Source organism: Phocoena phocoena, chromosome 1 (assembly GCF_963924675.1).
Source record: "Phocoena phocoena chromosome 1, mPhoPho1.1, whole genome shotgun sequence".
In the NCBI taxonomy this organism is placed as follows: Eukaryota; Metazoa; Chordata; class Mammalia; order Artiodactyla; family Phocoenidae; genus Phocoena; species Phocoena phocoena.
In genome coordinates this window covers 7759890-8032395 of record NC_089219.1, presented here as the reverse complement: position 1 = coordinate 8032395, position 272506 = coordinate 7759890, and the positions used below count along the sequence as shown (strand labels likewise).

Sequence of the window (272506 nt, the reverse complement as noted above, 5' to 3'; positions counted from 1 at the left end):
GCCAGGCAGTGCCTAGAATGAGAGAAGCCTCTTCAAACAGAAATGCTGCGTTTTAGTAAGAAATCAGTACTCTGTCAGGAGTTCCCTGACAAATATGGTCATCAGTGGCACAAGGAAATAGTTGCAAAGCAGCTGTTAATCAGAGAAACACATCGTAGAACGCTGATGCTAGCACTCATGAAAAAATGCAACGGGCTAATTATGAAGCTATATATCTCACTAAAGAGGCCGTGTTCCTTGAGACTCCAGGCAAAGCACTCTTGGTTCCAGGGTTCTAGGACAACATAATTCTGGTTTTCTGCATCCAGAATTCTTTCTTATCTGCGGCTGACAGTCTCAGCCAGGCTCACCGTTGTTTCTCATTTCTACCTGCCCTCTTCCTAGGTAGGGAACAGGCTGGGGAGGGCAACCACCCAGAGGCAGGGACATTCCCAAGCCACATTCCAAGATGCTGCACGAATACATCCAAAAGGTGTCAGATCCTAAAGCAGAATAAGAGAAAACCTATGAGTATGCCAAAGAAATGTCAGAATCATCTTTCTAAGTGTGGCAGGAGAGCTGCCCCCAGCCGCCAAAATGAAAAGGAAAAAAGAAAAGGGGGGGGGGAAGAAGGAGAGGAAGCAATAAACAGAATATAGAGACTGCTGCATTTGAAATCTCCAAGGGAGAAAGGGAGTCTGGCAGAAAGCTGCTCTCACAGTGTGAAATGCAACTCTGGGAAGCCGAGGGTCTAGCAGGCAGGTAAGAGGGGAAAGTTAATATGCAGAGGAAGGCTCGATCAGCCAAAATTCAATACGATCCTCTGCAAGGACAAGGAGGAACAAGGCTCCCCGAAACCAGACTCGTGGGAGTGGGGGGAGGGCACCACGCCCGCTCGGAGCACAGCCACTGGAATGGCAAGAGGGGAATAACCTTGAGCCGGCCGTGCCGAGGCGGCCGCAGCGCAGAGCCAAAGTGCCCCCTAGCCGTCACGCGAGCCCGAACGAAGTGTTTTCACTCGGGGAAAATGAAATGTTTTGCAAGATGAAACAGAATGAAAATTGAGGTTTTAGGTAATTACTAGTTGGCATTTACATATCACGGGCTGGTTCAACACCTATTCATTTTCCTCTTTTATTTTCAATTTTTTTAAATTGCTCATTAAAAATGAACAGATGACAGTGACAGGGATTTTTCCTCCCTCTTTCTCCTTCTCTGAGGGTTACAAAATCAAGAGGTACTTTTCGCCCGTTTATCTACAATTAACACACACACACACACACACACACACACACACACACACAAAGGTATGTTTCATTTACATCAGAGGGGGAAAAGGACAGGGAAAAGTCAACAAAAGCCAGGAAGTTCAAAAATAAAGACAGTGAATTGTACTTGAGCCAGCCTCCTGCACCTGGGTGAGCAGTGAGCTAGCGAGAGCGCTGGCGCTCAAGGAGTTAACGGAAAGAGCCTCTCTTTCAACTTGGAATTTCCTGGGTTTTGTCATTGTATCCTTCCCATTGTTGATTTGGGTTACAACCCTATACTAATTAAGCTGTGGGCCCTACTTTCCTTTGTTTTACTTTCCTCTGTCCTTTTGTTTTTCACATTAAAGAAATAAAATATCTCTGGTAGAAGTGCACGGAGTTGACATGATAGAACACAATATTTGTTAAGGTCTATTGTGTAAATCTGCATGAATTCCACAGTATGCATTATTGACCCTAGTCTCTCTTAAAACACATTGATATACGCAGTAAAAGCCTTTATGAAGAGTGGCAACGTCATATGCACAAAAACTACCCTTCCAAGTGAACTATCTCTGCGTGTAAATTTTTCTTCTTGGCCCTAGTTAAAAACATTGCATGAACTACTTGTCAGAATGTCATTGTTTTGTTATCTTATTAAACTAGTTCTTCCAGAAATGTATGTGGAAATAAAAAGCATCTTAAGCCAACAGGCACTATTTAATATCAAGTGACAGTGATTTTAGGGACACAAGGGTGACTTTGGAGAGTACTTTGGGTGCCAACTTGCAGCCCAAAGGAGCTGGTGCTTGAGTAGCAAAGCCTGACAAGCAGAGCTGCTGATGCAGAGGGCAACCGTAACTACGCCATGGAAAGCGCTGTAGTGCACATGCTTGCCATAGAGGAAATAAAAACCCTTGTTTCTGGGTTGAGAAGATCAAAGTTCCTTTTTAGGAAAGGTTGAGAAGGAAAAGGATTTTCTCCTTCAGGGAGAAAGAAAAGCAAATTTAAATGCCTGTCCCCATGCATCCCCACCTGAATTTAGATAGCAGCCCCTCTAATTTTTGATGCAACCAACAAAGCAGTTACCCAAAGAGGAGAGAAAAAAAGGATGACATTTGCCTTTTCCTTAGCTTTGAAATCCAACTGGCAGCAAACTGTTTGAAGTCCTGTTTAGAGAAGAAACCGTAATAGCCTCCACACTGAAAAGAGGAGGAAAATGCCATTATACACGGATCACGGTAGCAGTGACCTCGGCAGAGAAGGCAAACGAGCTGGCTGCAAGTTGGAGGGTGGCGGGCGTGCCAGGAACAAAAAGAAAAAGGTTTACGTGTGCCAGCACTGTGTGGCAAGAGTTGGGTGCTCGGTCCCAGGAGATACCAAGAAAAGGCAAGGAGTTCGATTTCCTAACACAGTGCCTTTCAACAGCGTGTTGACTGCTCCTTTTTCCAGTTTCCCTTGCTTTTGTATTTTCCATATTCTTCTAATTCCCCTGCACTGTTAAAGAGGAAGCAGAGAGCACCCAGGCTTCATGTTGTAAAATTAATGAAGGTGTCAAGCTGTTGAGCTGAATCACTCCAAAGGAATGTAATGACTCAGTGTCCAAGATGCTCCCTAGGAGAACTGTGAGCTCACTCAGTGGCGGTGGCTGGTGACTCCAACACTAAAAATATGTAGCAGACAGCGCCCAGGACCTTCCTAATGATACCACTGCCTCTACTTCCTAGTCCCTTTCTCTCCACCACAAGTTGAATTTGATGCTTTCCGAAGGTTACTTCTCCCAAACTCCAGCACCTTCGCACGCTCAGCAGACGAAGCTTCAGTTCCCACTTCTGAAGCCAGGCCAGACAGAGATTGGTAAAGCTCTCTCTAAGCATATGCACTATTGAGATGTGGGATGATTAGGAAGGGGATGAAGATGGACAGTGACACCTTCACGTGTCAAGTTATCACTGGGGGTTAGACGCTGAATAGATGACCACCAGGTGGTGCAGGGCGGGGTCTCTTCACGGTGGCTTGAGCACCTGCTGCTCTGAAGGCAACAAGATGGGCTCCTGGATTCCAAGGAAGATAAGCTCTGGATCAGGGAATTCTGTCTAGCATCACCCCACATAGAGCAAAAACCTAAAACTTTGAGGAGTCGCTAAATGACACTCCTACCAGACATCCTACAAGAAAGTTGGAGAAAGACTAAATGTTAAAAAATAGATTTGAATACCAAAAAAGTAGTAGTCACAGCTCAGAAACAGCTCGAATCCAAAAAGATAGCAAGAAAAAACTTGGAAGTGACAAATGTGGGTAGCCTTTAAATCGTCTTCAGATCTCTAGAAAGCAGGAAAAAAGCGAACAATTAAGATCTGCTACTAAGAGAAGACCACCAAGTCCTGGTTCCTGCTATTACCTAAGATTCTTCTATGGCCTGAGGGAAAAACTAGAAGTACGAGTTCCAAAAGTATGATTCAGAATAGAGAGAAAGCTGGCACTCAAAAATCTTCAAATTTACAGTAAGATGACAGGAATTAGAAACTGTTTATTTTATATATTTATTTTTGTGGTACACAGGCCTCTCACTGTCGCGGCCTCTCCCGTTGTGGAGCACAGGCTCCAGACGCGCAGGCCCAGCAGCCATGGCTCACGGGCCCAGCCGCTCCGCGGCATGTGGGATCTTCCCGGACCGGGGCACGAACCCGTGTCCCCTGCATCGGGAGGCGTACTCCCAACCGCTGCGCCACCAAGGAGGCCCTAGAAACTGTTTCTATTCAAACAGTCAAATGAAATCAGCTCCTCTCAGGGGAAAGTCGTCCTCTTCACCAAGCACACTGGCCCCTGGGAGTGCACAGGAACAGACCCTCTGCCAAGATAGTAAGATCAGGGGAACCAGCTCTGGCAGCAAGTGGGGTCACATCCGTTTGAAGTAAGCTGGCGGACAGTTCAACTGTCTAAAAAAGGGTATCTAACGTGGGTCAGGCCTCTCTCGCCGACTTCAGGAGTAACTCACCCACACGAGTGTAGCACAGAGAAGCAAGACAAGCCATGCCTCTGACACGGATGATGAATGAGTCATCGCTTTTTACACATCTTTCGGAGGCACTGAGATAAGGACTGTGGAACTGATTCTTGTACCCATTGTCAGATCTGTACCCACAGACTGTCTTTAGCACCAAGATGTAAATTTGGAAGAGAATCTAAATCAAGAGATATCAGTCCAGTCGCCTCCTCTGATAAACCCCAATTTAGAAATTTTTAGCTCAGCAAAAAAATCCTCTGCACACAGAAAGAATTAAATGGTAATCATCATGGCTTTGAACCATTCAGTAACCTTTCACTAAACACCATAAACATTCCTATTATCAACAACCACAGCTTCCAATAAACAAATACACTTTTAAAAATAAACGATTCAACAAAGGCCTATTAGACACCACTGCCATCTTGGTCATGAGGCTCTCAGTACAGGTCTCCTACTTCTAACAGGAAGATAAAAAGGAAGGTCTTTCTGCCCTCCATCTGATGTTCCTAGCAATCCTGGTCACCTAAAATGAGCATGTATTTTACTTACAATTAACGCAAAACTTAAACAGTTTTCACCATTAAGCAAATCCGTCCTATTGAGCACCCTCTTCCTCCTCTAAATCAATGGGAACTCATTTCTAATTGCTTCCAGCTCTGTCTGGGAAACAGACAGAGGTTCACTTTTTGTTATCAGAAGGATTAAGAATCACCATCTTGCTGTGCAATCTTCTTGATTCTCCACACCCCAATTGTGCTAGGGTGAAAGACTTTGAGATCACAAAAATCCCTACATCTCCTCAATTTGCCAAAAGCTTCCTGAGACATCACTCATGGTTTTCTGTTCACTGTCCTTTCTCTCTCTCTTCTTGCCTGTTTAAACACATGGACACAGAGTTATTAACTTTTACAGGAAAACCAAATAAAATAATGTCGAAGCAAAAATGCGGTGATGTCAGGCTGCAGCTAGCACCATTCATCTGTGGGAATCTGATTAGCGCTCTAGTGGCAGAGCTACCTGGAAAAGTGCTCACAATCAAATAAAAAAAATGATACCAAAACATTAACCTGATGGCTAAAAACTCCACATTTAAACAGTTAAAGTAATAAGGAGCTTTTATTGAGTATTTTTTATATTTCATTATGCCCCAAATTGACGAGGACTCCCGGATACATTTTCTAGACTTTCGGTTCCTCAAATCAAATGCTCTCTTGGACTCTTTTTTTTTAAACTAAAAGGAAACAGCATTTCTTGTAAATTTGAATGAAAGGATTAAAGCTTCTCCTACAATATCAATATCAGCTTTGAGTGCAAACACAGCCAAACACTGCAACAAACAGAAGCCTTTTTTGGTTTATGTACTTTAAAAAAAAATAAATTTATTTATTTTATTTATTTTTGGCCGCGTTGGGTCTTCGTTGCTGCGTGCGGACCTTCTCTAGTTGCGGCAAGCAGGGGCTACTCTTAGTTGCGGTGTGTGGGCTTCTCATTGCAGAGCACGGGCTTTAGGCACGCGGGCTTCACTAGTTGTGGTGTGTGGGCTCAGTAGTTGTGGCTCGCGGGCTCTAGAGTGCAGGCTCAGTAGTTGTGGCGCACAGGCTTAATTGCTCCACGGCATGTGGGATCTTGCCACACCAGGGCTCGAACCCGTGTCCCCTGCATTGGCAGGCGGATTCTTAACCACTGTGCCACCAGTGAAGCCCTGGTTTATGTACTTTAATCCTAAACCTGCCCACAGCCAGCAGAGAATTTTCCTCCATGATTTTACCTCACACAAACGCTCTATTTGCTCATTCACACACATTTTGCTCAAAGTTTGTAGGAAACAGGGACTTCCCTGGTGGTCCAGTGGTTAAGACTCCAAACTCCCAATGCAGGGGGCCTGGGTTTGATCCCTGGTCGGGGAACTAGATCCCACGTGCATGCCGCAACTAAGAGTTCGCATGCCACAACTAAAGACCCTGCGTGCTACAACTAAGACCCGGTGCAGCCAAACAAATGTTCAAAGTTGGCAGGGAACAGAATGTGGCAGAGTGGCAGGGCAGAAAGCAGGCCGGGTCTCAAGAAACCTGCACACCGAGTCCAACCCTAACGCTATGTCCTCAAACCCGGCCCCTCACGCCCCGACTCTGTGCCTCAGCGTCCTTCATTTCTGTAAGATAAGGGCTTAAATAGATGGCCTTCTGGACCCTCCAAGCTGCATCATTTTATAATTTCCAGTTGACTCCAGCAGGCAGCCTATGATACCTAGGCCAGGGAAATGGGCAAGGGTCAAGGACCAGAACCAACCATTCGGGAGCTCGGCTCTCCAATCTCACCCAATCAAAAAAAGGAGAAAACCAACAAAGAAGGAGAAGGAGAGAGGGAAAGAGAGAAGAAATCGCTGTTGTCAAAAAAGAAATGACAAATTCCACATGTATTACACATAGCAAAGATTTATTCACACTACTTATTATTTATTTCGTATACAAGCTTAGTTAAATGGTGTCCAAATCACAGAAGATTAAAAACTGCAAATGAAAAAGGAGAATTGAGCCAGCTAGCAAGAGATACTCACAGAGCAAAGACCAGATAGTGAAAAAAGCCTAGCAACAAATGTCAGGAGAGAATCATCTATGAAAAGCAAACAGAAAACTCAAAAAGTTTATCAGTCCAGGGTCATTCGGCACAGATGGAGTCATTCAGAGGAGGGGCAAATACACAACAGATCTATATTTCAACAGGTTTTGAAAACAGAATCTACACTTCAACACAATATAAACATGCACATCTAAAATGATGATACTGAGTCATCAGGATTAAATTATAGTCTACTCTGCCTAATAAAGCGAGAAAGCATATAACCCATTTTATGTAATTCCCAGCCAAAAGTTTTAACGTGTTTTGTTTTGTTTTCATATGGATCTCGATGGCCATCGGGAAAATGCGGCTATCCAGAATGACTTATTGCAGGAGGCTGGCAGAGATGGTGGCTTCTCTGACCTGAACAAAAACAGTTTTTATTCAAGTTAGTTAAGAAGCAGGAAGCCAAAGATTAAATGATGAATAGTTACTAAGCATTCACTGGGTCCACACAGCACACCAGGCACTTAAAAAACCAAGAAGAACAAACAAAGATGCTGCTTTTGCAGTTACAATCTAGAACAAGGAAAGCCATCCGGCCTAGGACATGTCCGGCCTAGGACATGACCTAGGACTCCCCTCCTCAACAACCTTGACAAATGATCAGTGAGCCTCCACTCAAATGCTTATAATGAACAGAGAACTCACTCTCTTAAAAGATTATCAACTCATCTTCAGGAGTCCTTCTTTAAACTGAGTTGAAATCTGCTTTCCTGAACCTTCTATCCATTGACTCTAGTTTTCTGCAGGAGAATACTACTAACTGATTCACTTTTTGAAATAATGCTGGGTAAGGAATGAGGATAGGCCTCTGTCACTCGGCTATCTTTTCTATAAAAGCATTTCCCTTACTCTGCTTATTAACTAAATGTGAACACCCGTTTCACTGTATAACAGTTTCATGCTCTTAAGCTTGGTAAGAGCAGCCTTGCCCTTTCTGGGAGAGCCAAGGCTACACCTGTAATGTCAGAATGCATTAGCAATAATAAAGGCCACAGTAATGCAAGAGACGACTTCATACACACGTCATTCCAGAATGGCTAAATTCAATCAAATATGGCAGTGCTTCCTACAATGCTATGATCACCAGGGCCAGCGTGTGTGACGTGGGCCCACTTACTGGAAGCCGCTGGAAAGAGAAAGTGAGCGCTCTGCTTTGAGACTATAATGGACAGAGTTTTTACCAGCCCGTAAGTGGTTTGGCATCCTTCTTTCCCAGGAATTACCTAGAAATTCATTTAACATCTAAAGACTACAAATGAAACTTCAGAAGGCTAAAAGTACATAAAGAGAAGGGCAGCGGGGCTCGTATTCTCTCACCCTCATCTTAAAGATATATGATCCTGGGCTTCCCTGGTGGCGCAGTGGTTGAGAGTCCGCCTGCCGATGCAGGGGACGCGGGTTCGTGCCCCAGTCCGGGAGGATCCCACATGCCGCGGAGCGGCTGGGCCCGTGAGCCATGGCCGCTGGGTCTGCGCATCCGGAGCCTGTGCTCCGCAGCGGGAGAGGCTGCAGCAGTGAGAGGCCCGCGTACCGCAAAGAAAAAAAAAAAAAAGATATATGATCCTTATGGAGAGAAAAGTAAACTCCCAGAAGGTGGTAATCAAGAATCAAAGCCAGGGACTTCCCTGGTGGTGCAGTGGTTAGGAATCCGCTCGCCAATGCAGGGGAGACGGGTTCAAGCCCTGGTCTGGGAAGATCCCACATACCGCGGAGCAACTAAGCCTGTGCGCCACAACTGCTGAGCCTGCGCTCTAGAGCCCCCGAGCCACAACTACTGAGCCTGCGTGCCACAACTATGAAGCCTGTGCGCCACAACTACTGAAGACTGTGCGCCTAGAGCCCATGCTCTGCAATGAGAAGCCACCACAATGAGAAGCCCGCACACCGCAACGAAGAGTAGCCCCTAGCCCCCGCTCCCCACAACTAGAGAAAGCCCACGCACAGCAATGAAGATCTAACACAGCCAAAAATAAACAAATAAATTTATATATTTTTTAAAAAAAGAATCAAAGCCAAAGATGACCTGGTCTTAATTCTAACTCAGTCACTAACTTCTTCAGTAACTTTCAGAGAGTTGCTTACCTTTCCTGTTTCTGCTTCCTCATCTGTAAAATGGAACTATAACTGCATAGGGACTCACCAAAGTGTTACAAGGAATAATTAGTTAGCATTTATATAATACTTTTGATCTTCAAAGTAGCATTATTAGACTATAAAGTAGAGTAGACGTGGTTTGAAAAATCTTTTTAAAACCTAAAGTAAAGTATGCAAGCAAATTCAGAGAAGCAAAACAGGCTGACCTCATCTCCCAACAGCCAGGTCTCTTTACCCCCATAGGCAGCCATTTTCTGCCCTAATCTGTACTTGCATGTAGAGACAAAGGTATAAATCTTTTACTGGGAAAATTGGAGGAGGTGGAAAGAAGAGAAAAAGGAGAAAGAGAAGGTTAGAGGAGAGGCACTAAAGAAAACATAAAAGGGAAGAGAGATAAGAAGAGAGAAAAATAAGGGGCAAGGGGCTTCCCTAGTGGCACAGTGGTTAAGAACCACCTGCTAATTCACGGGACATGGGTTCAAGCCCTGGTCCGGGAAGATCATACATGCCATGGAGCAACTAAGACCATGTGTCACAACTACTGGGCCTGCGTTCTAGATCCTGCGAGACACAACTACTGAGTCTGCATGCCACAACTACTGAAGCCCACGTGCCTAGAGCCTGTGCTCCGCAACAAGAGAAGCCACAGCAGTGAGAAGCCCGCACACCGCAACGAAGAGTAGCCCCCACTCGCTGCAACTAGAGAAAGCCCGTGCGCAGCAATGAAGACCCAACACAGCCACAGATAAATAAATAAAACAAATTTTTAAAAAAGTTTTTTAAGGAGGACAAGAAGGGAATAGAAAGCAGCAAGAAATAAAGAGAGGCAAATCCTAACCCCTAGAAGAAGAGCAAAAACAGGAAGAGAGGAAGAAAAACAAAGAGAAATGGAAAAGAAAACTTCATTAGGGAACAAATATAAAGTGTATCCTGTTTTCAGAGAAAAAAGAAGGTTAAATTTTTTTTAAGTTAATTAAAAAGAAAAAGCGGAGGACAAAGAGCAGAGGATAGAGAAAGAGAACATAAAGCTTTAAAGAGTATGTCTGGAAACCAGAAAGCTGGAAGGGAAATCATTAGCAAGTCCACAGTGCGTCTACAGTGATACTGTGTGGGTCAATTCATTTAACGCTGCCCTGTACATTTACAGAAAAGTACCTCTGATATAATAAAGGCTCATAAACACGCAGAAATTGGGTTAGACCCGTTTCGAATTCCTGCCAAACAATGGTTCAGAAAAATGAAGCTTTATTTTAATTAGCTGGACTCATGAGTGATTTGATAACAGCAGATGCTGTCTGGATGCTTTCAGCTTGATGGGCTCCACATACATGAACTTAGAGTGGTTTTGATGCAATTAGGTGTTTCTTTCTGTTCCAACATGCCAGGCCCTAGGACCAAAACCTATGTGTAGCCCCTACATGTTACTGTATTTATCTACATGTTAATATTTCAAATCACGAAGATGAGAAAACTGACCACATAATAGAAGTAGAAAAGTAGTTTTCAAAGTCACTGGTGAGTAGACGAAAATATTCTCGTGATGTATTTTTTCTTTCCACTGGAGAAAGAGAAGTTGGGTAGCTGAGAAAAAGCCACACAGGGCAGCATCGTATAGAAATATTTAAAGCCAAAGCTGAGACACAACAGACTGCGTACTTCCAGTTTTGCAATTCCAGTCCAGTGTTACGGCAAAGGATTAGCACGCTTAATGCACAGCCTGACCTGGGACTAAGTGGCCTTCACAATGTTCTTTGTAATCAGGCATCCTATTATAACCCAGCTCACCGCTCCCTGAGACAGGCGGTGGTGTTCAGCACCGCAACCCTGCAAGTCCAAGTATTTCCACCAGGTGCTTTCAAGCTGGGCATCTTACTGCCCCTCTCTCCCTTTTAAGCACTCTCTCTTCCAAAGAGCATTCTGTTTGCTTTTCCCCCAGCACTCACTGCCCTCTCTGCTAGGACCGCTTAGAACACCACCACCCACATGCACGGAGCTGCTAAAGGACCTGCATAAAGCCAGAGCGGCTTCCAGCATAGGGACTCACCTAATAGGAGGACCCGATCTGTTAATTTTCTGTCAGTTTGTCACAGTTGGCCTGAGGAGGGGAAGATTATGAGAAGGGGTGTAGGGAGAAAGCTCTCTACTAGGTGTGCCACTAGTCTTCCTGAAATTCTGAATCAGGCTTTCAAAATCGTTCACCCCCTGCTGAATGACAGGTGGTACAGAGGGTGGAAAAACAGAGACGCCAGAGTTTTGACTGACTCCCTCGCACAGAAGCGGGGGGTGGGGGGAGGCACTTGAACCCCACGACTACCACTGCAAGCGCACAGGGAGAAACACACACCCCCTCACTCTCTCTCTGAGAGGACAAAACAGACATGATGACCTTCACACCAGCTCCCCTTCACTGGCGCTAACAAGCTGAGCACTGTAAATCAAGGATGAAATCCCTGTGCCAGGAAAGCAAAGGAGAAACATTTCTTCTGTAAAGAGCCCAAGGATGCTGCCTGCTTCTGAATCAGCATTTCAGGGCAAGTGTTTGGAAAGCAGGAAGCTCCATGCCAGCAACTGAAGGAAAAATGTGTATTTATTATATATAGTAGGCCTTCTTCAAAAGTTATTTATTTCACAAAACCACTCTGCTAAATAGAGGCTTCAATCTAATTGGAACTGCAATCTGCATATTGTAAACGCACCAAATGACAGTCTTTGAGATTTTGTTCTCCTCCACAGTTTATGGGTTCACAATTAGTAGATTTCCCAACATACATACAAGAATGTAAGAGTACAGAGGAGTATCCTTTAAAATATATATAGGGACTTCCCTGGTGGCACAGCGGTTAAGAATCCGCCTGCCAATGCAAGGGACATGGGTTCGATGCCTGGTCTGGGAAGATCCCACATGCCGCGGAGCAACTAAGCCCATGCGCCACAACTACTGAGCCTGCGCTGTAGAGCCCGTGAGCCACAACTACTGAGCCCGTATGCCGCAACTACTGAAGCCCACACACCTAGCACCCGCGCTCCGCAACAAGAGAAGCCACCGCAATGAGAAGCCCGTGCACCGCAACGTAGAGTAGCCCCCGCTCGCCGCAACTAGAGAAAAGCCTGCGCTCAGCAACACAGACCCAATGCAGCCAAAAATAAATAAATATTTTTTTAATGCTTTAAAATATATATATTGTATAAAAAAATTTTTTTCAGCCCCTTGTATACCCCAGAGGAGGGGCAGAGGGTCCAAGCTGTGAAATGGGAGGATGCTTACAATACCTCCAAGGAGACAAAGCCAATCAGGGGAAAGGAGGCTGGTGGCAGCTGCCTGAGTGTTCAGGCACACAGGCCTTTGATGAGCCCCCATTCACCACTAGCCTTTTCTTTCCTTCCTCGGGGAGGCAAGGAGGGAATCCCTACTCATCCCAACTCTCTCCACTCCTATCCACATCCCAAATGAGCCATGGTTAATTAACAGAGATGCAAATAGTCACGGACTGAAATAAAGGTTTTTAACAGGAAGTAAAAGGAGACCTTATAAATCATACAGAAAAATAAAAAAGAAGAGGGAGAGAGAGAAAGTATCCAGAGCAAAAGGTCACACTACCAATAACTGAGGAAATGAAGAAGAAAAGGGACAGGTCAGGACTTCCCAAAAGGTCTAAAATTGTCTGCTTGTACCTCTGGGTTCACATCAAAAAGTGATCTATGACAGAGGAGACACTGTTCTGGGGAAGAGAAGTGGGTACCAAGACTCTGGAGTCCCATATGCGCCCGGGACTTATCTTCCTAGATTGTATCCAAATTAACCTTCTGCTCCCTGGTCCTCTCACTCACTTCAAGAAAAAAAAATTATTTAATTTTTTCAAACACTGCATCCCTAGAGCCCAAAGATATCCTTTGCTTCCTTAAAAACTAAGCATCTTCCAGTTTACGGCAACTCCTTTCTGCCCTCCATACTCTGACAATGCCAGCCTCTCTGTCACAGGGTGTAACCTTCATTAAAAAAAAAAAAAAATCAGAGCTTCAGCTTCCCATTAAAAAAAAAAAAAGATAGAAAGATAGGACGAATAAATATGAATTTGAAGGGGAATTCTGCCAAAACCCAAACCTCCCAAATCTGGTTCAGCCACATTCTTGCCCACAGCCTGTACTTCTCGGTGCCTCCCTGCATTTTTCAAAATGCAGCTGCACAGACCTCTTAAAATTCAGATTTCTAGCACCTATAATTACAGGGAGCTCGAGCCAGGCTCCTTTAATTAATGAACCTGACTCCTCTCTCTTCCGAGGAAATCTGCATAAGGGATGTATCACAGGGGTGAACTGGCCCCTGATCAGTGCTATCTGCTCTCTCTGCCAGATGAGCCAGCACTGCACCTCCAACAGGAGCACGAAGTTGCCCCCACCCCGCCTCCACCATACAACCCGATCCGGCACAAGCCCATAATGCAGTTAAGGCCATAAGACATTTCTTGGAACTTAAGGGAAGAGAATGATGCTTTCCTGGGTGTGACCAGCCAAATCCAAAGAGAATGAGATTCTCCCCGGTTCAAATGCTCCCCTGATTTTACTCTCTTCCCTCTGCTGGGATGAAAAGCAGAGGGTGCAGGCAGAAGCCACTGTTCAAGGCTGGACAAGCAACAGAGGGAGCAGCCTGGGCTTCGAAAACTCTGGAAGAGAAATGAACACAACAAGCCTGGGATTGACATGCATCCCAAAGCTGAAACAAAACTGGTAAGAAAAGCCATGCCTCTTTAAAGCAAAACAGGTGGAAAGGGGTCATGATATTAAGGATACTGTTCACAGGTCTGGAGAAGAATTTGAGCACATCCCAAGGACGATATACTGACCACAAGAGCTGTTCCCAGGTGGTCCTCACTGATTCTTGATACTACTCCTTTCTAAGCCAATCCCCGATTAGCACTTTTTAAAGAACTGGTCTGCCTTCTGGCTGCTCTGGGCAGCACAGCCTAATGCTGTCTGTATCTGGTGCACGTGCCAGGACAGCCTATAGCCACTCTCCTGAAAGTGGGTAAAAGCTGGCTTGTAACCGTGTTCGCTGGAAAGGAGGCTGCCTTTGGCTATAACAAAGACTGGAAATGGTTGCGAACAAAGCCACAGATGCCAGAACAGACAAGGCCTGGGTCAAATCAAGACGACCCCAGGTAAAGTTTCAGTAGGAGATTTGAGATCCAGTAGAAGATGCCAATGGATTTGGCAATAATAAAAACAGGTTTGGTTCAGTCACTACCATCTGTTAACTGTTTCTCAAGGGCCCCTCAGGCCCACAGCAAACCCAGTGGGGCAACAGTTGCTTTACTGACCAAATAAACATACCTCTTCTACAGGTAAAGTTGTCAGACTATGTACCCAGTAACACACCTTCTGAGGTTTTCCCAGTTTCTCATTCGTGATTTGGGCTATAAAACGAGGCTAAGGAGCTACTGGAGAACATCACTGGGGTCAACCAATGAAAATTTGAGTTGTGTTGTCCTAGCTTCTTAGTTCTTCCCAGGGGACTTTACAGTGTAGGTGTCAAAAACTAAATTTGATCATTCTGTATTCTGCCAGGAAAGGGGGCTTCAACGTTCCAGTGACTTTCTGCCGCTGTGAATACAATTTCGGAAGAAAGGGGGAAAAGAAACAGTAACATCAGTCTATCCAATGGTTAAACCCTCAGATTAAAGCAAGGCATGCTCACTGATGGCTGAGTCTAACTCCGTGCGCCTGTCTTGTTTCCTAGCACGGCGACCTGCCATCGTGATGGCCAACCCCCAGACGCTAACACCACACACCATCCCTGCTTTCCCACTAGATCTGGCTCCAAATCCATCAGCATATCCCAGCCTGGATCCACTGCCCTCAGTGCTGCAGTAGAGCTCCAGCCTGAGAACACGACTGACCGACTGACTGTAGGAGCCACTGCTTCCGTGCTTCCAAACCACAAGCAGCCAGAGCTGGGTGAAGGATTTTTTAATTTGGTTTGGTTTTCCAACCAAGACATTCTCAAAGTTCAATGTTCTTTGAAGTGGAAGCATTTAATTTTCGAACAAACAATTGGAAGCACAGGACCAGAGAAAACGCAGAATCGAGGACGAAGGTCAGGATACGGAAAAATAAGGAGCAGGGAGGTAGCTGAGTTCAGGAATGTCCAGGGAGTCTTGGCATGGGAGCTCACACCAGCTGGCCAGGCACTCTCTTTCCAGGATGTCTCAAGGGGAAATCACCCATCGATCCTAGGACACACTGGTTCTAGGACCAATCCCTTACCTCAGAACAGCCTCTGCCTCAAATTCCTGCTTGCGCTTTCATGTTTAAATTATTAAATGCATTAATGTATTTACATTATTCAAGTCTTATGTGCATTTTTCTAAAATAATTTATGTATAAGAGTTTGAATGTCCATGACTGTTAATGTCTACAACCCTTCCTGTTCATTATTGATTCTGGAAGAAGAAAAAAAAAAAGTCCGAGTTTTAATGCCTTATTTTTAATGTATTAAGAGTCTGAATAAGTGCATTCTCTTTCTTCTTCTGTGATTTCATGCTTTAAGTAGTGCATTTATTAAACTGACACAGTAGGAACTGTGGCGAAGCCTGGCACAGCCCCACACTGCAGGAGCCGCCAGCGGGAGAGGCGCGCCTGCTCCTCTGCCACCAGCGCTCGGCACTCTTCCCACCTCCGCGAGGCCGGGAGGGCGGCCGAATTTCGGATTTCGGGCGTGCAAGGAGATTTCTCTTCCACCTTTTTAAAGCTCTTGCCCAGGTCCTCTCTCCTTGGTAAGTGAGTTTCCAATTAAGGTGGAACTTTTCTGCTCATCGGAAGCCCTCCTCTGGTGTGCTCCAGCTGATATCCAAACAGAGCTCACGTCAGCACACAATTTTCAAGAACAATCAAAATGCCTAGCTTAGCATGGCAAAAACAGCCAACAAAACAACTACTTTTAAAGGGGGATCTCAAAATGCAAACATCTCAAACAAACGACACCTCCATTTAGGCAGAAAAACAACTTTCTTTTGAAATCCAGTTTCCCCAGCGTAACAGCCCTCTTTCAACTATAGACAATAGAGCGACAGTGACACCCAATGGCCTACAAGTTCATCCCAACTGAGCATTCCCCCGGCTCTCCCCGAGGTGGGTCTCAGGCCCAGAGTTCCTGTGCCAACATGGAAGCTAGAAGGAAGTATCAGCTACTCATCAAGAAGCTGAATTGCTAATGGATAAATTTCTTGCCACTACATGGAACACACACACAGTATGTAATCATGCACGTGTGTACAAACAGCGCATCGGCACATGTCAGTACAGTCTTTCTGGCGGGTGACGTGAGAACGTGCGTACATGCACACACACAGATGCACAATACGTGGACTCAGCCACACTGTACAAATCAACTTGGAGTGGGAGAAAAGATGTCAGACGTAGTTCACTGCCGTTTCAGAATCTGACTCTGCCATTTCAAATGTCACATAGATATATACACACACACACATACACGACAAACTTATAATATGTATACGCTATATGGGTTTTTAATATACTTTCTCCTTTTTTTTTTTTCCTGTTTCCTTTCTTCTTCTTTTCTTTTTTGGCTACTCATTACCATTCTTTAACTGTTACAATTTATATCAGCATATAATGTTAAATAATTACAGGGAGCCGAGCTCACTCTAGTGAGGATATAAACGCGCTGTGGGAATCTACAGATTTAAACAAATAACACTCACAGCAGGGGGTGAGCAGATGAATTAGCATTAATATCTTGCCTGGGAGATCCCAGTGCACTGGTACTGCTTAAATACAGATCTTTTCTGTAACAGTCAGTATGACAGCTCCCGGCAACACGGCCCCTTTCCCTTTCCCAGTCAATATAGCAGCCAGTGAAAACAGAAACGTCCCTATAGCAATCAATATAGCAGCCAGCTAAAATAAACCCTTCCCTTTTAAGGGCTATATAATAGTCAGCTAAATGGAAGAACTGGCACCCCTACTGGATAGCTCAGCAGAGAAGCCAAGGAATGAACAGGCCACAAGCACTAAACGATCCTTCTGCTCCTCCAAAAGGCCCTGCCCAGGAAGGGAGAAGACATCCATAGGTAGGCAACCCAGAGGGAGCCTGTGGAGAGACACTTGGCAGGCTGCTCCTGGTCCCAAGGAGTAAATGTGCAGGGCACCCCTCATTGAGGTTTAATTAATATGGCCAGAAACTCTAGAATCCTTGTTCAAACTGTCAGCTGGAATGAGGGAACATCTCTCTCCAGTGGGGAGTGAGAGTATCTTGATTTGAACCCCGCTTTGCCCCCGCCCTGCTCCCACCCTAGCCCCAGAAGGGAAGAGTATTAAGTTAACAGCCTGTGGTTTTCTATTTTCCTGCAGCAGGAATAGTGGTTGTGTCAGAAACAGACATCGAGCCAAGTGGGTGAAAACACAGCATTCTATGTTGAAAGCTGCCCTGCAGATTAACAGAACTCATGTTTAAAACTCACAGCCATCAAATTTATTAAATACTGTAATGATATCATATTTTCCCCCATTCACAGCATAGAAAATACTCTCCTTCCTTAGAGACATATAGGAAAGAAGTTTTACTGCAACAGAATTCAGAGGATGGCTCACTCTGAAGGCCCAAATAGACCAAAGGCCTTTAAAAAAAGAAAAAGAAAAACAAGGAACATTTAAGAGGCCCCTGTGCATCTGAAGTAATTGCTCTTTTTCATTATAACTAGCTGCTTCTAAAATTAGTTCAGTAAGATTTATGAATTTGATAAATGTGGAATATGACCACTGACACCAGTGCAGGTTTCCCACAAATACTCCTGAAGTTAATGCTGGGATTTGGTTATGCTCCAAAGCAGATGAACATCAGGGACCCACCCCACCTTCATTAAAATTCCACAATCTGTCTGCCATCCTTTGAGTAAACCCACAGAGGGTCCCTGTTTCCCTGGCCAGGTGTTTAACACCCAATGATGTTCATGTCATCAATCAGGCGACTCAGTCAAGTCCCACAGTGTCAGAAACTGCAGGAAGAAAGATCCGACAAGTCCTAGTTTGAGAGCTCAAGTCCTTAAAAATTTAGATCCTGACACCCCACCTAAGCCGTGAGAATGCTCTCTTTTACTTCGGGAATTCCAGGTAAATGCCATCTTAGGAGAGAAAAAGGTTAATAAGATCAAGGTCCTCTCCTGGCAATCAACATTCTGTGTAGGAACCCTACAGGCCGTCCTAGGAAAGCCTAGCAAGCCTAGTCACACTGTGATCCTGGTACCCATTCAAGGGAGGAAATGGATACGTGGGGAGACCCACGATTTTGCAAAATGCAGTATCACAAAAAGTGAGTTCCTGTTACGATTTGACATGGCATTAGCTTTTAGAGCTGAAGCCAGTGAGTACTTTATAAAATTCAATGTACGTGGATGTTTCCATTTCTAAACCACACACAGAAACTGGGGGGCGTAGACTCTCAATCTGATGGCAGTAAACCTGGAGAGAACTCATCACGATGTTAGCAGAGACTCTACTTCAACTACAGATGCCATCACGATCATCATCAAAGCAGTGGGCGGAGTGTGGGGGGTGTGCAGGGGAGAAAGAGGGAGAAAGAGAGACAAATGAAAGGGAAAATAATTATGAACGGGAAGGAGAAAAGAGAGACATGAAAGAAAAGATCACAGATAACAGAAGAGGTAACAAAATAAAAACAGAAAGACGAAAACCTTACTTTGGCATTTACAGTTTAAAGGTTTCAGGGCATTTTATGAAATGACAGTTGCAATAAAACAAACAGAATGGTGAGTCATCTGGTTTCCAACTTCTGAGTCAAAAGGGGCTGTTTCTAGACAAACTACAAAGCAGCACTGCTGCCTGCACACTTAACGATGCCTATCACAGCTACAGAACAGGATGTGGAGAGAGAGAACGGGGAGGTGGGAGTGAGCACTGTCTTTGCTGGTCTCAGTGTCCCTGTGAATAAAGACTGTCAAGATTTAAACCATAATAATGGAAAGGCTATAAAGGTCTCAGCCGTAATGTTTCCTCTGATGTTCCCTTTCATAAAATGCCCGCTTTATGTTGCCTACGTGGCAATGGTACACTAAACATCTGCGTACCAGCGGGAATGCTGCACCCTAAGTTCCCAGCGGGCAGCAACTGGGCACTCCAGCCCCTTGGCTCACCATCACCATTTACATAAGTGAGCGTGCGCGGGCATGCACGCACGCACGCACGCACGCAGAGACACACACACACGCCACAAGCATGTGCTGAGTGCCTACTTCCTGCTAGGAGCTGAGGGATAAGGATGTGTGCCCACTGCATACAGGGTTCAGCAAGGGGCCTAGGTGCCAAATACCCAGGAAACAAACAAACGAAAAATGTATTCTGCTTGGAAATGTGGCCATACGGCACAGGGACTCCTTTGCCACTTCAGCACCTAGCAGCCCTACACAAGAGCTTGGCAGCCTAACAGTGAGACGTAACTTTTCCCCGTCCTGTGCCAGAGCAAAGTGGATAAGCTGGAATACAAATCAGATAAACGCTCAAAAAGGGGGCTGAACTGGGCACCCACAAAGACTTGCCTTTACTTGGACTTGGCAGACGAAACTATACAGAAAACCGCTGGTTTCAAGAGAATCTTTTATCTGTAGCCTGTCACCTAACCATTCTAGGCACCAGGGAGCCACAAAGAAAACAGAAACAAAACCTCTCCCCGTTAATACTGTGTAGACATGACAAAGAGGCAGGAACTAAGAAAGGACAAGGTGGACGTGAAAACCACACGTAGGGATAAAATGAAGTTGAAATCTGTACATCAGGGAGACCGTGTGATGCCATTAGGGAAGCCAAGGTACAAAGTTAGGAAAGGACCAATCTGGTCAAGCCCCGGGGCAGATGGAGAATGATAACTCGAGTCTGCTGGGTAGGCAGCCAGTGCCAACCGCAAGCCATCACTGGGCTGTTTTCCCTGTTGATCTATAATTGGCGAGTCTGTGATAGAGCTACCAATTATCGTTAGACCCCCTGTATTTAGTTCACAGACAAAGGGAAGCAGGAGAGACCAGTTAGTAATGAGTAAGTAATGGCCACTAAAATACATCGTATTTTACTGAGCTGCTTTGGCAGGAAAAGCCATTCAGAAAATAAAAAGTGAAAGAATAAAATAAGCTAGAGAAACTCAATTTTCTTCTTCCTTCCTCCCAAAGCCACAGTTAGGATAAAATGAGGTTTGTGCAGGTTAATCCTTATGAGGTAAGAAAAAAATGATTAAATACATTAAAAAAATCAATTGTACATTAAACCAAATCCAGGAACTGCAAAAACAAACGCTGCAGCGTTCCTCCAACGGGTATTAGCTCTGCCGGTCTGGTCAGCAGGGGATACCCCCACCAGCCGGAGCCCGCTGAGGTAAATGGAAGCTGAGCAGAGAGGAAGGGAGAAAAATGGAGCTGGGAGGGGCTGGGGAGGGGTGCGGAACCACAGACCTGTATTTCACTGGAATAAAGTTATTCCTAGACAGTACAAAGGAAGAAATAAAGTGTCTTATAAATGGGGCTCTGGAGACCAGGCTGAATTCTTCAAAAATCCAATAGAAATAACAATAATGATAATCATCATCGTTTGATAAACAGAAGTTATAAACCACTTTGCTGTCAAATGATCTGCCACTATTTCTAGTTATTTCTTCTGTTCATTAGCAGATTCTATTAAGCGCCATTTTTCAGAGAGACGACAGAGAGCAAGCTGGAGAGGTGAGGTTAGGAGGCGTGCCTTTGTCTCTGAGGAAAGCCACTCTCGGAGCCAGGATGGAAGCTCCCACCCTTCCCCAGCATGCTGGGGTCCTCAGGGTCCTCGGATGAAAGCCTGCAAGAAGGCAGAGCCCGGGAGCACTGGTCACCAGCTCCTCCCACGGTGGAGTCAGGACTGAGAAGTCTCAGCTAGTCCTAGATAAACCTCACAGGGCTGAAACGTCGTGGCCAATTTGCTTCTCCGTGTGTACTGCATAACTCCGGTTCTGCCTGCAACCAGCCCTCCTCCTTTCTGTCCCCTGCTTCAGCCACACAACTGGAAGAAGACCTGAGAGTCAGGGCCACGGTGAAATACACGCTTCTGGGATGGGGGAAGTTCACTTCAGCAAGTTCAGTCAGTCGTTCACTTCAGCAAGGCACAAGCTGGCCATATGCATCTTGGGCCCCAAAGGCTAAAAGGATTGGCAAATCCAGAGTTTCCTCCTTAATGTGCTTATGAAATGAGTCATTTAGAATTGAAGAGAAACCTCCATAAGCCCGGCTTGGGAGTGGGGGTGGGGAAGGTTAAGGCACATGCTGACAGGAAGGACAGATGATCAACCACATGACAGTGGTGTTCCCAACAGAATAAAGGCCCGTGTCCACAGGGAAAAGTTTCAAAACATCCAAACAGTATTAGAGTGGGTTATCAATGGCAACAAGTAAGATGTGACAGGATTTTACTCTCCTGAAGACATTCTCCTGTCTTCAAAGCAAGTGACTTTTGCCACCTTAATTCTGACAGCGAAGGATCTGTGGATGTTGATGGGGACAGAGATAAAGGATTTATCTGAGGGGGCAGAGAAAGCAGAGACGGAAGATCCTGAACACTGTGGTTTCTTATGTGGAGTCAAAAGCGGAGCGCTCAATTGTGGACCCTTCCCTCTGCCAGCAGGAGAGGGAACGATAAGCGGCTGCTGCCCCCTAGAAGCTACCAGGGACACAGCACCTTGCTCCACAGACAGATGAAAGATCCTATTATCTCGCCTCCATCCCGTAGCCTGTCATTAGTGAGGTACATGGGGGCAGAAACCTCCTCCAAGCACGAGGAGGCCCACATCACCTCTGATAAATTAATAGGTGCAATAGGTGCCTTTTCAACAGCTAAGATGCATACAAAAGACTCCAACCAGCCAGAGCGCATGAAGGCAGAGGCTTCAGAGGAAGCACAGGCTCACCAGGCAGCACCTGAACAAGCCACAGCCCTCTCCCAGACTTCTGTGCTCTGCGAGGCGGGCACGCTGCCCCTGCCTGCCCTCCCACCCTGCTCAAGTCTGACGGAGAGAAGAGCTCAGCAGTGCGGGCGTTAGGGTTTACATCCCAGCCCTGCCGCTGACTAGCTGTGGGAACCTGATTGCCCTGGGCTTGCTTCCTCACTGTAAACTGAGGAAGAGTGATCCTCGCCGGTTTGCTGGGATGAAACAAGATAACAAAAATAATGGAAACCAGCACGGAGGTCAGCACATCATACGGCAGAAGTCCTGACCTATGTGATCGGAGCTAGCAATTGGTCAGTTAACTGAAAAATCAGTTAAAGCAGGGAATCATTAAAAATGGGGTCTTATCTACATACCTTAAATGTTTCACATTAACTTAAAACCTATAAACAAACCTGCAGTCATTTGCTAATCTTTTGATGTAGAGCCAAGACCTTCTCTTTGAGTGTGAGACCCGAACACCAACACCGGAGTTCCCAGACGTCTTTCTTGCATAAACTTCACCCGTAACACACCCTTCACAATTTCTAAAGCAAAGCGAGCCCTTAAAAGACATTAGCAAAGCAAACTGAAGTACAGAATACTTCTAGATTGTTAGGATCTTCCCCACGCACACCTAAAAAGACAGCAATCTTTTTAGCAGTTTGCATTTACCAAAACATTCAGCTTAGTTTTCACAGAACCCTCTTTTTACATTTATGTTTACAACATTTATAGATCACTCTGCTCACATTATATTTCACCTGTTTATAGCATATTTAACAAAACTGCCTAATTCGCTAACAAATCAACTGGCCCACGGGTTCAAGACAAGCTGACGTCCTCCTGGTCTGCAGAAGGGGTGTGGGTGTGGATGTGACCAGCCAGGAGCTGCCCAGTCAAGAGCACCTGGCACCATGACAGTGAAGCAGTTTCTAATGAAAGCTCTTGACACTTTCTCAAAAATATGTATTTATTGGTGCTGCCACTTCATTTCACAAGAGATCTGATATGAGTCAAAGAAAAGGATACAGCAAACAGAAGGTATGAGGAAAGGGAAAAAAAACGATGTTTAATGAATGCTGTTTACTCTTCCGCTTCTCCATCAAAACCCATTTTCAGCAAACTGGAAAAACTAAACCCTGTATATACGTATGATCAACTTGTGTGCCTGATTCTATCAGCAGCTCCTCCCCTCCAAGCTGGAAAAGGCAGCCCTGCCCCTGAAGATGCTCTTGCCGTGGCCTGACTGGACCACAGCGGACACACAGAGAAAGGCCTCTTGGTGCTACCCCAGGGCACCACCCCGCAGACTCTGTGAGCACAAGCAGGAGACCGGGGCCACCAGGGCCACCAAAGGCAAGAGGCCACAAAAGCGGCAGCACATCTTCTCCCTGACAGGGGCAATCTAGCCCCATCCAGGGGGGCCAGGAGACGGCTCCTGTCGGCCTCGGTGTCAGGGAGCACCCCACGCAGATTTACTTCAAGCATCACTCAGCGTCGGCCCCATCTCTAGACTGTGCAGACAAACACATAATGGCAGAGAGAAGATTTGTGGAGCAACAGGCATAAATCTTGGTTATAACTACAAACCATAAAAGAAAGGAGAGCTGGGAGGGAAGGAGGGAGGGCCACAATCACGTCCTTCTCCAAAGCACCACTTTATCTTCCCGCAGCTTCTCAGCACAGAGTGGGGTTAACTACAAGAGGGGATTTTGCAAGCCCAAATTGGTCTGCATGGTTTGAAAGTGGGCTAAAATATTTTAAATTGAAATTACCCTCAAAAGCAGAGGGCACACGGCTGCCCTAAGTATGACATTCAGTGCTTCACAAACTGGGGTCTCATAAGGGATTTGTTGAGTTTGCCACATGGAATACCCACCTTTAGGTCACACTTTAAAAGCACCTTTTGAGTAAAAATTCTTTCAAATAAGATAATGACTGATTTAAAACAACAGAAAAACATTTTCAGAAGGTCACTCTGCCCAAATAAGAGCTCTATACATCCCATGCCCAGCCAACGCCTGGGTAGAACTCTGAGACTGTGTCTCCAGGACGAAAGGAAGAAAACGAAACCTCTTCTCAAAGAGGCTGGTGACAAGATGAAAAACCCAACTCCCCTGATCACTGTGGCTCTGAAAAAAGGCACTTGAGCGCTCAGCTCCCTGGTTCCCACTCCAGAATGAGGACACTGTTCAGTTATCCAATAGTCAGGGCCTCTGATTACAGAAACTACTGCAAGTATAAAGTATTACCACAAAAGCCAGAAACCCGAAATATAAACAAAGCTGAATAACAATCTCAAATTCCATTTCTCTAATTATTACTCCTAAGAGTTCCGATTCATCTAATAATTATTTGTAAAAGGATACCTTAAAACTGAAAAAACAACCTCTTCATTTACCTGAAGGAGGAAAGAACTGAAAGGGCACAGCCTCGTCTACTCAACAAACCTTCTCAGTCTGTAATAGGAAGGACAGAGTAGGAAGAGGCAGTAATTTCAAAATCAGTAAGTAGCCTAGAGACTACAGAGAAGCCACCCAGAGACGGAATGAGGCTTTTCTCAAGTTCATCCATTTCAGCATTTAGTTCTCTCCAGTTTCCTCCCCCCATCTGCAGGACAGGCGGGAATCTCAGGCACCCTCCCGACAAGGGGTGCCAATGTTAAAAGAGCAGCGTTTTCCACAGGTGATGAGAGGGGAGTGGGGAAGGAGGAAAGCCAACATTTCCTCCTACCTAGGTGCCCAGGCCTCCAGCCCAGCACCCGGAGTCTGGACACACGGCAGCATCCCAACGGAGGAGCACCACAAGCCCCACCCTCTGGCTGCTGACACTCGATTTAGGTTCCAAGTTTCTCACAGCAGCCGTGAGGGGTGCCTCCTGCCTTTGGTACCATAAGTACCAAATCTGCAGATGATTCACTTTTTACAAATAAATAAATAGAGCATATTTAGGATTATCCCTATAGTATCACCCCCAGCCACTGCTTCTAGGCAGACCCTGAGTGGGAAACAAGAGGTGGAGATTACAGTTCACTTCAGCAAACCTAACTCTGCTACACCCACAGAAATCAACCACTACAGACCCTTTAGATAATAATGCTTAATACTCTCGATTTGCCATATTTATTTATTCTTCCTGGAAAAATGACAATTTCCTGAAATCTCTAAGTGGCTAGTTTTATTATCCCTGTGCTTGTAAAACACTTTCATGAATACACTATTAAAATCAATTTTATTTCCCCACCAAGTGCTTTGAATTTTGTAAAATAAATATATGTGTGTTACATGTTCTGGATATACACATACACACATATGTACGTGAGTATATACACAAAGAAATGCATTGAGCGTGGGAATGTCATTCTTCAGAAATGTTTTGGTGGGGAAAAAACATAAGAATCACCTATCCACAGTGAGCCCACCAACAAGTATACCCAAGTATCAATACTTGAACCACAAAAGATACAAATATAGGGGAGACTGTGCCAGAAGTACATGTGAGAGGTCTCCAGGAGACAGGCAACCAGTCACGGCTCTCTTAAAGAGAAGCTCACAAACTAGCTCCCTGAATTCATCAAGATATTAATGGCCTTTTGATTACCAGCCTCTGGTTAACTGACTTAAAAACCAAAGAGGAAATCTTCGGTGTTCCAGGCATAAGGTGGATGAGCTCCCCAGAAGGGTGGAGGTCAACCACGTGATGCAGAACCACCCCCTCCCCCCTCAAGGTTCTGTCTTAACCTCAGGGAGAAACCTGAGGGTACATGATACTTCCGTACTTCAGATATGTGAAACCTAAAAAATAAAAAAATTTTAAAAATGGGGCTTCCCTGGTGGCGCAGTGGTTGAGAGTCCGCCTGCCGATGCACAGTACACGGGTTCGTGCCCCGGTCCGGGAAGATCCCACATGCCGCGGAGCGGCTGGGCCCGTGAGCCATGGCCGCTGAGCCTGCGCGTCCGGAGCCTGTGCTCCGCAACGGGAGAGGCCACAACAGTGAGAGGCCCGCGTACCGCAAAAAAAAAAAAAAAAAAAAAAAGTGGTACTCAGGGGAGGGTGGGGGGAATGGGTGAAAATGGTCAAAAGGAACAAACTTCCAGTTATAGAATAAATGAGCCATGGGAATGCAATGTTTAAAAAAAAAAGAATTCAGCATACTAAAAATATTAATCCTAGGGAACGTGATAAAGTAGAATTACCATCATCATTTATAAAGGTACATTAATTGTAGTTTGGGATTATTTTGGTAGAGGGATGCTGGGAAAAGGATAGAAACAAAAAACAAACAAAAAAACAAAAAACAAAACCAAAACCTATACCTACAGGTTAGAGGAAGAGAAGATTCATCCATTAGAAAGAAGTTGGTGTCAAAGAGCAAAACGCTGAAATTCTAGTTTAGCCCAAATCCATAAGTGTTGTATAAAGTAGGTAAGCAACAGTATTGCTGAATATTGAGGAGCTTGTTGTACTGAAACTAGGGAGCATATTTATTGCTGCTTCAAATACCCTAAACTCACATGACTAGAAGGACTCTCAAGACATTACTTAACCCCTGTTTCTGTATCCAAGCAAAAGAGGAACCGAGTTACTCCACGCAGACAACTGTCCACCCATTCTTACAAATCTATTGACTAGGCAGGACTTGATCCTGGCGGAGCAGTGCAGGGACCGACCCAGAACCTCCGTGATGGCCCGAGCACATGCCCACACAGGTGATGAGAAATCATGGGTCTGTGGGAAACTGACAGAAGGTTCTGAACAGGTCTGGGAGAAGCTAGAGGTCAGTACTCTGGAGCTTGCCCTGGGAGGCAAAGTTCAGAGAACAAAGTATAAAGAAAAAGTAATCAGCCATTTTAACTCTGGCAAAGAGTTTTGTCATTAACAATCAGAGAATTTCAACTGGGAGTTTACAGAATTTATCAAAATGAGTCTGTTTACCAATCACCAGCCCTGAGGACACCATGACATTATAGAGCAATTATCCCACTAATGTGGCCAGAGTTGCTGGGTTGGTTCTTTTGGGAGCGGAGGAGGATTGAAGGCGTAAGAGAAGGTACGTGCAGTGTCCCTATGTGGCTGGAATCAAGACCAGGGGATGGCTATGAACACAAATGTGTCAGTTAGAGACCACAAGACCATACTTACCAACTCAAAATCACAAGCCAGTTTTTATAGCCCAGAGAAGACAGATATGAAAATCAGGCCCTCCTTCCCTAGCAAATAGAGCAAAACAATGATGCAGACACCCAAATACATCCACCGAACAATGAAACTTGCACTGTACTGACTAGTCAGTAGAGCCTCTTTTGTTGTAACTCACTTTTTTAATAAAGGGAAAAATTCTTCCAAAGTGCTCATCTAGTTCTGAAAACAAAGAACAAGATTATTTGCCTTCAGCATCCCATGCTTAGCCTTTTTAGTGTAGAGAACAGGCAGCTTCCATTAAGAAATTTTGTGGAAAATATGCACCTCACTCAGTTAAAAACAAAACCAAAAATAACTGAGCATGATGCTCCCTCAACACTGGACTATCCTATTCCTCCAGACCTGGCTTCAAGTTTCACAAAAACCATCCCTAAGCACCCCCTACCCTCAGAGAACTCTTCCTTCTCTGAATAATGAGGGCTCTCTTATACTCCCAGCCAGGCAATTCTGCACCAAATTATATACAATTTTGTACTGTTTGCTAAAACTATATACAGCCTTGTGCTGTTTGCTAATTGTTTCGCATGTAACAAATGCATTTTCTTCCCCAAATAAGATATATAAATTACTTGGGAAGAAGGCTTAGCTTTATTCTTCAATTGTCTGTTCCTGAGCACCCAGGAGACAGCTAACACACACGGCCTGAGGAATCTCCCCTGGGAAGGTGTGACTTGGGCTGAGTGCCTCAGGGCTTTCTGTGGGTGGGCGCTCCCATCCCATCACTTCTCTGGCACCCTATGACTCTCTCCGGCCTGCTGCCGGTTCACAGCAGCTCATCCTCTACCCCCGACCTACCACACAAGCCATCACTAGCCCTCGGAGGCTTCTCTGCCTGGCACCCTCCCACTGCCACTCCCAAGAGGCAGAAGTAGCTCACACAAGACCATACAGCTCGGCTGGTGCCCTCATTTAATCAGGCTGCTGCAAACGGCTGACCAAAAGCAATAAGGGCATGACTGAGAGACTGTGGGAGTTTAATATAAAAAAATTAATTTAAAAAAAAAGAGGGGAAGGAGAAAGGGTCTACCTTTTAATAGGGCCCTAATTACACAACTCATAGGATCAACCCAAATGAGATGGGAGTTTATTTCGGGGTTTTTTTTAATTATTGTTTTTATATATATATATAAATTGCTGCTATGTGTTTTCTTTCCTCTGAGCAATTATGCAGCAAGTACGTAAAGAGGGGAAAAAATATTAATTAAATATAAGGTAATTGTAGAGCTGGCCTTGAGAGAATGAGTCTGAACTCTGGACGATCGCAGGCTACTAGGGTTTGAAGACTGCTCGGGGCCTCCCAGAAAAGAAAGAAATAAAAATACAACCAACCAACAAGCAGATGCAGAGTACAGCAGGAGAAGACCAGCGCACAGAAACACTAGCAGAGCCAAGGGGCTGCAGGGCTCCAAGTACCCAGAAATCAGTGAGGCTGCCGACTGCCCAGGGCTCATTGCTAGAAAGAATGCCCAGAAGTTTATACAATCACACCCCAAAAGATGGTCCAGCCACTCTTCTGGTGATCAGTAGTTAAATCCGTAGATTAAAATGTAAAAAGAAGGCTTCCCTGGTGGCGCAGTGGTTGAGAGTCCACCTGCCGATGCAGGGGACACGGGTTCGTGCCCCGGTCCGGGAAGATCCCACATGCCGCGGAGCGGCTGGGCCCATGAGCCATGGCCACTGAGCCTGCGCGTCTGGAGCCTGTGCTCCGCAACGGGAGAGGCCACAGCAGTGAGAGGCCCGCGTACAGAAAAAAAAAAAAAAAAAAATAGTATAAGCAGATAATGTTGGAAATGAGTATCACAAACCAAATTACTGACCAGGCAAAAATGGAACTCTCTCCCTTACCTGTTCTTCAAAGGCCACCTGAAGTGCCCTCACCCTGAGGAGCAGAATGGCTATTTCAGACAATCAAGCAGCTACTTGTCAGGCCCAGCAACCCCGCTCCAGCTCAGCCTCCAAAGGTTTCAGGCATCCCACTAATTACCACTGATTCAAACAAGTAAAATGGTGCATCACCACACCTGGGGCAGATGCTTTCCATTCCAGAAAAGACCATGCTTTACTAAGGGGAGATCTCGCTAATCCCTGAGTGCCAGAAGAGGAATCAGAAGTTAGAGATCACTTGTGGGCTGTCTCCACAGAGCACCTACTCCTAAAGGGGCACTACTGATGCAAAACTATAGGAGCATAAGGTTTCTTGAAACTCAGTATTTTAATTATTAGAAAATTATACTATATATCATGGCTTCTTACCAGCGGCTCTCGAGGCGCCACATTTTCACTTCCTGGATTAGAGCTTGGCTGCAAAGAAAAATAAAAACAAAAGTAAGATCGCAGTGCCACCCGATGGACATCTAAAAAACCAAAGGTGTGCCATTCTCGAGCAACACACACAAACTACTTCTCATATTTCTCACCAGTTTTCCATACTGCAGAGTGTTCTGTGGTGGGTTACCTGTAAGAAGCAGCCCGAAGAAGAGCCTGAATTTGCCAGTGAACACGAAGAGACTGTTTCTGGGTTTACTGTCACGGCACCTCAAGAAGGCTGCATTTAGCTTAGGAGGGCCCTGGCAGCTGAGCAGCAGGGGCTGGGGACCATCACAAAATCCGCAGCAATAGAAGTCCACAAAAGCCTTTAAGTGAAAGCCAAACTTCCCTTTTGCCGTGTCTCCCCGGCTACTGACCAGCGAGAGCAGAGCAAAAGTGGAGAACCAGATTCAGCCACAAGGGGGCCCCAGTTGCCCACGCTCAGCATTTTCTCTGGGCATCTATTTGGAGCCAAGGAAGCAGCAAACGATGGACACTGGTTCCTATTTATCACCTGTCACTAAGGATACCAATCCCCAGTAGTAAAGAAAGCCGAGTTTAAATCCTTTTTGTAAATAAGCTAGTGACAAGCTGACAGATAAGCAGAGCAACCCACAGCCAGGCAGCATGTGGCCCACTCACCTGGCCCTAGTCTGTTTCCTTCTCTGGATCTCTCCCCTCACCCTCACACTTACCTTCAACCCTTGGCTGATCTGGCCAAAATTCAGAGAAAGGGGGAGAGAGAGAGAGACAGAGACAGACAGACTGGGAGGAAATCTACAAATCTCCAAAAGAAGGAAACAAGCAGCCTGAGAGAGTTATGATTAGTTTACTGTTACTGATGTTTAAACCAATTTCCAATTATCTACAGATAATATCCAGACAAATGAGCTAATCTGTGGGTCTCAGGAGCCAGCCTCCAAACTCCTCCCAGCTAGTCAGATGGTAAGTGCCAAGCCTCCTGGGAAAAAGGATAGAAGGTGGAAGAGGAGAAAGTCCAGTCCACAGAGGGTCCCCAAAGATTTCCTCATGCCCAATTGCTACCACACAGTGGGCACAGGGCCCAGTGACAAGGACTCTGCTGGAAGGACTCTATCTCCTCATTCAAAGTCCTGTCTCAAGAGCCCCTTCTTCTGCCAGGACAAGAAGGTCAGCCAGCATGAAACTAACCAGAAAGTCTCAGAGAACCTGAGCATGCTTTCCCTTCCTCCCTCCCCCACTGTCCCTCCCTCCTAAGGCTCCAGGCATCAGTAAGCTCATGCATTAGGATCTCTAGTCCAGACACCTCTGAGTTCTACACCCAACTGCCTTCCTGCCTCCTCTTGGACTTAACAAAATCCCATAACAGATTCATAATCCTCTCCCTCCGCCACATTTGTACGCTTCCACTGTTCCCTGTCTGGGTGAATGTCACAACCTTCCACCAAAATACGCAAACTAGAATCCAAAAGGCCATCCCTGACAGCTCTTCCCCTCACTTGCCAGAGCAAGTCCTGCCAATACGCCTTCCTAAATATCCATGGAATCAATCATCCACTTCTCTCCATTTCTTCTGTCATCACTTAGGTCCAAGCTTCCAAAATCTCCTGCCTGGACCACTGCCATAGCCTTCTAATCAGCTCACGCACATCCACGCTGGCTCTCTTCTAATTCATTTTCCACACAGCAAACAGACTATCGCTTCAAAACGATAATCTGATCTCATCCACCAACCTGCCCCAGTAAACATCAACAACGCTAATACAGAAAAGCCTTCCCAGCTTGGCCACGCGTCTCCTCTGACTACATATTAGGTCTGCGTGGCACCACGAACCCCAGCTCTGCACAGAACAGACATACTAGCCTTTGCTTCCCCTGTCAGTGGGACTTTACATCAGGTATTCCCTCCCTTCCCTCTGACAATCTGATTCATCCTTCAGATTTCAGTTAAGTCACTTCTCTGGGGAAGCATTCCTTCTCTGACAGCCATGACACGATCAAATCTCCCTAATATACACTCACACCGTATACCTCTCCTTCAAGGGCTGGGCAGAACTGCAACTTTAAGTGTGTGATATCCGATTGATGTTTGTGTCCCTCGCCAGACTATAAACTCCACATGGGCAGAAACTGTCTGTGTTTGCTCATCACTGTATCCCTGGGGCCTAGGACAGTATCAGCCACAGATTAGGCCTTCCATAGATATTTGCTGAATGAATGAATGGTCAATAAAGAGCAGAACAGATTTGGTTTGAATGGGGTATATAAAGTTCATTACCTTCCTGAGGGCTTCCTTCACTCCATTTGGTAAATACTAAGTGCTAACATTTATTTAGCTCCTTCTTCATTTCATTCTCATAATAAATGTATGAAATTATTGCTGATGAGGAAACTGAGGCAAGGGAGGTTAAATAACTTGCCCATGATGACTCAGGTAGTAACTGGTACTAAGATGATTTGAGCCCTTCTACTTAATCAAAATAATCGAGTTTTGTTTAGACTACATTTTATTAAGCAACAACCTTAATACTACCCCATAAATAATAATGTAGGTTATTTGACTAGATGAAACAAACACAAACAGCTTTAATATTTAGGAAGCCTGATTCTGATTTAAACCAAAACTTTCTTCCTGAGATACAACTAATCACTGAGGCATTATCTCCAAGGAACTTCCCTTAAAATTAGTTCATCCCCTGAATAGCTAATGTTTGCCAGAGGAAAAACTTTAAGCAATATACAGTACCAAGTAAGTCTCTTTCATCGTATACCCTTCTGTACCTTTCTAAACTGTGAGCCATGTAAATATATTCTGCTTTAAAAAATTAAATACTAAAAAAATTTGAAAGGAAGCTTCCCTTTCATCCCAACAGCCTCCTCTTCCTTGGGGACACAGCACTGATGCTGGCTCCTTATATATTCTTCCAGGGATATTCAAGGTGTATAAGAAGCACACATGTGTGTGCATATCCCCACCAAGGAATTTAAACAGCAACACTCTCCAAATTCTTCAAACCTCAGCTTCACAGAGCCTTCTGGTGTCTCAGCACACCAAAGCCCAACCTCCAAACTCAATCTCGGAGGCTGCTTAGAAAGGAACAAGCATTTCCGCACCCATATTCCAACTCACGGTACTGTCTGAGGTCGGTTAGACCTTACTAGTGAACTCAGAGGACTTCTCGCCAATCTGGGAATTGCCCAATATGATTACATTCTAGATGATTCGCCAGCTCGTGTTGAAATACCTGTAATCTAAAATGGACCATCCCAATCTCCTGTCTGTGTCCTTTAGAAAACTATTTCTTCATGACCAAGACAGCCTTCATTCCTCTTTACCGCTCTGCACGTTGATTTCCTTGATAATACCATCTGAAATTCTTCATTATATAACTAGTTTATTATCTGTCTATCCTTTAAGTTCCTTGAAGGCAGGCACTTTACCACCTTAGTGAAGGCAGATCTTTAGCACTTAGAATGTCACTTGTACTCAATAAGTATGGGCTTAATTAATTTTTTTAACTAAAAAAATTAAACCAAAGGAACCACTCTATATACATAAGCCAAAATGAAGCAAGCAAAGGACCATAGCAGTGTCTTTCCCTGGAACATTTCACCTACAACAAACCACAAATCTGGCCACTCTCAAAGCAATGTCACGACCCAACGGTTCTCAACCCTGGGGCATAATCACCCCCACAGGGGCATTTAAAAATGTGTGGAGGTGTTTCTGGCTGTCACAGTGACCAGGGAGTCCCATCGGCATTTAGAGGGCAGAGGCTTGGGAGGCTAAATGTCCTGCAATGGACACCACGAAAAACTATTTCATGCAAACACCAACAGGACCCCTGGGAGAATCCTGACCGTTCGCTTCCTCATGAGGAGGAGGAAGACAGACTCCCATCTTTTACATGATGCTGCTTCAAAAGAGGGCTAAGGGGGCTTCCCTGGTGGCGCAGTGGTTGAGAGTCCGCCTGCCGATGCAGGGGACACGGGTTCGTGCCCCGGTCCGGGAAGATCCCACATGTCGCAGAGCGGCTGGGCCCGTGAGCCATGGCCACTGAGCCTGCACGTCCGGAGCCTGTGCTCCGCAACGGGAGAGGCCACAACAGTGAGAGGCCCGAGTACCGCAAAAAAAAAAAAGAGGGCAAAGGTCTGAGCGGGCAACTGCTTGTCAGAAGCTGAACTAAGCTCACACAGGTCCATGAGTCTCATCAGGCCAACTTCTGTGAAAGTCCAATACTTCTCAAACACCTGCCCCTCCATTGACCCCCTTTTAAGTGGTCAAGTCTATTTTCCAGCCTGAAACAAATCCCTACAAATTAAATTCCAACTTAATCCTGAAAACTCTTGACAGGGTGGTTTATGGTTTTAAAAATAATAATAGTAATAGTAAGGTTTAGAAACCACCAGCTGAGGATCCGCAGTCAGGATCCTCAGAGGCTGGAATGCAGAGAGCAGGCAGGGAGAAAAAGCATCAGAATGCTTTAAAAAATAAACAGGCAAACAAAAAAAGGCCACAGTGGCAGGGAGAGAAATGTGTCAGTCTGGTAGAGACAAAGGGCGCTCTCACTCCTGCTGTCCAGGCACTGACCTTCCCCAGCCAGGAGGTGTGCCCACGTGCTGACCTTGATGCACAGCAAAGGTCAACTGCACACACAGCTCAGATCTGAGCAACCAGAAGAACACTCAGTTCTAGGAGCACTCATCCTATACCTGCCAGCAACTGTGTAGCTCTGGGTATGTCCTAGGCAAGATATGGCCTATAGTTCTCTGCTGGGAAGAATAAGATTCAATTCAACAAATGTTGTTGGAGAGGCACTGGTATAGTGGCAAGTGCGTGACCTTTGGCATTAATAACTGAGGGGCTGTGGGTATACTGGTCAACCTCTCTGAACCTCAGTTCCTCATCCACGGGAATAATGGGAATAATACCAACACCCCACATTCAGGATGAGATGAGGATCATGAAAGTTATATCATTCTTCTGCTCAAAATGAACCAATAGAGTCTGCCCTATGATGAAGTAATAGGGACCAGGTTTACCCTCCCACTGTAAACAACTAGAAAACTAAACAAAATAAATGACACCACTGTTTGTAGACACTGGACAACAGGCAATACAGGACTTTGATTCCTGACAGAACAGAAACAAACGATAGGAGCCCTAAGACCACCCTGGCTTCTGCCAGATTTCTGCACATTTCAGACCAAGGACTCAGGACGGGGGCAGTGGTGGGAGGGGGGAATCCCAGCAGATCCCAGCAACAGATTGAGGAAACAGACTGGAGTTCAGGGAGGCTAAGTCAGCTGAAAGGTGCAGGACAGAGTTCCAGAGAGGAGGGAGCTTTGCAGAAAGGGAGCTCCAGAAATCTGCACAGAGGTTTCCTTAAGTCTGTACTGAATATTAAAATGTGTACATGCATAGAATGACACTCCACGAGACTGAAAAAAGACTGATGAAGAAGCTGCAAGCTGAATAGTTCCCAGAACCCTCATAGGTCTCACAAGTCCCAAGCACCAGAGTGGAGCATTCTCCCTGCTCGATCAGGGCATTCAGTAGAGACCTGGAAGGGCCACATCTTGGTGGGGGGCGGGGGGGGGGGGTCAGATCACCCCTAGGATAAAAACGATCCTAGATCAGGACTTGAAAGAATCAGAATGAACCAAAAGTAACTTAATCACCCACCAGAACAAAACTCAACACTCTTTAAATTAAGATCGCAATCCAGACCCTCAATGATGTAAAATTCACAGCACCCAGCACCTAATCAAAAATCTCAACATGTGTCGAGAAGCAGGAAACTGTGACCTATAATAATAAGAAAAATTAGAATAATTAGCAAACAAGAGCATTAAGACAGTGTCATAACTTTATTCAAGAATTTAACTCATTTAAAAAATACAAATATCAAATCATGTTGTACACCTGAAATTAACATAATATGGTATGTTGAGTAAACCTCAATAAATAAAAAAGAATTTAAAGGAAAACATGATCATAGTAAGGAGAGAAATGTGAGGTATAAAAAGAAAATAGAACTTCCAGAGATGAAAAAACACGTCTGAAATAAAAATTTCACTGAATGGTAATGACAATAGGTTAGATACTGCAGGGAAAAAAAAGTAAGTGCACTTGAAAACATAGGAAGAGAAACTGAGCAAAATGAAGGAGAGGGGGAAAAAGACCAAAAAAAGAAAAATATTTGAAGAAATAATGGCTGAAAAATTTCCAAGTTTGATGAAAACTACAAACTCACAAAGAAGCTCAACACACTCCAAGCAGAACAAACACAAAAGTGACTAAGGTGCACCATAATCACGTGCTCAAAGTTCATGAAAAGGGGAAAATCCTTTAAGTAGCCAGAAAAAAATTAATCAAAATTAAGAATGAGTTCAGACTTCTGATCAGCAACTGTGCAAACCAAAAATAATACAATGGAACAGTATCTTCAGCTCTTCCTTGGCCTGCCTACAGAGGTGGCAGCCACCATGGCCGCCCTCAAACCCCTCGTGAAGCTCAAGATTGTCAAAAAGACCAAGAAGTTCAACCCACACCAGTCAGACTGATATGTCAAAATTAAGCGGAACTGGCAGAAATCCAGAGGCACTGTGCACAGGAAATTCAAGGGCCAGATCCTGATGCCCAACATTGGTTATGGGAGCAACAGGAAAACAAAGTTCATGCTGCCCAGTGGCTTCCGGAAGTTCCTGGTCCACAACTTCAAGGAGCTTGAAGGGCTGCTGATGTGAAACAAATCTTACTGTGCTGAGATTACTCCAAGAACTCAAAGCCACTGCGGAAAGATCAGCCCCGCTGGCCATCAGAGTCGCCAATCCCAATGCCAGGCTGCACAGCAAAGAAAATGAATAGACAGGTCATGTGCACATTGCGTTTGTGTTGGAAGGAAAAAAAAAAAAAACACATATAAACTCAGCCATCTGAGATTTAAAAAAAAATAGTATCTTTAAAATGCCCACAGAGGGCGGGGCGGGGGGGAGGGGGGGAGATACAACATGACTGTCAACCTAGAATTCTATATCCAATGAAAATATCTTTCAAAAATGAATACAAATTAAAGATTTTTTCAAAAGGAAAAAAAAAGCTAGAATTTGCCAACAGTATACTTGTACCACAAGAAATGTTAAAACGCTCCAATTAAAAGGCAGAGATTGTCAGACTGGGTGGGGAGAAAATGCAAGATGGAGCTATAGGGCCTCCCTGGTGGCACAGTGGTTGAGAGTCCGCCTGCCAGTGCAGGGGACACGGATTCGTGCCCCGGTCCGGGAAGATCCCACATGCCGCGGAGCGGCTGGGCCCATGAGCCATGGCTGCTGAGCCTGCGCATCCGGAGCCTGTGCTCCGCAACAGGAGAGGCCACAACAGTGAGAGGCCCGCATACAGCAAAAAAAAAAAAAGAAGTAAAAGATGGAGCTATATATTGCCGACAAGAAACCCATTTTAAAGAAAAAGACACACATAGCTAAAAGGCCAAAGGATGGAAAATGATATACCATGCAAACACTAATCATAAGAAAGCTGTAGTGGCAATATTAATCTCAGGCAACTTCAAACTAAAAGATATTACCAATGATAAACAAGGACATTTCCAAAATAAAGGAGTCAGTCAAGAAGACATAATAATCTTGTATAAGTATGCACTCATAATAGTTTCAAAACACATAAAGTAAATCAGACCGAATTTAAAAGATAAAAAGACAAATCCATAGTTATAGTTGGGGATTTAAATAATCTTCTCACCTTAATCAAAAAGTCAGTAAGGATACAGAAGACCTAAATAATACTATCAACCAACATGGCCTAATAACATTCCCAGAACACTTCACCCAACAGCAGCAAAATATACATTACAGCTGACCCTTGAACAAGGGAGTGAGGGAGAGTGACCCACACACAGTCAAAAATCCACATATAACTTTACAGTTGACCCTCCATATCCAAGGTTCCCCATCCACAGACTCAACCAACTGCAAATAGTGTAGTAATGAAGAATGTATTTATTAAAGAAGCTTTTAAGTGGACCTGCACAGTTCAAATCTATATTGTTCAACGGTAAAATGTATTTTCAAGTTCATAAGGAAAATTCAACAAGACAGACCATAAAATAAATTTACAAGACTTGAAATCATATAGAAAATGTTCTCTGATCACAATGGGATGTTCTCTGATCACAATGGGATTAAACTAGAAATCACAGAAAAAAATACGGAAAAATTTCAAATGTTTGGAAATTAAACTTCTAAATAATCTATGGGTCAAAGAAGAAATTACAGGGGAAGTAAGAAAATATTCTGAACTGAATGACAACGAAAACACAACACATCTAAATTTGTGGAATGCAGCAAAAGCCGTGCTTAGAAGGAAGTTTACAGTTTTAGTTAGTGACTTTAGAAAAGAAGCTAGAAAAATAGAACAAATGAAACCCAAAGTAAATAGTAAGAAATAAAATTTAAAACTTACAAACAACAGAGGAAAATCAATGAAATAAAAACTGGTGTTCTGAAGAACACTAAAATTGATAAATCTGTATGCAGACTGATTAAAACAGACATTAATTTCCAATATTAGGAATGAAAAAGGGGAAATCTCTGCGTATTTTATATACATTTAAAAGATAAGGGAGGGACTTCCCTGGTGGCGCAGTGGTTAAGAATCTGCCTGCCAACGCAGGGGACACGGGTTCAAGTCCTGGACCAGTAACATCCCACATGCCACGGAGCAACTAAGCCTGTGTGCCACAACTACTGAGCCTGCACTCTAGAGCCCGTGAGCCACTACTGAGCCCATGTGCCTCAACTACTGAAGCTCGCACACCTAGAGCCTGCAACAAAGAAAAGCCACCACAATGAGAAGCCCACACACCGCAACAAAGAGTAGCCCCTGCTCGCTGCAACGAGAGAAAGCCAACTTGCAGCAACGAAGACCCAACACAGCCATAAGATAAATAAATTTTAAAAAATTTTTAAAAGATAAGGGAGGGCTTCCCTGGTGGCGCAGTGGTTGGGAGTCCGCCTGCTGATGCGGGGGACGCGGGTTCGTGCCCCGGTCTGGGAGGATCCCGCATGCCGCGGAGCGGCTGGGCCCGTGGGCCATGGCCGCTGAGCCTGCGCGTCCGGAGCCTGTGCTCCGCGATGGGAGAGGCCACAACGGTGAGAGGTCCGCGTACAGCAAAAAAAAAAAAAAAAAAAAAAAAAAAAGATAAGGGAATATTATGAAAAACCTTACAAACAAATTTGACAACTGCAAATGACTGCAAATTCCTTGAGACACAATATGCCAAAGCGGACCCTAGGAAAAAACCAGAAAAGCTTAATAGCCTTATATCTGTTTTTAAAATACATAACTAATAATTTAAAACATAATTTTAAAATACTTAATTTAAAAAGAAATTAAGGGACTTCCCTGGAGATCCAGTGAGTATGACTCCATGCTCCCAATGAAGGGGGCCCAGGTTCAATTCCTGGCAGGGGAACTAGATCCTGCATGCATGCCGCAACTAAGAAGTCCACATGCTGCAACTAAGACCTGGTGCAGCCAAAATAAATAAATAAATAATAAAAAGAAATTAAGTTTACAACTAAAATTTTAAAAGAAAACGCTAGGCCCAGGTGGCTTCACTGGTGAATTCTATCAAACATTTAAGAAAATAATAATAGCTGTCTTATAATAAACTATTTCAGAAAGTATAATAGAAAAAAAAGGTCGGGGGGTGGGGGCTCCCTGGTGGCCTAGTGGCTAGGATTCCGGGCTTTCACTGCCGTGGCCCGGGTTCAATCCCCGGTCTGGGAACTGCGATCCTGTAAGATGCGTGGCGCAGCCAAAAAAAAGGTAAAAATTCCCAATTCATTCTGATAGGCCAGCATTACCTTGACAACAAAACTAGACATAGATTTCACACACACAAACTATAAGTCAATATCCCTCATAAACATAAATGTGAAAATCCTTAACAAAATATTGCCAACTCAAATCCAGCATTATATATCAATAAAAAGGGTAATATATCATGACCAAGTGGAATTTATCCAACAAATGCAAGAGTAGTTTAACATTTGAAAAATCAATCAACGTAACTCACGTATTAACAGAATAAAGGAGGAAAACAATAGAATCAACTCAACAGACAGCAAAAAGAGCACCTGACGACATTCAAAACACATATGATTAAAAAAAAACTAAGCAAAGTAAAAATAAAGGGGACCTTCAAAAAAACCTATGGTTGGGACTTTCCTGGTGGTGAAGTGGTTAAGAATCCGCCTGCCAACGCAGGGAACATGGGTTTGATCCCTGGTCTGGCAAAGGCCCACATGCCGCAGAGCAACTAAGCCTGTGCGCCACAGCTACTGAGCCTGAGCTCTAGAGCCTGTGCACCGCAACTACTGAGCCCACGTGCTGCTACTGAATGCCGTGCACCTAGAAGAGTCCGTGCTCCACAACAAGAGAAGCCACTGCAATGAGAAGCCTGTGCACCACAACAATGAGTAGTCCCAGCTCACCACAGCTAGATAAAGCCTGTGCACAGCAATGAAGACCCAACACAGCCAAAAATAAAAAATTTTAAAAATTTAGAAATTGAAAAACCTATAGCTAACATCATAGTTAAACATGAAAGATTGAGTGCATTTTCCCTAAGATCAGGAATAAGGCAAGAATGTCTACTCCCAATATTTCTTTTAACATTGTACTAAAAGTCCTGCACAGTGCAGTAAAGCAAGAAAAAAAAGGGCATACAAATTGGAAAGCAAGAAGTAAAGCTGTCTTTACTTGCAGATGACATAATCATCTACAGAGAAACAAGGAATCTACCCAAAAAACTATTAGAATTACAAATGAGCTTTGCAGATACAAGGCCAACACACAAACTCAATTTTATTTCTGTACACTAACACTGAACAATTAAAAATGAAATTTAAACATTAAATACAAAAAAATGAAATATTTAGAGAGAAATTTAACAGAATGTGTACATGACCTACACGCTTAAAACTCTAAAATACTACTAAGGAAAATCAAAGACCTAAATAGAGGGGCTTCCCTGGTGGCACAGTGGTTGAGAGTCCGCCTGCCGATGCAGGGGACACAGGTTTGTGCCCCGGTCCGGGAGGATCCCACATGCCGCAGAGCGGCTGGGCCCGTGAGCCACGGCCACTGAGCCTGCGCGTCAGAGCCTGTGCTCCGCAACGGGAGAGTCCGCAACAGTGAGAGGCCCGCATACCACAAAAAAAAAAAAAAAAAAAAAGACCTAAATGGAGACATATATCATTTTACAAAATCAGAGGATCAATATTGTTAAGATGTCAATTCTCCCCGAAACTGATCTATAGATTCCACACAATCCCAGTAAAAATCCCAGCAAGCTTTTTTGTAAGAACTGATAAACTGATTCTAAAATTTATATAGAGAAGCAATGGACCAAAGCTAGAACAATTTTGAAAAAGAATAAAGTCAGAACACTTTACACTACCTGATTTCAAGATTTACTATAAAGCTACAGCATTCAAGATAGTACGATTGACCCCTGAACAACACAGTGGTTAGGGGGGCTGACCCTCCACACAGTCAAAAATCCACATGTAACTTTACAGTTAGCCCTCCATATCTATGGATTCAACCAACCATGAATTGTGTAGCACTGTAATATGTATTTGTTGAAAAAGAAATCCAAGTATAAGTGGACCCAGGCAGTTCAAACTCCTGTTGTTCAAAAGTCAACTGTATTTCCTTCACATTAGGAGAAACATAGATAAATGCAACAGAAGAGAGTCCAGAAATTAACCTATTATATACAATTTTTTTAATTTTTGACAAAGATGGCAAGATAATTCAATGGAGAAAGGGTAATCTGTTCAACAAATGATGCTGGAACAACTGATATCCATATGGGGAAAAAAAAATTAACCTCAGCCTTTACCAATAAGCACATGAAAAGAGCTGCTTAATGTTATTTGTCAACACAGAAATGCAAATTAAAAGCACAGTGAAATACCACTACATACTCACTAGAATGGCTAAAATTAAAACAGACAGACAATACCAAGGGTTGATATGGATGTGGGGCAACTGGAATGCTCATACACTGCTGGTGGAATGAAAAATATTACAACTTTGTAAAACACGTAAGCAATTTATTATAGAACTAAACATACACTTAGCATGTGACCCAGTAAATACACTCATAGGTATTTACCAAGAAAAATGAAAACATATGTATTCACAAACACACTTGAATATTTATAGTAGCCCCAAACTAGAACCAATCATGTGGGGGAAAGACTCTAATGTGACCGCCATGATCCCCACCTCCTGGTATTCATGCCCTTGTGTTGTCCCTTTGAGTGTGGGCAGGAACTATGACTTGCTTCTGGCCAACAGAGTACAGTAACAGTGACAGAATGCATGTAATTACACACATGTGGTTACAATATCTAAGACTGTAATGTCCACTTGCCTTTGAGGAAACAAGTGGCCATCCTGGGAAGACCCATGTGGCAAGAAACTGAGGGCAGGTCCTGGGTGACAGCCAGTCACAAAGAGAGGTCCTCAGTCTGAAGTCCATAAGGAACTAAATGCTGTCAATAAGCACATGAGCTAGGAAGCAGATCCTTCCCCAGTCAGGACTCCAATGAGATCACAGCCCTGGCAGACACCTTGACTGCTGCCTTGTGAGACTCAGCTGAACTGTGTCCTGACTCCTGACCCACAGAAACTGTGAGACAATAAACGTGTGCTGCGTTAAGCTGCTAAATTTATAATAACACTGTTATACAATAGGTAATTAATATAATCCAAATCCATCAAGTGGTGAACAGATCAACAAACTGTGGTATAGCTATACAATGGAATACTACCCACTAATAAAAAGTAATGAATTACCGAGACATACAATATAAATTTCACAAACACTATTATGAGCAAAAGTGAGACACAAAAGAATATTTACATTATGAAAACATTCGTATGTAATCCTAGGAGAGACAAATATAATCTATAGCGATAAAAAGCAGTTCAGATTTCCTGAGGCCAAAGGCTAGGATTTACTGGGAAGCAAGGTAAGGGAACATTCAGGAATACTGGAACTGTTTTGATGTTGATTGTGGTGGTGGTTACACAGGTATATACATTTGTCAAAACTGACCACAACACATCTATTGGAATTCCACAGTAAAGCTTTTGGCCACAAAGACTTGGTCACTCAGAAAGCTATTAATCTATGGATTTTAAGTTAGGATAGGGGCAGCTTTGGGGAATTGGCTAGTAATGGGAGGGACGCCAAGGAGGCTTCTGAGGTCCCAGTAACGCTTGATTTCTTGATCTGAGTACTGGTTACACAAGTGTGTGCTCACTCCGTGAAAATTCACCAAGCTGGACACATAATTGGTGTAATTTCTGGGTGTATGTTAAACAGCAGTAAAAAGATTTAAAAAAATTTTAAAGGCTAGGGAGTCATTCTAAATTAAAGCATACTAAAGAGACAAATCAATGCACTCCCTATTTCTTCATTGGATCCTGATTTTTTTTTAAATTGGAGAATTTTGAATGTGGTATTAGTATATAATATTTTATCAATACCAAACTTCTTGTGTGATAATGGTATTATGGTTATGTAGGAGAATAACCTTACTCTTATGAGAGACAAGATGAAGTATTCTAGGATGAAATATCATGATGTCTGTAACTTACTATCAAATCCTTCAAAAATATACATAAAGAGACTGAGATAAAGCTAATTCAGCAAAATGTAAACAGTGTATCTTGGTGAAGTTTTTATGGGAGTTTTACAGGAGTTCTCTGTATTATTCTTTCAACTTTCCTATAAGTTGGAAACTTTTCAAAATAAAGAGTGAGGGGAAAAATGTCTTGTTTGAACTACTGTTATTCAAGGGTTCAATAATCTTCCAAAACTGCGTACAGAAACTTGGAGATGGAAACCAACATTCACTGAGCACTTAATATGCAACACACACTCTTAACATCTGTGGCTTCAGTCAACCCTCAAATGGGATTATTATTACTCCCATCTTACAGAGAAGAAAACTGAGGTTCAGAGAGGTAGAGTGACAAGTCCAATAGTGAGTGAGTGCTGGAGTTCAAAGCAAAGTCTGTCAGGATACAAGGCCATGCTCTTCCACTCCGTAACATCTTTGCTGTACTCTTCTCCCTTCCCTGCCTCTGTGTTTTCTCAGTCCAAAATTTATTATATCCAGTGAACCTGAACAGATTAGAAATCTATGTTCCGTAATAAGTCTCAATATTCAACAACCATTAAACAGTCAGATTGAACCATGCTTCTGCCCTTCACTAAAGACAGAAAAACTGATGGGAAAGTACAAAAATAGGGATGACATTTCCCGTTCCTATGGGCCATAACATGTACAGACTAGAAGGGACTTTGATAAGAGATTAGCCATACAAAACCAAGTAATGTGGAGTAAACAGGATAAGCAATAAATGCAATTCCAACAGACTGTTTTGAAGACAGCCTAAAAAGACTACACCATTATGAAAACGAAAGTATATCGCTGAAATCTAAAAAGGCACAAAGGACAGCTAGGATAAACACCGGCATTCAGCGTGTTCCTTTAAATTTCAAGGAAATTACTCCCGAGCAAATTAAAAACCAACCTTAGTGGACTGGTGGTCAACATATGAAATTTCATATCCCAAAAAATGTTTTAATAGGGATTGAGAAAAGGCTTAGATGGTTTGTAAGTGAAACTCCAGAGTTTACTGAATGGAATAATAATAGGTAACACATTGTGTCAGGCACTGTTCTAAAATAAGTTAATTCATTTAATCCTCAGAGCAATGCTATGAGTTAGGCACTAGTATTATTCCTATTTTACAGATGGGGAAACTAAGACCAGAGAAGTTAAGTAACTTGTCCAAGATCACACAGCTGGTAAGTAGTGGGACTAGGATCCTAGACCAGTAGGGATGGCTCCAGAGTCCATACTTTTAACCACTGCTCTACACTGCCTTTCAAAGAAAGAAACTGTTGGTTATCTACCCTTAATCTTTCAAAATGAGAGACTGATGCCACAAGGCCAACTAACAAACTTTCTATGAGAGACAGAATACTGCCTCAGTCCCAAAGGTGTGATGCGTTCTTCTCAGACACAAACCAGGTTTGGAGGAAATACCCAAACAGTTCATTCTTTCAGTTCCACTCTGCTTTACTGGAGAAATGGGAAACCCACTGATCAGGACTAGAAAATGAAATGAGAAGCAACTGCTAAAGAGAGTTGGTTTACTTTAAATGTGTGCATTTGGGGCTTCCCTGGGGGTGCAGTGGATAAGAAACTGCCTGCCAATGCAGGGGACCAAGGTTTGAGCCCTGGCCCGGGAAGAGCCCCCATGCCGCGAAGCAACTAAGCCCATGCGCCACAATACTGAGCCTGCACTCTAGAGCCCGTGAGTCACAACTACTGAAGCCCGCGTGCCTCGAGCCTGTGCTCGACAAGAAGAGAAGCCACCGCAAGGAGAAGCCCGCGCACCGCAACCAAGCGTAGCCCCCGCTCGCCGCACTAGAGAAAGACTGCGCGCAGGAGCGAAGACCCAACACAGCCAAAAATAAAACTTTAAAAAAAAAATTTTGTTTTATGTGTGCATTTGCAGCTTATTGTCAGTGACAGAATTTGGCGTAAAGCATTCAAGTTTTTTCCCAAGCTGTCAGCATTTTCTGACGCAATCCCATCTCCATCAGCTTTGGAAAGGAGGGCAAAGCAGCAGCAGAGTTGAAAACCAAACAAGTGCTGGCCCAGCCCCCTTAAGGAACCTAGATCCCTTGCACGTGTACAGAGAGGACAATTTCCAGAACCAAAGGAAACCTTGGGCACTACAAAGGCTCCGAGTGGCAGAACTTTTAGTAACCTTCACAGCACAGGCAAATTACACGCGCTGGCATCCTTTAATCCCAGCCTATGGGCATTCCTAACATGTAACAGCTCAGAGGAACCTAGATTCTGAGGAGCCTCAGCATTTCAGCAAGCTAAGCGGGTTAAGGCAGGAAAGGAGGGCCCACCCCACCACCAGGACACTCTCCACACTCCAGAATTTCCGACAGTGAGAAGACCAGAATCAGCCCTAGATATTTCTCAGGTTTTACAAGCTGGACATCTCTCTGAATCATTCACTCTGCTAACGGAAGCTGGTCTGGGGAACTCACAACTCCTCTATGTGCAATTCCTGTAACAGAATTATCATGAAGAATAAAAGAGTAGTAAGAAACACTAAGCCGTATTCTTCCAAGGAAGGAACTGAAATACCAGGAGGCCGCTGAGAAGTCCACAGGTGTTTCAAGCAGGTGAGAGATGAGTGATGAGGTTCAGGTTGAAAGCAGTTTCTTCCTCCTCTACCTAATCCTAACGAAACTTAAACATGTAGGGCTAACTAGTCGACTCAAAAGCAGCCGGGTTCAAACCCAGGCTTAATCAGGCAACTGATTTGCGGCGCGTTACAGACCCTGCAAAATGGCGGTTAATAGCCCGTACTTCATAAAGATTGTAATGAGCATTAAACGAGATAATAAGCGTAATTTGTCTTCCGCATGACAGCACACACTCCGTAATTGTAAGGTACCGCTTACCCCATCGTCCTCACCTCAGCCCACCCCACCTTTGGACTACAAACGCCTACAGAGGCCTTAGCATCCACTGCTTCCTGACAGCAGACGTACAGGCAGGAGCACCGGTCCTCAAGGTCCCCCGACTGGAGTGGGATTCGGCTGAGTCTGTGGCTGAAAAGCTAGAGCCCTTGGCCAAGAAAACCTAACTCTGGGCAGCAAAGACGGATCACCAGCCAAAAGCTCGGTGGCGTCGGTTCATTACAGTGAGTTCACGTCCTACCAACGCACTGAGAGGGTCCAAGTACATTTCCCCCCCTCCAACTTGGCAGGGAAAACGCAAAGGTGACTAAAGACGAAGAGGCTGGCAGCGGGGCCACCCAGAAGGCTGAGGCTGCGAGAGAGAGGGAACCGTGATGGAGTAAGGCCTATCCCGAGAGGGAAGGGCCGGGAACGATCCAGCCTCTCTCACCCCTCTCCTCAAGCAGGGGCCCTCGCAGCTCAAGCCTGGGGGACCTCTCAAGGGTCCCGCCACCGACCTGGCCAAGCACAAGTGGGACCCGAGGGGCCGGCAGGCGGGAAGTGAGGGTGGGGCCCTCGGGCGCCCCCGGGCCCGTGCTCGGGAATGTGGTCAAGGAGGGGTCACGCGGGGAGGGGCCGGGCGGCGAGGACCCGGGGAGGGGCGGGGCCCCGGAGGGGGCAAGAGGTCGGAGCCCCCGGCTTCCGAGGCTCAGGGTCCCCACCGGGCTCCCAGCCACCCGCCGAGCGCCCCCTCCAGCGGGGTCCCCGCCGGTACGGCGGGGCAGTCCCACTACCCTCACCTGGCTCGGCTGCTCTGCCTGCTCCGAAGACGCCATCTTTCTGAGGCCTGACTAGTCTATCGCCGCTGGGCGAGGCTTCTCCCAAGCGCCCTCGCTCTCGCTCTCTCGCCCAGACTAAAGTAGCCGGAACTGAGCTGTCGATGGGGGACGCCCGGGGAGTAGAGGGGAGCTCCCACGTCCCTCACACCGCTTACTGTTTCCATTAGGTCTCTGCTTTCCAGCAAGAACGATGCCTGTCCTTTTTGCTTTCTTATATGTATATTATACTTATTGAATTAAATCTCTGCCCATCTTCACAGTGCCTTGGGCACATGTAGGGACACCCTAAGTATTTAATAAGTGAATGAATGTGAAGAAACCTGGAAATTAATTAATTAATTAACTGATGGTTCAGTCGAGTGCCTACCATTTGCCAGGCACTTTAGTAGCCGCGAGAAATAAAAAGATGCAAGACTCAACCCCTGCTCTCAAGTCTAGGCCAAATACACACACACACACACGCAATTACATCTTGGAGCTAGGAGTCTGATAACGGTATGCAGGTCTATTAGGAGAATTCGGAAGAGGGGGCTTTTTTGGAGAGGAGAGGCTTCTACGAACTGTTTTCACTTTATAGCGGTTGAGTTGTTAGATTTTAAGCTAACTGCGAAATTATACGAAAGGGTTGCATACATTAGAACTATCAGTCAGTTACATTGCAGTTGTTTTTTGATCAATGATGGTGTATTCAAAAGGGTTGCCTCAGTTAACAATTCCTCCTACCAAACAATTTTACATGTCTTTTTCTCATAATATCTTATTTCCTTTAATAAACAAAATATGAAAGAGATTGACCCTGAATGAATACGGGCTGATAATTATTCCTTGTTTATATAGAATGCCCCCCCTTTTTAAAAAAATTTTATTTATTTATGGCTGTGTTGGGTCTTCGTTTCTGTGCGAGGGCTTTCTCTAGTTGCGGCAAGTGGGGGCCACTCTTCATCGCGGTGCGCGGAGAATGCCCCTTTTTAAGCAAGGAAACTTTCTGATAATTTTTAAATTATTACTTTAATCTTAAATGTTAGTTTTTCAGGAGTGAAAAACACAGACTTTTCCATAAGTAGCAGTATTAGAACAAAGACAGATGTATCGTCAAGCAGCACCTGAACAACCTCAAAAGTAATGTGGTTCGCATTTACCCTTTTCTCTCTGGTTTCTTTGAGACCTTAATGTTTAATCTAGTTATTTAAGCATTTCGTTCCGAGGTCCCAACCCAATTGGCAGAGCTGAAGCAGGGAATCGAAAGAGTGGAGCTATTTCCGTGCCTAGCGCAGCCATGGCTTGTGGTCCCAGGAAGCACCTGAAGCGCGTAGCACCTCCAAAGCATTGGATGCTGGATAAACTGACTGGTGTGTTTGCTCCTCGTCCATCTACCGGTCCCCACAATCTGAGGGAATGTCTCCCTCTAGTTATTTTCCTAAGGAACAGACTTAAATATGCCCTAACAGGAGATGAAGTAAAGATCTGCATGCAGCGTTTCGTTAAGATTGATGGCAAGATCTGCACTGATACAACCTACCCTGCTGGTTTTATGGATGTCATCAGCATTGACAGGACTGGAGAGAATTTTCATCTGATCTATGACACCAAGGGTCGCTTTGCTGTTCATCGTATTACACCTGAGGAGGCCAAGTATAAGTTATGCAAAGTGAGAAAGGTCTTTATGGGGACAAAAGGAATCCCTCATCTGGTGACCCATGATGCTCGCACCATCCGCTACCCTGATCCCTTCATCAAGGTGAATGACACCATTCAGATTGATTTGGAGACTGGCAAGATTACTGATTTCATCAAATTTGACACTGGTAACCTGTGCATGGTGACTGGAGGTGCTAACCTGGGAAGAATTGGTGTGATCACTAACCGGGAGAGACATCCTGGTTCTTTTGACGCAGTTCATGTGAAAGATGCCAACGGCAATAGCTTTGCCACGCGGCTCTCCAACATTTTTGTTATTGGCAAAGGCAACAAACCGTGGATCTCTCTTCCTCGTGGAAAGGGTATCCGCCTTACCATTGCTGAGGAGACAAGAGACTGGCTGCCAAACAGAGCAGTGGATAAAATTATCTCTAAGTGACGTGATTGGGAAAGTCTTTGTACTTATAGATAATATTACATAATTAAAAGCCTCTTTAGTGTTAAAAAAAAAAAAGAGTGGAAATGTGCGAGTACCTTATGCTTCTCTGTTATGTTTTCAGCCAGACTGAAAGCTACACTCATCATTTTTTAAAACTGACTTCCTTCAGATCAGCGTGAAGGTTGGGACATTTTATAGATTTGTTCAGGTTGGAAAGGAAAAACAAATTAACACAGTACAATGACACTGCTTTATGTATTAATATCTTGCCATCTATCTATATATACAGAAAGGAGTGCTGTAACAATTCAAGGGAGTATACGGGCGTGTCCTTCATAATACAAAGTAAATCCCTATTGACCTCATTTTGAACGCGCGAATGCAACTCCTTAATATAAGGCAGAAAAAAAACCCACCTCCGGCGTCCGGATTGCGCGACCTAAGTCGGCTTTGAACCCACAGACTACAGCTCCCGGCATGCCCCCGGGGCCGCAGGGGATTAGCTGCAACTAGAACTACACCTCCCGGCGTGCCTTGTTCCCACGCGTGATTTGCTACAGCGAGAACTACATCTCCCGGCATGCCGTGGGGGTGGAGTTGGGTAGGACTCCCGCGGCTAACCCCCTGACGTCCCCGTGTTGGTCAGGTCAGACCCTGAAGATGACGGAGGTGGTCGGGGGACCCAGTGTTCCAGAACCCAGCGAGATCCGGGCTCTAAAGCAGTGTCTCCTGTGCCGCAACCACAGCCGGGAACAGCACGGCGTGGCGGCCTCCTGCCTCGAGGAGCTGAGGAGCAAGGGTTGGCACGGGACGGGGGCGAGGACTTGGGGGGACGGGGGCGAGGACTTGCGGGGCCGGGGCCCGGGCTGAAGGGACCGGGGGAGAGATGGGGATGTCCGGTGGGGCAAGGCGGGGTCAGGAGAGGCGACTTGGGGCTTCTTGTCGCTCGAGTGGAGCCTTGGAACAGAGATGACTCAGGTGGATATGGCGGTTTAGCAGTTTCATAGCGTTTTCCGGCACTTTAACTTAATTTATCTTGTGTGAGATTCATATGGTGGAGAGGCAGACGGGAAGCAATATGCGAATTAAGACAGACTCTACTTCGGTGCCTCGCCTCAGATGACTCAGATTTTGGATCGAACTCAGTCCACTGTATTCCTGCCACTCAGGCTCCCTAAGGTTGTACTGGGTCCCCCAGCTGAGCCTACGGCGGGGTGGGAGCGGGTTTCCACAGTCAGCTCTGGCAGGTATCTGTGCGGTAAAGAGGGAGCTGTTACCGACCATCCGGGAGGGCCGGACAAGGAACGTCTGTTGTGAGTGACCGAGTTGACAGAAATTCTGAGCCGCATACCGTTACTAGCTGCCTGACCTTGCACTTAACCACCTCTCCATCCCCAGTTTTCTCATCAGCAAAGTGGGCGTGTTTCCAGCCCTGCTCCACAGGATTGGGACTCTGGAAGGAGATGAGATATTCAAATAACTTACATGTTGCTGGCCTGTAAGCAGTAAATTGCTAACCCAGAGAAGTTCTGTTGGTTAAACGTGTGTGTCATCCCCGGGCATGTAGTGGACGTGTGTGTCAGCGTGTTCAGGGCTTCCTCCCAGGGTCACCAAGCCCATTAGATATCAGACAGATGTCTTTCAGAGATGCAGGAACAGCCAAAGCACTCTAAATGCTTTAGTGACGTGGTTTTTGCCATATAAGTGTTTACATATTTTTTGCTTGGCATGAAGTTGCTTAAGTTTTAGTGCCCCATCAGTGCAGTGGCTGGATGCATTTGGCACAGAGGCTTATGTAAGCGCTTGTGTTTCTGGAGCTCGGCCTCTACAAGGCTTGCTGTTCTATTTGGGTGAAAGACAGCATTGCCCAGTGATCTTTGTAGTCTCTTGGCTACTTCTCTGCCTACTCTAGTCCCATTAGCATTTTAGGCATTGCCATTACTAAATGGGATGGTACAGACCTGCCCTGGACAAAGCCTCTTGCCCAGTGATCATAAAGATGAAAAGCTACTGTTACAAACTTCTGCCTTCTGCTTCTCTTATACTTTCCTATAGGTTAGTAAGGCTGCCAAGAAAGATACTGTGAGAACATAAAGTCTTTTTTTTTCTTTTCTTTTTTATAATTTTCTTCTTTTCTTTTTCTCTTTTTTCTTTGTGACATTTGACACATGGGAGAATTTGAGTAGACCACTGAGGAAATGAATGAAAGACTGCTTGTTCTCAAGGAATCAAATCAGACTTTGGTTTGTTGTTCCTCCAAGTAAAGGCTCAAGTGCATCCTAATGTGGGTGTAGAGTAGCTGGAAGAAAAACACATTTTCAAGAGCCAGACTGTGTGGGTTGAAATGCCGGCTCTGCCACTTACTGTGTGACCTTGGGCAAATTACTTAACTTCTCTGAGCCTTGGGCTTGACATCCGTAAAAATGGGAGTAACAATAGTATCTGTGTTATAGGATTTTTAGGAAATTAAATGCTGTATGTGAAAAGCACTTAGTACAGTACAAGGGACATGGTAAGTGTTATATTAGTACTAGTGGTCATCTTATAGTTATTATAGTTATTATTACCAGGGATTTTTCTAGGCTCTGGGGGCATACTTTTTTTAAAAAATTTATTTTTGGCTGCACTGAGTCTTCGTTGCTGCATGGGGGCTTTCTCTAGTTGAGGCAAGCGGGGGCTACTCTTCGCTGCGGTGCGCAGGCTTCTCATTGCGGTGGCTTCTCTTGTTGCGGAGCACGGGCTCTAGGCGTGTGGGTTTCAGTAGTTGCGGCACACGGGCTCAGCAGTTCTGGCTCGCGGGCTCTAGAGCACAGGCTCAGTAGTTGTGGCACATGGGCTTAGTTGCTCCGTGGCATGTGGGATCTTCTCGGACCAGGGCTCAAACCTGTGTCCCATGCATTGGCAGACAGATTCTTAACACTGTGCCACCAGGGAAGTCCCGGGGCATACATATTGAGAGTGCAAGGACAGATGTAATTTCCCTATGGATACTTGTCAATTACCAAATATTTTATTCCTCTCAGCTTGTGACATTCTGGCCATTGACAAGTCCCTGGCACCAGTCACCCTGGTCCTGGCAGAGGATGGCACCATAGTGGATGATGACGATTACTTCCTGTGTCTTCCTGCCAATACTAAGTTTGTGGCACTGGCTGGGAATGAGAAGTGGGCTTACAACAATTCAGGTAAGAAATGCTGGTGGCCGTATATACTATATACCATCCATCATGATTTATTTTACTGCATAGGCACCTGGTTGCTGTTTGGTTGGCTGTTTTAAGCATTTATGCAGCAAACGTTTACTGAGCACCTTCTGTATACCAGAGCGGTGCTGAGTCTGGGGATGAAGATGAATGAGACGGGCTCAGTTCTCAAATAACTCACAGACCGACAGCAACTAAAACGCAGCAAGGGAGAGAGATCTGTGCCGCAGGTTGGGTCAGACTGTCTGGTCTGAATCCTGGCTCTGCCATTTACTAGCCACGTGACCTTGAGCAAATTATCTAACATTTCAGCCCCGTATTGAGATAATAATTACAGTACCTGTCTCCTAGCATTGTTGGAAGGATACTAGAACATAGTACATATCAAGCCAGGGCTTCTCAACAGTACTACTGACATTTTGGGCCGGAGAATTCTTTGTTGTGGGGTTGCTGTCCTGTGTCTTGCAGGATGTTTAGCAGCATCACTGGCCTTTACCTGCTAGGTGTCAGTAGCATCTCCTCACCCTAATTGTGACAACCAAAAATGCCTCTAGACATTGTCAAATGTCTACTGGGGGTGGGATGGGCAAAATCACTCCCAGTTGAGAGCCACTGATAGAAAGCATTCAGATCTTACCTGGTACACAGTAAGACAAATAAATATTACCTGTCACCATCATTAGCATCATCCTCACTGGAAATACAAAGAGAACTAATTTTGACGGGCAAGGATCAAAGAGCTAAAAAAGTGTCTTGAGGAAATTCCCTAGGCCACTAAAGTGAGGAAGTCACCCTTCAGCAATGGCTTTCCCAGCCACCTTTGTACTTGGGCCCAAGGGACAGCGAACAGTGGCTGCACCTGCTCCAGTCAAGGATAAGACCCATCCCCAAGCACAGAAGAAGTGCTGATGAGGATGAATGTTTTTGCATACAGTAATAGAACACACCCACAGACACAAAAACTAACCTAGGGCTTCCCTGATGGCGCAGTGGTTGAGAATCCACCTGCCGATGCGGGGGACGCGGGTTCATGCCCCGGTCCGGGAGGATCCCACATGCCGCGGAGCGGCTGGGCCCGTGAGCCAGACGGGAGAGGCCACAGCAGTGAGAGGCCCGCGTACTACAAAAAAAAAAAAAAAAAAAAAAAAAAAAAAAAAGGGAAGTGTGACAGTATCCTGGGTATGCATAAGCATACATTGGATTTAAGTGGCTTCCTTCCATAAAAGAATACAGAGCAGTTTCACACAGAAATAAATGGAAGATGGGGACTTCCCCGGTGGTCCACTGGTAAAAAAAATCCACCTTCCAATGAAGGGGATGTGGGTTCGATCCCTGGTCAGGGAACTAAGGTCCCATATGCCACAGGGCAACTAAGCCCTCGCGCCACAGCTACTGAGCCTGCACACCACAACTAGAGAGCCCACATGCCACAACTAGAGAGCCCACGTGCTACAAACTACAGAGCCCATGTGCTATGGAGCCCACGCGCCACAACTAGAGAGAAGCCCACGCACTGCAGCAAATGATCCCTCATGCCAAAGATCCCCGCATGCTGCAGCCAAAAAAAAAAAAGAAAGAAAGAAATGGAAGATGGAACAAGAGGGAAAATTAAGGTCCTAGATGGGGTTGGCTTCCCCATGAATCCCTGAGAAAAGGTGCTTCCTTCACCATCTAAATTATTCTAAGTGATCTGTCGGAAGGATGTGCCGACATCCTTGAGGTCTGAGTTGGAGGAGGAAGTGAAAACAGCACTTCCCGTTAATCTGACTCTGACCGGCATTTTCTCCCATGTATCAGATGGAGGTACGGCTTGGATTACCCAAGAGTCCTTTGACGGAGATGAAACAGACAGCGGGGCAGGGTTGAAGTGGAAGAATGTGGCCAGGCAGCTGAAAGAAGACCTGTCCAGCATCATCCTCCTGTCCGAGGAGGACCTCCACGTAAGCCTCCTCCGCAACCCATAGCCACGTTCCGCCAGCCTGTGCTTCCCCCAGCGCCTTAGTTGCCATGCATCCTGCCATAATAATTTCATTGCTTCTTAATTTTTAAGTAATTCTTAGATGACAACCAAGGTTCTTCATTTTCTAATTCTCTCACCTAGAGTAGGAAATTTTCACCCCTAACCCTGCATCAGAATCACCAGTGGAGCTTTTTAAAAACACAGACGCCAAGGCCTCACCTAGACCCATTTAGGACCAAGGCGTGGGTCAAGGATGTACTGCTAAAGAATGCAGATTAAATCTTAGCTCCATCTGTGTGACTTTGAACCGGTAACTTAGCCTCCCTGCTTATGTTTCCTCTCCAGTAGAATTAGGATAAAAATAGTATTGTTAACTCAAAAAAATATTTATTGAGCCCCGGTCCTCTGCCTGACAGTTCTATGCACAGGGGTGCAATGGTGAACAAGCCAGACACAGTCCCTGCTCTAATGGAACTCAAGTCCTGGTGGAAGGAGGCAGACAAAATAAGCAGCATGTCAGACAGGGCAGTGTGCCAAGAGTGGCGGGAAGGCTCCTGGAAGGAGGCGACCTTGTGGTGATTTTTTTACACGTGTATATTTATTGTGAATAAATCATATTAATGCTTTCACATGGTTCAAAATCCAAGAGGTATAGAAGGATACACAGGTAGCCAGAAAGTAAGACAACCCAAATGTCCGTCAGCTGATAACTAGATAAATAAAATGTGGTATATCCAAACAATGGAATATATTAGTCAGCCATAAAAAGGAATGGAGTATTAATACATGCTACAGCATGGATAAAACTTGAAAACATTATGCTAAGTGAAAGAAGCCAGACATGAAAGGCCACATATTTTATGATTGCATTTATATGAAATGGCCAGAATACACAAGTCCATAGAAATAGAAGGTAGATTAGTGGTTGCTTAGGGATGGGGTTGGTGGGGAGTTTTGAGGGAGAATAAGGAGGAACTACTAATGGGTACAGCTCTTTCTGGGGTGGTGAATATGTTCTAAGACTGATTGTGGTGGTGACTGCACTATCACAAGACCACTAATTATACTGAAACCCACTGAATTATACACTTTATATGGGTGCATTGTATAGTATATTAACTACATCCCCATAAAGCTGGGTTTTGGGGGGTTTTTTTTGGCCACGGGGCATGTGGGATCTTAGTTCCTTAGATCTTAGGAATTGAAGCCACATCTCCTGCATTGGAAGCGTGGAGTCTTAACCACTGGACCATCAGGGAAATCCCTCAATTAAGCTGTTTAGAAAAAAAAGGATATACAGGAAAAGTCTGACTCCTGCCTCCAGCCACCCAACTTCCCCTTCCTGGAGACAACCAATCTGTCAGTTTCCCATTCCAGAGATATTTTATATACAAACAAATACATAAGTGTTTTCACCTCCTCCCCTATATCACACAAGTGGAAACATCTCTACTCTGTTTTAATTATTTATTTATGTATTTATTTTTGGCTGTGTTGGGTCTTGGTTGCTGAGCGCAGGCCTTCTCTAGTTGCAGCGAGCGGGGGCCACTCCTCATTGCGGTGCGCAGGCTTCTCATTGCGGTGGCTTCTTGTTGCAGAGCATGGGCTCTAAGTGCACGGGCTTCAGTAGTTGTGGCACATGGGCTCAGTAGTTGTGGCTCCTGGGCTCTAGAGCGCAGGCTCAGTAGTTGTGGCACACGGGCTTAGTTGCTCCATAGCATGTGGGATCTTCCCGGACCAGGGCTCGAACCCGTGACTCCTGCATTGGCAGGCAGATTCTTAACCACTGTGCCACCAGGGAAGCCCTCTGCTCTGTCTTAAAGAAAGATTTGGAAAGTATTCCAGATCAGTTTATAAAAGACATCCTCACCTCTTTTTCACCACTGCATAATATTCCATTTCATGTCTGTACCATGACTTATTTAATGAGACTCCCCCACTGGGGTACATGTGGGTGTCATCAGTCTTGCTCTTCTAGTCAGTGGTGCAAAAAGCTTAGATCAGTGTCATTTTTCACACATGCTTGTGCATAGAATAAATTCATAGAATTTAGTTGAGAAACATTGGCAGGTCCCAAGAGGAGACCCTGAAGGACAAGAGGAAGCTTGCCATGGAAAGGTTGGGGCCAGAGTGTTGCAGGCAGAGGGAGGGCAGGAGCAAGCTTGATTTTTTTTCTTTCTTGTTTTTTCTTTTTCTTATTTATTTATTTATTTTTGCGGTATGTGTGCCTCTCACTGTTGTGGCCTCTCCCGTTGTGGAGCACAGATTCCGGACACGCAGGCTCAGTGGCCATGGCTCACGGGCCTAGCCACTCCGCGGCACGTGGGATCTTCCCAGACCAGGGCACGAACCCGTGTCCCCTGCATCGGCAGGCGGACTCTCAACCACTGCGCCACCAGGGAAGCCCTGTTCTTTCTTTTTTATGAAACAGAAAGGGGGGACTTCCCTGGCGGTCCAGTGGTTAAGACTCTGCGCTTCCACTGCAGGGGGTGTAGGTTCGATCCCTGGTTGGGGAATTAAGATCCCACATGCCCTGTGGCCAAAAAAAAGGAAACAGAAAGGGGTCATGAGATCCCTTCCCATCCCACAGACTAGTATATTATGATACCCCTAGAATAAGGAGCACAGCAGTCCTTACCAAAATAGGGATACCAGAATATGAGTGAGCCTGGCCCTGACAGCTAGGCTGTACAAGGAAGCTTAGGACAGGAGCTGGCAGAGGCTGGCCATGCGACAGGTAGAGGAAAGGTACCACCATCTCAGGGACCATGGGGAGTGAGAACAGATGGGAGGGAAGGGAGGAGCCCAGGGATCAATTACACAGTGTCCTGAGGATTAGAACTGACTGATCCTTGGGACGTTATTAACTGTTCTTGCCTCATTTTCCTCATCTGTTAAGGTGGTGGTAATACTAGTACTTACCTCAGAAGGTTTGTACCTCTTGAATTTTGAACCTTATGAATGTATATTAATACTACTTGTTCGAAAATTGATGCAATATGAAAGTTAAGGATAACTTATAAAGTCACCTCTTCAAAGAGGCCTTTCCCAATCTAGAGCAGCCCACCTCGCCACTTTCTGTCCTAAGCGTTTTACATCAATTTTCTCACTGATACATAGTACATGCTCGAGAAATGCAAACGCTTATTATTGTATTTCTTATTAAGCTCCATATTCTAATCTGCAGCTGAAGTTAGATTTACTCTCCAAGAATTTCAACAGTTTGATCTTTCTCTTATGAAGGCTATTTTATTTTTTATTATGTTTTAATTATTATTATTTTTAATTTATTTTTGTCTGCCTTGGGTCTTCATTGCAAGCACGTGGGCTTTCTCTACTTGTGGCGAGCGGGGGCTACTCTTTGTTGCAGTGCACGGGCTTCTCATTGCGGTGGCTTCTCTTGTTGCAGAGCACGGGCTGTAGGTGCGCAGGCTTCAGTTGTGGCATGAGGGCTCAGTAGCTGTGGCGCACGGGCTTAGTTGCTCCACGGCATATGGGATCTTCCCAGACAAGGGCTCGAACCCGTGTCCCCTGAATTGGCAGGCGGATTCTTAACCACTGCGCCACCAGGGAAGCCCTGAAGACTATTTTTAATCTAATGCTGTATATGCCAAAAGATTGAGCCTTCTTAAAATCTAGGGTATGATAAGTGAGGTCTCCCTTATTTCACAGACTGAACACGTCATTTAAAAGCTGAGTAGTTTATATTTGAAAAATAGTCGTTCAAAGTACGAACATGTATAATAAAAATGTTTAAGGTTAAAATCATCAGAAAGAGGGGCTTCCCTGGTGGCGCAGTGGTTGCGAGTCCACCTGCCGATGCAGGGGACACGGGTTCGTGCCCCGGTCCAGGAAGATCCCACATGCGCGGAGCAGCTGGGCCCATGAGCCAAGGCCGCTGGGCCTGCGCATCCGGAGCCTGTGCTCCACAGTGGGAGGGGCCCCAACAGTGAGAGGCCCGCGTACCGCAAAAAAAAAAAAATCATCAGAAAGACTTTTGCTTGAAATAGCCTCATACTGATTCATTGTACAAGTGATCATACACCTCCTCCTTTATATTCTGTACAATGTACAATGGGTTATTTAATATGAGGATTTTGTTTTGTTTTCATTTTTATTCGGTGTATAGTTATTTACAATATTGTTTTAGTTTCTGCTGTACAGCAAAGTGAATCAGTTATACATATACATATATCCACTCTTTTTTAGATTCTTTTCCCAAATAGGTCATTATGGAGTATTGAGTAGAGTCCCCTGTGCTGTACAGTAGGTCATTATTAGTTATCTATTTTGTATATAGTAGTGTGTATATGTCAATCCCAGTCTCCCAATTTATCCCTCCTCCCCCTCCCCCCCAGTAACCATAAGTTTGTTTTCTACATCTGTGACCCTATTTCTGTTTGTTTTGTTTTTAATAAGGCACTAAGGCAGTAGTTTCCTAATTTTTTCACCAGAGGAAAACTGAAAAAAATTACATGCCTCTTTCCTGACTTTCAGGCAGCCATATATTAGGTAACTTTGGGAACTGGATGTAATGAGTCTGCGAAATTGATGTATTTGAGAGCTGTAACATCACGTTTAGAAAGTACTTTCCGATTTCTTAAAGTCCGTATTTGTTTGTCAGATGCTTATTGATGTCCCATGTTCAGAGCTGGCTCAGGAACTCAGCCAAAGTCGTGTCGCAGTCCAGGGGCTCCAGAACACCCTCCAGCAGGTCCTTGACCAGAGAGAGGAAGCCCGTCAGTCCAAGCAGCTCTTGGAGCTTTACCTCCGGGCTTTGGAGAAGGAGGGCAGCATCCTGTTGAAGCAGCAAGGTAGGATTCATCGGCTGGGGAGTTACACTGAGAACTCAGTAGAGCATCTCCTTGAGAGGGAGCCAGGTGCTTACCATGTGGTTAAGAACAGTGAAACCACAGCTGCTGGCATCTTGAGATGACAGGCTTCTGTCTGCCCAGCTGCCTGCTCTGGCTGGATGTTGGTATGGCTGTATGTGTACATGGTGTGCTGATCTCTGTCTCACATCTGCTTTGCAGAGTCCAAAGCTGGCGTCGGTGATGAGAGGGATGCAGTTGACACGGGTATTGGAGAGAGCTCCTCCGAAATTGCACTTACGAGCCAGATCCTTAATGCGCTGAAGGAGAAACCCGCGCCAGAGCTGAGTTTGTCTAGTAAAGATTTGGAGGTGGGCAAGCACCAGGGACCCTGACCTTTGCAAGGAGAGGCTTGTATCAAGTTTTTTTCACCTCTGCAGACCTTGAATCATTAGCTGTCAATTTGCCCATTATTATATGCAAAGCATTTGCAAACATCTCATTTAATCCAAATCTTAAACAAAATGGTTGCCCTCCCTCAGATCATCAAACATTATTTTCTGGTCCACAGTAGGTAATGAAATGTCTGACCCCGACAGGGAGGAATAGCAGGGCTCAGGCTTCTGAGATGCATCTGTCAGTGGTTGAAAAAGATCCATAGGCCATAGAAGCACATAAAATATCCTTGAGAGAGGCCCACTCAAGGGGATCATCTTGTGCCCTCAGACCAAGGAACTGGAGGCTTGATGAAGGGAACATATCAAAGTGGGTGCTCCTTCTTTCTTTCCTTTTTTTTGGGGGGGGGGATTTGCTGTAGCTTGTGTTTTTGTTTCATCTGTTGTTTCACAGTTATTTTATTTTTATTTTTTATTTTATTTTATTTTTGGCCATGGCAAGTGGCATGTGTGATCTTAGTTCCCCGACCAGGGATAGAACCTGTGCCCCCTGCAGTGGGAGTGCAGAATCTTAACCACTGGGCTGCCAGGGAAGTCCCTGGTGCTCCTTCTTATGCTTCACCCTTGCCCCTGTTCCCAGTACTTCCTTGGTGTAGCTAGAAGGGAAAGAAGCTGTACTGACTTGAGCTTGGCTAAATTTCCTGTGAGCGGAGGACTTTATTGTTGCTCCAAGTAAACTACTCTCTAGATGTCCTTTCCTGTTGGTGTTGTGTGGTGAGAAGAGGCCTGTGACAATTGAGTATGAAGGGGACCTGGCATTTCAGCGTAAAGACATGACACAGACTGATATTGCCGATTCTCACCCCCTAAAGAAAATTATGAGAGCAGCAGAGGTGCTGGTTCTTAATGGTTCTTACTCTTGCCGCAGTTGGTTGCCAAGGAGGACCCTAAAGCACTGGCTGTTGCTTTGAACTGGGACATAAAGAAGACGGAAGCTGTTCAACAGACCTGTAATCAGGAACTTAGCCTGCGCCTCCAGCAGGTACAGAGCTTGTATTCTCTGAGGAGCATTTCAGCGAGGAGGAGTTCGCTGCCTGGAGAAGTGCAGAATCCCAAACAAGCCAGACGAGACCCCACATAGCCGGCAGCCAGAAACATGCCAAAGAAAACCAGTGTGACCAGTGTCAGTGTCAGTAAATACCTTCAGCCTAACCTTTGTAGCTCCCTACATACTCCTCTACCCCCTGCCTTCGAGAATGTTCTCCTGGAACAGGCTGGAAGACAGGCTTCATGCCCTTTCCAGAAAAGCTATTCCAGATCTCCACATGGGCTCTCTGACCTATTTTGAACCATAGAGCTGCACCAGCAGTATCCCACCTCCTCTAACTGCAAATTCTTATGTTCTCTAACAGTAGTTGTAAAGGGCAGGGAAAAGAAATTGTCATATTTCAGACCCACTATTTTTTTTTTTTACTTTTTTTTCTTCTACATCAGATAAATGGTATATCTCTTTCAAGATTCAATCTGTTGAACTATGCAGCCATCATAGTAATAGACCCACTATTCTTATTCTAAAGATGGAACTGCAGAATTTTAAACACAAAATAACAATAGAGAAGATGACATATCAGAGTGTTGATGATGGCCACAAACTTGTTTCTCAAGTTAAGGAATTTTTTCGTTTGTTTTAAAGGCACGTATTAAGTTTGCAGACCATAGGGACATATGGAGAGTAATTCACCATTTCTAATAGCTAATTCAGTATTGTGAAATTATATGCATTACCACAGTGAAACTTTTCAGTTTTCTAATGTGCTTTATCAGCAGGGGGTATAAAACGGTCATTAAATCAGTCTCCATGAGGTATGACTCTAGGTCTCTCTGGGTGCAAAGCAGAGACTTCTGGTTTATATCCCCGTTTCTGTACAAGCTTGTTCTTCGGGTTTTGTAATCTACAATGCAGTCTCTCTTGCAGGGAAAAGATAATTAGTTACTGACTTATTTGACTTACTTTTTAAGCATACTTAGAGGAAAACAGAATGCAATTAACCGATACATTGGCTAATTATTAAGTAAAGAAATATAACGATAAGTAAGTCCTAGGGCGAGGGAGAGGTACAGAAAACAAACAGAACAAAAAGAACTGTTTCCTTCTGCTGTGCCCTTCCTCAAGGAGGACTCAGACCTATGCAGCGTGCTCTTACTAATGCCTTATGTATTTGGTTCTCATTAGCCCCAATATTTCTTTTTTAATAGCATATTTTATAATGCCTTCTTAATTATCCTTAAATGAAAGCCAGAGCTGATAACCTACCTATGTGCATACCTTCATCAACATAATACCCCCAAATGTAGTATTTCAGAAGAAATAAAGGAAAATAATTTCCAACAAAATGGTGTGTATCTCAGTGTCACTTTCTGGAGATGACCATACGAAAGGCACATTGAAGCTGTCAGATGCGTGTACTTACCCACTGAATTACTGTGAATCTGTTAGAGGCAGCCAGGTGCGGTGTGTAGTGACTGTCAACCCAAATACCACAAGCAGCATTGCCCTTTGTAATGGGATTTCCCAAAACAGTGATGTTCTGGACAGAGTAACACATCTATCCTCGATTTACAAGGTGGCTGCATTCTTGACAGATCCAGGGAACGTTAAAACTGGAAAAAATACTTTGTATTTACATATAAAACAGAATTAGGTTTGAGGCTAATTTGGAAGAGGTTTTCATCCCTATGAACATCCAGAATGACATATAAAAGTCAGGTGGGGGCGGGGTTTCCCCGGAGGTGCAGTGGTTGAGAGTCCGCCTGCCGATGCAGGGGACACGGGTTCGTGCCCCGGTCCAGGAAGATCCCACATGCCGCGGAGCGGCTGGGCCTGTGAGCCATGGCCGCTGAGCCTGCGCGTCCGGAGCCTGTGCTCAGCCACGGGAGAGGCCACAACAGTGAGAGGCCCGCGTACCAAAAAAAAAAAAAAAAAAAAGTCAGGTAGGGGGAGAAAAGTCACGTGGGATATGGGATGATTCTTCATTGATGTGGAACAGTCACGTGCTTTGCAGGAAGAGGAGCATCCCACATCCTACCCCACCCACTCAATGCCAGTAGCAACCTCCAGGTATTGAGGCAACTGAAAACAGCCCCACACATTTTCAGAATGCCCCTGGAGGGGCAGTAATGCCAGTTGAGGATTTTTATAGCAGTTTGTAGTCTGCTCTGTGCCAGCACCTACCACATTGGACCCTCAAAACTGAGTGAGCTAATAAGCAGGGCGTGGCTTGTCGCCTCTCATTTTATGCATGAGCAAAGTTGTGCTCAGGGAGGGTCAATGACTTGCCTCATGTCACAAGGCTAATTGGAGGGCCAGGGTTCAAAGGCAGGTCTTCTGGTTCTAATTCCAGTGTTCTTTCTACTTATTTGTATTTTCTCTTAAGTCCACATAGTCTTTCCTACTCTACATCCAGATGACTGGTTTTGTTAATACCAGTGGAATAAGTTGGAGTCAGCTCTAACTGGAAAAGGGCTAATATGTCTGCAACATGACTGCCCAAAGATTTCTAACTGCAGTCGCTGTGCTGGTGGTGTAAGAGAAGTAAATCAGCCTTGTGAACGCTGTGTAGTTAGCCCAGTAGTAAAGGAAGGCTGTATGCCAGAAATGATAGAATGGCATCTCTATTCACCGATTCTGTCAACATTTCCATCTTTGCCCTGCTGAATGAAAAATGTTTTCTTCAGTTACTTCTGCAAATACACAGCAGAGCTTTAGGTGACTGGCCTGGGTGTTGGTGTTGGTCTTCTGTACTTGAAACAAACCCACCAAGCATCTCAGCTGCATAGGAGAGTGGAAAAAGAACTATGGGTTTTGGAGTGAGACAGACCCACGTTGAGTCTAACCTTATGGGACAGTAGTTTCCAAAAATGTAAGGTTAGCCTAAGGCCCCAAGATTAAAAGGGTTAAACGAAGTTAAGTATGAGGAAGAGCATAGAACCCAGCACAGAGTCAGTGTAGGGAATGGTTCCCTTTCACCGCCCCAGGGCCAGAGATGGGGGCAGGAGCAAAGACCTTAGTCTGCAAACCCTAGACCAAATGTGGAGTGACAGTTATTTTGCCCCAGCTGCCACTTACCTTCCTTACACCACGGTGCCTCCAGGCCTTCTAGAATAGAAATGTAGCAGCACAGCAATATGTCTAAAACTAGGAGAGGAGAGAGAGAGCAGGGCATGCCTGTTCTTATGTTAGGAGAAAAGAACGTCAAAGAAAGCGACTGGGACTCGTGAACTCTACATTAGCCATATTCCATTCTTTCAACTCAAGTCAAATGTCGGTCCCCATTAGGCAACTGGCTTTGACAGGAGCTGTGCTAATTACCACTTACCAACCTTTAATTTCTGGGTAAAAGAAAAAGGAAAAAAACTAATGGGTTTTTCATTTTCCAGAGAGAAAGGAATAAAATAATAGTCTTAAAAAATACATTAATTACAAGAATTATTAATGTACCTTTACTAACCAGATTTTTAAATTTCCTAATTATCTAGTCTTTTATTATTATTTTTTTTTTGCCTTCAGGGTTTTTTTTTCTTATTTTGTTGTATTTATAGGGTTTTGCCTTAAATTATTTTGGCTGTGTCTTATATTACTTGAGGTTTTTAAGTAATAAAGGGGAGGGGTGGAGTCCTCCGTCCTATTTGGAAGCTTCCAATGAAGGGAACAGACTCACTCCTCCCCAGGAGCTGCATTAAATTTTCAGATCGCAGATCCTTAAAGTTAGCTGTTGGCTCAAACTAAGTCAGACAACACTTCCACAATTATAAGGAAGTGAACCAACAGGTTAATGCAGGGCTATGGGATTTTCTTCGGTATTTTCTAATATCATGTTACAAGAACTATCACCAAGAAAATTCTAGCTTTTTCTCCAGCTTACAGTTATTTTAATAAGACAAACACGTATCTGTTCACTTAACTATTTAATTATAAATAGAAAGGATAACTTCATGTTAATTTTTATTAGGGTTATAAGAAGCTAGAAATAGTGGGTTGCCCAGCTGTGCTTTGCCTCTTCCTTCCTAGTCTAGAAACAGAAAACTTCTTTTTCAGAGCTAAATGACATTTCCTCTTCTGATTTGTTCAAAATCGAATCCCTATCTCTATCGAAGAAGCTGCTGTTATTAAGATGTGGGTTATCCCTTCGGCAGGCGCTGTCAATTCAAGGTATTTACGTATCTCCCGTGAGCTTACTGGTCTGACTTTCCACTGAGATGGTTTGCTGTCAGCACTGACATATGAATACTATGAAAGGATTTCTGTCGAACGCTTATGCCACATCAGTTCTTCCTTAGCAGTCAAGGATCTATTCTGGTGAAATACTGGAAATAAATGCAAGAGAATGAATTAGAAGCTGTCCAGGTCTTGATGTCCTAGATCTACACATTTGACTATATTGAACTACACAAAGGTAGACTTTAAGATGGTAGGAAATCACCCTAATTTACCCATTTTACCCTAATTTATTAATAATGAGCATTTTACTCTAGTCTAACATGTAGTTGATGCCAGTTAACATTTTATCAAGGCCACTGAACTAAGGTAGGCTTAAACTTGATGAATTTCCTGGCAGTGTCATTAGCGTAGCTTCATTTCCTTCAGATATTACTTAGTTAAAAGTTACAGGGCGGGCTTCCCTGGTGGTGCAGTGGTTGAGAGTCCGCCTGCCGATGCAGGGGACGCGGGTTCGTGCCCCGGTCTGCGAAGATCCCACATGCCACGGAGAGGCTGGGTCCGTGAGCCATGGCCGCTGGGCCTGCGCGTCCGGAGCCTGTGCTCCGCAACGGGAGAGGCCACAACAGTGAGAGGCCCGCGTACCGCAAAAAAAAAAAAAAAAGTTACAGGGCCATCCCTGGTGGTCCAGTGGTTAAGACTCCGTGCTTCCACTGCAGGGTCACAGGTTCGATCCCTAGTCAGGGAACTAAGATCCCGCATGCTACACGGTGCGGCCAAAAAAAAAAAAAAGTTACAATCTCCAGTCTTAAGAACTGTGTATGTATGACCCCAACTGAAACTGGAAAACAGTGAGCATGCTTTTCTTCTAGAAGAATCTTCAGTTCTGAAGGTTAGCTGGCCTTTCAGGCAGGCATCTTCCACCAGTGCACTGACCTGATTACTGGTCTCTGAAAGCTGCTGTGTTTGGAAATGTGGATGCTATTAAGGCACTTCCATCCCATTATACTTTACTCAGCTAGTAATTATGAATATAAGCTCAGCTCTGTGGAAAACAGAATGGAACGGTCAGCAGTCATACTCCGTGAGTCTGCTCCCCTTGTGTCCAGAGAAGAAAATATCACAATACCCTCCAGCCAGCCTTTGCCGGTTTTCCTGATAATAGCCCTGACCCTCAGAAACTTTCTGTAACTCCAGGTTTGAATCTCTAAGCTTCAAAGTTTAGCATCTGAAAAACCTCATGCTGGAAGTTTTCTTTAGAGTCTGTGATTCAAGAGCCATAAACAATATGTATAATCAAGGAAGGATTTCAGGGCTACAGGGGAGAACTGAAATTTGATTAGGGTTTGGAACTGAGCACTTGTTTGCTCCTGCCTTCATCTCAGGGGACCCAGATGCTGGTCCACATGGGGCTCGACAGTCGCTCTGCATTATATCACACAGAAAGGAATCTCCCCCGCGTTTACCCACCATTCACTCACTTCTGTGGGAAATTACTGAGGAAAGGGAAAATATAACAATTATACACATATCAATACATATGCATCGGTCTCCAAATGAAGTCCGGATCCTGTGACTCTGGAAGTCCTTGTATTAGCAGTGGAGGCAATTAGGCTACAGGCTGGGCAGCAGCACTGCTCACTATGCTTGATCTGAAATAAGCCTGAAGCTCTCCTCCATAAAAAGAATTGTAACAAATTAATATTAACTAGTTAAAATTAGTACAGGTTTTTTTTTTGTTTTTTTTTTTACGGTACGCGGGCCTCACTGCCGCGGCCTCTCCCACTGTGGAGCACAGGCTCCGGACGCACAAGCTCAGTGGCCATGGCTCACAGGCCTAGCTGCTCCGCGGCACTCAGGACCCTCCCGGACCGGGGCACGAACCCGTGTACCCTGCATCGGCAGGCGGATTCCCAACCACTGCGCCACCAGGGAAGCCCCAGTACAGGTACTTTTTAACAGCAGTTTCGAATGTAACTTTTATAAGCATGTCAACATGATGTTGTCTGCCTAATAGCGTGGCATTTGTTTTTAAATTAATTTTAGCTAAAACATGAGGAACAATCATTTTGTTCTTTGAGCACAATGTTGAAAATTGCTTTTAATATGAGGGGAAATATTGTTTAAATTAGACAGTTTTGGGGTTTTTTTTGTGGTACACGGGCCTCTCACCGCTGTGGCCTCTCGTGTTGTGGAGCACAGCCTCCAGACACGCAGGCTCAGCGGCCATGGCTCACGGGCCCAGCCGCTCCGCGGCATGTGGGATCTTCCTGGACCGAGGCATGAACCCGTGTCCCCTGCATCGGCAGGCGGACTCTCAACCACTGCGCCACCAGGGAAGCCCTAAATTAGAGAATTTATATCAAAATAAACTGTAATGTTATTCTGAACACTTAAATATGTAGCTTTTAGCTATTTTAAATCAAAGCAAGGAAGACAAGGACATAACCACCTCTAAGCACATAATGAAGGTGGAAGGAAAGCCCCATGGCTGCATTGACAATAACGGAAAAAACCACAAAAATCTTTATCAAAAATACTCTCTTTGGGTTCCAAATTACTCAAGACACTCAGTATTGGGTGTTTTTGGAGTTAAAATAAAAACTACTTTTCAAATTACACGAGAAAGAGAAGACAACTGCATAAAGAAGAAAGATCACGGCTGATGAATACATTTTTATTCAGATCCATCCTTACACTTCTTTGCATGAGTATTTATAGGTGGGGTTTTATTTGCAGGAGGAGAAGGTCTTCCAGTAGAAATTCTTGCAGGGCGTTTCATCTCGGCAAGTGGACTGTTGGAGGGGCAGGACTTCCTGCCGTTTAGACAACTCCCTGGCTTTCCCTCCTAAAAAGGACACTGCCCTGGCCTGGGAGGCCCACTCATACCACCACGCAAGGAAAGTCAACAGGCTGTTTTTCTTTATTTCTGCCACTTCCTGTATATGCTTTTAAAAAGAAGCAGAGGACAAAGGAAAGACAAATCAACCACCTGGTTCAGCCAGCATTAAGATACATAATTCCTTAAAAAAAAAAAAATGCTCCAGAACAATAAATCACATTTCTATTTAAAGGATAAGTTAAGAGAACACCTTAACGAAATTGCTCCAATTAGAGAAAAGAAGTTGAAATTTTTCAATCAAGGAAACTCTGCTTGTTTTGCTCCTAATCTTGGCTGAGGTTCTTAATTAGAAGAGGTCAAGAAATCTATCATTTTCCCTGACAAGTGACTGGCAGCTAAGAAGCCCCCCAAGGTGGATCAGGCTAATTTAGCTTGGTTTTCCCATCTCTGGTCTTCCTCCTGGCTGTCCACAAATTGCTTTTCGAGAGAGATCAGCTTGAGACATTATATTCTGGCTTTTCAAACTCCTTAGAAAGCTTCTAGGAGTAATCTGATGATGAATGACTTGTCTGGAACTCATCTGATAAGTTCAGAGAAAAATCCATTTTTAATGGTCAACTTTATGTACTCTTTCTTGGAACTTTTTCAAAATGGGAAAAAGAGAAAAGTAAGTCATGTCATGAAATTACAAATCCTCACAATGGAAAATGTAATGATGTCAATTAATCTGAGCCAGTGAGAACATGTGCTGTATATATAAATTAAGATTCTAGAAGTACGTGTGACTAATACCACAGTGGCAGCTCCATGATTGCACTGCAATAGACTGCTGTAATCACTAAATGTTTCAAAGACTAGCAGATGGAGACTGCTAGCTCGAAGAAGCTTCCCTTAGTTTCAGAGCTTTCTAACAAACTTCCTAACAACTGAAGGTAAACAAGAATCAATGGTCTATATGGACATCACGGCACAGGGCAGCTGAGGGGCACGCTGCAGAGTCCAGCCCTGCAGTCTGTCCTGTACACACACTCAGCTGTGGAGATGCTGGGGAATCCGTAGGGGCGGCCAAATGTGCCAAGGAAAGAGACAGCCCACAAGTGGGTCAGCACGCGGCCGAGTCAGACTACTCACCCCACTGTCGCGGCCAGCGAGGCCGCCCTCCAGGGGAAGGGCAGCGGCAGCAGGCAGAAGGGCGGCAGCGTCCTCAGGCTGACGGGCACTTCTCTCCAGCCCTGCGGCTGCTCATCCTGCTTGGCAGCCCCGAAATCAGTGTGTTGTGGACGTGGGTCTCTTCTTTGGAGACCAGGGGGTTATTTTAAGCTCAACCTGCAGTTTTGTTTTTGTATATATGCCTGTCTTAAAGCCTGTACCCCCTCTTCCTTCACACTCAAGCAGCAACGCATAAGCCTGAGCAATCAGTGCCCACAAAAGTGCTTTCAGATTGGATTTAACCCCTTCATTAAAGCCTCAGATCTCTTCCTGTGTTGAGAGTGGATTTGCTCCTACTTTAGAATGCAAAGTGCACTTGCCTCTGAAGAAGTTCTACCTCCTCCTAATTACGCCCAAGCAAGCAGGAAGCCATGAGAACAAAACCAAGTGATTTAACATAATACAAAATTAGCCTTGGATAAGGAGCTTAAAACCTGCCATTTTGTCCACGTAAAAGTATGACTGAATCTGCTTGGGCAGAAGAAACAAGGCGACGGTGAGGGCTCAGGGAGCCGCTCAGCACCCACTGGTCTCCAAACCGCAGGCAAGGGCGACCCGAGTGATGGTTTCCCAGTACCGCCTCCCCGGCCAGCAGGCCACTGTCCTCTGGCCCAGGCCTTCCCAAACTGTGACGTGGACCCAAATCACCTTATTAAGATTGAAATGCATATTCTGATGTCGTGGGTACAAGGAGGAGCCGAGATCCCACAATTCAAATGAGCTGACACTAGAGTAACCAGTGCTTTTCATCTGCTGCTGGCCACTCACTAGTGGCTTGTAAACTAGCACTTTTTTTTTTTTTTTTTGCGGTACACGGGCCTCTCACTGTTGTGGCCTCTCCCGCTGCAGAGCACAGGCTCCGGACGCGCAGGCTCAGCGGCCATGGCTCACGGGCCCAGCCGCTCCGCGGCATGTGGGATCTTCCCGCACCGGGGCACGAACCCACGTCCCCTGCATCGGCAGGCGGACTCTCAACCACTGCGCCACCAGGGAAGCCCCTAGCACTTTTTTTGAATGAAATAATAATTAGAGGGCATCATGTTAAGGATAAATACTGCTGTGTGTGCGTGTGTGTGTGTGTGTGTGTGCGTGCGTGCGTGTGTGTGTGAAGCGTAAAACGTACTTCTTGCTGAACGCCCTGCACTTGACCAGCTCCTGGGGCTTCCTCTCCTCCTGAAGACAGCTCCACTGCTAAGAACTCCAGAACGTGAAGCCCTCTGTGCCGTGCCACCTCCTGGCTCCTCCGGATGGGTCCCAGGTTCAGAGTCACACAAACAAATGTGCAGACCCTCTTCACCTAACTGAGACAGCTAGGAAAATCCGAAACACCTACCACTAACCTACTAAGGTGACCAATGTCAAAGGCAAGGTTCTAAATGGAAGAAAGCAACCAAAGAACTGACAGCGCTTTCCAGAAGTGAACACTGAAGCTTGCGGTTTTCCAAGAGCCTGGTTCACACCCCTTCACAAGGGAAAGCTCAACCTTAAATTTCATCGCATCTCAGGCTTGTTGTTTAAGATTCTAGGTAAAATCGGCACGGCACGATGACCCACGGATCATACGCTGCATATCGTCTAGTCTCTTTTTTGGTACCACAATAAATTTTTTGCCTAACTCCCACAAATGGCGTTAAAAATGTTTAGATATTCTTGCAGATGAGAAGGTCATGGCAGCTCAGCCAGCTCTTATAGCCTTAGTACATTTCCCAGATTTTATTCAGTGGCCTCATTAAACACTGAGCGCCTGGCACGTGCCACCTAGAGGTACAGGGGAGCCACATCCTCCACCCCGACAGAGTTGTTACAGCCCCGCGAAGGGGCAGGATACACACTCTGCAAATGAGAGAAAAGTAAATTTGGGGTGCAAAGAGGGTTATGTGCTGCGGGTTGGAGAAGGCTTCATGTGATCTTATTACTGGCCGTTTTCAAGGCGATGGCAACGTATCGTAGTACTTCAAGGTGACGGCTCTAGACTAAAATCCTGGTTTTGCCGCTGAATTAACTTTTCTAGGGCCTCGGGTTCCTCATCTATAAAATGGGGATAAAAACGGTACCTACTGCCTACCTCACAGAACTCTGTGAGGACCAAATAAGATCATGATAAGCACCTAACGCAAGTAGAAAGCACAGAAGGCCCTCACGACAGGAACTGTTACTAAGAAGATACCCTAAGGCCTTAGTCCTTCCTGCCCCACAGTATAAAGAAGAGCTCCCTGCCACAAAACGTTGGAAATCCCTGGTTAGAGCCATGAAACTCAAGCAAAGGCTCCTCCTCACCACACAGCACACCTCAGACTCGGGAACAAGTACTCGGGGGCGCCTGCCTGCCGTGTGTGCACAGCACTACACAAGGCACCCACCACCATCTGCCACCCCAAAGCCTGCCCACAGGGAGCCGTCGGTCTAATGTTTTATGCAAGAACGTGTGCTTCTGAAAAGAAGTACCATGGGAGCCGTGACTAAAGGAACACAGTACCGCATGATTTCGAAAAAGGGAGATTGTTTATTCTAAAAGGCAGAAGTAGGACCTAGATAGAAGATGGAAGACTCTTCTTCATATACAGAAGAAACTTGCAACAGTCAGTGTCCAATAACAGAAAGGGCGCTCTCTCCCTGAGGAATTCAGCAGAGCCCCGGGAACCACAGTCAGCAGTGCTGCAGAAGGGGTTCCTACTTGCTGGGGAGATTGGACTACATGACCTCTAAGGGTTCTTTACAGATTCTGCAATTCAGTAAAGGTAGTAATCAGGCCCTGATTACGCTTTCCCAGACACCTAGGTTTCAAGGTATCAGCTGTGTATGAGCCAGCGTAGACCTACCCCAGCGCATTGCAGCTGCTGCTGTGTGTAGAAGGGGATGCTCTGAAACTTCCCTGGATCGTTAATTGAGTAATAAAAAATTAACACAGGATCTTTTATTTCAATTTTTTTTTGAGGAATTGGTTAACAAGGAAGACAACAAACATTATAAATGTAAATTGCCCCAACTATGCTACCAGGCCACGTTTATGTCAAAGACATCTGCTGCTTTACATGGTCAATCATCTGGCTACGTGGTTAATAAATCTAGTTAAAGTTCAGATGAGCTTCCAGGACTCTGAGGAAGCAAGCCTGTGAGAGAGAGCCCTCTACCACTCCCTTCTGCCACTGTCAGCAAAGGTGGAACTGGAAAGGACGGCTGACATCACATGGACATTCTGGAGTCACCTAAACCCTGATCAGAACGTGCGGTGGGCAAGAGGCAGCTCCTGAGAACTCAGGGAGTAGACTCAGCCATTCCATACAAAGTCTGGCCACCCCTGTGTTATAATCCCCGAAAAATGTGTTGTACTACCACTTGTCTAAAATATGAACAGGTCATACATAAATGTGCCAAATAAACCAAAAGATTACGTGAACATCAAGTCAACTTTCTCATCTGGCTAGAAAACTTCATGTCAAAATACCCATGCCAGCCAGGAGGGGCCCTCTACAACCCTCTAATCAGGGACAGGACACCCAGGGTGTACACGGGTTCATCATTTCGAGTCATGTGTATTCTGAGTTTCTGGAGCTACAGAAATCTATAGAAACAAGATGCATTATAATGGTTCTACCAATTTCCTTTTATTGTCGCATATAACATTGCTGCGAGAGGTATTAACTCTGTTTCACTGATAAGAACACAATGTTTCAGCAAGTCATAGAGTGGGAGGGAGGGAGGCGCAAGAGGGAATAGATATGGGAACATATGTATAACTGATTCACTTTGTTATAAAGCAGAAACTAACACACCATTGTAAAGCAATTATACTCCAATAAAGATGTTAAAAATAAATAAATAAACAAAACAAAATCAGCCATTCACAGAAAAAAAAAAGAAAGTCATACAGCTATTAGAGTTATGAAATCAGGATGCAAGTCTAGATTTGTCAACCTTTGGAAAGTCCACAGTATCTAGTCTCAAAACTCTCCGTGATGAGGCGTTTAAAGACAGCTTACCTGAAAATGAAATTGCTAACGTACAGATCTTTGGCTGGAATGTACTGTAAAGACAGAAGCCTTCATGATTCACATTTCTTTCACTAATGTGACACAAAGGTGTTACAATTATTATCTGAGATCAAATGATTTGTTATTTGAAGAACCTGAAACCGTGAAGTTTGAATTCAACGCTTTACTATGACCATAGCTCAGCATCTCCTTTTGAGAGGTAGACTCTGGGGTATCTTTTGCTGATCATATCTGGGCATGGATGGTATAAATTCTATCCAGCTGCACGCACCTTTTCTCTCTCACCCACTCTATAGAGTCATCACTCCAAACGTGACTACCATCTCCAATGGTCAGTAGATCCTGGGTGGTTGGTTAACGTCTTCAAGCTTCAGCTTGCTCATCAGTAAAATGGGAATAAACAAAAAAACCCTGAAAAAGTTGTGAAGAAGAACTATATGGAACACCCAGGGCAGCAGCTGGCGCACAGAAAGGGCTCTGTAAGTGCCAGGCCCTTTGCTTTACTCCTGCCGCCCCAACAGGGAAAAGGCATGCCCTGGACCCCTAATAAACCCCAAGGAGAAGACAGCAGACCTGGGATTCCTGGAAGCATCATCTCTCACAAACTAAAACAGAGAACACACAACTGAAGTGTTTTGGAGGAGTAGTCAGGTTTTCCTCTCAAGCAAAACTTCTGCCCAGTATAATTACAAAATAGCCAGACAAAAGTCACATAAACTGTGTTTCTGGAGAAAATCACCTTTAAAAAGTAAAAAGGACAAAAGGACCATTTCCAAACACGCACCCTTTTACCTTGTGATCACAAGTGACGCGGGTTTAAAAAACAATACTGGGGGAAAAAAAAAACAAAAACAATACCGAGAGGCTTCCCTGGTGGCACAGTGGTTAAGAATCTGCCTGCCAATGCAGGGGACACGGGTTCGAGCCCTGGTCCGGGAAGATCCCACATGCCACGGAGCAACTAAGCCCATGCGCCACAACTACTGAGTCTGCGAGCCACAACTACCAAGCCCACGTGCCACAACTACTGAAGCCCACAAGCCATAACTACTGAGCCACCACACCTAGAGCCCGTGCCCTGCAACAAGAGAAGCCCGCGCACCACAACGAAGAGTAGCCCCGGCTCGCCACAACTAGAGAAAGCCTGCGCACAGCAACGAAGATCCAATGCAGCCGAAAATTAATTAATTTTGAAAACAATATTGGTAATCAAAAGAACTAAATAGGGAGTTCCCTGGTGGTCCAGTGGTTAGAACTCGGCACTTTCACTGCCATGGCCTGGGTTCAATCCCTGGTCAGGGAACTGAGATCCTGCATGCCACGCAGTGCAACCAAAAAAAAAAAAGGACTAAATAAATATAGCTTTATTCATCTTTCAGGGACTGTCAGCCTAAAAAATTATATAAAAGAATGAAAAAATAACTGATTTTTGCTTGAAAAAGTCAACGATATGTAGTTGCTAACAAAATTTTATTAACTGCAATAGATACAATTTCCAATATATACCATTCAAACACACTTTTTTCATGTGCTTCAGTAAGACATGGGAGTATTTTGCTTAAGAGTTTCCAGTTCTCTTTTAAACCACCTTTTGCAGTCAGTGACTTGGAGAATACAGTACAAAAAGCCCCCAAGCCTTTTTTTTTTTTGGTAATCTCCACTTAATCCTTTCAAAACCCTTTGTTGGCAATACATGTTTTTAGTGGCTCTACCTGAAGGCTGCTTTTTCCCAATGGCGACAGACTTTAATTCTCACTTTCCACTACACCAGCCTCTGCTGGCTCCACTGAATTTTTGTTTTCATCCTCTAACTTCTTTTTCTTCTTTGCTTTTCGTTCCAGGTTAAACTGAGCGATGTCTTCATTTTTCTCTGTGATGTATTTTAGCTATAAAAAATGTTTTTAATTACATTTTTATCTGGTTGTAAAGCCATTTATAAGCCTAAGGGAAGAAAAAAATCTACACCGTTTCCCAACCACTCCCACCCTGGGTTACATTCCTTAGAGTTAAAACACAGCTTCAAATTTTTTCTGGAAGAAGGAATCAACTTCAGAAGTCAACTCCCTGCTACATATCCTATCAAACAGGTAGGAGTTCCTTGAAAAATCAAAAGAATTAAAACTTGTAGCTTACAGAAGGCATGCCAATCACAAATATACTCTACAAAGCACACATATAGTCAACATGCCCCTAAATTTATCCAACTAAAATTATTGAGCAACTACTGTGTACCAGATACTAGAGATACAAGGGAAATATAAGACAAGGTCCCTGTCCTCAGGGAAGATTTAGTCTAACGCACAAATTTAGCTGAAACTCTTCAGTAATAAGTTTCTGTCAGATAAAAAGATTAAGAATCCAAAATAAAAACAACATTCTGAAGTAGACAAATATGCACCCAATTAATAGTCTAAGATGACTTGCATTGACGATTCCTTGGCAAAAGGTGGAAATTGCTCACTGAAGCTGACCAAGTAAGAGTTATGACAGAGGATTTATGAGGAGAGAAAAATGTCTTTTCCACTGATACACGGCACCACAGGCGCCTGAGCTGTTTTACTTAGGGACCATATCATCCTTAACCCTGACTTAAACTTTGGACAAATAATATTAGAAGAGCAGAGATAGAAAACAGCCCAGTGGAAACAGCACTAGATTCAGGGTTCAAAGGTTAAGGTTCAGCTGTCAACCAGAAAACTTCCTATTTAACTTTGGGAAGTTACTTAACTCCAGTAGCCTAGCCTGTAAAATGGGGCTATCTAGTCATGTTATTGAAAACCCTCAGAAGGTAGTTGTGAGCTTTAAATAATATATGTAAAATATTATCAATAAAAGTCCTGTGTAAACTGCCAAGTGCTACACAAGTTCATTCATTCAGCAACTACTCGTGAGCACCTACTGTGGGCCAGGCCCTATTGTAGGCACGGCAGATGGAGCAGAGAAGAAGGGGACAAAAATCCCTGCCCTCGTGGAGCTCACATTCTGGGGAGGAACGTGAAGTATTTTAACTGCTAGGATCAGACCTCACAGGTGTCCTGGATCTGCCATCGGCCACAGCTACTAGCCTGGGATCACAGCATCACCTGTAAAATGAGGGCTTGGTCAAGATGACGTCTAGACTTCTTTGAAAAGACAGACAATGTGCTCAATTTCCTGCACATCCCAGATGTACAGATACTCTTTCCATACCTGGCCCAACAGAACTGTGGGCACCATAACGAAACTATCCCCATACACTCTGGCCTGCGACCTGTCTCTGACATCATGCTCCAAATGAAACATGGGACCAAAGTTTTGAGACATTACAAAAAAGGCAAATTATGAATCCAGAGAGCACTGATTAGAAAATTTCAAATTGGCTTAGTAAGATCCATCATAATGAAAGAAAGCCTATAAATTACGGGCAGGTCTGAATGGTTCAAGCATCTCTCGTTTTTAATGCAAGGTGCCCTGGGGAATCACTTCATGGCTGCAAGTGATTAATTGGGAATAATGTATTCTGATGGGAAAGGGGAGTGAGGAAAGAAATTCATCTCTCACCAGTGAATTACTCCTCCTGGCTAAAAGCTTCACATCTTCAGTGTTAATGGTGCTTCTTTTCGCATGTCTGTAGAAAGGGCAGAAACAATTCACCAAAATGTTTGGTATTATTTAAAGTTTTGATGAAACACAAAAGTTCATGGCCAGACTTCACACCAGCAAGGATCTCTAAGTAGCCCATCTTTTCAGATTAAGGTCATTAAGCAACAGTGACACAAAAATGAGTGAAGTGACGAGCCAAGATACCAACTAAATAAAGAGACTGAGAGAAAGCAGAAGCCCATCTGTCCACCTCCACCTGAGGGCCAGCGTGCTTGGAGAATACGAGCAGGGAAAGGAGTGAGGGGCGTTAAACCCTTCCCGAATGGCCTGCTTGGTCACAATGGACACAGAGACCACCATACAAAAAGCAAGAAGGTCAGTGAAGCACCTTCAGTGAAAAGAGAATGACACAGAGCTCACGATACCAAGATCGTCTCTGCTTAAGCAGACGCTAAACAGAAGAACAGAGACTTTCCATGAAGCATGGCTTCACTTACACCAAGGTCCTAAAGCTCTTCTCCAAAGGCTACAATACAGGAAAAAGCTTGTGCAGGTGTCTCCTAATATCCCATTTCCCAACTAGGAAATAACGCATTCCCCCGACAATAGCCCAGTTAGAACAAAGAACATCCTTTCAACTGGAGTCTGTTTCTTGCTCACAACATGGACTCAAGTTCTTGTTCCAGTCCTCCTCTGTCTGCTTTAAAAGGTAATTTGAGATAATAAGCTCTATTCAATAATTTATTACTCTAAATTACACCCTTTCTTGCCATTTCTAACTTCCTCCAAAAATAAGTAGGAACTTCATAAGTAGGAATAAGGAGGAATCTTTGTATCCTTAATAACTATCCAAGTGGCCAGCACATAGTAAGTCCTCACTGTTGAGTTAAAGATAAAATCCCAGAAATTATACTCCATAATTTGGCCATTAGTCTTTCACATCCTGCCAAGTGTGAAAATATCACATGCCATCTCATCATGATTGACAGTACCTGCCTGTCCTAATACCCATGTCAGAAGATAACTTCTAACTAGCCACCTGCAAGGACCAGAACAAAGGGGGAAAAAAGTCAGACAGAAGGTGACAGAGGACTTCCCTGGTGGCACAGTGGTTAAGAATCCACCTGCCAAAACAGGGGACACGAGTTCGAGCCCTGGTCCGGGAAGATCCCACATGCCGCAGAGCAACTAAGCCCACACGCCACAACTGCTGAGCCTGTGCTCTAGAGCCCATGCGCCTAGAGCCTGTGCTCTGCAACGAGAAGCCACCACAATGGAAGCTGGCTCGCCGCAACTAGGAAAAGGCTTCACGCAGCAACGAAGACCCAAGGCAGCCAAAAATAAATAAATAAAATAAACAAAAATTTTTAAAAAAGGTGCTAAAATAGCAGCCACAAAGTATGAAGCCAATCCACAGGTTCCCTGGGTGCAGGACATTAGGTGCCATGGACACACCGTGGCCTTCATCTCTATCACACGATCAGGCTGCTCTGGCGGTACTACCGCCTTGGTAAAGTGCTATACAAGGAGCAGGTAACAGGAAGCAGCACACTGAACTATTCACACAGTAAGATTAGCTCATCTGTTCACGAGAAGCATTTAGGAAACAGCAGAGTCGATCGTCTCTACCACTCAGCTTGTCATCTGGTTTCTCTGCACCATATTCTTTATTATTTTTTAAAAATATTTATTTATTTACTTACTTGGCTGTGCCGGGTCTTAGTTGCGGCACACGGGATCTTCATTGCAGCACGCCAACTCATAGTTGCAGCGTGCCAACTCTTAGTTGTGGCATGTGGAATCCAGTTCCCCGACCAGGGATCAAACCTGGGCCCCCTGCATTGGGAGCGTGGAGCCCTGGCCACTGGACCACCAGAGAAGTCCCCTCTGCACCATGTTTTAATGTTACCACTTTCCCAGATGGAGGAGTAGGTATATCCTATGCCAGCCACTGCACATCAGAGATTCTCCTAAATCAAACCTCTGGCTCCAGAAAATTACTCTAGGGAACGTAACAAAGGGATTTTCATATAACACTTTTAGCAACACAGGTTTCAAAGATTATTCCCAAAATGTCCCTAGAATTTATTTACTGTAGAATATCGATCTTCTTCAAAATGTTTCATCTTTAACATGTTAACAATATTAAGTGACTAGAGATTTCAAAGCTAAATAAGGGAAATTCACAACTTAAATTGGGAGATGATCTTCCAAAGTTTGCAGATGACTTGAGTTTATAGTATTTACAATTTAAATGCATTTTATTTCATAGAAACAATGTTACAAACACTGGTTAGGTTCCCAGCCTGCAAAGACTATTTAATATATAGTCAACCTGAAACAGTATGTATTTCAGACTTCTCAAACTGGGGTAATCATATAGTAGTTCTAAGGGCAGGGACTATGTGACAGGGAAAACTCAAAACCACAGGATAAAGTTGACCTTCTGGGAGCATCAATGTTATTCAGTGATAAACTTTAAAACAGGATTTTTTTTTTTTTTTCAGGATTTTTTATATGAGAGCAAACTGGACTATTTTGAAAACGAATGTAAAATTAAGACAACGGATGAGTCTTCCAAGAAAATCTGTGCCTGTGTTCGCTCAGCGTCCTTGGGAGGACGTCTGAGGAGCCCTGGTGTACCCATGTGAGCACCGCAGAAGAGGCGGCATCTCCTAGTAAAGCCTCACTCAGAGAACATAGGCTGACAGCCTTTACACAGACTCCTTTACTCAAAAGATGACGTCCTTCCTTGTGGAGCTGACAGTCTAAGTGATACCCACACACCACTCTGCCCCAGTGCCCAGCAAAAGGAAATGGACTTAACGTAACTATAAAAAACACAGGGACTCCCCTGGTGGCACAGTGGTGAAGACTCCGCGCCCCCAATGCTCGGGGCCCGGGTTTGATCCCTGGTCAGGAAACTAGATCCCACATGTGTGCCGCAACTAAGAATTCACATGCCACAACTAAGGAGCACACGTGCCACCACTAAAGAGCCCATGAGCCACAACTTAGGAGCATGCCTGCCGCAACTAAGACACGGCACAACCAAATAAATAAAATAAAATAAAAAGACAATCATGGGAATGTAATGTACAGCACGATGACTATTAAAAAAAAACCTATAAAAAACACAGAGTACCTGAAAGCTTAATGTGTTACAATGCTAAATAGTTCTAATTTTATTTCTTTTTAAATTTTTTAAAATCTCTGTAGGTTTTTTTTTTTTGGCTGTGCCGGGTCTTAGTTGTGGCACGCTGGATCTTCGTTGCCATGTGCAGGATCTTTTAGTTGCGGCATGTGGGATCTAGTTCCCTGAGCAGGGATCGAACCTAGGCCCCCTGCATTGGGAGAGCGGCGTCTTAACCACTGGACCACCAGGGAAGTCCCCTAATTTCATTTTTACTCCTAGTATTTAGAAGTATTTAAAGTTTTTCATTGTCTTTTCCCACAACTAACACAGAAGTAGCAAGTAGACTCACACCTGAGGGCTTGCTACAGGCATTTAGTGGGTAGAGGCCGGGGTGCCACTAAACACACCAAAATGCACAGGACAGCCACCACCAGAACAAGGAATTATCCAGTCCAAAATGTCAATAGTGCTGAGGTGATCTGTACTGATAAACTCTATGTTCAAATCAAATAACCACTGTCTACTTATTTACATTTTTGCGTCTTCCTCTGTAGTACAAAGCGCTCATATTTTAAAAAAAAAGAAGAAAAGAAATGGCAAGTAAAGGTAGTAAGTGTATCTCACAGGAGACTGAGAGTGGGGGTGGGCACGAGGCACAGGTAAGGGGCAACCACCTGAATTAACAATGATAAGCCATATAAGCTATCAGTATCCCATACATTATCCTTATCCCTTCTGGCTAAGTTGAAGATGCTAAGCGGTTTTTAGGGACTCATACACAGGAATAGGAAAGATTTAGAGCCTGCCCTCTGAGAACCTACTGCTTTAATTCATTCAGAATATTCATCGGAGAAAAAAAAGAGCTAACAGGAGCAAGGTGAAAAGTATGGGGTGTGGGAGAGGCTGGCACCAAATCAGAAGTGGGAGCAAATTAGAAAGCTTTGGCCCTTTCAGGCCTTCCTCATTCAAATTGCTTCATGAAAGCAATTCGTTGCAATTGTTTTCAATTACCTGCAGTACTAATTGAAGAGAGGAGCATAAATCACCTGTAAAAGCTAACACTTTACCAGCTGAAAGTAAGTCACACACTTTTCAAGGAGCGTGTGTCTCAGTTGTAACAAGCTCAGCAAATGCAGGGCTGACGGGCCTTGGGGCTGTATTATCCCGACACCTGCAAGCTTCCCCACGGGGCACGAAGCAGCCCAGCCCGGGCGCCCAGCCTCACGCCCCAGCACTACACCACCTGCAGAAATGGCCTTAAAAGCACACACACTGTGCACAGAGTCCTGGAGACATGATTCATACCTTTTTAACCTGGAACTGAATAACTCTGGTTCCGTTAACAAAAAATACTTGGAAAGCTTCAAAAAATGCCAAATCAAGTCTGAATGGACAGTGATTAAAGCAGATCTTACATTCTTACAGAATCATGATTGGAGATTGAGCATCCACAAAACACAGGGAAAAAAAAAGCTAAAACTCTCCTGAAATTCACCACCAGATGGGGCGTATCAATAGCATGTAAACAAACAAAGATCCCACAATCAAGCTCTCTACCCACCTTGCAAACATTTCAAGGTCTTTGGCAAAATTTTCTGAAAGAGAAAAAGAGATGTGCTTTAGCTACCCTATAGCAATTTTTTTTCAGCAGTGCTGCATGGCATGTGGGATCTTAGTTCCCCGACCAGGAATCAAACCCGTGCCCCCTGCTTTGGAAGCACAGAATCTTAACCACTGGCCCACCAGGGAAATCCACCCCCCATCTCAATCTTATTTCAGAGGGAGAAAAGTGAAATCTCAATGTCTACAGTAAGTACAGTGACTAATACAACAAATCCTTTTAAAGGTGAGAGGAGGCCCTTCAGGCAGGTCCATCACTGGATTCATTATGACCTCCTTGCCTCCCTGGCCCCCTCCACCCTTCATTACAAGCCTTTGGTAATTGTGGCTACACCTTTCCTTCCTAGAAGCTATCCCTAACTTTAAATTTTGCTACGAGTTAGGGCTTAGGAGGACATTAATCTCCTCTGAAGTCAAGCATATACCAAGGCTTCAAGTTCAACTGTCAAACTGTGGGTGATATAAAAAAGTTACAAAGCAATGAAATTTATGTCTAATGTTCCCGGCAGTTTAAAGCACAATAAAATAAAGGTGCTGATACCCCCGTGTTAGGGTAATAGAAAGAAAAAAAAATAGTTCTTTCCATAAGCTATCTGAATCTTACGGCCAATAAAAGAAACGTTTCGCGAACGGTGTCCAATGATAATGTTCTCTGTCTGCTGGTAAGACATGCCACGGCACCCCAGCCCCGCACATTTCTCCCAGGCAAATCAACCTCTGGGCTTTCTATACGTCTACAGGAAGACCGTGGCTGCATACCGCACTGTTGAAAAGTCATCTCCGAAATCGCTGCAATGGTTTGTTTGCTGAACTGCATCTCTTTGTCCGACGCAACTTCCTCACAAAGACAGCCAACAGTGTAGTGAACCGCTGCCTTTAGCCTCTGAAGCAAAATCAAAACACTTCGTGGGTAAGACTGCAAATAAGAGCTTTCCACATCTTAAAAAATTAAGATCAAGGAGAGGGTCTGCTCACCCTAATTCCTTCAGCACTTTCCATAATGGCTGAGTGAGTTTTCAACTGTACTAAAAAATTAATGGGGCCCTCTGGAGTGTGACTTGTAGAAACATTACTTTAATGTTAATGGTTAATGGTTATGATTTAGGTCAAGTAAAGGTAAGGAATTAGGATGGCAATTCAGCAGGGAATGAAGGCAGACTGGTACTTGGGAGGCATCTATGTGACTTTACTGTTATTCCACATTTATGTGCCCAAGTGCCTACTGCGTGAAGGCGTGTGCTAGGTGTCTGGGCAACACAAAGAAAAAAGACAGGGATTTCTGCCCCCATATGGGGGTTAATCAAGCAAATGCAAAAGGATCCCATCCCTGTGCTTCAAGTCCTTGCCAACCCCTGTCCTGCATGAGGCAGGACGAATGATCAGGACAACACAGGGAAAGGCTCATGAGGCGACATCGGACCCTCCTCTGATTTGCTGGTTTGCTAGCCCACCTCAACAGGACCCTCACTGCTCCTCAGCAACCCTTTCAGGTACTGGAAAACATACCTCTACCCATGCGGAGGAGTAAAGAAGCCAAACAAGCTAAGCCAAGGTCTCCGTCTCATGTGAATAAACTTGCTGAGCCCTGTGTGGGCTCCACCTGTGCTAGAAACAGAGCTGAAGTGGACATGGTGACAGCTGAACCCAAGACAGTATCAACTCTACCAGCAAGTGTTCATGGTAGAAGCAAGATGAGGAGGAACTGCAAAAACACAAGTCCAGGACCCCAGAGTAGAGGCCAGGCAGATAAGCAAGGGACCTACGTTCCTTAGTTTCAGATGTCACAAGAGTAGGTAAGTAGAGGGCATTGGTGGGAGGAGACAAAGAGACCACCACCCTGGGAGGGATAAAAACCCTCCAAGGGATCTTTTGTAGGTATGTGTAGAGGTGAGGTTAGGGGCGGGGGAACAGGACAGGGATCCTTCCGACTGCTCCAGAAGTTTTCTCTGCCGGCCCCTCCCCCCCACCTCCTGGAACGGGCTAAGTGCCTTCTTCAATGCTGAACACTGAGAGGCTAAATCTCTAGACTCTAAACTCCTCGAGGGCAGGACCCTTCAAGTGTTGTTCACAGCTGTCCACCTAGTGGCAAGAACAGCTGGCTGAGTGAATGGCTGGACCCCCCCCCCCCCATAGAGAACAAGGTTCAAATTTCTCAGTCCATCTTTGCAGCCTCACTCACTTACTCAGTAAGCGCTGTCTATTGAGAGGCACGCTCTGTACTAGGGGCTGAGAACACAAAACTGAAAAGGACAGTCCCTGCTCTCAAAGAGATTATCTCCCACCACACCTGTGCCATGAATGGACTCCTGGAAACCACCAATGTCATGAAACACAAAGAAGGTGGAGAACCCTTCCAGGGAAGACCGGAGCCAGGACCACTTGATGCAAGGCATGATCCCTGACTGGATCCTGGGTGAAGAAAAAGACCACTAAAGAACATCTTTGGGGGCTTCCCTGGTGGCGCAGTGGTTAAAAATCCACCCGCCAATGCAGGAGACACGGGTTCGAGTCCTGGTCCAGGAAGATCCCACCTGCCCCTGTGCCACAACTACTGAAGCCCGCGCACCTAGAGCCCGTGCTCCGCAACAAGAGAAGCCACTGCAGTGAGAAGCCCACAAACTGCAACAAAGAGTAGCCCCCGCTCGCCGCAACTAGAGAAAGCCCGCACGCAGCAACGAAGACCCAATGCAGCCAAAAATAAATAAATAAAAAGGAAAAAAAGAACATCTTTTGGACAACTGGCAGAAATTGAATATGGACTGACATTAGATCATAGTATTTTATCAATATCAAACTTCCTGAGTGTGATCAGAGATTATGTCACAGAACGCCCTTGTTCTTGGGAGAAGCATGCTGAAGTATTAAAATTTAAAGGTGAAGTGTCAAGTGTATTTAATTCTCAAATAATTCCGAAAAAAGGAGCAAGGGAGCAAATACAGCAAAACGTTAACCGGTGAATCGAGGTGAGGGGCATATGGGTGATGAATACATTATTTTTGCACATTATTCTTGCAACTTTTTCTTGAAGGCTTAAACTTCAAAATAAAGGGAGTGGGTAAACAGCGTCTGAACCTTAGAAGCTCATTCCCGTGTCTCTTCGGTTAATCCTCTCTGAGGTTGCCACCCTGGTTCTTGGTTTTCACCTCTTTACAACACTGTTCTCACGACTCTGCCACGCGGTATTTATTCCGGTGCTGACTAAAGGACTGGATACTCATAACTATCCCGAGAACTGGTTATTACCCGATTTTCCATCTAGGAAAACTGAGTTTGGGCAGAGTCAACACAACCCTCCGGGCGGAGTCGAGATTCGAACCCATATCCGATGGGCTCGGGAGCCGGATGGCCTGGGGGTTTGCACCAGGGTCTGAGGCTTGTCTCCTCGCGGGCAGGACGGAGAGCGCACGGGTTACGGGAGCCAACATTTTCGAGCTTGTGCCGCGTGCCAGGCGCCTCACAACGACCCTGTCCGAGGAGACTGAGGCTGCCCCAAAGCCAGAGGGGCCCTCCGCGGAGCACCGTAGGAACTTCCACTGACTCTCCTTTCTTGCGCCGCCGCCCGCACGCTCCAATCCGCGATACCATGGAAACCGCCTCCCAGCACCCCCCGCGGCAGCCGAACCGGCCTAAGCGCGGGCGCCAGGCGGCCGGAGCCGGCCCGCGCAGGCCCGAGCTCGCCCTCCGACCCCGGCACGAAGGCGAGGGCGGGCGGAGGCAGGGCCTTTTTCTCCCCTGCACAATCTAGACGCCGTCCTTCCCCAGCCCAGCCAAGACTGCATTCTCCGGTACCTGTTGGTAAGAGAATCGCTGCTGCTCCTCGGCCCCCTCCTCCTCCTCCATCATCACCGCGGGCGGATCCTGCCAGGCGCGCGATGACAGAAAGTGGCGGTGGCCGGGAAGGCCCAGTCGGATTTTCCCGCCGCGGCGCCGGGCGACGGACCGCGCGGGCGGCCAAAGCGCGAAGCTGCCGCCTGCCTCGCTCTCGGCCCCTAGCGGTGGCTCTGGGAAGGGCGCCTCGCAGCCTATCTGCTCCCGCCCCGCCCAAGCCGAGCTCCCCGGGGACCCCAGAGCCAGCTCTGCGCGGAGCACAGTGGGCAGCACCGGCTCCCGGGGTGGGGGTGGGGGGGCGGGGGGGGGCGGGGAGGGAGGGAGAGAGAGAGAAAAAAAAGGGACAACTGTACACAACTCTGTATTGTAAGTTACATGCGGCTGTAACCTTGGTGTGCCTTGCAAAATCCAGTGTGGGTTTTTCTAATTCTGTAGTGTCACAAAGTCAGACCACGGATAAATGTTTGATTTCTATCCCCTTAAGCGAATAAGTTGCTCACCCCATTGCCATTGCCAAAGGAATATAGCTATGACCCGAATGTTGGCTTATTTTCTTTTACATGAAGAGTTAAGTGAAATAGGGGACTTCCCTGGGGGTCCAGTGGTTAAGACTCCACGCTTCCACTGCAGGGGCGCAGGCTCCATCCCTGGCCAGGGAACTAACAAGATCCTGCATACTGTGCTGCGCGGCCAAAAAATTTAAAAAAAAAAAAGTAAAGTGAAACCCAACGTTGGATCTTCATTGCTTCCAAACTTTCTTCAGTTACTTTCCTCCTCTGGAGCTTCACTCACACGTTGATGACATGAGTAAGGAACTTCTCTGCTGAGTCGAATAATAGTGTCAAGTACTGGAAGAGTTATTTCCTCAACTTGTGCTATTCATGAGGTAAAGGCTGCAGACACCATACACATTCAAGTTTAATCTGCATTATTAACATATTCCCCACTCACTTCCTTAACAGTCAACAAGGAATTAATTTGTAGATCTGTAGATTTCCTTGGTGTAAATACTCCCACCATGGCCGATTTCAAGCCACCAATATGAGGAAACTGAACTCAGCATTTGTTACCAAACCAGGTTTGTGTGCCCCCCGCCCTCCTCCGGAGCAGCAGGCCAAACACGGAGACACAAGTTGGCAGCAGAGAGTTTGTTGACGAGGTCCTCATGGAAGGAGACAAGAGAACAAATCTCAGGCCCGCGTACCAGAAGGCCAGAGGCTTGAGTTATTTATGGGATAAAGAAGCAGGGTGGTCTTAGGTGTGGGGAAAGGTGAGGCCGTCAGTGTTCTGCGCAGGCGCAGTTTTAGGGTCGGTGGTCCGAACTAGTTTTAGCTGGTCTGAACTGGGCAGGAGCCAACTCCAAAGTTCACAAAAACAAGCCCCCTGTTACTATAGTGACCCATACGTCAGAAGCGTTATCTATAAGGGAAGTTTAGAAGTCTGGTGATACATTACCTAGGCTATGTGAAGCTTGGAGGGGATGCAGTTAGAGAATGGAAAAACAAACAAATAAGCAGGCTTCATCAGTAAAGGAGGCTGCAAGCAGAGGGGTTTCTAACAGCCGGTTCCCTTATCTGCTGTTCAGTAGGACACACTCAAGGATTTCTGATAACCCTGTGGGGCACGGTCTCACACAGAGAAGAGATGCTGCACACCCACCAGTCAGACACAATAGGTGGAAATAACGTCAAGAACGTAGATGATAGAAAAATGTGCAATGGACGCACAGGCCCAGCGGCCATGGCTCATGGGCCCAGCCGGGGCACGAACCTGTGTCCCCTGCATCGGCAGGCGGACTCTCAACCACTGCGCCACCAGGGAAGCCCCACTACCTTTGTTTTTAATACAATTTATTTAAGCCCAAATTTATGGAACTTAATTCTTAATAATGGCTGTGTTTGTTTCTGGTTTTCAGTAGTCCTGAAAATTGAGAAATCAACTCTCACTGTAGGAACTGGCTCTAGCACACTGTTGGCCTGGCACATAGTAAACACTTACTGAATCAAAGTTGAAAGAATGCATTGTAAAAAAAACAAACAGAATGTACTGTGTTGGAATCAGTTGTGAGATGCAGACCTGAGTGCCCAGCTCGCTGAGCTCCAGTGAGAGCCCCAGAGCCGGGTGCACGGTGGGTGTTCACTGAATGTTTGTTGAGCATCTGACTCTCAGCATCTCCGTGAGTCCTGACAAAGTAGAGGCCCCCCGATTTTTTAAAAGAAATTTGACTTAGATATATGTACAGGTATCCCCTGCTTTTGAAAGTTTGCACTAAGCCACTGCACTTTTATGAAGTTCTACATTCGTATGGCAACGGCTTTTTTCTCGTAAAAATTAAAATTCTCTTTGGATTTCTTTCAGTTAGCAAAAGCAGGTACTAACGCAGGGCTTTCATAAAAGCAGAGTGGTGGAACGTGAACTTTCAGGAAGGGGGAAACCTGTGTATTTTCTAAAGCCTTATCGCAGTCATCAAGAGGAAAATCGTATTTTTGGACCTCCTCACACTTCTTTCACAGTTTAGTGCTGTGTTTATTTTTAACTCACGTTGAGAGCCCCTAGAGGCCTTATCACATGCCAGTCTTTTCCTCTATTCCAGCACCTTCTCCCTGCATGTTAAAATCATCTGGCTTTCCTGATGAATGAAACTACCAAAGAAAAGAAGGATGCTCAGAGTTTATTTGTGCTTAATTGGAAGAATATACAGGCACCCTCCCTCTTACTACCTCTCTGGTGGAAGTCAGGGATAAAGGAGAGAGAGACTGCAGGCGAAGAATCACACAGGAGTGCCTTTTGACTCCTGACCCCGCAGCTACCCCACATCTCAGCTGACGCCGAACTGCTGGGGGCTGAGGAGGCAGAGGTTCAACATGCAAAGTTATTAGGGAGTGGTTCATTGCACAATCTAAGGTTTTTATTCTTCAGAATGATTTATGAAGGGTTCTTGGAAACACTGAACTCTAAGGCATTTAAATGCCAATTTATAGAATGAGGCCCTCTAGGACGTTCCGTGAAAGAAAACAACTTGCAGACTAGTATATACAGAACAATTTTATTTTTGGTTTTTTTTTTTAAAGAAAAGAGCATATGCATCTATATGGGGATGTGGGATATTTGAAAGGAATAGAAAAAGAGCTGCGAGGATACATGACAAATACAGTTAAATTCTGAGCAATGGGTTGAAGAGAAGGCAGATAAAGGCACTCAAATTTTTCACTTTATATATTTCTGTATTCTGCATTTATTTTTTGGCTATGCTGGTCTTCATTGCTGCACGCGGGCTTTCTCTAGTTGCGGTGTGTGGGGCCTACTCTTCGTCGCAGTGCATGGGCTTCTGTTGCAGAGCATGGGCTATGGGCGTGCGCGGGCTTCAGTAGTTGTGGCACACGGGCTTCAGTAGTTGTGGCTCGCAGGTTTTAGAGCGCAGGCTCAGCAGTTGTGGCACACGGGCTTAGTTGCTCCGCGGCATGTGTTATCTTCCCGGACCAGGGCTCGAACCCGTGTCTCCTGCATTGGCAGGCGGGTTCTTAACCACTGCGCCACCAGGGAAGCCCTGTATTCTGCATTTTTAAACGAACTCCAGCCCTCAGACCAGGCCTTGGGTTCAGAGCCCAGCCCCTCTCACAAGCTTGGTGACCCTGAGCAAGTCAGAGCCCCTCCAAGACTCAGTTCCCTCATTTATAAAGTGGGGAATCATAGGACCAGCCTCGCAGAGCAGTTGTGAGGTTTAAATTGCCTCACATAAGTGTTCAAGAAGCAGTAACAATTATTTCCCAGGCAGCGCCTGTGCTTTTTACCTTGCAAGGTATCTCACTTCAAAGCAGCTGCTTCCCAGGCTGAAAGAGCATTATTCCAGTGACACGTGCAGAATACCCTAACCCTTTAGGATCTGAATAGAGAGGTCCAGGGCTGAGGTATTACGTTACAGAAAATGGACGTACACTGACCTTCTGAACAACACGGGTTTGAAGTGCACGGGTCCACTTGCACAAGGGTTTTTCTCAGTACTAAATGCTATACAGCACTACACGATCCGCGGTGGGTCGAATCTTTGTGTGCCAAACCACACACTTGGAGGGCCCACTATAAATTATACGCAGATTTTCAACTGCAGGAGGGGGAAAGTGGGGATCAGCACCCCTACCCACCCACCTCTTTTTCAAGGGTCAACTGTGATTGGTTGGGACTATTTTCACAGGATGAAGAGCTGGCATGTAAACTGGCCACTAGGCGTCAGCATTGTGCCGAGAAGGCCCTCTTGCTCCTTGGTTAACACTGAGCGCTGACTTGCTCCTGGCTGTGCCCTAGGTGCCCTGCCCTCGGAGGTGGGTGCTGTTACCCCCATTTTACATATGAGGGAAGAGTATCCCAGAGGTGAAAGGACTTTGTCAGAGGTTGAACTGCTAGGAGGTGGTAGAGCCCAGATTTGATTATGAGCAGCCTGGCTTCTGAGTCCACAGTCTTATCCTCTTCTCTCGTCCCACTGCCCTCACCATAAATAAGGCAAGGACACTGCAGGTTTCCTGAGCCCCTTCCAGCTGCATTAAATAGGGTACCATAAATGTTTAATCATTTATTTTCCCTAAATTTGCATTGTAAAATGCTGATTCAGAACTCCATCTCCATCGGCTGTTATATGTATTCTAGGAGCTCATGAGGTCAAGACTTTCAAATTCTCTCACCACTAAACAAATGGTTCCCAGCACGGTGCTTGGCGCATAGTAGGTGTACAGTACATCTGCCAATGAGTAATGCATCGTACACATTGAGTAGTAAGATAGTCTGATGATTAAGTGCATGGATTCTGGCACCAGATTGCTGGGGCTCAATTTTCAATTCTGCAGGAGCTATGTGATCTTGGACAAGTTACTTCACATCCTTGGGCTTCATCTGTAAATTGGGGATAATGGTAGTACCTACTTCAGAGGCTGTTGTATTAAATGAGTAAACTTAAAATAGTGCCTGGGGGCTTCCCTGGTGGCACAGTGGTTGAGAGTCCGCCTGCCGATGCAGGGGACACGGGTTCGTGCCCCGGTCCGGGAAGATCCCACATGCCGCGGAGCGGCTGGGCCCGTGAGCCATGGCCGCTGAGCCTGCACGTCCGGAGCCTGTGCTCCGCAACGGGAGAGGCCACAACAGTGAGAAGCCCGCGTACCGCAAAAACAACAACAACAAAAAACAGTGCCTGGGAGCTTCTCTGGTGGCACAGTGGTTAAGAATCCGCCTGCCAATGTAGGGGACACGGGTTTGATCCCTGGTCCAGGAAGATCCCATGTGCCACGGAGCAGCTAAACCTGTGCACCGCACTACGGAGCCCACGCGTCTAGAGCCCGTGCCACCACACAGAGAAGCCCGCGCACTGCAACGAAGCGTAGCCCCTGCTTGCTGCAACTAGAGAAAAGCCCGCGTGCAGCAAGCAACAAAGACCCAACGCGGCCAAAAAAGAAAAAAATAAAATAAATTAAAAAAAAAAAGTGCCTGGCACACACTCTGTTAGCTATTATTATATTCTTATATATTCCATAAATACTGTATGAGGCCCTCAGGAAAACCCCCAAATAGGGCCAGAGTTCCCAACTTCCCCATGTAACAAATTGTCCTTTTCTAGGGAAGCATACGTGGCAGATTATATTTGGGAGGAAAAAAAAAAATCTCCTGACCCACATGCTCTTCTAGAATTTTGCCACTCTGCCATCAAGAGGTAAAGCCTCATACTCCTTCCCTTGAATTTAGAGAGCTTATGACTCCCCTGTAACTGATATAATGTGGCGGAAATAATGCCGTGTCACATCCATGGCTAGGTCTTAAAAGGCAATGTGGTATCCATTTTGTTAGCTGGAACACTCCCCTTTGAAGCCCTGGGCCACCAAATAAGAAGTTTGCCTAGGCTAAGGCCACGTGGTGAGGCCGCCGTGCACCTTTCCAGCTGGTAGCCCTAGCTGAGGTCCCAGCCAGCATCAAGCGCCCAATGAATGAAGGAGACAGACACCTCCAAGTGATCCCAGCCATGGACTCACCCCCAACTTTCAAGTCTTAGCTGAGGCTCCAAGACATTGTGGAACAGAGACAAGCTGTCGCTCCTGTACCAACTTCCTGACCCTCAGAATTAGGAGAATGATGGTGAGAAAAATGGTGGTTATATCACACCACTGAGTTTGCGGTGGTTTGTTACTGGAACAGCATATCTATTACTAAACAGCGAACATGTCTGTGCTAACATACATACTAAACATAGTATATACATCCTGATGGTCTCTCTACCCCTCCTAAAAAGATGGCTCCACATCTGCCTCAAAGAAATGTAACACCTGTAAACCCCCTGCCTAAAGCCTCTGCTGAGAGGTCCTGTCTGCTCCCTTGCCTGATCCATATGTCTTAACTCCACTGTGTCTCAAATGGAAGCAGAAAGAAAGCAGAAAGATAATAGGCCCACAGTCTCTGCCAAGGGAGGCCCTTTGCTGGAATGGCCACCAGACTGTCCCTGTGGCAGTTAGGCTGGACAGGACCTGGCTGGGGGCAGAACCCGTCCGTGGCCACCTCTATCCACTTTCAGAATTGTTTGACCACCTCCCCTTCAGCAGGAAGTAGGTAATAGTCAACCTTAAATAGTATTCACTGTGTGGCAGACATTAATTTTTCAAATAAGTCACGGGATGTAAAGTTCCAAAGGCATGAAATCGTATATATAGTAAAAAAAAACTCCGTCAAGGACCTAGGCAAAGGACGGTTATATTCTTTTAGCGATAAAGGAGCTTCCGTTTATTTTGCCCTGACTGTGCCAATAATGGCCTCACCTGGTTGCTCGTTAGAAATACAGAATGTGGGGCCCCACCCCAGACCGGCTGACTCAGAATCTGCCTTTTTTTCCCAAGATCCACCTCCTGGCAGGGTGGTGGTGAAGGGGTTATGGTGGTAGTGTATTCAGTTAAGATCTGTCTGTCGTTACTTGAGCACACAGAGGAGCCCTGCCAGGAACTTTTTGAGGGCCGGTTTCCAAAGTGAATTCACCAGTGAGTGCTGAGAAGTAACATTTGGTTTCTAACTCTCAGAAATGCCACTGCTTCAGGGACAGGCACACCTGAAGTGGTAATAATAATAATTACCACTTAGTAGGTGCTTATTATTTGTCAAGTGTCGGTCTGTTTATACTAGGTGAATCTTCAAAATAACCTTAAGGAGGCAGGTACGATGATTATCCCCATTTTACAAATGAGAAGACTGAGGCCAGATAGATTAAATAATTTGTCCAAAGTCAAAAGTCTGTAGACCCACCCCTTGACTACCTCTCCTCACCCTTCCCTCCAGAGTTAATCATTACCTAACTTTGCTGTTCCTGGTACTATTATTGAGGTCTTTTCTTTTTTTTTTTAAAGAAAACAAAGAGGAAAATATTTAAGAAGGCTAAATAAAGGAAGGAAATAAACTAATTCAAATGTAATGAAACCGGGTGCACATCGTTCTACCAATGAGGATATGGCTCAGTGTGGATAAGGTGAGAATATTTAAGAATCTGGAGAAGCATAAATATGATTTTTCTTTTTTTTTTTAAATTTTTATTAAATAAAGGCAAAAAGGAATTCAGCTGCATGATACAAAGACTCCAGTTTGATCAAATTCCACAAAAACCTTTCCCACCTACGTGAGAAGAGCTCTGTCTCCCTAACCCATGGGGGACACGCAGGAAACACCGCCTCAGGGAGCTGGCTCTCGAGGTCGCGCACACGCTCAATTTCTGCTCCATCCCAAGAGGCCAGGGCAGAGGACGTGATGGTTCTCACAGATCTACTTTACAAATAAACTCGGGTTGACTCTTCAGGAGTCTCTTACGACACTTTATTTTCAAAGATCTGAGCAGAAAGTAGGGCAAAGGGCCATGTAAGCAGTGCTGTGTGGCAAGTGGAATGTACCGGTCTGTGGAGTCGTGGCGCGTAACAGAATCTCATCAGGCATTGTATGAAGACGAGGACACGCTGCCACCGTGGCCTGTCCAGTTGGTGTGGATAAACTGTCCTGGCTTGTTCGAGAGTTCATAGGTGTGAGCCCCGAAGTAATCGCGCTGAGCCTAGCAAACAAGAAATGGGTTATTGGTTATGGGACAGACGCAGGCACGTGACCCTAGGCACCACCCAGGTGCATGTCCATCGCCTACTCCAAAAGCTCACCTGGATTAGGTTGGCTGGCAGCATCTCATGTCTGTATCCATCGTAGAAGGAAAGAGCAGTGGTGAAGCAGGGCATGGGAATGCCTGTCTGGACACCAGTACTGACTGCCCGCCGCCAGGAGTCCTGAGCAAAAAAGTAAAGCCAAAGACTAGTGATTAGCTCACAGAAAAGACAACAGATTTTCATGCATAAATGAAAAAGCAGACCCCCCAGAGCAAAACTCACTAAGACAGAATTCCCGTACTACCCAGCTCTGGGCTACATACCTGGCAGTTTTCCACAGCTGACTTAAAGAAGTCATCTAGTAGTAGGTTCTGAAGTCCTGGGTTTCGATCAAATGCATCTTTTATCTTTCCTAGGAATACACTGAAATAATCAAGAGGGAAAAAAATCAATGAATCTTAACTAGCAGGCTGAACACCTGGCAGAAAGCAGGGCAAGTAAGTTGGAAGCTGACAGATACCCTCGCGAGGTATGAAGGCACCTGTCCCCCCATCCCCACCAGCTCGCTGTACGTGCCGTGAATACAGACAGCCCAGGTCCCGAGAGGTGAGGGCCAAGGGCCAACCGTGCTCAAAGAACTACTTTAGATGGGGTAGGATGGACACTCGAGTTAGAATAACTGACGTGCAGGAAGAAAGTGAGATGTGGCACCTAAACCTGCCTGGTTGCCAGCGTCCCAGCGAGAGGACTCACTGTACCAGTTCCAGGGAAACCGTCCCCGAGAGCGCCCTGAGACCACAGCGCTCCCGCACGGCAGGTGGCAGGTCCCCCGACCACTCACCTCCTGATGATGCAGCCCCCCCTCCACATCAGGGCAATGCCACCATAGTTGAGGGTCCAGCCAAATTCAGTGGCTGCCTGTCTTAGCAGCATAAAGCCCTGAGCATAAGAGATGATCTTGGAAGCATAGAGGGCCTAAAGGAGGGCACAAAGACTCATCAGAACTGCGGCTGGCCCACAGCTGCCTAATCCCCTCCCCCCCCCCCCGCCCCCGCCCGCCACCGCAGTGCAGCTCTAACGAGGACAGGGTTTAGGAAAGGCTGCATATCAGATCAACGGGCAAGGCTGGACAGACCCCACGTCCTCCCCATGGCCTCGGGGTCTTCTCCCCACCAGTCCCATCCCCGCTGCCACTGCGAGGCGGCACCCCACCTTTCGAATGTCCTCCAGGAATGATTTCTTATCTCCTTCGAACTGGACCTTTTGAGGCCCCTTCAGCTTTTGGCCGGCTTGAATCCTCTCATCCTTCAGAGATGATAAGCATCGAGCAAAGACCGCTTCTCCTACGTGGGGGGAGGGGGAGATAACAAGTCACCACAACTCACAGGCAGAACCCGAGGAGGAGCGCACACGAGCCAGAGAAGATGAAGGAAAAGAGCAATGCAGCACGATTTCCAGTTTTACCACGAGCGCAAAGTCTCAACCTTCGGCCGCAAAGCTAACCTGCATCAGAAAGAACTTTCATAAAAAGCTCTAACAGTTAATTTGAAAATGAAAACTCCAAGTCAGTCTCCAACATAAATATACGTATTCAACCTCAAAGATCACCATGAACTTCAAAGGGGAATTTTATGGGGCAAAAACGAAGAGCAAAACCACCATCATTAAGAATTACTCAGTGTTGGTCCTCCAGTAAAATTTCAGTTTCATTTGCGAGGACTTTAATTTATAAATGGTCACCAAAGACTTCATTTCTTTTCTTTTGAAGCACTAATACTCATCACTTTGAAACGAGTACACTGAGACTTCTCCTTTCAAAAAACTCCATTTTCTAATTCTTACGGTTTAGTTTTTGCTATGTCCATGGTCACCATTACAGTTTCACAATTTGACTTCATTTGAATAAAAAATATTTCAATATTTTGGGGAGGGGGGCTGTGCTGTGCAGCATGTGGGATCTTAGTTCCCCGACCAGGGCTCGGACCCGCGTCCCTGTACTGGAAGGCGGATTCTTAACCACTGGACCGCCAGGGAAGTCCCCAATATGGTATTTTAATATTAAGATATTAGTATCTTAAAAATTATCACTTATAAATGCTTGCCCAGTTGACACTTTATATAATTAATTAACCATTTTTTCCCCCAACAGACAGAATGAAGTAAAACCTTTGGGAACTAACAGAGGACTTTATTTCTGAGGAGAGGGTTCTGGCCATAAACTTGAGAGCAGGTGTCTCCCTGTCCTTGTCCTTGCCCAGCTCTCTGGGCGCCTGCAGTGCACACACAGGATGACTTAGCATTCTTAGGCGGAAGCTTCAGAAGACAAAAAGCAGGAAGAGGCGAGTGTGGCGTAACCCTCCGGGGGTTACCTAAAGATTAGCTGGAAGACTCATTTCCCCATCAGTTCAACAAACAAGAATGGCACGCAGCCAGGGAGGAAGCCTGACTACCATCAGCTGGAAGGTAGGGTACAAAGTCTCCGCAACAAGAGAGTAGGACTCTTTTTGAGGCAGTGATGAATAAACTGCTCCCAGTTACTGTCCCCTTCGGCCCCCGCCCAGGGTAGCACTCAGATTAGCTAAAAAGCAGTCAACTTCCTTCTCTGTAGAGCTGCACTAAGCAAACCGCTTCCCTCCTTACTGTGCCTGCAACTACCCAGTCCACTGTAAACACAGTCAGGCATAATTAACAGGAAACCAAAGGCAGGAGGAGACTAGAGAGGGAAAGGCAACCTATGTCTGGAAGAGCCAACAAGAAAACTTGTTTTATTACTGCAGGGGGAACCATTCTGCCAGGAGCAAAGATCAGCCTTCATTAAGCAGACCAGGAGCCTCCACTCTCCTTTTCCAATCTTGACAGAACGTATCTATCTTATTCTTAAAGAACCATCATGTAGTTTTGTTAATGCCCTTATCATTTTTGTTTTATTTCTGCTTTTATTATTTCCTTCTCTCTACAACTTTTTGAGTTTGATGCTTAGCTCATTAAGACAAGATAAAAAACATGGATGGGAAGGATATACACTCACTTCAGGACAGTAGTTTTCTTCTAAAAGAAAAAGGGGAGGGAACTTAGGAAAAGAATATTAAAGGACTGGAAATGCTTAGGTAATATTTTATTCCTCAAATATCTGAGAAAAAAACCTCAGCAAAATAGTAATAAATGTTGAATACATAAACTTTTATTATTCTGTGAACTTTTGTATGAAAAATTCCATTACAGTTAGCTTCCCTATTAGAAAGATCTTAGGTCATTGACTATAATTTAATCACTAATGTTAAAACGATCCCCAAAGTCAAACTGGCTAAGACAGTTAGTAACTTTTGAATTTATCTCAAAGCTCACATTCTTGACAGAAGGATTACAAGAAGAGATTCAAAAGCAGCTTCAGCCTCTCTCACACTGTCAACTTATTCAAGGGCAGAAAGAGCAGACCACACTCGGAAAGCCGACTAGGGTTGAACAGATTCTCTGAGAGATCTGGTAACTCTTAGTTGCCAGAAAGACACCAGGGTCAAAACAGTGAGATGAAAAGGTTCAATCCAAAGCTGAGCGTTACCGATGAGCGTGACGGGGACGCCGTACTCCAGGGCAGAGATGGCGGTCCACTTCCCGGTGCCCTTCTGCCCCGCGCTGTCCCTGATCTTTGGCAGCAGGTGTTTGCCATCAGTATCTTGGAACCTGAGAATATTGGCTGTGATCTCAATCAGGAATGAGTCCAGCTCTGTCTTATTCCATTCCTCAAAGGCCTGTGTGCAGGATGTGAAAGAAAACAATGTGGGAGAACCTAGGATTGTACCGGAGATGCTCCCTTAACTGATTCATCCCTTTCCCATGTAAATATTGACCGATGCTCACAACCTGCTCAACCCCTGAGGCTACCAGGCTCCTCTACAGGACACCCGAACACTTCTGCCACCAGCTGAGTTTTATGCTAACCAACAGTCAGCTGCTTCTGATTTCAACCTGTTCATGCTGATTTTCTGGTCACCAGGCCAGTGCTTTCCTCAGAGCCAGGTGTCCCCTCACCTCGCTTGGGTTTTCGTACAGTCACTTTCCTTGATCACCCGATCTAGAGCAGCCTCTTCCTCCCATTTACTTTTCTTTATAATAGTGATCACGAACAAGTTTTATATATTCAGTCATTACTGTCTATCTTTCCAAGGGCCATGAGGGCAGGGACTTTGTTTTTTCCACTAATATATCCCCAACATAAAACAGTGCCTGGCACTCATATTATATAAACCAATTAAATATGAACACAAAAAGAAAAGCAATGTTTCTATGAAAACTAAGTCAAACTGTTTTGGAAAGAACAATAAAGGCAAGTTAGTGGAACAAAATAAGTGGGGATGACGCAGTTTTTTTTTTTTTTTTTGGCCACACTGCATGGCTTGTGGGATCTTAGTTCCCCAACCAGGGGTTGAACCCAGGCCCTTGGCAGTGAGAGTGCAGAGTCCTAACCACTGGACAACCAGGGAATTCCCAACACAAATTTTAAAATTAGGAGGGAAAAGAATATAAAAAATCTGGAAGGATTCTGCACTGTGTGCCTCGAAAGTGTCTTTAAATCATGTTCCACTTGAAATAACTGAAACTACAAACTCTAGATAAGAAAGTTGATTAGAATGCTAATCAGCAGAGCCACACGTAAAGGACCTGGCTCTCCATGAAATGATGGGTGACTGAACGCACCTTCCTATATTTTCAGTTACATGTTTGCCTAGTTAATGATGCTGCAGTATTTACAGAAAACAGTACAAATGTCTGCAGTTTACTTTGAAGTGTATTTTTAAAAAAGATAAAACTAATAGACGGATGGACAATATTCGACAAAGTAAGCAGAGTAAAATGTTAATGGTAGAATCTAGGTTGTGTGTATGTAACTGATCACTGTCCAATTCTTTCAATTTTGTTGTATGTTTGAACATTTTCATAATAAAATGTTGGGGGCAATGCTACGTTTCCCAACTTTGACTACCTTTTTTTGAATAGCTGCCTAACAGCCAGTCCCACCTGGATCAGAAAAGCGAGCTTCTGCTGCACCTCCCACATGGGACCAACGGAGGATCAAACGAGGCCAGGCAATTAAGTGACACAGGCCTGACACACAGGCAGGGTCCCTGAGTGGGAGAGAGGATTACACCAAGAGTCTCTGGGAACTTCTGGCTTAGTGACCGGCTATCAAATTTTATGGTCCTGTTACTGAGAGCTTCCCTTAGATTAGGCTGAGTCCATCCAGGCCACCAGAATGACCAAGGGAAAAAGAATGAGGAAGGACTTATCGTCACCAGCAAAGCCTTCTCACCTGAGCAGCGCTCCCCCCACCCAGGGCCCAGGACTCACCTTTGCCATCTCCTTGTGCTCCATGCCCAGGACGTCTTTCATCAGGTGGTAGGCCTCGCAGATGAGCTGCATGTCTCCGTACTCTATCCCGTTGTGCACCATCTTCACAAAGTGTCCTGCCCCCTCGTCCCCAACCTGTTAGAGCCACAAGCGCCAAGAGGTCTTCAGGGAGCCAGGAAATACACCAGAGAAGTCCACATCCAGTTCTTTGGCAAGACTCCCTCCCCATACAAAAAAGTAACAAATACGAACAAATATTTACAGTATTTTCAAAAGAAGAATCATCATATAACAACTCAACACAAGCTTCAATCCAGCACGATGCTATTGTAAACTAACTCCAAATTCATTCCTTTAAAGGTTTTTCAAAATCCCCAAATTCACTGTGAAGTACCCACAGGTCTTTAGCCTACATTTTCCATTCTTTCTCATTGTTATTAAAAGTAACTCCCCACTCCCCAGCCCCCTCCCACAAGTAAAAGGAGTCTTCTTTTCCCTGGTTATTTTTCTAGCAACCGCAGGTGAAAAGAAGCTAATTAAGTCACTTGTACTTTAAACAATATATAAATGTACTGTAGTTGTAATGGCCACCAAGAGATAAAATGACCTCAGATGCAAGGTCTGCCCTTGTAAGCCCAGAAATGTGTTCTTGCCAGGGTCCCAAAACTGACAAGGTACTGATTTCTAATAAAGCTGGCAAGATGTATAAAATCAGAATACCAGTCTGTAAATTTATGATGAGAAATTTAACTATGTATCTTAATGGTTACAAGTGTTATTAGTCTGATCAACACATCCTGTCCCTGTGGACAAGCTACTTCGGAAGCCAGATTATCTGAAAACTGGTTGGAAGGCAAGGAGTCAGAACAAGGAGAGTTCTGCAGTCAGACACTCCCGTCACCATGACAGGGATATGCCTGCCGGTGGACCAGTACTGGCAGCACTGCTGGGGTGGATGCTGTCACACTGCCACCCTGACATAGACTTCCTCTGTCTATGTTTCCATCGCTGGCCTACCCTTTCTGATTTTTTTTTTTTTAATTTATTTTGGCTGTGTTGGCTCCTCGTTGCTGTGCGCGGGCTTTCTCTAGTTGCGGTGAGCGGGGGCTACTCTTCACTGTGGTGCACGGGCTTCTCATTGCGGTGGCTTCTATTGCTGCGGAGCACGGGCTCTAGGCGCGCGGGCTTCAGTAGTTGTGGCTCACGAGCTCTAGAGCACAGGCTCAGTAGCTGTGGCACACAGGCTTAGCTGCTCTGCGCCATGTGGGATCTTCCCGGGCCAGGACTCGAACCCATGTCCCCCTGCACCGGCAGGCAGACTCCTAACCACTGTGCCACCAAGGAAGTTCCCCCTTTCTGATTTTGACACTTTCTTTGGCCATGAAGTAACATGGCCAATAATACCTTGCTTCACCCCTTCCTTCCTGTAACTTCAAAACTGAGCTAAGGGGTGCCTGCTTTTAGTATCTATACCAGCTTTTTCTTTTCAGTAACCTAAGAGTAAGGCTTGGGGTTATGGGAAGTCAACAGGAGTTGATCAAGATACACAGGCAAGTACTGTTAATTTCCTCATGATTTATGTCCTAAATGTATCTAAAAAGAAGTTACTGTCACTGTACTTTTTTGTTTTTTTACTGCAGCAGTGTATTGTCAAGGAACAAAAGCTCCCTTCCCAATCCTTCACACTAGTGACAAAATTACTCAGGCTTCTAAATCACAGCACCAGTGTCTCTCAGCGCTAAGCAGGTTCTGACTGAACTCAGTGACCACTGGTTCAAATGTAAGGAGCGGCTTAGTCACCAGGCACTGTCAGGCCTGGGGGGAGGACTCCCCTCATCCCCCATGGGCCCAAGTCCTCATTGCTTCTCTACCTTTTATCTCATATAAAGCAAAACTAACATCATAAAAATGGCACATAGGATAAAATTCAAGGGGATCAGGAGCTAAAGAGAACTTGGAGGTCATCCAGTCCAACCCCCATATTTGACAGGTGAGAAAACTGAAGCCCATGGAAGAAAATGACTTGCCTAATGTCACACCGCTAGTCAATGGAGAGCCAGAAAGACAACTCAGGTCTCCCCTGCCTAGTGTTTTTTTTTTCATCCATGGGATGGACTAAGGCTGTAACAAGGGATAAAATTTATTTTACCAGCAACACAAAATATAGGGAAGGAAAGAATTTGCCTTGGCCTCCTTCACATTCAGTGAGGGCGAAGAGCTGCAGCTTACTCTGTTCTAAGCACAGAATACCTACCCCAGGGAGCAAACTCCACTTTTGATTCTGACATTCTCTCTCTCTTTTCTTTTCCTCCCCTACCCCCTTGACATTCTTTCTTTCTTGTTCTCTTTGGGTTTTTTTTGGCCACGCCATGCGGCTTGCGGGATCTTAGTTCCTCAAGCAGGGATTGAACCCAGGCCACGGCGGTGAGAGTGCAGAGTCCTAACCACTGGACCACCAGGCAACTCCCTTGACATCCTCTCTTTAGCCATGAAGTAACATGACGAAGAAAATCTTACTTCACCTCATCATTCCTGTTCCTTTTTTTTTTTTTTTTTTTTTTTTTTTTGTGGTACGCGGGACTCTCACTGTTGTGGCCTCTCCCGTTGCAGAGCACAGGCTCCGGACACGCAGGCTCAGTGGCCATGGCTCACGGGCCCAGCCGCTCCGCAGCACATGGGATCTTCCCAGACCGGGGCACGAACCCGCGTCCCCTGAATCAGCAGGTGGACTCTCAACCACTGCACCACCAGGGAAGCCCTTCATGTTCCTTTTTTAAGGAATCCATATTTTAGATGAATTGACAAGGGCTGCTTTTAATATCAACCTCCAATTAAGATACAAGGACATGTACAATTGATGCATTTTCGGCATTGTCTGTGCTAGCGACGTAAACATTGAGGAGCTTATGTCACAAAGCAAACTGCTGGGACCATGGTGATCCTTGCTCTGCACCTGGTCATGTCAATGCCCGTGGCGCCAACTGGCTTCAGGGGGGCCCACAACGTACCCAGTCACAGCAGGGTTCTCCAGTCCCCACTTTTGCGGCGATGCCCTGGAAGATGGCCTTGATGTGGGGCCTGTAGGAAGGAAGTGGGTGGTTCAGCTGCTGACAAGGGGCCTGGGTCTCCACGAAATTCTCAAGGACTCCCCACCGCCCGCCAATTGTTTCCTTTCTAGCAGTCGGTGGAAGTGCCCACAAAAAAGTAATGAATAAGCTAAGTCCTCAAGGTAAATCAGTCAGATGCTGCGGACTATCTGATTTGAGACAGGAGACAAAAAGGCTGGGTAAGAGGGTCAGCAAAGCCCCAGAAGACATTTCTATTGCACTATCAGAAGAAGCTGTGATTCCAAGCCGTTCCTGTAGCGACTGCTTCTATCAGTCTGGACGTATGTTATCGAGCAGAGCAGGACTCTGGACAGAAAGAACCATGCAGCGTTTCCAAGAGCTACATTCCTTATCATCCAGAGAAAAAGCAACTGTTCTTCATTCCTTCCCCGCCTCCCCGAGGCACACAGAGTAACTCCTGACACTGTTCCCTACTGTTCTCCTCACTTTTGACCAATAAAGCCTTCACAAAAGGGTTTTGGTAAAGACACAAAACTTGACAGGGCTGCAAAGTGAACGCTCAGGAGGAGGGGGCTGGGGTAGCTACATCTTAAGCTTTTAGAGCTTCCCTGAACTTTGACTGATTGTTTCAGGTAAAAGTACCATTTCTGCTTCTAACAGGTCAGTGTGAGAAAATGTATTAATGAGAACTAGAGCACCTCTGTATAGCAGACTTCTTCATGTGTATTGTCTGCATTTGTAACAGCCCACTTAGCGGTACCCCAAAATAAATATTTTTAAGTTTTTGAGAAGCAGGAAGGCCTTTATTTCTAGACTTTAACATACTGAAGAGAATCCCCAGACTTAATCATTAGGGAGGTAATTAAAAGACTAATCTTCCCCAGTCAACCCCTCACCTTTGGGGATTAGGTTTGATCACTCCTTACTTTAATGCCTAATATAAGTCTAGAATATTCGGAAACCAAACTCACTCGGAAAAGCGCATTGCCTTCCCACGTCTCCCTCACAAGGATCCTTCCTTTTCTATTTCTTTCTCTTCTGCTCCATCTCTCTATCATCCTCTATCTGGCTTTCTCTCTTCCTGCAGTCTCAACAGCGGTGTTTCCTTCAGTCTACATTATGTATAATTAATTACTTGCATCTTTTCATTTTAATCCTCTATCCCGCTCATCACCCACAGCCTATGCCTTATACAGCCCTCCTGCTACATCATCACCAAAGCATCCCCCCCCCTTCTGCGGCCAACCCTTCCTCTTAGACACAACACAGTGAGCAGTGTAAAATTCCTTTTTTCCCCAGTCAAATAAAAATTTTCCACCTCATTCCCTGCGACGAAAGAGGCCCTGTCTGATTTTGCCACTACTCACAGTGATTAAATACACCATATATGAGTTGAAGAGGCAGACCCTACTCCTAAGTCCAGACAGTGCACAGGACATTATCTGAGCTGCCTCATTAAAGCCTCTGAACCCTTGAAGCCTACTTAGAACTTCCATTATTGGTGCTAGAGGAAATAACAGAAGAAAAAAGGAAAGGAGGAACAGGCACACGCGTTATGTCAAAGCAAAAAAATGTATACATAAAAGAAATATTTCCAGCATCTCCCATCTCCAACACTCAGACTGCACAGAGGAGATCGGGTGGCAGAACTGCTCACGGCTCACCCGTTCTCAAGGTTCAGGCTCCCTGTGTCGACGCAAGGGTGGTGCCTTTGGTACTCACCAAGCCTCTTTGTTTCCTCCTGGCATAAGTGATGGGCCATACCGGGCCCCATCCTCTCCACCACTAACTCCACTCCCCACAAACAAGATTCCCTTGGCCTTGAGGTCTTGACACCGTCTCTACATGAGAGAAAAAGAATTTCGTCATGCTTCCCTAAAATCAGTTTCTCCCACTGAATGAGAAGAGGTACAAGACAGGTATGGAGATCCCACATTTGATTTAAATGACCCAAGGATCCACTAATAACCTAGTCATTCAGGAAATTTAATCCCCTTTCTGACTTACTAATCCCCTCTGTTTGGGAATTAAAAAAAAAAATCCATGGAAGTTTAATATGGCTACCCTGTCCTCAAAGGGAAATAATAAAGCTAAACATACATTCTCGTTTTACAGGAAATGACCTTGTACACGAGACCATCAGCACAGTGGTGCTCACCCACATTGCACACTGATGTATCATGGAGTGGCAGGACAGGAAGGGAAGATTAAGCATAAACGCCCAGCCTGCCGTATCTAAGCAGCAGTCATTCTTTTCAGTTACGTGTGTGACTAATGAGAACCTCATCCATCAGGTATGTCTTAATGGCCAATCCCAAAAGAGCACCACAGAAAGACATCTACTCTTCTGTCACAGGTGCAGTGCTGGTACTTTTCTAGAATGTTCTCAGAACCTGGAAGAATGTGGACTGAAAAATGCTTACCGTGGTATCCCTATATTCAGAATTTCCTCCATCGATGATGATGTCACCAGTGTCCAACAAGGGTACCTGTAACCAGACACCAGCATTAAGGCGGACCAAAAAAATAAAAGACAAAAATAAACATACCTTGACCAATTAAAGCAAACAAGAATTTATCCCAAATAAACCCTGTCTGAAAGTATACATATATTATTTAATCTTCAACAGTCCTCTCTGGGGCTAGAGCTAGACCCTATTTAAAAGCTCAGGGCTAGCAAACCCAGTCAGAACTCTCTACAACCGAAATAATCCTTTTTAACTAAGATTTTTACAACGAACAAAACCTACTTGGAAAATTCTGTGTTTCCAATGTGTACCACCTGCCTGATATTTATTCCCAGATTGGATTAGCTCTAAAAGACCTATAAAATCTCTGCCTAGAACAGAGTAGGGGTCCAGTAAATAACAAATGGTTTTGTGTATGAATAAACAATTTGATCACCACCACTTGGAGATGGCAGCAAGAGATCAAGCCTTGAACAAGCGTATCTTCCAACGCCACACCAGTCAGGCTGGCTTTAGTACTGTGTTCATTATTCAGTCTCCCCCAACAAGGCTCCAGGTAACATTACTTAACACTGTCCTATGCTGAAGAGTACTCTACCATTTCTCAGTCCATTCTGTCTGTAGCTGACCATAGGCATTTTGGCCTCTTACTACACAAAGTCTGGTGTGTCCTTTATCACAATGTTCTTCCTTTCTAGGTCTTTTTTTTTTTTTTAACGGTAGCATACTAGTTACAAATTCCTCTCCCTGTAGAAACAACCCCACTGGTAACATTACTCCTCTGGGAAAGGAATGTTCATCCCTTTCCTTTGTTTATTGTTACAACACTTCTCACAACAAAACATTTCTTCCAAATGGCTAATGCCTTGGTTTTTTCAGAGCTGATACTGTACTGTAGAACTGTTTTTCAGTATCGATGGGGTTGGCCAAAAAGTTCTTTCGATTAATGAATACGTTGTTCAATAAAGTTCTTGGTGACGATGAAAAATGTCTTTGCAGGGCACTGGCAATGAGGTTGTTTCCGTTTACTGATGGTGAGGGCAATCCTCCTGGTTAATACAGTGTGATCTTCCCCCAGAGGTATGTTGAGGAAAGGGGCCCTAGAGGCGTCCCCCCAGAAGCTTACAGCAACAGCGCTTTGACCAGAAGGTGCCGGGCACGCTCCCTGGGGAAAAGGCAGCTGTCCCTTCGGCCCCTCCTCTCCCACAGACACCCCAGTGGAGGAGTGGCCATCAGGCTTCCGGTGAGAACAAGCTGGGGAGAGTACAGATGGCGGTGACCACGAACAAATGGGTCCACTATCCCCTGGCCCTGAGGTGGCGGAAAGCCTAAATAAGGGGTCAGACTACAATGTGTCAAAGAACCAAGGTCAGCACCTCTGTGACGCAAACGCTCCCCCAGCTGATGATCAGGGACCAGAACTGCACAGAGGCAGCCACCTACCACAGCACGGCCAGCACCACCCAGGTGCCTACTTTCTTCTTCCAAAAAAAGATACATTTGCTAGGACTCCCTAGGGGGATCTCTTGTCATTTATATTAAATGATACAACAATTTGAGAATTGTTGCTTTATAGGAATACTGAGAAAAATGAAGTCTATTTCTAAATTTGGACAGTAAGGTTTAATAGTGACTAGCACTAAACATTCATAATACCCAATCAAAACTATAAGTTTTTATTTGAATATCAAAGATAGAGCTCACTGAGATTACTACTGTTTCTATTCTGGTTGATAATGAATTCTTATGGACGTGTCTCTTGTTGTCCTCAGAATTTTATATACTAAGAATTATTACCACTTGAGGGTATGTTTTTACTTAATTGGTGCCAGTCAAGTTAACCAACACTGAGACTTTTAAGCAACATTTTGTCAGAACTGAGCAGATCATATCCAAAAATTGAAAAGGGACAAAATTTCTTAAGCAAAAAGAAGTGAGGGACTCCTCTGGGGATCCAGTGATTAAGACTCCGCCTTCCAATGCAGGGGATGTGGGTTCGATCCCTGGTCGGAGAGCTAAGATCCCACATACCGCGAGGCAACTAAGCCTGCACACTCTATAGCCCGCGCGCCAGAATGGGAGAGACCCGACACGGCCAAAAAAAAAAAAAGTGAAATAGCTAAAGGAAGGGAACGAGAGACGTTCTGTCACACGAGTAGCAGCGGGGAGAGAGCTGGCCTCACCAGTTTTGTAATGAAATCATCGACGGCCTGACCAGCCTTCACAAGCAGAATGATCCGCCGAGGCTTCTTCAGCTTGGAGACCATCTCCTCCAAGGAGTGAGCACCAACCACCTTGGTGCCCTTCGCCTCATTGGCCAAGAACTCATCAACTTTGGAGACTGTCCTATTAAAAGCACAGACCTAGAAGGACAAAAGGCCTGATCAGGAGATCTGGGACATACGAGACCTTCAGACTGAGGACCAAGTGACAATGGAATGTCTATGCAGCCCAAGGTTTTGGGGAGGTAGGACCCTGATTCTACCTTTTTCCCACTCAAGTGCTGACTGATCCCCATAAAGTTAATTTTAATAGGATGAAAAGGCAAAGAACTGAATATAGGCAAATGTCAACTGCCCAAAACTTAACAGGCTAGATAAGAGTCTGTCGCTATTTGGTTAGGACTCAAATCTGCAACAAGCTAGTTCCAGACTGTTATCTTCTGTCACTGATAATCCTGTAACTTAAGCCAGTTTAGTATTCACACCGGAACGTTTCACCAGATCCCATCAGGCAATAAAGTCAGAAATCTATACTCCCAGCGGGACTTCTCCTCCGTAGGATACCGACAGGTTTATTCAAGGCTGCAGAACTGACAGAACCTGCAGATACATTGAGCAGGACTCTCCTTCCTCAGAGAACTGTGGAGCTGCCCCTCCCACACCCACAGGCAAAGTGGTGCTTCTCGATCTCTTGCAAAAATGTCCTAAGCAGCAACAGGGCACATATAAAGAGAACCATGCTCCACGTTATATGGGTTCTTCGGAATCAGAACGGTCACCAGCACTCAGACTAAGGCAACAAGAACCCGTAAGGGAAGAGTGTGCCCCTCCTAACTTACCACAAAGCCGTGGTCGTTCATGTTCAAAATTAAGTTCTGGCCCATCACAGCCAGTCCAATCAGCGCGATATCCGCTCTAAAAGACGGGGAAAGGAACAAAGGAAACCGTCAGCTGCACTTAATTCATTCCAAGTCAGGGACCCTGAGCTTCCTAGCTTTTGCTGTGATTGATAACTCGTCTTAACTTTCCTCTAACCCCCTCCTCCCTTTTGCACTTTAGACCCCGGGCTTGCAGCCTTCCGTGAAACTCGAGGCGGGCCACCCCGCTCTGCCACTTAACGGGTCCTCATGTTCTCCTGGGCCAACCAAACAGGCCCGCAGGAGGGGGTCCACGGCACTAAGCCCCTTCTGCGCTCTATCCGAGCTGCTGACGACTCGTTCCAGGCCTCCCGTCTCCCACAGCCGGACCGTCCAGCAGCCCGGGCTTCCCGCGGCCACGCCTGTCCCCTCCCCTCGCGCCCTTCCTAGGAACCGGATCCGCCTGCGCCGCCGCGAGGGGCAGAGGGGCTGGGTCCGAGAAAAGGCGAGGCCGCGGGGCTGGCTCGGGGTCTGGCGGCTCCCTGGAGGGCCGGGGCTCCGGGCGCCACGAGGCCGGGCTCAGAAGACCCCCGGGGCGAGGCGACGTCTGGGGCGACTCCGGCCTCCGCGTCGGCCCTCGGAAAGTTCCCCGGCCGCCCGCGGGCGGCCACTCACTGGGCCATGGCGGCGGCGGCGGCGGCGACGGCGGCGGCAGAGCGGGCTGGACCGAGGAGATCCGGCGAGCAGCGAGCCGCAGCGCGGACGACCAGGACTGAACTCTTCTCCAGCTCGCCTCCCGAGGCCCAGGCCGCGGCTTTCCAGCGCCGGCCAATCGCAAGGAAGGGGCGGAGCCATGTGGCCACGCCATTGGTCCGCCCCGGCGCCTGTTAGACCACCTGAGGCAAATGGGCCCGCCCACCCCTAGGGCTGGCTCAGGAGAGCGCCGAGCACATCGATGCCATCTCCCCAGAGAGCGCGGGGGGCGTGGCGCAGGCGCGGGACTAGGGGAAAGGCGGCGGGGGCCGGGCTCTGGCTCGGGGCAAAGGACGCGTAGGGCCTGAGCTGTGCTCCGCGGCTCGGTGCGGAAGGGTGGTGGCTCACGTCGGGCCGCGCTTTCTAATGTAGCGGGCACTTGACCGCCTGTTGTCCAAGGGTCCATCACTCTTTCCTCCCGTCGCTGCGGTGCACTCTGGGGTTGACGCGTGAAATTGACCCACCCGGGCAGGGTCCGAGGTGTATTCTTGTCCGTGGGCACGTGTGATGGGTGCCAGGAAATGTTGCTTCTCACCACGACCTTGTGTGGGACACCTTTTTGCAGGTGGAGGAACAGGCGCAGAGAGAGCAGGCAGGGAATGTCCTTGCTGGGGGCGATGGGGCCCGGCTTTGGAGGTCGTGTCACTGAACCCCTTCCCGTACAGCTGAGGAACCAGAGGCGACGTGCTGGTGAATGGCGGTCCAGGGCATTAAGTACGCATCTCCCACGTGCACGGTCCACAGTGCACGAGGCATCTTAACTGTCAGCCCTGAACCCTGCCGCCTCCAGTGCAGATGCTTGTGAACAAGGCTTAGCTCCTCCAGTGCGTTTTAGGCTTTTTGCTTCTGTGAATGCTTCATGTCACCTAACAGTGCCTTGCACATAGTAAGTGCTCAACACATGTTACATTACTAGAGTCACTGCAGCTAGTTAATGGCTAGTTAGTGGCCCAGTTGTGACCGATTCAAGGCCAAGGCTATTTCCATCGCACCAACTGCACAGGTTACTATGTAACATAGGTTTTAACAGGTTCTGTTATAACTTCCATGTAAGCAAATGTCCCACTATAGCCAGGTTTTTTGTGTGTTAATTAAATCACAATATTTTTTAAGTGCAATTGTGGAATCTTACTCTGAAATTTAAAAGCGATGTCACAGTCCACTTTATCTAGTATGTAAGTATTCTACATTAGGGTTTCTCCACTAGAGACATTCTTTATGCAATTTGTTCTTTTCCTTGAGTTGCTTCCACATTTGCCTGTTTTGCACCAGCCAGACCTTACACTCCTGAGGGTATAGTTTTTTTCTTTTTTATACTCCCATTGCCTGGCCCGACACTCATGAGCTGTGGATGACTCACTGCACAGATACCTGGGGTGGAGGGGGTGGGGGGCAAGCTTAGCACAGAACTTCCTCCTGTGGGCAAGGGAGGTCCCTGCCCCATGGGTTCCGTCCTTCACTTCTCTTGCGTCTGCTGTATGCAGAAATGTATAGCTGTAAGCAAGCCTAATATTTATTTTAAAGCTGTAAGCGAGGTGCCCAGCTGCCCTCAGCACTTCCCTGAATGGGAAAGTGAGTAGGGAGATGTGAACTGATAAGCCAGGCAAGCCAGAGAGCAGGAGCTGACTGCCACCGCGAGCCCTGCACTGAGACCTGGGCCTTAATCCCAACTCTACCAAAACAGGGCACTCAGTAGCTTTGGATGAACCAGGCTGGCAGGAATCTTGGAGCTCTCCCACCCTGGTGTCCCCAAACTCCAGTGTGCAAGGAGGCTTATTAAATGTGAATTCTGATACCACAGGTCTGGGATAGGCCAGATGTGCATTTTATCAGGACCCCCCCAGGTGATTCTGAGTGCTGGAGGAAACAATTCTCAAAGGGTGGTCAGGGGGCTTCCCTGGTGGCGCAGTGGTTAAGAATCCACCTGCCAATGCAGGGGACACGGGTTCGAGCCCTGGTCCTGGAAGATCCCACATGATGCAGAGCAACTAAACCCGTGTGCTACAACTACTGAGCCTGCGCTCTAGAGCCTTTGAGCCACAACTCCCGAGCCCGCATGCCACAACTACTGAGCCTGCGCACCTAGAGCCTGTGCTCCGCAACAACAGAAGCCATTGCAGTGAGAAGCCCGCCCACTGCAACGAAGAATAACCCACCCTCACCGCAACTAGAGAAAACCCGCACACAGCAACGAAGACCCAACGCAGCCAAAAATAAATAATTTTTTTTTTTTTTAAAAAAAGGGGGTGGTCAGGACCTCTGGAAGCCCCTGCAGGGGAAGTGGAGACAAAGCTATTTCCATGGTACCAGTAAGACATTATTTGCCTTCTTCACTCTCCTTCTCTCACAAGAGTACAGTGGAGTTTTCCAGAGACTACATCACATGTGATACGGAACAGATCAAATGTAGCAGATAAGAGAATCCAGCTGTCTTAAGCTGTAGGACATTAGAGAGATTTACAAAATTGTCAAACAATTCCACTCATCTCGCTGCATTTCCTTTTGTTTTGGGAAACTGTTATTCCAAAGTTTCTGTTTTAACTTTTAAAATGGTAAATAATCATAGACATAACTCACATAAACAAAAGCTGGGTCCTCAATAATTTTTAAGCGTGTAAAGGGGTCCTGAGATCAACCAGGTTTGAGAGCCACTGATCTAGCCCAACTCATATTTTAGGGATGAGGAAATTGGGGCTCAGGGAGCCGCGACCTGCTGAGTCACATAGTGACAGACACTAGAAGTACCTTGTGGGATGGATTGGATGCTCTCCAAGTCCCTCTCAATAAAACCTGGGATTGGGAGACAGCCTCACTGGCCGGATAGTACGTTGTCCCAGAAATCACATCAGATGGCTTCTCAAATGATCTGGAGTGTTTTTCTTGGAAGCTGCTTGCTGGAGAGGGAAAAGCAATGGGTTTTGGTGTCAACGCTGGCCTTAGCGGGCTCCAGTTCCATTTCTTTCTAACTGTGCAATTGGGGCAAGTTATCGAATCTCAGAGTTTCCTCATGTGTGAAACAAGAATGACAAAGATCTCACAGGGTAGCTCTAGGGTTAAATGAAGCCAGTGGGACTTGTGTCTAGTACTTAGTACTCATACATTAGTTTCTACCTTTTTTTATGAAAGGGACTCAGAAAGGAGAGACATAAACCATAGTGGAAAATAGGACTGACAAAAAATTTCTCCCAGCTTCCTTGTGAAAGCTTCTGGGGAGAGAGAGGTAGAAGAACACGTTTGCAGCTTCTTGCCATGCTCCTGAGTAGTTCCCATAGATCAAGCTCAGCTGGTGCAAAAATGGTCCGTTACTTGAATTGTTTGCTGTTGGAAAAATTCCCACTTGACAACACGTGCATGCATTTCACAGTATCTATCTTCCTGATCCAAACACATCATCCCAGGCATCTTCTCCTCTTCCCCATAGTCATGACCTCTGTTCTACACTCCTTTAGGGCACCAGCACATCCTATTAAGAGTGCTTTTTTCTCCCCAGAGGATCCCAAAACAGTGTCTGGGAACATGCGCTCAGTCTGAGCTTGGTCCACAGGGCTGACCGATGTGACCAACTTGACCAGAGTGGTGAAACAGCCCTTTCTCTGCTAGATCTCCAGCCCAGATGATACATTTTACTTTCAAATGCAAGTACCACAGTCCCTTTTTTCACAGTACACAACAGTGTGAGACAAGGACTCACCTCTGTCCTCTTCCCTTAGGCTATGTTACAGACACTGAATTACTTTCTGGTTCCACAACAGGGCCTGGGTCACTGTTTTGCCTGCTGTTGTCCTTGTTACCTCCCACTGCCTTGCAGTCCTGGCTCACAGTTTCCTCTCTTTTCCCAGGATGACTTGGACGCCTCCCCCGACGTGCCCACGGCAGTGGGCTTGTCGCTGCCTTCGTTTCTATCTCCCTCACCGTGCCATCAGTCCGAAAGGACAGGGACCATGTCTATCTCCTTCCTAAGTGTATTTCTATCACCTTCCGATGCTGTGCACATAACAGATGGCCACTAACTGTTGCTGTCCAATGACAGTTTTGTAAAAGGGGCACCATTCAAGCCAGTTGGTCTGGGACAGTCCTTGTTCACACCTGTCTTCTTGCATAGTTTTAATAGCAATCCTTTTCACTCTCAAAATTGTTCTGGCTTGAATGATAAATTATGTGGGTATGCTAGTTTAAAATGGTATTATTTCTTCATAGTATTGGACTTAAAGAAAAAAGATTTATTGAAGTATAATTTATATGCCAACGATTTCATACATTATAAAAGTGTACAGTTGGATGATTTTTAGTTAATTTATACTGATGTGTAACCATCACCACAATCATTTTTTTTTTTTTTTTTGCGGTACGCGGGCCTCTCACTGCTGTGGCCTCTCCCGCCGCGGAGCACAGGCTCCGGACGCGCAGGCCCAGCGGCCATGGCTCACGGGCCCAGCCGCTCCGCGGCATGTGGGATCCTCCCGGACCGGGATACGAACCCGCGTCCCCTGCATCGGCAGGCGGACTCTCAACCACTGCGCCACCAGGGAAGCCCCACAATCCTTTTTAGAATACTTGCATCACCCCAAAAGTTTCCAACACGCCCAAAGTGCCTGTTTGTAGTCAATCTCTGCTCCCACCGCAGCCCTAGAAACCTGTGATCTATTTAATGTCTGCACAGTTTTGCTTATTCCTAGAAATAAATGGAATAATATGTAATTTTTGTGTCTGGTTTCTTTCACTTAGCATAATGCTTTTGAGGCTTATGCATATCATTGTATTTATGAGTAGTGCTCAGTCATATTTCATTGTGCATAATTTTGTTTATCCTTTTATCTGTTGGCTATTTGGATCGTTCTAGGTTGGGCATTAAAATATAATTAATTGTTTTGAACATTTATGCACAAATCATTGTGTGGGCATATGTTTTCATTTCTCTTGGGTAGATACTTGGGAGTGAAATTGCTGGGTTATATGCTAAGAGTATGTTTAACTTGGTAAGAACTGCTGATCTATTTTTGAAGTGGCTATACCCTTTCCCACAAGCAGTGTACAAGGGTTCTAGTTTCTCCACATCCTCGCCAACGCTTGATACTATCTTTGTGATTACAGCCATCCTAGTGGGTGTGAAGTAGTATCTCATCGTGGTTTTAATTTGCATTTCCCTAACAAGGTTGAACACATTTTCAAGTGCCTACTAGCTACTCATGTATCTTCTTTGGTGAGACCTCCATTCAGATCTTTTGCTTGTCCACTTAAAATAAATATTAGAATAGACTTATATTTATAGAAAAGTTGCTCAGTTCAGAAAGTTCCCTTATATAGCCCTCACCTAGTTTCCCCTATTGTTAGCAGCTTGACACTACCATGGTATATTTGTCATAACCAAGAAACCAACATTGGTGTTAACGCTATTAACTAAACTCCAGACTTATTATTACAAGTACCACTTTTCCACTAATGTACTTCTCCTGTTCTGCTTCCGTCCAGAACATTATGTCATCATGTCTCTTTAGTTTCCTCTGATCTAGGACAATTTATTGTTTTTTATGACCTTAACAATTCTTAATTCTAGGTCCTTTGCCATTTCCATATACATTTTAGAGTCCGTTTGTTAATTTCTATACAAAATGCCCCTAGGGTTTTACAGGGAGGGTGCTGAATCTATAGATTTTGGGGAGAACTGCCATCTCCACTGATTTAGATCTTCGCTTCAGCAACGTTTTGTAGTCTGAGCTTATAGGCTTTGCACTTCTTTCATTAGATGTATTCCAAAGCAACCTTTGTCTTACTGTGGATAGAACCTTCCTAATTTCATTGTTCATTATTGGTATACAGAAACACCTAATATATGTATGTTGATCTTCTGTTTGGAGACTTTGTTACCTGCAATCATGTCATCTGTGAGTAAACACAATTCACTTCTTCCTTTCCAATCTGAATGCCTTTTATTTTCTTTGCCAATGGTAGTGGCATTTTGATTGGGGTGTTTAGTCTATTTCACGTGTAATGTATACTGTTGATATGGTTGGATATATGGGTGCCATTTTGCTATGTTTTCTATGTCTCACGTCTTCCTTGTTCTTTTGTTCTTTTTACTGCTCTGTTGTGTTAATTGGTATGTGTGTGTACTACCTTAATCCCTAGGTTGATTTTTTTCCCCTCTAGGTTGATTTTTTAACTAAATCTTGAGTTATTTTCTTAGTGGTTGTCTAGGGATTACAATATGCATCTTTAATGTATTACAATGTACTTCAGCTTAATATTGAACATTTCTGGTAAATATAGAAACTTTACTACAATATAGCTCCATTCTCTCACTGTCCCTTTTTGCTATTACTGTCAGGTATTTTTTTTATCTGTATATTGTAAGCCCAATAATATATGTTATAATTACTAGTTCAAACAATCTTAAATTTTTTTTAAGAGAAAAAATATAAAGTGTCTTATATTTAATCATGCATTTATCATTCCAGGGATCTTCATTCTCTTTCAGAGACTGGATTTCGTACTTCAGCCTTGTAGCAAATGAGAGAGACTCAGAATCAGAAAATGCAGAGTAGCTTCAAAGAGGGCAAACAGAGCAGCGCCTCCCCAGACGCCTGCCATCCTCCAGGGGCTAACAGTCTGCAGGTTCCTTGACTGCAGGGCACCACCTCCCGTGCGTCCTGCTTCCTTCCCCGTATCAAAATAAGCGAATGCCTATGAAAGTTCCTTGGGAATTTCAAGTACTGTACGATTTAAGATACCATTATTAATATTATCTAATTTGAAACAAGAAACTCAGCTCGGGGAAGTTGACTTTCTCAGCTAATTAGTGGCAGAACTGAACTTTAACCCAAGTCGACTAGGGCCGAGCCCAGCACTCTTTCCTCATCAGATTAGCAGGCCATAATTATGCAAACTCACAGAGACATATTTTCACAGAGAAATTGGGTATATCTGTATGTTAGAGACATTTAGTTGGCTTTAAGTGGAAAGGTAAATTGAAATGAACTTTCAATCACTAGTTTGGGAGCCCAAACAGCACTTGTAATAACTTTACAGGTAGAACTTTACACAATTGCTTTCTTCAAGATAGACTCTGTACCTCTCATAACTTTCAACTTTTCTGCAACTACTTCCTTTTTCTGTTAGGCTTGGTTACAAGGAAAACCTACCATCAGATTTTGCTGCAGGAACAAATTGCTCTAGTCTGAGATTTGGCAAAGGAGAAATTATGCTGAGTCAATGTGACTAAACATCTGGACACACCCAAGTTACCACTGCAAAGCATCATTTCAGGCAAACATGTTTAAATATCTAATCAAACAGCCAATAATTCTTCCTTCTATTACTGATGGTACACGCTACACGGCCTTCTCATTTCTTTGTTAAAGTGCTAACAACCAGCAAAATATACTGCTTCCCAGCATGGTTGGAAAGCTACAGCAAACTGGCTTAAGGAGGGCGGGGCTGGGACAAAGGCAACTCTCCCCAGAGATGAATGGGGTAAAGCCAGGGCTGGCTGGGGCCAGAGCTTCATGCTGACCTTTAGTTTTTAGAAAACCCTCAAATTCTTGGCTTTTAATGCTTAAGTCAATTCACATTACTATTCATCTTCACAATTTTTTTGCCTTGCTCTAATTCCCCAAATCCCAAATCAAAGCCTGGGGAGGAATTCTACAAAACAACCCTTCTCTGCAAACCTCCCAAGGCTGAATCCTTTGTTTGACTTACATAAGAGGGTGCGTAAGTAACATACTAGTCGGGATAGATTTGAAAATCCCAGCTCTGACACTCACTTCCTGTATAATTCCTGCAACTGAACTCAAGCAGAGTGGGTAGGAAGAGCGATTTTGAAAAAACCCAGAGATCATATGTTCTAAAGCCAGAGTGTACGCGTGTGATGTGCTCAGAAAAGCTAAACATTTAAGACTGTGCAGAGACCAGAAGTTTTTCTCTTTTTTTTCGGCCACGCCACGCGACATGCGCGATCTTAGTTCCCCGACCAGTGATTGAATCCGCGTCTCCTGCAGTGGAAGTGCGGAGTCTTGTCCACTGGACAAGAAAAATCAGATATAAAAGTAATGCATTAAATAAACATGTACCGTTCCACGGGACCTCCTGATGTTCTATACTGTCAGCTTTGCAAGAGCCATGGCGACGATGTGACCCTGAATGAGGCCCAGATGTAAGGGACAACCCGCTCTATAAGAACTAATGCAGTTCAAACGAAAAGTCCAGTGCAGTTCAAGAAGACATGGCCTAGAGTTGACCAATGAGTCTCAGGGAGAAACCAACGAGCAGGAGGACCCGCGAAGGCTCCTGTCACTTAGCTCTCTGCCTGGGTGCTGCCTGCAACTTGGTGTCGCCTCCTGGTACCGCAGATAAACAGCACTGCTCCCCCAGGACCCGGGGCTGAACTCCCCTCTCATGCCCCTCCAAGCCCGCCGGCCACCTCCAGGGGATCACACCAGCAAACTCTCTGTTCTGGTCTCGTCCCACCGTCAGGTTTTCCCTTCTAGTGCATTCATCCCCATCCGCAGACACACATGCTGGGCTATCGCCTTCCTTTAAAATAGAAACCTCTCCCTGACCCCTTGCCCCGCCCCCAACCCCGTATTACTCACTCAACCTCTTCTCCCACTTTCCCTGGCACCTACTCTGGGTACGCTTTCTTCCGCACCACTCGTGAAGATGCTCTACTCGCCGACGACCTCGTCAGAGCAGAGGCACTCCTGATGTCTCCTCGCGTGTGAAGTGAGCTCTGTTACTGGAACATTCCTGCTTCCGCCAGCCCCTCAGAGAGGGCCAGGAGAGAAACGAAACTGCCTGAGTTAGGTGGGAGCCCCTGGCATGGCCAGCCTGACCACTTCTTCCCTCTCTCTGGGGACCTTGGCTGCCATCAGGGAACCTCTTGGTTCACGTGGAAGCTTACGAGAAATGCAGGGTCTCAGGCCCCACCCGAGGCCTCCTCAGCCAGAACCTGCACTTAGTATGACCCGCAGGGGAAACTTACGCACATTAAAGTTCAAGATGCACTGCTCCCGGCCCTCTAGTTCTGAGGCTTGGTATTACGGAATTCATTTACCCACAGACAAAAGCCACATCCTCTAATCATAGCTTTAACAGTAACGAAGGTGACATTTCGATCTCCTATCTGCCTTATTCTTTTGTTTATTAGTTGGCTCTGAAACCGGGAGAAAGTGATAGCATTCACAGGCTCCCTCAAACCTCCTAGACCTCCCTGTTGCCAAAACCTGCGGTCACTGCTCAGTTCTTATTTTAACCCGTCAGCTGCTCTTGACACGGCTATCACTTCCTCCATCTTCAAACACTTCCTTAACTTCACTGCCAAATACCACGCTCTCCTCACAGCCACTTCTCCTGGTCCCTCTGCTGTCGTCCTCTCTTCCTACTGCTCCAGGCCACAGAGCCCTTGGTTCTCACAGCTACTCGCTCCCCGGATCTCCCCACCTCTTGCCTTTATTGTCACCTTCATGGGTCAGTTCCCAAACGTGTCTCCAGGCCCCACCTCTCCCCCTGAAAGCGACTGCCTCATGGACCACACATGCAGGTGAACACGGCCACAACCTGGTCCTCTATTCAGAACCACCCCTCAGCTCTTCTAGACCCTCCAGCCTCCTTCACCCTAGGGAACCACAAGGCCGTCCTGTTTGCTCAGACACACGTCCCGGGAGTTACCATCCTCCTTTCTCGACATGTGGTCCCTCGGCGGACTCTGAGTTCTAACAGTAAAATGTGTCCTGAATCTGGCCCTTGCTCCCCGAATCTACTGCTGCTGGTCCGAGCCTCCATCCTCCCCCCGGGACGCTGTGGCAACAACTTCCTGTTTGGCCCCCTTTCCTCCACGGGTCCCCCATCTCTACACACACAGGCTGCTCTCCACCCAGCCACCTGAATGGTCTTTTAAAACACTAGTAAGATCATGGGACTTATCTTCTCAAAATCCACCCTTGGTTCCTTGCTATTTTGGAATCTTCTGAGGACACTGCTGCCTCAGGTACCTACTTACTCCGCGTGGAGACCTCTTTGCCCAGGGATTTGCATGGCATACCCATTCTTTCATTCAGGAGTCTACTCAAATGTCATCTCCCAAAAGAGGCCTTCCCTGACCACACAATCTAAAAAGACGCTTTCTTCCCATCCCTTCTAATCTTTTATTCAGCTTTTCTTTGCTCTGTAACATTTTAAATTTGTCTAACGAGTGTCTTCCCTCATTGGAGTGGGAGGGCCCCGGGTATAGGGCCTGCTCTTCCACCTAAAATAGCCACTTCCCTAACCGGGAGGAAAGTATTTCTAAGAAACAGCATCACATTAGTTATAGAATAACTGCTGCTTTGCATTATCGGAAAGGAACATGGAGGTCATAGCACGGTGACATCTGTCCCAGAAGAGTAATGTCTTTGCAAATCAAGAAAAATCTTTGTGTAAACACCTTTCAAAGGGTGTAGGAATAAACGCACATCAAAAGCCTTCTGATGCACTGGTTGTACCTTTATTATTTTTACCTCGTTCACTGATAGTTCCGTGATGCAAGGTTACCATACACAGTTAGATAATGTCTGCACCGCACATCTAAGGCTATACAGCAAAAGAACCTTTAGTACAAATACAAGAACTATATTTACATTCTGTATACTCAGGCTCCGAACATCACATAATATTTACATAATAAAACATGAAAACGAGAATCTGAAATTAATAATGTACATTGTTGCTAAATGTGCTCAACTCCTTCCCTGGGGAGAGATCAGTTTGCAAAGTCTTGGTTCAAAAAGGCCACTTATGCTTCATGGGTTTGGTGCGTGAGGATGGTGACAAGGGACTTGAAGTCTCACCGGACAAGTACTTCAGAGCCACAAAGTCTAAGACGACTCACAAGAAGGCTGATGGATTCCTCAGGTGAACTGATGCCAGAATACGCAGCATGAAAAAAAAATTAACTTGAAGACATGAAAACAACACACGACGGCCAGGGTTTGGCAAGAGACCAACCTCAACTCGGACATTCCGTCTGAGCACAAGCCGTTTTGGCTGAACTTTTAATGTGAAATTTGTATCAACTCTAACTTCTTCCTTTAAAGGACTAGAGGCTTTCCTAAGATTTCATGGGGCTCGAACACAGGTTTCATAAATGGCCTTTTGGAACACAACAGCAGCAGATCATCTCTCAGCTGATATCTCCATTTACTAAGGAAGCACAAATCAGTACATTCCTGCTACACAGTCACGGTCTGGCCACACACTTGGGTGAATCATCACTGGCCACAGCGGACAGCTGCAGTGCACACGAGTTAGAGTCCTATTTAAATACATTCAGCAAACCTTCTGAGAGCAGCAGCAAAATTAGTCTCTTTCTTTTTAAAGAGCAGGTTAACAATCACATTTTAAAAAGGGAACCAAAAGGTAAAATGAAGGACCCAAGTCAAACAAGAAATGAACAAGCCCTGACACTGTCCAGGAGAACCTTAGTGGAACCCAGACGAGGGAAGGCCAAGTACCAGCAGGTGCTACACGCTAGGTCATCCTTGCTTTTCCAGTTCAATGTGCAATTAGTTATAGCTGTATAAATATACAAATACCTTACAAAATTAAATATCCCTGTAAATTAGACACCAAGCAGCAGACAACAAAGTCTTTGCTTTGACATATGTGCCAGGAGAAGTCATTTTACTTTAGGTACCAAAAGATCTTCCACAATGGCTTCATTGATTCCTTCATCTTACAAGAGCTGAAAAATCTCACCCACAATTTGAGTAGTTGTAGTTGGGAAAAATCATTTCCCTCGACTTCCCTCACATTACCAAAACGTACTGGAATCCAAGTGCTCACCCAGCTGCCAAAAGCAGCCCTTCCCCGCGCTCGTGGCTGTGTGCGTGGGCTGGCGGACCCCGCAGAGCCCGGCCTGAGAGCTCAGTGACCCCCAGGCAGGCGCGGAGACAGGAGGCTGTGAGCACTGGTCTGGTGGAAGCTGTGAGGCCGTCTTTTGCTCTGGCGGGAGAAAGGAGGATGGGGGAGGGAGGGGAGGAGATGGCTACTCTAGCGCTCATTTCCCCTAAATTTGTATAAGTGTTCTTTCTTGCTTAATTATTATTTGCTTGTTTAAAGGTGTGCTTCAAGAAAAAAAAAAAAAAAAAAAAAAAAGCAAACAAACCAACCCTTAAAAGGTGGTTTCCTTAAAGGTTTGAGTTCTTTCAACTTTCCTGACACTATGGCTTCCATGAAAGCCTCATAAATAATTCCTGCCATAAATTCTCTCTCAGAGCTTCAAAGTGGGGATGGACCTGCCTGGAAAGGGAATATCAATCCTGAAACTGCTCCAACTCCGATCTGAAAACAGACCCCTAGAGAAAGGGGCACCAGGGGGGGCTGTGTACCAGGGAGCTGCAGCCAAGGCCCCCACTGCCTCACAAGGCCTTCTCACCTCGGCCTCTTCTAGTATCTGACATTCCAAAGCAAAGACTTTCCAAGCCAGTTTTGTTTAAGTTAGAATAAAAAACATCTTACTGTATCATTTGATTCTATCTCCCTCGGCTCCCCCCGGCCTCCTTTTGCCACAGACATGGGTCCTCCTATCAGACTCTGTAACAGCAGCAGCAGCCATGATTTAATTCGAAAAGTAACCTTCAAATTTCGTTTCCCTGAAACTAGATTTAATTTCAGCCCAGGAAGCTGTCTCTAAGCACGGGCAGACCCTGGATTTGAGTGGACACTGGAAGGGCACATTGTGTCCATTAGACAAGAAACCTCTAACTACTTTAAAGTCTGAAGCACCATTTAGAAAACAAGTAACATTAGAGTTAGTGACCTATGTTTTAAGGAGAGGAAGAAAGTTAAAAAATCTACCATAGAATTTTTCTTGATCATTTTTCAGGCAAGGTCATAGCCTTTGATTTCTAGTCTTTCTTTTGTTAAGCTCTCCGTGACTCCCTTTTCCTCCTCTTTGCAAAGCAATTATGATGAACGAAGCCAGGAGATGAGCCCCTCCAGGAAGGCAGAGGCAAGGGTCTGGGTGCTGGTGAGCCTGCCCAGCACCCATCCTGCTGGGCGCACGGGTCCTTCCCCTTTGCTACCTAAGAGTCCAGCACCCTCGAGGCGGAGGACCCCCGGCGGAGGATCTCCACCAAGTGGCAGCAAGCAGATACCTTCCTGAACACCTGAAGGATGGATGGTCAAACAGAGGTGTGAGCGAGGGCAGTAAAGGATGGTACAGAACAGCCCAAGTCAACTGGCAAAGCAACTGAAGTAACTGGAGGCCTTCTCTCCCATGTCATTCCTGTGACACTTACTGCAGCTAAAAGAGAAAGAGCATCTTCCACAATGGCCTCTGGAAGCAGGCGATCCTGTTCTGTCACAGAAGGAGGCTACCGGCAGTGGGCTCCTCCTTCCTCCTCTGGCAGTATTTCCACGCACGACGGAGATAACCAAGGAGGAGACAAATGACCAGGCCTGGGGCCAGGGTTCAGGTGGACCCTCTTCTCTGCCCAGCCAGGGTTCAGGTGGACCCTCTTCTCTGCCCCCAGGTGTCCTTTTGCTCTTAGTGGTGGCAGGAAGTCCGTTATAATTCTGGGGTCCAGAAAGCAAAGCCTGCCATGTTCACTTATCTATGAGCATAGGGAGACAAGCATCATTGAAAGTGTTTTCAATTTGACAAGGATCACTGAAAATGACCTCTGGATTCAGAGGGAGACATCCAAGTTTACACTTAAGAGTTAGATTTCTTTGATCAAAGGGAGCTACAACAATCACAAGGTCACTGCCTGGCATTATCATAATCATAATGATGACAAAGACCATCAAGTTCATCACCAGATAGTGAAACACTCCCTCCTTGTGGGATATTTGTATATGACATCATGGCACTAATTCCAAACTGTACCACTGTCATTACTGACTCCAAGAACAGAACTGAGACTCTGAGAGAAGAGGCTCTCTCCCAGTGGAGACAAACAGCTCACAGGAGCCCTGCTGTGAGGAACTACAAGCACCCCACTGACCCCCACTGTCACGGCCCAAGTCCCACGGTCCTTTGAAATCCATCAGCGATAGCCTTGGCTCTTTCCTTCTTAAAAGGTCAACAGCAGCCACTGTCCCAAACCTGCTGAAAAGTCTCTTCCACTAAATGAAAATTACGTAACTATGTTCTAAATAAGCCCTAATTTCAGAGAATATACCTGTCCCATTTTTAAGCTCACTACAACCCTTTCCCTGAATGGAAAATGTAAGGATTAGTCACGGCAAAAAGAGACAGAAGGGGAAAAGGTTAAGTTTTTTCCTCTCAGGTTCTAAAATAGACCAGATGTCTCTTCCTTTTGTCTCTAAGCCACCCCAAGAAAAATTAAAATTATATCACAATGAAAAGAAAAAAGTATTATGTTGTCTTGAACAACAGACAGAGATATCCAAAGACAGAAGTACAGACATCAGAGGTGGTCATATGGGGACCTATCACACAAAAGGAAGCCAAAATACACCAAAAAATAATTGGGAGATTCACTGGATCCCCTCTGGGTTTTTGTTTTTTTGTTCGTTTTTCCCCCCCTTTTGTTAGGCCACATGCTTCTAACAAGATTCTCAGCACAGGAAAAAAGAAAAGAGTACAGAGCAATGGGGACGGGGGCCAGGAGCGACAGAAAAAGTGCTGGACGAGAAGGGACGAGCACTTAAGCCACAGGATCACACACAAGAATAACCATCAAGAATCACAAAGAGGAATGAGAGGTAACACTTTCTTTATCTCTCGGAAGGCGAGTAAGGGCGCTCGGCAGTCTCCTAGTACTTCGGTTGGCTTGGGCATCTGCGGGAGAGTTTTGACCTGTGGGCAGAAAAGGGATCAGAGGATCAGACAGACGGCAGGACTGGAAAACTGGATCTGGGGCTCTTGCACTCGCAGGTATTCCTCCTCTGTGCTCCCCTCCTTGCATGTCCTCCCATCCTGCACCGCAGGCCCGGGTCTCTAAGCCCCTGAACAAAGAGGCCGGCCAGTGGTCCTCCTCACTCTGGGGACCCTGGGACACAAGCCCCTCACAGGATCTGAGGCTGGATCATATGGCCGAATATTGGGAGACCGTTAAGGTTCTCACAATCTTCCCTTTACTCGGTCCCACAGACCCCAGCTGTAGACTCCTTAAGAATAAAAAGTCAAAGCAGGAGATTAACTGGGTACAAATGTGACCAGAGTCTCCTTGGCCATTCGGGACACCAGATGCCACCTTATGAGAAGCTGAGGCTTCATCGCCACCTTACAACCACACTTACACTCCTGTCCTTCCTCTATTTTAAACTTGTTTGCAACAAGACTTCCTTTTCTGTTTATGTTGACGTCCCTGGAACCAAAAACCAAGGAGAGGAAGCAAACACAGGAACAACTTCTTACCGTATTGTGCCAGCAAGGAGTGGGTTAAAGGCATATAACCAGTCGTTCATGTCTTTGTCATTGAGAGCCTGCAAAAGGACCCCACGGTGCTTTGTGCATACAGCAAAGGTGTTCGGTGTCTGAAAGAGACACAGGAAGATGAGAAAGTTACTATGGATACTGAACAATGGGGACCACCAGCCATATTCAGCGGGCACACGGCCCTTCACACTGAAGGTTCAGAGACACCAAATACAAAAGAGAGATTCCACACCCCACGATGGAGTTCAGAACTCAACAGGGAAGGTTCTGCGTGGCAATGAAAAGCAAGAGAGGGCAGGACTGACCTTCACCATGGCCTGCTGGTCCTCACTGTATTCCACCTGTGCTGTGGACAAGTTAATGATGCCACGCTCCACCGGGTCTTTGTCACTGTTATAGATGAAGACATAGGGGCGACGGACCACGACAAAATGTTTAGCCCAGTTGCTGGAAAGTGGCTCCTTGAAATGCAGATATCCTTTCTTAGAGACCACTGAGCTGAAAAGGACAGTACAAGAGAGGTTAGTTTCTCACAAAAATAAAGCGATCATGAGGCGAGGGCCATCAAAACAGACCTAGGCCAAGTCCCTAGGCTGAACGAAACAGGTAAATGATCTACTTGGTCTAGAATCTTATCTGCTGAAGAAATGCAGCGAAAGAGCACAAAGCACCACCACCATATGCTGTGCCGGGTGGCGGTGATACACCTGGAGTGGAAACCCAACCAGCACTCTTTCACCCTGATTCCATTTGCATTAGACTGTAATGCAGACCTCATGTAGAAGAGCTGAAAGTAAATTCCTGCTAATTTGTCTTTTAATACCTGGCATCCCTGTTCAATATAGTACTCACCCTGGTCTAATTTCTTCAATATCTGGAACAAGATTGAGAAATTCATTTTTTCCTGCTCGGGCCAAATAGGGCGTTTCCACAGTTGGGACTATCTGAAACTGTTCAAATTCTGGGCAGGGACTAGAGGCCCGGGAATTGGCTTCTGGGGTCCTTGAAAAGAGAGAGGTTAGGAAGAAAGGGGTAACAGGTGCTTCAGTAAGGTCAATACACAACCGTCTCACCAGGAGGAACAATGCCTATCCCCGAACACCAGGGACCTTGCAAACATCAGTTCCAGAGAGCTTGGCTAAGAAGACAAAGCTGGTGTCCAAAACGTAATCCCAAATTCACCTGGTGTCATCCTTCGGCAGTTACAAAGGAAACTCATCACTGATGACCACCAAGTCACTCAGTCTCTCTTCCTACCCTGACGCCCTCTCAACAGAAGGGTACTGAATATGAACTCCATTCCTTTATATGTTTCTATTTAGTCTCAAGGCCATACCTAGGGCACCACCTAGGGCAGTGGTTCTCAAAGTGAGGTCCCTGATCAGCAGCATCAACTTCATCTGAAAACTTGTTGGAAATTCAAATTCTCAGGCTCCAACTCAGACATACAGAATTAGAAACTCTGAATGGGGTTCAGCCACCTGGGCTTTAACAAGCCTCCCAGGTGATGCTGATGCCACTGAAGTCTGAGGACCACTGCCTGAGGGGCTGGCAGAGCGAGCAAACACATGGGAAGAACCTGGGCCCCTGGACGGCTGTCTGGAGCAGAGCTGCTCCACCAACCAGGACCAGCTCTGAACCGATGTGAGAGAGATAATCCCCCACACTCTGTATTGTTATCTTTGTAGAGCAGCTTCGTCTAATTAATTGCATTTCACCAATTCCAAAAAGCCCATTTTTCTCAAACTTTACCATTTCTCGAATTGGGATGCATCTTGTAACTGATGGCATGTCACATTTTAGTTGGCACTGCTTTTTCTTTTAGTGGCATATAAAAATAATGTCTTAGAGTTGATGGCATCCCAGATTCAATTAAATTACCTGGTTGTGTTATTTTCTCCAGCCCACTGCCTCAGTGTTGCTACAGGAAGACAGACAGCTGGGTGATAACCAGGTGGGTTGTGACAGGTGAGCATAATGAATGGAGACAGGGCAAAGGAGACTGATGGCGCACGGCACAGCAGCGATTCTAATGCTGAATTCGTGGAGCCATTCATGGGCTTCATCTCTATTCTTCTTACCTATACGCTTTCTTGTGTCATTAAAATATTTTTTCCAAAGTAGTTTCAAAATATTTTTCCGAGGATGGGGCTTCCTGTGTCTGATCTGACTGGGGAGACAATCAGGGGTGTGAATACAAGAACAAATCACGCAAAAGGGGATGAAGAAGAGAAGTCAGTGACTTGATGCAGAAAGTTAGTAAACCGTATGACGTTAAGAGACGTCAGCAGCATCTTCCCAGTCACTGTGACATCCAGAAAAGGCTCCCACATGTTTCCCAAGGCTGCCTAGGGGGACGGTGCTGCCCTCGGTTGAGAACCACTGAGCTAGCAGAAGGTTGGCATTTCCCTTGGTTCTTACATTAGCTTTTGTCAGTGAAATCTGGGTACTTACTTCTGATCCAAAGAGTTGCCCCTAGCATCTATCAAAGAGGGGCAGGTGGAGGAGGGAGTGAGGGTAGCACTGCTAAAACTGGACACAGAGGGATCCCGTCCGACTGGAGAGATATCAGACAACTGGAAGAAAACAGAACACAGCAAGTGAGATTCAGATGAACAAAACCACCTCTGCAGTAAGAAGCTTTGATAGCCAGTGACCTCATGTTCATAAATCCTCTTCTGTTTCAGGTCATTCAAGAAAACAATCCTTATGAATATTTTATGGCCAAAGTGTCAGAATAGGAATCAAGACATTTATAAAAGAGGCAAGGCTAGCTTTTTATATTTATAAAATATGTTTGTATTTTATATTGCTACAGCTTCCTGCATTAACTAAATGACCCTATCTATATGTGCCGAGAACTAAGAACAACAGGCACTGTTCTAAGAATATGGCAGAGGCCCTGCCCTCCTGGAGCTTCCACTTTAAGTGGAGAAGGCAGATAATAAACCAATCAACAAACACTTTAAGAAGTGTCAGGCAGGGATCAGTGCTACAGCAAAAAGTAAAGCAGAGAAGCAGGTTAAAAGGTTTCAGAGAGCTGCTGGCCTTACATAGGGTGGTTAAGGAAATCCGCTCCAAGGAGGCAACATCTGAGCAGAAAAATGAAATAAAGAACTGAATCATGGGACTATCTGGGAAAATTCACAGCCACCTTGAGGTACACAACCTCAAGGTGGAAAGCTTGGAGTGTCTAGGGAATAGCAAAAAAGGTGAAGATGACCAGAACAGAGTGAATGATGCAGAAATTCTTTAAAGTGTTCACCTCACTCTTTGTTGAAGGCAACAAAATTTCATGCCACCAAGAACCTCAGGACTTCTTGTGCCTTGCCATATAATAATATATCACCCCCTGCAGAATACTCTTCTCCAAGGGATTCAGGGAAAAGCCCAAATGTTTCCCATCTCATAATTACTCTAAGAGACACAGAAGAATACTTTTATCTTCAGAAGTCAGTGTTCCGACTGAAAAATTAAATAAAGGAAAGAGCAGATAAGCCACCTACATCCTCACATGTAATCCTCACATGTAATCCTCACATGTAATCCTCACATGTAATCCTCACATGTAATCCTCACATGTAATGCCCTGCCCATCTCAAGCCACATACATCCTCACATGTAACGCCCTGCCCATCTCAAGCCACCTACATCCTCACATGTAACGCCCTGCCCTTCTCAAGCCACATACATCCTCACATGTAACACCCTGCCCATCTCAAGCCACATACATCCTCACATGTAACGCCCTGCCCATCTCAAGCCACCTACATCCTCACATGTAACACCCTGCCCATCTCAAGCCACCTACATCCTCACGTGTAACGCCCTGCCCATCTCAAGCCACCTACATCCTCACGTGTAACGCCCTGCCCATCTCAAGCCACATACATCCTCACATGTAACGCCCTGCCCTTCTCAAGCCACATACATCCTCACATGTAACGCCCTGCCCAACTCAAGCCACATACATCCTCACATGTAACGCTCTGCCCATCTCAAGCCACCTACATCCTCACATGTAACGCCCTGCCCATCTCAAGCCACCTACATCCTCACATGTAACGCCCTGCCCATCTCAAGCCACCTACATCCTCACATGTAACGCCCTGCCCATCTCAAGCCACATACATCCTCACATGTAACGCCCTGCCCATCTCAAGCCACATATATCCTCACATGTAACGCCCTGCCCATCTCAAGCCACCTACATCCTCACATGTAACGCCCTGCCCATCTCAAGCCACCTACATCCTCACATGTAACGCCCTGCCCATCTCAAGCCACCTACATCCTCACATGTAACGCCCTGCCCATCTCAAGCCACATACATCCTCACATGTAACGCCCTGCCCATCTCAAGCCACCTACATCCTCACATGTAACGCCCTGCCCATCTCAAGCCACATATATCCTCACATGTAACGCCCTGCTCTTCTCAAGCCACATACATCCTCACATGTAACGCCCTGCCCATCTCAAGCCACCTACATCCTCACATGTAACGCCCTGCCCATCTCAAGCCACCTACATCCTCACATGTAACGCCCTGCCCTTCTCAAGCCACATACATCCTCACATGTAACGCCCTGCCCATCTCAAGCCACATACATCCTCACATGTAACGCCCTGCCCATCTCAAGCCACATACATCCTCCTCACATGTAACGCCCTGCCCATCTCAAGCCACATACATCCTCCTCACATGTAACGCCCTGCCCATCTCAAGCCACATACATCCTCACATGTAACGCCCTGCCCTTCTCAAGCCACATACATCCTCACATGTAATGCCCTGCCCTTCTCAAGCCACATACATCCTCACATGTAATGCCCTGCCCATCTCAAGCCACATACATCCTCACATGTAATGCCCTGCCCATCTCAAGCCACATACATCCTCTTCACATGTAACGCCCTGCCCATCTCAAGCCACATACATCCTCACATGTAATGCCCTGCCCTTCTCAAGCCACATACATCCTCACATGTAATGCCCTGCCCATCTCAAGCCACATACATCCTCACATGTAATGCCCTGCCCATCTCAAGCCACCTAAAAGCAGCAAAGCCTGAGGACAGGAAATGAGAGCTGCTCACCTTGCAGCCACTGATGCTGCCGTGCACCTGGCTGAATTCTCGGTTGAAAGTGTGGGTGAGAAGTTGCAGGCACTAGGGAAGAGAGAGGGAAGAGTAAGTTTCAATGGTTAAACAAAGCCCGGGATTAAAGCAGGAAGGGAAAATAACATGCCTACGACTCACAGTGGAGCTCAGGTGCTGCTCAAACAGCTCTAGAAATTAACTGAGTACATAGCAAGAGAAGCCTGGTACATGCCTCACAAAGACGATAAAATGAGTGGATAAAAAGCCATTCTCATGACTACAAGTGAATTACCATAAACACCATGGTTTAAAGCGTTTAAGAATGCGACAGCATCCCTTTCATTCTCCATTTGCCCTGGTACTAAAAGGCATGGAGGTTTCTGGATGGACATACATTCCCAAATCAACTAGACGCCATTCGATTATTGAAAAGAACACAAAATCCCTCTTATTTCTATATTCCATTGTCAGCCAGTTGCCCAGACCCACATGCCTGGTGGTCACCCTCAACAACCTCTCTGCCCTCTCCTGCTGTTATCCAGGCAACAAGGAATGCGGATTCTACCTTCCAAACGTCTCTCCCGTGATTCCTCTTCATCCCACCCACCCCCGCCATAGTTAAAAACTTTACCGTTTCTCATCTGGATTACTGAATTCTTTCTGCCTCTGGCCTGTCTCTTCACCACAAGTCCATCCTCTTTACTGCTGCCAGAGAAATCTTTCTAAAACAAATAGCTGTTTGAAACATTTCCAAGTCACTCCCAGGATATTCTGGACGCTTTAGTCCAGCACATAGACTCTTCGTGATCTGGCCCTGCCCTATCTCTCCACCTCCATCTCCTGTCCCTCTCCTGCACGGATTCCCTCACACTGATCATGCAGGACGCTGCTGGCTCTCTCTGCGCATCCTTCCAAGGTCAGTCCACGAGTGCCCTCCTGGGCAGGCCTCTCCTCCGGCTCCCACAGCATTCTCGACCAAACCTCTATTGTAAGCTTGCCACCCCCTCGCCTGGTGTCAACTTATTAAGGGTAGAAGTTAAGTCTCATTTACTTCTATATTCACAGTGTGAGCACAGGCCTTGAACAGAGGCCCTCAAAGAAAGATGAAAATGCAAGTGAAAAAAACAGAAACACCAGCTCACAGAGCCTCACGGGGGAAAATGCTCAGCAGAGGCAGGGAGCCACACCTTGGTAGCCAGCTCTTTCTCTCGATCCACCAGGCTTTCAATGTCTGTGGAGTCGTAGCCACTGCTCTCACTGGGTGTGATGGCACTTTCAAAGGTGGTGGTTGAGATCTGAGAGGAGATGCTGGTGGAGGTGCTGAGGGTCCCACTGCTGAGGCTGGGGGATAACGAGTCGCTCAGGGATCTGGGGATGCTGTCACCAAGTCTCTCACGGAGCAGCAGGAAGTGGCGGGTTTTCTCCACCTAAGAAGATCAACACTACAGCCTCAGCAAACAGAAGGCTCATCAAGATCTTAATAAGCAAAATATTATGCCTCCATCATGATCGAAAACTGCAAAGCCAGGATCACAGACAGGAGGTGAGTGTAAGACTGATGCTGCGGGAATCTTGCCCGAGAGTTCACCTGTGCGCCCCGTGCCCCGCCGTACCTCGTGCAGGAGCTCCAGCTTCTCCAAGTCCCACTGGTGCTCAAGGATGAGGCTGTCTCCACGAGGCCGCCAGCCTGCTAAGTTCTCTTCTCCCCGCACATAGGCCACTGATGTATCCAAGATTTTCCTTCTCCTCCTCTGCATGCCTGAGGTAAGAGGAAACAACTCTTTTTTCCAGAAAAACATCCAATTCCAATTTTAGCTCAAAATGACTTCATAATTCACATTATATGGCACACTGAGACAGTTTAGTCTCAAGATACATGGGATTTTGATTATTAATAAAAATTTATCCCTTTTGCCCCAAAGCAACTCTCTAAACTCCTTTTAAAAACTGAGTTTTATATTCTTTAATAATTATGAAGCTAGTAATGCCTCTTGAGAAAATGCTAGTTTTTTTTGTTGTTGTTGTTGTGGGTTTTTTTGCGGTACATGGGCCTCTCACTGCTGTGGCCTCTCCCGTTGCGGAGCACAGGCTCCGGACGCGCAGGCTCAGCGGCCATGGCTCACGGGCCCAGCCGCTCCGCGGCATGTGGGATCTTCCCAGACCGGGGCGCGAACCCGTGTCCCCTGCATCGGCAGGCGGACCCTCAACCACTGTGCCACCAGGGAAGCCCCAATGCTAGTTATTATGTTAAGTGAAAATACAGAGATTAAATAGCCTGTACGCTATTGTTCTAAATATATAAAAATACATTCATGGGAAAAAAGTGGGAAAGATGTGAGCTACCTCACATTTGGTAGCTCAGTTAAGATGGTAGATGACAGACTGGTTTAGCCTCCATTATTTCCCAATAATTTTAAAAAATATTATGCTGGTTTCACATACAAGAGACATGAATTTATGTTAATTAAAAAATTTCTGAAGGAACTATCTAGACACTATAATTAGCTGCTATTGGGACTTGGATTCATACTCAAAGTCGTCTTTTTTTATCTCAATCTTACCTGTGGGCCTTGGCCTCTTTTCCACATATGTTCTCTAAACCGACTCAAATTTACATTAACTGTTTTTAAAAACCCTGACTTGTGTCCACGTTCCAGTTTACAAACATGGAAACATAGAGTGCTGTTGAAGGCCACCAAACTGGAGGAACAACAGCAGTTCAAGGAGACATTAAAAAGGACACAGAACAAGTTCAACTTGATAATTTGTCTTTCTAGAGCATAGGAAGTTCAAATTCTAGGTTGACAGCACCTGTAAAGTTATATTGTCAAGTTATCTTTGGGGTTAAGGTTGAGAGGGAAATGGTTCTGAAGTTTTCCAAGCCAAATTCACTCTAACACGCTTGAATTTGTTATAGTATTCCACAGCCCAGCAACATTTTGTCCCATACAGCTTTTATAACTGTATTGCATGGCATAAACCAAACAGTGCTGCAACTCAGAAAAAGGAAACTCCCACCACCACCACCACCAAAGTGGCTTGTAAAATATAACTGGCTTCTCAAAAATGTATATCTATCCTACAGGGGTGGGGTAGATTTTTGATATAATGTACTCCAGTCAAATGCAAAGGTAACTATCACTTTCCTGATCCATAGAGCTTACCTGGACTACCTGTGTCTGCCATCTTGCATAAACTGAGTTCGTAAATTCCAGTGACTCGATTTCTATTTGAATTAAAACAAATAAACAACGGTTTAATTTCATATAGCACGAAACCAGGAAAATCTCAATTCTCTCTGCTTAAAACACTGTCTCCTCCACTGGGTCTGCAATCCACCCTCAAATATAATTACAGACATTTCTTATCAGTCACTGTTCTTTTCCTGTTCTGAGCTTAAGAATAAAACTGAATGATAGACCCAGCAATCCCACTACTGGGCATACACCCTGAGAAAACCATAATTCAGAAAGAGTCATGTACCAAAACATTCATTGCCACTCTATTTACAATAGCCCAGAGATGGAAACAACCTAAGTGTGCATCATCGGATGAATGGATAAAGAAGATGTGGCACATATATACAATGGAATATTACTCAGCCATAAAAAGAAACGAAATTGAGCTATTTGTAATGAGCTGGATAGACCTAGAGTCTGTCATACAGAGTGAAGTAAGTCAGAAAGAGAGAGACAAATACCGTACGCTAACACATATATATGGAATTTCAGAAAAAAAAATGTCATGAAGAACCTAGGGGTAAGACAGGAATAAAGACACAGACCTACTAGAGGATGGACTTGAGGATATGGGGAGGGGGAAGGGTAAGCTGTGACAAAGCAAGAGAGAGGCCTGGACATATATACGCTACCAAACGTAAGGTAGATAGCTAGTGGGAAGCAGCCGCAGAGCACAGGGAGATCAGCTCGGTGCTTTGTGATCGCCTGGAGGGGTGGGATAGGGAGGGTGGGAGGGAGGGAGGCGCAAGAGGGAAGAGATATGGGAACATATGTATATATATAACTGATTCATTATGTTGTAAAGCAGAAACTAACACACCATTGTAAAGCTATTATACTCCAGTAAAGATGTAAAAAAAAAAAAAGAAATTAGGAGTCACACATAAAAAAATAAACTGAATGATAAACTAGAAGAAATGTGAAGATTAAAATTTTGCCTTTTCTTACCACAAGAAAGAAAAGATGAGGGGGGAAAGGTCTGACTAGAATGAAATGATAAACATCAGTTTCTGGGGGGTGTGGTTAAGAAGGGGACTGACTCTTCGACTGTTTTAGTGATACTTAATTTTTAAGCCGGGTAGTGATGCACAGGTAGTCACTGTGTTATTCTTCATGTACATTCATATATCTTAAACATGAATAAATCTTAAAAAGGATAAAATCCCAATGGTATGGTAAGCTGTTAGAAATAATAATAATGACATTTAAAAAGAACATTTAGTCCCTACAAAATTTTTTGAGAAGTGTTCACAATGGAACATTCCTTCCTCCCCTCATTAACTCATCTATTTATCAATATTTTATTAAATGCCAACATTCAAGTCACTGCACTCCGGTTTATAGGTTGTGAACTAACCCTGAAAACAGCAGCTAGAAGACTGCTGATTCTGTACAGGGTACAACTAGAAGCTAAACTTGTCTCAAAAACTTACGAGTCTGGTGACTTTGAATAGCCGCTGCCAAAGAGGCTGCGCAGTGAGCGTGGCGGCGAGATCTTGGCATCCCGGGAATAGAAGACCATGCACACATCCTTGGTGATGACAGCTGGCTGGATACAATGATCCAGCTGAAAGCAAACAGGAGTGGGCTCCGATTAAACACAGACAGAGCATCTGTGACCACAGTCTGGGCACTACTGTATTGGGAAAGCTGCTCCCAGATGTGGGGGGTGGAGGATTTCAGCTCTACCGATGATTTCAACAGCAAATCAGAAGGTAATACGTGCAAGGTCAGGTGGTGTTGCTTGCAGATGCATTTATTTTTTTCAAAGTTTTTTTTCTGTAATAACGGCTGATATTTATTACTTGTTATATGCCAAGCACTGTTTGTTCTAAATCCTTTTCTGTGACCTCTCAACAACTTTCTGAGATAAATGCTATTATTATTACCCCTGTTTAAAAGACAAGGAAATTGAGGCACAGAGAGATGAAGTCACTTGTCCAAGGACATGAAGGCAGTAAGTGGCGGCACAGGGACTTGAACTCAGATAGGCTAGTTCCAGGGTCTGCGCTGTTAACCACTACTAGGCTCTGCCCACAACTACAAAGACAAGAGGTGGTATTCTTAAAATCATACATTCTTTGAAGAATGGGAATTGGGCTGCTAAAGCTGTAATAAAAGTTATGTGACTTTCTGATTAACCAGAGACCAGGAACGGAAGTAATATAACCAGAACAGTTAGCAAAGTATAATAAAAGAACTTCACGATGTACAGGGGGAAAGGAAGACAAAATCAGTCAAATCTTTCCTCCCCATTTCCTGTTGTAACTTTCCCACTGTTCAGGGCTGGCTGTTCACGGCAACTCAAGTTGTGGGTCTTCTCACCTCCAGGTAGGCCGACAAGGTCATGTAGATCTTTTCCCCATAGGGTGTCACTCGGTTCAGAAGGAGGGAGTTATGGAGGGAGCTATCCCACACGGCCTCAAAACGATAGAAGGTCCTAAAGTCAAAAAGGCAAGAGGGAGTCATCCAGAAGAAGCTGAAGTCACCTTAGTCCAGCCACTGCCATTGTCAGTAATGCTGCAGAATCCCACACCGACCAGCATTTCCAACTTACCGAAGTCTAACGACAGAGCAGAACCTGTGCCTCCGAGGAGGGAAAGGCAGGCGCCCATGCTCTTGCCCCCCACCCATCGTCAAGGAACACTTAAGCTATGCTTTTTGTTGTTTGTTTTTTGACAAGCCTGCTTCTCCTCTGCCTATAAACATAAAAATCGTGAGATCAATTGAAGGGATTAAGGTGAAAAGGAGAAATGAGTATCAACAGAAACTAAAACAGGAAAGAAAGACTAAGTAAGCTCCTCTGTCAGTCAGTGATGAGGGCCGGAAGCAAAGATTCAGTCATTTGGATGCTGCAATCTTTGTGTCTCGACCCCATTCTGCTGAGCCTCAGAAATGTCACAAACACATCTGGGAGGGTTCATGAAAGAAACAGTATAGAGAGACTTGTTTAAATAGAAGAATAAGAGGTTATTCTTAGCTGACATTTCAGCAAAAGAGAATGATTTTTTACACCAGAGCTAGCCAACTACTACTTATCAGTTTTCCCAAAAATTCACGTAAGAATCTTACATTCAAATAACTAGAAGCTTGATTATTTAATAAACACCCATAAACTGGTTTTTAAAGTTGCTTTAATATCTCTCTTCCCTCTTACTAGTAAAACACCATAGACCCTACTTGGCATTAAACCTTCCAGCTCAGCCAGTCTCACCTGAAGCACTGTCCTGAGTCCAACAGCAGTGTCACAGATCAACCCCCAACTCGACCCCCCGCGTCCCTCCCTCAGACCCCCGTTAGGACTGCTGGGGAAGACACTTCGCCCACCCCTTCAGAGTGAGCTTCCCATCACCACTAGCTCTCTGCACGTGTAATACACCCCACCCAATTCATCTAGAGTTCTGCACACCTTCTCCCCTGCCCAGTACGTTCCTGCTCACTCCTTCCCAAATGGTAACCTCACTGCAGCTGTCTTTTCTAGGTGTCCCATGACAAATAGCTGGCATACCTTCTCTTTAAACACATCTCCATGCTTCTTTCTCCAGAAATAAACAGAGAAACAATACTTAAATGAACTCCGTAACCACACCTCATCCTCTGAGTGCCAGTGTCTGAAGCCTGATTATTTCATCTCGTAGCTACTTCTAGAGCTAAGTCTTCTTGAAGTACAGTTGACCCTTGAACAACAGGGTAAGTTAGGGGGCTGACGCTCCATGCAGTAAAAAATCTGTGTATAACTGACAGTCGGCCCTCAGTACCCGAGGTTTTGCCTCCACCGATTCAGCCAACTGCGGATCACGTAGTATTGTGGTACTTACTACCGAAAACAATCCACACGCAAGCGGACCCGCGCAGTTCAAACCCGTGTTGTCCAAGGGCCTTCGGCTGTACGTGATACTCTCTCAGACATCTAGCTTTTGTGGCAGTGTGTATGGGTCAAGTAAATTCTCTACAAATACACCAAAGGAATATAGAGACAACTAACAGGACAAAGATGGACAAAGCAACCAAGAGACCCAAACAGCAACCACAACAAAGGATGACAGAAGCCCTTCCCCAGCTCCTGGGCTCCCTGGGCTCAGCAGAGAACCCTTTATGCATCCACAAAGCTCTGTTTCAATCACATCTAAATTGTAATTTGGTTTAAGACAAATTCTAATATTGGGTGGTGAAATCCATTACTTCAGCAGAAGCCACTTGAGGGCCATGTCCCTGAGATTGTTCTTCTATTGTGTCCCAGGGTCTGCTGAGGTGCCTGGAATGGGCCTGCCTGTCGCACTGCAGGTCTGGACACCCCGTGCGGAGTGAAGTGAGGCCCCTCCTCAGGGCGAGGGCCCTGGAGACACTTGACAGCAACAAGCACTTCACTGCCGCCTGGAACCCGCCACTCATCAAGCTCCACACCAGAACCTAAGCATCTCCTGCTGCCAGTAATCAGGGTTCAAGGTTCCCTTTCCACTGAGGCAGATGTTTTGAATTTGTGTGAGAAAGCCTCTTCACATTTCTGTTTTCTGGTTTTCACTTAACCTAAAGAGGAAATTTCACTGGCAGAAACTTGCCTAACATAGAAAAATTCTGACATCACTAAAATCTCCCTGTATTGGGATGGAGGGAAAAAGGTGGGGTTTTTTTTCTGTTGTTTTGTTTGGTGCCTGGGAGTTACTGCAGCACATTCTTTTGAAATACTCACCAAGGGTGGCAACTCTTGAGAGGTGGTCATAAGAAATAAAACCAAGACTGAAGAGAAATGTCAATGAAATCAAGCTAGCAAGAGAATTTGGAGTTAGAAACAGGGCTGAGTCCTGAGACATGCTGTCCTGTATGGCGCTAAGGTGGTCAGGAAATAATCCCAAATGGATTTCTCAAGATGTTCCGGACAACGGCAGTGTGTGTGTATATGTATGTGTGTGTGTGTATGTGTTGTGTGCGTGTGTATGTGCATCTTTAAAAAAACATTTAGGCTAAATTATCATGTATCACTTCCTTCAGTTTTCTTCCCTAAATGAGATGAAGAGAGAGATGGGGGAAAATTTCCTTTACTACTGAACCAGGAACTTTTTCTTTTCCAAAAGCAGAAAATAAATAGATGAGACAAGCAGTCCTGACAGGAGAAAGAGAAATGTTTAAAAATAAAAAAAATATTTCTCACAGACTCAGCTACTCAAATAACTAAATTGGTCTCTACTACTACACAGGACAAAACGAAGAAAAAAGTGAACAATTATGCAAGCCTGAGATTCCTTATGAAATGAGGGGAGTAACATTCTACTTTGTAATGTGGAAGAGAAAAACTTGAAGGGGCATAGAATAAAATGGGCAAGTTTACTAAATGGAATGAGAAAATAATTAAGAACTCTACAAATTACTTAAGAGCCTACATGTGAAACTATACATGCATCAGAAAAACCCAGGGCACAAGGGTGCAGAATAAGGTCTTGCTCTATCCTAGGTGGGCGCAAGTTTACATGGTGGAAAACTATTAAATTAAAATAGCAGTCAAAGCTACATAAGACATAAAGCATTCTGATAAGCTAGAATCTTTATGTGCAAAAAAAAGCAAACAGAAAATACCTAGGAATATCCTTATCAAGAAAGAGCCTGTAAAAACACAGAAAAAGCTTTTGTTAGTGCAGCAAAAGAAAAAAAAGGAAAAAAGAGAGGGAGAGAGAGAGGGGAGAGAGAAAAAAAATATATATAAAAACACAAGTTTGCTGATAAGCAAAAGCAAATTCAAGTGGACAAACAATTAACAGAGAATTCCATGGGACACAATTTGATAAAGGGCTTACAATGACATGGGTCCCTCTCCTGAGACGTTCAGTTAAGGAAATGCTGGGCACAGAAGGGAGAGTGGAGACCACCTCTATTAACATCCCTTTAGGAGGTGACTTACTATTGGAAATGGTAGGAAGTTGCTGTGGAGTTAAGAGAAAACCAAGTCAGTAGGTAACAGAAACGCAGGGCTGGGAAGAAAAGGAGTAATGGCCCTTGTCAGCTACGCTCCACTATCAATATATCACAAGAGCCCTCTAATTACGTATATAATACACCCAACTGGAGTTCTGTAAGTTCAACTTTAAACATTAAACCTTAGGCAAAAAGAACAAAAGCTCTCTTAACCAAACTCCATTTAGCCACTTACCAAATGAACTTATGCTCTCCACATCCCTACAATGTATAGACTGACGTCCATTTCTCATTATTCTAAAATAAAGAGGTAGCTCATTGCCCAGAAAATTTGCTCCAAAGAGCTGAGTTTCATGCTTCTCAAGTGTCAGTACTACAAACCTGTTTATGTGGTTGTGTTTGTTATAATAATTATCTAATTTAATTAAATATTAGATAAATCACTGAAACATGAGGGCAAAAAGAATTTTTGCTCAGTGTGAAACACAAAACTAAGTGTGAAAAATAAATTGAACATTTAAAAAAGACTTGATAATGGTGAATTGTTTAAAAAACAGCTGTTAAGTTTGGGTGAGATCAATGTAAAAGAAAGAGGGAAATAAAATTTTGATGATATATGATAAAAAGTTTAAAGGATTTTGCACTTAGATTTTATTCATAGGCTTCTAGTTCCACCAAATTGAAAAACATAGGTGATGAATTATGGGTGTGGCTTTGCAAGAAAGACAGTCAGAAGTCTAATAAATGAGCCTACAATTAAAGAAAAGGCCTTGGCCCTACAGCAGGAGCTTGACAAATTAATGTACATTTATATACTTTAAGTTAAAACAAGTGTTTAAAGTCTGTATCTTCTTTTTAAAATTTTTATTTATTTATATTTTGGCTGTGTTAGGTCTTCGCTGCTGTGCGTGGGCTTTCTCTAGTTGCGGCAAGCTGGGGCTACTCTTCCTTGCAGTGCACGGACTTCTCATTGCGGTGGCTTCTCTTGTTGCGGAGCGCGGGCTCTAGGCGCACGGGCTTCAGTAGTTGTGCAGGCGCAGTAGTTGTGGCGCATGGGCTTAGGTGCTCCGCGGCATGTGGGATCTTCCTGGACCAGGGCTCAAACCCGTGTCCCCTGCATTGGCAGGTGGATTCTTAACCACTGCACCACCAGGGAAATTCCTCTTTTTATTACTCTTGACTTTAGCAATTTTTTTTTTAAACTTTTTTTTTTTTCTAACCTTTTCGGCTGTGTTGGGTCTTTGTTGCTGCATGCGGGCTTTCTCTAGGTGCGGCGAGCAGCGGTTACTCTTCATTGCAGTGCATGGGCTTCTCACTGTGGTGGCTTCTCTTGTTGTGGAGCACGGGCTCTAGGCACGTAGGCTTCAGCAGTTACAGAACACGGGCTCAGTAGTTGTGGCACGCGGGCTGTAGGCACGCGGGCTCCAGTAGTTGCAGCACGTGGGCGCAGTAGTTGTGGCACACAGGTTTCGTTGCTCCGCGGCATGTGGGATCTTCCTGGACCAGGGCTCAAACCTGTGTCCCTTGCGTTGGCAGGTAGATTCTTAACTGCTGCGCCGCCAAGGAAGTCCCAGCAACTTTTTTGATTAACTCTAAGCTTCTACTGGGAAAGATAAACTGCTTCTAACAAAGCCAAATTCATCTTCTACAGCATGTGACACGCTGCCGGACAGGAATCAAAGGACTTTTGAAGGTTACTCTAATGTAGGCAAGTTTAACATAACCAGCACTTCAACCAAACACCATTTTTCCCTGTTATGCTAAGTACCATAGGGAAGTTTAAGATATATTTCTCATAGTTGCAAGGAAAATGTGGTGAATGCCAGCTGAATACTTGCTGTAAATGTCTGGCAGAAGAGGGAACGCTATGTGGGGTTAATGCTGACTTCAGAGAAATGGTATTGTTCAAGATTTTGCCCAGGAATAGGCCAAGGCGGGGGTCAAAGCACCCTACTTTACCTCTGCCACACCCCCTCCACATAGGTACACACCCTCTCACCCACCTTCCCTTTGTGTCCACAGCTCCTGCCAGCTCCCCTGACTGGCAAAAAGCAAACAGACATTTGTTTCCTTTTCCTCACTCCCATGCAAAACAGTAACACAAAGAAACAATGTAAAGAAATTAATCCTGGCCCAAACTTTTCATTTCTGCTTTTGCTTATTGTCTCATTTTTCCTCTCCCTCTTGCCAACACATGTGAGCAACTTTTTTAGGAACAGGCAGACCACAGAGAATTCCTGTAATTCGAAGGCTGAGTTCTGAGCCCACATTAGAACACACAGCCACTCCTGTTTCCTAGCCCTCACCACGTAGAGAAATGGGAGTCTCTGTGCACGATGACGGGACTCCTTTCCCAGGGAGGTAAAAGCGCCCCAGCAGATTTATTTCCAGTCTGACACGGGAATGTAGAACGGCTAGGTACTTTATGCATTGTCATCACTTGATTATAAAATGGAATTCTAAGGGAAACTAATTTAAAATAAAATTCATTATTTATAGCAGCCAATCTTAGTCAGAAGAGTTTATAATAATTTATTGCCTTTTTGCATAAAGGAAAATGAAAAGCAGACACTGAGACTCCTTGAGCCGATACTGGCAGCAGCAAAGATGAACACAAGAGGGTTCACTATACCTTGGAGGGCATGCTCCCATGACACCCCAGGCCGAGAGGTCTTTCTCCACAGCAATCACTTCATAGGAAAACATTTAGTCTTAGCCGTAATTAATTTGTACTTTTAAACCCTTGGGTGGCATGCTGAGTTTTCTTTTTCTGCTTTTTCTCTGTCACTGTATTACATCTACTCAAACTCCCCAGGGGATAGAACATTTCCATTCTCTGGGGGTATCATCACATACATGTATCTCCAGTGATTTATGTTTTTATTTTTGAAGAGCAGGGCAGACAGGGGAGGAAACAGGGAACTTTGAAGTGAGAAGGGGAAAGTCATTAATGAACAAGGAATCTACAGTGAATCAATCAACCCCCCTAGGGCTGACTCACCACATTCCCCGGGTGCCCCACCTGCTAGAGTTGTGGGAAGACTTCAGGTACTTGGCAGAGATGATATTTAAGGAGAGGATGGCATCAACTGTGGCTTCGTCCACCTCAGCTTTATTCCGAATCCGGCCTGAGAGAAAGAAGAAAGAAACCAGAACATGGGTACGTTTAAAAACAAAGTGGTAGGACTTCCCTGATGGTGCAGTGGTTAAGAATCCGCCTGCCAATAGAGGGGACACGGGTTCGAGCCCTGGTCCAGGAAGATCCCATGTGCCGTGAAGCAACTAAGCCCGTGCGCCACAACTACTGAGCCTGCGCTCTAGAACCCGCGAGCCACAACTACTGAGCCTGCACTCTAGAGCCCGCGAGCCACAACTACCGAGCCTGCGTGCTGCAACTACTGAAGCCCGTGCACCTAGAGCCCGTGCTCCGCAACAAGAGAAGCCACCGCAGTGAGAAGCCCGTGCACTGCAACGAAGAGTAACTGCCGCTCAACGCAACTAGAGAAAGCCCACGTGCAGCAACGAAGACCCAATGCAGCCAAAAATAAATAAATAAACAAATAAATTTATTTTAAAAAAAAATCTGTCTGCCAATGCAGGGGACACGGGTTCGAGCCCTGGTCCAGGAAGATCCCACATGCCGCGAAGCAACTAAGCCCTTGCGCCACAACTACTGAGACTGCACTCTAGAGCCCGGGAGCCACAACTACTGAAGCCCGCACGCCTAGAATCTGTGCTCTGCAACAAGAGAAGCCACTGCAGTGAGAAGCCCGTGCACCGTAATGAAGAGTATCCCCCGCTTGCCGCAACTAGAGAAAGCCTGCGCACAGCAACCAAGACCCAACACAGCCAAAAATAAATTAATTAATTTTTTAAAAAATCAACTGATTTTAATAAATAAATAAATAAATAAATAGAAACAAAGTGGTAATTCATTAGGCCAAAAAGAGACTGTCAAATCTCTGTGTAATTTCAGGTGCCGGAAGCGTTGTTTGGTCAGTTATAATCCTACAGTCTAATTCTGTAATTCTTGGCCCTCCTTTCTTCTCCATATTCTATCTCCCCTTTACATCCCACATTTAGCCAACGGTGAAAACTTACTTTGTTCAAAGAGCTTCTCATATCTGTCTCAGCTTTAATTTCCAACATCACTGCCCTGCTCACGAAGGTCATCCCCTTCTGATCTCAGACATGGCAACAGCCACTTAACTGGTCTCCCTACTGCTCTCACGTCTCCCCCTGTCCAAGCCATCCCACACTCACCTTCTACAAACTTCTTAAGCCACTGCCTTCATTACACCACTTTCTTTTTCAAAATCTTACAATGCTGTTTTCAAATAACAGTAGGGGATGCAGCACTGCATAGAGGTTAAGAACACAGTCTCTGGAGCAGGACTGCCTGGGTTCAAATGTCAGCTCCAACACTAACTATCTGTGCGGCCTGGGCATATGCTCAGCCTCTGAGCCTCACTTTCCTCACCTGTGAAGTGGGAATAACAATTCTTCCCTTATAAGATTGTTATGATCATATTATATGTTTGTTATGTTATATTAAATAAACTAATATTTTTAGAGCATTCAGAAAAGCACCTGCCACATTTCACGTTTGTTATAAAAATAATAAGCCATAGGGTTATAGAGAAGCCTTAGTTAACTGCTGCCTCTGCACCCCACCCTTTCTGGTCAGAAAGCATCTCTCTTGTTTTATGTAATAATTAATCTTGAACAGCTTGAAAACCACTGCCCCAGATAGGACAGAGTATAATCTTCCTTCCAGGCCTTCTTAATCTGGTCCACAGATACGCAAGGGGTTTATGATTAGAATTCAGGAGGTCTGAACTGGATGGGAAAAAAAAATTACAACTTTATTTTCAGGAACCTCTAACTGAAATTTGCCTTTCCCTGCAATTATGAGGGGAGGGCACAAACCACAGGAGAATCAGCAGTACCCATACCTCTGTCCCCAGCAGAAATCACAGATGTTTTCGTATCACACTAATGTGAAGGATCTTGACATTCATCACCACTTTGAAATGATAGAAATTAGACCTGCTGCTTATTGACCACATCACTGAAGAGCTTATGTTACAAATTTGTTTAGTAGTTTAACAATTGTATTTCAATATTAGTAGTTCCCTTTGTAGTCCTAAGTGCTTTATTTTCTACATTTAAAAACATAATTCTGAGGCTTCACCACTGCCAAAGGGGTCCATGGCAAAACTAGGTTCAGACCCCCTGCCTTAGGCTCTCGTTCTACAGCTTATGCTGTTTGGCCACTCTTTCCTCTCATGGTGCTTTAGTTTAGTCTCCCCACTCTGGCCATAGATTTCTAGCCATTTGCACGTTAGACATTGCTGACTCTAACTCCAAATGCTTGCAGAAAAACGAAACCCTCTAAGTTCTCTCAAATCTACTCAGATCATCTCCCACAAGCTAACCCAGTTCTCCTGGATCTTTTTTGTCGGCAACTCTTTTAGCACAGGTCTTTCAGTTGTTCTCATTTGGTACTCACTCATCAAAATGCTCTGTACATGCACACACGCTGTCTCCTCACTAGACCCCAAGCTCACAAGGAGCGGAGACTTCTCTTAGGCCCTCTCACAGCCTCGGGCCCAGAACTGCTCCCACAGACACTGAGAAAAACAATGGTAGGTTGAATAACTGATGAAGGGAGCTGGGAAACAAGAGTAGTTTCCAACTCAAGGACTCTCTTCTGACAGTCACGCTCTCCAGGGCAGCCTTCCGCACACTCCCTGTGCTCCGAACAGGGAGCAGTCACTCCGCTAAGGCCCGTCCTCAGCTGCTGGAACATACTCACCTCCCACCAGCTCACGGACATCCTTCCAGTGGAGTTCACTCCCTTTCTCATGGATAATGGTTACTGTGATCCTTCGCTGGATGCCCTAGATAATGGAGCAGGGTTGCAATTTAGCTGGGACAATCTCTTATTTCCTCTTGTCTGTTGTTTTCTGGATTGTCTGATGGGCAGGAAGGGGAGGTATGGAAGGGGAGGTATGGAGGGGGAGGGGAAATGCTGTCCACACTGCTATTCTGAACAAAGGGACACAGGTCAGGGACTGAGGAAGAGCCAGGTTCTGATATGGCTTTTAAGAACTGATGCCCAGATTGAAAGTCCCCGAGTGTGCCCATCTGGCTCATAAGCACTTTTGGGCACTGACTAAATCTACTTTTGATTTGCCAAAGGGGGACCTACATTTCATGGCCAGATTTTTAGTCCACTGAAACCTTCATCTTCAATCTCCATTAAGAACTTTTGGCTGTGAAAGCAGAGTTTCCAAACATCACCAAGTGAAAATTGTATAAAATAACATGGGAGCTGCACAAATTACTACGTAACTGAATGAAATAAAGTCTTTCAAGATAGCTCTTTTAAAATATATTTACGGGGCTTCCCTGGTGGCGCAGGGGTTGAGAGTCCGCCTGTCGATGCAGGGGACACGGGTTCGTGTCCTGGTCTGGGAGGATTCCACAATGCCGCAGAGCGGCTGGGCCCGTGAGCCATGGCCGTTGGGCCTGCGCGTCCGGAGCCTATGCTCCGCAACAGGAGAGGCCGCAACAGTGAGAGGCCTGAGTACCGCAAAAAAAAAAAAACCCAAAAAACAAAAAAAAACCCATATATATATATATTTACACATAAAAGCCAGGGTATATATCAATAAATATAAGCCAAGGTTTGAGAAACATTAAGGAAAGGAGAAAAAAAAAATGATAGGGCAATGTCCCCTGACCTCCAAATACCCTTGAAATGGAGATTAAAAAAAAGCAGAGAAACAGAGAGTTATGTTTCTTATTCTAACTTTTTTGGTGTTCCCTTCTAAGCCCTCTTTTGCTCCTTCATTAGTACCTGGTGAAGCAAAAATGTCCCTTGGCAGGGCAAGCCTGCTGTATGATCAACCACAGCTGGAATATACCTATAAAAACAGAAATGTAAAAGAAAGCAATTAGACAGAATGCTTGTGCTAAGTGCCACTTCACCTGCAAGGTCCTCCCTGGTCACTCCAGCCCTCAGTGGTCTTTGTTTTCTAACCTCTGATCCCATGTCTTTCTCACCATCTGGGGTGGACATTTAATTGGACAGTCCTATGCATTTAGTAAACCTTTCCACATATGTATGTCTCATCATCCTGACTAGACTGAAGTATTCATAGGGCAGTAACATCTTTTGGCTCCAATCCCAGCTCTCTAACAGATAGTTCCATAAATAACATATAACTGCAATGGTAAGTGTCAGGAGATAAGAAAGAGATAATTTCAGATTCTAGATCATTTTTTAAGAATCAGAAAGCAATTAACTCAGTAGAAACCATTTACTGTAACTACTGCTCCCTCATAATGCAAGTTATAATCACATTATAGATCTGTCTGTGGAAAGTCAAATTCCTCGAAGCAATGTCACTACTGACAACTCTATATAGGATCGATAGAGCCAAACCTCACACACGGTAGGAACTCAATAAATGTTTTATGGAGGTGATCATAATGGTATTACCCAGCATTATAAATAGAGGATCATTAAGATAACATTTATCCCCTACCCTTTACACTAACTGATACAGCCCCTTGCCTCTGTTTCGGGAGAGGGATCTCTTTTGTGTTTTTCAAAAGCATTTCTGAGACAACTAGAAACAGTAATTACATTCGTCACTTAGTCTAACACAGCTCATACACAGAGAGTAAGCTGATGCTGATCATTCTGATCTGGGCCAGTGGTCCTCAACTGGGGGTAATTTTGACCCCTAGGGGCCATCTGGCAATGTCTGTTGTCACAGCAGGAGGGGAGGTGCTACTGGCATCTTATGGGTAGAGGCCAGGGATGCAGCTAAATATCCTACAATGCACAGGACAACCCCCAACAACAGAGAACCATCTGGCCCCAAGTAGTGAGAGGCTGACAAACCTTGGTCTACAGAAACATTCTGTCCCCTAATCCCCTTTGGCCCTTTTATGTGCAATACGCTTCTGACTCCCTTTGCTTTGCTGCTGCTAAAACCCACTTTGCAGGTTGTCTTCCCTCATAGCAAAGTGCCATTCTTCACAATCTCGCTATTGCTAACAAGAAGGTACATTATTATACTAGACAGTTCTCTGACAAACATCTGATTCAAAGAATAATATAAAGACCCTCCCCACCCCAAATTCAGTTCAAAACTGAAATGTGACACTGTTCTGTGAGCCCAAAGACGAGAGACTCAAAATGACATTTTCTAATTTTGGAAAAGTTGCCATATTTAAAAATTTATAAAGTTGGACTTACTCTCCTGTGGGCTCCAATTCACTGATCTCAAACCAAACCAGAAGATCGTACTTGCTCATGCTCTGGCCAAGGCTGGTTTTGCTCATGGTATTTAACTTGGTGGCTGGAACTTTTAAAAGTTTTTGGAAAATGTTAAAATTTGGTCCAAGTCTACTCAGCAAAGGTATAAACTTCTCTAATGTCAGTCTTCAAGGACACACTTGGGAAAGGCAGCGAGAGTGAGGGGATAGATTTCAGTGCAGAAGAGCCAGAGAAACTTCACCGTCAACTATATTAGTACCTCTAACTTCAGAGAACAAGGAAAACGGAGAGTCAGCATCTTTTTCCCTCTCAACAAACTACCCAATGATGAGAAAACAGGTTTCATGCAGAGTAAATGTGCTCACAAAACCATTAAAAAACCTTCCTTAGACTCTCACATTTGCGGCATGCAGAGCACGGTAACAATGTGGGACAGGCAATGTGGGGCGAGCCTCGCTCATCACAGGGCCTCATCAAAGCTGCTGTGGCGGGAAAGACCCATCCTCCAACCCAGTGGTTCCTGAACCTCCCTGCACACGAGGGTCACCTGGGGATCTTAAAGATGGCCCAGGCCACACCGCCAGCCAATTAAATCACAGTCTCTAGGGGTGGGACTCAGCCCTCTGAGAGGTTTGAAGCCCCCCCAGGTGATTCTAATGTGTGGACAAGTTTGGGAACCACTGGTCTCATCTGTAAATACAGGATTCTGTAAATGATCTCATGTTACCCATTTTCTTCAGATTCTTATCTGTACTCCATATTCTTATCTGTACTGATGAAATGTATTAGCCAAAACCCCCGTACTTTCAAGAATTTCAGATTCCACGTGGTGGGCATTTTGAAACACTATGTAGAAATTCTGAAATCTTGGCAATACAAAGAGGGCTCTCTGCTCTGAACCTGGGAGCAGTGGTGTGAGTCCAGTGACTTGGGATCTAATTATCGCTCAACCACTAACTAGCTATGAAACTTTGGTTGAGTCACTTAACCTCTGGGAGTCTGTCTCCTCAACTAGAAAATGAAGATCATAATATCCTGCCTACTATCTAAAAAGATGTTGTGAGGATCCACAGACACAATGCATCTAAAGGGGCTGTGTGACTCATACACCGCTATTCAGAGGCATGGCCTATCAGCATTGTTCACCCCAGCTGAATTCCAGGTAAGCTGGTGATGATGCTAGTCAAGAAGATGATAGGGGGTTAATGGCTCTGGTGGGCATCTGAGGGTCAGAAAGCAAAACTAGAGCATTACAAAAAGCCAGCTACCAGTAAAAAAATCCTTTAAAATTAAAAATACCATTGCAAAGAATCCACACCAACAAATATAAGGAGCCCCCCCACCCCCCACCCCCCTGGATGATATGAAAGGGGCATAAATAGAGAAGGTGCTTCCTAAAAACCTCTCTGAAGGAAATGTGCTATGATCTTGACAACGTGCTGAACTCTACATGCACGTCAAGTAGCAAACAGAAACGTCGGTGTTTCATACACGGAGAGCCAGGCTTTAGGACCAGCCTCTGAGGATGGTTCTAAATCTAAGGCAGAGCCAATTTTAGCTACTAACCATCTCGTTTAGGTACCCTCTCGGTCTGGCGGCTGGGAACTGGCAGAAAGAGAAAAGGCGGCATTGGGTCAGCCTCATCCTGGAAGGTGGCAATGGCGGAGGATGCGAGCACACTGGCGTGCTCAGAAAATGTGTCCAACACATGCACATTCACATAGTCAGATATGAGAAACCGAATCAGCTCAATCTTTCTCTCATGGTCTGAAGGCAGGACGGAGGCGAGGAGCACAGAGGTGGAGAATGAGCACAGGGCGGGGTGGGAATGAGGCAAGTGGGCAACGAGGAAAAGGGATGAAAATAAACAAAGAAAAATCAGAACAGGATACATGAACATGCGGAATAAATGTAGTATGCCAAGGAGTGCCCAGTCACCTGACAGTTAAAGGGAGTTACACACAAAGCAGAGAGATTTAGGAACACGGAGCTTATCAAAATCTGCAGTAAGAAGACCACAGTATCAGCGGGGATATAGAGCCCTATTGTTTGGCACCTCTTATTTCCATCAGGAGCCAACAATTCTCGTTCCTACTGGACACCGGAACACACAAGGATGCACAGAAGTGGAGTAGGAATTTGAATATGATTTTTTTATCTGAAAAGTCACTCAGAATAAGAGATGTACATCATACAAAGAATGCAGCTGTGCTCACCTGGCTTGGATAGTGGCATGGGCGGAGGGAAGAATCGTCGAGATGGCTGGGGTGGACTGCAAAGGAAGACAGAAGTTCTTCAAGACTAAACAGTTCTTCAAGACTGGTATTAGTGGCGTGTTTAAATCCCCTTTAAAAATGGATCATTTGTACTTTCAACTCTGGTACCTTATCAGATATCAGATATAAACCCACACAGTAAAACTGAGGCTAAGACATTTTGATAAAAGTCCCCTTGTAAGTCAGAGCTCACAAATAAGAAAATTTTTTCTGTTAAGAAGGACACTCTGCCATCATCCCGAAGTCCCCATCATTGTCCTCCTCCCCAATTTTGATGTCTCCACTTAGAGACACATGCTTCATAGTAGCTTTATGCTTCATAAAGTTCTGGGCGGTTAGGACCAATTATACACAACTTTCAGGTTATATCCCTATCACCTCAACTTCCTATCCTATTCAAAGTCTCTTCCTACAAAAAGACAGTACTCAAGGTCACCTGGGCAAAACTCAGTTTGCTCTACCTACAGTTAGTGACTGGGTGGCTTAGAAGAAAGATGGTGATGTTTCTGAAATGGAAACATAGGGTAATATATAAAACTGTTATTTACCTATCTTAATTCCTCAAAAGACTTCTTCTTTTCCAGCAAGTGACAGTAACAACAATAACAACAGCAGTAATATCAATAACAAAAATCTTTGCTCATTCGGTCCAAACCTGTTAAGCTCCTGTCCTTGCAGGTGAAGTGGGTGCTGCTGATAATGCCCAAAGACTTCAAACACGATAGGTTTCGTTTTGATATAGTCCACAAATGATTCCGTAACCTCCACTGCAATCTAATAAGGAATAAAGGCAACCTAGATTAGCTAAAGATTTATTATAGGAAAATACACATTTTTGCTGCAAACAGCACTACAGCACTTTGAGTACCCAGTATGTGCTGGGAATTTTACTATGAAGGCCTCTCACACCAAAAGAGAGGGGCTCTTCTCCGGTTTTCGTTCTACAGTTAACTTCACCAAGCTTCAGGCATTCAACACCCTCCACTGTCTGCCCCAAATGACCTCTGGCCCCTCTGCTGCCCTTCACACAATGTTTGGACTCAATCTGCTGCTCCCTTCACCTGCTCTCTCCTCCACCGTGCCTGAGGGCTGGCCCAGGCTTCAGCCGTGCCTGGGAGGCCTTCCCACATCTCTGTACCTCTGTCATCCCTGTACTTCAAGGCCCAGCTCAAATGGCAACAACAGTATGAAAAACACGACTGCAGACTCTGTGCCAGGTACAGTGCCAAGCGTGACCCACCTTTTCTTATTTACACTACAGTCTTCAGGAAGTTCCCCCACCTCCTTTCTCTACAAAAACATCCACCCCCAACAAAGAATGTAGCTTAAAAGACTCTTCCCATTAGTAGAAATAACTCTCTCTTCTCTACTCCCGTTGCATTTAATGAATACCTTTCAAATGTTTCTATATCCTGTATCACTACTGTTTAAATATGCATTTATTTCCCCTATCATAATTCTAAGCTCTTCGGAGGCATAATCTACCCTGTGATCCATCTGAGCACCCCCCCAGTGGCATCAGGCACAGTCCTTGTGCACAGGAGCCAATCAATATTTATCATATACAGGCATGCTCATATTTATACAATTAAACATAAACAAGAAAACAGTGTGTTCTGTATTTGCTTGTTCCATTTCTGGAGTTGCCCTTTCCTCTCGCATTTTACGGAGTGGATTATGGTTGGCAGGAGAACGAGACTGTTCAAGCAGTAGTGAAGCTCCTGGATGCTAGAGCCACGTTTCCCTGGGTTCAAACCCCACCTCTGCCTCTTCCTAGCTTTGTAACCTTGGTGAGTGACTTCGAGTGCTCTCTGCCTCGGTAATCTCAACTATAACGTGGGGATTATGATAGTATATGGCATAAAAGTGAGGATTAAATGAATTAAGACACAAAAACACACCTGTAACAATGACTGACACAAAATAAGCTCTCAGTGAATGTTAGCTATTGTCATGAGGATCACGACTTTTGCACAGAGTTGAGCAAATCTTTCTAGAAGAGATAGAAGGTCTGTTTTCTTATTCCACTTATGAGAGAGTTGTAAGGGGCATTAGAGGGCTAATCATAGAATCAGCTGCAAGGAAACAGATTCTGAATCTTAATTTAGCTACAAAATGTATTTCATAGTTTCTACATTAATTGCAACCAAATTATTTGGCTCTTATGGTTTAAAGAATAACATATTAACTTTAACAAAACTCATATGCAACATGCTTGTTATTCTAGGAAGGAAACACTAAAACAACTCACTACATTCAAACCGACAAAAGATTTATTGGCAGACCAACCCCCAGGCTACTCACAGGCCCCACTGTAATTCAGAGAACATGCTGCCTGCTCTGTCCGCTGAGGATTAGCTCAGGGCCCTGGCCGCTCCCTCCACTGTCTGTTCTCATCACAGAGCTCCCCCTACACAGCATCTTAGATTATCAACCTTCTTCAGCTGAGAAAGCCAAAGGGCCCCACACATGACGACTGCCTCACCCCAGCTGCTTCAAGGTACCACAAACCCGCAAAACATTTGGCAAAAACGTCCACGTCACTTACATTCTGCACATGATAAAAGCCCAGAGGACTTCCTCTGCCATTGTTTTTGAGGGGTTCAGTGGAGAACGCTTCATCATGGCGATGCAAAAAGCTTAAGAGAAAAAAAAAAAGACCCGCGTGAATTTCGTATTAACGGTTTTATCAGGATCAGCTTGGATCCCACGGAAAGTAGCACCTTACTTAAGTAGAGTCTTTAACTGAGTCAAGTTATTTATGTTTCCTTGTAGAGAACGTTTTCCATATCACTCAGGTAGCATTTTAGCTTTTGTGTCAAAAATGACTGAAAAATCAACTAACCCTCTCACTTAGCCATGTGAATGTATGAACAGTGAATTCAGTGAACTCCTATTCCCTTGTAAAAGTTTTTTACTGAAAATAAAAATTGTGAAATCATTTTGTACAGAAAAGATTTGGCAGATTAAAGCTTCTATAAGGTAGTATCAAAGCCTGTGGACAGCATACTTGCCTGGGAGTCTATCTAAGACCAGCTAGGAGGAGATTCAAATATCACCTCTTCCAGGAAAACTTCCTTGACTCACTCAAACAGTTCTATGTTCCCACAGCACTAGAGACCTATTTTTCTTCAACAGCAATGATATCATTGTTTGTAATAATGTACTTATTTGCTTGTCTCCCCAAAAGACAGTGAGTGTCTCCCAGAGGGCTCTAAATGTAGAAAATACTCCTGAAATATTTGAGTCAGTGGGCTATGTTGACTTATTCTCATAAATATGAGATTTTATTGTTCTCTCTCCCTCCCTATTATTAGTCTGACATAAAAAGAAGTGGAGAATTATAGAATACTCAATTCAAAGATTTACTGCCAGATAGAAATATGCACCAGAAGGACATCCCACACTCCTGCAAGAAAAAAATGGAAGTAAGAGAATACTTTTTTTTTTTTTTGGCTGTGCCATGCGGCATGTGGGATCTTAGTTCCCCCGACCAGGGTCTGCAGTGGAAGTGCGAAGTCTTAACCACTGGACCACCAGGGAAGTCCAAGAACACTTAGAGTAGGGGGTAGAAAGACCAGGATCATGAACTACCAGTCTTCCAAATTACACTTGACCTTTGAACAACACAGGTTTGAACTGCGTGGGTCCACTTATACGTGGATTCTTTTCCATAGTAAATACTGGGGTACTGCACAATCGGCAGTTGGTTGAATCCTTAGATGCGGAACTGCGGATATGGTGGAACCCTGGATACACACTCGGATTTTTGACTGTGCGGAGGGTCAGTGCCCTAATTCCTGAGTTGCTCAAGGGTCAACTGTAATTCACTGAGCCCGAAGACAGTGGTGTACTTCTGCCAGGCATCCAAATCACTGATAATACATACCGCTGTGGCACTATAGCATTCCACACTACGTGTACTCTCGTCTATTTTCTTTCTTCTCATTTTCTCCTTACCTCTCTCCCTTTCCTTCTCTTACTTCTTACTCCTTTTTTTCTTCCAATTTCTTCCTCTCCAGACCACACAGTGTACCTGCCAGAGGCGCCATGAGCATCAGCTGATCTCTGATCTACACTCCAACAAGGCTCTGCTTGGAGCAGATACAAATACCCTGGGGTTCCACAGAGGTGACACATGAAATCATTCACATTGCTCTACAGCTCTGTTTTCCCTATGCAGGCCAGATGAGAGTTTATAAAAACCTCAGAAGAACTTGAGTCTTCTTTCAGCATGAGTCAACATGCCCTTTCCTCCACAGCTAATGCCAGGTGGAGATGCTACTCTCTTTTTAGGAGACTTTAGGACAGAAGTCAACATACCACTATTGCCATTTCAGATGTCAGTTAACCAAGTAGGTCTTTTCCACAAAATACATCAGTTACTAACTGAGGCTATTAGCAAAAACACATTAAATGGCCAAAGCCTATACTGGACAGATACTATTTCATCAATTATAATTACAGCAAATGATATTAGCGGCTTACTATGTAATAATCACATTTAATTGAGGACTTGGCTAAAATCTATGTAAAAAGCAATGCTGCTTTAGGACCCCAGAGAAGGCTAAGGCACATACTGAGGGGAAATGAATGGCAGAAATCTAAAGCAGCCTTTTGGTGGCACCAGTGGCAAACTGTGGGCTTTAGGAATGGGGTGGCTCAGACTTCATTCTCTTGTACTGTGGCCCTTTCCAAGTGCTGAAGACATATTGATGTTTGGGGGTATTAAAACTTAAAGATTCTCCAAAAAAATGTTTTTTGGAGGTCTTGAGATGAAAGTACCTAGAGCACAGAGCTCCAGAGGGTTATAGGATAGAAAATGCTTAGAAAGTGGATGAGGAATGAAACCTGTCACATCTTCTCGACGTACTTACTAGCTTTTTTTCAGTGGATGCAGAATTTTGCTGCTCTTTAAATGACTTACATTTTCCCTTTCCCAAGTATTAAATAAGCATAATTGGTGGTTGGATAAGTCATTGTTTTCATACTTGTTTATTAACGAGACATTTCAGCATGGAGAGCATTTAAAAAGACTAGTAAGTAGGCTCATCTGGATCTGATCCTATACTCCTGGCAGAGAGCGACAGTCCACAACCAAACCTTCTAGCAGGATATGTGGCCACACTCCTCGCCACAACGAACTCTGTTTCATTCCATTGTATGTTTCCAGTTCTTACTCCCATCTTGAGTGAAGAAAGCATTTTATTTCAGTGGCTGGTAGTCATTTCTCTCTCAAGAGTGTACTACCTGGCAAGTGTTACATCGCTCTATAGTGCACAAAGGACATCATCCGGGGTAAAAGCCTAGGGAGGCAGAGCAAAGGGGCGGCTTACTTGAACTGACAGAAGATATCTGCATACTCTGGGAGGATTCCGCTGGCCTGCAACACTGTTACACGGAAAGTGAAGGCACTGCCCAGTTTCAGGTGGTTGCCAATCTCTTCAGAAAATCCTTCCATTACCATCTTACCATCCAGCAAAGTGCTTGACTTCAAATCTAAAGAGGGTCAAATGAACACACATATGGTTCAAGTAACACACAAAGCACCTTTCAGAGAGTAGAGTGTACCTCTCCATCCCTAGATGATAAAAGCAACTATCTTCCTTGACAATGGTCAGTATTTTTCCCTCTTTGAAAACATATGCAATCATAGCACACTCTGATTACACACCCAAGTCATTCATTCGATTGATTTCTTCTGGAGGAGTGATGACCTCAGAACTCTGACCCTGTCCTTCCACAATCCTCAGCTCCTCCAAGGATAGACCAGAACGGGTCATTGCAACCGAAGAAAAGTTACTCTGAAAACAAGGCAGGGGTAAGTAGATGATAAAGTAGCATGACAACATATTTTCCCCCCATTTCCGTAACTTATATTTATTTGCCCAACAAATAATAGTGACTGAAAAGTTATGTGGACTAAGAGCTGCCTGAGAAAAAGGCAATACAACGCAATATAAATGCTGGGCCTCTACCCTCACCTCGGTCATTGTTAGACACGTCCCGTATTCTGTTAACTGTCCTGTGGTAACCTATACTTTTTAGTTCCAGGCAGAACTGCTCTCCAGTGCTGAACATCCTCCTCACAAAACCTGCCTACTTCCTTATCCTTCCACAAGGTTTTCCTCTTCCTGGCAGATTTCTCACCTGATTAAAGTACTCGTTATCAAAAGAGATTTTAGCTGTTCCTGACTGTCGAATTCCAGAACCATAATCAGGAGCTTCTTCGTCCGCTAAGTAGAGGAAAAAAAAAAAAAGAAAGAAAAAAAAAAGCAAGGATGAGACTACATATGGGGACAAGGAGGAATGACTCCTATTGGATTACAATAATAAAAATATATAGGAAAGTAAAATAAAAATAAATAGGAGATAGTGGGCTTTAGGGTTCTCAAACTTTAATACAAGAGGAGACAGTAAAGAACAAGTCTTTTGCGTGAGAAAGAAAGAGACCAAAGCAGTAAAGTCAAATAGGCTGCTTCCAACTCTACTCAGGTAAACTTACCACCTCCTTAGCTCGAATGAACTAATGAATAAAGGATCGGTTTCATTCCCGATGTTGTTCAAATGTCATACTTAGAAATACTGGTCCCTTCACTTGACAAGATCATATTCAATAACACTCAATAAATATTTGAAAACATTAGACTGTACTTGTGAAGACCTCCATAGCTCAACGCTGGTGACTATCATGCATTTCCACGGGGAAAGGCTGAAAGAGGTCACTAAACACAGCACAGCAGTTGGAAACTAGAACAGAAACGTTACAGGAAACAGCCACATTCTTTCTTCAGAATGTAGGTTGCAGCTTGGAAAAAAGTATAAAGTGTCAACATCTTGATCCACACATTGCACAACAGCAGCCAAAGTACAGAAACGTCTAGCAGAAGTATCCTGACAGAAAATTAGGCAAGAAACCGTCTGAAAATCCTGTTATTTCTGAAGCAGTTAAGGTACATCATTTAAAATGCAAATGACTTTTATAAAGGTAACCCAAGGGTTGTTCTTCATGTTAAAGAGATCCCTTTACCCCATTATTCCAAAACAGCAGTAGCCCAAACCAAACAGGATCTACTCATGATACTTGGGAACAGCAGCTAGAAAGGAAGCAATAAAGGCTTTCTTCAGTCTGCACTGAAGCGCGGCCCTTATGGAACTGGCCTCCTTTGTCTCGAGGCAGAGGACCCACGGCCCTCATTTCAGAAGAGGGGCGCCTACCTGCGATGGCCTGCACAGCCACACGGAGAAATCCCCGCACTTCGCCCTTCTCACTGACAACGGCCACCCTGTGAATCAGGGGCACGGGGTACAGCAGGTTGCTCAGGTAAACAAATGCTCTAGAGACAGAAACCAGGAGACAGACATCTGAGCATCCCACAGGTAGAGAAGGTGGCTTTCAGATTTACTGAGAATACCTTCATGAAACTGTGAGCTGGCTTCTGGGCCCTGTCTTAAGGTCACCTCTATGTTCTGTACTCTCAGACTGCCTCCTGTTGCTTTTTCAGAATACATAACGTATAAACAAATGCAAATGCTTGGTAAAGCAGTGGAAAAGACCAACGTACACCAAATTACTCCCTATAAGAATTACTACCATAGGTAGAGTGACCACTGGAAGTAGACTTCCAAGATACTCCTCTACAAATACTGCTACGAGTGGGAAAAGGGAGCCCATTAAGGAGTTTAACCTTTTAATGTAACTAATTACAAAGAGGTTTTTGTTTTGTTTTCCCCAATAGATAATACAGAAATCAGCAGACAAAAATGGTCAGAGAAATGTGACTGAAATACAGTCAATAACTCTAAAATAGATTTCAATTCACAACGTTGTGGGTCTTTATTTTCACCCTAAGAAATGACCATGATCTTTAGGCAGGGTGACTGACACATATGGGCAGAAAGGCCATGTAGCCAGAAATTTCTTTGTTAGTGAGCTTAAGAGACTCTGGATGGACATCAAGATAAATGCTAAGGGAGAAGGAGACAGCTGATCCCTAAAGGGTTGCTTTTGCTTCTAGGGTTCAAAACTTTATTCAGAAATGCATATACACGAGGTAAGACCTAACACTTTTCAACTTCAAATGAACTAGCAAAGTCGTATCACATTTGTTCTCTTTTTTTCTTCTTTCATTATTTTGTAGCTATTGACTATTTTTAAGCAACACAAACCGGTGATCACAAAGCTTGGGTGTTCATTCCAATTAGTGGGTGGGAAATAGAATCTAGTTCCTACTATTATTCCTGTCTTCCCACTTGGTATATGCTGATCTTTGAAGACAAGACAAGACAAAGAGTAAACATTTGCATCAAGAAATCACACATAACTAAATGTGACACATGCAGGCATACCTCGTTTTATCGTATTCCACTTTCTTACGCTTTGCAGATATTGCATTTTTTACAAGTTGAAGGTTTGTGGCAACCCTGTCTCCAGCAAGGTGAAATTTTTCCAACATTTGCTTGCTTCATGACTCTGTGTCACATTTTGGTAATTCTCACACTATTTCAAACTTTTTCATTTTTTTTTTTTTATGGTCATCTGTCATCTTTGACGTTACGGTTGTAATTGTTTAGAGGTGCCACAAACTGCAACCATACAAGACACTGAACTTAACCAATAAATGTGTGTTCTGACTGCTCCAACAGGCCACTCCCCCGTCTCTCTCCCTCTCCCTGGGCCTCCCTATTTCCTGAGACACAACAATACTGAAATTAGGACAGTTAATAACCCTACAATGGCCTCTTAAGTGTCTAAGTGAAAGGAAGAGTCTCATGTCTCTTACCTGAACACAAAAGTTAGAAATAACTAACTAAGCTTAGTGAGGAAGGCATGTTGAAAGCTGAGACAGGCTGAAAGCAAGGCCTCTTGTGCCAGTCAGACAAGTTGTGACTGCAAAGGAAAAGCTCTTGAAGGAATTAAAAGTGGTACTCCAGTGAATACACAAGTGATATAAGAAAGCAAAAAAGCCTTATTGATGATATAGAGAAAGTTTTAGTGGTCTGGATAGAAGATCAAAACAGCCACAACATTCCCTTAAGCCAAAGTCTAATCCAGAGCAAGGCTCTAACTGTCTTCAGTTCTATGAAGGCCAAGAGAGGTAAAGATGCTACAGAAGAAAAGTTTGGAGCGATCAGAGGTTGGTTCATGATGTTTAAGGAAAGAAGTCGTCTCCATAACATAAAAGTGCAAAGGGAAGCAGAAGTGCTAATGTAGAAGCTGCAGCAAAGTATCCAGAAGTCCCAGCTAAGTTAATTAATGAAGGTGGCTACACTGAATAAGAATTTCAGTGTAGATGAAACAGCCTTTTATTGGAGGAAGATGCCATCTAAGACTTTCAGAGCTAGAGGGAAGTAAATGTCTAGCTTCAAAGGACAGACTGACTCTCTTGTTAGGGGCTAATGCAACTAGTGACCTGTAGTTGAAGCCAATGACCGTTTACCATTCAGAAAATCTTAGGGCCTTTAAGAATTATGCTAAATCTACTCTGCCTGTTTTCTATAAATGAAACAACAAAGCCTAGATGACAGCACATCTGTTTACAACATGGTTTACTGAATATTTTAAGCCCACTGTTGAGACCGACTGCTCAGGGCAAAAAAAAAAAAAAAAAGAGCCCTTTCAAAATATTACTGCTCACTGACAATGCACCTGGTAACCCAAGAGCTCTGATGGAGATTAATATTTTCGTGCCTGCTAACACAACACGCATTCTGCAGCCCATGGGTCAAGGAGTAATTCTGACTTTCAAGTCTTGTTATTTAAGAAATACATTGTGTAAGGCTACAGCTGCCATAGACAGTGACTTCTTTGATGGATCTGGAAAGGATTGTAGGTGCCATTAGGAACATCTGGGATTTGTGGGAAGAAGTCAAAATATCATCAATATTAACAGGAGTTTGGAAGAAGCTGACTCCAACCCTCATGGATGACTTTGAGGGATTTAAGACTTCAGTGGAGAAAGTAAATGCAGACATGGTAGAAATAGCAAGAGAACAAGAATTAGAAGTGGAGCTTGAAGATGGGACTGGATTACTATAGTCTCATGATAAAACTTTAATGGGTGAAGAGTTGCTTCTTATGGATGAGCAAAGAAAGTGGTTTCTTGAGATGGAATCTACTTCCAGTGAAGATGCTAGGAAATGACAACAAAGGATTTAAAATATTACATAAACACAGCTGATAAAGCAATGGCAGCGTCTGAGTGGACTGACTCCAATTTTGAAAGTTCTGCTGTGGGTTAGATGCTATCAAACAGCAACCTCCACCAGCAAAAAGCCTACTTCACTGAAGGCTCAGATGATGGCTAGCATATTCCTTTTAGCAATAAAGTATTTTTAAATTAAGGTACATACATTGGTTTTTTTAGACATAATGCTTTGCATGCTTAATAGACCAAATGTAATGTAAACATAACTTTTATATGCATTGGGAGACCAAAAAAGGCACGTGACTGGCTTTATAGCAATATTTGCTTTTATTGCAGTGGTCTGGAAACAAACCGGCAATATCTCCGAGGTATGCCTGTATGCATGTCTGCACCTTTTCCTGCTCTGAATCTACTTTAAAACAAAGAAAAGGAAGATGGAGCAGATTCTTGGGATTTCAACTCCAAGTAATGAAAACAATTCTGAAAATTGACAAAATACACCACAGAAAAACAAATGTTAATAAAACTGAAAGACCATAAATGAAACATGAATGAAAGTATAACAAAAATAATTGCAAGTGGACACTGAATCAGATCAAATGATGTCTACTTCCCTTTCAGTCTGCTCCAAAGGTGGGGGAGGGCAATGCTAAAAAAGAGGGATAAAGCTCCGTTGTACAAACATTTTTAAAAGAAAAGTCTAAAAAGGATTACAAACAAGAGTCTCAAACATCAACTACTGTGATAGAGTTTAAAGACTACGAATTTGGCATAAGGTACCAAATGGATAATTTCACTTTCAACGTCAGCACACATACAGACCACCTTCATTTCTCACTGGCATTCCAGCCACTGCCTGCGTTCAATGCCTTGGCCATTAAAGAGCCATCGTATATGCTCGTCCCCTGTCTGCTGTCCTCTCTGAGCTCTTCTACCCACCTCATGCCTTTGATTTCACATCATATTCCAAATACCACTCTCTTATGACAGGTCCCCCTAGTGTTTTATGATCTCAGTAACACACAACTCCATCATTGCTATGATTTCCATTTATTTATGTAATTATTTGTCTGTCTCACCCACCAGACTGAAAACCCAGGAGGGCAGGAACCATGTCTGGTCAATAAATATCTGGTGAGTGACTGAACATCTATGTACATAAGTGAATGGGAAAGTGATCTGTCGTCTATCTTTAAGTAGAAGTGGAAGATTTTTCCACAAAAATGGGTTAAACCAGAGGTAGAGAAGCAAAGCCATTCAACTTTATATTAGGTTGATTTTTCAAAGCCATACTCATGATGGATATTAACTATATAGGACATGTTTAGATTCCTAACCATATTTAATTTGTATAGCTATTTTTATACTTAAAAGTAGCTACTCAAAAACAAGAACCCCTGTTTTTAATTACATTCCAGCCACTGCCCGCGTTCAATGCCTTGGCCATTAAACAGTACATAAAGTACTGTTTGCGCAAACGTTAAAGAAGAATCTCCTTTCTGTCTATGGCAACGGCTACTCCAAAAGTGGAAGAATAGGAAGTATTCTTGTAAAGTTCCCTGTTTAGAAGAGAGAATTCTATAATTCAACGGCAGTGGTGTGTGCCTCGGCACTGTGACTACACAACTGCACAGTCACTAGACAGCTCCTTGTCTTATTATAACATAGGCTTTGGTCCAGAATCAATGCTTTGGGCTCTATACATGTTCTCGTTCTCTTATGAAGTTTTTTAAATTAGAATTTTTATAATTATTCTTCATTCTTGAGAATCCTTGTACCTTGACCTAGCAGACTGAAAGAGAACAGGGACGAGAGAGGGGAAGATGTAAAGGATGTATTAGCATAAAGTTCTATGAAGTTACATAAAAAGGGTAACAAATTCTGTCAACATAAAGATAATAAAAACCAGCATAATTATGATCAGTTACAGAAAGAATGTCAGTTCAGGTACTTAGGTCACAGAATAACCAGGAGACTTTTAACCCAGAACACTAGCCTAAATACTTTACATTTCATCCCAAATGACGATGGATGATTCATAACATCCCAGCATGCCATAAGAGAATAGCTAAAGGGACAAGCTCTTTTAATTTTCATATAAAAATTCACCAGAGGCAGCCAAGGCCATGAATCAAAACCTATAAATGGAATTTTACAAAAAACTGGAAAATTTTATAAGTAAATTGTATTTGCAATTATGTGCCAATACGGGAAATCTAATCCCGTGAATCACAAAAACAGCACAGAAGTTACTCCTCTTACACAGAGAATGACTGGTACGTAACTGGGTGATGTTGCATTATTACAAATTGTTTGTAGGTAAGAAATGCAGTCGAGGGTGAAAATAAAGAGCTATCCTTCACTCTGCTGACTGCTATGATTTCACCTTCTCCCCTAATACTTTTCTTGCAAAGCAAAGTCAGTTTTAGAACCTGGGAACCCAAAGAAATGGAAAGGTCAATTCCTGAGCCACAGCTCCACAAATAATTTATTTGAAAATCAAAGTAGAGTTGATTGCCTTATACCTACACTTAAATCTGATATGATTAAAATGAGAGAAAATACATATATCTTAACGCAGAGAATTTCCACATTACGTGGAATTTTCATACAACTGGCTCAAAATACAAATGCTTCTGAGTAGAACTCTGAGTAGAACCAGGATATTCATTTTGCTAGTGTGGATGAAAGAATACAAAAGATGAAAAAGATCTTTAATGCTTTTTCTTCTCCCTACCTAACTCTTCAGTTTATACTTCAGAACCTAACAGGTCTCCATTTTAGTTGCTTGTCCTAAGTTAGGTCGGTGTTCTTTCCACCACACCACATAGGGTGAAGCTACCTATTCCTCATGTGTGATAATGTAGAACAAAGTGAGCAGCGTGAGAAGCTGCAAGACTGACATCAGGACCAAGCAGTTTGTGGATAAAAACTTGATTCCAACTTCCGACCCTCTCAGAAGAGGACGGAAACAGTCATAAAGTAAGGAAAGCATTATGGTCCCATTATTGGTACACAGAAGTACCCTTCTCAATTTTAACATAAATCAGCTTCTCTGAAATTCTAAGCATCTATTCCTGGCAATATACCAGACAATATTCATGGTTGTATAATCCTTTATATTTATTCATGGAAAAACTGAATAAATACCCCTTTACCATTGTAAAACCCCAAGACTGTCTAATAGTACAGACCACAGTCACAATTGAGGCTTTAATTTCTATCAAAAAGCTTTTCTTTTCCCCCTTTCCATAAAAGTGATCATCTTTTACATTATTTATTTAGTTCTCACCAGGTAACCAACACCATACTCTGAGCTAAGTTTTAGAACCTTGTGTCCCTAATGGGTCAGGAGACTCGCTGCACTTTCATATTTTTAGATAACTGGTGCTTATCCACTAACACTAATATTTCCCTTAAAGGGTTCAACAACATGTGGTTTTAATGCAGCGTTGAAATTAAATCAAAACATAGACATAATTTTTTGTTAATCCAGTGAGTGCTGCACTGTTTAATTTGTAATTAAAATTACTTCAGCATGAAGACTGGATATAGACAAAGACCCCAGTATTAGGAACATGTGCCTGAGAGCTCTGCATCACTGACAGATGGGGCGAGAGACAATGCCTTGGTTTGGTAAGCTGAACTTAATACAAAGCAGTGTCATGGAGCACTGAACAAATATCCATTGTTGATGGTTTCAACAGATAATTTTATGAGATTCATCATTATAATGCCTATAGGTAAAATCTTAGCACAAGCCAAAGATCTATGAAACTGGCCAAAGAAAGGCATCCATTTTAGTTAGACAAAGAGGAACCTTCACGCTCTTGATTCTTTTCTAGACTCACAGACTAAGCAAGAAATAAACCTAACACTACTCCTGATTCCACTTCTGTCCTCGCGATTCCTGCTGATGCCACGAGTCCTTTCAGCCTAGCCTTGGACTTGCTCTGCTATCCTTCTCACGTTGCCCCTCTTGCTTTCTCGCTCACATTCCCACAAAGAGGAAACATCAGACACAATGACATTCTTCAACTCCATAACGGTGTGACTCTTAGCTTTGATTACTTATTCCTCTGGGGTCTCCCCCTTCAGAACAAAATTACTGGGCAGTTTGAGACAAGGAATCCCCCACGGAGAGTGTCCACACGCTGCCGCATGCTGTACCGAATAGGCCAAGTACCTCACAGATGCTGCCTGAGGGCTCTCTCAGCCAGATCAGCGTGTCATGAATTGAACTGGCTAAAGCAAAATTGTCCAAAATTGCACAAGGAGCCTCTTTAGAGCAAGAGCTGGTCCCTTTTTGCCTTTCTCACTTTAACCTCACCAACCTTCCCACTAAAATGAACCATGGGGATCTGTCGTAAAACGGGTCATGCCCATCACTGAAGAGATCTGATCCCTCCTCCGTCCCTGCGTCAGAGCCGGTGTCATCCACGAATGCCTCATCATCAAAATCCTCCATCTCATCTTGCTGCTCGTCAGCCAGCTCAGTGATGTCGGAATCGGCCGTGGAAAAAGTGGGGGAGGGCGTGCGGTCAGCAAGGCGCTCATTCACACAGCCGTGGAAAATGGGGGCGCTAGACACCAGGTAAGATGCCGACGGACACAGCCAAGGAGAGAGGAATAGTTGGTTAAACAGGAAGCTACAGCTGCCAACAGGACAGAACCCACTGGGGAACCAAAACAACACAAGCAAGTGGAAAAGCAAAGGGATAAAATAAGCATAAATCATCTGGCTCAGGTGAAATGGAACAAGGACTGATCCTTGGAATGAGAAAAGCAAAGGAAATACATGAGTAGAATATCCGAGGTAAACAATGTGCTGTAAAACATTTAAGTTCTCCAGTTCACACAAAAAATCAGCAGCCAGGTCCTCAAAGGAGCCACTCAATATTTGGTGAAATAATAAGGTTTAAATCTTTATTCCAATTCCCATGTCATCTCTGAGCAGAAAACAAAACAGATGAAATGGTACATGGCAAAGCAGGTATGTGCCTTGCTTGGGTAAGACGTGTTTGGCCAATTCATCTCTTTGAAAACGCTCTACTGTCAGAGTAGACTGGAAAAGACTTACTTCATTTCTACAAAATACTATGACTTCAGCTCCACCTTTTAACCCAGTTCCTTTAAAACTGTTGGAAAGTTTTTGCAATTAGAAAATTTTTCAAATTCTGAAATCATTAAGGTGAAAACTTATACTTCTCTGCTTTAAAAATTCTAAACCTCTAAGAACGTGACTCACGTTAAATGCTGAAAGTAAAGTATACACAAAAAAGGCTCAGGTGGATTACTAAGGTGTGCAATTATTCACTCTTGGCAAAGACTAAAGTGAGATGAACTGTTTTAAAAATTAAAGTGAGGACAATCATGGAGAGACTGCAGTCTGATAAACTGGACGTCATACTGTGATTTTAAACTATGCAGGATACAGACACAGGTTTCCTTTTTCTTTTAAATCTATCTTGGTCAAGTGTAAGACATTTTGTGAATGAGCTGACAGGCAGGGAAGACTGTCAGTTACTTTGATTGAAAGTCTGAAACTTAAAAAAAATGTGCCTGTTGGGTAAAACTAAAGGGAAATACACCAAATGACACAGTGGCTGTGTATGGGTGGATAAGATTATAAATGGGGCTTTTTTGTACTGTTTTTCTTTAACTTTCTGTAATATCTGCCAAGTCTTTAAACAATTAAAATAAAACCATTCATTACCTGAAAAGAAGACACCAATAAAATCATTACTTACCTTCCTACAAGTTTGAACCAATGGAATCGATCATAAAATGGATCGCTGCCGGTCATGGTGGTTTCACTTTCATCTTGGGCGCTGGAGGCCATCTCACCTGCCCTGTCATACATCTCTCGCATCAAATCCAGCCTCTGCCTGTTCAGTAACCATAAAGTGTGCTGGGTTAATATCACAAGGTCACATCAAAATTTTACCTTGGAAGTATCTTCCATGTAAGATTTTAAAAAGCTGCTCCCACCATTTAATGATATTAAATAAGAATAAAGGCTTTATGCATGACATTTTCATACTTAAGTTTCGCCAAAGACCAATAATGTGTTGCTCCGTTTTTCAGATCCTGGACTTCTACGGCCACCACTGTACGAGGGAACGGTCTGTCTTCCTGAGTTTTTTCCATCTCAGTGGGAAGTAATTCAGCAGGCAAAGGGGAGTACAACGTGTCAGTCAGAAGAACAAACTGAAACTGCACCTAAATGGAAGGAAGAAACCATCGACAAACGGCCTTTCTGTTTTTAGCAAGGAAGTTTTGGAAACAAGGCAATATAATCACGCCTGATGGGAAGGAGGTCAAACAGCAGCACATGCTCAACTGCTTGTGATCAACTGAAAAAAGTGGCCACTTGTATATTAATCATTAAGCTATTTACAGACTTTGTTTTCCTAGCCTGGCACAGTGTTTTTGCACAACCTAAAAATCTCAATATATACTCAAAATATATACTCAAAATATACTTTGGTTGACTGAACGAAGACTTCTGTAGAGAACAAATGGTGGACCCAGGAGTGCACCCTCACCCACTAATGAGAGAAGGTGGAGGCACGCTAAGGTTTTCCATTTTAAATTCAGAGGATTACAACTATTACTCTTAAAATTGTTACCACAGGCTAAGTGCTTTGCATTCATCATGTCATTTATTTCTTGATAGCACCCTATATTTTTACCAACTATTAATGAAATGCTATATACAGCTATAAGACAAAAAGATAGTCCCTGCCATCTTTTAGTCTATTTGAAGAGGGAAATAGTTAATAAATGATTACAAAATGAGATGGGGCTATGAATGAATAAGACGTCTTATCCCCATTTTACAGAACTAGAATATAGCCCTCCGAGAAGATAATGATTTTTCCCAAAGCCAGGCAGTCTGTGCTCTTACCTACTTCACAGTATTGCCCCTCCCACCCCGCCCCCTGTAAATCTTAGCCATCAGGAGACTGTTAAACCGTGGGACATAAAGAAGAATAAATCTAAGATGTGGTGTGATGTTTCAGTAATATTAATTACCATGTCTAGGCACTACTTCAGCACCTTCCATGCATTCACTCTCTCATCTCTCACAAAATCCCTGGGTGGCAGGCACTGTTGCCAAACCCATTTTACAGGTGAGGGACTGGAGGCCTGGGGCTATTAGGGTCAAACAACTGGGAGAGCTGGGGTTGGAACCTGGCTGTCTGGGTGCAGAGTGTACGCGCCTGTCCATCACACAAAACTGCCTCTCAGACCCTAGAAGATGAGAGGGCACATAGGACTTAGAAGTGCCAACTTAATGGTAGAAAACTAAAAGAAAATTGAGATTTTCAGAAACCCAAGAGAAGTATTTTGCTACCAATATGTTTCTCTAGCTCCTGTCAGGAATACGGTCTCCTTGCTTGTAAAATAAGCTAGAAAACATGTTATTTAAAATTTTTCATTTAACAAATATTTAGTTAGTACCTACTGTGCTCCAGGTACATATATTAAATACAGGCATATATAAACCTGTTTCATAGCAAAAAGCTGCTGAGTTCACCCAAGGGAAAGGTTAGCTCAAGATGAGGACCATGAAGCCCACCAGGCTCAGCTCTGCCTCCAGATGGTCCATGTTCCCACACCCTCCGTACCTTCTTCTTCAATTCCACACTGATGGCATTGGCCTCCTTCAGGTAAACGGCATTGCCCCAGAGTAAGTCCCTTAATGAGGTAAACTGGTGAGACTTCCACTTCCGGAAGGCCCACTGGGCCAGCTCAAATTCATGTTGTGTCCAAGGAACTGAAAGAGCAAACGAAGTGTATTGAATGGTGATCTCATAACCATGTAGAAATTATATCCCTCCTCTACCTCATCTCTTTCATCAAGTATTTTCCAGTTTTCCTCCATTCTTTTTTAAGATACACCTTAATGTGTGGTTTATAATAAAGAAAAACCCCTAGTACGTTGTACAACTTCAAATTATCTATTTTTCTTTCTAGTACAGGAAAAAGAAGGTCATATTTCACATAGATATTTTTTTTTTTTTTTAAATATTTATTTAGCCTGTGCCGGGTCTTAGTTGCAGCACGTGGGCTCTTTGTTGAGGCATGCGGGATCTTTAGTTGTGGCATGCAGACTCTTAGTTGCGCGGACTCTTAAGTTGCGCGGATTCTTAGTTGCAGCATGCCTGCAGGATCTAGTTCCCCGACCAGGGATCGAACCCAGGCCCCCTGCATTGGGAGCATGGAGTCTTACCCACTGGACCACCAGGGAAGCCCCTCACATGGATAATTAAAAATAAAGAATTTAGTACATAGATTAAGAGTTCCTTCAAAGTTATTATGAAGGCTTGAGATTACTGAGAGGTTGGATAGAAAAATGAAATGTGATGAATGTTCATACTGCATTGTAAGGCAGTAACTAACCATTAAAGCCCTAATTCAACTAAGAAATTCTAGAAAACTTAAGACAAGTAGGCAGGACCAAGCAATGTGATTAGCAATCTGCCAGAAATAGCTTTAATGTACGCTGATATATTCCAAAGCCCTCACTCGGAAATCCCTGACATAAACCAGAAAATAAAACACAGTATCTTAACAAAGATTAAGCTCTATATTTATTTGCAACATATATGTGAACTTCATATGTACAGTAATATGAGACAGTTTATATAAATTGCCCAACAGATTTCTATGGAGACTACGCTCAGATAGATGGCTTGTATTCTAATAGACACTATGAGCCCCATCCCCACCTCACAGAGTACAGCCTGGATTCTCAGCATTGAGCATTTTTAAATCATCTTTAAATCAGCTCAGTAATTTGACAGCACAGATCAGAAACATATCAATACAGAGGCAAGTTTCAGTCTCTATATTTCACCTTCTTCCTCCTCTTCTTCCTCTTCAGTTGTTTCTGCTGCCAGGGATCTCGTCTCCACCTGCTTCTGCAAGGCCTGCAATTTACTCTCATAATCCTGAACAAAAAGAAAGGAGATAACATGTAGGAGAGAGAGGACATAAGAAGGAAGGAAAAGAAAAAAGAAAGGAAGATTGGGGCAAGGTAGAGATTGCAAAAGACAAAGAAAAGAGAATATTGAGGTAGGAAACAACAGTGAAAAGAAAGACATACAAAGAAATGCTTCAGAAAAAAGCCATAAAGCACACAAAATAGTCTGCAATGGGTAAATGCTTTAAAAGATCTTGTGTTCCAAGGAATTTAACTGCAGTCTCTCTGTTTCTACTCCCTCAGACTCAAGAGTTCTTTACTTGGGGTTGTGGTAGAGGAGAGGGGGGATTTTGAAGGAAAAATGCATGTGTCCGTTAAATGTTAAAATACACTTAAATAGTATCTTTACACATCCAAGAATTCTGGAGAAAACAATACTGGAAAAGATTAAATTCACCAGTATTGCCAAGAGTTCTAATTATCTAACTGTTTGGACGGGGAAAAGAATTCAGACTGTAGACCCTGAAGCTCCCTATGGATGAAATATTACTATCTTTGCAGCTGTAGGATGAGTTTACCCTTCAGGTAACCAAAAGATCACAGTGCTCTTAGGATTGAAATAATCTATATATTGCATTTATTTATTCGATAAATAAACTTTATTTCAAAATATATTATTATAATACAAAATGTATTACTATATTTCAAATCATATTCATCCTTCCTTCCTCCATCTTACTCCACGCAGTCTCAATTAGGGTGATATCAGTCCTAACAGGGAAAAAAAAGTGGTTCTTGGGGGATTAAAAAAAAAAAAGTACTCTTTTTATGTATAAAGCACAAATATACATAGAGTATATAAACTGATATACTGTATATCTGACATATTAAAATTGCATGGTGGAGAGAGATTAAGGGAAAAAATGTCTAAAAAGGTTCCTTGGAGTGTTAAATGAAAAAAAAGCTTGTGTTTTTTGACAATAAAACAAGTTAAGAAAAAAGACCTTCACATAATACAACACCAAATCACAACATAAGCACAGCATTTTAAAAATATACTAGAAGGCTTCCTGCTTCTCTGGGAGTGGGCCGATTCCAGGCTGTCATGGTTTAGGTATGACTATGTACTGTTTTCAAACAGAGCTCTCCAAGTCACAAATCGAATATTCCACGCATTACAGAAGACCACTGAAAGCCTCGCTAGCAAACCCCGTTACAAAAGGCGCTCCCAATGGCTATGCTAAGAGGGATGCAAATATTCTCTAGGCTCCAGTCATTTATCATTTAGTCTCACAAAGGAAGCTTTCTCTCTTTAGTGGAGCTGGCAGTGACCAAGAGCCAGCGAAACAGCTTTTTTTTTTTTTTTTGTGGTACGTGGGCCTCTCACTGCCGTTGCCTCTCCCGCTGCGGAGCACAGGCTCCGGACACGCAGGCTCAGCGGCCATGGCTCACTGGCCCAGCCGCTCCACAGCATGTGGGATCTTCCCGGACTGGGGCACGAACCCGTGTCCCCTGCATCGGCAGGCGGACTCTCAACCACTGCGCCACCAGGGAAGCCCCGAAACAGCTTTTTATAGACATCTAAACACACTTTTTAGGAGACTACGTACTGTGGGAAAAATGAAAAATATAAAGTAGCAGGTAAAAAGACTGCGGTTTTGCTCCTGGCACCTGCTCTTATTAGTCTTATAATTCTGGGAAAGTTAATCCTTTCTACACCTCATTTTTGCCATCTTTAAAATGAAGATTTTAGTGTTCGACCTTGCCTACCACACAGGACTGCAGGAAGGACCAAATGACAAACCATTTAAAAATGCAAGTTAGGGGCTTCCCTGGTGGCGCAGTGGTTGAGAGTCCGCCTGCCGATGCAGGGGACACGGGTTCGTGCCCCGGTCCGGGAAGATCCCACATGCCGCGGAGCGGCTAGGCCCATAAGCCATGGCCGCTGAGCCTGCGCGTTCGGAGCCTGTGCTCCGCGAAGGGAGAGGCCGCAACAATGAGAGGCCCGCGTACCGCAAAAAAAAAAAAAAAAAAAAGCAAGTTCAAGTCCGCTTAAATGGTAACACGCTATCAAAATGACAGGTAGTGTTTTTTAAAAGTTTCTTTTCTAAGTACACCTAGCCCCCAATTCTGGTTTCTAAATACCATTCCCCACTAATAGGAACCAGGGCTCCTTGTGAAACTGACTGACTTCAGATCTGGAGCAAGGAAAATACAAGGTAACCCCAGAATATCTTGGGCCAGAAAGCATGGAGTACTCAAAGACCGATGGGACCATTTCAAAAGGACAAAGACTCCCATTGGCCAATAAATAATAATAACAGGAAAAAAATATACAGCACATTGAGTATGAAAAGAATCCATGAGCCCACAGTGATACTGAAAGGAGAGAAAAAGGGAAAGCTCTTCTTTACCAAAAAACAAAACAAAAAGCCAGTTAATAAATGCAGAGGCAATGACAATTAGAAAATCACTACATTGCAACCCTAGATGCAGTAATTGAATCAGGCAAGGATCATTAATAAAAGCGAAAACAACTGAGTGAAAGGTGGATGGAAAACAGAATATTCACACAATCTCAAGAGCCTACTAACAAGGAGAAAGAGCTGGGAAACATCACATTAACTAAATTTATTAAACTTTAACATTACTGATAATAGAACAAATTGACATTTTGTGTCCACTGATGTGAAGCAAATGGAAGTACACAATGTAACATTTATAGCATTCTTAACAAAAATGTTTACCCTAAATCTAATCTTGGGGAAACAATCAGACAAATTAGAATGTGGCCTAGACTCTTCAAAAATACCTGTGTAACAAAAGATAAAAGAACCATCAGAACCAAATGCAATCAATAAACCGTGACTGGATCTTGGATTAAAAAACATGCACACACACACTTCCAACATTTATATTTTTTAGACAATTAGTGAAATTTGAAAATGACCTGTATTTTACATGATACTGAATCAGTATTAAATTTTTGGATGGGATAATGGTATTAAGAGAATGTCCTTGGTTTTAGGAGATACATGTGTATTTAGGGGTAAACTGACATTATATCTATAACTCACTTTCAAATGATTCAGGAAAAGTATATAAACATGGGTATACAAACGTTCATTGTACTATTTGTTTTCAAAGTAAGAGGTTGGGGGTGTGGTTTCTACAAAACCTATGTTATTACATAGGATTCTTTCAGCAAAAAGAGAAAGACAGCTGATTTACGGAAAAAGCATCAGGTGGAAAAAAATGTTAATATCTTAGCTTGAGGATTTTGTTGTTTTTCATTCTTTCCCCAATTTCTAAATCACAGTAATATACACATAACATAAAATTTACCATCTTAACCACTCTTAAGCTATGAAATACGTTAATAACACCGTGCAACCCTCATCACTATCCACGCTCCAGAACTCTCCACCTTGTAAAACGAAAACTCTGTGTCCTTTAAATACTAACTCTCACCCCCGCAGCCCCTGGCAACCAGCATTCTACCTTCTGTCTCCACAGTTTTGACTACTCTAGGTATCTCACATAAATGGAATCATACAATTGTCACTTTTTGTGACTGGCTTATTTCTAAGGACTTCCTCAAGAATAGGTTTATAAGCTGGTCAAACTACCAATGAAAACAAAATCCTCAGATTCTGACAGTTAAAGTATAAGGATGACTTTCCCTAAGGGCTGTGGTTGTGCTTTAGTGGCAGTAAAGCTGACATAAAAAGATGTTCCATAATGCTATAGACCTAAAACTTTAATTGCATTTTGACCAGGGAAAATTTCTATAAGCAGCTGGTAGTCCAAATGTCAACACCATTCTTGAATTGGCCTCTTCCCCAAACCAGGCTGCACATGAGCTTCCAACAAGGATATTCTGTATGCTACCAGAAAAACTCTAAGCCCTGGATTTTCCTACAACAAACGGATAAAGAGATTCAGATACTATTGTTCTGCTGATTTCATGGGGAAAACTAGGACCATTATGGAAAACACGCTAAAAAAATAACATTATTTTCCAAGAAACTTCCATGTTTATAAAAAGTCCCAACTAACTGAATATATGCTCCATATTTATAAAGGCACCGCACTGGCTGTTTCCTCTTCTAGAATGCTCTCTTCCACCCGACTATCCTTGTTTTTAAGCTCACTGTAGTAGGAACTGTTCTTAATGTTTAACATGGATTGTTTCAATCATCCCAATAACCCTATGAAAATGCTACTATTTTATCCTCATGTTAAAAAAGAAAAAGGCTTAAAGAAATTAAGTAACTTTCCAAAGATCAAAATTAGCAAGTAGTAGAAATAGGATCTGAACCCAAGCAAGTGGACTCAAAGCATGCTTTTTTTTTTTTAACCACTATCCATCCATTCATTTCATCAACAAATTAATACTTTTTTCACTCCTACTATGTGCCAGATGCTAGGAATACAGTGGTCAATAAGACAGAAGTCTCACTGGTAAGGGAGAGATGATAAACAGTCACTGTACACACTAGGATTTCAGTAGAGAGTAGTATTGATACTATGAAGAAAGAAAAAGAAAGGTAGCTTTCAGAGAGTAACAGAGAGAAGAGAGGAGTGGAGGAAGACCTTTAGATTAGGTGGTCAGGGAAGGTCTCTCCATAGAGATAACATTTAATCAGAGCTCTAAGCAAGCACTCTGAGATCTCTGGCGGGGGTTGTTTATTCCAGTCAAATATAACAGCAAGTACAAAGGTCCTGGGATGGAAAGGAACTTGGTGTGTTTAAGGAAAAGCAAGAAAACCTGTGTGGTGGACTGGAGGAGTGAGAAGGGTTAGAGATACAGTTGAGAAGTAGTCAGATAGGGACCAAGCTATGGACAGCCTTATAGGCCACGGGAAGGACTGTGGATTTTATTCTAAGGGAAACCACTGGGTGGTCTAGAGCTGGGAAGTACTGTAGTCTAGCATATGTTTTAAAAATACCACTCTCCACGGAGAATATAGCCTGCGGGCTTGGAAGCAAGGCCAGCAGTCATGAAGCTGTCCCTGCAGTTTCAAGGGAGATGGCAGTGGTCTGGTCCAGGGTATCAGCAGTAAAGGTGATGAAAGGAGAATGGAGTTCGGATGTTTTACAGACAGAGGAAGTGTGTCCTACAGATGATGGGATCATGGAGTGTACTAAAAAAAGGGAAACTGAGGATCACCCTTGGATATTTCGTCTGAGCTAGCTGCCCTGGTTTAGATAGTTTAAATGTGAGATGCCAGTTAGCTTTCTGGATGGCAGGTCAGAGCTGTGCATCTATGTCCAGAGGTCAGGGGAATGGCCCAGGCTGGAGAGAGTACATCTGAGAGTCAGCAGAGAGGGAGGCAGGGCAGTGGTTTGCAGACAGACCGACTGCCTGAGACTGGACCTGGATCCCCACTTAGTAGCTGTGTGACAACGGGAAGGCATGTAAAATGGGAAGAACAACACTTACTTTACAGAAGAGGGCTGTTGCGAGGCTTCAATAAGCTAATGCATGTAAAATGTTTATTGGCCCAAGCACAGTTGACCCTTGAACAACACAGGGGTTGGGGCACTGACCATGCAGTCAAAAATCAGCGTGTAACTTTACAGTCGGCCCTCGGTTTCTGAGGTTCCACGTCCGCAGATTCAACCAACCGTGGATTAAGGAGTACTGCTGAACATATGCACTGAAAAAAAGTCCACATATAAGTGGACCCGTGCAGTTCAAACCCGTGTCTTTCAAGGGTCCACTGTAAATGCGCAACACACAGGAGGTGCTGTCTGCATCATCATCTGTGTGAACGTGGAAATGCGTAAGGTCACCTGGTGGAATGAACAGATACGGAAAGAGCCAATGGCTGTGTCCACAGAGACCATGAAGGAACAGCCAGTGAGGTCAGAGGAAAATCAGAAGCCAAGAGAATAAGGTGTTCCAAGAAGTAAAGAGTAGCAACCCATGTCAAATGCTAGACAGATTTAATAAGATGAGGTCTGAGAAAACACCCTGGATTTGTCACCATGGAGGTTGCTGGTGACCCTAATCAGGGTGGCTTCAGTGGTGAGGTGGGAATGAGTCTGACCAGAGTGAGTTCAACTAAGAATGGGGAGAGGAAACAAGAAAAAGAAGGTGGACAAGTGGGAAAAAGTACAGAAAACGCTCTCAGGAGTATTTTCAGAAAAAGGAACAGAGAACTGCAATGGCAGGTCACAGGGAACACGGAACTTTTTTATAACTGGTGAAATGACATGCTTGTAATGCTGACAGGAATAATGTGGAGGGAGAAAAACTGATGTAAAAGAGAAGGGGTAAATGTTCAGTAAGTCCCTCAGAAGACAGGATGAAGGGAACAATGGCTGGGCTAAGACAGGAGCACAGACGGTTCTTCCACCAACAGGAGGGAAGGTCAAGTGTGGTTTGGACGCAGACCTAGAAGTGGGAAGAAAAGCAAGTTTACTTCTGATTCCTTCTTTTTCTCAAAATGAAAATCATCAGCTGATGAGAGCAAGAAAAGGCCACCTTTTTGTTCCCTAAGGCACCTGGTTGTAAACTTTCAGAGCACCCTGTATTTCTCCCTCAGGGCATTGGTCACAAATGTACTGTATAACCACTGGTGTGACTGTCTAATAGCTATCTCCTCCACAACTCTGTGAATTTCAGGAGGCCGGGGATCTGTCATTCACCACTGACCCACCAGCATCTGGCACTTATCTGTCTTCTAGATCAGATACACAGTCGTGTACTGATCTTCTAGTTAACAGTTCTCAAAAGTGACCATCTTTGAGGGCTTGGCAAATCTGCAGGCCAAATCCAGCCCACCATTTGATAAATACAGTAGTCTTATCAAAATATAGCCATGTCCATCCCTTTGCATATTGTCTATGGCTGCTTTTCTGCTACAACAGCAGAGCTGAGCAGTTTGACAGAGACCACGAGGCCCCCAAAGCCTAAAATATTTACTATCTGGCCCTTTACAGAAAAAGTTTGCCAATCCCTGTTCTAGACAGTGGTTCTCAAAGGTGGATGCTGATCTGGCAGCATCAGTATCACTTGGGAACTTATGAGAAATACAGTTATCAGACCCTCCCCCAGACCTCTTGCATCAGAAACTCTGGGGGTGGGACCAGCATTCTATGTTCTCACAAGCCCCTCAGGGGATTCTGATGCACACAACAGTTTGAGAACCACACTTCTGGGTGATGTGTACAGACGAACAGTGAAGAAAACAAGACAGATAGGTGCTTATTATAGGTGAGTTTACAGTCTCATGGAAGCACCAAGTAAGTGCACAGATAACTACAGGTTAGCATTATTATTAAACAGTGAGCTGCCCTGGGATAGGCTGCGGCAGGAAAAGGGGCTCGTGAGCACCGATCCGGAAGAGGAGCTCAGCACGAGGAGAAAGGATGCCAGTCTTGAGGAAGTGAAAAGCCCAGAGGTGGAAACGAGCTTGGCAAGTTCAAAGAACAAAAGTCCAAAGTGCTTGCTAGTGAGAGAATGTCAAGACTTAAAGTCAGAGAGACAGGCAAGAAGCCCAAACAGGGACAGCCTTGGAAGCTACGATAAGAGGTTCATATTTTAAAGTGCAATGGGAAGCCACTGGAGGCCACTGGCACTGATTTTTGTTTTCAAAGGACGCTGCTGGTTGCTACGTGGACAATGGCGTACGGGGGTCAGGAACAGAAGTGAAGAGACCAGCTAGGAGGCTACTGTGGTACTACAGGTGAGACACGATGGTGCCACAACTAGGGCATCTCTGAGGAGGTGGCATTTAAGGCAAAATCAATGTCACAATCCTGGGTTTTCTGGTTAGGCTGTTTCTGACATTAGAGGCTTGGCTCATTTTGCTAATGCTGCCTTCTTCTTTTAATGGTAGATTATAATTAGCAAGCGAAAGCTGGAAGGGAGATGTCCACGCCCCAGTTCTTGTCAACACCTTAATGTACTCACCACCAGCAGCACCATGCGGACACAGTCTCAGATCTATGCCTCCAGGGGTCTCACAACACCTATTCTTAGACCTGTGCAGCTCCTATTTTCTCCCAATCTCTCAGTCCTATCTTGGTCTCATTAACTTTACTTTCCAAACATGGTCCAAGCAAGAGCCTTCTTCACCTTGTGGGATATATACACAGGGCTTATCCCCCTCCACGAACTGATTCATTGATTCTATCTCCAAATAATCTATCAGTCATTCCCTCCATCCTGTCCCCCCGCCTCTGTTTGGAAAGCATCGTTCCTCATTTAGTTCATCCAGCAACTTCCCAACTGCAGCACTGGGCTCTGAATTTGCCTCTATCCAACCCAAACTTTGGCCATTTCTAAAAGATGAATCTACGAATGCAATCTCCCTGTATAATACATGGTAGCTTCCATCGTGCTCAAGATAAAATCCGAAGTCCTTAGCATGCCATGATCTGGCCCCTGCCCCACCCCCCACCAGGTCTCCCAAGTTACTCGCAGTTCCCTGGACCTGACATGTTTCCTCCTTCTCCCTGCCATTCTTCACTTGGATACATTTGCAGTTGTACTTTGGGACTCTGCTCTTGGCCCAGGGCTTCCTCTTTCAAAAACCTTTTCCTGCTCTGCCCACACTCATCCTGTGTACACAACTATCACTACACATACCATACTGCACTGGAATGGTCTGTACTGTCCTAGAAATGGTCAGGTCTTGGCAACTTTTCCACCAGGTTCTCCAACAGCAGAGAAATACAAAGTACCTGAAGGGAAAGGGTAAGGAGGCTGAAGCAAGCCAATCCAGGCGTTAACATTTCCCTTAAGTTCCAAATTTCGTATTTAAAAACTCATGTTGGGGAAAAAAAAAACCCATGTGGATTTTGTATTCTACTCCATTATGTATGATTATGTTGCTTTTCAACATAAAAAATAATGTCATGTCCCAATGTTCAATAAGACTGATGGTCCGCTCCAGAAAAATCTTCTGCTTTGTCCTGTTCACCTCTAACATATCACCAATGCTCTGGGTGGAGAAAAGCAGTGGCTAAGGGAAAAAAGAAAAGCTAAACAGAGTTACTCAAAGCTTTCTAGAAATGTCATTTCTACCCATATGAAGTATACCATTTCATTTAAAGAAAACTGCAAATCAAAATTATATAGTTGAAAAAAACAGAAAATACAAGATAAACTCAAAGAAATCATAAGGGATATCTGATATCCTCATTATCTTATAATATAAAAGGTTTTATTTAAGTAAAATGTAGCATAAAATAGGGATTAAAGACCTCATTTAAGATAGAATTTTGATAAATCAAAAAGGGTAACAAAAAGCAAAAGCTCTAAACAAATCAAGTTCATGTAGAAATATTTTTTAAAAGGTATGGTTTGTAACCATCTTCGGGTGAAAGAGCAATAAATAAAAGTCAAGACCAGGTTTCATTAGCATCACTCTGTTTCACTTTCCCTCCTCCCACATCAGAGAGAAATCACACTCTTAAGAGATAATTTCAGTTTTTATTGAATGAGGACTTTATTTTTTAACATTACAAACTAACTCTCCCTTTCTGAAAAGGTAGATCTTACACTCAAAGACAATCTTCAAGCATTTTCTAAAAAGAAACTGAGGGAGAAATCCATAAGTTCATTAACAAGAAGATTCACAACTTCTTTTTACAGTAATGATGGGAGGAAACCAATACACTTCACAACCTACATTGGTTCAAACTAAGTATCTAGAGCAGATTTTTAAATCTCAGAAAGATGACATAAAGTAGACAATTATGAAAACTGTTCATAATACAGAATTTGGCTCTAACAGTGCAGAACAAATGCTTGCTTTGCACTGCACCTAAGAAGGCGTCTTCATTAAGGTACGCCAGGACTCAACAGCTTCCCCTGCTCCCAGTCCTTTGTACAAATCATTAAGGCAAGTCTACAAAGGACCAATAAGGCACAAGGGTATAGCAGCTGACGGGAGAAAACCTATGTAACCTCCTGTAGTCTGACAGCCTTTAATGCAGACATCAGTGTGACAAACTGTGTTCTGTCCTGTTTTGTTTTGTTTTTCTTCAGCATCAACCTACACCTAAAGCACAAGAGGTCACTTCAAGTCACTTCAATGGAATAAACAATTCCCATTCATTGCATTTTCCAGTGAAAAGAGAAGCACCAGAAAGAATTAGAAGCAAAACTAAAGGAAAAGCCCTTTGGTTTAGACTTATTAGATAAACAGAAGTCTTTAACTCTCCAAGGAATACCATAGTGTGTGGTTTGGTTTGTGAAACTCTACCAATTGATTAGGACTCTATTTCCATTATTGTCAGATCATTATATAATTTCAATAGCACAAACTTTTAAAAAAAATTTCACTATGATAATAGCTAGGGATATTTCAATAATACAATAATGGCTTAAATGGTGACCATTTCCCTTTGGTCTTGTAGTATTTAAGCTTAGGGACAGATACTGTCAAATTAAAAAAACAAACGAAGCAATGTAGGCTACACCAATCACAAAAGCATGGTACTAGTTACTTCTTCAGTGAAAGTCAATGAAGAAATTCCATTCACACAGTTATTGTCTAAGACAAGTATCTGCTCTGAAATGCATGAAGGGCAATCAAATCTTGGTTCATTTCTTTCTGGTCATCTGAAATTAAGGGCTACATTAGATATCTAAACATTTCAATGATCTGAGGGCACCTGGGTCAGCACATGAAGCACAAATACAAATCTAACTCTTTGGAATATCAGTGTGGGTATAGTGCCTACACAACCCACATTTGTAAATGAAATACTGTATTTCTCTTCATTCTACAGTGTCTCCTGATCACCAGGAGAAACTCACTCCCATTGTTTAGTGTGAAAGGGAGGTACCTGCCCATAATGACATTAAAAGGCCACCATAAAAATGAAAATATATAGGCCTATCCTATGTTATCTCAAGTTGGAAAATTGAAAGCCCACTTTTGCTACAGAGTTGAAAGCTGCGTTGTTATTATTATTAGTTTTAGAAAATGAACTTTTTTGCAAGAAAGAAATAGATAACATAACTATGTCTAAGAAGAACAAAGAAGGGCAAATGGGGTTTACACAAGATGCACTGAAGTGACTGATCTGAAGTACCCTACCAAGTATATTCAAACCACATGGTACAGGACGCTGTCATCTCAATTAAGTCAACTCGTCACAAACATCATTCAGTCAACCCATGACAGACATCACCCCTGTCTAATCTGTCATAAAACTTCAGCTGAAGACTAGGACTGCTCTAGCTATGAAAGCAAAAATAACCCCCAAAGTTAATTGGAAGCAACTTTCTGTGCATTATAAAAGCATTTTCTTAGAAGCAAAGAAAAAATATACTATGATTAAAAATAATGTTCTAATAAAGAATAGTGCCTACACGCAAAGGAAAAAACCCCACGTAATCACAATCTTTAAGGCTTCCTTGAACATTAACTGCTATCCTGGATGTAATTTTTCACACCATCTGGAAGACAAGCGTTTGATAGGTGACTTAGCAATCTTCAACAACATGATGTCAGACAATCTCATAGACATCTCTGGCTCTTCACACCACCTCTTTAAAAAGTTTCTGACAAGTTCAAGAGATGAAGGATGCAGAAAACTATTCTTTTCTTCCCATCAAAATCCATCTTTTTTAGTGGATTCTCCAGTGAGGCAAACTGAGAGCACAACATAGTAAAATGAGGTATTGATACAATAACTGTTCATCAAGACTTCTCTTTCCTTGCTTGAGTATCTGTGAGGATCACTGCTGCTGACCAAAGAATAGTTTATTATACATCATCTCCTTTATTCTAAACCAAACCAAAGTTAACTTATTTCATTATTTCATCATCTACTGAAAATAAGTACACACAGCCAAATGCTGTAGCCTTCTCCCCATGTTCCACCTCTCCCCTCTCTCCACCAAATAACCTCCCTATAAACTTATACATACTGCTCAAAGAATCATACGAGTATTTTGTTGGTATTTCTGTTGGCAAGATATTGGTGAATAGTTCAGCGTCTCTCTGTGTATGTATTTGTGTGAGAAATGATATGTTAAACTTCAAAATGCGAACCACAAACAGAAATCCAGACAGATGCCAATTTAAAGATTTCAGTATTATGACAAAATTCATACATACACTGATGCAGTCAAAAGAAAAAAAAAAACCCTACTGAATCAGTTCTATGTAAAATATAGAAGAGCAAGAAGATGTGGAAGTTCCACGGAAGATGCAAAGCTGTGTCCTATAAAATATGTCCAAAGACATTTAGTTCTGGTTTTTGAAAATTTCCATGATATTTAAAGAAAGAAACAGACATGGATAAGAAATCCAAAGCTGTGTTCACACAGTTGCATGTTATTATTTTTAAACTAATGTCTAACATTTATGGGGAAATAATAGACATTTAATGCTACATATCAAATTCCTCTTTTGAATGTTTGCATAAACCAAGAGGCAAGTCTTTCTGGATATCAGATAAATTTATAGGCATTATAAAAACATAGCAAACTTACACCGAAACAAGACCAGTCTGTGTAAGTAAGTATATTATCTAGGCACCAAGAAAGGAGGAAAGTCTCAGAAAAATAAGGGAGGTCTCAATGTTTTTTCCAAAATTCCAGAAACTGCCCACTTATGGTATACAAACAAAAGGGAGGTGTCGAAACATTTACCAGTGTTTTATGTTTTAACAATATTAAAATCAGTTAATATTTTAGAAGCACAACATTATAATCATAACGCAAATACTAGGAACTCAAGGCCAAGGCTAGAACCAACCCAAATCATAAGCTACCATCGCCAGTTTCCTCCACCAAGGGTTCAAGTTTGTCCAGTAATTTATACTGTGGTTTCTCGACCAGCTTTGAGATTGGGTGCTGAGAACTGTCGCCTCATTCTCGGAGGTGTCACAAACTGGCTACAGTGGTTGGGTTTGTCAGTCTGCTTTTGACAGGAATTGGCTGCACTGCCCTCTAACTGACCTCCAGTGTTATAATTACAGTAAGACTGACGATGTTGATGCATATGGCGCTTTGCCTGGAAAGTCTGCAGATCAGCCGTGGGGTGACCACTGTGGGAGTTTAGTGATTCTGAAGAAGCAGATGCCTGGCAGTGCACGCTTTTCGGTTGGCCATTATTGAGCGAGTTGCTTCTCCAGCGTAACTGAGGTGGCTGTTGTTGATTATTAATATGCTGCTTGCTTACTTGAATGTGATCTTGACTTCGAGTGCCCTGAGAGCCCCATGGTAACTGGGGATCCTTAGAAGCTGCTCTACTCCCCTTCTCTTGGTTCTCCTGTTTACTTCCTTTCCTTCCATCTTCATCTTTTGGAATTCTAAGCTCTATAACCTCATCTTCTGTTATGATGATATGTGTCCCGGGACTCCAAGAGTTTCTGTGTTTAGGGTTGCTCTTGAAGGGGAACCGGGGCTTCCGGTTCTCAGGAGGGATGAACCTATGAGGTACATTCTGCCGGCGAAGCTGCTTTGTTATCTCCTGCTGTTGCAGGTTCTTGAACCGAATTTGCTCCTGCCTCATCCAACGCAGACGTCCACGTCTAAAAGCTGGGTCTCCATTCATCAGCTGGGAAACACGCTCTTCTTTCCCAAGTTCTCCACTGTCTCCTTTACATACATCGATCTCAGACCTGCTACTGGCACCAGCTCCAACAGGTTCCTTTGCTTTGTGGTTTCCTTGGGTTTTCTGTTCCTGAGACCCAATCAGTGGCAAGACTTTCTCCATTTTGAGCATTTTATTTCTTAATACTTTTATCTCCTCATCTTTCATGTTATTTTGCTTTTTGACTTCTTGCAAAATGTCTTCCAGCTTGTCTATATGAACCTTGAGGTCATCCACATCAGTTCCTCCTTTACTACTGGCCATCATGTCTTCAATCTTCTCATCCCCTACACCAACCGTGTCCCAGACATCCCTGGCCACTGCCCTCCAGGAGTCCCGCTCGTTGGGGTCTTTCTTCCCATACATGGCACAAAGCTCTTTCATCTTAACGATGGCCAAGGCTTCAATCTCCTGCCTACTGTGCCTAAAATCGTTGAGAGCAACCTCATAGCATATCTCTTTTACAGCCTGTATCTTAAGATCTGAGATGGTGACCCACTTGGAATCTTTACTCAGGCGTCTTCTTTGGGGGATTTGATACATTTTAATTGGTTCTCGTTTCTTCCCACTGCTAGGGAGGCCACATTTTTTAACAATGGTTTGCAACTTGCTGGGAGGTAGCTTTTCTCTCAGAGAAGTAATCAGTTTCCAGCTCTCTTCACAGGACCTCTTGTCAGAATCGTCCCCGCTATCAGAATCCGCGTCCTTTGGAAAAACAAAATCAAAAAATGGCCCCAAAATAACCAAAATTAAAATGTAAAAAAGGAAAATCAAATCGAAGAAAAAGCAAGCAAAAAAGCCCTAATAAATTTAAAAACAAAATCCAAAAAACTAAAAAAAACAAACAAACAAAAAAACCCCTAAATGATGTGCAAGTCTATTAAGACATATGCTTATGTAGATTATTATTCATATAAAGATTTGCTTGTTTTGTTTTGTTTTTTCTAGTAACATTAATCCAAATTTCCACTTTCTGGCTTAAGTGATGAAATCTGCAATCAAATTTTTTAGGAGGACTGAAACAGTGAGAAACAGTCTCTCACTGTAAGGTCACATGAAGTTATTAACAAAACGGTGTGAAATAACATCTCCACTAACTCAAGAAAACGAAGTAAAACCTTTGCCCCATACATGCTAACACCCATGCAGCCACTTCCCCACATTTGCCTTGGTTATTGCTGTTGCTTCTTCCAGAAACTCTTTCCCCCATGAGTGAGCACAGATGCCATACAAGATGTGACGAGCAGGCGGATTAACAAAGGTTAGTAATGCTGTAGGATGCCACGTTTTGTTTAGCTTTACTAAAAAGAGCAGCCCTAGAAAAAAGTTAGAAGATGAGAAAGTAGAAAAAGCAGTCAAACAGGGATTATGTTAAAAATGCTAAGAATCCCTATTAGCAGACCATGTGAGGTTCTTATCAACCAAATTGTTTTTTTTCCTAGACGATAAGAGGGTTCTGAAACTAGTCTTTCCATGAGCATACATCAGATTTGCTACTGTCTTGGGTCAGGTCAAATTGATCGATTTCATTTGTACAATTAAAGTTTGTTATCCAGAGAATAAGGATGTATAAAAAAGGATCTTCATAGTGGGTCTGCTACTTTGTTTTCCACACACTTAAACCAATAAATACCTCACCTCCAAAATTTTAGGAAACAAATCTCCAGAACATAAATTAAGCTAGGTAAATATACTTTCATTAAACATTATTCAAAATTCCCCAAGTAATACTTTAATAAATACAACTTAGAGACGTGTTCCATCTATGAAAACCCATGGTATTTCTAGTTTTTCGAGGAATATTACTTTAAGTTGACAACTCTTCCTATCAACACGTAAAATACAAAGGTTATATTCTGCTTATGTACTCTGCTTATGGACCCAATTTAAAATGTTATCTCTCTCTGTCTTTCCAGCTATCTTTGCCCCATTACCTCTTTTTCAAACAACTTTACTTAGGTCTAAAACAGCAGCCTGAATTCACAGCTAAGCAGTTTCAATGGCTATTTGGACAATAGCCAATTATTCTTAACTAACACAAGCAAATCTTGATAACACGGGTCTAACTGAAAGCAGTGTTGGACTTAGAACTCCCTATGACAGATAGGATTAAGGAAGAATTTCTATTCAGGAGATAAAAGTTCCTGGGAACGGGCTTCCCTGGTGGTGCAGTGGTTGAGAGTCCGCCTGCCGATGCAGGGGACGCGGGTTCCACATGCCGGGGAGCAGCTGGGCCCGTGAGCCATGGCCGCTGAGCCTGCGCTGTGCTCTGCAATGGGAGAGGCCACAACAATGAGAGGCCCGCGTACTGCAAAAAAAAAAAAAAAAAAAAAAAAAAGTTCCTGGGAAAAGAAACTACTCACTGGAGGAGTAGTTCAAGACAGTCTAGGAAATGAAAATATTCTTATTTAATAGTCTCTTTTACTTTGGCTATGATTACCAAAATTATCTCTAGGAAAGGGTTAAAAAAAAAAGAGTTGAAACTGATAAATAGTATCTTGTTTTCTAGACCAAAGATTTCTAGGTACAGTTACTTTCTAGGGGACAAAAAAATAACCTCTAACAATAATAATAATTTGGCCCCTGAATCTGGAGATGTTACTACTGATTTGTATTATTTCTATTTGTCTATAAATGGTTACTAAACCATTTATAACCCCTACCTATTTGAAAATTTAGCAGCAAAAAGCAGATAAAGCTAAATTTACAGACTCTATACTATTTTTTTCTTTTTCTTTTTCTTTTTAAAATCTTAAGTGATAAAAAAGTGATAAAAGATGACATTAATAAATATTAAAGAAAAAAAAGTATGTCTGACTCCTAAAAAGGTTTTCTTGCAAATATGTATAAACTGAGTTTTTTTGTTTGTTTGTTTTTAATAAACTGAGTTTTATAGAACACAAATTCTCTCTGATTCTTCCTACATAATTAACTATCAGGTTTTTTCCTGGCTTCTTTTCTTTTCCTTTAAAAACTGCTTAATGATGAAATGAACACTACCTAATTCAGGAAATATTCTAATCATTGCTTTAATGTCGTACTTAAGAGAGAAAAGTTATGCCTTTAAACTCTAAAATAAAACATAACTAAATGAGTTTACATAAATCTAAAAGAACTCATCAAGTGGCCATAATTTTCTTTCTTTTTAAAATACTGTCATATTGACTCTGTAGAATATGTTCTCCTTAAAGCTCAAACATATCACCCCCATCACATACTGACCATGATACTGAAAACTCCTGCAAAGCTCATGTGCCAAGATGCAAATCCTATCTCATGTCAAAAAAAAAGAAAAGGGAGATTTTAAGAAATTTAGATTCATTTATTACAGGGTTGGAAAAACTACTCAGATCTGTCCAATTCACATGTCACTAAATGATCCTTCTGCTTTCATTAAATACCAAATGCAAAGTGGGCCTCCTAAAGAGGCATGAAGATTATGCAAATAAGAGAGAAAATACCCAAAACATGTGTGAAAAAGCAAGCACAGAAAGGACCAGGCGTATAATCAAGCACTAACTATGAGAGAATATTCAGCAATGTAACAATGGGATGCATTTGGGGAATCATTGTAATAGAAAACTCATGAGCCTGAATTCCATTTTTTAATGCTGTTGTTATGCAAAAATAATTGTATATAATAAATATTAAATATTTACTGAATAATAATTCCTTTGTATCTTCTCAATGTATATCCATAGGGTACATTCAAAACATATCTGTTGGTTGACCAATATAGGGTCATAAAATTACATTTTTATTCAGTATTGTTAACTGTTAGGTATGCTTCAGGCTGAAGGGTTAGAAATCAACTCTTGAGGACAAGAACTTTAACTGGAGTAGAAAGCTGGACTTATGGGAGGAAAGCAACCTCCTTGCTTGAAAGGAGCTGCTTATTTATTTTTATCATCTTTATTGGAGTATAATTGCTTTACAATGGTGTGTTAGCTTCTGCTTTATAACAAAGTGAATCAGCTATACATATACATATATCGCCATATCTCCTCCCTCTTGTGTCTCCCTCCCACCCTCCCTTTTCCACCCCTCTAGGTGGTCACGAAGCACCAAGCTGATCTCCCTGTGCTATGAGGCTGCCTCTCACTAGCTATCTATTTTACATTTGGTAGTATATATAAGTACATGCCACTCTCTCACTTCGTCCCAGCTTACCCTTCCCCCTCCTCGTGTCCTCAAGTCGGTTCTCTATGTCTGTATGTCTGCGTCTTTATCCCTGTCCTGCCCCTAGGTTCTTCAGAACCTTTTTTTTTTTTTTTTAGATTCCATATATATGTGTTAGCATACGGTATTTATTTTTTTCTTTCTGACTTACTTCACTCTGTATGACAGACTCTAGGTCCATCCACCTCACTACAAATAACTCAATTTCGTTTCTTTTTATGGCTGAGTAATATTCCATTGTATATATGTGCCACATCTTCTTTATCCATTCATCTGTCGATGGACACTTAGGCTGCTTCCATGTCCTGGCTATTGTAAACAGAGCTTCAATGAACATTGTGGTACCTGACTCTTTTTGAATTATGGTTTTCTCAGGGTATATGCCCAGTAGTGGGATTGCTGGGTCTTCTATTTTTAGTTTTTTAAGGAACCTCCATACTGTTCTCCATAGTGGCTGTATCAATTTACATTCCCACCAACAGTGCAAGAGGGTTCCCTTTTCTCCACACCCTCTCCAGCATTTATTGTTTGTAAACCTGATTACTTGCAAACTAAGTATGTTCTCTGGAAACTAAATATGTCTTAGAGACATTTACTTTCCCTTTCTTCAACGGTCACTGTCTTTATTTCACAGAATAGAATGATCACCAGCCATCACTATTCTCTTACACCTAGTTACTCAAAGGTTGGTCCCAGCCACATTGGTATCACCTGGGAGCTGTTTAGAAATGCAGAATCTCAGGTCCCACCCCAGACTTGCTGAGTCAGCATCAGCATTTTAATAAGACTCCCAAGTTGTTGAGAAGCATTGCTCTACTGGACAGAACACTGAAGCAAGTCAGAAGACTCAAGTTTAAGTTTAAGCCTCAGAACCATGACTTAACAGGTATTTAAGAGTGGGCAGCATTTTTTAGACGTGGCTTCCTCAACTATAAACTAGAGGCAATATTTGCCACTTTATTTATGTATACAGCTACCAAAGAGGGTTGTTTTGGGAATCAAAACAATGATGGATGTTAAAACTCTCTGTAAATTATAAAGCACTACACAAATACAAGGCACTATTATTAATAATAAATATAGCTTAATTATACCTGTCCTCATTTGATCACCCACAGACCATCAGAGGCATGTTATTAGATTATACTACATTATTAAGATAAAAGGCTCCTTCATGTGTCACAAAGCTTTCAAGCCCCGAATCACATTGTAGCCAAACCCTTCTGTTTCCATTACAAACTAAATGCCAACTAGGCCTCCTAAAGAGACTCTACCTATAACACTGCTATGATCTTGCCCCAAACACTTGATTTATTCTTACAATCCATTCTTTTTTGGGCTTTGCTATAATTTCCAAGATAACAAACTAACTGATTTATTTAACCCACTGCCAAGCCTGAGAACCGAGCAGCCCTGGAAAAGACTGCTTTTGCACAAGTCCTTGGCTTTTCTGGCCCACTCAACAATAGCCTCTCTTCTCCAAAGCAGAGCATGGCTATCAGGCTGTGGTTTACATGCTGTTGTTTACACTCGGTATTCTACATGGTATATTTTATGCTAAGGGAAGAAACCAGTACCCCAGCTTTCTCCCTAATACCCCCTTATCTAAAAAGAAGTCCATGAATCTTAAAAAATGAGGAATTCCTAAACTGTATCACAGTGTCCAAAGGCTGTTATGCCTTTTTCTTATACATCAAATGAATGCCAAGAAGCTTGTTATAACCAGGGCTTTGTAAACCAAAACTGGATGACTTTAAAAAATAATGTCTAACTAAATGGATAAACTTATTCATTCATGAGACTCAGTTTCTACAAAACGTAGAAAATCAACTAACATCATAAAATGCTATAGCCATTAGCATTATAAGCTGCAACCATAAACTGACTCTTTCAGCTGCTCAAACAAACCCTTTCTCAACCCAGAGAAACAAGGCTTCCTTCTCCTCTTGGAGTTGGGTATGCAGCCCCTACTTCCACTGTCGCCCCATATGCCACGGAGACCCTTACTTAGGATTCAGACTCCATGCAGGGAACAGAAAAGGATTAACACATGCAACTGTGCAGCAACACTTTTAGACACAGTTTAACTTACAAAAAAAAAAAAGTCCACCCAGCACAAGAACAATCCCCAAGTCAGCCCAAGAGCAGAGAATTAGTACTATCAGGTGATCAGAAACAAAACCAAGGCAAACACCCACCAAATTCAATATTCAGAGTAATTATTATTAAAAGAACCACCACTGGTGCATACTCAAAAACCACTATCAAAAGGAAAAGGCTACTAGAAAAGCTCGCACCATTTCCTCAAAAAGCACTTGGTTTTGATAGAAGACTTGACTTTAAGACATAAGAGGCACAGAAGTAGTACCTTTAAGGACAGTTTTTCAGGCTAAGGCTACCAGGCGATGTAAGTTCCTTCTCCATGAAGGAAATGAGAGAATAGTGTATGGTATCAATGACAGGTGGAGAAGCAACTGGGCGAGTGCTCGTCTGTGGAACAGGGAAGGTGTGATATGAAAGCAAGCTGCCCTTTTCCTAACAGAGGATTCAGGATGTACTCCTACCAGTCTCTGCTGCTCCAAGAGAAGATCTGCTTCTTCCTTCTCCTTTTTGTATAGGATCTCCATTTCCTGTAGCCTAGACGGAAAAGAGAAGCAAGAGAGGAAAGAATAAATTGCAAAATCACTGAGCTGTTTCATGAATTCTGCTATGTGTTTAAAAGAAATGAGAGTCACGTGGACCACATCACATTTGTACATTACCTTTTTTCCATCTCCTGTTTCATATCAATTCCTTGTTTTTCCAGAAGCTCTCTCTGGGCAAACGTCCAGTCCACAGGCTCAGAGGGGGTCTCAGCAGAAGGAGTCTTCTCCCGCTCAGCCCGTGCTTGCTCCGGGTGGTTAAAACGAAACACGTGGTTTTTACCCATGATGATACGGTTTCCTAGCACAGAACAGAAACATGGATGAGAAATCATTTTTTAAATGTGTTGCATCTAGCTTAATAACCTAACTCTCCCTAATGCAAAAAGACAGCTTTTGGAGTTTTACAGGAACATAAATCCTAATGCTGACTATCACTTCAACCTTTAGATAAAGAATTAAAGAGTTGCTTGCACAAGCCATGTGTTCTGAAGACTTCAAGCCTCTTCCAGTCTCACCTGAGCGCAGCTGAACAGGCTGGGCCACCCTCTTGCCATTTACGTAGGTTTCTGAACGTTCACAGGGCTCCAGGGTTACAATAACTAAGAGGAACACAAACTAATGTTAGCATCACAAACCACTGGAAGAAATAATGGAAAGCAGGTGAGGATTCAAGGTGACTAGAATAGATTCCTGCAACCAACCAAGTGGCTTAGTAGCTATATAATAGTTCATTTTAGGGTACCAGAACCAGGGCTGTGGCTCAGAAACATTTAAATGAATTTGACAAACTTCAGAAGAAGATAGGAAATGTTAGCTTCAGTGATATCTGACAGTTCAGTATATAAAAACGAAAACCATCAGAAATCTTAAGTATGAGATATAGGTAATAATCAGAAACTTAAGATCAAAAGCTAATACTTTGATTAAGGGAGGAATAAATTATACAACACAAAAGTACTATAAGATTGTTGTTGTTTTGTTAATAACCTGGACAAAAATCAAGGTGGACTTTTTCTTCCCTTTTAGGTAAAAATAAATTCTACTGGCTTAAGACCAGAGGTTCTTCAAATCTCCCACTACCCAGGATATTTGTTCCCTTCTTACTAGTCTATCAAATAATTAAGATTCAAGACCAAGCCTAATTGCCTATGTCCCGCTCAATTCTTGGCAGTAACAAAACGGCTCCTTTCGTCCAGGCTTTTTTCATGTAAAGTAGCTATGTCCATGCCTGCATTTATAAGCAGCCCAAGTTTCTCCATTTTCAAATATTAGATTGTACAAGAAAGTATCATTGAAAGAAAGAGACAGGGAATACCAAGCCTTGGGGATTTCTCATCATATAGAATGAAAAGTTTGCTGAAAAAGTTAAGCCAAGAACTCTCACCATCCCCACTGTTGTTCCTCTCGCTCCGGAAGATACAATGCTCTTCTTTAATGTGAGCCCCACTCAGCACGATGTCCTGGCGCCGCTCAGCATCTGCTTGGCCAACCCTGAACACAAGGGAAAGTGTTTCCCAGGGAAATTCAGACACAAAAAGCACTACAAACAATGAGCCTCTTTCTCCCAAAGAATATTCTTTGGTACATACAAAAAAGGTATTGCCTTTTTTTTTATCAGAGGCTTTGAACTGCAAACTCTATTTTCATATATGGTCAACCTCCCTACACCAGAAAAAGCAACGAAGGGGCAAATGATACACCAAATAACTCACAGAGCATCATAAAAAGATACGAGTGAACTACTCTCCTTAATGAATTCATATAAAATGTTAGGAGTAAAATTTTACTTACGGTCTGCTAGGAAAAAACTACACGTTAATTGGTTCAGCTGGTTAAAACACTTAATTTGAGAAGAGTAGAGAGGATAGTTTAAACTATTTCAGACAAGAAAAACAGCAAATTAGTAAAAGAAATTTTTCACAAAACAACTTCCCTTTAGCTATTCAATCATCCTAAGAGAAAAGAAAACATTAAGTGACCAAAAGAGGAAACAAATGTACCTTGTAATTCCATCTTTGATGTAATAAAGAAGGCATTCGGACATCAGTGGGTCCTCATTGAGGTTAACAAGATGTGGCGTCTGAAAAAGGTTACAGATGATCAATTTGGAGCAAGTATCACTGAGAGGGCTGTAAGAATGACAGGGACATACAGGAGGCTGATGGCTTCTTGGATTACCAGAGTGCCTAGAAGAGGGACTGCTTTCATTCCTAGTTGCAATTCCATAGTAAACAGAAAACACTCTCTTCAGGCCTCCCCAAACTACACTAATGCATTCTATTTAAAAACCTGAGTTCTGGGATAAAGAACAAGATCCAATTCCTGATAAGGTCAAAGCATAGAGAACACAAAAGAAAAATTAGAGCAGGCTGATTCTCTGAATGGATTAATCATAATTTTTGTAAACACTTGGTCAAAAATCTTGAAAGACAGCAGAATTTGCCACCCCTAAACATGCCACTTTGACATAGTGATTATTTTGAGCTATTAGGCACTTGAAAAACAGTACAGGCAGAGAGCGGCTTTCTCTGAATCCCCTTTCCTGCCTAAGCACGGATGGTCCAAAAGGAACTCAGCTGTCAGAAATCCCCTCCCGGGAGTCTCATCAACCAGGAGAGAAAACTAGAAATTGATACCACACCCAGACAAACTTTGTCACAAACTATCATTCCTCCCATCTACTCTTGAAGGGTCCCTTCATCTTTCCTAAAAGCCAATTATGCTCCCCTGAGAGGCCCACCTCCCCATCCCCTTTCCCTGTTAGGATGGTATTTAAGCCAGAATTCTAAACCATCTCAGGGAGTTACTCATTTTTCCCTGGGTATCTCCCATGTATACATGTTAATAAACTTCTTTGTTTTTCTCTTGTTAATCTGTCTTTTATTACAGGGGTCTCAGCCAAGAATTCAGAAAGGTAGAGGAAAAATCATTTTTTGCCCCCTACAACCTCAAGAAATATTTAATTTTTCATTTACTTTATAAAAATGTTCCCACATCCCCTATCATTTCCCTTTATAATTTTTATCAGTTCTTCCATGGTCCCAGTTATTGTCTTTAGTTTGTTAGTTTTTATCTTAAAGAAGAAATTAAAATTACTGACATTCAGTAATACATCTTCAAAAAATCCTTTTCATCTAACTCTACTATTTCTAAAATCTTTTAAAAACCAACCTTCTTTGGTGAAAATACCCCACTGGAATCCAACAATAAGTCACATGGTCTTGGGGTCAAAATCTACTCAAGATAGTGCCGGCAAATATGGAAAAATGAAAGAAGAGTCAGATGGGCAGGTTAAGGAAAGGGACTGCAAAAGATGATTTAAAAGAAATTAGGAAAACCTCTACATCCTTCCAACTAACATCTGTCTCTACAGTTAACAGCTTTGTTGGTTTGAGAAAGTCAAAGCCCTCTGTGGGCAGCATTCTTTAAAACCCATCATGAGACTGGCCTAAAGAAAACGGAACCTCAAGAACAGGTTGGTTTTTGTTTTTCCTTTTCCCTTAGAAGTAACTTTCTCCTAGTTTGTTGAGATATGAAAGACAAAGTCTGTATTTATTTAGGTAGTACAATGTCATTGTAAAATGTCTCAATTTGATACATATACACATTGTGCTATGATTACCACAATCAAGTTAACACATCAGAAACAGGTTCTAAAACTGAATTTGGATGTGGTCAGTGGTGTATCCCTTCCTTTCCTGAAGAAGTCTAGAAAGTTAAATCAAGTAAGAAAGCTTTGGAAACAGGGATCTCAGTTTGGAATTCTGTGCTGTTCATAATACTTATAACACACAATACTTATTCAAGTTATTTATAATTTGTTAAATGCCATAATTTTACAAGTTGTTATAAAAATTTTCCTCACAGTTCGTAACACTGAAAGATGTTATAAAATACCTTTAGATACAAGCAAAGGCACAATCTAAATTCTATTAAGCCTATAACTGCTAAAATCTCTACAATCATACATAATATATCTGAATAAAATAATGTCTTACTGAAAAATCATTGACTTATGGCAATATAAACATATGAAATACTGTTATTATTGTTCCAGGTCTAAAATATATATCTAGGGCTTCCCTGGCGGCGCAGTGGTTGGGAGTCCGCCTGCCGATGCAGGGGATGCAGGTTCATGCCCCGGTCTGGGAAGATCCCACGTGCCGCGGAGCGGCTAGGCCCATGAGCCATGGCCGCTGAGCCTGCGCGTCCAGAGCCTGTGCTCCGCAACGGGACAGGCCACAACAGTGAGAGGCCCGCGTACAGCAAAAAAAAAAAAAAAAAATATATATATATATATATATATATATATAAAAAATGTCTCTAAATCAGTTTTCTTTGATGAAAATAACACATCAGAATTTATAAAAAAGAAAAACCTAACCAGAGAATCCTGAAAAAAACCCACAGGACTATTTCATATCACATAAAATGAAAGTACCAGTTGAAAACTCCATACCCATTCTATGCTAACCTAGAGAGACCATTATCAGACCCTTGCATGAAGATGTTTAAGTATCCAATAGTTAATTTGAAATCATATGAAATGAAGGACCATTTATTACTAGTATGAAATATATGCTTTTACATCAATATATGTTCTATTACTGTCCTATAAATAAGCACACAAAATAATCATTTCATAACAGTTTTCCAATATCTAATAATAACTAAGAAGCAACTAAGCGGGGGGGGGGGGGTGGTGGAGAAAAAGAAAGAAAAGACCTTGCTATTCCAATTAGCTAAAAATGTATCTACTACTTAACAGCTATGACTAGGTAAGTAGGACAGTAACTACTGGAGTCATTAAAAAAAAAAAAACTGAGAAGGGAGCAGAGGAGGCTAGAAGGATGAGGACAGGAGCTGCTTTACTCAGTCCAGTGGTTGTCTATCACACAAACTGTAAGAGCAAACTGAAGCAGTAGTTTTCTACACAAACCTGAACAGCTGAAACTGCTTCCAAAGAATTGTAATTCAGGGTTGCTGGCATCTGTGGGGAAAACTACATAGAAAGAGTAGCCAAACTGAAGCAAGGTATGCGAGGTTAGGCTATGAATTTTAGAGAAAGCAACAATGAAGATGAGGAAACATACTGAATCATGACCAAAAGTTACAGATTTATACTGCCTTGGATATTATTTTATTAACAGTAAATATTTCTGAAAGCATTTTAGAAACAGGTTGGCCTTGTATTGTAAGATGAAATCAAAAATATCAGAAATTAAGCCAAGTCTCAAGATTTAAAAGAAAAGGAAGAGGAGCCAGCCCTGAAAGACATGAAGTGCCTCGTGACCAAGACAAACAAAAAGTGTTTCTGTTTGTTTAAGTTTCACAACGTTGTTCCCTACCTTTTTAGGTGAGAAAACCCCCAGGGTTCCTCCATCTTCCCGAATGGCAACTCCCATCTCAGCCAACAAGGCCTCTCTAGAAAAAGCAACAAGCGTATCAGAATAACAATACCAAAATGTCAAGTAAATCAGTCTAACTTGAATTGGAAAATAACACAGAGCAAAAGCAACTGTCCATGTTTAAAGTCAGTAATACAAATGTGAAAGAATCTGCTTATCCCATCATTAATGAGAAATTATTTCTAAGAGAAATTGTATATTCAAAATAAAGTATGTTCTCGTCTTAGGTAAAGCTATATTCACCCAAATAAGAACTTTGGCACATCTGACTTTGGAGGTAGACAATAATTCATAAGTATGTCTATTAATATAAAAAAAGGAAGAAAGGAATATTCCCTTAAGGCAATACATCCACTTCAAAGAACCATTCCTTAAAATCCAAGAAAGCAATCAGAAAGTAACTTTGATATAGGGAGTATTATCTACAAATGTGATTTTCTCAAATGTCATGTTCCCATGACCACCATCATATTGATTCAACAATTCTAGCTTAAAATCTCTACAATAGAGAAGAAAATTGTTTCATACATTCACTTTACAAACACGTTAGCATGCACTTCTGCCTCATCTTCCATGAAGGAAGAAGATAGGAACTAACATTTTTTAAATGTATATTTATTCCAATAGCAAAAGTATTATTTTGGATTATGTTTATCTTTGGGGTAGAGAATTGGGAGGTTAAGATAAAATACAGATTTTGAAAGTTTGCAACTGAAACTCCTTAACCTCTTACCAAAGAGGTTCTAGAAAACATAACTCTGGAAGTCAGTAATCAGAACAGCTTTTTTTTATTTGCGCCTTTATCAAAGGCAGTCTTTTTGCAAATTAAAAACTCTTCAATATCTTCAGTTTTTATATGGATCCCTAGCAACACATAGTACAGTAACTAAGAACACGACTCCCTAGGGAACACTTGAATTTCACTTCAGAGTGTAAATTGGGCCATAAGTCCCATACGGGTTTGTTTGTTTGTTTTGTATTTGGGGAGGCAAGGTTCTTTGTTTTTAACTTCTATTTTATCTTTTCTTACTATAAAAGTAATCTAAATTCCTCAGAAAATTTAGAAACATTCCAGAGTTTAACTTCCTGACCTCTCCATTCTGATGGCCTCTGTTTTACGCAGCTTTTCCTCCCAGGTTTCGTTCAACTCAGCAATGATCTTCTCCGATTCCTAAGGAGGAAGTACACAGTTAAGCACCAAAGAGTCTTATAATTTAACATTCTGTGTCTAGGAAGAGCAGCAAGAAGCAGATGATGCCCTTTTGAGGATATGAGGCAGAATCTAATTCGATGAGGTGGTTTTTTTTCCCTTTCTTAATATGTAAAGAAAGAAATCAGCCCCAGATGTATTAATTCTCTTTAAGCCCTAATAAAAATAGCTTAATAGTGTGTGTGTGTATATGTGTGTGTGAGAGTGTGTGTGTAGAAGGAAAGGTAATATTAGCATCCCAAAATGCAAAGCATTGTTTCTGACAGCCACTGCTACAAAAGAATAAAGCCCCCAATGATATTTGTTGCTTTTCTTAAAATTATTTATTTGGTTGCGCTGGGTCTTTTTTTTTTTTTGGCTGTACTGCGTCTCCGCTGCTGCGCTTGGGCTTATTCTCTATTGCGGCGAGCGGGGGCCATTCCTCGCCGTGGTGTGCAGGCTTCTCATTGCGGTGGCTCCTCTTGTTGTGGAGCACGGTCTCTAGGCGCACGGGCTTCAGTAGCTGTGGCGCACGGGCTTAGCTGCTCCACGGCACGTGGGATCTTCCCAGACCAGAGCTCCAACCCGTGTCTCCTGCATTGGTAGGCAGATTCTTAACCTCTGCACCACCAGGGAAGCCCTGCGCTGGGTCTTAGTTGCGGCAGATGGGCTCCTTAGTTGCAGTTTGCCCGCTCCTTAGTTGTGGCACACAGCCTCCTTAGTTGTGGCATGCAAACTCCTAGTTGCGGCATGCATGTGGGATCTAGTTCCCTGACCAGGGATCACACCCGGGCCCCCTGCATTGGGAGATCAGAGCCTTAACCACTGCACCACCAGGGAAGTCCCTTCATTGTTTTTTGTTTCACTATAATTTCACCACAACACTGACAGGGTTCAGAACATGCTCCCCCAAATATGGTATTATCTTGGCATATTGAATACTTTAAGCTGAGTGATTTAAGAAATGGTACAAGTAGGAAGGACTCTCTGAGCTCCTCTTGAAGCAAGTCGTAAGACCCTCATGAGATGCAACCTCCCTACACCTGGAGGAATGGAGCATCCTTATTTCTCAAGATGAAGGAACATGAAGAATATGAACAGAGAGGCCTTCATTAAGTTTCCCCAGTTTACTATGGCAGACCTCGTTTTATTATACTTCACGTTATTGCACTTCTCAGGTATGGCATTTTTTACAAATTGAAAGTGTGTGGCAACCCTGCATCGAGCAAGTCTACCAGCGCCATTTTTCCAACAGTATTTGCTCACTTCGTGTCTCTTGTGTCACATTTTGGTAGTTCTTCTTTTTTTTTAATTTATTTTTATTTATTTTTGGCTGCACTGGGTCTTCATTGCTGTGCGTGGGCTTTCTCTAGTTGCGGCGAGTGGGGGCTACTCTTCATTGTGGTTTGCGGGTTTCTCGTTGCAGTGGCTTCTCTTGTTGCGGAGCACAGGCTCTAGGTGCACGGGCTTCAGTAGTTGTGGCTCGCAGGCTCTAGAGCGTAGGCTCAGTAGTCGTTGCTCCGCAGCACGTGGGATCTTCCCGAACCAGGGCTCGAACCTGTGTCCCCTGCACTGGCAGGCGGATTCTGCGCCACCAGGGAAGCCCACATTTTGGTAATTCTTGCACTATTTCAACATTTTCATTATTATTACATTTGCTATGGTGAGCTGTGATCACTGATCTTTGATGTTACTACTACAATTTGCTGAAGGTTCAGATGATAACACTTTTAAGCAATAAAGTATTTTTAAATTAAGGTGGTTTTTTTTGGACATAATGCTATTGCACACTTAACAGACTACAGTATAGTGTAAACTTAACTTTTATATGCACTGGGAGACCAAAAAATTTGTGTGACTCACTTTATCGTGATATTCACTTTACTGCGGTGGTCTGGAACTGAACCTGCAATACCTTCGAGGTGCCTATACTCTTAACTCACATCCCCCTTTGTTCTATCACATATTCCCACAACTTTCCACTCTTCACCAAACCCAGCATAAGAACGTTCATGTTTAACACTTCTTTGGGCCTTCATTTCCTTATGAAGTCTTCCATGTCACGTAAACAAACACTAAATAAATTTGTATGCTTTTCTCTTGTTAATCTGCCTTTTGTTAATCTGGGGCCCCAGCCAAGAACCTAGAAGGATAGAAGGAAAGATATTTTTCCTCCCCTAGCATACAATACCCCTCTGAACACAACCCAATTCCCGATATAGAAAGGTTTAACATTAGTCTCATATGAAGGCATGCAGCCACTAGAGTGACAATTTCCCAATCTCTTGCTGAGTGTTTATTATATGCCAGAAATATAAGAACGAAAACGTGTTTCCTGATTTCAGGAGCTTACTGTATACCAGGGAGAGAAGGAAGTAACTGATCATTCATTCATGCAGTAATTATATATAACTGCATTACATGCCAAGCCCTGTTCTAGGCAACTAGAGATATGGCAGGAAACAAAATTCCTGCCCCTCATGGGGCTTATATTCTCGTAAGGAGACTCAGATAATCAATCCATTTTAATCAGTGAGTCAAGTATATAGTGTGTCAGACAGTGATAAGAGCTTTGTAGAAAAATAAAGCAAAGACAAGAGGAATGTAGGGGGAGGGGTGGGTGAGGGAGCAATCTGCAGTGGGGTTGTCAGGACAGAGCTCACTGACAAGGTTCTACATAGGCAGACACAAAGGAAGAGCATCGGTATGTGAGGGAATAGGTAGGAAATGCCTGGCACTTTCCAGGAACAACAGCGTAGCTAGAGCAGCATGTTAGAGGATTGTGAATGGGAATGGTAGGAAAAAACAACAGGGCAGTGTGCTAAGTGCTACAACTGAAGTGTTCACAGGTCTGCTGGAGGGTGGATGAGTCAAGGCTGAGTGATACTCATACTGAGAATAAACTGACCAGGCAAAAAATGGAGGGAGAGGGGTACCAAAAAGGGAGTTAAGCACATGCAAAAAGCAGGAGAAAATGCTAGTCCTGGATACGAAATTAGAAAGTCAGATGACAATGATGATAACGATGATGAGATAATAGTAGTGGTAGTGATTCAGGATGAGAAGTTTTGACAATTCACAAAATATTTCATTGTATAATTCATTTACCGGGCTATTGTATGAAGCCTCTGAGATCCCAAAACATAACTATCTACATAGAAAGAAATTGTGAATATGTAGTACAATAAACCCTGAGGCATCTGGCACTTGGTTTTCTGGAACGAGGCATGGTAGCATGTTAAAAAGCCGAGTAGGGCTTCCCTGGTGGCGCAGTGGTTGAGAGTCCGCCTGCCGATGCAGGGGACACGGGTTCGTGCCCCGGTCCGGGAAGATCCCACATGCCACGGAGCGGCTGGGCCCGTGAGCCATGGCTGCTGAGCCTGTGCGTCTGGAGCCTGTGCTCTGCAACGGGAGAGGCCACAACAGTGAGAGGCCCGTGTACCAAAAAAAAAAAGCAGAGTAGGGTTTCCCTGGTGGCGCAGTGTTTAAGAATCTGCCTGCCAATGCAGGGGACATGGGTTTGAGCCCTAGTCCGGGAAGACCCCACATGCCACGGAGCAACTAAGCCCATGCGCCACAACTACTGAGCCTGTGCTCTAGAGCCTGTGAGCCACAACTACTGAAGCCCGTGTTCCTAGAGCCCACTCTCCGCAACAAGAGAAGCCACCACAATGAGAATTGCAAACCGCAACGAAGAGTAGCCTCCACTTGCCACAACTAGAGAAAAGCCCGCGCACAGCAACAAAAACCCAACGCAGCCAAAAATAAAATAAAATTTTTAAAAAGCCAAGTAAAGACCCAAGGAGTCAGAAGAAACAAACAGGAGAGCATGCTGCTGCTGCTGCTGCTGCTGCTGATGGAGGAGAAGAACAGTAACAACAACAGGCTAAACTCGACAAAGAGCAAAACTGTTAAAAGTCAGAAAAGGCCTGGGCGTCAGTAAGGTGAATATAAAGGGGACCACGCAGCAGGTACTCAGAAATGAGTCGGTTACAAAGTGGGAGACGCTAGAGCAAGCCTGCAGCGGAAGGCAGGAGGGTAGAGACAAAATCACCTAAACTGGCTCTCATCAACCCCCGAGCACACACAGAGCCCCCTGAATGGCATCTCTACACAGTCCTTCAATAGGAATGAATAACATGCAGTGCATATGCCACTCCACTGCTGAGTGAGGCACCAACAAGCCACGTTAGAGGGCCAGCAGCCAAGAAAAACCCATATGGTTACGGTAAGGAATGAGATGGCCAGGGAAGGAAGTGTGCCAGGTGCCGAGTGGTCAACAGCCTACCTCTAACGTGCCACAAGTTATTCAACAGCTGAAACAGGATAGCATTAAATGCTTCTGCGAATGACTATAAAAGGGCAAGTATAATATAAGCTACCACCATAACCTTCAAGATTTTAAGGCTTATTAAACACTGCTGGAGGGGGGTGGGGGAGGGAAGCACTGGGAGTTTGGGATTAATAGATGCAAACTATTACATATAGGATAGATAAACAAGGTCCTACTGTATAGCACAAGGAACTACCTTCAATATCCTGTGATAAACCATAATGGAAAAGAATATAAAAAAAAGAATGTCTATGTATGTATGGCTGAGTCACTCTGCTGTCCAGCAGAGACTGGCACAACACTGTAGATCAACTATACTTCAATTAAAAATTCAACTAAATTAAAGACAGCTGGATAGAAACCTTTACACTCTAAAGTGACAACTTCAAAAACAAAGGCATAGGATAACAGGATGTCCAAACCACAGCACCGAGACTAGTGCTTATTATATATACTGTGGTCCACAAGCCACTCTGATATTAGTTATGAAATATAAACTGACCTATGAGATACTTAAAATATTTTTTTCCTGGTTGGTTATCTTCAGAAAAAGAGTGTATCAGAGCAGAGATTAATCCGGCTGTAGTAAAGCTATTCTATTTTGGGGCAACTATAAACTCACCCCAAGGAAGCAAAGTTACTGTCTAGGAATCCTCTTACCATCTTGCTGCCAACTCTAATGTGACCTCTCTCTTTTTACTCACCACCTGGAGGGTAAATCAGAATATGAGCTCCTTGTAGAAAAGTTAATTAGTAAGCTGAGTAAGGTACAATATACTTTTCTTTTTCATTAGGGCTTAAAAGTTGCAACTTTTATGTTGTCTAGAAAGTTACTTTTTTTTTTTTTAATTCTTTTAGTTTATTTTTGGCTGCTTTGTTGCTGCATGCAGGCTTTCTCTAGTTGCAGCGAGCGGGGGCTACTCTTTGTTGGGGTGCGCGGGCTTCTCATTGCGGTGGCTTCTACTGTTGTGCAGCACGGGCTCCAGGCGCAAGGGCTTCAGTAGTTGCAGCACGCGGGCTCAGTAGTTGCGGCACACGGGCTCTGAGGTGCGCGGGCTCAGTAGTTGTGGCTCATGGACTCTAGAGCGCAGGCTCAGTAGTTGTGGTGTACGGGCTTGGTTGCTGGGCGGCATGTGGGATCTTCCCGGACCAGGGATTGAACCCGTGTCCCATGCATTGGCAGGCGGATTCTTAACTACTGTGCCACCAGGGAAGTCCCTAGAAAGTTAGTTTTTTAAACTCTGAAGAAAGGTTAGAGAAAACAATATTGAGTGTCATTTATCTAAACTTCAGTGCTGGAAAAAGCCATTTATTCCAGAAACATTCTAGAAATATAGAGACTGAGGACCAGAGAAACTAAGTGATTATCCCGAGGCCCCACTTCTCCCTGAGCCAGGTCTATAGTTGGGTTTCCTGTGTTCTGTTTTCCAATTAAGGCAGAATCAACAGCCTTTAAAGAAAATATTCTACTAAATAGCTCACCATAAATTAAGAAAGAGTGAGGAATATTCTTTCTTCAAGCCTGAATAACAAACTTAGTATTAATAAAATAGAGATGACAACAGGAAGACAGCTTTCAGTCTGTGTCATCAACTTACTCTGCAGGCAGGCCTGGCGTGCTGGTCTCCAGAGCTGCCCATACCTCATTCTAGAAACCTAATTTTAAGATTAAACTGAAATTGGGATTCATGCTTCAGAAATGAGGAGTCAAGAGGACACTCTTTAAGGGTCTTTCCTTCCTGCAGGTACTGTACATTAAAAAATTCTGAAAAAACAGAGTGACATCAGGAACATTTTTTTAAGCCCCAAGGAATGTTGGGCTCAGGCGTCATTCACTTTGATCTCACATCATGTATTATCTAGCTATTTGTACAGCACTGGTTAATAACTATGTTCATAATGCTAAATACAACTTAATTACTTCACCATGATCCAGTTAAGGTGGCAGAGAAGTCCACAGAACAAGTCAGAAATATTTCCCCCCCAAAAAATTACAGTTTAAATTGTGGTGTTTAAAGAGTTAAACACTTGCTACATGGAACGTTCCTTGAAGCCATCAGATGGGTTTTACTGTACTGAATGCAGCATGCGTCATAAGTGAGCTCCAAGCGTGGGGCCCTCGGGCTGCCTAGCACAGCATTTACCCTTGCATGCTTCTGTAATGGATATTTGTAGATATTTATAGTCTAAGCCTAAGCAATGGCACTCACAGTACTGACACTGATGCCAGACTAATAAACACCAGAGGCACCACATAGTAACTGTAGCTACGTATTTAAAACCTTATTAAGTCGGAATCCAAATCAAGGAGACAACATTTCAACTCAGTTTGAGCTGCAACTAAACACTGAAAGCAATTACACTTTACTCTCTATTGCCAGAGGTTTGTGGAGGGCTCAGGGTATTTATGATGGGGTAACATGGGTCTCTTCCGTATGGAAACAGGCTATTCAATGAATTAAGCAACAGCAGCTCCCCATGTAAAAGTGTTCTACCAACTGATCATTTTTTTAAAGTTAAAAGTAAAGAGAAGCAAAGGGACATAAAATGTTAGGAAAATGAATTAACCTCCTGTATTACTGTTTTCCATTAGGTACAGTATTTTTCTCCTACAGTGTCATGTCTTAGGAATGCCACTTCTTCACACTCAACAATGAAACAGTCCCAAAATGAGAAATTCTCAGGCATTTCTATCATACAAACACTGCCTTGCCCTGTGAACACAAGATGTTATCTGCCTGCAGCATTAAAATGTAGGTCTGCCGACATGAACTCTCACCATTCACAAAATAGGAGTCGAACTAAGGCGCTTATGCTTCAGTAAACTACCATGCTGCATTAAAAAACAAGATTGAACACAAAACCATAAAGAAACTATTTTCTAAAGCTAGGGAAAATGGAAGATGTCATTTAGGTTGGCTTAAAGGAGAACTAAAACAGAAATTTATTTTCTGATAAAAGCAATACAGTTTTGTTTTGTTTTTGCTGGGAAGTAGGGAGATTGGGGGGAGGGTTCCTTGAATAATGGCAGTGTTATTCCCTAGAGACTATCTGGAAGATACAGGGCGACCTAACGCTTAAAAAGTCTGCTCCACATCTTGACTCCTAACATTCAACATTCTTTTCAGTTGGTTCCACTTGGCAGTTGGGAAGAATTTTTTTTCCTACATCAAGATGTGTGTTAAAGGGAATGTAATCTCATTTGTACACTAAGGTAAGATTCAAATAGTAAGATTCAAAATCCCCAAAGAAAAATAACATTTTATATTGAATAGTAAATGAAAGATTTCACTTTTCCTTTCCACAGAACCTCTGCATGTCCCCACTGGCCTGAACAGAACCCTACACAGCAACTTTGCCTATCACGATAAAATACAGAAATAAAAGCCTTCTTGCACAGGGCTTCACGAACATCGTTAGTAAAATTTCAAAGTCAATTTCACAATAGCAGAAATTATCCTTTCCTTTGCAAAATTTAATGAAAAGGTTTCTCACTCCCTGTCCCGCTGCCAGGTATTTTAGAGTTTCACCCACTTTCCACTAACAAGTTCTGAAGGAAGAAACAAGATTACTTTTGTTTCTAAAGCACCTTATGTTAGAAGTGAGTGAAATGCCAAGGAAAAGGCAGGCTGATTAAGAAGCAGAAGCCCATTCTTCATATAAAATCTTTTTCAGCCTCACCTGCAAACCAAAATGAATGTTCTAGCATCTTCAATTATCAAGCTAAATTCCCTTTTAGCAAAAAGGTTCAGCAAACCTTTTCCATCGTTAACCTGTCAAAGTGTGTCACTATTCTCAACGGTCCTTGAATGAGCAGCCATGGTGGAGAACACTGAGCGCAATGTGAAGGGGACTGCACGCTCGGGGCAGGACTGCAACCGCCCAGCTCCTTAAAGTTTCTTTGCTCTCCTTGTTTTTCCTATCCAGTACTCTTTTTTTTTTTTTTAATTTAAGTTCTAAGCAGCTAGTGGGAAGCAGCCACATAGCACAGGGAGATCAGCTCAGTGCTCTGTGACCACCTAGAGGGGTGGGATAAGGAGGGTGGGAGGGAGACGCAAGAGGGAGGGGATATGGGGATACACGTGTATGTACTCCAGTACTCTTGAATACAAAGGCCACAAGGTACGGATAAAACTATCATCCTGGAAATGACAAGCAGGGAAAGAAAAGGCATTTGTGTTGTTGTCACGGTGGTTTCATGGATGGCACCACAGGTGACAACCGTCTGTTCTCACTGTAGTCACCAAGGGGGAAGGAAGAACCTACGAGTCAGAAGGCTTTGCTGCTCCTAACGTTCGTATTCATGGAGAGAGACAGAAAGTACCTGCCAGAGTCAGCAACAGGCTGGCAAAGCCAAGCCGGGTGCCACGGTGGGTGACCGGCACACGCAGGACTCAAGTGTGCACGCCAGCACTAACATCCGTGAGCCTATATGCACCAGCACAGGAGGGGGCGGCCCTTCCACAGCAGTGCTCCCAGGGCTTTCTGTGAACTTCCAGAAAATATCATTTCACGTGTCTCTGAATAAACCTGGTACAGCTACTCAAATGTGCAAACTTTCTTTTGATTATACATTTTACTAACAGAAGCAGGGGCCTATACAGAATTCCATCTTCAAAATAAACTAAATGTTTAATTAGTTTCCAGTGAAATTTCTAACTAAACAATTTCACTGTGACTTATAAACTACCTCAGAATTAATGGACATATCTACTTATCAGTTACTTTGCCTGGTCGACTTACAATCTGCCTATGCATCCCTGCCGGGCCATGTCAAACTCAAGTATTCTGGCGAAAATTATCTTACAAAGCAGCAATTTCAGGACACCTCTGAGAGTCAGAAATTTCTTCCACATGCTGAACCAGAATCTCAGTGATTTTTAGTCCTAACTCTGCCTTGTGGAGCTACACAGAATACCTTTCATTGAATCTGAGTTACTACTTACCTTTAGACGTTCGATGGCTTCCTCTCCTCCAGGTGTAGACATGATTCTCTCCTGAATACTGGTCACAGATGTTAAGCCCACCTGACTATTGAGTGAGCAGGAAGATGGAGATGAAGTAAGGGACCCCATGGATGCTGTGGAAAAATTGCCAGGACGTTGATTCTCAGAGGCTAGCAAGTACCTATGCTTATTGTTCTGAAAATCTTTCAGATCTGAGAGATAGAAAGAAGGGAAGGCAGAAAAAGTAGAAAAGAGGGAAAGGAGCAGGAGAAGAAAAAAGACAGGAAGGAACACCAGTGTAAGAAAGGACAGCATTAAAGCAGCAAGACCAAGACGAGTTATGATACAAAGACAAGTTATAATTGTTCTAGATGGCAGTTCTGAAACATGTCTGTCTTTAATACTGGTATTTTAGAAGTTAAGAACCGCTTCTGAATTTAGAAACTAAAAAATTCTAATGTGGGTTAACACTGTATCTGTTAGGGGGTAACCAGAGCCTCAAAGAATACAGCTCAGGCTCTCCCCCTAAACAGCCATGCTACATTCCTGTATTCCTTCTATGGCTCCAAATCTACAACATCTTAGGTTTATACTACTCTTAAATCCCAGTAGTTTGTAACAGTAAGGGAAAAAAGATGATCATTTATTTATCAATATCAATACATATCAGTCTGGCCCAGTATGTATGTCATTCAGCAAAAATTCCCAAGAAAATGTTATGTTAGAACAAAAATCTGAGTGCTCAGTAGTGTTCTTCGTATGCTAAAAAGGATTTTTAAAATATGCCTTTTAAAAAAAGGAGAGGTAATCGTAGCAATTATAGGGATCTTGTATAAGTCCTGGTTAAGAACTTAGGGTTGACGACCTCAACAGTGATGAACAATTAGCAAACTGTTCAATTTGGTGTAGCTTACATTCGTCTATTAGAGCAAGCAAAAATTAAGGCTGATTATCTGCTAATTTAAGTAAGGCTCCCACTTTGCCTAACCGAATAACCATGAGTCACTGGGGAGCTGAGTTCCTAGTATGGAATGCAAGTTTTAGGGACATACTTTCATTTACTAAGGTCTTTAATAGAACTCTAAGTTTTGCTTTTAAACTTAGTTTTGGTAAAAAGAGCCACAAACAACAAATTCATTAATTTGCTGTTTGTACTTTTCTTCATTAGTCATCTTTCTCAAATAGGCACCAGAGGAAATCCATAGGTATTGGTGCATTCCTATTTTTAAATCAGCTCATTTTTAAATGTAAGAAAATCTACATTGCTCAAAGTTCATATCAAAACTAAATAAGTTTTCCTTAAAGGATATAATATGAACCAACACAAAGAGTCAGAAGAAACATTATTAGCTCTCTCTGCGTCTACCCATGTGAATTTAATCAAAGCCAGTTCTTGAAGCCCCTTAAAACCAGCAGTTGCTTCAAGACAGTTTGAAAACCACCATCTGCAAATATAGAACATAGGAAAACAAGCAAGTTTTAAAAGGGGGGTAGGAACTGGAGCAAAAAATTAGCCATCAGGTGATGGCAGCAAAGTGGGAAAGAATAGGATGGATGGAGTTTAGAAGGTCCAATTGACACATGCAAGCCCTAAAAGGCATTAAGGGTAGTGACTGAAACAGAAACTTAGAGGTAGTCAAGGCTGCTTTCCTGCACAGATATAGAATTAAAACTTGGTCATGCATAGCTTTCTGGGAGATTCCACAACTGCTCAGAAAAGAGTGAGGCAGCAAGCTGGCAGCAGCATCACCTGGAGCACAAAAGCAAGAACAAAGGGTGTCTTTCCCACACCAGTTATCAGCTAGCTTTGGAAATCTCAGACAGAGCTGTTCCATTCCAAGAGTCACTCTGGATTAGGAATGTTATAGTGCCTTCAAGGCTTAACCTCATCACAGCAGCCAGGGCTACCTTTGGTTTCTCCTATGTATTGTCTCACTGTCTACCAAGCCTTGTTACATGCCCTACTGTAGAAATAAACAAATCAATAAAAATCTAAAACTTAACCCCCCAAAATTAAGTTTCTTCACTTATTCTAATAATTTCTTGATGGATTATCTTAAAAGGGTAAGAAATTACTTTCTTGCCAACATAATGACAGATATGCAGCAGGTAATGAGGTGTGATCCTTTTTATAAAATGTCCTCATTTCAAGCACACATTTTAGACACCCAAGTTTTGTTGTTGTTTTTTTTTTTGCAGTACGCGGGCCTCTCACTGTTGTTGCCTTTCCCGTTGCGGAGCACAGGCTCCGGGCGCGCAGGCTCAGCGGCCATGGCTCACGGGCCCAGCCGCTCCACGGCATGTGGGATCTTCCTGGACCGGGGCACGAACCCGCGTCCCCTGCATCGGCAGGCGGACTCTCAACCACTGCGCCACCAGGGAAGCCCGACAGCCAAGTTTTTTAAAATTTAATTTGTAATTCATGAAAAAGAGAAAAAAATGTTTACCTAACCATCAAGTAAGCTGAGGCCCAAGATACGGAGGAAATCAACTTAGCATAAGCACAGGTGAGTGCTGATCCAACATTCACAAAGCTACTCAGTCATGGAGATTTGGCCAACTAGAAGTGATTGTTTTCAATTATATATACACTAAGGCTCAGAATTACACAGCTAATTTAAAAGGATTTTCCTAATAAATAATCAGGACCTGAAGGATCAAGAGGCCAAAAAAGGCGTAATATGATTAAAAACAAGGGCTCTGGGTTACACTACCCAGTCTGACCACAAAGAAACCACGGGATCTCATTTAGTGGCAAACTACCCACTCCAGGCAGCAGTGTCCTCCTTAGCAAAATGGAGCTTTGTCAGAGTCACTGACAGGACTAAAGAGATAATATATTCAAGATACCTAGAACAGGTCCTGGCACATTATAAACACTCAAAAAATGTGAGCTGCTGTCATCACTATCATCATGTATGACTTTGGATTCAGTTTAATCACATTTAAGTGGAAAAACTGAACAGTAGAAGCAGCAAGAGGTTTTTAAGCCTCTCGACTTTATTCAAGCCACAAACTGAAATCCAGCAAAACTTGCTTTGCTAATGGAAAAGGGCAAAAATAGGAACATTTCTGAATCTACAGTACGCTCTGTCTGGGATTTCTCTGTTAGGATGGCTGGCATGCAAAGTTCATTTTAAGGCTGATCCAGCAGAGGCAGATTAGCAAGTCAGAGTGCTGGAAACACCCAGTACATGAAATACACACATTTGCCTCCACTTCCAGAGTAATCATCGATCAATGGATCAGCTGAAGGTAAGCAAGAGGGAAAATACAAAAAGGGTCAAAGTTCAGGTTCAGCAATGACAGAGGGAACAGAGCAGTATTTGGCATTTGGGAAGGTGAAAAAATTGACACTTAGAATAATATATTATCATTTTACAAACCGTATGTATTCATTTAAACTCCGGTGCTAATCAGTAAGAAGAACTAAACTAGAAGAGGCCTTGAAAATCTTATTAGAATTGTAAACACTATAATATTAATCTGACACTCAAAAAATAAAAATATGCTTTATTAAATAAACCCATATACTATTCTACCTGAATGATTTAGTTAACTCACTTAGGAGAACTTCTGATTAGACATTATGTAGGCAGATCACTGAGGTTAAAAAAGATTCAATTTAAGACAACACTGTAAGACTCTCTGGAAGTCTAATTCTTGAACTTGACAGGAATTGGTTATTTTCCCCTTCATAAGTTCATAAGGAGTGAGTTGAGGGGCATTCAATCATTTTGTAGGGGGGCAACCACTCAAAGGTAAATCTTATCTGAAAGGTGACTGGAATAGTGGGTTTCTTACATATATATTACTCCTACATTAATCTAGAGAAACCCATAACACAAAAACAAAAATTTTAAGTTAACAGTTTTATGAAGTGGTTAATTTCTCAGTGAGAATAAACTTAACATTCCAAATAAACTTCACTGCTGATCTAAAACAGAAATCTCATAAAAATACAAATCATGATATATTACGTTTTAAGAAGTAATTTCATGAGTTCAAACAGATAAGCTGGTACATAAAGGAATTCTAAGATCATTTTCAATGAGTTTTCTTTCTTTTTTTTTTTTTTTGGCCATAGGTCTTGCAGGATCTGTCCCCCAACCAGGGATTAAACCAGGCCATGGCAGTGAAAGCCCCAAATCCTAACCACTAAGCCACCAGGGAACTACTCTCAATGGGCTTTTTAAGAAGTTAAGAAGAAACAAAAACCTCTTGCTTTACCATCTAGCTGCCTCAAGCTCCTTAACTCTAAGTTTAAGAGTCCTCGAGAGGAAAGGAATAGATTTTGCGTTGATCCTTAATTCACTTACTATCAATAATATCTCCCAACCCCTGAGCACGAAGAAGGTCCTTCAGCCGTGTCACCTCTTCCTTTAATTCACGAACCAGTTTGGCATTGGGGTCCTCATTGATAACAGCATTGCATTTAATTTGTTTTGCACGATCTGCATATCTAGATCCAAAAAGAAAACACATTTTTGCCATTCCTCAAATGCTCTACTTCTCATAAGTAACATACCATTATTTCTAACTCAAACAGCTTGAGTATTTACACATTTTATGAGCCTTAATAATAACACATTTGTAGAAAGCTTTACAGTACCTTATAAAGATGAGGAAAAAGGCTCCAATGAATTTAAGTGATTTCCCCAAGATCACAAAGAAAATAAATATCAAAGAGAGGACTCAAAACTAATTTATTAGACCATATAGTGTTTCTTCCATTATATCAAAAATGTCTTTAATGAGACAAGAGTTGAAAGTTCCAGATTAAAGTAATGGAACCTATTCATATATAAGACTACCCTACTAGTAAACATTCTGTCAGTAATTTTGAAAATATTACATGTACTCATAACTTTGTTACTTTTTATGATGTGAGCATTTCTATAATGACAAACATGAGAAGGGGACACTTCTTTTTACAGAAATAAATATTGTAAGAAATTTCTACTATTATCTAAAAGTTATCCAAAAATCTCACCAGAGCAAATTTAATATCTTCCCTATGAAAAAGTCCCCGCCTTTCTCAATGAAACTGAAAACTATAAACAGGTAAGCTCTATTATAATAAAAATCATTTTCCCCCATGTTTCCCCTGTTATGAGAGGGATGGATCGTTGTTTACTCAAGCGACTACCCACACAGCATATGAAAATCCATGGCGTAACAAGATGACTTATGGTAGCACTGTGTTCTGTTTAGCTATTGAAATCAAACTGGAGTACCTCAGAGTGCTCAAAGTTTCATCATAGTTGATATCTGCTGGGCTCAGAGCAGCAACCATTGCAGTCCGAGAATTGCCACCTAAAAAGATGAATCATAATTATCTCAAACCATACTCATTTTAGAAAAACTTTTATTGAATGTGTCAAATCAGACAGCACAATCTCAGATCCCAAGATTTAATCAACAGATTTTTGGACTGCCCCCACGCCAGGCACTGTTATATGCACATCTTAGCATTTGGATGTACTGTGTCCAGTTTCCCTCTTCCCACTCCCATTAAGATCTCAGACACTCCACCAAGGCCATTCTTAGTGATGTCAAAGTCACTGGCAGCATGGACAGCACAACAGGCCATTCTCAGCCACTCCTTCTATCATCAGCATGTGACACAGCTAATCACTACCTCCTTCTCATTAAGAATGAGGGAAAGGGGCTACAGGAACAGTGAATGAAGGGCAAAAAGGCCGGAAAACATCAACAAAGAGGAGTAAGGGTTGGTAATATCTAATTACGTGCATCAAAGGAGCATGGGGTTTTCAAAAAGGAAGAAGAAACAACAGTTTGAAGCAGGTGCGTGTGGTCACATAAACAACTACTTCACAGTTCATGTCCTGAAGTAAACAAGATTTGGGAGCAAACCCTGATTTAAAGGTGAGCAAATCCAGGGAAGTAGCCAAGATGGCGGAGCAGGAAGACCCTGAGCTCCCTCCTCCCACAGGCACACCAAAATTACAACTGTTTACAAAGCAGCTACTGATGAGAAAAAACAGAAGACTAGCAGAAAAGACCTTCTCCAACTAAGGAAGGAATCACGAGACAGGTAGGAGGGGCAGAGATGTGGGATTGTTAAGACCCACAGCCCTGGGTGGGCGACCCACAAATGGGAGGATAATTACAATTGCAGAGGTTCTCCCCAAAGAGCAAGGGGCCTGAGCCCCCCATCAGGCTACTGCACCAGGAAGATGAGCCCCCAGAACGTTTGGCTTTGAAGCCCAGCAGGGCTTACCTTTGGGACAGCCAGAAGGCTGTGGAAAACAGAGACTCCACTCTTAAAGGGCACACACAAAGTCTCACCCGCTCCAGGACCCAGGGCAGAAGCAGTAATCTGAAAGGAGCCTGGGTCAGACCCACATGCTGATCTTGGAGGACAAGAGGCAGAAGTGCACCCTGGGAACACAGACACTGGCAGCAGCCAATTTTGGGAGCTCGTTCTATCACAAGGACACTGGTACAGGCAAATCCCATTTTGGAATTCTCCCTCTAGCTTATTAGTGCTAGGACTGGCCCTGCCCACCAGCAGGTCTGCTGCCTTAAGACCCGCAGAACCCACAGCCACTCCGGGACCCAGCCCTGTCTACCAGATGGCCCAAGACCCTGTCCCGCACACCAGCGCACTGGCACTAGCCCCAGGGACCCTGGGACCCAGCTCCACCCACCAGTGGGCCAGCACCAGCCTCAGAATCCCCTGGGCCCCAACCCTGCCCACCAGCAGGCCAACACCAGCTTTAAGACCCTCAGGGCCCTGCAGCCAGAGACCTGGGAACCCAGCTCTGTCCGTCAGTGAGCTGGCACTAGCCCCGGGATGCCCTGGGCTCCAGTCCCACCTGCCACCAGGCCGATACCAGCTCTGAGACACCTTGGACCCTTCAGCCAGCTGCCCCAGGATCCAGCCCCACTCACCAGCATTGCCAACACCAGCTTTAGGACACTCCAGGCTCTGCAGCCAGCCCTGTCAGGAACTGGCCCTACCCACCAGCAAATCGACAACAGATCCAGGACCCCCAGCCCTGTAACCACCCACTCCAGAACCCAGCCCCACCCACCAATGTTTGGCAGCCTCCACACAAGGCAGGGCCTGGAAACCAACTGGACCAGGGGTCAGCCACGCCTACCAGACTTCCCACAGTAGTCAGCCTGCCACAAGAGAAGGACCCTCGCAGCCCAAATAGGAGGCACCCCTAGAACATATAGCTCTGGTGACCAGAGGGAAGTGCATTGCTGGAAGGCACAGGACGTCTCCTACAAAAGGCCACTTCTCCAAGGTCAGGACACATAACCAACCTACCAGATACACAAATAAAAACAGCAAACTAGGCAAAATGAGGCAACAGAGAAATATGTTCAAAACAAAGGAACAAGATAAAACCCCAGAAGAACTAAGTGGAAACAGGCAATCTACCCAATAGAAAGTTCAAGGTAATGCTTGTAAAGATGTTCAAAGAACTCGGGAGAAGACTGAATCAACAGAGTGAGAAGTCAGAAGTTTTTAACAAGAGTTAGAAAATATAAAGAAGAACCAGAAAAAGATGAAGAATAAGATAACTGAAATGACAAATACACTAGAAGGAATCAACAGATAAGATGATACAGAGGAACGGTGAGCTGGAAGATGGAATAGTGGAAATTACTAAAGCTGAACAGAAAAACGAATAAAAAGAAATGAGGACACTTTAAGAGACCTCTGGTACAACATCAAGTATACTAACATGACACGACAGAGGCTGCACGAGGAAAAGAGGGAGAGAACATATTTGAAGATATTAATAGATGAAAACTTCCCTAACCTGGGAAAGGAAAAAGACATCCAGGTCCAGGAAGCACAGAGAGTCTCAAACAGGATCAACCCAGAGAGGACCACTCCAAGACACATTATAATTAAAATGGCAAAAATTAAAGATAAAGAGAGAATGTTAAAAGCAGCAAGGGAAAAGCAACAAGTTACTACAAGGGAACTCCCATAAGGCTATCAGCTGACTTTTCAGCAGAAACTCTCCAGAATAGAGTGGCATGATATAGTTTAAATGATGAAAAGGAAAAACCTGTAACCAATAATACTCTACCTGGCAAGGCTTTCATTCAGATTTGACGGAGGTATCAAAAGTTTTACAGATAAGCAAAAGCTAAAGGAGTTCAGCACCACCAAACCAGTTTTACAAGAAATGTTAAAGGGACTTCTCTAAGTAAAAAAGAAAAGGCCACAACTAAAAAACATGAAAACTACAAAAGGAAAAATCTCAGTGGTAAAGCCAAATATACAGTAAAGGTAGTAAAGCCATGTATAAAGCAAGTAGGAAGGTTAACAGATAAAAGTAGTAAAATCATCTATATCCTCAATAAGTAATTAAGGGATACACAAATTAAGTGATGTAAAATATGATGCCAAAACATTAAACGTGAGGCTGGTGGGGGAGGGTGTGGGGGGGGTGCGGTAAAAAGGCTGAGTTGTTAAAATGCATGAACTTAAGAGATCAGTAATTTACAATAATCCATATATATAGATTGCTATGTACAGTGTGGGAAATATAGTCAATAACTACAATAATATCTCTGTATGATAACATATCATAACTAGACTTGTGTGATGATCAGTTTGAAATGTATAGAAATACCAAATCACGTTGTGTAATAGGAACTAACATAGTGCTGTAGGTCAACTATACTTCAAAAACAAATAAACAAACAAACTCACAGAAAAAGAGATCAGATTTGTGGTTACCAGAGGCAGGGGGTAGGGCAGAGGGGAAATTAGATGAAGGTGGTCCAAAGGTAGTACAAACTTCCAGTTATAAGATAAATAAGTACTAGGAATGTAATGTACAACATGATAAATATAATTAACACTGCACTATGTTATAAATGAAAGTTAAGAGAGTAAATCCTAAGAGTTCTCATCACAAGAAAAATTTTTTCTATCTCTTTAATTTGTTTAATCTATATGAGATGATGGATGTTCACTGAACTTACTGTGATAATCATTTCATGATGTATGTAAGTCAAATCATTATGCTGTATGCCTTAAACTTATACAGTGCTGTATGTCAATTATATCTCAATAAAACCAGTAGGAAAAAAAAACAAAAAAATTAAATTAAATTAAATTAAGGTGAGCAAATCCAACCAGCTTGAATCAAGAGAAAAACGAAAAAAGGAAAGAGCACTTACGTTAGTAATAGAGATTTTTCTTCTCAAAAAACAGACATACAGGACAATTAACCACAAAACATAATCAGTAAACAGCTTTAAAAAGATCCACACACTGGTGGATCAACATACCTAGATTTTCTCGAAGGAGCCAAGTAAGTACAGAATCTCTGTACGGAATAAAATCAGTTTTCTTCTTCTTCTTACTCTATTAAACAGAAAGAAATGGCCTTAGCCTCTCAGCGTTGTTACAGAGGAATAATTCACACAAAAGGCAAACCAGTCTAAAATTCCCAAGTAAATTAAATTACAGTAGGATGTCATCACTGTTGAAATTTAACACTCACAGCTTCAGTTCTTCACAATACCCAAAGCTCATCCAATAAATAATTTTTTTATATTTTATTTTTAAAAATTTACAACATACACAGCAGTTTGGAGAGTAGCATAATGAGCTACCACATATCCATCATGCAGCTCCAACCATTATCAATTTTTTGCCAATCACTTTTCAATTATCACTCAAACACTTTTCTACATTTTTTCTTCCTGAACTGTTTTGGAGGAAACTGCAGACCCCATGCCCTTTTATCCCTAAACACTTCAGCAGATAAGGGCATTCTCTTACACAGTCACAGTTCAAGGACCAAATTCAGGAAATTTAACACCAGTACAATACTATTATCTAATACCCTGTCTCGTGTAGGGCTCTAAAGCAAATCCAACATTCTACCTAAATATACTTCAGGTACATATCTCTAACAGAGAAAGACTTTATAAAAAAGAAAAAGTAACTATAAGACCATTCTCACACTTAGCAAAATTAACAGTAATTCCTTAATATCATCTAATACCCAATCCTCAAATAATAATTTTTACTTTTGCAGAGGGACAAGAATGAATCCTGTGTGTTCCAGGTTGGATGTGTAGGAACAACTCATTTAGTTAATGAATTTACTTGGCCAACCACCAAATCAGCAAGTGGGATATTGCATATCTAGTAACTCTTGTATATTAATACACATTTGGTTTCTTTAAAAGGAAATTACGTTCAAAATAAATCCAACCATTAGAATTCGTACTCAAAGTGAAAAGGTCTAAGAAAGTGATGTAATTTGCTAATCTGGAGATTTAAAAAGACTGCAAGATAAAGTTTCTATATTTATCAAGAGTTTACTTGTTTGCAGTACACCTAAAACTAATATAACACTGTAAATCAACTATACTCCAATAAAAATTTAAAAAAAAATAGTTTACTTGTACTGCTCTCTCCATGTCCCTTCTCATTATCACAGGATAAAGCAAAAAGCACCAACGCAAAGCCAGTGCTGAAATGGAGGAAATTACATCCTCTGAAAGTAAAAAACAATGCAAATGCTTTGTGTATAATAGCTACTCCAATATCTGCTGGCTGACTACTATGTCCTGACAGTTTAAGAAGCTACTAAGGGGACCTAGCAGAATGGGATAGGGAGGGTGGGAGGGAGACGCAAGAGGGAGGGGATATGGGGATATATGTATACATATAGCTGATTCACTTTGTTATACAGCAGAAACTAACACAACTCTGTAAAGCAATTATACTCCAGTAAAGACGTCAAAAAAAAAAAAAAAGAAGCTACTAAGGGGAAAGCCAGAGTTCACTGATCAACATTTCCCCAGTAATAGGCAGTTTTATAATCCATTCCTGGTATAATCTGAGGTTACATTAAACTAAGGATGATCTACTTCGTGCTAAAGCGTGGGTACTCAGAAAAATAGTACTAAGTAGCTGACTCTGGTTTGTTGAGGAGGAAAGGAAGTAGGCAAGTTGGCACGTGAATTCCATCTCATCATATATGTCCCCTACATCTTATGCCACTCCACCCACAGACATACGTTCCACCAATTACAAAGTCATTTTCCACAGCAGGTTCTATTTCTAAATTACACAGACCTTTAGCGAGAATTAACCATCTCAGTCATTCACAGCCGAGTGCAACTTTCATTCCACTATAAAATTCTTGGGGCCTGAAACCTCAGTTTATCCTTTCTGTTCCCCACTGCACCTAAACACTCCACTTTGCCTGTGGTTAGTACTGAAAATGCTGCAAGATTTAAAGTATGCCAGTTACAGTGACTGTCAACGGTACTATAAAAATAAGCAGTGTCAGATTCTAAAATGTTCTATTTTCACGTCTGTCAATTAGACTAAATTAAGAAGTAGTTAAATGAAGAAGCATAAATAGAACTTCAATCTTTTCCATTTGAAAATACCACAGAATTTTAGCCATTTCTTCTCCATTTGCTCTCATACAAATTAATCTCCTGTTCTCACATCCATAATGTTTTCAAAATAAGTGTTTCAGTATTTACATAAAAAGCTTTACTTAGATCATTAACCTCTCTAAAAAGAAATACTACTAAGTATGGATGGTAATAATCCTGTTTCTCCCCTCAGCGGAAATAATAATACATCTTAATTCACCAAAACTCATGCTTGTTACATAAAAACTAAAATTTATTTCTGATCTATTACAGTTTATGACACAGATACAAAGTACTAAACTGGGTTTTATAAAACTGATTATAAAAAAATCATTTGCGGGCTTCCCTGGTGGCGCAGTGGTTGAGAGTTCGCCTGCCGATGCAGGGGATGCAGGTTCATGCCCTGGTCCGGGAAGATCCCACATGCCGCGGAGCGGCTAGGCCCGTGAGCCATGGCCTCTGAGCCTGCGCGTCCGGAGCCTGTGTTCCGCAATGGGAGAGGCCACAACAGTGAGAGGCCCGCGTTCCGCAAAAAAAAAAAAAATCATTTGCAAAATTTTGTGGCATAGAGCAGTGTGGGAAACACATAGAAAACTAGGACTCTTCTTCTGGTTGATATGGGTGTGAACAGATAAGCAAATGGAGAAGTTAGAATAATCACTAAATTTTAAGTCTTCATTGTTCTGGGACCCAGATTAGATATGTGAAGAATATCCACACATGTATAATATCAAATAAGAGAGAGATGTCTTAATCTAAGGCAGCTTTACAAAAATAAAAAACAGAAACAGGGGCTTCTGGTGGCGCAGAGGTTACGAATCCGCCTGCCAATGCAGGGGACACGGGTTCGAGCATGAGGATCCCACATGCCGCGGAGCACCTGAGCCCGTGCACCACAACTGCTGAGCCTGCACCACAACTGCTGAGCCTGCACTCTAGAGCCCACGAGTCACAACTACTTAAGCCCATGTGCCTAGAGCCCGTGCTCTGCAACAAGAGAAGCCACTGCAATGAGAAACCCATGCACTGCAATGAAAAGTAGCCCCCGCTCGCCTCAGCTAGAGAAAGCCCGCATGAAGCAATGAAGACCCAACGCAGCAAAAAAAAATAAAACTAAAAAGAAAAAACAAAAAAAGAGCATTATGTTTTATTAATATTTTTGTAGAAGTAGAGAATACACAAATCTATACATTTAAAAATATTTCAATGCAGACACTGCCTCTATCCCTGATGTTACTCTTGTGATTCAGAACAAATTGTTAAAGTGCTCTATTATTTATGCTAAAGAGTAGTAATAAATTTTAGAATATCTATGTAGAATTTAAGGAAAAGAAAAATCTATTGTATCTGGATTAATAAGGATGCAAATAATGTGTTTTGTAGATACAGTTAGAAGTTTAACTTGATTCTAGAGCCTTCACTTTACGTATAATCAAACAGTAGAAAAAAAATTTTTTAATGATTCAATAATCCATGACTTTCCACGGTAGGAAACAAGATAATACAAAGAGGTTTAAAAAATATATACTAATTATTTCAAGAAGCCAGCTGTTTTTTTGTTGTTTTGTTTTTTTGCGGTACGTGGGCCTTTCACTGTTGTGGCCTCTCCCATTGCGGAACACAGGCTCCGGATGTGCAGGCTCAGCAGCCATGGCTCACGGGCCCAGCCGCTCCGCGGCATGTGGGATCTTCCCGGACCAGGGCATGAACCTGTGTCCCCTGCATCGGCAGGCGGACTCTCAACCACTGCGCCACCAGGGAAGCCCCCCAGCTATGTTTTAGAATGGTACCCATAAGAAATTTCTTTGATTGCTCTTTAAGAGGTTTATAGGCGACTTCTTCAAGTGACAATCTTATAGATCGCTAGGAGAAGCACCATAAGATAACACAATATAGAAGCAACCTCAAATTTCTCTCTTGTTCCCTTATTCATTCTCCAAAGCACATCATGGTCCCTAAATTAATTTTGGTGTGTAGTCTCATGATTCATGGTCACCCTAAACAGCAATTATAAATTCCAGAGCTAGAAAATAAATAACAAAAAGTTTTTTGAAGGTCCCATTCCTACTTAGGCCTCCATATATCCTGCTGAGGATTTAAAATCATCACAACTGATTATACAGCTAGTTCGTTTCTACCAAGCCCCACCATACCTTGCTGGTGCAATTATCCTACAGATGAAAGCATTTAAAAGAGAATGAAAACACAGGATAAGCCTCCAAATAGAAAATATTTTGTTTAAATTTTAAGTCATAAATTGAATATGACTTCTCAGAGACAAGCAAGAAAACACTTAACTCTTTTTAGGGATTCAAATGAGGTACTAAACTAAATTAAAGCATACAGTACCTAGTAGTTCCTTAGCTTCTAACCTAAATAATGAAGCCCCTTATACAAAAATTGTTTCAGCTTTAGTGTTCCACAGCTAAGGAATAAGAAAAAATAAAACTATTTTTAAAAGTATATTATTGGCCCACAAATCAACAGCATTCACCAAGGCAAATTGCTCAAAATACTCTAAAATGTACAGTATCCTATCTAGAAAAGATCATATAGAAAAGAATATGTAATAAATGCTACACTGGGTTTTTATGAGAGATATAAAATAAGGCTCAAATAGTCAAACCTTAGGTCTTTGCAAAGACCTAGTTTTAATTCTAGCCTTTACAGATCTACATTTACTTTCATTCTCCTTAATCACTTTTATTTTCAGTACAAAGTCAAAGTGTGTTATACCCAGTATCTTATCTGAAAAGCTTTAAAAGGAGAAAGGCAAGATTATATAAAAGGACCAAGAGAACATTCTTCATAAGCCACCATAAAATATCGTCAAGTACATGTGTTGAACAAATTTTCTCATGCAATGAAGTATAACACTTACCACCTCTGCCAAGGCTGAAATGACTTTACCCAGAGTTGTAAGAGACTTATTAATATTTGCTCCTTCCTGAAATCAACACCAAACATAAAAGAATTATGATCATTTCTACTATTGCCACATCATATATAACACATAAAATACAATTAACCATATGCTAGCATTATTTGTTTATTTATGACCACAAGTTCTAAAAACCTCCTTTAACCCTCAATCTTTACTCCTCTCCACTTGTTGACATGCCAGGACCACATGCCTAACTCACAGTCCTGAAGTATCGTCAAGATGTCTATGCTCCAAAAACTTACAGATGTAGCCTTCTTCCAACAACTCAATGACATGAGTTTATCTCTAGAAAACATATCTCTAGAAAACTCCATGCTTGTTCTCACATCTAGATCTTGTGTATTCTTTTCCCATTACTGTCCCTTACTTCCATCTAACCAAATTCTGACTGTTGCTCAAAATACAATTCAATTTTCACCTTGACCATGAAATCCACCTTAACTATTATCATGTAACATATCTTTGCATTGAAGTTACAGATCAGAAGACAGAAAACTTTTTCTGTAAAATGTTTTGTGGGCCATGTGGTCTCTGCTGCAACTTCTCAACCCTATCACTATAGCACGAAAGCAGCCACAGACAATACACAGATAGATGTAGCTGTGTCCCAATAAAATTTTATTTACAAAAACAGGCCGTGGGCCGGATTTGGCCTACTGGCCATAGTTTGCTGACCTGTGTTATAGAATCTGTTTTTTTTGGCCGCGCTGCACAGCTTACGGGACCTTAATTCCCCGACCAGGAATTGAACCCGTGCCCTCAGCAGTGAAAGCGAGGAGTCCTAACCACTGGACCACCAGGGAATTCCCAAAGAACATTTATTGACTAGGCTATTTGTTTGGTAAGATAAATACCTTTAATCGAGTCCCTTTGGCACCAGTTGAATCAGCTCGTTCACTTCCCGCTAGATCCACCAAGCTGATTTTACTGACCTGGTAAAGAACAATAACACTGGGGCAATTAAAAAATAAGCAAGGTAGAAGTAGAAAACATTTAGAGGCAAGAAATTAAAAGATTAAGTCATAGAGAACACTAAAAATATTAATTAGACCTCATACGTGGCATAAGAAGACAAACATACTGTAGTCAATTTAAAGAGCATGCAGGGGCTTCCCTGGTGGCACAGTGATTGAGAGTCTGCCTGCCGATGCAGGGGACACGGGTTCGTGCCCCGGTCCGGGAGGGTCCCACATGCCGCGGAGTGGCTGGGCCCGTGAGCCATGGCCGCTGAGCCTGCGCGTCCGGAGCCCGTGCTCCGCAACGGGAGAGGCCACAACAGTGAGAGGCCTGCGTACCGCAAAAAAATAAAAAATAAAAAAAATAAGGAGCATGCAAAAAAATTTCGTGTCAATTATCTTGGTTTAAAAGAAGTAATTTTAGGATAAACACATTTTAAAATGATATGTCATAAAAATGTATAAAACTCATTAACCCATTAAATGGCATATTAAAAATGAAGCTTCTAACAACTGGAACTCTCACACACTGCTGATGGGAATGTAAAATTTTACAATCACTTTTGAAAGCAGTTTGGCAGATTCTTAAGAAACTAAATGTACACCTACAGTAAGACTCAACCATCCTACTCCTAGGTATCTTTTGTTGTTGTTTTTTATTCTTTTTTTTTTAATTCTTTTTTTTTTTTGGCCACACCGTGTGGCATACAGGATCTTAGTTCGCCGACCAGGGATTGAACCCGCACCCCCTGCAGTAGAAGCGTGGATTCTTAACCACTGGACCACCAGGGAAGTCTCCTACTCCTAGGTATTTACCAAGAGAAACAAAAAACAAGTATGCACACAAAGACCTGTATACAAATGTTCATGGCATCTTCATCTGTAATGACCAAAAACTGTTCATTTAAATGACCATCAATAGATGAGGTAATGCGCAAACTGTGATCTATCTATACAATGGAATACTGATCAGCAATGAAAATGAGTGAACTATGGATACACACAACAATACAGATGAATCTCTAGATCATTATGCTAAGCTGAAAGAAGCTGGCAGAAAATAGTACGTACTATATGATTCTATTTATACAAAGTTCTGGAGAGTGTTAACTAATCTATAGTGACAGAAATCAAATCAGGGATTGCCTGAGGATGAGAATGGAAGAGATTACGAAGGGGTATAAGGCAACTTTTGGCAGTAATAGAAATTTTCATTATCTGAATTGTGGTACTGGTTTTACAGGTGTACAGGTAGTCCCCCCTTATCCACCGTTTCACTTTCCACAGTTTCAGTTACCTATGGTCAACGGCAGTCAGAAAATATTAAATGGAAAATTCCAGAAATGAACAATTCACAGGTTTTAAATTGTGTGTCATTCTAAGCAGCATGATAAAATCTTGCTCTATCCCAGTCCTTGCCTGGGATGTGACCATCCCTTTGTCCAGCATATCCCAGTCCTTAGTCACTTAGTAGCTGGCTCAGTTACCAGACCAACTGTTGTGGTATCACAGTGCTGGTGTTCAAGTGACCCTTATTTTACTTAATAATGGCCCCAAAGTGCAAGAGTAGTAATGCTGGTAATTCAGATATACCAAAGAGAAGCCGTAAAGTGCTTCCTTTAAGTGTATGCTGAGGTTGCTCATATCTACGGTAACAATGAATCTTCTATTCGTGAAATTGTGAAGAGGAAAAGGAAATTCATGCTAGTTTTGCTGTTGCACTTCAGGCTGCAAAAGTTATGGCCACAGTGTGTGATAACTGCTTAGTTAAGATGGAAAAGGCACTAAATTTGTACAATAAGATATTCTGAGAGTGAGAGAGACTACATTCACATATCAATATCACAGTATATTATCGTAATTGTTCTATCTTATTATTGTCATTAATCTCTTACTGTGCCTAATTTATAAATTAAACTTTATCCTAAATATAAATGTATGGGAAAAAAACAGTATATATAAGGTTTTGATACTATCTGCAGTTTCAGGCATTCACTGCGGGTCTTGGAATGTTATCTCCAGCAGATAAAGGGTGGGACTACTGTATATATATGTGATCCAATTTTATACTCTAAATATGTGTTGTTTGTTGCACTTCAATAACACCTCAATAAAGTTGTTTAAAAAAATTTTTTAAAGCTTCAGGAAAGTTTACAGAAAAGTATCCAAAACAGATTATCAAGGAAGCTATGGTTATGGGTTAATGTCATTATTTTTGTAGATTTAACATCAGGGAAGAAAAGAAAAAATTCTTTCACATAGCATGTTCCTTGGTGCCATTCAGACAAATACTACTAAATGACATTAATATAGAACCTCTGGCTAGGCAGTGTCAAGTTATTTGATCACCTATATGAAGAGTGTATTTTGAAAAATAATCTTCAGCTAAAATGAACAAACAAGTCACCAACTAAAAGCTGATTTTAGTTTTTAGTGATATCAGCATCACAAAGTACTCAGTTTATAAGGCAAGATCTTTTATAACAGCCAGGACAATAAATCTAACTTCAGATTTAAAAATCCAGCTGCGTGCTACTTAGGAATGTAGGCAGAGTAGAAATCAACGTAAGTCTATTATTAATAGTAATAACAATAAAATTAACATTTATTGAGTGGCTACTCTGTGCCAGGCACTAGTAGATGCACTTACCCTATATTAATATTTACTCCTCTTCACCAATCCTGTGAGGTTAGAGAAACTGAGGCACAAAGACTAACTTGGCCAACATAACACTGCAGAAAAATGGCAGAGCTAAGATCTAAAGCAAGCAGTTTAATCCCGAAGTCTACTAAATTTAACCAACCACTGTAGAAAATGAGAAACTAACAAGCACAGGTATTTGACGAACATCAGAAATACTGTGCAGTTATTTTTTTCCCAAGAATAAAATACATATTGTCTGCTTAACTGTTTGCTTAAACAGTTTAATTCCACAGTAACATTATCAGAGCTCAAAAAAGTAAAATACACATACCAGAGAAGTTAACAAGGTAATTAATAGATTCTAGTCAAGAAGAAAAGGAAGGATCTTCTTCCCCACACAACTGCTTAACTCTATTGCATAGAGCAGTTTTTGAGACTCAAAAGTCTTGGATTGTTTTTTCTTAACCTTATTTTCTATCTTGCAATTTCACTCAAGAACCCACGCTCAAAACTGGTTTAGAGTGGAATAAAAATGACTAGTGCAAAGTATAAAATACCCTTCATTAAGTAAAAGGGCAACTTTCTTCCCTTCCACAAAATCAGAAGGTAGCAGGAGGGACTTCTGAAAATCCCCATTCCACACAACTCAAGCCCAGACACTGAAGTTCTCCTACCTTCTCAGTGGAGAGGTTGGTTTCAGTATCATGTTTCTTCTGGGTGAAAACAATGGTAAACACAGCGTGGGAACGGCTACTTGTTTCATTCATGTTGGTAGCTGCCACTGTCCTAAAAAAACATAAATGTGACCACATGACAATGGAATCATTAGATGAATGTTAAAATGACAATAGCCTTCAAATTATAAGCATAACAATCACAAGCAACAGCCTTAAACTTATTCAGATTACAAGATTGTCACTTACACAAAATTGCTCTCAATATACCTTATCTGTGAACTTATCAAGTTACCTGCCAACTCCAAAGGCACCCCATCAGAATCATTCTTCATACTCCAGCTATACCTTTAGAAACCACCAAGGCATTTGATTTTTATTCTTTATTAGGTGCTCAGTTATTCTGGAATCAATTACTACCATAGGCATGTGATAACCAACATTTTACCACAACTCGATGAAAACCTAATAGTAAAACTTAAAGTTCTAACGTGTTTCAGCAGTGCATTGTTTGGATGAGAAGGATACCAAATATGTTGAGGACCCTGCTTCTCTAGCATAGCCAAAGGATCAGAGGACTCCACAGGGAAAGCAACTTTCATAGTTACAAATGTGGTCTCAAATCCTTAACCAGGAACAAAAGGCCTCAAAATATACCAAAGACCTCAGTCATCAGTCTATTTCCTACCATACCTGGCTTTGTTCCCAGCATCCATGAGGTCAGCAATGTCTGTGTAGGAAGTTACTGCCAACTTTGACAGATCCTCCACATATGGGCCAAGAAGTGGATGTTCACGCACACGCAAGTTACCCTTGTTTTTTGGATTCAGCAAGTCTCGTACTCTTTCACAGTAAATTTCCATGTAGCTCACCTAGGAACATATTATTAAAGTGATTTAGAGGACTTGGAAAAAGAAATCCTATACATTAAAAAGATTTTAAAATCTTTTTATCTTTTCACCTTTTATTAAAAGCTCTACAATTAGAGATCAGTAACCTTTACAACATGAAATACCAATTCCAGTCCCTTTTATTCTATTACCAGTAACATAGATATAACTGAGTAGGTTAGAACCAGCCTTCTGACTTTCTCAGGAAAGAAAAGGGGGTAAACAGGCTCTCTCAGCACACAATAGCTGCTACTTGTCTTAGGCAGAAAAAGTATCATTTTTAGTAGTAACTTATCAGTTATTAGTGTTTTGGGTTTTTTTAATGCATGCTGTTGTCAATAATTGGGGATTACAATGAGGTTACTCCAAAAGCTTGGAAACAAGGTTTCTATTAGTGTTAAAACCAAGGAACAACATCAATATTTCAGAGCAGGTTAGACAAAAGAGATCTGCGACTCATACTTTAAGTCTGGCCACATTGTGACCAAACATATATCTATCAGAAGGGGTAAGCGTTGGTTAGTGTGGAACCTGATTGTTTGGGAGGACCTATCCAAGTCCCCTGGGGAAAGGGGAAGCCACAGACAGTACACTTCAGGAATTCTTGTCCCATCAGCAAGAACATTCCTATCATGGAAAGGGGTGTATTAGACTATCATTTCTTCATCTGAAGCAACTGAACATTTAATTTGTCTAATCAACTCCTCTCCAATTCCATACTCACCAAAAAAAACAACAGGGTTCCAATAGAGGTCTGCCCACAGGAGGATAATATACCAGTCTTGCTAATGTGAGTGTTCTGGTCAGGGTAATATTTGTTCCTCATGGGAAAGTAACAAACCAACACGGTGGTTTCCTAACATCAGTCAGATGAGCTTCACTCAAGAGTCTGGCTCTGAAGGATCTACAAGATCAGACCTCTAAGCAACCAAGGCTCTGAAGTGGGAAAAATTCACCACAGTAAGCCTCATCACCATGCTTCCCTAGGAATAAAACACTTCTGTGTCACTGAGTTGTTCAAGCATACAATGTAACTCCTGCATTCTTCAAGTTTAAATTTCTAGAGAAACACTTTCAGAATATCTGAAATAAAACTGTATCTCCATTCCATTCTCTTTCAATCTGCTCTATTTTTATACTGTATTTTAAAATCAGTTTTTAAAATACTGAAAACCCTCAAAAGATAATTGATCTATTACAAGAATAAAACAACAGGACAACAAATATTCTTTCTTAAAGCAGGTTATCCTAGATGAGAAATTGAAATGGCAACTTTAATCATTCTCGTGTACTTAAAACTTGTACATACAATCCTGAATCCCAGGAAGATACTGTATTTTCTTGGAAAACTTGCTGTCCCTTTTCACACAGGCATGGTACTAAGAGGACCCAAATAACCTGAGTAAGGTTGATGTGCTCTGTTACATATTCTCTAATATGCAAATCCATCTAAAGACATCACTGCTTCTGAACCAACCATCATAGACCCCACTTGGCAAATTCAGTTCCCTGAGCACCATCAGCTTCTAGGCACTTTATAGGCACTTGGCATACATCAGTAAATAAGGATCCCTGCCCTAATGAGCTTATGATTCTAAAAGGGATACTGAAAATAAACAACAAACATAAAAAATAAGTAAAATATTATAAAGTAGGTTAGAAGTGATGAATAGTATAAAAAAAAAAAAGAACAGAGCAAGAGAGGTCAGGAGTGCTGGGGTAGAGGGCAAGTTGCAAAATTAAATAAGGTGGTCATGGCAAGCCTCATTGAGAGGGTATGATCTGAGCAAAAGACTTGGAGGTGAAAACTTAGTCAAAAAGATACTGGGACTTCCCTGGTGGCAAAGACTCTGAAATCCCAATGCAGGGGGCCCGGGTTCAATCCCTGGTCAGGGAACAAGATCCCACACGCATGCCACAGCTAAGGAGCCCGCTTGCTGAAACTAAGGAGTCTGCCTGTCCCAACTAAGACCCGGCGCAACTAAATAAATAAATATTAAAAAGAAAAAAAAAAAAAGACATCCAGGAAAGAAAATTTCAGGCCAAAAGAAATGTAAATGAAAAGGCACTGAGGTAGGAATGTTCCTGGTGTATTCCAGAAACAGCAAAAAAGAAAAAAGAAGGCCAGTGTGGCTGCAGCAGAGTAAAGAAGGGAGAGAGGCGGGAGAGGAGGTAGAGGTCCCACCAATGTGAAGAACAACAAAGTTGTTGTTCACATTGGGATTAGGGATACACTGTGCACTCCAAATAAGCCTGTGAACTCTGAATAATATGAAAGAAAATGGCAGCTTCTTTTATTACCTATAAGCTCAAAAACTTCAATCACATTGTCACTCTCCCTATCCTTTGAATTTATTTAAAATTTATATTTTAATAGGAATGATTAATAAAGATCTACTGATTTTCATTTGTTATACATTTAATATTCAAAAAAGAATAGTTATAGGATGAGACAAGCTATTCAGAGAATTCATTTTAACAAAACATATTTTTAGAGCAGCGCATTCCCCTTTTGGTGCATCACAGTTACCAGGCAGAATTCTTTGAAATTTATACAACACTTTAAAGGTAAAGAAAAAACCCAAAGCAGCTAAGTGGATCAACTAAGAATTGCATAAGACCTATAGAAAGTCACAACATACACATTTTTAAAAATCTAGAAGTCACTTAAAAAACAGACTGATTTCTCAAAACAACAAGCTCATGTTAACAGAATGTTTTAATAACTTCAGCTACTATGAAACTGAATACCAAAATTGGGGATGTGTAAAACAACAGCTTCATAAAGCACTTGTACAAAAAAGTGGAAATGTTTATCAAATAAACTAACATATATAATGTAATTCTACAGACCTCTTCTCAAAAGAACTAGGGTATATACACTGAATGGAGAATAACTTTCCAAGATTGTAAACAATTACAAAGGGGAGAAGAGGAGAAGAGATTTGATTACATATATTTTAAAAACTTATGCCTGTCAAAAGTCATTATTAATAATATTAAAGGGGGAAGAGTTCATGCAAATGAATAACAAAAACATTGCAATCCCAAAATGTAAACAGGCATATACATAATTTACAAGATGTTCAATCACACTGCTAATCAAAGAAATTCTAATTTTAAGAGTGAGAAAATTTCCCTTATTAAATTGGCAAAGATTAAAAAATAAAATTACTAAACGTTGACGAGGACACAGTGGGTGCTTACACCCTCCTGATGGAATAGAAAATTGGTATAGCCTTTCAAAAGGCCATTTGGCAATTCAAATGTACCATCTGACAACCAACATACATAAGAAGGAAATAACTGAAAATAAAGCCACAAACTTATGAACAAGGATTTAATTGCAACATTCTTCATTATAACCAAAACTTACAAATAGCCTCAAAGTACAGAACTGGGGCAATGGTTAAGTGATCTATAGCTCAGTCATAATTAGGAACCATTTAAAAGTAGCATTTGAGGGAATGGAGTACAGAGGACTCTGTTTTTAATCCACAGTTTTACGCACCTCTACAGAGTAAGACATTTCTTCGTTACAGTTGTCATTGATTTTCTCAAATAGTTCTTCACATAACTGTAGAAACAGAATGAGAGGCACGAAGAGCATAAATCAGAAGTACTACATTACCTATGCGTGCTAAAGGGATTAGCGAGATCCCCTTTCTCTTTTTTTCTCTAAATATTAATGGCATCAACATCAAAGGTAAATGCTTTGAATGAAATAAAAGGAAAGTTTTTAATACATTCTTCTCATCTAATCCCTATTGTCCCTCAACAGTATCACCTCAATAATGTTTCCTTAGAAAGAAAGCCACATATAGGGGAAGAGAAGGGATTATGTCTCTTCTATTGTTAATGTCATTGATTTTACTTCATGTGAATTCAACTCTTCATATTATACTAGAATTAACTGTGACTCAACGATCAGTATTATAATTGTAGGAGTAAAACTACTATTAAACTGTATTTTGCACACTTATTTATCATGACATAAATTGTATTATATGTTCTGTTACTATATACATTGTAAATTCATACATATATGCACAGAGAGAATATACACTATTTGAAAAGAGTAATAAATAAAGGTATTTTTGAGAATAATTTTGACTCTATAAATTTTTCCCCTTTACCTCTGCCTTAAGATTCCAATCCCTTTTATGAGAGGCTGTTCCATTACACAGTGACATTTCTAACAGAAAACAATTTTTCTAGATCAGGAAAATTATAAAATTTCTCTCTCCCTATCCTTTGAATTTATTTAAAATATGTGATGTTTTGAATAAGAATAATTAAGAAAAATCCACTGAATTTTCATTTGCTATATATTTAGTATTAAGGCAATCAATACACATTTGAAAAATGAACTATATGTTCATGAATCTCTAGAAGTCTAAATAGAATTTAAGATGGATTTTAAGTAGCAGTTTCTAAAACATAAGTCTTCTTAAAAATTCATGCTTTGACATTAAAACAAAATATTCAAAAATTCTACCAGAAAAGAGATACATATGTAACTATACAAGAATTCCAATAACAAATAAATTAAAGGAAATAGAAGGACTATTTAATATTACTTGCTATATCTACAAACAATTATTTTATTGTCAAAGAAGTTAATACATAGTAGTAAAAGCAAAGACTTAGACCTGTGCTTGGCACATTATGAGTGCTACATTTAATGTTTCCTCTAATTAGTATTATAATTATTACCATTACTATACACAAAGAAGGACAATTCCCAAATATATGTCTTAATACAGACATTACCTTTTACGTTAAAAAACAAAATAGGGACTTCCCTGGTGGTCCAGGGAGTGAGACTCCGTGCTCCCAATGCAGGGGGCCTGGGTTCAATCCCTGATTTGGGGAACTAGATCCGCATGCATAACACAAATAAGAAGTACGCGTGCCGCAGCTAAAGATCCTTGCGTGCCACAACTAAGACCTGGCACAGCCACAATTTTAAAAAATATATTTGAGTGTGAGTGTGTGTGTGTGTGTGTGTGTGTGTGCGTGCATGCTAGTATGTTCATTTTTTTCTGAAAATGTCCTAATCTTCATTAATAACAAGCATTTCAATTATATAGCTGAATTTAAAATTATAATCCAGTAATCCATTCAAAAAAGTAGATATTGCTCCCTTATATATTTTATTTTCAGAATACAGCAATGGCCACACTAGGCCTATAGTAAAAGAACACTTTAAAATTAATCCCAAATATCATTAATAAAAGCAAACCATGTTCCTGTTACTAGCAAAAGAAGTTCTTCTTAAATGTACCTGTGTCACGACTTTTCTCCATTCCCAAACAATACAGAATCAAAAGACTAACTGCTCTTAAAAAAGAAAAAAACCTCAGACTGTTCAAGCTTTAAGTGATAGAATTAATTTAACAAGATAAAAGGAAAGCAATCAAATAAGGCAATCAAAAAACAAAAATAAACATATTCTTAAGAGGTGATCTATATATGAACTTGGGAAAAAAAATCAGACCAACAACACTCACCAGGTGTCCCCAGGATTCAGAACAGAGCCTGACACATACTATCACTTTTTAAAGAAGCTGATAACATTGTTCAAAAGATAAAGTAACATGGCACTGGATATACAGCAAAACCTTTACAAAAAGTCAACTTTCCCACCTTTAAAAACAGACATGAATACATATCAGTCTTTTCCATCAGACTGTTAGCTCCTCTCAGGGAAAGAGATTTATCTTTGTGCCTCGCATACAATAGTCCCTGAATAAATGTTTGCTAATAAAAATAATTGTTAATGCAATTGAGGACTAAGAGTAATAATGAACAGAGGTTTTTCATTCTTGTTTTTTTGTTTTTTACCTGTGGAATGATGCCAGCCTGGCTTTCTTCTTGTTTACCCATCATTGTATAAGACTTCCCAGCACCAGTCTGCCCATAGGCAAAAATACAGACATTATATCCTTCAAAGGCATGTAAGAGCATTTCCTTTCCAATATCATTGTACACACGGTTTTGAGATGCAAAACAGGGATCTTCGGGCTGTAAGGATTAAAAGGAAAAATAAATGGCATTTTATTCATATTGTTTCCTATGCTTATTTGATTACTTCTATAATAAATAAAAGTGTTTGAAATCAGAATAATCACCTAAAATATATTTTTAAGTCCCCCCTACATATAGTTTATTTTTCCCATTAAATGCACACACACAGAGGCACTATTAGAGACATCCAGGCCAGCCATACATAAAAATACCTACATGAAATTATCTGACATGATTACATTTCATTTTACATAACCTTGAAAGTATTACTCTTCCATTCACAGGGAGCTCCAAGAAAATTTTAAGTGGAAAATGGGGCTGAAAGATCAAAGATCAAGTCCACATACAAAAATATTTCTTTTAATTCGCTCCAGGTGGTATGGCTATTTCTCAATAAACACAGCTTTCAGTGAAGAATGTTTTCCATCCCCTTTCACAGGCTCTTCCCCCGGCAATTAGGCTTTGCAATAGTTTAAAACATCTCCTACTCTAACACAAAATAGGAAAAAAAGAACAAAAATGCGTAACAAAGAGATGCAGAAGCAAACTAGTTTAGGAACAATCCCTAGAAGCCAGCAAGATTTGGGGTCCTATAATCAGTAAGGGGATACTGCAAAGGGTCTTACTCTTCATTTCCCTAGATGTTGGTAATCTTTGCTTTCCCTGTGGACCTGCAGGCTCTTTCAAAAGGTTTAAAACCCACACTGTTCTACCACGCTGCACCATGGGTACACTCACCGAGGTGTGAGACCAGTAGGAGTAGTCAAAGCTGAAGGACTTTGGAGCTTCCTTTGGGTTCTTTGGGTTAATAATACCTAGAGGATAAAAATGTTTTGATTTTATAAGTGACTCAGTTAAATGTTGTTTAGTTCAGCATGATGTTATACTGTAAACTCAAAACATCCAAATCAGTAAATTCATACCACTGAATCTGAACTGGGCAATTGAAAAACAAAAATAATCACATTTTTAATAGGTAGGATCTATATAGAGAACTTGAAAAGAATCAGACCAACAACATTTACTAGATGTCACCAGAATTTACAACAGAGCTTGGAACATAGTAGGTGCTCAGTAAATGTCTTGTGACTGAATCCCAGGTAAGTTAGCAGACAAAATTTGGAAATGGACCATGTTACTATTTCAAGGTGCTTCATAAGGCTTGAAATATTTCAATATAACAGAAATAAAAATTAGAAAATTACTGAATTAATCCAACCACTATTTAAAACAAACACTTTTTAAAGATCCTATCATCTACTTAAGAAAAGCATTTAGGGGCTTCCCTGGTGGCGCAGTGGTTGAGAGTCCGCCTGCCGATGCGGGGGACACGGGTTCGTGCCCCGGTCCGGGAAGATCCACATGCTGCGGAGCGGCTGGGCCCGTGAGCCATGGCCGCTGAGCCTGCGCGTCCGGAGCCTGTGCTCCGCAACGGGAGAGGCCACAGCAGTGAGAGGCCCGCGTACCGCAAAAAAAAAAAAAAAAGAAAAAGAAAAGAAAAGAAAAGCATTTAGTAATGAAGCATTCATTGGAAGGATAGTTTTTGTGAAATCCACAATTGATAATAACTAATATGTAAGTTACTAGATGTATGTATACACTAGAAACACAGACCTCTAAATCATCTGTAGAATGTCATAAACAGTAAAATTACTTTTGACTGAAAAGTATGAAGCCTCACTGTCCATATTAAAAGTGATTTCTCGGGACTTCCCTGGCGGTCCAGTGGTTAGGACTCCGTGCTTCCACCGCAGGGGCACGGGTTCGACCCCTGGTCGGGGAACTAAGATCCCGCATGCCACACGACATGGCCAAAAAATAAATAAAATTGTTTTTAAAAAGTGATTTCTCATGTGATTAACCCAGTCACATACTTCAGGGACTGACTGAATGCTGAGGCTTGGCCTCTCTTCCTTCCTCACACACACAAAGCTTTAGCACCTCATATTTCACACAGAATAGAATCATTGTAACATGTGGTCATGAAATCGCCTCAAAGCCCAGACCAACCAATCCACTTCTCTAAGGCAGGGCCACATCCCAAGCTATCTGAGATCAGGATTAAAAAATAAATCTGCCCCGGGCAGCTGTTGCTCAGGATACAAATAGCAACCGTTGCTACGGTGCTTAGCTCTCTCTCACTGGATTCCACGGGGCATGGCCACATTTATGTTCCAACCTCAAATGCTGACGAAGTACTAACAAGGCTCACACAGCACATAATCACGTGACAAGGAGACATGGTTCTAGAAAGAACATCTCCCCACACACAAATGGTAGCCTAAGCAAAGAAGCACACTTCTAAACAAAAGGCACTACCTACAAGATTTAAATAACAGCCAACATCCATGGAGCACTTACTCTGAGCTCTAAGTACTTTCTGTGCACAAACCTGTTTAATCCTCCCAACCACTCAATACGGCAGATGTTTTATTATCCCCATTTTATAAAGAAATCATCAAAAAGAGGTTAAGTAACTTACCCAAGGCTACAGAGCTAGCTAGTGGCGATTCAGGATGTGAGTTTGGAGAGTCTAGTTCCTGAGCCCAGTCACCCAACAATTAAATACTCCCTATATGCGGCGATCACCAAGGCAAACACGGTAAGGCATTTCTATGCATATGTATACATATGTGCATGTAAATGCACATTTATGACCACTGCCCCCCCAAACTGTATCACAGGCATTGCTCAGAACTCTCCTTACAACATCTGAAACTAGGAACTATGAGAATTATAGTTCCTAAAAGATGAAAGAGCACACACAAACTCTACCAAGGAAACAGAAATTAGTGTCATACTTCGTGAACCAGATTCCAGGTTTCAGTGGCTCAGCAATAGGACAATAACAATATATAGGGTATGACCTCTGAAGTAGACTTCATCACTCGAAACCACGGTTAAAATAAACACTTTCTAACCTTTAGGAAATCCACTGTCATAAAACTTTTAAGCCGCATTTCATTAAATCTTGAGCTACTCACTGGTAGTACCAATTCTGCCAAGAACGATTTAAGAAAGGGCAAGTTTTCAGATCCTACTCCTTTGTTCCCTTTTCTCTAGTAAAGGAAAAGAAAAACTATGCCAGTGAGTAACTTCCTTGATTCACACGAAATCCTTTTCCTCTTCCTCAATATACCCTTCTCCCAGATCTTTGAAACTTCTGAAACTAATAAATTTTCCTAACTTCCATCTTCAAAACCAAGCTGCTTTTTATTTTTATCTATTTTTTTCTTTCCAGCTATTATGCACTCCACTCAGCACATGGATGCATGAATTCATTTAACAAACTTTTTTGGGGCACATTTGCTGTGTATTAAGTGTTAGATATACAAAGAAAGATAAGAAAGATACAACCTTTTTTCTTTTTTATTGAAGTAACATTGGTATATAACGTTAGATAACTTTCATGTGTACAACATTGTATTTCTACTTCTGTACCAAACTGCCTTTTAAATAACTGCCTCCAGGCAACAAAAATATCTTTAACATAAATAAGTAAATCAAAATATAATCTTAAAGAGCCATTTATATAAGTTATGTCAAACAAGATGAAATTTACCCACAATATTTAAAAGATTTTAATTCCTAAATGAAAGATATTTATATTAAAGACACCTTGGAAAAATGCAAAATTCAATATTCTTGTTACCTGACTTAGCGGGGGAAAGGTGTAAGCAGAAAGACTCAGAAGGTATGGGTCATTTCTATATGTTAGAATGGGTGGCAGTTACAGAGTTGTTTTATATTATTCTTTATATTTACATATACATTGTATTATCTTGACTATTTTAAATATTTACTAGCAAAAATTTTTTTAAACTCCAAAACTCTGCAAAGGAAAAAAACTGTTATAAGGATAAAATATTAATGACAGCGCTTGAGCACATCAGAAGCCCATGAACTCCACTATTACTTGCATGGACAATGAATTAATATTTTCATATGTACCAAAGGATTTTTCTTTCTGAATAACAGCTGTGATCTCACTTCCTTTAACCCAACTAAGAAACAGGATGTTTCCAACCATTAATAAAAATGGGGAAGGGGGAGAGAGAACATGTAATTGAAAGGGTATAGGATTTGGAAACAAAGGACCAGCATCAGTAAGAACAATTAAGAAATATATTTAGATTTAGGGAATTCCCTGATGGTCCAGTGGTTAGGACTCTGAGCTTTCACTGCTGAGGACCCAGGTTCAATCTCTGGTTGGGAACTAAGATCCCACAAGGCGCACAGCACAACCAAAAAATATATCTATCTATCTATCTATCTATAGATAGATAGATATAGATATATATAGATTTAGATTTTTCTGTGACCTTGGGTATTGCTACACTTTTGTGTCCCCTCTAAAACTGAGGTAAGGGACTTCCCTGGTGGTCCAGTGATTAAGATTCTGCGCTCCCAATGCAGGGGGTCCGGGTTCGATCCCTGGTCAGGGAACTAGATCCCGCATGCCACAACTAAGAGCTCGCATGCCGCAACTAAAAGATCCCGCATGTGGCAACAAAGATCCTGCGTGCAGCAACTAAGACCCAGCCAAACAAATAGTTAAAAATAAAACTGAGGTAATACCTAGTTCACAGGATTAAATGAGTAAAGCACTACACAAATGTTAATTTTCAAAAATAGGTATTTTATCTTGTTTTAAATTCCCCCAATGTTTGGTGGGTATGATAACCATATTCCGTGGTTTTTAAACCAAAGCAAGGAAAGTTCACTGATAAAATAAGCTAAAGCATAAGAATTCTACTTCTTGGCAAGAGTCAAAATACTACATTGGAGTCCTTTAAATGTGCCATCAAATCTCTGGTGCTCCTACCACATTAAAAATCCCTTCAGTACATGGACCATGTCTTATGGATCCTCTACACTGCCCTATACCAAACAGGCACTCAGATGAATGTGCTCCACAGGTCATGTGTAATTTTAATTTCATTAAATCTTGTACCATTTTCAGGAACCTAAAAGGAAAAACCAAAACAGTAATATACCTATGCAATATATACATAAAATACCAGTAATTTTATTAACTTTCACAGTAAGAATATAGAGAGAATTCTATCACCGAAAAGACTGGGCAATATTTAACACAGTGATTCTTGTATCAAAGTCAACTGAGCTAAAACACAGTGTGCAGGACTTCTAATTTTTCTCCCAGAAAGCATGCACATATGAATGGAATTCTAGTAATTAATGAATATGTTCAACATATAAACCATATTTTCACCAATGTAAAAGCTATTACAAATATTTATGCCTCCCAGGGTCAGGTGTTATCAGTGGACGGAGTTTGTCTCAGATAAATCAACACTTTTTCTTCAAGGAATGGACTCCTGGCATATCTTTGAGGACTAGTCAGAACATAACTCTATTTTAAGTGCTGTATACTTCATAGTGCTTTATTTCCTATAAAAAGCATCATTTCATGCCACTTCTCAAGACCCCTTTTAAACTCCTTCTGCACCTGAGGCCTCTTCTTCTATCAAGATTTCTCTGGACACACAGTATACTCCACATCTGGACCCACCTCTACCAGCAATTCTCCACATCTGATCTACATTGTCAGTTCTACTTTCAAAATGTATCCAGAATCCCACGACTTCTCACCACCACCATCAGTACCACCCTGGTCAACTCACCATCTCTCTCGCCTGGATGACTGCAATACCTACTAACTGGGCTCGCCATTTTTCCCCTGAGCCCCTGAAAAGTCTCATCTCCACGCTGTAGATAATGACCCTTCTCAGACGTAATCCGGATCACCTCCACGGCAAACCTCCAGTGAACCTTCCGATAATACACTGAACAAAACTCCACTCCCTCTGTGACCTCCTCTCCAAAGATTCAATCTTTACTCTGATCCCACCGGCCTTCTTACTGAAGACACATTCTCATTTCAGGGTCTTTGTACGTACTGCTCTGCTGGGAATGCTTTCTCCCAGGTATCTGACTCACCCACTCCTTAATTTCACAGTTCTCTATTCAAACATCACCTTATCAGACAGCCCTTTTCTGACCATTTAATTTAAATCAGCATTCACTTCACTCTCCATCCTCTTACCCTGCCTTATTTTTCTTTATTGCTCTCATGACCACCTGACTTATTATATGAGTCACTAGAACTTCTGTTTCATTCACGGTTCTATCCCCTAGCTCCCAGGACAGTGCCTGACATACAGTAGATACTCAATATATACCCAAAAAACTAATGAATATGTTAGTTTCATCTTTCCTTACAGACTGTCCCTTCTTTGTGGCTGGAAACCATGACCCCTCTTTCTATATCACTCACAGTACTGACTTCATAAGTAGGTGACGCTTATTTGTGAACTGGAATGTAGCTCTCTCAATACCACTTGCTTACTAAGTCTTTTCTCCCTGAGCAACCAACTAATTCAGCTTCTGGCAAGAATCATTAACCTCCAGGAAAGGAGGTATCTAAATTCCAGTCTACAGAACAGAAATACAACTTCTAGGAAACAGCAGTAATAGGTAAACAGGGAACAAGAGGAAAGATTACCAGGTTTTAAATAGTACAGGCAAAAGAAGATGTGCTGATGGAGGTCAGCAGGAAGGGCAAGGATAAAGCAAAGTACATTGGGGGCAGAAGAGTGGAATAGGTACTAGAAATCCTCTTCCTCCCCAGGTCTTTACAATTGTCCTTTACACTTTGCATTTCACAGGAAATATGGAATCTCATGGCAGATGGAGGTATCTTACCACATTAAAATCTGTTGCTGCAAAATTTTCTCCAGTGTCCCAGATATGACAAGCTTGCCTCGCGTAACGATTCTTGTGTAGGTATGAAACAAATTCTTGACCTCACACACAAGACACACACCCAAGAGGCACTGCCATATGGTAAAAACACCAAAAGACGTAAATAGATGCTAATGTTCTCAGCATTCATCTTTCCAAGTAGTTCCCCTGAAACATACATTCAATTAGAAGGGTGAGGTGCTCAGCACCCGGCTCAATGCCCAGCACAGAGCAGGGATTATACAGGAACTGGTTGAATCACTGTTGAATATCATAGCTACATCCAGGATGGTGCATCACTCAAAGCCCAGATGTTACAACAACATCCATCCGGACAAGTCCATGTTCCTGATCTTTCTGCCTATCTTCCAGTAGTCCCTGCCCCTTTGCCCTGTGTACTTGTACTCAATGAGCTCCCAAGTCTGAAATAATGCTAGTTTCCACGCTGACATTACTCTTTCTCAAAGGAAGGGTTATCACAAAAGATCCAAGATCCTATTTTAAGAAAGGAAAAGTTAAGAGCCCTTTATTCACTGGGCACATTTACTGAGCACATTTATTAAGCACAAACTATGTACCAGGTACTGGGTTAGGGATACAATGGCAAGCAAAAGAGTTATTTCCACCCTTCTAGAGCTCAGAGTTAGTGGAGGAGACAGACATATAATCACACAAAATAAATACATGCTTTCAAATTATGGTAAGATCCATGCTAGATAAGCATGGGGTCCTATAAGAACATATAAGTAGAAACATATAAAAGGAAACATATATAAAAGAGGCAATTTTTTAGTCAGTAAACTCTGATTTGGTGAAAGAGAAGGGGGAGCTGAAGGGTAAGTAGGAGATAGCTAAGGAAAGCCGAGTGATAATAATATCAGCCAACACCTACTGAATGCTTACTATGTTCCAAGCCCTGTGCTAAAGCATTACATGTACACACTCATTTAATCCACAAAATAACCTCACGTTGCATCATCTCCATTTTACACTTGGAGCACCTGAGTTGTCCAAGGCCAGAGCCTGGACTGAAATTTGGACCATCTGGCTCCAAGGCTCTGACCCACTGGGCAATGTGTATCCCAGGCCAGGGAACTGCATTAGGAAGCCCTGGGGCAAAAAGAAGGACGTGAAACCCAGGCACTGGTTTGACAGGTGTAGCTCAAATGCAGTGAGCTGCAAAGGGTAGAAAAGCACTAAATCTCAGGGTCGTGGACAGACCTCAAGGAGCTGGTGAACTCCTGAGCAGTGAGAAGCCACTGGAGTGGCTTGACTACAGTGATGGATGGACTAAAGCATGGAGACTGGATTGGAGGAAAGCATGAATGGAAGTGTGGAGACCAATTACACAGAACACAACCACTACTGCAGAACATCTTTGCCATTTACATAATGCCTCCCATGAGAACTGCATCTGGCATCAGAAATCCATGAGTTTCAGTCTGTGGCATTTGTGCGGGCCAGGAGAAAGAAAGGTCCTATATCAAAAGCATTGTGTTTCTTGATCCAAAACTGAATTTTGTCTTACAATTTGACCCAATATTCAATGATCAAAACCTGAGTTGATCTAGAAAATATTTCTAGAAGACATTATTAAATATTTTAGCAGTGAAGGAAATAGAATACTGTAGAGGCTTTGATCTAACTCCACCCTAAGTATCCAATATTATCCTAGGGTCCATCTATAAACTCAGTACATAACAATCAGTAAGCCTCAGTTTTCTTATCTGTAAAATGGGTACAACAATAATAGTGCCTACCTTTATAGAACTTGTTGGGAGGATTAATCACTAATCGATGTCAAGAGTTTTAGCTCAGGACCTAGCACAAAGTAAATACTCAAAATATTCTTTCATTTAGCAAATACTTGGGTGCCTACCATGCCCCAGGCCTGAAGGTATCTAGTGAAAAAACAGTCCCTGCCTTGAAGGAGCTTACATTCTAATCAGGAAGTCAGATAATTAACTAATAGAGATAGTACAACCTGGAAGAAAAATAAAGAAGACTTAGGAGATATAACGGTGACAATGGAAGTAGCAGGAGTGACTCTTTTAGATAAGAATGGGCAGGCTGCCACATTTGAGCAGGGACCTGCATGACATTTAGGGCCCGGCAAGACCAGTAGTGTTGCCAAAGGAGTAAACTATAATGGCATGTGAAATCAGAGGGCTAGCCAGAGGCCAAATTCTCTGGGGCCTGTGGCCAAGGTGAGGGTTTTTAGTTATATTCTAAAAGTGACAGGAAGCCAACAAAGGACTTGAAGCACAAGCTGACATAATCTGATTTACATTTCTAGAATATGACTCTGGCTACTACATAGGAACAAAAGCAGAAACAGAAAGATAGGAAGCTACTGGAGTGTTCTTGGACTAGAGTAGAAATGATAAAAAGTAACCAGATTTAGGAGACACTGTGAAAGCAGAGACAACAAGACTGACTTACTGATGAATTACAGGTGGCCTGTAAGAAAAAGAAGAGTGACCCCAATATTTTTGGTCTGAGAAACTAAAGAATGGGTAAGAATGAATGAAGAGCCACTTTAGTTGGGCAAGGAGGGGAAATCAGTTCTGTTGAAGACATGCTGAGTTTGAGATACTTCTTAGGCCTTTAAGTAGAGTTAAATTAGCAGCCGGGTAGACAAGTGTGGAGTTGTACAAAGGGGTGCAGGCTGGAGAAATGAATTTGGGAGTCACTGTCACCTCAATGACATTTAAAGCCTTGAGCCTAGATGAAATCACTTAGGGAGTGTGTCTTCCCTGTAGACAGAAAAGAGATCAAAGAGGAGAGACAAGGTCCTGGTATACTTTTAACACAGGAGGAAAGGAAGAACAGAGAATGGCGTGGGGGGAAGGAAGGCAATCAGGAGAGCATGGGGTCCTGAGAGCCAAGAGACAAAGGAAGTCAAGCTATGTTAGCTACTATCATAACCACCTTCTGGACTCCCAAGAGGAAGAGTCTTTGTCAGGCTATCACTTGACTTCCCCATAACTCACTCTGGCTCATCCTCACCTCCGGGCCTTGGTTCCCATCACCATCCAGATCTCATCTGGTTTCCAGGCTGTTTTCTTAACTCTCCCTTCATAAATCAGAAAGGCAGCCTCAGAACTGAAGATCTGATTGTACCTTTTCCCAGGTCCACAGGGGAGAGGACCTCGAGTTTATCCTCTCCCTGCACCTTGCACACCTTTCCCCTGTGCCTTCAGACTTTTTATTCTTTATGCTGTAGCTGACATTCCTTACCTTAGGAGAGCCGGAGAAGAGTGAAGAACAGGACAGCACCTTTCACGTAAAGGCTTGAAGACCCTTATTCAAGATCAATGGAATGCCTTTAAAATGACTCCCCATAAAATGTTCCATAGGCTTTAGTTTACTGATGAACCGCAAGACCATCTTCTCTTTCTTAGAGTGCCTTCAAGTCAAAATTAGTCTTACAAAGCCTGCAAAGTCCCCCAACTTTACCCCCCTTTTTCCTGGTCTTCTTTACAACTTTGTTACTCCAGCATCAAGATGCAGAAATAATGTTTTAATTACTAAGTCCTAGAAAACAAGGCAGTCAAAACAAGATTTGTACTTAAAAGCCCTTTTATTCTCCAGAATAAATTTGTTTATCTAATGTCTCAAAGTCTCTATGCAGCAATTACACTGTTGTTGGCAAACTATTAAAGATTTTGCCTGCGACTACAATTAACATATCATCGTGGCAACAGTGTAACTTTATATTAACTTTTCTCTGATGGCATGTTTTGAGCTTGTTAAAAATACCAGTGATATCTTCGGCACAAACTTCCTCTTCAAAAACTTTCTACTATATCCAAATTTAAGAAAAATGGCACACGATTATTTTATATACCATTTATATTCCAAAACCATAAAACCAAGCCCCGGAAGCATCCTCTCCTCTACTTAGAATAATATATTGCCGAAAATATATTAAAATGGCATAAAGCATATTGTCATAAAGTAGATTTGAGCAAAAGACCTACAATCATAAAATTTCTTGATCTTTTAAAATAACAAAATTAGATTCTAAATCTTATAAAACAGGATAAATGTACTATATGCATTCACTATACAGCTGGCCCTTGAACAACATAGGTTTGAGCTGTGTGGGTCACTTATACGTGGATTTTTTCAAAAGTGAATAGTACAGTACTACACGATCTAGGGCTAGTTGAATCCATGGATGCAGAACCGCAGATACAAAGGGTCAATTATAGATTATAGGTGGATTTTAAACTGTGCAGAGGGTCGGCATTCCTAACCCCCTTGATGTTCAAGGGTCAACTATATACTCAATCCCAGAGTATTAAACATTCAAATGGAAGAAAAGAAGAAAAAAATCTACCAACTCTGTAGTGTCACACTGTCATCAAGGGAGTATAAAATAAATATGCTAGCTATAATAAACATTAAACAAACTCTCAATTAACAACAATTCTGCTCTTCCTAAGCAAATTTTGAATGATTCTGAAGGGAGATGACAGGGAAGGCCCAGCTTTTCTTTAAGCTAAGTGGTACAAAGATGTCTCAACTAATAATAATGCCCTTTTTATTAATAATTTCCCTGAATCAAAAAAGGACATCAAGATAAATTTTAACTGAACAGTTAAATTCTAAATAGACACAGGCGTTCAGTCTTATTACACGGAATAGTAAAACTTAATATTTTGAGAAGCAATATATACAGGTCAGAGATTAAGAGTCAGAGCTCTGACCAAAACAGACATATTGATCAATGGAACACAATACAGAGCCCAGAAATAAACCCACACACCTATGGTCAATTAATCTTCGACAGAGGAGGCAAGAATATACAATGGAGAAAAGACAGTCTCTTCGGCAAGTGGTGCTGGGAAAGCTGGACAGCCGCATGTAAATCAATGAAGTTAGAACATACGCTCACACCATACACAAAAATAAACTCAAAAATGTTTAAAGACTTAAATATAAGCTAGGACACCATAAAACTCTAGAAGAGATCATAGGCAAAACATTCTCTGACATAAATCATAGCAATGTTTCCTTAGGTCAGTCTCCCAAGGCAATAGAAACAAAAGCAAAAATAAACAAATGGGACCTAATCAAACTTAAAAGCTTTTGCACAGCAAAGGAAACCATAAACAAAACGAAAAGACAACCTATAGACTGGGAGAAAATATCTGCAAACGATGCAACCGACAAGGGATTAATTTCCAAAATATACAAATAGCTCATACAACTCAATAACAAAAAAAAAACAACCCAATCCAAAAATGGGCAGAAGACCTAAATAGACATTTCTCCAAAGAAGACATACAGATGGCCAAAAGGCACATGAAAAGATGTTCAATATCGCTATTAGAGAAATGCAACTCAAAACTATAATGAGGTATCACCTCACACCAGTCAGATCGTCCATCATTAAAAAGTCTACAAACAGTAAATGCTGGAGAGGGTGTAGAGAAAAGGGAACCCTCGTACATCGTTGGTGGGAATGTAAACTGGTACAGCCACTGTGGAAAACAGTATGGAAGTTCCTTTGAAAACTAAAAATATAGTTGCCATATGATCTAGCAATCCCACTCCTGGGCATTATCTGGAGAAAACTCTAATTCAGAAAGATACATGCATCCCTATGTTCATAGCAGCACTATTTACAATAGCCAAGACATGGAAGCAACCTAAGTGTCCATCAACAGATGAATGGATAAAAGATGTGGTATGTATACATACACACACACACACACACACACACACACACACACACACACACACACAATGGAATACTACTCAGCCATAAAAAAAAATGAAATAATGCCATTTGCTGCAACATGGATGGACCTAGAGATATCATTCTAAGTGAAGCCAGAAAAAGAAAGACAAATACCATATGATATCACTTATATGTGGAATCTAAAATATGACACAAATGTACTTATTTACAAAACAGACTCACAGACATGGCAAACAAACTTATGGTTACCAAAGTGGAAAGGGTTTGGGGGAGGGATAAATGAGGAGTTTGGGATTGGCAGATACAAAAAAAAGAGTGAGGGCCCTGGAGCCAGACAGCACCAGTTCATTTTCTAGTTCTCTCATTCCTAGATGTGTGACCCCAGGCAAGTTAGCCAGTATTTATGCCCTCATCTGTGAAATGAGGAAAATACGAGTATCTGCCATAGGTCTGTTGTGAGGATTACATGAGTTAAAGTCTGTAAGCGTCTAATTGTGGCTGGCATAGCTTAAGTGTTTATTATTGTTGTCTTGTCGTTACCTACTAATCGCAGTGGTTTTCCCCCAACTAAAAGGCAATTTAAAAAGTAAAAGCTGCTTTTGTTTTCCCCTTCACCCATTTTGCCTTCTCAATTTTATTCACAGTTACAAAAGGAACTCTAGTATCAGACCAGAACAATGTCACAGGGAAACAGTAATTGTAGTTAAATTATTTCCTCTTTACATAGCTTCTGCTAATTCTGGCAGTACAGTTTTTTGTTCTGCCAAAACAAAAGAGGCTTCCCAGACATTCCCCACCTTTCCTGGCCCTGCCCCTCAGTTATTTAGATACCTCTCCTAATACCTTCATAATGGTCATCACACTGCTTTGATTACTTATCTCTAAGATGAAACTAAAAATACTCTGAGCCCCTGGTGGCCTCCCAGCCTATGTCTGCTGAGTTAACAAAAACCTAATTTCCCACATATGCCCTCAAAAACCTAATTTCATATTTCTTATTCTTACCACCTATATGTACAAAGCACTCATCCCTAAACAGTACAACCAAGAACAGTTTTTAGCCCACTAGAAATGTTTGTTCATAAAATAAGCACGTTGTTGATATACTACAAAAAATTAAATCTGTGAACACCAACTTCGCCTACTATAAAATCGGCACGAGTAGCCCCTTTCGCGGTCTCTCTAACCACACTCCAGACTTTGTGAGCTCCCACTGCAAGTGCTTCACACTTCACTGGGCAACTACCAAAAGCTATCAGCACTGTGTTGTTGGCACAGACTTTCAAAAATGAACTCCAAAACAACCCTTGAGAATTGCAAAGAAGGCATTTAAAACAAACAAACAAACAAACAAAACTGGGCATGGTTGCTTTCCCCTTTGAAAAAAGCAACAAATGTACATATAAAGGCCACATGAAGTACAGTCTGGATTTAATCAAGGCAACCTCAAAAGACTAAAACAGTAAGATGCAAAGCAGCAGGTTTCCTACAAGATTTTTTTCAGTCTTCTCTCTTGGCCGTTTCAGAATCCAGATGTGAAAACAACTTATTTAGGTAATTGAAGAAGTTTGAATTATACACTATAATAAAAAGCAGTTCCAAACACACAATACCAAAGGCCCCCTCCTTTAGTGACAGGTTCAACTGTTTCTGCCTATACATTTATACTCCCATTGAAAATAATGATTTAGGTACCAAAACTAACCACAAAAAACAATTTCACAAATAACTTTCAAATACCATCCTATGCGGACACCCAATTCCATTTGATCCTCACAACAACCTAGGAACAGAGAGCTGGGTAGGCATTAGCAACATCTCCATTTAATAAATGGAGAAGCTAAGGCTCAAGTATTTGATAACAGAGGATGAGCTAAATAATGTATGATTCATAACTACAATACAGCCACTAAACTCATGTTCCTGAAGACTACTTTAGACTTGGGAATATTTACCCACAGCATTACTAAGGGAAAGACCAAGGGGCTACAGAGGTTTGGCAAAGGGAGAAGGGAGGTCCCTGCACAGACTTCAGCTTTTATTCTGAGTGAAATGGGAACCATCTGAGAGTTTAGAGCAAAAAAGTAATCTGACTTCCATTCTAAAAGGATGGTGAACAGATTACTAGAGGGCAAGGGCTGAAGCAAGGAGACTTGTAAGGAGGCTACTGTAGGTGGTGGCAGTAAAGGAGGTGGAAAGTAAGATTCTGGGTATACTCTACGGCAGAGCCTACAGGGCTTTATGATGGATAGAGGATAAGAGAGAGTCAAGGATGTTTTACGATGTTTGCCCTGAGCAACTACAAAGGTAGAGTTGCCTTTAACTGAGTTGAGGGAGAATGCAGAGGAGCAAGAATTCAAGAGGATATATCAGATACTCAGTTTTGGACATTCCAAGCTTAAGATGTTTATTTAGGCAAGCAGGGAAGAGGTGCCAGGTAGACGGCTGCATAAACTGCCTTCTAAAAACAATTCCTGGGACTTCCCTGGTGGTCCAGTGGCTAAAATTCCGTGCTCCCAATGCAGGGGGCCCGGGTTTGATCCCTGGTCAGGGAACTAGATCCCGCATGCCGCAACTAAGACCCGGTGCAGCCAAATAAATAATTTTTTAAATAAATAAGTAAAAAATAAAAACAATTCCTTCCCCACTTGTGAGGGGCTTACTTTTTTTTTTTTTTTTTTTTTTTTTTGCAGTACGCGGGCCTCTCACTGTTGTGGCCTCTCCCGTTGCGGAGCACAGGCTTCGGACGCGCAGGCTCAGCAGCCATGGCTCACGGGCCCAGCCGCTCCGCGGCATGTGGGATCTTCCCGGACCGGGGCACGAACCCGTGTCCTCTGCATCGGCAGGCGGACTCTCAACCACTGCGCCACCAGGGAAGCCCAGAGGGTTTACATTCTTTACAGCAGTCCTGAGAAATGGTTTTAAGGCTCAAGTGTCTGATAATGGGTGATGAGCTAAATAAATTATGGTTCATAAATCCAACAGAATACTATATAATCATTAAAATCATGATCTTGAAGAATACTTTAAAAAATGTGCTCAGGGGGCTTCCCTGGTGGCACAGTGGTTGAGAGCCCGCCTGCCGATACAGGGGACACGGGTTCGTGCCCCGGTCCGGGAAGATCCCACATGCCGCGGAGCGGCTGGGCCCGCGAGCCATGGCCGCTGAGCCTGTGCGTCCGGAGCCTGTGCTCTACAACGGGAGAGGCCACAACAGTGAGAGGCCTGCGTACTGAAGGAAAAAAAAAAAAAATGTGCTCAATAAGTTAATGGTAAATGAATTTATCTCATCTAGAAGAGGGTGCAATCTAATACCCTTCTTTAAGACCATAAACTTTATCCCAGTAGAAGAAAAACGTAAGAAACAGAGAGGGATACATTCCAGAATGTCAGCTTAGTTAAGGTGCCATATGAGAAGTCATTAAATACCAAGGAAAATTGTGAGAAGGCCACTGACAGTGCAAGACCTGGACCTTCCCTTTATCAACCCATTCCAAAAGTCATTCTAAAGGACAAAATTGGTTTCAATCAATTCCAACTGAGTAAACACAGTATCATTTCACGGGCACCTTTATTTCCCAACCCCAGCACACACACACAGACCCCTCTCATTGCTATAGCTTCAAGTCCTGATTACAGGAAAAGTGTTGTGTGTCAAAATTTTTTAAAAGTTTAATGCCACGGGTACCCAAGCTGATTTCAATATATTTTACTGAACTCTTCTTCCTGTGCTGTAAAAGCCTCTTCACCTTCTTGTTGCTTATCTTCCTACATTCCAGTGACTAAATGAGTGTCATTTAACCAAGGTGAACATGTAAGCATTCCTCTCTTTGGAAAAAGAAGTCAAAAAGTGGTTCGAGGGCTTCCCTGGTGGCGCAGTCGTTGAGGGTCTGCCTGCCGATGCAGGGGATGCGGGTTCGTGCCCCGGTCTGGGAAGATCCTACATGCCGCAGAGCAGCTGGACCCATGAGCCATGGCCGCTGAGCCTGCGCGTCCGGAGCCTGTGCTCTGCGACGGGAGAGGCCACAACAGTGAGAGGCCCACATAACGCAAAAAAAAAAAAAAAAAAAAAAGTGGTTCTAATGTTTCAGAAAGAGGGGACGGGAGGCAAATTTCGTGGACTTGTGCTTATCATATGGTATGCCCTGGTCACTGGTCTAAATAGGCCTGGGTGCACAGCATCTCAATTTGTAAGATTAAGACTGTTTTTTCCCTTTGCTTTTATGCATTTTTAATTAAATGTTTAGTAGATATACTTATAAAATATATGTAGAGTTTAAACAGCAACAATAAACAAAACCCCAGGTACCCACCAGCGCATTACAGAACATGACTCTCACCTCTGTAGCTCCACTGTATGACCCTCCCAGATTTCTTTGCCCACCATCTCTCCACTGAGGCCTGCAGAATTTTGTCATTATTGCCTTACTTTTCTTCATAGTTTTACCCTATGTCTTTTTATGGAGTAAAGAATACAGAGAACAGTTTTGTATGTTCTTAAATTTATATAAATAAAATACATCAACTGCTTTTCCAACTTGCTTGTATAGCTACAGTTTATGATTTCCGTGTGTGTGTGTGTGTGTGTGTGTGTGTGTGTGCGTATACGCAGTAATTCCTCTCTTCTTTGCTATGTACTATTATGTAAATATACCATGATTTATTTATCCATTCCCCTGCTGATGGATACTGGGGGTTATTTCCAGTTCTGGACTCTAAGAAAAATAGTGCTGTTAGGAGTTTAAATGCCAAAACATCCAGCAGTTTTAGTGACTCTCAGTGAAATTCATGACATTGGTAGAGGTTACTGAGAGATGAATGACTTGGGTATGAGTGAGATATACAGTTCACCAAATGAATCTTAACGAAGGGTAGGTAAAAAACAAAACAAAAAACTGCACATTGCATCTCTATGGTTAGAGCACATGGTGTCGAGGTGAAGAAGTAGTAGCTGAAAAGCTGTCCTTATCCTACTCCTCCAGCCACACTGTGAAGCACTTTGGGTGTTATATTATGGAGTTTACACCTTAGTCTGACCTAATCATGTCCTGGCTTATCCTGAAAAGACTTAAAGCAGATATTTTCATGCTAGGCTAGTGCTTCTTAACCCTTTTTGGGGACAGAGCTCTCTTTAAAAACGTGCTGAAGCTGGGACTACCCTGGTGGCACAGTGGTTAAGAATCCACCTGCCAATGCAGGGGACACGGGTTCGAGCCCTGGTCTGGGAAGATCCCACATGCCGCGGAGCAACTAAGCCCGTGTGCCACAACTACTGAGCCTGTGCTCTAGAGCCCACGAGCCAAAACTGCTAAAGCCCTTGAGGCTAGAGCCCATGCCCCGCAACGAGAGAAGCCACCGCAATGAGAAGCCCGCGCACCACAACCAAGAGTGGCCCCCGCTCACCACAACTAGAGAAAGCCCGCACACAGCAACGAAGACCCAACACAGCCAAAATTAAAAAAATTTTAAATGTACTGAAGCCAAGACATGGAAGCAACCTAAATGTCCATCAACAGATGGATGGATAAAGAATATGAAAAAGAATATATATGTAACACAACATTGTAAATCAACTACACTTCAATAAAAAAACATATGTATGAATTTTAAAAATCATATTGAATGTGATTACCGTCTCCCTAGGAATATGCATGAAACATATTTTGCATATAATTTCAAAGGGCTCCCATCTTGATAGACACTCAGAAGTCTAACCATAGAGGCCAGTAAAAGAAACTCAGACTAAAATGCAAGTGCAAATTAGGTAACACTAAAGAGAGAAGAAAACTAAAGACTAACAAGAAAAGACTGGAATACATAATTACACAGATGCTAACCATTTAACCTAATTGGAACAACAACAATAAAAATCCATCAAAATGCAGCAGTAGGCTGCAGTAAAGAGGTAAAAATGGAGGTAACTTTTCTTGCCCTCTTATTTTCCAGAATGTTCACAAAGATAGTTTATATGCATTTACATTTATTTTCATGTAGCTATATTAATTTATGCTAGAAAAAACATACAGATTTATAAGAATTCCTTTCAAAAGTCTTCCTTTCCAAACTCCATTTTGTCCCTGTGTTCCCCCATCCCAAATTTTCATTAATGGACATGAAGTCATTCTTTGTACCAGCTGTGATGTGCAGCATTTGGTTTAGAAATGCACAAGTGCGAATGAAAGAGCCTTTTAAAATATACAATGTAAGCAATTAGCAGAAAAAAAAACAACAGGATTTCTTTTATCCCACTTAATACCTGGGCATAGGGAAAAAAAAAAAAAAAGATCCCAAACTAAGGAAGATTAATAAAAATATGAAGGAGACTTACCAAAGGATTAGAGACTGATTCCTATGGTTAAAGACAAAGCAAAAGATCACAATTTAATCACCAGAAGGAGTGTGTGAGAACTTATTGTTTTTCAGAGGGGAATTTATGCAGTTTCAAAGTCTCCAGATTTACACACATAACGTAACCATAAATGTGAGCAGAGCATTAATTTTGTCCCATTTTCCTTTTTTAAAGTAATTAGACAATAAAAAATGCTTCCAAAGTGGGAGAAACTTGGAATATAATGGGATATTATTAAACAAAGCTATTTGTATGCACTCTGGTCTCCCAAATGTCAAGACAGTAACATTTGTCTGTGCCATAGAAAATACTCCCTCTGAGACCAGAAAGTGCTTGAATAAAACTGCCACTACTCAGTTTTCAAATCTAGCACATTCCCTAAAGTACTCTTCACCACCCTCTTCTACTTTTTCATGAGACCTTACGGCAGGAACATTCCATTGCATTCCATCTGCAATCAGCCATAATCCGTGTGAGCAGAGTCCAGGCCAGCTTGCCAGCATAGCAGTCTTTTAATGCAGCTAACACACGTGGCTACAGAAAATTCATTTCAGTTTTTCCAACAATTCTAGGTTCAAAATCCATGCTCTATCCCAATCTTAAGCCCAATTTTTTAAAAACAAGCCATTAATACTTTCTAAACATAACAAGTTGGCTCACTTAAAATCTCTCCAAAGTTATTTGGATTACATATTAGTCAAATTACTAAAAAACTGCCATATAAAATTGTAAACAGAAATAGAAAACAGCAGAAAACTGAAAACGCCAAAATTCTAGAGGAAAAAGTCTCTGATACAATTAGCTAATTAGCTTTCCAAAAACAAACACCTTTCAAAGAAACCAAAATTACCCCAAACTTTCTGAACCATGACAAAGCATTCAGCTAGAAATCTAACACTACTTTTTCTAAGGCTGATTCATCTAATGAGGACTTTTGTTTCAGGAGGCTAATATTATTTTAAAAGTCACAAATTTCTCCTGGTGAATGTTTAAGCGAAGAGGCAATGTGTTATAGCCAGATGAGGCTAGGAGTACCAATCTAGATATAACACTAATAAGTCCTAATAAGCTACAATTCTGAAACTTTCCCCAAACATACGGGATGTTTAGTTTAATCCTCAAGGTCAAGTTGAAATACCCTCCTATCATCTATGAATTTTACATGTGCCCTTTGCCAAACTCACATCTGCACTTTTTTAAAACCCTTTTTTATGGCAAGTATCACTTTGATCATTTTTACTTTATATTGAGGTTATTTTGGTATGTCTTGTCTCTCCTACCACAAACTTTAACTCCTTAAGGGCAGGGTCCTAAGGTACATGCAACTCTGTGATCCCTAGAGACTCACATTACAGCAGACTCTCAAAAGAGGAAGAAAAAGACATAGGGCAAGACAGAGCAGAGCCACTCAGTCTGCTGTCTAGAAAGGTTGTAGACAAAATATGATGGAAAAAATCACTGGTAGTTCAGCACTGTGCTTAAGGTGGTCCACAGACTGGTTTTCATAGTACTAGTACAATAAGCCCAGGCCTAGTCTAACCATATTAATTACTTCTAATAAAAACCAGGCATCTCTTCATTAATATTTCCTCAAAAGACATATAAATATTTTCAGTAATTCTGGAGAGATCTTTGGGGAAAATAAACAAGAATGAGTAAATAGAACTTAGCATCCTCCCAAACTCCAAAATTTATGGCCCTATCCTTAGAAAATGTTCAGCTAGGAATCTTATTTTCTTCTTCAGTTTGCTGTCTACTACAAGTGAAGACAGCTGAAATCCTTCATTCAGAATGAATATCACATTTGGATAATTTTACTTTTTTCCCCTAACCTGACATTATTTTCTATACAATCAAAATAATAAGGTCAGAAAGAGAGCCACATATCTTAGATACAATGAGGTCTAACATTTTTTTTATTAGCCATCAATAATCTCAGTGAGCTCTTAATCCAGATGATCAAACACTAGCAGTCAGAAAATTAAGCAGACCCAGATCCATTTCACGTAACTATCCAGAACTATAGAAAATCTTAATTTTGCTACACACTCTAATAGTTTTATTCTCCTGAATAGTCAATAGATTAGTTTTTTTTATATTGGTTTAGTACTTAGCATACCATTATACATATAGTAGATACTTGTTAATAAAATCCTATTAACTTACATGGATATTCTCTCATGCTAAAATCTCAAAAAGAAAAAAAATACATCTTTTACAAGATATAAACATGAATAGTTTTACTCAGGTGTTTAAAATATACAATGCAGGGGACTTCCCTGGTGGCAGAGTGGTTAGGACTTTGCGCTCCCAGTGTGGGGTACCCGGGTTCGATGCCTGGTCAGGGAACTAGATCCCACATGCATGCCGCAACTAAGAGTTCGCATGCCACAACTAAGGAGCCAGAGAGCCGCAACTAAGGAGCCAGTGAGCCACAACTAAGGAGCCCACCTGCCACAACTAAGGAACCAGCGAGCTGCAACTAAGGAGCCTGCCTGCCGCAACTAAGACCTGGTGCAACCAAATTAATTAATTAATTAATTTAAAAAAATAAAATATACAATGCAGTCAAGACTGCAAAATAAGTTACTATTATACCTTACCACTAATTAAAAGGAAAAAAACTACATTAGAGAAAGATAATCCTGCTTAAACTATCTCTTGAAGGAAATCTAACACAAGTTACTTCTAGGGAGAGGAACTGGTTGACTACGTGATGGGGTGAGAGGAATGTTTGTACTGTACACTCTGTACATTTTGGATTTCATACCCTCTGAATGTTTTACCTATTCACAAAAATAAATCAAAACTGGGGTGAAATTAACGTAATGCTATTTGACCTTGACAATGAATATAAACTTATAACCCATTTAAGATGTGGGCATTCTAAAATGATCTGTCATCAAGAAAAAATGTTAATATTATTTTTGTACTAATAAACATTTTCCATTTATTTTTATTATATGATAAAGTGATCTTTGCATTCGTGGATATGGCCTTTTAATACTCACTTTCTCCTTAAAAGTTTTAGTTTAAGATTTCCAACTCTATAAAGAAAGTAGCAACACCCCAACCATTAATGAAAATCCATCTCCATGACACTGGGGATTCCTGGATAGTTCAGCATGCAAAACAGAGAAAAGTATTTCTTTCTGGAATCAATTCTGGCTCCTGATCCAGGATTTCCTAACGTCCGCACTTTAAAAGAACTTGTGATACACACCATCATATTTAGAGGCAACACCAGCAGTCAAAAATGCCTCCATACTAAGTTATAGTTAAATGCATTTTTCAGAAAGAAACAAGGGGCTCAATAATCAGGTTTTAGTGTGCTCACTTCAGCAGCACCTATACTAAAACTGGAACAATACAGAGAAGCTTAGCAAGGCCCCATGCAAGTTTTTAGTTATACTGTGTAAAACTTAATTCTTAAAATGAAACACAAAGGATAACATAGCTTGAATGAGTGACATTTAGGAATATAAACATTTGTTAGAGAACAATACTGAATTTTGCATCTCTTTTTACAATTATTCATAGGATATATAATTCATAGAATCACTGACACAACTGACAAAGAAATGTAAAGCACAAACAGTGGTACAGCAGTTTAGACTCCTACTTTTGAATCTTTTTTTAAAAAATAAAATGTTGTGAGTCCTATTTAGCAAGTTCAGAAAAGTATGTAAGCAACAGAAGGTTCAAAGTTGTATATGAGGAATCTATATCAAAAAATAAACGGCGAAAAAAATAAAAAATAAACGGCGAACTCACAGTAATAGAGAATGATAGCTGAGGAGTGGGGGAAAAAAGGAGATTCTGATCAAAGGGTACAAACTTTCAGTTATAAGATAAGTTCTGGAGACCTAATGTGCAGCATGGTGACTATGGTTAATAATGATGTACTGTCTATGTAAAATTTGCTGAGAGAGTAGATCTCAAGTGTTCTTACCACAAAATAAAAGGTAACTATGAGACATGATGGATATATTAGATTTTGCTAATCATTTCACAATGTATAAACATATCAAAGCACCACACTGTAGACCTTAAATATATAAAGTTTTATTTCCCACTGGGAGAATCCTCTACACAAAACACTGGCCCACAAATAGATGAGATCAGCATGTTTCCTCAACAATTCAACATTAACTTGTATCTATCTGAAAGAACAACAATTCGGCTTTATCACAAAGTTATAGGTTTTGAAACAGTAGAACCTACATCTATTTTAAGTAATAGTTTGCCTACAGATCCATACCGAGTAACTAATTCAAGTACCAAAAACCCCTTCAATTTTGAAGGGGCTTCAAATGAGCTTCAAGTCATTTTTCACCTAAGCAACTATATAGGGAAACAAGCTAGGAAGCAATGACTGATAATTTTTAGTAATAATTTACAAGTTTACTGTTTTAGCTATATCTGTTGTTCAACTCAAAGAACCACTGTAAGGAAGCAGAGTAAGTGTGAAGACCATCTTGGCAAGCTCAAGTGCTTTTAAAATCAAGAAAGCAAAGTAATCTTGGAGGCTCAACAGGTATATTTCACAGCATCATTTACTAAAAATCACTGCTTACACCTTTACTATCCTCAAGATTTCAACTTAATAACGCTAACTAAATTCGTTCAGTTCTCTAAGGACTTCTCAATTGTAAAGAAGAAAATAAATAGTCCATATTTAAATATGCTACAGCACATATCACAGGGGAAAAACATTCAATGGATCATTCAGAACAGCAAAGTTCGAAGTGTTAATAGCCAAATGTTCATGTATTCTGATCACGGCAAGCAGGAAAAGGGGGAAGGATAGGAAAATGAGACAGAGTTGATAGAACACAACATGAACTCACTGGTTGAGTTGCCCTGCATCTGAATGATGCACTTGGATTCTTTGCTGGTCTCTCGAGAATTGAAGGGCCGCACACGGACAGCCACCTTCACTGAGGCTCCCGACATTCTGATGGTCTTGTTATATATATGCAGTCCAGAAATAAAGAATCAAATCTTCTTATGAAATTATGTTCAAGTTTCCTTTAAAAAAGAAAAAATGATTCATACAAGATAGTCAGAATTAAAGAAAGCATGGGCTAACTTGAGCATACGAGCCATTATCTTAGTACTATTTGTTTCCATTTCTAAAAACCTCATCCCTTTTCTTCCCTATAAATCTTACATTCTCAACCGTAAATTATCAGATAGAAAATAAAGACTGTAATTTGTTTTCCTGTTCCATTATCTCTTTACCATGCCTAAAAAGTCCCTAGACTTAATAATAAAAAATTTAACTGCAAAGTAACAAACGTCTTCCTTGCTCTCTGTTTTTTCTGGATCAGTCTTCAATAATATATGAAAAAACCCAAAATGTTTATTTGTTAAAGAGGGTTCCTTACACAAGTAACTTGCCATCTGCAAAACAACTTATTACTTGTCTTTAAAGAAATGCACTGAACTTTTTATATATTAATTTCAGTTTGAAACATCCAGTTACAGGATGTATATTTAAACAGCAAAAGGAAAAGATAAGCTCTAGCTAACTTCTTTAACTATAGATATCCTGGGATTCCTTTAACTTCTATGAACCCTTTCATATGTATCTCATTTGGCCCTTACAACCATCCTGTACAATAAGCAGAGAAGGTTTCAAAAGACCCAAGTTCTATCCTCTGACTCATGGCAGAATCAAATCACTGTATTTCACTTTTGAATGAATGAAGCCACAGGGAAAAATGTGAACATTTTTTTAGAGGAACAGTTTCCCTCCCAACAGAACAAAACGAACACTATTCTGTGAAAATAACCCACATAAGTAATTTCCACAAGAAACAACAGATCTCAATCTGTACTCTATCCATTATATAAACATCTTCAAAAAGAATTGAACAAAAGAAAAAACTAAGAAAGAAAAATACTTATGGGTCCAATTACCAGGGAACTCCAACAGAACTTAAACCTGACCAATTTTTTTCCACATAATTAAGTAAAGGTTAGGAATGCTAACCTCCAGCTGAACAACTACTAATACTTTCCACAGGAAAAGGCAAAAATAAATACCCTATCTTATTTTCTAACAGCACTATCACTATTTGAAATTCTTGTTTTTTGGACCATGTCTATTGTCTGTCTCTCACACCACCACCAGAATGCTCAGAGACCTTGTTTGCCAGCACTTAAAACAGTATCTGATGAAAGAGCTCACTACATGTTTGCTGAAGGACTGAATTAATGAATTATATTTCCCAATTGTGAGACTTATCTGTTCAAGTCCTCTACTTGGTTTACTGACTTTTTTTGTTTGTGTTTCAAATGATTACAATATTTATTGATATTAATCTTTTTATATTTGCTGCAATGTTTTTTCCAGTCTGTTTCACATTTTATTTTACAATAAACAGATGGTTCTTTTTTTAATACATCAAACATTTATTTTAATCACACTTATTAAATGAAAGCTTAGAGTTATTAACCCTTCCAGTCGATACAGCATGACCTATAGTCAATAGTTGAATACTTTGCCAAAAGAGAGTGAATGAAGCATTCGCAAAAAGCAAGACACACAACACATTTCAACCCCCCCCCGAGTCCACTTTAATATACAGCCATCATCTCAACACTCAGTATGTCCCATTATCTTCTCCCCGAAACGAGCAACCTCTGCCAATCTTCCCATTTCTATCTGGACCCACACCATAAATCTTGGAGTCATTTTTGCTTCCTTCTCTTTGAATCCTTTCATTAGGGTTAACATTATTAATGAAATACCATATGAAAGCTTTTAAAACATAAATTTCCATTCTTCTATCCCCTCCTTCCTCTCATTTCCATTGCCCTAACCTTAATCCATGTCCTTACTACCTCATGCCTAGCACACTTGCAATAAAGAAACTAATCTTTGAGCTTTTAGATTTAATCCAATAGTCCTTAAATGGAGGGAGAGGAGCAGGATTTGCACAAAACAATCACACAGGGGTCTTTTGAAAAGCAAATGAGCCTAGCCACCCCCCTTCTGAGACAGGGCCCAGGTATGGGTTGTTTTGTTTTATTCATTTTCTAAAGATTATGTTGTAAACCTCCAGCTGAGAACTCTACTCAACTGCTTAACCCTACTGCAATATTAACCCTTCTAAAGCATGACTTTCTTTTTTTTTAAAGACTACTTTTTTTTTTTTTTTTTTTTACTTATTTATTTTGGCCGCGCCACATGGCATGTAGGATCCTAGTTCCCAAACCAGGGATTGAACCCGCGCCGCCTACGTTGGAAGTGCGGAGTCTTATAAATCACTGGACCACCAGGGAAGCCCCCTAAAGCATGACTTTCAATTTCACTTCCAAACCCAAGAACCTTTTCTTACTCCCCAGCACTTACAAGATCAGTCAAGGTACTCTGTATTCTAGTCAAGCTCCTTTACTATTCCACACACGTTCTTTCACACCTTCTAACAATTTCCCCCCTACAACAGATCTATGAATCTTCATTTTCTCCTCTACTTGATGGCCCAGCTCCAGTCTTAACTCTTCCAAATGACGACCCAAACATTCCAGGAATCACTGGTATTTCCTACAGCACTTACAGTCCCAAACACATTGTGAGAACACTGTTATCATTTTACACGACTATATTCTAGCTTGTATGTTCTTTAATAGCTTCCCAAAGTGAATATCCTATTCCTTCAAAAGTCTCTTTGAACTTGGGTTCCTTGAAAAAGTGGCTAATTCCAAGTCTGGGCAAGAAATTTCAAGATGATTCTGGGACATCTTAGTATGACCACAAGCAAGAAATCAAAGACTAACATGGGGTCATGGCAAAAAGACACAAGTGCCAACTTAAAGGAGCTCCCACTGGACAAAGATGGGATAATTGGAGCATAAAAATACATACATACATACAAACACACTGCATATGGACTGAAAAACATTAAATATATAAATTCATGAGTTCATAACGATACCTTCAAAAACCTCATTATTCTGAAAACTGGCAAATAAAACAAAAGAACAGAGCATGCGTCCAGTCTGTGTATCCTGTATCAACTATATTCCAGGACAGTCAAATAGACAACGAGGACAAGCTCTTCTTTACAGAAGAAGTCTGACTAATAAATGCAGAAGAAATGACAGAATTAGAATGTCACCAATTCCCAACCCTACTAACATAAAGGTTCTCTGCATCATCACTATCTACTAAAAAAGACTTAAACGAAAGGTTGGTTGATATGGGAACATTATATTGTATGAATTAAGCTGACAAAATCTGAACCAAATGATCATCAACCTCAGCATCACTAAAAGTGGGGCACGTAGATGGCCTATGCCTCCTGATGTGCTGCAGTAGGAAACACACGGCACCACCTAGTAAATATTATCCCACTCCCCTTAAAAAAAAAAAAAACTGATAGAATCAAGCCTCAGTTTATAGGACATATAGGGAGCAAAGAAACAATTTAAATGATACCTAGAAGATACAATCAGCCAAACCCAGAATACAGAAAAATCTACAGTTCAAGTCACCCAGTTTCTTCAATTAAATAGCATGATTTGGGGGAGAGGGGTGGTAATAAAAGAGACTTAAATGTTGACAATTAATGAATATTGTAGATATGTAAATTTTAAAAAAACAAAACTTTCTTCTTTTGTGTTCTATTCGGGGGCCTACCAAAATGTTCAATGCTGCTAACTAACTTACAAACCAACAACAGAGGCTGAAACCTCCTTGCTAAGCTTTAGGTTATAAAGTACTATTTAGATATAAAGTACTAGGAGCCAAAATACTAACCTCTTTACTATTTAAAGTCCCACACATATACTTTTCAATAGCTGTTTCACTCTTCTACCCAGCTAGCCTCCTGGCATACCATTCAACCTAACACACCCAAAGCCCAAACATCTCTCCACCTCCCTCAGCTCTTCCACCTCTTTTCTATTTCTTTTAATGTTCTCACCATTCTCCTGTTCCCACACAGGCCAAAAAGCTTGTTTCCTCTATCCATCTAATCAACTGCCAAATTACATGGCTTCCACCTATAAAATCTCTCTCCATTCCTACCCCTGCCATACCATCCCTTTTACGCCTTCAATACATCTCACCCAAGACCGTTAATCATCTTCACCACTTTTTCTCTTTCTTCCTCCTACCTCAACCATACTACACAATACTGCCATTTCATATATTCCATCCACACTATGCAATGCTGCCAGATTCACACTCCTAACGCCCAGGTCTCTTCATATCACTGTCCAGTTTCTCTACTGTCTACCAAGCAATGACTGAACTCCTCACCAGTGGCTCTCAATGTGTTCTGTAACATAAACCACCTATTGTGTGTGTGTGTGTGTGTGTGTGTGTGTGTGTGGTACGCGGGCCTCTCACTGTTGTGGCCTCTCCCGTTGTGGAGCACAGGGTCTGGACGTGCAGGCTCTGGAGGCACAGGCTCAGCGGCCATGGCCCACGGGCCCAGCCGCTCTGCGGCATGCGGGATCCTCCTGGTCCGGGGAACGAACCCGTGTCCCCTGCATCGGCAGACGGACTCTCAACCACTGCACCACCAGGGAAGCCCAAACCACCTATTTTTACAAGCCCACAAAACACTGCCTTCCATCCACTTTCCTTAACAACCACCCACCAGAGGGTTTCCTGAAAGCATCTCATGTTTTTATGTCCCTGTGCCTTTGCTCCAATGCTCCTTCTACCTACTGTACCCTTCCTCCTCTCCTGTCCTTCTCAAAATCCAACTTTTCTTCCAGGATCTTCTCATATGCTACTCATTTCTAAAGCTTGCATCGATTCTCCCCACCTTGCAAACCAAATGCAAATGCTTCTCCATTTAATACTTCTCAACTCATTGACCTTACCTAGGGCAAAATGAGTTATTTGTTTTTCTTTTTTTTTTTTTAATAAATTTATTTATTTTGTTTTTGGCTGTGTTGGGTCTTCATTGCTGCGTGCGGCCTTTCTCTAGTTGTGGTGAGTGGGGGCTACTCTTCTTTGTGGTGCATGGCCTTATTTGCGGTGGCTTCTCTTGTTGCGGAGCACGGGCTCTAGGCGTGTGGGTTTCAGTACTTGCAGCACGCAGGCTCAGTAGTTGTGGCTCACAGGCTCTAGAGCACAGGCTCAGTAGTTGTGGCACACGGGCTTAGTTGCTCAGTGGCATGTGGGATCTTCCCGGACCAGGGCTCGAACCCGTGTCCCCTGCAATGGCAGGCAGATTCTTAACCCCTACGCTACCAAGGGAGCCCTGTTTTCCTTATCTCTGCTGTAAATTTTAAGTTCCTTGAGGACAAGACAGAATTTTAGTCACGCTTTTAGTCATTCTTCTTTGTAAGTGATAGGTATATTTTTAAATTACTTTCCCAAAACAACCTGAACCTAAGTACTTTTTTTTTTCTGATTTAACTGTCCTGTGGTAAAACTGCAACCATCTTCACAAGTGAGTTAAAATTTTATACAGTAATAAGAAACTACAGTTAAGTGGACTACAGAAAGTGTTACTTTGTTACTTCCCTACAACTACAAAGAGTATCTCTTTTATAATGGATGTCCATCAAAGAATTACAGTTTCAAAACTCCCCGATCTTTTTAAAAAATTACCAATTATATAAATCTGAAATCAAGTTTAAATTCCAGTGAGAAACAATAATTACAGAATATTTTTAAGAAGTTATAGGAAAACAATAAAAATTACAATACATTTCCAAGTTTCATAGAGCCAAAAGGCAGGTAGGAAAGGCAACCATACATACTCTAAATCACTTACACAGCCTCAGTTCTAGGCTGTTCCTCTGACCAGTTTTCCTTCCTTATGACATACGATTAGAAGCATTAGGAAAATGGAATGGAGCAAAAATTCCAGAAGCCTTCACTAACAGTAAAGGGATAATAAAACATTTAGATCTAATTCATTTGAATTTTTCTAAATTTTTGCACAATTGCTTAACTTTGACCTTGTGCAATTCTCTCTTGCCCTCAGAGGCACTCTGGATTATTAGGAGCCTAAGGAGAAGACTAAATGACTTCTCAGCAAAGTGAAAAAACAAGAATGAAATAATCTTAGATTTTTGGTTGGTTAGGTTTTGTAATATCCCTTTTTTATAGAAAACAGCCAGGGTTATATTCCTAAAACAGAGGTCAATGCATGTCATTCCCTCTCCTTAAAAGCATTCAGTTGGTTTCCATGGCCTCAGAACACAACCTAAAAATTCATGAGCCTCCACAATCCAACCTCCTTCCCCAGTCTGTTTTCACTGCCCAACTTTAAGCCTTCTCCACCAAGCACCTCTTACTACACCAAGCATGTGATGCTTGGAAGCTCATTCTCCCTTCTAACCTATTACAAGTGCATGTCTTTTCTTTTTTTTTTATTTTTTGCGGTACGCGGGCCTCTCACTGTTGTGGCCTCTCCCATTGCAGAGCACAGGCTCCGGACGCGCAGGCTCAGCGGCCATGGCTCACAGGCCCAGCCACTCCGCGGCATGTGGGATTTTCCCGGACCAGGGCATGAACCCGTGTCCCCTGCATCGGCAGGCGGACTCTCAACCACTGCGCCACCAGGGAAGCCCCTACAAGCCCGTATCTTTTGAGGACAAGGTCAACTGTCACCATGAAGCAGGAAGCATTAAGTCATACGTTCCTTAACATCCCCCTTTCTAAGCTAAAAGTCATACCTTCTTTCTCTTTGCTCCCTAAAAATGTTGTGTTGATTCCTCATTTTTCTACTTATTTCATTCTGCCCTACGTTGCAGTCAGTAGTTTACTTAACTCTCATACATTGATACTTTATTCAGTACATGTCTGTCACAACTGAAAACATAATTTAACCAAGAAATTCAGTCTTTTAAATTCAACATTCACACGATTTGCTATATCCCCGCAAATTTACAATATCAACAAGCAGTCTATTTAAAAGATAATCTTTTCTAGTGAATTACATTTTAAAGAATGAATTAGGGGTGAGGGACAACTCGAATTCCGTTTGGAGGAATCTTTGAGCTCGTCGAGCAGACATCATGAGCAAAGCTCACCCTCCAGACTTGAAGAAATTTATGGACAAGAAGTTATCATTGAAATTAAATGGTGGCAGACATGTCCAAGGAATATTGAGGGGATTTGATCCCTTTATGAATCTTGCGATAGATGAATGTGTGGAGATGGCAACTAGTAGGCAACAGAACAATATTGGAATGGTGGTAATACGAGAAAATAGTATCATCATGTTAGAAGCCTTGGAACGAGTATAAACAATGGCTGTCTTCACCAGAGAAATCAACTGCTTCCACATGTCCCCTCTCCACATTTTACTATAATGAAAATTGGATCGTGTACATTTTCTTACTGAACTTTTTTGTTAAATTTCTGTAATAGTCAAAAAAGAAAAAAAGAATGAATTAGGGAATTCCTGGCAGTCCAGTGGTTAGGACTCGGTGCTTTCACTGCCGAGGGCCCAGGTTCAATCCTTCGTCAGGGAACTAAGATCCCACAAACCTTGTAGCATAACCAAAAAAAAAAAAGAATGAATTATAAGAAAGAATAAATGTATACTCCAAAATAAATATCTGTAGCTAATGAGCCCGTTTTGAGAGGGTGTGAAAATTTCCTTGTTATTATTAAAGTTTTGCATCTCTTGGCCTAATACTCTCCTTGAGGACCAAGCAGGCTTTAGGATCCAATATTCTGTGTCACTGACCATGCCTATACTGACAAAATGGCCCCCAAAATGTGAGAATTCATTTTTGTGTGTGTATGAATTTTGTGTGTGTATGTATGTCTATTCTTGGTCTTTGACTCTGTGGATAAAAATCAGCCATGAGCCAAGCTGTGAAAGCTCAAAAGGGATCACATGTTAGAAAAACCTTTCTGCATTCTAACCCAATGCCAAGAATCAGACTGCACAGGAAGTTTCCTGACAGATCAGATTTTCAATCTCAAATGAGATTACACTAGCTCAGTCAGGCTCCCCAACTGTTTTAACCACTATAGAAAATAACCTGAAACAATTTTTAGATTTATTAGACACATGTCTTCCTGTCACTGCAATTAAGAAATCAAGAACCTTCCTTTTTACTGGTGACATGCTTTTATTCTCATAAACAGCTCCTATGGCCTAAGGCTTAAAATAAACTAAAGTTTTTCATTGTTTTCTTATCTTTCACTGTTTGGATGGTTAATACTAAGCTCTGGCTAGTAAGTCAATTCATTTTAATATCTGAAGCCACATCCTATAATTTTCTTTTAGCAGATCCACTGGGAGCTCTGCCACTCAAAACCCAATATTCCACTGAAGCTCTTCTATTGTCAAAGTGGATGACAACAGCTACTCCTGGAATTGTCCAGGTTAAAATGAACTCAGCTCAGCTACGATGTAGAAATGGAAGTTTCAGTCAGAGGTTAATTCAAATTTGGTATGAGGCAAGGTTCCTTCTGAAATCTGCCTGTGACCACACCTACCTGCCTGGTAGGTAGCTCACTAGCTGGGCAAGAACACAGGTCAGACTTTTCCACGTGTCAACAATGTGTCAATCTTGCCACATGATAAACCAGTACCCAAAGCTTAATAGGTATGTTTTCATTGAGATGACAACACAATACAAGTATTCCAGGTTCTCACCAGGGTTATTAAATAATGAGTTTTCTGCTGGGATACTCAGACTTATCTTTACATAAAGTTATATACGTGAACCACGTTAGTCATATCCTTCATAGAAAAGACTTAAGTTATATTTTAATGTGGTATTCTCAGTGCAGAAAGCAGGTGGATTACTTTTTTAAATAGGTCTTTGAAGAACATTCCTTCCTTTTACTTAAAGACCTGCTGAAAACACTTAGTACGTATATCTTTCTATCAGGGTGTCTATAACACTTTTCTCTTAGAATTTCTTTAGAATTCATTACCAGAAAAAAAAGTTTCTCTTGACAAATCATTAGCTTTCTTTTACCAGAATGAAAAGTGTGTAATTTCTCTTTCCCTTTTTATTTTGACTTTCAAAAGTTTCAAAACTAAGTTACAATAACCACACTATACAAACTTACACATATACAAATTGTTGTAATTTGTATATTTACTTTTTCCTCCTGTCACATACATTTTTGTTTCTTCTCCATGTTTAACAGCCTCACCATATATATAGTATTGTGGTAAGCTGCTCAAAACCTTTTTAAAAGCAGTAAGTGATATAAATTATAACTATATAAAACTTTCCTGTAATAGCCTAATCTGCTATTTATTTTAACACCGAAAATATGTTATGTAGTCAAAATTCTAGCTCTTAAAAACAAAGTAAGCCTTTAAAAGTTATACAAAAATTTGTGTTGAATGAATGATAGCCACGTGAATGGCCAGAAAAGCACAAGGCCCAGGAGACTGCAACCAGCCCCACAAAACAGAAGCAGACAAAGGAGGGAGTGAAGTGAGCAACAATTTCAATACAGCACAGGCGTGAGGCGTGCCCCCCCAAACCCCCCCCTCCCCGCATCAGCAACAAGGGCTGGAAACCAGAGCATGAGCAGTGTTGGTGAAGTGGGGGGATCACTGCAGCTAGTCTGTGGTGGGCTGGGGAGTAATTAGGAGGCAAGGAATTGGAAATGCAAGTATCCTCACTGTTTCCAGAAGCTGGCAGTGAGGACAGGAGAGACAGCCAGGAGGGAACAGGGATGAAGCAGGAATTTTTCTCCTCCCTACCCCATTTTATTAATACGAAAGACTTGGATGTTTCTATCCTTTATTCAGCAGCTATTTATGAGGTTCCTACAATGTAACAGGCAGTTCCAGGAGTCTGGGATAAATCAGTGAACAAAACAGATAAACATCCTTGCCATGGAGGAGTTTTCCTTCTAGTAGGGGAGAGGGGACATTAAAATAATAACTTAAGTCATTACACAGAATATTCGGTGATTATAAGCGTTATTAAGGAGGAAAAGTACAACAAAGTCGGGGGGCTCAGGAGTGTAGTTGGAAGGGATGCCATGCAGGTGCATAAATGAGGTCAAAATAGGCCTGTTGAGGTAGTGAGGTTTAAGCAAAGACCTGAAGGAGGTAAAGGAATTAGCCAAGCAGATTTCAGGGAAAGAGTGTTCCAAGCGGAAGAAAGAATCAGAGCAAAGGCCCTATTGTGGGACTGCGCCTCCTGTGTTCAAGGAACTGTGTATGGGGAAACAGCGAAAGAGGGAAAGAAAAGTAGCCAATACAGCAAGTCCCCAAAGATTAGAAAAGGCAGTGATATACAAAACAAGCCAAGGGGTTAGCTGAAGTCAGATAGAGTAAGCTTTCCCTTGAGACTGGAGGAAAGAGGGTAAGAAGGCAGAATGTGAGCGTTTGGCGTGGGGTGGGGGACAGCCGAGCCAAGGACCTCACTATGGAGAGCGAGGGTAGTCTGAATTGTTTTCTAATTATGGTAGGAAGGAAGGCCTCAGAAGTTTTCAGTATTTTCTCAGAAAAGGTGCCTGCTTGGTACATGATTATGTGATGAAGCAAATGAGGCTGTTCTGGCTCCTGCAGAATTATTTCATGCTAATACAGCAGGTAAGATTGTCAAAGCAGGTACTGCTGTGGCTGGTATTCAGAGTTGCTGTATCCAAGGAATGTATTTTCTCAGAAAAATAAAAATCAGGACTTGCTTTTAACTTCAGAGAAGAGACAATTAGATCAAACCTATCAATTCATTCAATGTCAGAAGGCTATAAAGATTTATGGGCACAGGGAGATCAGCTCAGGGCTTTGTGACCACCTAGAGGGGTGGGGTAGGGAGGGTGGGAGGGAGACGCAAGAGGGAGGAGATATGGGGATATATGTATACGTACAGCTGATTCACTTTGTTATACAGCAGAAACTAACACAACATTGTAAAGCAATTATACTCCAATAAAGATGTTTAAAAAAAAAAAAGAAGGCAGAGAAGTTTGTAAGCAAAGGAAGGGGAAGTGGGGGAATTCACGCCTTTTCTTTCCTATGAGGCTATAGGTAAGGTTTATGCCAAGTATGGGGCAGTGAGGAGGCCTAACTAAAACGGTCAAGATTTTTGAAAAGCCAGTGTGGAGAACGGGGGAGGGAACTGAGCAGAAATGCTTTGATAGACACCAAAGACAGACTCAGGGGAAACCTAAGACTACGCATCAACTGTGGCACCAATCCCCAGCACTGTGTGAGGTTTCTCCATGACACAGAGTGAAAAAGGAGGCTACCGATGACAGGAATGATGCAAGGCTGGCATCGGCACGGTGGGTCTTGCAGAACAATAAAGAAGAATTAAAAACTTCAAGTGCTAGTAAGAAAATGGCTGAGACAATGCACCCAGAAATCACAGTGGAGAAAAGGAAGACAAGTAAAATCTGAAAAGGGCCAATGGACCAAAGACTTGAGGTGGGAGAACACACAGCAAGAGACTACTAAAGTGAGAGCTGTAAATTATCATAGTTGAAGGTCTGAAGGTGATGACATGTTAGAAGATATGGTCACAATACTGAATTACTGGAACAGAATGAAGCCAACGTTTGCTTGAGCTGAAGTCAAGGAATTTTAAAGTTAAGAGTAGTTATAAAGGAACATCAGCATAGTGGTCACTTACTACTTCTAGTGACCCTGGGGAAGTCATTTAGCCTCTGTCTCAGTTTCTTCATCTGTAAAATGGGGATAATTGTATCTATTTTATATGGCTGTTATAAAGATTAAGTTAGTGAGTAAATATAAAGTGGTCAGAAAAGAGCCTGGCACATAGAAAGAGCTCAATATGAGTACGCTATTTTATCATTATTGTTGTGGTTGTTGTTTATACAGTCACCGACGTCTGCCAGGATGATGTCAGAAATTCGGACGGAAGGGAGAAGTAAGCCAAGTCGTCAAACAGAGCAATGGTAGGTGAAGGTGTTGTTGAATGATACACTTTGGCGTAAAAAATGTGATATCATATGTAAAAAAATTCTAACATCTATCAGACATTTACAATCTTGTGACTTAAAACATATATACAAACCACTACAAAACAATAACAAAAGTACCAATCGAGTATTAGATAGTTAAGTATTATATGGCAATACAGAGAGGGAAGAGGCTCTGACTGAAAATCATGGAAACCACCATGGCAAGGGCAGCAATACACTAAACTGTACTAAAACAGAAAGGAGTTGGAGTTAACTTGATCTTACCATATCCATAGGCATATGGTAAAGTGAAACTTCCTTGAGAGTAAAGAACTAAATCTCTACACACACTCTTAATTAACTGGTAATGAATGTCGCAGAAGTGAGCATAAACGAATTACTGGGCCATTAATCGAAAAGTCCAAAGAACCCTTGGCAGGTTTTTGCTATTACAGTCACATCTGTTTCATTTATCTTCTACTGATGAGCTGCACGAAAAAAAAGTTCTAAATATGTATTTATTCACACTCTTTTATGAACTCCAGAAATTCACCAGTATCTGTACCAACAAGGCCATCTTTTAAAGAGAACTACATGAAGTAGATATCTATACGTTTCCCTTCAGAGCCTTGTGAAATTACGTCACATCAGTGTACAAGACCAAAGGGATATGCTTACTCCTGGAAAAGACCTGCTGTGATCAGCAGCCTGGGAATGGGGTTTACAAACAAGGCAGGGGCACTTTGTTGTCCTTTACTTTGTACCCAGGACAAGACCAAAGCAGGATGTGAGCTAGAAAGCTTTGGCCTTGGAGAGACTCTGTTGGCACTCTTCTTGGCAGTTTATTCCCTGCACATATTCAAAGTGGGAAAGAGAAAAGAGAGAAAAAAGGAAAACTGCATTCATATCTGGTCTTGAAAAGGAAAGTTTGCTTGGAAGCTGTACTTAATTGGATAAACTTTGGAAAAACATTCATCAGAGCAGAGCTGCACAGACTCACAAAATCTTGCCTCCAAATCAGACTCACAATCAGGTCTGATTTTACCAAATGCTGAAATTATGTTTAACCACAATTCTTCAGATCTTTTCTACTAATAAAGTCAATGTCAAAATTTAAATCTTAGAAATATTTCTTAATTGGGGCATGGAATTTAAAAACAGACATTCTGTATTTCTCGCATGTTAACACAATGCAAAAACCACTGATTTCTGTTGAAGCCATGTTTGATTCAACCAAGTTTTAAAAGGAAAACTTAATGATAAAATAAAGTGTTAAGACTTTTCTTAGAAAACCTTATCTGAAAATGTTTAAGCAGTTCAACTTTAGTTACAGGAATTTATTCATTAAGAAATGGAGTTTGAATGAAAGCGAAGGGCACAAAGAAAGCAGGCATGCCATTCTCCAGGACGTTTCCACATCTAGGATGTAGGAAAAGACAGATTTATAGGCTCACACTGAACTCTTATTGATCATATCCAGATCTTTTTTACAACGCCAACATGTGTGCAATCTTCATATTCCATCCTTAAACTGTACATTACCAATTTCACTTGTCTCATAATCCAACAGCTATACCAATTTAATTAGGGAGCATCACCTCGCTTCTTAGAGAACACAAGATTTTATTATGACTAAGCTAAGTTGACAAAATGCCAGCCTTTATATAAAATATCCACCATGATATCACCTCTTAAGAGCTATTCAAATCCAATCACCATACTTTCATGGGGCTCAGACAGACCCATCTAAGACACAAAACATGTTCAGTATCAGCAGAACAGCTGCCTAGAACAGTAAGAGATATGTGAGCAAGGGATCTGTTGACAATCTAATTTCAGCTACCTCGAGATTCCACAAAGATGACAACCTGCGGCCTCAGAAATACTGCTGCAAGCTTCTACCATCATCAAAATATTCCAGTTTACTTCACCTCTGCATCTCAGCTACTCTGAACATCTATCCACCCGACACAACATACTAATTCCAGGCCTCCATCCTGATACATTGGCCTTAGCAATCCTCAGATCTGCCTCTGTACAAGTCAGGCATCGTCATCCCTTCTGTGTCCATAGCCCTGGTCGTAGAAGACGAACACAGAAACCCATCATTTCACCCCAACAAGAATGGAATCTTGAAGGCACTCTGCCCTGGAAGCTCAATTAGCAATTCACCAAGGAGAAAAAGTGATTTTGGAGTTCCATTCTGGTTTTAGGGCCCGGAATGTTTTGTGTGGCACGAACAATGACTGGCTCGCTGGAGCAACCTCCCAACCCCCCCAGTTTGGCTGTGGTGCGGCCCGTCACCCTGAAAGCTGCCAGGGCTGTCACTCGGCGCCTTCCAGCAACCGGACCTCGCTCCTAAAGGATTTGTCAGATCATCCTCCCAATATGGCTGCTAGAGTAATCCCGGGCTGCCTATCGCCGAGACCACACCAGCCTCCCCACGGCTGGCCAGCATCCAACAAGCCCCCTCCCTTCCCACCGCGCCCCTCCTCTCCAGTCCTTGCGCCATCGGCTCCCCCCTCCCACGCGATACCCGCTCCTGCCTTCATCTGGCAAAAGGGCCCAACCACATTCCTAGCCGAAGCCCCGATGCCAACCAAAACCGGGGAGAGGGGATGGGGGGAAATAATAAAGGGTAGCTTCAAGACGGAGCAGAGCCGCAATATGCGCAGAGAGCCCGGCGAACGGGCCGACAGCGGCGGCTCTGCTGACCTCTGGGCACGGCCGGAGCCTGGCGGCTCAGGGGTAGCGGAGGGCTGGTGCGGGGCGCTGCGGGGGACCCAGCAGGCCGCTGGACCCAAGCCCGGGGCTCGCGGGAACGGTCCCCCACCCCCGAGGCCAAGGCTCCCCAACCCCGCCCCGCCCCACCCCACCCGTTGCCCCGGCGGGGCAGCGCCCTCAGTACTCGCGGCTCCGGCCCGGCTCGGAGCTTCCCCGGCTCGGACCCCGCCGGCCCCTGGGCCGGCCGCCCCTCCCCCCGGGCGGCCCCCTCCTCAGGCCGGCGGCGAAGCGCCCCCCGCCGCCCTCCCCGCCCCCCGCCTTACCTCAGCCGCGCTGCGGACAAACGGACGGGCGGGCGGGCCGGCCAGATCAGCAAGCGCCGCGGCGCGCGGGGGCGCGGGGAGCCCAGCACCGACGCTCCTCAGCGCGAGCAGCGGCCGCCGAGAGCCGCAGGGCGCCGCTCGGCAGCCCCATCACGCATCGGGCCGGCCCCGCACCGAGGGCCGCGGCGGGCGGAGGGTGGGAGCGCGGGAGACCGGGGCGCGGCGAAGGGCCGGCGGTAGCTGCTTCGGCGGTTGGGGAGAGGCTCGGCCTCTCGCTGGCACCTCCCAAGACCGCCGCCGTCTGACTACCCCACGCCGGTCCTTGCGAAGCTCCGCCTGCAGCCGCCGGCGCCGGACACCGCCCGGAGCCCTGCCGCCGCGCGTCACCTCCGCCCGCCCTGGCGCCCGCAACTGACGCGGGCAGCGACCAGTAGGAGTGCAGAGCTCGGGGTGGCCGGCCAATCGCAGGGGAAGCCGGAGAAGGGAGGCGGCGGGGAGAGGCGGAGACTGCGGGGCGCCCCCTGGTGGCTCAGAGGCCGGAGGGGGTGCGGGGGGTGCGGCGTGGGCGAAGGCTGTGCCCGGAGTCCCCTCCAGGTTGACCCCCGAAGGGCGTAAGTCGGCAGCAGGCGCGCCGGGCTAACCCGATCATCCGCCTTGTAAGCGGACAAAGCAAGCCTAAGTGGGGCGGGGCTGTGGGGGCCAGAGGAGCAGAGACGACTGTGAGAGGCGGCCGAGTGTGGAGTCATTGTCCGTTTGGAAAACATCTCACGCGTTGAAGCCGCCGAACGCGGCGCGGTCGGATCGGAGCTGAAACACGCAAAGGGAAGAGTGTATGATCCCGCAGAAAGCCTCCCGGCCTATTCTTATCGAGCCCGATCACAGCACCTCCCACACGCCACCTTGGGAGAAAAGGCCGAATGAGTAATGGAAAAGCATGACTTAGTGGGCATTCAACTTGTCTCCTTGGGAGACCGAGTAAGGGCCGCGAGTAAAAGAACAAAATGCTTTGTATCGCCCCGAGTTAACCGACCGAGCTCGCCTTTGAGAGATGCCCTTGAAGGAGGGTTATTGGAATTCAGAAACCCGGAGAACACAAGCGCTCTGGTAGCGATTTTTAAAAATCAGGTTTAGATTCAGCTCAAAAGAAAAAGCCCACAACTGTTCACGAGAGGTACAATTCAGTACTTAACAAAATATTAATTCCGCGGTAATATGTGAAATTATCATGCCAAGCATCACTATTTTATAAGGCTGTGAAATGCTTTTGATTTACTAGCAGAAATTTAAAGTAAAATCGGATTTTCCCCCTGAATTCAATACAGTATAGGATGTAAAAAGCCTTCTTTATAAGCATAGACTCTAAAACATCAAAATTAAGTTTCTACACTAATAATTTTGGAAGATTTCCACCCCGCTAAAGTCCTCATACTCGCCATCCAGTCAACATCTATTGAACATTTCTCATTTCATTTAGAATTTAAACTTCACCTATCCACAAAAGGATTTGACATAGCTTACACTGAAGCATACAAACAATAAAACTATATAGCATTAAAGTAGGAGTAAAGTTAATAATTTTTTAAATAATAAAAGGCTCTATGGTGGGGGCACTGTCTGAATAAGGGGAACACATAGAAAGAGAAAATAATATTAAAAACCAGAGTCAAGGGCTTCCCTGGTGGTGCAGTGGTTAAGAATCCGCCTGCCAATGCAGGGGACACGGGTTCGAGCCCCGGTCCAGGAAGATCCCACGTGCCGCGGAGCAACTAAGCCCGTGCGCCACAACTACTGAGCCTGCGCTCCAGAGCCCATGAGCCACAACTAGTGAGCCCGTGTGCTGCAACTACTGAAGCCCGTGTACTGCAACTACTGAAGCCTAGAGCCTGTGCTCCACAATAGGAGAAGCCACCACAATGAGAAGCCCACGCACCGCAACGAAGACTAGCCCCCGCTCGCCGCAACTAGAAAAAGCCCGCGTGCAACAACAAAGACCCAACGCAGCCAAAAATAAAATAATAAATTTATTTAAAATTAAAAAAAAAAACCAGAGTCAAGAGAGCACAAAACCCAGCACAAAACCCACTGAGCACAAAACCCAGCTCCTAGCTTCCTAAAGGCCAAACACAAAAATGAGCTTACAATGAGTTAATAAACAGAAGCTCATCAATTCATCAGTAGAAACCAACTTTTTCCTTAAAAAAAGAGCTCTTTGCATAAGTACTCTGATAAGCACCATGGAGAGTTACAAAACCTTGATGGTAGTTAATATTGTTTGAGCTCTCAATGGAGCTCAAATTAAAAAGAATCTAAAACAGTGAAGGGAATGCGGTGGTAATCATCCCTAGACAAATTAAGCAAAAGCACACAGAGAAGGGTCAATAGAGGCAGATTAGACTGTTCTAGGTTTCAAGATGAAAATAGCCTGGTCTGCATAAGCATTTTGCCCCTCTGACAGATGAAGTCACTCTGCAGAGCCCTTCTGTTTCTCAGATTACAGATTTTGTACAAAGGCACCTCTCTAAAGTCAGAAAGTACTAGAAAGTTGAATTTAGCCATGGCCCAGTAGAGTTATCCCTAGAATACAAGGAAAGAACACCAAAATACTTATTAATGTGATGCACACAGCCATGCTACCACAACTAATAAGGTTTCTGGATACAAGATCAATATACAAAAATCCAAAGTGCTCTTTTTCGTTAGGAATAGACGTGATATAAAGCGATTCTGTTAAAAATATCAATAAAACTATTAAATGTTTAAGGATAAGTTGACAAAAGATGAGCAAGACCCATATGGAAAAAAGTTATACAACTGTATTGTTGAAACACATTAAAGAAGACCTAAATAAATAGAGGTACTGTATTCTTTTTTTTTTTTTTTTTTTTTTCCGGTACGTGGGCCTCTCACTGTTGTGGCCTCTCCCGTTGCGGACGGAGCACAGGCTCCGGACGCGCAGGCTCAGCGGCCATGGCTCACGGGCACAGCTGCTCCGCAGCATGTGGGATCCTCCCGGAACGGGGTACGAACCCGTGTCCCCTGCATCGGCAGGCAGACTCTCAACCACTGCGCCACCAGGGAAGCCCCTGAGGTACTGTATTCTTTATTTGGGGGCAGGAAGAAAATATTATAAAGATGTCAGTTTTTTTTTTGGCTGCGTTGGGTCTTCGTTGCTGCATGCGGGCTTTCTCTAGTTGTGGCGAGCGGGGACTACTCTAAGTTGCGGTGTGCGGGCTTCTCATTGTGGTGCCTTCTCCTTGCATACTATTCCCATATACCCAAAAGGCTCTTTTTTCCCTGAATAATAGGTTACGATATGTGAGATTATTCCGAAGCCAGGCAGAATTAGAATGTTTACTTCGGGGTGGCCAAAAAATCAGAATAGGTGTTGATATAGGATTGGGTCGCCTCCTCCTGCGGGGTCGAAAAAGGTTGTATTTAGGTTTCGATCAGTTAATAGTATGGTAATTCCGGCTGCTAGGACGGGCAGTGATAATAAGAGTAAGACTACTGTAACTAGGACTGATCATACGTGTCCCCTGCATTGGCAGGCGAATTCTTAACCACTGCGCCACCAGGGAAGCCCAGTTTTGTTTTTCTGATTTAGGCTTTCAGTCCACCTGAAATTTATTTTTTGTTTCGTGTGATGTAAGGATCACATTTTTTACCATGTAGTTAAGCAATTATTCCACATCAGTTATTATCATTTATAGTTTATCATTTCTCCATTGCTTTGTAATGCCAATGCTGGCATATGTTATATTCCCATATGCACGTAGTCTGTTTCTAGACTATTCTGTTCCATTTCTGTATTTGTATATTCTTGTGCCAATGCAACAGAATTCTAATTAGTATGATGTTACAGAAAATCTTGCTAACTTGTGGGCAAATCCCCACACCTCATTCTTCAAAATTGCCATGGATATTCTTGGATTTGTTCTAGCATACGATTTTTTCAAAATGGACATGGAATAGATTTACCATTTGAATTTTACCATCATCTTGTCAAATTCCATGAAAAATCCTGTTGAAATATTCACTGAAATTATAGGACTTCCCTGATGGTCCAGTGGTTAAGAATCCATCTGCCAATGCAAGGGGCACAGTTTCGAACCCTGGTCTGGGAAGATCCCACATGCCGCGGAGTGCCTAAGCCTGGGCGCCACAACTACTGAGCCTGCGCTCTAGATCCTATGAGCCACAACTAGTGAGCCCGCGTGCTGCAACTACTGAAGCCCACGTGCCTAGAGCCCGTGCTCTGCAACAAAGAAAAGCCACCACAATGAGAAGCTCGCACACTGCAACGAACAGTAGTCCCCGCTCGCCGCAGCTAGAGAAAGCCCACGCACAGCAATGAAGACCCAACACAGCCAAAAATAAAATAAATAAAATAAAATAAATTAATTTAAAAAAAAAGAAAAGCAAAACTGTAAATGGTTTAGTAGGAAATATAAAATATTTTTATGACCTTGAGATAAAAGAGAAAAAAGTATTATTAATCACAAAGGACTGATGAATTTGACTATAATTTTTAGAAAACACTTCTATATAACAAAAGATATCATAAAACAAAGCAAACAACAAACCATAGATTGGAAAAATATATTTGCAACACATTTCACCAATGAAGCATTCAGAATATATAAAGAAATTCAATCAATTTACAATAATACAAATCACTATGAAAATATAAACAACCTAGCAGGAAAAAAATGTGCAAAAGGTTACAAGTAGAAAATTCACAGAGGGGAATTCCCTGGCAGTCCAGTGGTTAGGACTCGGTGCTTTCACTACCAAGGGCCGAGGTTCAATACCTGGTCAGGGAACTAAGATCAGCCACAAAAAAAAAAAAGAAAGAAAGAAAGAGAAGAGAATTCACAGAGGAAGCTATGAAAAGACACCTAACTCACTGGAAATGAGATAGCATACCACATCCATCTAATTGCCAGAAATAAAAAGCGTAGCAATACCAAGTTATGTCAGGGAGTGAAATGGCCCAACTTCGTTAACAGCCAGGCAAAGAGAAGATGAGCATATCCCTCTAACCCAGCAATTCCTCCTCCAGTGTATACCCTAGAGAATCTCTTGCATAGATAGATAAGAAAACAGATACAAGAATGGTGTTTGCAATATTGTTTGTAATAGGGAAACATGGAAA

General features: G+C 42.8%; 6 protein-coding genes, 2 non-coding genes and 2 pseudogenes across 12 annotated transcripts; 5 read left to right on the top strand and 5 right to left on the bottom strand.

Annotated features, from left to right (window-relative positions):
* Positions 1-35905: 35905 nt before the first annotated feature.
* Positions 35906-36287, top strand: LOC136135508 (large ribosomal subunit protein eL32-like; annotated as a pseudogene).
* An 11845-nt stretch (positions 36288-48132) lies between these two features.
* Positions 48133-48917, top strand: LOC136127046 (small ribosomal subunit protein eS4, X isoform-like). The gene is given in 2 exon segments (XM_065882466.1): positions 48133-48877; positions 48880-48917. Coding segments are annotated over 2 exon segments (783 nt in total).
* A 676-nt stretch (positions 48918-49593) lies between these two features.
* On the top strand, positions 49594-60443 carry DFFA (DNA fragmentation factor subunit alpha). Its single transcript, XM_065897924.1, has 6 exons — positions 49594-49732; positions 51957-52118; positions 53934-54076; positions 58721-58910; positions 59130-59278; positions 60231-60443. The coding sequence occupies exons 1-6, from the start codon at positions 49594-49596 to the stop codon at positions 60441-60443; spliced, it is 996 nt and encodes a 331-aa protein (XP_065753996.1).
* A 342-nt stretch (positions 60444-60785) lies between these two features.
* On the bottom strand, positions 60786-60854 carry LOC136141058 (small nucleolar RNA SNORD77). Its single transcript, XR_010657702.1, has one exon. It is a non-coding gene; the product is annotated as a small nucleolar RNA SNORD77 (small nucleolar RNA).
* Positions 60855-67246: 6392 nt separating this feature from the next.
* Positions 67247-71049, bottom strand: CORT (cortistatin). The gene is given in 5 exon segments (XM_065896766.1): positions 67247-67465; positions 68491-68569; positions 68571-68659; positions 68661-68685; positions 71045-71049. Coding segments are annotated over 5 exon segments (417 nt in total).
* Positions 71050-74016: 2967 nt separating this feature from the next.
* On the bottom strand, positions 74017-84775 carry CENPS (centromere protein S). The gene is made up of 5 exons (XM_065888156.1): positions 84688-84775; positions 81658-81781; positions 80840-80873; positions 76101-76167; positions 74017-74446 (listed from the first exon to the last, which is right to left on the bottom strand). Exons 1-5 carry the CDS (start codon positions 84739-84741, stop codon positions 74306-74308), a joined length of 420 nt encoding a protein of 139 aa, XP_065744228.1. The 5' UTR covers positions 84742-84775; the 3' UTR covers positions 74017-74305.
* Positions 84776-92262: 7487 nt separating this feature from the next.
* PGD (phosphogluconate dehydrogenase) lies at positions 92263-107469 on the bottom strand. Of its 2 annotated transcripts, XM_065888147.1 has the most exons (13): positions 107462-107469; positions 106769-106844; positions 105891-106070; positions 103663-103728; positions 102962-103080; positions 101180-101249; positions 98172-98306; positions 96385-96574; positions 94038-94168; positions 93667-93800; positions 93149-93248; positions 92883-93005; positions 92263-92782 (listed from the first exon to the last, which is right to left on the bottom strand). In XM_065888147.1, the coding sequence occupies exons 1-13, from the start codon at positions 107467-107469 to the stop codon at positions 92663-92665; spliced, it is 1452 nt and encodes a 483-aa protein (XP_065744219.1). In that variant the 3' UTR covers positions 92263-92662. The 2 variants fall into 2 exon arrangements, with proteins under 2 accessions (XP_065744219.1, XP_065744224.1); XM_065888152.1 differs by lacking the exon at positions 103663-103728 and having other exon boundaries at positions 92601-92782.
* Positions 107470-122296: 14827 nt separating this feature from the next.
* On the bottom strand, positions 122297-252491 carry KIF1B (kinesin family member 1B). Of its 3 annotated transcripts, XM_065888131.1 has the most exons (48): positions 252315-252491; positions 229376-229452; positions 228455-228634; positions 226119-226184; positions 222411-222589; positions 221718-221829; positions 218298-218375; positions 217381-217446; positions 216653-216670; positions 212385-212460; positions 208331-208409; positions 207413-207555; positions 206301-206342; positions 203094-203305; positions 193717-193796; positions 192566-192641; positions 189218-189297; positions 188602-188708; positions 187733-187816; positions 187335-187515; positions 187137-187209; positions 166757-166850; positions 165525-165673; positions 163934-164112; positions 163641-163778; positions 162225-162473; positions 154961-155079; positions 153893-153978; positions 153417-153546; positions 153079-153241; positions 150291-150381; positions 148398-148516; positions 147683-147738; positions 145446-145554; positions 144036-144102; positions 142989-143073; positions 140193-140298; positions 133589-133703; positions 132697-132830; positions 131189-131250; positions 129638-129783; positions 129212-129451; positions 128022-128093; positions 125376-125497; positions 123774-123923; positions 123227-123419; positions 122901-123019; positions 122297-122339 (listed from the first exon to the last, which is right to left on the bottom strand). In XM_065888131.1, exons 1-48 carry the CDS (start codon positions 252418-252420, stop codon positions 122297-122299), a joined length of 5451 nt encoding a protein of 1816 aa, XP_065744203.1. In that variant the 5' UTR covers positions 252421-252491. The 3 variants fall into 3 exon arrangements, with proteins under 3 accessions (XP_065744203.1, XP_065744196.1, XP_065744211.1); XM_065888124.1 differs by lacking the exons at positions 206301-206342; positions 216653-216670 and having other exon boundaries at positions 203094-203227; positions 252315-252420; XM_065888139.1 differs by lacking the exons at positions 122297-122339; positions 122901-123019; positions 123227-123419; ... (24 more) ...; positions 206301-206342; positions 216653-216670 and adding an exon at positions 179614-181098 and having other exon boundaries at positions 203094-203227; positions 252315-252420.
* Positions 250794-250895, top strand: LOC136140670 (U6 spliceosomal RNA). The gene has a single exon (XR_010657645.1). It is a non-coding gene; the product is annotated as a U6 spliceosomal RNA (small nuclear RNA).
* Positions 252492-259408: 6917 nt separating the features above from the next.
* On the top strand, positions 259409-259817 carry LOC136136238 (small nuclear ribonucleoprotein G pseudogene; annotated as a pseudogene). Its single transcript, XR_010656657.1, has one exon. The product of XR_010656657.1 is annotated as a small nuclear ribonucleoprotein G pseudogene (transcript).
* Positions 259818-272506: the final 12689 nt, after the last annotated feature.

Bases quoted from the DNA above. Each gene is read 5' to 3' on its own strand.
- KIF1B (XM_065888131.1), bottom strand. From the start codon at position 252,420: ATGTCGGGAGCCTCAGTGAAGGTGGCTGTCCGTGTGCGGCCCTTCAAT. The intron at 226,185-228,454 runs GTAAAAAACAAA...CTGTTTCTACAG, and splicing joins AGGCTGGCATCATTCCACAG to TTATGTGAAGAACTATTTGA. The intron at 122,340-122,900 runs GTAAGAAGTTGT...TTCTGCCCACAG, and splicing joins CTCCTTGCTGGCACAATACG to GTCAAAACTCTCCCGCAGAT.
- PGD (XM_065888147.1), bottom strand. The intron at 101,250-102,961 runs GTGAGTACCAAA...TCCTTCCTACAG, and splicing joins GGAGGAAACAAAGAGGCTTG to GCCCCACATCAAGGCCATCT. The intron at 96,575-98,171 runs GTGAGTCCTGGG...TCCTGCACACAG, and splicing joins AGCACAAGGAGATGGCAAAG to GCCTTTGAGGAATGGAATAA.
- CENPS (XM_065888156.1), bottom strand. From the start codon at position 84,741: ATGATGGAGGAGGAGGAGGGGGCCGAGGAGCAGCAGCGATTCTCTTAC. The intron at 76,168-80,839 runs GTGGGTAGAGAG...CCCTTTCTACAG, and splicing joins GACCTTGAAATGTTTGCAAG to ACATGCGAAAAGAAGCACCA. The intron at 74,447-76,100 runs GTGAGAGATGAA...CATTTTTTATAG, and splicing joins CCAGGAGGAGTAATTCACTG to CTAAAATACATCACAGAGAA.
- DFFA (XM_065897924.1), top strand. From the start codon at position 49,594: ATGACGGAGGTGGTCGGGGGACCCAGTGTTCCAGAACCCAGCGAGATC. The intron at 52,119-53,933 runs GTAAGAAATGCT...CCCATGTATCAG, and splicing joins GTGGGCTTACAACAATTCAG to ATGGAGGTACGGCTTGGATT. The intron at 59,279-60,230 runs GTGGGCAAGCAC...CTCTTGCCGCAG, and splicing joins TGTCTAGTAAAGATTTGGAG to TTGGTTGCCAAGGAGGACCC.